This window comes from Pezoporus wallicus, unplaced genomic scaffold, assembly GCF_028554395.1.
Source record: "Pezoporus wallicus isolate ANWC-B61680 ecotype Strahan unplaced genomic scaffold, APGP_CSIRO_Pwel_v1 contig_6897, whole genome shotgun sequence".
NCBI lineage: Eukaryota > Metazoa > Chordata > Aves > Psittaciformes > Psittacidae > Pezoporus > Pezoporus wallicus.
In genome coordinates this window covers 1500024-1751064 of record NW_026636510.1, presented here as the reverse complement: position 1 = coordinate 1751064, position 251041 = coordinate 1500024, and the positions used below count along the sequence as shown (strand labels likewise).

The following is a 251041-nucleotide window of genomic DNA, read 5'->3' as shown; positions in this document are numbered from 1 at the left end:
TGCCTTTGCTCTTTGTTGAGCAGAGATGTATTAGGCTCTTAAGCTTTAAGTAATCTTGAAGGTACACTTTTTCACTCTGAATACAGTAGGTCCAGATTATCCTTTCCTGGGTCAGTGGGCAAGTTTTTTACACTAGCTGAGTGTTTTCAAGGCATCTGACAATTTCTTTTTTTGTTGTTTAAGTACAGGGAACTTTTGTTTTTCTGAGGGGGAAGCTGGGATACATTTGTCAACACCACTACGTAGCAGTTATCTATTTTTTCTGAACTGAACTATATGCATCGTGATTCAATTTTTTCCTACAGTGTAGGAAAAAGTACACTTATAGTAAAATAATTATTAATTCAGGAATGAATTCATGCAACGTTATTTGTGGGTGGGGGACAAACATTGATAGAACTTGGCAAGATCCAAATGCTAGAGATGAGATTTTATAGTATAGAGTGTGTCAGATTGGCCATTTTTCCTAATGCATCAGAAGCAAGTGCATTCATCTCACAATTTGTTGATGCACTGACATGCTGATGACAGAGTTTGGCAGGGTCTGGCTGATCCAGTAAAGCCAGGTAGATCTAGCTTTTACCTTTTTCCTTAGCAGAGGGCAAAATCACTTGGCACAGGTCAGTAAGGCGGCTGGCAGAGCAGCAGTTGTGCAGTGGAGACATGGAAATGTATGCATAGATAGATGGATGTAGTGTTTTTTTCTTCAGAAGCTGTTCTTTATATGTATTCCAGTGCAGGCTACACTCACATGCACGCACAGTGCTGTGCTTTCACAAGTATAAGCTCTCTCTTTGCTCTAGCTCTTTACTAGAAGAAGCTTCTGTGAGATCATTTATCTCTCCAGCTAGTTCTAATCTGGAATCGATGCATGATATTTATTGCTCAGTTGGAGTACAATTTAAGAAATGTGATGGTGGATGGGACAAAAAGCATTAATGTGCAATTTTGTAACATAAATATAAATATAGAGGGAAGTTCTTTACAGCTTAGAAAAAGATGAGTGCCAGGACCCGTACTGTCTGTGACTCTGCTCTATTTGTGGATGTGAAGGTCTGTTTTGTTACAGGGTGTATTTAATCACCAAAGGTTCACTTGCCTAAATGCTTTAAAAACATTTTTCTATTGTGGTCCCTTTCGGCCTGTCTGTGTAGCTGCATTAGTGTTTGAATCACTGATGTCTCTGTGCTACGAGTTCTCTGAGATTTGTTGTTTGTTATGGCAGAAACGGGAAAAATGAGGGTAGAAAATATGAAAGTCCTAATGTTTGTTAAGAGAAAGAAGAGTCACCATATGGCTCAACAGATTTTAATTAATATTAAACTGCCAGGGGAATTTTTGAAAAAGTCAAATAAAAATCCTTTATTTCACAAGTAAGTATGTAAAATTTGTTTTCAAATACATTTCTGGGGGAATTAGGACTATTAGGAAGCCTAGACATAGTAATAGGAACACAGGGGCATTTTCAGAAACACATAAGGTGTTTCTGGAGAATATAGCAGTTATCTAGTTACTGTCAAAAACCTGACATTTAACTGCCATGGGGAGGCAGTAGTTATTCCTTTAGGCCTTGCTCATATTTATGTCATCTTGGAAATTTAACAAATAGTTTTAAATCACTGACTGAAACTGCAAAGGCAACACACGTAGATTCCAGTTAACAACAGTTATTGCAGTAATCTTCATTGAGAAAGTGCTGGCATGTTAATGTCTGGTGTCTATGCCAAGAAACCACATGGCAAGGGCAAGTCATGATTTTTATTAGAGAAATCATGTGATGATAAACAGCCCTGGACATTCCAAGCCGGGAAAGTGAACATATACTCAGTGTGAAACATGTAGTTACAGTTACATGCTCTTCCTTAATGTGGATGCTTTTCTGAAGATGGGCAAGCGGTAACTTGAAGGAAAATGAGTTTCGTAGCTGCAGGTTGTGCACAACAAAGTGTTCAGTGGAAGAGTTTTAAATTCAAATTGAGGGGGATGATTAGTAGCATTGGGGGCAGCCATTGCCTGTGATGTGCTATATTGCTGCAGTTTCAGAATCAAGACTTGGAGAGAGCACTTTAGGGAACTCAGACTTCTTCACCCACAGCCGGTTGTATCCATCACTCTGCTGTGCTTCTCACATCTCCCTGAATTTCTTGGTGTTTCTCATGTGTGACAACAGATTGTACTGCCAGCATCCAACAACAGCGTATGTTTAGTTGTAAAGACACAGATTTGCTGCTTTGTTCAATAGTAGATTAATGTTCTGATGCATATACCTAATATAAAATGTCAGTCTATTAGCTCATGTAACCATGGAGATAATAAGTAATTTGCATACATGGAAACTCTTTGGGTTCATTTAGGCCTATCATGAAGAAATAGATCCTTACAAATGTTAATAGTAATAAATATTTTCATAAATAATATCTTCTGCTAACTGAAAATAATTGGCCTAATTTGTGAAGACATGGAGCTGATTAAAAATTAACTACCAAAAATAACCTAGCTTATTCTTGGGCTCAAGTGAGGTTCAAAACCTGTGAATTTTCAATTCTGTCGTTAATGTATTAGTAGTTTTAAATCTTATTAATAACATAGAATTCAGGATTTATAGTATTGTTAGTTCTGACAGATTCTAATTGCACTTTATACTTTTTTAATTGCAGTTGTAAGGTATGAGCAGTACAACCACACTTCAATGAAAGTGATAATTATGTTACATGTATTTGCATATTGCTTTTATATGCTAACATGATTTATGTGTGTTTAGGGAATGCATGTAAAGGAGGTGTTTGAGGTGCTTGACATACTTTAATGAATAATAAATTTGAGCAATGCACAATCCTAAATTAATTTTGAAAAGCTAAGTTTTGTTAATGATGCATATAAAACAATTAATTAACAAGACTCAATGTAAAAACCACCAGTCACAGTAATAAATAGCAATTAGATTGTAAATAGTCTGAGTAGAATGCTAATAGCTAATTTTTCATTATGTTGGATTTGCATCAGTTTTATTCACCTGTAACTCCATGTCTGTCAGTAAATACCAGGCTAGAGCTTGTCAACAGAACAAAGAAAAATGTCACACTATTCCAGGGTATAGCCAGCATAATTGCAAACACCTCAGTCCTGTTTCAGTTGAAATTGTTGTTACCCTACTTTATTTACAGCATTGGCCATCGTTACCCCAATTTTATGTTTAGGGTAAGTGCCGTGAGCGGGCAGAGGGGGAAGAGGTCCAGCTGCACCCCTGTTTGCACAGCCCTACATGTTGTAGAGGTGGTGGTATATGATGGAGCGAGGTTACTGCTTCTGCAGTCTGTGCCACTCCTGCGTATATCTGAAACAAGCTGTGGGATAATTGTAGCTTCCTGGGGAAAAGTGGGCTTCGGGTGTGCTTTTCACATACATTTGTATTGAGTTTGGCAGCAGCTAGCACTGCAAAATGTGGCCTATTTGAGGGAGGATGCAAGTCATGGTTATGTGTTAACATATCATCCATATCAAATCATAAGGAGTAGATCTGTTCTGCCTTTATCCTATGTGGTTGTATTTGTTACCACTGTAGCTGCTGGTTTTTGCCCAGCCATGTATTCCTAGCAAAGGAAATATTCTTTGTTTGCAAAGAGGCTTTGATGTGCAGTAACACTGTTACCACTTGGACATGCTTCATAAAAAAAAAGATCTTCTGCCTATTTAGGAGAGAAAGGAAAAGAAAGTATGTCTCTCCACTTTCCCCATGCACCTGATTACATTTCAGTGGCCAAACGGCTAATGCTCTTAAGGTTTCCTGAATTTGGATCCTGACATGCTTCTGCTGAAGAAAACGCAAACTTTTCACTGACTCCATTGAAACAGAGTGCATGGATAAAGGCTTTCTCTATGCAAGCATAGCATAAATGTAAACTGACCATCCCTCATTTATTAAGTAGAAAAAGGATCTATGGAAGATTTAGAACCTGCAAGCATACGCAAGTACTGCAGTTACTATGATTGCAGTGTAGCATTAATGTATTAGGGTTGATTCTGCAGCCTTTCATTGAAAGTCACAAAATGCGGAAAGTCCACAAGGCCAAAGATAGTCGGCTCCAGTGCTCAACTATCCTACTGTTTGAAATTTTTTACTATTGACCTTACTTAAATATGCATTGCTGAAGTTTATGCCCTCTTTAGCTTTTGCTTTAGCCAAAATTGGTGTGTAGAGGGGTGTAGTCCCTTTCCATTTGTGCTTTGTACACATTTTAAGAAAATTATTGCATCTCCCTCAATTTTCTGTTTTCTAGAGTAAACCATCACAGTTCCTTAAACCTTGTCACATAAGCTGGGTTTTCTAGGTCTTGATCATCTTTCTTACCTTTACTTTCCTTAGACTGGTTTACTCCAACAGTGACCCAAACTGGACAAGTACTTTAGTCTGCTCTTGTTGAGGAGACTATAAAATTCTTCATATGTTTTACATGCAGTATTTCTGTTTATACATCTCCTGTATGGTGTTGCAACACCATGATACTGTTGAGTCATATTCAGCTTGTTACCTACTGTTACCTTTAGTGATATTCCTAAATCATTTATTTACCTACCATGGTTTGTTGTTTTTTTTTTGTTGATTAGTTCTACCTAAGCATAGAATTTTGGCACTGTACTTATTGACTTGTATCCTACTTGTCTAAACCATTTTTCTACTTTATCAAGACATTTTTAAATTCTGATTGCATCCTTGTCTTGTTCTCACAGGCTGTTCCATCTTCATGGTGCCTGAAAATCTAACAAATATGCTTTCTATTCTTTTGGCTATATCATTAATCAAAATTCTGAATTATATACTGTTCTGTGGAATGCCACTTGGGAAACCCCTCTAGTTTGACAGTGAATCATCAAAACTGTTTTCTGAGTAGAGTTGAGCAGCCATCTAACTGATTTTTTTCTAGACAATGTTTCTCCCAGCTGTTTATGACAATATCATAAAGTTCTTACTAAAAATATCTAGTCTTCTTTTGCCTGTGTATAATGCCTGCTAACCCATTGAACAGAGAAAATGGCTGCATTGTTGGTTACTCATCCCCTTGTCATCTTCTAGATACTTAAATTGTTTGTTTCCTTGTTATAGTATTTCTGCCGTAATTCGAAGTAAGCTTTCTGTCCTTTCTTTCCCCTATTTTTAATGCTAAGCACCAAGTTTGTACCTTTTTACAAGTTCTGTTTAATGCTTGATATTGCTTCAGTCAGTGCTCATCATATCTGAGGGTGAATTTGATCATGTGTAGTTATTCTGAAAACAGCTAACTTGACTAAACACATCTAAGCCTGTGTTTTCCTGTCACTGGAGTTAGGTATGTTAGACTTCTGAGTACAGCTGATCATCTCAGGTAATTTAAATCTAGGGTTTTTCTTTCAGATACCAGTAATAGTTTAACAGCATGTAGCTCCCTGGGGGTTCCAAAACATGTTTTAGAAGCTGCATAAATATCCAGGCATTTACCTACACCAAACTCTGTGGGTTATGTGGCCAGATGGGTGCCAATATCCAAGCTGGGTTTGATTTAAAGCTAGCTTTGCTATGCCTGCACTACATTGCCATTACATCAGTGAGTGCAATATAAACCCCTTAATTTACCTTAAAGTTAGGAAAAATTACTTACATAGAATACTTGCTTATAGAGTTAATGAAAATCTGTTTTAGGTGGTTTAATATTGCTGAAAATGTTTATGTAGTACCAGTACCTAAAATATGCTAGCCCACAAATGAAAGGAAGTATTGCTAGGATTTTCTTCTGATTGTTGTTTCTTGAGTACAAAAATACTTTACAGATCTCAGAGTGAAAATTTTTAATTAGGTTTTATCCACTTGTGATTGCTGACAATATAGATGACACATATTCCTCTCACCATATTAGCTGCTTCACTATTTGTTGCACTTGACAAACCTTGATAAATTACTGGATTCGGTGAAGCATCCATTTAGAGTGACTCCACAGAATTACATAAGGGATTTCCTGGCAGTGAAAAGTAATGTTGCTGTATAAAATCTAGGTTGTCAGCATGAAAAAGATAGAAGAATAATTTTTACCTCAGATCCTCTTCAATAGAAAAGAAGGAAGGATTTATTTGTTGAAGTACAAATATTCTCAATCACTGGAGAGATACTGAAATACAGACAAGTTAAAAACCTCAAATACCTAGATCTTATAAATTGTTTTTAAACTACTGATCTTAATGCATTTTGGGAGTACGTTCTGTTATCTGCATTTTGTACAGTTAGAGATAGGGATTGAGAAATTTCATTTTATCGCTAACTGTGGGGGTTGTTAAACAGCTTCTGTTCAAGTTATGACACTTTATGATCAGCAGTTCCAATAACGTTCATCAGGGAGTATTCAAGGAACCGCTTAAGAATGTCTCTGGACTGTTAATGTTGATTTTTATTAATTGATACAGAACTGGGAAGGCAAATACTGTGCCAGAATTTTAAGTGGCATAGCTGAGTAATTACAGGCCTTCAGCCTGGTGCCAATCCCTAGCAAAAAAATGGAAGACTGATATGGGACATTATTAGTAAAGTAATAATCAGAAATAATGTAATTTGTGGCAGTTCTCATTGGTTTATGGAAAATGTATCTTGTCAGACTAATTCAATAGCTTTGTTATGATATATGAGTTTTCATTGATGAATGTTGTAGTGCTGATGTAATGGGCTTTCTTAGGGCATTTTTCATAGTACCATACAACCTTTGATTAAGAAATAAGAATAATGTAAATTCATCTGGGCAATATATTAAAAGGAATTAAAACTGCTGATCTGGTAGTCTTAATATGCAAAATGGGAATCATTATCTTATATAATTCTTGATATGTTGCACCATGTCCTGTTTCCTGTTACTTTTAATGACTGGAAAATATTAAAAAATGATTAATGGTAAGTTTATGTAGATGGAGTAGACTTTGGGACTTTAGAAATGAAGTTAGCTTATGAAGTGATCCATAAATCATATACACTTCAGTAAAACTGAAGGTAAACCCATGTACACGCATATATATATGTTTAGGTGGGGTTTTTTTGTAGTTTTGTTACTTTGTTTTCATATATGTGAGCAAATAATTTAGCTTACATTTGCAAGCGTTTGGGAGATCATGACAGATAATTGGTTGAAAGTGGGATTTCACTGTTACACATTAGCCAAAGGCCCAATGAGAAATTTCAAACAGGAATTACGGCATTATGCTACCTCTGAGTCAGTAGTGATGTGGTAGCTTCCTGAATATCTGAGTTCATGTAAAGATTCAGATTCATGTTTCGAAAAGGAATAGAGAATTGGTGAAGGCTTAAAGAATGATGAGTGTATTGGCCATTCTGTGCAGCAAGATATTCAAGGGCTTGGACCTACTTAGTTTAAGCAAAGACAATTTATCCCAGCCTATATCTATATGAGAAACAGAGTATGATATGGAAAACTTTTCAACATAGCAGTTAGTAAAAAATAAAATGGTGGAAAGTTGGAAGTAAGGCACTCATAGACTCTAGGTGCACATTTTTGTAATAAAGGTAATAAACCATTGAAATTGTTTTAAAAGGATTATTGTGGATTCTCTGGAGGTTTTAATATCAAGATTACTTCTTTTTTTTTTTCTGAAAAATTTATTCTGCCTGAAGTAGGAAATGATTTAGTGTAGACCTATATTTGTGTTACAGGAAGAAAAAAAATGACCATTATAATTACTGGATTTGTCATCTCTAAACTGATTTACTCAAGACTACCCAGTAGGACACTGACAGATGTTAGGGTAATACCTGCTCTTACTGATTCCCAGGGTACCGTGTTATCCCTCATACCATACAAGTTCTACTAAATAAAGCAAAAGGCTGGGATTCTGTCAATATATGTTTCTTCACATGTGTGCATGTTTGAATCCTGCTTTCATGCTCCTCAGTGTGTGAGATTAAAGGAAGCTTTTTTTTTTCCCCTCATCTATGTACCTTGTGCAGACACAGTTACAAAGCTGTGCTCTTTGTTGTGCGAGTGTGGCAGCATTGAAACCCTATGTGTGGCCAACCTAAACCTCAGTTCCTTTCCTCTAGACAGTTAATGTCCCTCTGGGAAGGCTCTTCTGGGAAGCCAGGGCTAATTTCCCACATACACCCCACACCAGCTGGTTCATATGCTTACCTCAGTGCCCATTTTTCAGTATAGCTTTTGGCCTATGCTGCACTGGTTCTCAAGGTCATTACTTTTTTTCTGCCGAGCAGGAAGTTTGTGTTTCAGATGTTGATTTTTCATAATGCATGCTCAGTTTCAACATGTAAGAATATTTTTTTTTATTAATGACTGTTGTATTTTATTTTTTTGTGTGTCTGAAACATCTGTGTTCCTGTCACACAGATCAGGAATTGGGTGCTGATATGCAAAATATATGTGCTGCTGAAAAGGAAGCATCTGACTTTGCATGATCCTGGACATGTGTCTGCCCCACCAGCTCATCCTTATGTCCTTGCTCAGATGCTTGAATGTGAGAAATGCTCTTACATTTTTCAGTCCCAAATGAGCCAGTCCCTGAGTGATTCAGTGTCACTGCTTAAGTCATTTGGTATTCTTTATGCTTGATGTAGTATCATGTGGAGAGCCAGCACAATGATCTCTATTTTACAGTATTTCACAGCAAGAAAGGCAACCATGCAGAGAGGTGTGTACATTACCTAGCTGATGAGAGAATGGATCCCCATTTGATTCCAGCACAGGCTGGTGGGGGGAGCTGCAGTGGAGACCTGCTGAGGGAAAAGCTGCAGGGTCACAAGTTATATTAGCATACCAGCTTCTGTTCATCTTTTCTCCTGCTCTCATCGAAATGGCTAGACACAATTAATAGCAAGGAAGTAGTATTTAAATAGTGAGACTTTTTAATCAGAAGACTAGGTGTTTAAGACTAGTCAGCCACAAACAAATTCTGCTGAATCTTTCCTTTTGGCTTCCCTGTCATTCATAAATAACCTGTGTTTCAGGGTCATGGTTTAATAGTTCAAAGCATATTTATAACAGTGATATTCATTTTGACTGTACAGAGGGAAAAAATGTATTTTATCCTTTTTCTAGTTGGTAGCAATATAGCTATCTTAAAGTTTTGGGATGTATTGATAGTGAACAAAAGTGATTCAGGTCCTTTGACATAGAATGAAAAGGTCACTGTAGATTTTAAAGTTGTTTAAAGAACGCATGTCTTGTGATCTAGAATATCAGCAGCAGCCATCAGTTTAACAGGCTGAGATAGGACAAATGTAATCAATTATGCCTTACGCCTGTATAAGAAATGCCTCTTTTCATACCTGTGAAACAAGTGGTTAAAGTGCATGACTGAGCTCTGGAGTCTGTCTTTTGATAAACTGATTCTGAAAGCTGGCTTCTAGTTTGTCAGTGTCAGGTAAACCAATTTTATTTTAGGGTTTCTTTCATCTCCATATGATAATATAAGACTCTAATAGGGGGGCAGGAAAAATATTTTTCCTTCAACTTTGGACCAGTTTGACTTACTCTGTTCCTGTTGGCAAAAACAGAATAAAACCCACACTGAATTCAGAAGAGGTGGTTTTCAAAGCAAACATGAGTTTCTCACAGAAAGACATGCAATTTGCACTCAGAGATGCTTTGGTGCTTTTGCAAATTGCATTCCCAAAAATGACCCTTCTCATTACAAACAACTATATAAAAGTGATTCTGTGGAGCTGTGCAACTGAGTAAAGCATAAAAATAAGGCTTTAAAGGAGAACACTTCAAAAAGTCTTATTCCTAGCTGTTGCTACATTACAGGTTTTCAATATTCACTTTTTGTGAATTCCTCATTCTTGGTAATAATGTCTTTGCATCATTTTCAAAAAGAAACACTTCCTCACTTTGTCAGGGAATGTTATCTAGTCAGGTAAACACAGGACGTAGAGCAGGAACTTACATGATCTAATCTTGTCCTAGCGCTGTTTCTCTTTAAAACTATCACTAACACAGTCTCCCTACTTCTGTTTTCTCAGTTGTAAACTGGGGCAGAGGTGTCTGCATGTAATGAGCTGCACGTGTTCCAGCACCAGTACAGAGTGATAAAGGCTGTTACTGACGATTCATCTTAACGGGGGATATCAGATTCAGAAAATAGCAAGAGCAGGTGCGGTTAGAAAAGAAAAGCTATGAGTAACAGTCACATATAAAACCAGAGTTATAAACACAAACAAATCATTGTGTTACGATTACTTTCATCATGATAGACAACCTTTCACTACTGCAATACATACACAGCAATAAAAACTGCAAAATCATGGAGCGGATCCTCAGCAGGGGGTAAATTCTCATAGCTTTATGACAACAGAATTGTGATAATTTATACCTGATAAAGGCCTGCTCTTTACTGAATGACTCCACCACTTTAGAGGTGCAATTCATGTTTTTGTAGAGGGGTATTTACCTCCTCTGTCGTAGGCTTAGTAAGTAAATGTTACATGAAGGGCTTGGAAGGCAAATAGATCTTTGCTGCTTTGCTGCATTGGAGTATTTCACCTGCTATGTTGTGGCAATATTAAGATGAATGATTTGGCCTCTAAAGAATTCCTAATAGGAAAGGCTTTGCTAACTAATGGAAAGTCAGCTGGTGTCCCTCGAGATGCTATAATTAAGATACAGCAGATGTTGAAACTTTTCTCCAGAAAGTGCCAGTGATTAAGATGTCATGTGTAGTAGACATATGCATTTGCATAGGTATGAGGTAGAATATAGGTAGTATGTGAGGTCCCTGATTTATGAGACAAGGAGGAAGATGCAGTGTGTGCTGGGAGGTTTGGTTAGAGAAGTTCATGGCAAAATAATTAACTTGGGAAGTGTCTGGCTGATGAAGAGAAAAATCATTGCTGATGTTTGGAAGCTGGAGGGCATCTAAAGAATTTGTAGTTTGGCAAAAAAAAAAACTACCTGATAGGTCCAAGGAAGATACAGCAGCTTAATTTTTTAATGCATTTCCCTTTACTCATTTTATTTGGACTACTGCGTATCATTCAGCTTTGTCCTGTGACCAAACACATAAATGGAGATGCTTTGGAGAAAAGTTTGGGTGCTGTCTTTCTCTCTTTACCTTTCAAGCTCTCAAAACTCTTGTCCTTCTCTGAGGTATGGAGTGATTTCCAACTGAATCTACATCATTACTCATCTGTTGTTTCTGTTTGTTAAGGAAACCTTGCTTTGTGTGCATGTGCTCATTGTTACACACAGGGTGTCTCTAGTGTGCTGTAAATCCTTCCAACAGCTGATTTGGGATGCTGATGTTCCAGTCGGGGCGCCTCTTCATAAATCAAAGCAAGCAAATTGCTGATTAAGTACTGCTTGTGCAAACTTTGGTTCAAAAACTGAGTGGTGTTTCCATTAAGGGTTCAGAAAATGCACTTAGACTCTGTAATACTGAATCCATCACTCCAGTGATGGATAAAGAGACTTTAATATGTTCAATTAAAACTTCACAATTCTTTTCATGGTAACAGATTGTGCTATCACCCTGCAAGAACTGTGAAGTAATAGTGATCAAAATATCTACTGTACCTTTATCTCAGTTTTCTTACATTACTGGCATATTAGCTCTGCTGTCTTGTCTAAATTCCAATTTAAACAGTTATATTCTGCCCACCTTAATTCTGGCTCCTTCCCATGCACTCAGCACTCCTGCTGCCTCCCCTGCTTATTCTTTATTTCTACTCTAATCTGTTGAGCAATTATTGTGAGCTGTCAAGCTATGAAGCTCTAGTCATGATTCCTATGTATAACCACATGTTAATTTTCACAGTACTTTCTTAGGACAAAAGGCAACATATGAGTTACTCCTTTCCAGTATGGCTATATAATTTCAGATGTAAATATGAAGAGCTAAGGCCAGCTCAGCCAAGGGGTTTGGGAGCTGTTCATTCAGTATGCTTTTATATATATTTCAGTTGCAGCAAATAAAATAATATCTGTTCAGAATTGTTTTTTTTTTTTTAATTTGTGATTTTAAACCACCTGTAATCCCTCCAAAGAGTGGCCTGCAGTAAATCTCTCACTCTGCATCTCATCAGTATAGTAAAAATGCTTTCAATTTCTGTAATATTTTTCTACTAAGTACTGCAAAATAATGTATAAGTTTTAATGAATCTGGACTTGAAATATCATGATGATGTGAGTTATCATCTTCGTTTGGCAGTGGAATGTACTGAATCTCAGAGGAAAGTTAAATGACTTAAGAAACTTTGAAGTACTGACAACTCCAGCTTTGAAGTCTTTGTGAAATGCAAGATCATTTGTCATATAAGTAAGCCAGCTTTCTCAAAATACAATTTTCAGTTTCCAAACAGAGTCACAAGAGTGTTTATATAACCCCAGAAATACCTAAACATCTTGGGTATGGCTGAAGCCAAAGGTTTTTTAGTCTAGGGAAGTGAGTAATCACTTCCTGCAATCAGTAATTACAAGCAATTCTCACTTGGCCATCATGTAGGAACTGAGCTGTCACTAGAAATGGAAGATGATTAGCTGTTTCCCGGTTACTTTAAACAGAAGACATGTTGAATCTGGATTATTACCTCCTCGGGCCTTTGCCTTTTTTTTTGTGCTTTGTTAGGCCCACAGATACAAAGCCTAAGGACTGGCAGAAGAAATACACCTTGCCTCAAACCAAAGTTATTTTTCTTGGTTCAGTCAGGAACCTAACAGAGGGTTAAAAGAGCTGAATTTAGCTTAAAGTTAAGCCAGTTTCATTTATTCCATCACCACCTTGTGTTTCCCTCACCATTTTAAATCTTAACTGCAAAGGTAAGAATAGAACTGAGAAGAGACTATAACCTTTATTTTCTTTAGTTCCAGAACAGGGTTTTTTCTCTAACGTTGATGTGTGGCCTTGTACTTCCTTTGTAGCCAAAACACTGTCACAAAGTTAATTTCTTCACACAGTTGAACTACTCTTTCTTGTTTTGTTTGGTTTATTGTTTTTTTTTTTTTAATCCATATTTCATCATTATTCGTTGTACTATCATGCTGGAAAAAAATCACTTCCTCAAGTGACTCTGCTACAAGGTGCTGCTGCCTTCCCAAAGTAAAGCTGACATTGAAATACATATAATCTTTGTTGGAGAATAATAAAGAAAATCCAATAATGTGGTTATGTAATTCAGTGATGTGGCCTCATGTAGTAATGTGCAATTTAACAACTTACGTGAAGAGATCATGGGGATCATGACTGGTTGCTTTACAAAGAAGATTGTTCCTTTGGAATGAAAGAAGGGCACAGTTGCATGATACCTGGAAATGGTTTCTAGAGGGAGATTAGGAACTTTCCCTTGTGCTAGTAACTCTTGCATGTTACCTCCCACAGAAGGCCTCCTATGTGCCAAAGTAACTTGTTTCTAACTTGCATTCAGCTTTAAAATTAACTGCTATTTCAGACCTAAAGAAAGGTTTGCATACCTTAAAGCCCCTGTACTTTTTTATAGCTGTTCTAGTTGGTCTGATAAAAAGCAGTTGGTGTGCTTATCATGCTGAAACAATATTTATCAATGATCACTTGTTTGTTTTAATGTTTGGAACTTCGAGCACATTGTGTTTTCTCAACAATCAGAAATAATTCAAGCTTATTGAAAACAAGAAGTGCTTACACAAAGGACAAGAAAATTTAGAAACCTGGTAATGGTTTTAACTTCTGTTGTCACAGGATGAACTGTTCATCAACCAATGTGAAAATCAAAGTTCAATTCTGCATTTTAGTGACTTTTCAAGGCATTTCACTGGAGTATCAGAGAATAGCAAAATAGGTCATTGTCTCGAATTTAATGGTGTCTCTGGCACTCAGACATGGATTGGATAAGCTGCATTTGTAGATCTATACTTACAGACCTATCGTTCCTTTAAACCAGATATCCAGTGTATGCTGGTGAATTTCACCTTAAGAGAGCAGAATAAGTTAGACATCATGCTGTGCAGTACAGCTTTGTGTCATAGTCACTTTTCAATGTTTTTATTCAGATTTCACTGAACAGCTATAAGAACAGATCAGCATCTAAATGCACATTACAGATGTGTACCAAATTGTGATGTAAACATCAGCTCCACCACTGTGCTGAAATAATAGCAGGGAAACCATGGAAAGGAAACAGATTGGAGCTTTACAGTTACAAGCAAAGCCTCAGTGTTGTCTTGGGCTTATTTATTATTATTTGACCAGCAGTGAACTGGGATTAACATTTCTACTGGTCGTTCTGTTATGTAACATTCAAGAAGGTTTCAAAGCAGAAAAGTTTATATCCTTTTCACCATAACTTGTAAGATTTTCTGGGCAGGGACCTGGAACATTTACTGCTTTGTGAAGAATGAGGAACACATGGCACTTTGTAAATAATAGATGATAAAAATAAAGCATGAGTAACCATGCTGTAAAAAGAGAGCAGGAAATGCATTGAAAAATTTCAACTGTAGGACCAGGTTTAGGAGTTTTAACTCCTAAAAGAAAGCCTGCTGCAAAGTTTGTTTCAAACAATTGGGTAAGATTTGTCAAAACCTAGAAACAATTCGAAAGACAATAATGAGAAAAATACAAAACCTGACAAAATACAGTTTGAAGAAAAGAATGAAATTTGAGTTCTGTCTAGTTACAGTCTATCAGTAAAATTAAAGAGTTTGTGTGGGATGTGAAAGTACGTATGCTCTGTGATGATCTGCTGCATAATACTGAGTGCCATTATCATGAAACTTTTTTTCTTTTTACTGTTGCCCTGATGAAATGCATTTCACTGATTTAGTGCATTTAGTAAACATTTCTCTACAGAGTAAAATGTTGTTTTGAGCTGTTAATGAAAATTCCCATGAAGATTTTAGAGTGTGGTGATGAAGGGGTGGCAGGGAGATGAGAAAGAAAAATTAATATGTTCAGTTCAAGGTGTTGTTTTTTTTTTCTACATCTTATTTTTAATTTTGTTTTCTATTATTTTACAAGATAAGAAATTAAATTTATAAAATATTCTCTGTTGGGTCAGTCTTATGTAAGAGCAAACTCATTAGAAATGTGTAAATGTTAAAAATGTTTTCAAAATGAAGTCATACAATGAAGGAATTTTATTCTAAAAAAAATTATCTCAAAAATATAACCATTCTTGAGTTCTGAGAGTTATCTCTTTTTTCTTCATGAAGTTCCCTGTAGAACTGACATCCTTTATTGCAACTTCAAAATGAAATTCAGAGACTTCTGTCCTGTAAATATTTCATATAACCTGAAGACGGACCTGATTCTGCCCGTGTATACCAAATGCACTACTTCTTCGAGCAGTCACATTCATCACTTTGTTCTTCCCCTGCTACTGTATAATATTGCAGGTAATAAATATTTTCAGAATCATAATACTATAATGAGAAAAATGTTACTGATTACTTAGCTGATCTCTCCGTCATTGCATGTGTAACTTCCTCTTCCAGGTCCAGCTTTGAATTCCAGCCTACAAATGGTCCCAGGAGGCACAGAGCTGTACAGACATCACTGTGACAGGCTTTCTTGTGTCATTCCTGTGTCTCCCAGTTTATTTCTCTATGTTTTAGAAAAATAGCACACCAAATCTGAACAGTATGATTTTTGGCTGCCTATCCTGTCAGTAACATCTAATCTATCTGTCTTATTTATCTCAAGTGATTTCCACATGCATCCTTTTATTTTTAATTTTCTGCATTAGAAAGAAACTTTGAGCAGAGCACATTTCTTTATTCTGGTACATCTAGCTAGCACTTCATGCATTTATCTTCAAAGACTGGTGACATGTGTATTCCATGTATAGCAGGTTGTCATCCCTGGGTGTATATCTATTTTTATATATTACATAAAGAGGAGAGAAAGGGTAAAGGAAAGACGAGAGAGTGATTGCCAATGGAAATAATTATAATTTTTGTGACAAACTTTGGCACATTATTTATAGACAAATCTGCCCTATTAAATCTTTGTGGAGGATGTGTCAGCAACATTTCCCATAATTATTTGGTACTCACAAAGTGATCCGTACTGCACTTACCCTTTAGCATATGATGATTTCAAAGGCATGTAACAGTGCAGTGATGCTCTTTTTCCTACAGAAGTTCTTCATACAAGTTTTAGAACAACAGCTTTAAGAATATTCTCAGCAAATTCACTGAATTTCTTTCCTCATACAAGACCATACTAATGACAGAGAACTCCTTTGTTCCATGAAAAGTATTTCCAGGTAATGGCTTTACTCATAGTGACAGGTAATTGCAATGATCCAGGAATAATTCTCAGCACTGTAAATGTTTTTTGCAACAATTAGCAGAGTCTGCAGAATTCTTTGCTGAGGGTTAGAATCAGAAAAAGCAAAGCTGTCTAATGGAGCAATGCATAAGAAGTAATAAAGAGGTCATCTACCTATAGAGAACTAGAAAATGGTGTTCCACATTCCTTTGCTAGGGCAGCAATTTAGAGAGGAGACAGGTATTTTTTCATCTTTGATATTCCAGAGCTAAAGTTTTTCTTCTGTTCTTGCTGCCTTTGGAATATTTGATTAGAGGAGATTTCACTGTCTTCCACCTGAAATTGGAAACACTCAGCTCCTTGAACGTGCTATGCCCTCGGCAGCTGCTGCCATCTGACAAGGAGGGTGCTTGAGTGTGGTTTTCTTGAGGATGTGATAGCTGCTGTTAGAGATGAGCAGTGTCAAACAGTGAAATGGGCCTCTAAAATGGTGTGATCGATTTGCAGACCAGCCCTCACCTACAGCTGTTTTTCCTGTTTTATATTAACCATATAACACAGAGGCAGGGTACTGCTCTTCTCACTGTTGGGAAAGCTGGCAGGAGAAAATGTAAAACTTAAACAGCCATTTCCATCATAAACAAGCTTGCTTTTTATACCTTAAAGCCCCAGAGCTGATATCTAGAATAGCTATTGATGTGTTCCAGGCAGAAGGTACATTTGAGTTTGGTAATGAGATGAGGGGCTCTCTTGTTTGTCTTTCTCTGATTTTGAGATGCAAAAGGGTGAGTCCAGCTAGGCACATGTCTATCGTTCAGTGGCCCAGTTCCCAGCGTGCTACAGGGTATAATTGGTAGGGTGATAATTGGCCTGATAAGGAAATAAATAATAAAAAAATAGGGAGAAAAAGGCACATTAAATCAGAATGTTAAGTGACTTTGGTACAGTTCTAGCCAAAAGACCATAAATCAATTACTTCGGAGTTTATTAGGGTTCTTCTATTGCTCCCTTTCTTACAGTGTTGGGGCTCTGAAATCAGATATGAAGTAGACCTTAAATTAATTAAGACAAAATCCAGTAGTTTCATTGATCTAATTTTTCCATTACATAGGACAGCAAGTCTTGGGGGTTTCTTTTGAAGGTGAGCAGGGGAAGTGGAACAAGATGTGAGATGTGTTCCTAAGGTTTCTGAAATGTCAAACCTTGAAGGCTTCATATACATTCCTGTCAGAATAGCATAGATACATATACATTCCTGTCACAATAGCATAGATGTTCTTTTTAAAAGCAAATACCTGAGACAAGGGGGCACAAAATCACAAAATAGAATATAGAAACCTTTAGAATTAGTTTTAAGTAATGTTAAGTCTGATGGCTTTGTAACAGTAGCAGTGGAAAATTGCTGAGGTGCATGATACATAGAGAAAAAAAAATAGAGTACAGCTGGAGAACATACTGAGAATTCTCACAAGATAAATCATTATAGTTGTGACATAGTTTAAGAAAAACAGTCTAGAAGAACAGGACACAGGGATAAGGAGTATCTGGGAACCGCAGGCGTCCAGGATGGGCTACAGTTAAACTAACTGATAAGTAGGAGGATAGGAGGATTATTATGTCTCTGGTGCTAATGAACCAATTAAACTGGTATGAGCATCTACTGTGCATGCTTCAAAGGCTGCCAGAAGTGATGAAGATGGTTGGAGGAAGTAAACGACCCTCAGAGACCACCCCCACAATTCTGTACGCATGCGGGGAACTCTCTGGAAAATGATGTAATCCATACGTAGCCTCATGAATGTGTATGTATGTATGCCCAGTGGCTATAAAAGGACGGCTTGTGTGGCAATTGGGAGACGCATGTTGGGAGGAGCTATCCCCCATGTCTCCCGGCGCCACAATAAAGAATACCCGCTTGTCAGCTTAAAAACTTTGTTGGCAAGTTTGTTCCTGGAGTTTTCTCTGAATCAACCAGAGGATGATTATGAATTTAAAATTAAAAGGGTTCTGTTAAGTAACTAAAAGCCAGACAATTCAAAACAGAACAAAGACTAAAGTTGCAGAACAGTGAATGTAATTAGTGGAAACATCCTGCTCTGTGATAGAAGTACAAAACCAGATCTAAGACATAGACCTGTTATTTCAAGCAAATAGAACCATGAGAGGTGAAAGAAGAGTTCAACCATGAAAGCCAGAGAAAAGAATTAGAGATGAACCAGTGAGAAACAGGATCATGTAAGGGAACACAAGAGAGCACATCTGAAAAATGATCGTAAGTACATATAGCTGATAGCATAACGGCTCCAAACTAAATAAAAGCTGGAAAGAGACTAAGCCTGTATCACATCAGCATGAAAAATACAGTGGATTTCATAGCCCTTTGTTTTGTGGAGGATGTGACTAACACAATAGCAAAGATATTACTTTAAATGATTAAGTTCCTAAGTGCAAGTCTGTTTTATAATCTGCTTCAGTGTTTACTTTGTTTCTACAGAAGCACACAAATACAAACTATCCTGTGTCATGAGCAAGACACTCCAGCAAGTGCAAATGTTACTGTTATCAATGTTAATCCAGTATTGTGACTCTGAAAATGCTAAACTAGATGCTTTAGCGAAGGGGCAAAGGAACATTGCAGAGGCTAATTATGGAATAATTTGATCAAGGGAAGTCACCTCCTGATCATTATTGTTAGGGATTGACTAATGTCCTGAGCTATATTGGTTTATAGAATTAGCTTTTCAAGCCTGGAGGCATGAAAAAGCCATAAATGGATTTCTTCATTTAACACAAGCTAGAGAATCTCATTTAATAATTCTTGTATGAAGCCTATAACTATTTAAATACAAACATATATGATTGAAGCCAGGCAGTTATTATTTGAAAATGAGAGGAGGAGGAAGAAGCCAACTGCAATTTTTGACTTAATGTGAGCCATAAGTCTGATACAGTCAGGAAACAAAGTGAATAAAACCCCAAGATGTATGTCAGGCAAGAAATTTCCAGTGGAACTGCGAAAGAAAGTTTCAATGTCGTTCTATATAAGGCATTAGAGAGATTTAATTTGGAAAATTGTGAATAATTCTCATCACTCAGGTTAAAAAGAGATGACTTCAAGGCAATAGACACATTTGTTTCTAAAAGGAGAGCCTGCAAAAATTAATAAGTTAATTATTGCTATAGTTATAACTGAAGCTACCCTAGGCTGCTGTTCATCTTGGTGTGCAGCATTAAAGCACCATGAAAGTACTGACCTCTACAAAACTTAGCGGTGTTGCTGGTGAAGTCATAAAACAGCAAATACAGAGATGTGAACTACATACAAATACATTTTGCTAGTCCTTTTTCAAGTTTATAATGGATATATATGTCACTGCTTATAATTGCTGTTCCCTTCTGAATTTCTGATTTACCTTCAGCCCTTTATTTGATGTCATCAGTCCTTAAATAAATGCAGTTTACTGTGGATGGATTTTTAGCAAAGAATGGCCACGTTCCCAAGTCAGCAAGTGCCTACGTGGAGCTTGACATGAAGCAAGGATGAAGGAGGACGTGGGTAAAGAAGCAAAAGTAGCAGTAGCAAAAGTAGCAGTGCAAGCAAGATAAGAAGAAACTGGACTGTGCTAAGATACAAAATAGTGGACTGTTAGCAAATTTTAAAGGTTAAGTTCTCATACGCTTATTGTTACGAGTTGCTGTGTGCTGCAGGAATATGTATCAAAGCATAGTATACTGAGCTATTGTATATGTATTCAATCATTATACAACAAGCTATTGAACATGTATCTAATTATACTACAGCGAGCTATTGAAGATGTATCCAAATATTACACAGTGAGCTATTGTAAATGTAACCGTAGTTGCGGTGTATTCCAAGAAAATGTGTCCGATTATAATACAGCAAGCTATTGTAAGCCGAGGCAGAGAAACAGTATAAAAAGGATTGATATGCTATAATAAACAGCTTTTGTCTGATCACATTGATCTCTGACTGAGTCCGTAATTTTTCTGCAGCAATTTACTTCATTATTTTCTCACAAGTGAATATGCACAAAATAGGTTCACACACAGTCCAGAACATGGAATAGCTGTGTGTCAGGAGACTTAGCAATGGCAGGATTTTAAAACTGCTTAATACTCAGTAGCTCCTATTTGTGGCAAAAGGAGGACTTCTAAAGAGCCTAAATTTTTGTGAATGCAAACAAAGTTTGAAGAAGTGCAGCAAGTCTCTTGCACTTTCCAATTCTTAGTTTCCTTGTCAGTTAAAATGAATTAAAATTTCTGACATATTTTCTGGCTCCAGTGTGTCTTCACTTATACTCAGAATTAGGTTCTGAACAAGACCGAATTATTAATGTTTCAAAAGAACATTGCCAAGTATTATTAATTAAATTCCTCTATAGTTTTTATAGACATCATTTTTCATAATTTTGAATCAGAATCTCTTTACATGTAGAAAAGCTATGCAGGAGACAGAAGTAATAACATACTGCACACACATAACCTTCTTAATGTATGCAAATTATTGTGTTTGTAGAAATTACGCATAGCAACTGCAATGTTATAAAAACCTGTAAAATAAAATGAATGAAAATTACTTTAAAACTGCCCTGTTCATTGAGCATTTCTCTTTCTACCAGACAAGAAAATAAAAAAAGCTCAAAAAAGCCTAAGGCATCAGTGGAACTTTTTATCCTAACAGATGATCCAACTACTGAGATGCTTATTTTGAAAATCAATAAATAGTGATAATGTCTTTTAAGAAAAATGCAGCATTTAATATTAAGTTTTATCTTCCTAAGGACCAAATCCTTGCTCTTGGTAAAATCACTGAGGGTTTTTTTAGTACCTCTAATGAGAACATGATCAAACCTCAAGAGCCTAATTTGAAAATGTATTAGCTTTTTGAGTGTTACCAAGAACAAGTTCAAATTAGCTGCATCACACTATGAAATAAAAAAATCTGTACTTGTGTTTGTGTGTCTGCATCTGTGTGTGCTATATGTGTAAAGGTATATTCAACTATAAAAAATAGGATGTTTCAGTGAGTACTAGTGCAAAAAGGTAACACATCTTGAACAGAAAGAGGAACTGATTTCACAATCAGTTAAGTTCTCTGTGGACATCCAATGGCTTTTTTGTAATTTTTAACAGGCAAATGTGCCACAGTGCAGTTTATTGTTATGTTTACACAAAATTACCATTTTTTTAGAAGCCATGCTTTTGATGTGATACATCTCAAGTTTATGAGAGGAGGATGTGTGTCTGGATTCTCTTCTTGTAGCTTCTCTATTTATGCATCAATAAAATAATCTGAAATTATACCAAATTCATAGAAAAAACTTCATGTGGTTATATATATATGACAATAAACTAATCACTTTCTATTCAGGTGCTCTTTGAATTCCTCTTTGATGGGAAACCTCACCTGGCTTGGTCATAGGCAGAGAACTCCTTGATTGCATGAGCATTTTTGCATAGCCATGGTTCTTTCCTGGAGTAGTTTCCTGTTTAAGTCCTGTGATCCTACAAGGACATTACAGGCTGGTGCTACACAGTGCTCAGAATCAAGCCAAAAATTGCTTTTCTTCCAGCAAATTGTGAGGAGCTACTCAAGGAAGCAGTTTTCAGCAATGTCTAGATATTTAGTCTTGCTATCATGTCTATCATCAACATGTTCTACATTTTCTTGCAGCCTTTCAGCATTTACAGTCTATCACCACTGTGGTTGTATAAATAGTAATAGAGTCTTAGTGCTGTATTTTTGCCATTTGACCTTGGAATTTCAATCACAGGCATTCTGTCTTTTTTGACTTAGTTAATTTTTCACTTTCATCTGAAACTGAGTCTTCTTTAACATAGAGTTCTTTCTTCTACTTGGTTTTCCTTTATAGTTTACTGAGTTTACAGTATTCCACTAATTCTCTCCTACACAGTTTCTCCTGTGCTTTTTATATCGGTATTTTCGTTTAAAGCTTGGCATTCTAGCTTGTGTAATTTTCTGTTAAAATTTTGCTGAATGTTTTCTATGCCATATTTGAAAGATGCAGTGTCCCCATCCCAGAAGATGGAACAACCTAAACGATGTGCTTTTGCTCCAGATTTCTATAATACCCAAGTTTAAAAAGATTTCTGACACTGGTAGCCTGGTTCCCACCTTGTTTAGGTAATGCCAAAGTCATCCTGTGTAAACTCCCTCACTGAATCTGAAATGCCCTTCTTCACACCGTTTTCTCATCTCTGCGTAGAGATTTTGCTTCGATGTATTTCCTCACATGAGGTACTTGAATATTCCAGGGACTCCTACAATAGAGATTCCTTGTCAACAGTTTTCTGCCTATCACCCTCTGTTTTGTCTCTGGAGCCTGTCTAGTAGTTTCCTTATTAAACTGACATCCACAGGGACTGTGCCTCTCATAGCCTCTCCAGTGTTTCCTAGGGTTCATTCCTGATGCCTGCTGAGGTGTCACACTTCACCTTGCCAGGGTTTCCAGTGAGCAATCACTATGTCCAGTCCTGTAACAGTTCAGTAACATGAACGTAATGAATATATGCAGTTATTTGCATAAAGTAAGCATTTTTTAGATCTTAAAATGAAAAACCAGTTCAAGTGAGCTGTATAGTTACAATTTTCTTCAGAAAGAAACCATTTGTGACAGTATTCTAGGCTAAGGTATGTGATGAGTCCTTTGGAGCAGTGCATTAAGCAGGTTTTGAAGGTAAAATATACTGAACTTTGAGAATGAATTGCGAAAAAAATTTCCAGTAAAGACAGTGTTGGTTGCAGCCATGGAGGAATCATACATTTATTTCTTTGTGTGAACTGCTGTGCAGTCAAGGCTTCTATTTCATGTTCGTTTCACATGTGCCTTGTATTACATAAGCAAGTTCTATTTTAACCAGCCTACATCGTTTTAATATGCAGCACGGCAGAGGAGAAATACAGGATAATTAAAGAGGGATCACTATTTTGTAAACAAGTTGTGAATATCATTACAGCTTCTTCAGCAATTAAAAGGTTGTATCACTATACAGACTTGCAGGAAGGATATTGTTACATAAGGAGAAACTACTTAGCGCTTTCGCTCTGTTTTGTCAGTCTATGTATTTCCTCTCGATCCGTAGCAAACTGATTGGAATATGGACTGATTTTTCATGCTTTCACTGTTTTATATCTATTACAGGATCTCTGTGGATGAGTGCATGCTGCAGTTCAGGGGTCTAGGTGGAAAGATTGCTCCTGCCATCTTCACTTAAGGACCATGAAATGGACATGGATGTAAGTTGGTTAGCTTGCATGCGTGAAAGTGCAAGTCAAAAACTAGTCTATTTTATGCATCTTCCTTTGTCTTCAAGTAGGCTTTTTGTTATTTGTAACTTCCTCCTGATAAATGTTCTACCTTCCTTTCCTTATACCTAACCATTGTGCCCTGAAGCAAAGAGAGATGCCAAGAAAGGTTGGAAATCATAAGAAGTGCTGAATAGCTCTAAGCTTTCCAAGAACTTTTCTATATGAGGAAATCCTGAGGAATTTTAGGTTTGATTTCTTTCACCAGAGCAACATTCTCATCCTATTCTGCATTTCTGAAGCTGAATTTAGAGCATCTAAATAAGGCTGAAATGCTGCAGCCAGTAGATGTGTACGTAGAGGAGCAGAGTACCTTATCAGTAACAGCAGGTTGCATTACAGTCTGGCTAGTGACCCAGACATATACAATAACTGTTTACCCATGTACAATATGCTTGTTTCTAGTAGCTTAGTAACCAATGGAAATCAGAGATCAGAAACTGTCACTTTGAAAGAGCAAGGAGTAATTTAAATCCACCTGAGGCTGGTTCACAGGGACTATGTGCTTCCACTCCTTTAGCAATGTTATACCCAGTACGCTAGACTGAAATGCCACATTACTGTTCATGTCAGTGGGAATTATGTATGAAGTAATGAGAAATCAGTGTTAAAAACTTTTTTTTTATTTTTTTACTTTATTTCATATCCATGGGCAAAGTTAAAATTTGTTCTGTATGAGTTTCAAATGCAGGGAAGTAATATCCAGCACCAAAGGCATCACACCAAGAGTCAGGAAATTGAAATTCTGTTCCAGCTCTGCCACTGATTTGTTGTTGTGTGATCTTGGAGAAGATATTCAGCATGAGATTCAGGTGAGTGCATTCACCTGAAACAGTGATCCTAACTCCCAGTGAAGACAGAACTAATTCAGGCACTGGAGTTTAGGGCACAATTCATTTCACCCTAAAAAGCATAAAGTAGAAAGATAAATCTTGCTTATTTCTCACAATGACAAAAGGATAGTTCAGCATTAGTCTAAAACTGTTTAAAGCTATGTGAAAATCATATCTCTCAGATCACACAAAGTATTTGACATTGGTACAACATGTGTGATCAGTGTCAGATACATATGATCTGCTGAGTTAGGTAGTTCACACATTTTGAATCTGACATTCGTAGCTCTGGTTGTCTGCATTCAAAGACATCAATATATGTGGTAAAATTGCTGCAAATTAGTAACAAGTTTCATGAATATCTGATAAATATTGCTAGGAAATGTCTAGTTATGATCTCAGCATTTAAGTTAGCGATAGGCAGCGCAAATAAGGATATGAGTAGACTGCAATGGGAAGGAAAAAACAGCACTGACTGGTTCAAAGCAGGAATACTTTATGCTGCTGTTGCTGCCAACGATACTATCATAAAATCATAGAATCATAGAATCGTTAGGGTTGGAAAGGACCTTACGATCATCTAGTTCCAACCCCCCTGCCGTGGGCAGGGACACCTTACGCTAAATCATATCACCCAAGGCCTCGTCCAACCTGGTCTTGAACACTGCCAGGGATGGAGCATTCACGACCTCCCTGGGCAACCTATTCCAGTGTGCCTCAGTTTGTCATGTTTAATTGGAGATGAGTTTACTTTCCTGTATCGGTGAATAGCTGTAATGATAAATAAAGACAGCAAGGTGTTGTCTGAGGGAAAATGATTAGCATACTTAACAGATATTCATGACTACAGTTCAGTTCAACAGCTGAGTGTGTGTGACAGCTGTTTCTTATGCTCTTACTCCAACAGAACCTGGATGGCCTCAGTGATAAACAGTATTTACTTTAAGACATAATTAAAAATAATGTTGGGTTTTTTTTTTTGTGTTGTTTCCCACCCCCCACCCCAAAAGAGTGAAATAGCTACTTCTAAAGCAAATAGCTACATGAGGAAGATTCTGATGTTGTGCGATTACTGGCAACTTACAGAGACAACACAGGTAGGAATATCCATGGAAGCCCAGCAGGAGTGGTTGGTTTAACTTGCTGACTTGTACTGTTTCCCAAAGCATAATCACAGCCTCACAGCCAGTTCTGAAAAAAAACACCAAGTCCTTTCAGGAGTTTGAAAAAAATCTTTTCATTAGGAGAAATTATCTTTCACAGGACTGAGCTCTTTGAAGGTAACTTGGAAATTCTAAACCCCTATTTTCCATTAGCATTCACAGAAATTGGGTGCCTTTTTATCATAGGGCAGCTTTGGTTGGCTCAACCATGAACTTAATCCATGCACTTAGTCACTGTAACTGACACTCCTGTTGCTTTGCATTAGTGAGGAACAGTCTCCTGAAAATAGCTCTTTGCAACAACCATCAATTAACATCAGGTTTATTCTTCATGTCATTTAATCTTACCCAAATCACCTATAAAGAGGTGCCTGCTATCAGCTATTTGGCGCAGACCAAGTGCCAAGAGGCCCTGGACTCTCAAACCTTGTATTTGCTTCATTACCCACTAAGAAATAAAAATGTAATAATATTGCAGTGAGAAATTGAATTACAGAGATTAAGTGGAGGCAGAGTCTGGGCACTCTTCATACAGTAATAACTATTTAAATATTAATAGCAGAATTTTTATTATTCCTAGATACCCCGGACAAAAACAGGACATATCTGAATGAGGCATTGTAAGTCAGTCTACGTCTTAATTGTTTAGAATTCAAGATAGATGGACAGGAGATGGGAAAAGGAAGTATTGAGTCTATTTTAGAGGGGAGATGAGGCGCAAAATTTAAAACAGATGTCCAAGATCACACAGGAACTTTGTGGGGGAGTCAGAAGTGGAGTTCACACATACTTAGGCTCCAAGCTGCTCTTTAACAAGACAACCATTCTTTTTCTATATGCTATATGTAAAGCCTTACCACCGTACCACATGGACACCACATCTTCGCTCAGGTATTTCATTCCACGAGGCTTTTCTGCCTCTCCTGTACGCTGATACTTGGGAGAACATGATTTCTGAAGAACTCGCAGAGCAAACAACGCCCTCTAAATGCTGTGTCTGTTTTGATTTTCATTCTTCTAGCTGTGTCAAAACTGTTTTAGGGTCAATTTGTCTCCTCAAAAAGAACACAAAAGCACAAAGTATCTGTATATTGGATGCATCCTGAATACTTACGTCAGATTGAAGTAGTATGGATCCATCAGATTAAAAGCTCCCAATCACCTTCTGTCGATTTTGTAGGAAGGGTATAGAAAAAGAAAGGAAAGTGGCAGAGGACATTTTTCTAGCCTTGGACATCAAACTTGAAGGTGTAAGTGTACATATGGTTTCTGTCCAGAGCATGTGTGTGACAGGAACACTAACTGGTTAAATCAAATGATTTTTCAAAAGGAAAAAGAGCACTGCAGTCTTAATTTTCTCTTCCTGGCCGGTGCTGTAACGTGTTTTGTCTGTAAAAATTTTTATTGATGTTAGAGAAATAATAATTTTGTTTTATCAAGATGTAATCTTTGTACATGAGGGCAATAAGTAGCCAATTTTATTAATGCACAATAGATGAACCTGCCACCAAATGGTGATGCTTTGCCTTTATTTTTTCTTGTTATAAACAGCTAAAAAAGATTTACAGCAAATGAGAATCACAGATCAGATGTTTATGTTATTGAATATGGATGCATTGTGAAAACTACTTCCAAACTTGTAAGCAAAGGAGTGCAATATGACTGGTAAGCTTTTATGAGTGTCTGTGATTTTGGTTCTCAAATTACTGGCAAATCCAGTTGTTCTGGGGAAAATTGCTTAAAAAAAAAGGAGCACTGATTCAAGGTTCAGGTCTTCCCCAGGTTCATCTGTTCTGTTTGCATGGCTTGTATCAGTGAAATCCACTGTGGCACAGCTTGTCCCATAAGGCCTGTATAATGAAAATAAGGAAAATTTCCACAGTCTCGTGATTTCCCAAATTTATAGGGACCTTACCAGTTGTGTGGCATATAAATATTCAGGTGTATTCCCCAATATGCCAGAATATGCTATGAATAATTTGTAGCTTTAGACTGAAGTCTTGTTCTTTCAGCTTTGGAAATGTATGCATAACACTGACTTCTCTATTTCCTGGTATTGATACTGTATCCTAAATATTCTTTGTCCTAGATTGCCAGCTTAACTGAGGCCCAGGACACCAATGCATATGTGTACTCAGTGATAACCATGAGTGTTAAAAGGGAACTTAATATCATATGCAAATTGTTATCTGCAAAACCAGAATGCTTCCTATGCTTGGTTTCTGCAGCAGAGTAGCAAAGCTGTAATTTATCCAACATGCTGAAACCTGGCTCTAAAGCACATTAAACTACATGTGAAATATTGTTGCTTTCTAGATGAAGTTCCAGCATTTCATTCTCTCCCACTGGACATTAAATGGACTGTTTTAACACATCATTTTTTACTTCTAGAATGTGTTTCATATGTAGAAATTCCTGTCTCAAGACAGTACTGATTTTTAAGAAGGCTTGTTGCTCCTAGAGAATATATGGGTTTTACTGTATTTTGTTCTTCATTTAATTTTGAAGTTAATGAATTTTCATTTCAAAAGAATTTGTGCTAGACTTGTTTACAAGGAAAAATAGGTTTTAGGAGAGAACTAGAAGAATGGCCCTGAAGTTTTCTTCATTTAATAATTGCAAAATAAACGTTATTACACTAATATCCACTCTACATAAAATTGCCTGAGCATCTGTGAGCCTCTTTTCTTATGTGGTTAGCTCACCTGAACTTTCAGTTGCAATATTTAACAGCACAGTGCTTTACTTTCTATTCATGGAGAAACAGGCTAGATGTTCCTGGGATCACATTTCAATTCTGATACTGGAAACAACAAAAGCGTCTCGACAGCCTAGTGAATGTCTGTTTAGTTGAAGCCCTGCACGCTGATGGCAGGTGATTCAAAGACAAGCTATTTTCATTAAAAAAATAAGTTGAATAAGGATCAAGCTTTCATAGTATTGTTCAAAACTCTGCAAGTGTGAATGTAGTCTAACCTGAAGGCTTAGAACCCAGAAGTTAATTGATTAAAATTAGAACCATAATTTATTATCTTGATATTATTCGGATGTCTGTTTACATGGTTAAGGACTTCTGAACTGTTGCAGCATTAAGTGGCTCTGCAGTGCACGTAGATGTTCCACAGGGACTGACTCTATGTAGGTCAGTTCATGGAAGGAGTAGGCAGTGTAGTGGTGGCCAAGCCAATCCATCTGGATTTCACATGTGGACATCAAGTTTAACAATGCTTCACACAGGGAGTGCATTTTAATCCCAGATCAGAGTACCTGAAGAAAAAAGCTGGACACATTGAGGACATGCTATACTTTTACAGACAGGTTGTTCCCTGGAGCATGTTACTGAAACAAGAGAGACCAGGATGCAGCTGGAGTCTTCAGGAGGGATTTCTGCTGATGTTGCTGGACTTTAAACTTTTGAGCATGGGGCAGCACTAGGGAGCAGTCCTTAAGCAACTTGCTTTGGTTCTTGGAGGAGGTGCAGCTCTAGCTGCCAGATGCTGTGGTGGAAACTAAGGGCTGAATCTGGTTAAGTTATCTGGCTTCTCTGTCTTTCTCTGTTCCACTGAGCAGCTTATTTGAATGGAAAAGGCAGGAAGGGCAGGGTAGATGTGCCGCAGCCACACATTTGGCTTAGGCACCAGAACAGAGGAAGTTTCAGGAGGAGGGAGATACATAATCTTGAAGGTTTTGGAACAATTTTACCAGAACTGAGAAAGGAGCACAAGGCTTGTGTGAGAAAGCTCTGACACATATCCAAGTGAAGATGTTTAGAGGATCACAGCAGTTTCCTTTGGATTTACCTACAGAATCTGAAGATAGGCTTTCAGTTTTCAGCTATGTGCCTGTTCTATTTTTATCTTTCTTCTCTCTGCTTAGGAACTTATTTCTACTGTGTACTCTCCCCTCGTCCTCAGGTTTGCTTTTTATCTGTTTTCAAGTGCTAAATGAGGATGAAAATGCTACCGTAGAAACTGCTGCAGGTATGAGGGGCTCGGTGATCTATGCAAGGATAAGTAACAAAGAGCTTGGTGAGGAGGAGGAAACCAGTTTAATCTTTGACATGAGGAAACTATTGCAGTTTGACTTGTGTATTATCCAATCTGAAACCCTATAGAAATATAAGGGGAACATAATATAAATGGGAGTTCTGTACTTAATGGGTTTGTTCACTATTATTGCCAAATTTATTATTGGCTCTCCAATTGAGATCAATTGTATTTCATTCACTGAAATAACATACATCTGACAAAGAAAAAGAAAATTGAGAACAAAGACTTTGAGATCTGAGAACACCTATACAGAGAAGTTTTCTGTATGTTGTTACAGAAAAATATCTTGCTCCACTACCTATCTGAGGCAGGTGTTACCTATCTGAGTGAGGAGAGTAAAGTGTTCAGTTTCCTCCCATTTTATGCATTGAGTGAGGTAATTTAGGTTAAAAACTTTCTGTAAATGAGAGGTCACATCCAATGAGAAAAGGTTTCCCTGTGTGAAATTTTCTGTAGGCTGAAGTTCAGTTTGCCAGTTCTTAGCTACGTGTTTTCGAGAAGGATCAGAACTGCCATATTTTGCAACCCATAACATTTACAGTGACTGTGCTTGTCTCCTTCATGGCTGTGGGAGGTACACCGTTGGCAGTGGTAACCGACAGCAGGAGCTGAGAGCATCTGCAGGAGGGTAGGAAAAACTGGCATGCAACAGTCTGCTTCAAGCCAGCTCGTACTAACAAGGAAAGTCTGTTCTGTGTCAGATTCAAACTACAGGAGGCAGTGCCTTCCCCTAGGACCCTTCTTTACTAACCTACTTAGATGATGCTTGAATACAGAACCCCTACCGTATGACTACTCTTTCCAGAAGGATATATGCCTCATAGATATTTTATTAACTAATATCTAATCTCATATTCCTGTCTCTGTAGTTACCAAATCAAGCACACTTTGAGATGAAGATTTTTACTTAAATCTTTATAATATTGCTTGTATATGAATAAAAAAGAAAGAAACCTAAATAAGATATCTGCAGAATTTTAGTTTCAAGTTCTGATATCCTAGAGATACTGTCATTTTATAAGACAATTATATTTATGATTTTAATAGAGACAAGGTAATCTGCGTAATCTGAACCTCAGCCAAGACACAGTAGATTCTGTTGTGAAGACAATTCTTTTTTGCTTCCCTTGAGTCAGTGCATCAAATATTTTCTGATGTGATGGATCACAGTAGCAGAACATTTCTTTATCTTTTTCCTGCATCTGCTACAAGACACATGTAGCCAATGTGAGAAGACAGGGCAAGGAGCAAACATATAGAGGGAACAAACAAAATTAGTTCAGGAAGTACATTTTAAACTTCAACAAGAGCATAACCAGGCTAAAAACTGTTGAATGAATTATATGAGTGGGTAGATCTGCAACTCAGTTAAGTTGTCGAAAGACAATTATTTTTCAGAAGGTCTGTGACAACATATCCCTGTTGGGGTGATAACCCTGGAAGCTTCACCTCCCTCAAGTTTGTATACCAACAGGTTTCTCTGTATTGGTCAGTATGCTCTGAAACCAGACAGAATTCATCCATACTCTTATGTCATATAAAAAGAATGTTTATTTCCCTTACTTCCACAGGCATATGTCTCACTAAAGGCTTATAGATTTGCCTGTACCCAATGAGCAAAATTTTACTTTTTGTTGAACACTGGTACAACTGGAGTCAGTAAACATTCTGCTGGAGTAGCTGAAAGCGGAATGCATCTGTCAGACTTTGTCCCCTATGGGTCTCCTTGTACTAGCAGGAAATAAGACCAAAATGCTGAAATGAAGGCAAATAATCCTGTGCAGGTTTTAAGAGGTTCATGCCTCGGTAGCTTTTCTGCCAAGGGTAATTGGTTGCATTGAGGAATTTGCCAGAAATAATATATCTGTCTTATTTATAGTTAGCTAAGTTCTAATTATTTCTCCTCAATGGGGAGTCAGATAATAATGTGTAAACATAAAGCAAGCATAGAACTGCAATTACTACAGAGTGGATAACTTCCTCTAAGCTGTATAATGTTTTCAAGCTTTAACGTGTCACAGAACAAAATCACTCAAATTGGGCAAATCAGAAACCTGTCTAAATTTTTAATCATCCATTTTTCTCTGTCATGCAAAAAAATGGTGGGTTCCTTTTCCACATTAATTATTACCTCAAGCACCTTGTGTCATGGGAAATGGAACACCAGTGCACACATCTGATACTAACAAATATGAAAGAAAACCCTAAATTTTATCTTCAGCTCAAGATAGTATTAATATACCAAAGCACAAGCAAAACATAATTAATACCGGGAAAGATATTTCTCGTTAAAGAAAGCTGGCTAAAACACCTCATGTACTTAGATGCCAAGCTCTTAGTGTAGTTTTGTAAAAAATACTGCATTGAAAGGTGGATGAACACTTGAAAATGTCATCTCAGCCATAACTGATTTCTCCTAAAACCTGGCCTCAGTGACTACAACTGTGGCAGCCTGTGCTGTGATCAGCTAGATGAATCTGCATTGCCTATGCACTCTTCCTCTGTTGCTAGAAATAGGCAAAGCTGTCTGCCTTTTCTGGATTTCACATGAATGGAGTGAAAAACATATCACTAATCTTTTGCAGTAGATTTTAGTGATAGAAGGTGAAGTGAAAAGACTTAAAAAGATGGTTATTGGGCTGCCCAAGAAAAGCATGAATGAATTCAGCAGATATACCTTTACATGGGCCTGCTACCACAGCAACTCTTTCTTCTCAAATGTGCAAAGGAGTGAAGAAGGTAGCAGCAAGTGGAGCAGATCTAAGGTTGCACGGTGGTCAGACAAATGGACAAAGAATCTCAGGTTGCTCATTTTGGGATTTGTGCGAGAACCACTGACTGTGTTCCTTTAGCAGTTGATTATGTCCTGCTGCCTTCCAGAGCCTCAGGTAGAAATATAACTCAGGTGGAGCTGAGCAGCCCTTTTTATTGTTCACCAGCTTTCAAGTACTTCATTGCCATTCTCACCAAATGCAGGCTCACAAAACAGATTTCTAAATACCTTTCTAGTGCAGTAATATTTCCATTATGCAGGTTCTTGAAAATAACCTTCTTGTAATTCTTGGAACTGAGAAAAAGTGACAGTCTCATTCATTTAAATTTCTGTCGTAAGAGGTGGAAAAAATGCAAATGATAAAACTTTATTAATAACAATACAATCGTTTATACTATAATAATGGCATAAATAAGCCTAATAATGACATAAATAAGCCTCTTCAAAGGATTTAGGGCAGGTATCTGGAAAAATATTCTGTCATCTACGTTTGATGAGAACTTCAAGGCAAATAAATGAGCAGATAAAACTTTCTGTAGAAAGTCATGTTTTCAAACATATTCAAAATAAGTTCTTCAGTTCCTGATATCACTGTGCTACAAACAAAAGCAGATCACTAAAAATAGAAAAGACACTTCGAAATTAATAGGTCTGGCTACAAAAATCCTAAAATTTCTCTTGAGAATTGCAATTACCAATGAATTGGTAATTACCAATTACCAATTGCAATTACCAATGAAACTGTCTTCATTTCCATTGAATTAACATAAAAATAATTTCCAAAACAATGAAAACTAAAAATACAAAGCAGAAGAATGTAATTCCTTGTACTCTAACCTTATTTCTTGCAAATTCTGTCCCCAAGTTTTTTGTAAAATTAATCAAATGACTGGTTATGGGCACAAAGAAGCAGAGCTAGAATATATAAGAGAAAAAATATAAATACACTGAATTTGATGAAGCCATGACAGTACACTAAATATTTAAGTATGATTCAATTTATGAATAAGGCATTCAGACTTAGGTATTCCTGAAAAATTACAAACAATCTACCCCTTATGATACCAAGTGTCAATTAATTCAATTCAGTTAATACACTGATTTATGTTCTAAAAATGAGTAATTTCTCATTTAGCTACAGAATACTTCACTTTCCATTTCAAAGGGGAAGAAATAGTTCACAGTAAATATTACCTTCTCTTTAAAATTTTTAGTGATAGCATGCCTTGAATGCTAGGACTACTCTTGTTTAATCCATTTTCTAAATGAGGTTTAACTTGTAAACATATCTGTACAACGTACATCATAAAAATGTTAACCTCGGTGAAAGATTATACAGCATATGAGACACAGTAGCTTTTTTATGGTTGCTTTGTATTTGCAATCAGCCAAAATGTCATTAGCTATCTAAAAGTCTTGGGTAAATTGATGAGAAAAATTAACGAAAGGAATGAACTGTGAAGAATTATTTGGTTATCTCATACCAGTTTTTATAGACTATTTTCCTGTAGAGTTTAGAATTTAGGAAAAATAAATCCTAAATCTGAGCTGTGTGCTTTCTTTATCCTCTAACATCTTTTTCTTATAGTTAGTAAGAAAAAGGCAACTAGACCCCAAAATGTTTAGTTTTATTTGTAATCTAGTCATATCTTTCATCTCTTTTATCTCTAGCTATTTTTTATCTCTCTGTTATGTTATTCTTGTCTCCAGTATGTTTTCATGCTCATTTTGTTTGTTTATTAGAATTCCTGCTTAAGGCAGGGAATAGTGTTTCGCATCAGTGTGTATTAACCTAACCTCCTCAAACACTGTTGCAATCTGAGATGTTACGCAGGAGGGACAGAAATTACTACATTACAAAGGCTTGGATCACTTTCAGTTGCTTTTTTTCCCTTTTCACAAGTTCTTCTTATCTTTTTTTATTTACAGCATAAAATCATCAGTATTACTTTCTGCAACCCTGCTGACAGAAGAATTCTCCTTGCTTATAGAGTATTGAATGCAAAGCCATTTGCTTAGTTTGGGGAGACAACACGCACTGTGTACCCATTTGTTTCTATTTGCTTTCATTTTTCTGTGCTGTGTTTTTCTGGTACATGTGAGAAATCTCTGATTACCAGATTTGTTCATGGAGAAATATGCAAAGAGTTGTTTTTCACATGTGCTGTGATATTTATAACTGCCACCTACATAATACCATGGAATCATAGAATAAGTCAAGTTTGAAGGATCCTGTAAGGATCAATATATCATAAGGATATATTGTTGATTTGTTTCTTATGTATACTTTATTGAATAATGCATTTAAGTGTATGACTTTGAAATGTATGGTAGGTTCTTGATGGTAAATTGAAGGCTGTGAATATAAATTTCTAGTTGAATTAAAAAACATAGACATATTTCATCACTTATTTGAATTCTACCCAGGCAATTAGTGCATGAAAACTGTTCAGAATCCCTTGCAACACAAACTTTGGGAGTTTGGCCCAGCTCTCACATATATCTTACTCAGAGAACATCTCTGACAGCAGATCCTCCTGCTCATTGACTCAGCAAAAAAGGTCAGATGGACACTTAACATCTCTCACATGCACTGCATCTAGACATACACTTTGCAAAGGCAGGACTCAAAGACAGTAAATTACTGAGCTTGAAACTGCTGTAGGCAGGGAGCCCAGCATCCTTTTTATTGTCTGTTTTTCTTCATTCTTTAAGTCATGTTGGAGTTAGATTTGCATGCTGATGAGTAAGATAACTGAAAACTTCATTAACTTAAAAGGACAGAAAAGCACACCAGATTGTTTAACTCAATCAGAAGTAACTCTCACAACAGATTGAAGAGCATTAGAACAAAAAAGGGCGTCCTCCCTGCATGTATCTTCCCACACTGCAGCATGCAGATGGTCATCTCTAAATTTCAAATCTTAAATTTCAAATCTCCAGCTGTCAGAGAATGTTTACCAGTCACTGTAATCAGTGCATAGCAGCTGCCAAGGTCAAGCCCATGAGTAGAGCAGCTGTTCCCAAGTCCCGCAAGAGGGAGCAAAGAACTGAGTGGCAGCCCTCCTCGAGGCTGTGCTCTGGACTTTAAATTTTTGTAAAAAGTTACTTCATAGAATAACCAAGGTTTTCGGCATCTCTAAAAGAATTAATTTAACCCAGCTGAATTCTTGGGGATTTCTCTTACTCTCTTTCTTCCTCCACTCTCAGCCATCAGCATGTAAAATCAGCTTGAGAGATGGCAAGAAGGCCTCTGCATGACATAGTGTTGTATTTCCCCTTTCTTTCAGACTTTCATTAAAAATATTTTCTTTCTTTTGCTATGTGTATGTATGAGAGAACCTCAGCAGTAACTGTGCAGCCTGTGCACATAGGAGGATGTTGTCATATTCCAGCATATAAGGAAGTTGAATGTTAAGTGTTACCAAAGACGTGAAGGCATCCTGTGCATTGAGAGCAGTTCTGTGCTTAGGTCAGGTACTGTGAGGATATTTCACAGAAGAAAGGGGGATACACAGCAGGAAAAAAACTTGTGCTGTTTAGACACAGCAACTTTCACACACCAAGTGAGATCTTGTTTCTCCTCTTCCCTGTCATTTGTGGCAGCAGCTCTGAATGGGAGTTCCTACAGTCTGCTACAGAAACTCTGCTGGGGAAACAGGAGCTGTAATCTTTGTTTAAATTCAGTATTAGGGATGCATGCCCTTGGTTGCTTCTCTGGCAGTTGTTGAAGCTTAGCTGATTGATTTCTTAACTGTGAGCAGGCATCTGTAGAGAAGACATTGATCTCTGTAAAACTGGTCACATTATGTCCTAGGACAATAAGCAGCTTAATTCAGGTCTTCAGAGGTACCTGTAAATGAAGCTGCAGTCTGTCACTACAACCCCTGCTATCACTTACGATGTACAGAGGGTGATTTTATCACCTCTCTATATCGCCAAGATTTTGACATATCTTGGATAAAACAGGCATTGTAATCTGGATTCACAAAGAATATTTATTTTTATCTTAGTTTTCTCTGCAGCCCCTCCTTTTTTTCTTATCCCCATCCCCCTTCTTCCTTAAGTGCTGTTAGTGTTGATGAATGTTGATGTATGCGAGTGCATGAGAGGGGATGACAGAGACAATTAAATAACTGCTGCATTTTCCCTCTCCTCAAAAATTTTTCTAATACAGCATTAACATATGATAATATATGTTTATTCTCTCATCCTGCTCATTCAGTTGAGCCTTTGGGGGGTGTGTGTGGGAATTTTCTTGGTTTGATGTACAGATATTATTGTATTCTGAATATTAGTGCTATAGAAAGCAACACTAGACCAAATACATCATTCCTATAAGCAGAGAGGATGAGAGTCCATCAGTTCCCTGACATTCATATACTGCGCTTTTAAGGGCAAACCTATGCGTCCTTGTGTATATTCATTTGCCTTTAGTATAGTTTCAGCCTCAGTTTCTTTCTATAATATGTGTCTGTGACAAGTGACTATCAGAACAGGGAAGAAGTGAAAAACCCTTGGAATGAAGCTGCTTTGTCTTTGAATTTATCACTGTACTGCTTTCAAAAGAAAGCAAAAGAAGAGAGAAATACAGCTGCAGATGAAGGAATTCATATTTGCTTAAACACAGCTGGACACAATGCTGGAGATGAAGACAGTGCTTTGAAATAGTAGTAGCTGCATAAGAGTTTCCTAAACAAATACAATTTTCTCTCAGGCTGATATACTTTGTGCACTGACTATTGGGAACATTTGCAATGTGTCTGGATACTGATGCAATTGTTAATAGTGTTGTTGCCTTCTACTTCTGCATTGTCAAAAAAAAGTGTACTCTTCTCACAGTAGTGTGACAGACTCTCCAGTTGTCCTTGAAATTCTTTTCTAAACAATCAGGTCAGATTCCTCTCTTTGGATTGATACTGGTTTTTTTTAGATTAGACATTAGGAAGAAATTATTTGCTGTGAGGGTGGTGAGGCACTGGCACGGGCAGCCCAGAGAACCTATGGCTGCCCCATCCCTGGCAGTGTTCAAGGCCAGGCTGGACAGAAATCTGAGCAACCTGGTCTAGTGGAAGGTGTTCCTGCCTGGGGCTGGGGGAGTGGAACTAGATGAGCTTAAGGTCCCTTCCAACCCAAACAATTCTAGGAATCTATGATTTTTTTTCCCTGTGTGGATCTTCATAGGTCTGATGACTATAAGCATGTTGCCCACGGTTACTCCTTCTGCAGGGCAAGGGAGAGTGACCTGGCTCCTTACATGGGCTACCATTTTCTTTTTGCCAACCAAAATATTTTTTCTCAATGCAGCATGGTACGGTTTTGTCTTGGTGAAAAAAAAAAAAAAGTAAGTGCAATTTTTAGTAGCTTTTTATTTAAATTGCCAGTACTGACAAAAATTTCACTAAGCTTTGTGGCTTACTGGAAAATACACAAAAACCATCCCCAGTAGAAACATGGGTCAGGAGGGTGTGGAAGTATCTCACACCCCACAGCACTAAGCTGTGTTTATAAAAGGACTCCCAGGAGTCAGTTACTGGTTTTTGTAGATCTTTTCCATTTCTTGTTAGGGAATAGACCAGGAGTGGGTGCTGCCCAAATAAACAGGGAAGGAGCTGTGTGACTGTTGTCATTTCTATAGCACACACTAAGGAGCTTATTCCTCACTGGGTAATCCTAATGGGAAGAATAAAATATTAATGCTTTCAGTAAATCTTTTTGAAAAATAAACCACTGACATACCATTTGGAATACAGTAGAAGGGACATAGCTTAATGAACCAGTAATGAGTTGGAATCTGTGGATCCCTGATTTCTAATGCCACCCATGACACTAAGAGAAAGCATAATCATGGTCAGATACCTTAGTTTCCTTTGTCTCAATCTCCCAGTTTGTAAGTGATAAAAGTTTTCACAGATACCCTAATGGAGTTCTTATGCAAAGGAAAATAAGAAGAATGAAGAGGAGTAAAGAAGCCCTGTTGCTTATATTCAGGTATATCACAAATGAGGCTAGACACTAATGTGTTACCTGAAAGGCTTTTATTCCTTGCTGCCTTAGAGACAATTGAGTTTTAACACATGCTAGCTGATCTTGACAGCATGTCTCTTTATCTGTTAAGTATCATTTACTCTGCAGGCTAGCTGAGAACTCTTCAGGGGAGGGCAACTTTGTTGCCAGAGCATTGATCAAAATTCTTTTAATCCCTTTAATTCAAACAGACAAGATACAAGGTATATACATGAACGTAAAATGTACATCTAGAACATTGACAGACTTCTATTAGAAGATAAATTTATTTCATTAATGAAGTGGTGAAGGATGTTTGAATTCTACTCTATACAACTTCCAATGACACAGCATAGTAACCAGGCACCTCTAATGCGTATGGAATCTAGGTTTGCCAATGAAACATTAAAAAGTCATAGGCATTTGACACTGAATTATTTGACTACAGTGACAGGCCATTAAGCTCCAGTCCTGCAGAGAATTGCTTATATTTTTTAATTCCCAAAGATAGTGTGTGATGAACCCCTTACAGGGAAAAGATCTTTTTCCTTCCTGGTACTAGAGTTGGTTCTAGGGAGAGCTGGCTTGCCTCCTGCTTCTGCCATAAACTGTGTATAATTTAAGCAATTTACTTATATTCCCTGTACTTTAGCTTACTATTAAAGAAGAATAGTATGACTTTCTCGCCCTCCTCTGCATTTGGGGGAAGTAACTGTCTTAGTCTGGGTGATGCCTACAGGCACTACAATTTTTTTTTTTTTTAAAAGCAATAATAAAATGCAAAATTCCATCGTTTGTACCCTGAAGTTTCCTGAAATAATAAAACTCCATTTTGTCTGAGAAAGTTCTTTGTAACTTGATGTAATTGCCTGTAAGTGTTAGCTCACATTAAAATCTGAACTGTTTTTCCTGCTCTTCAAGGTAAAGAGCATTTCAGTGCTCATCATAAAGGATACTGTACTTTACTCTACATTAGAGCTGCATTGCTATTGTAGTAATGAGATTTTTAATCACTTACTAATTAGTTTTCCTAAAAGTATCAATTTACATTACTGTTAAACTTCCTTACTATTTAGTATAATCACTATAGCAAATGCTGCCAGCTTGTGCTACTCAGTAGGAAAAATAGCTCCTATTCAATGTAATCCAGGGTGGTACTTTCATCAGACCCTTGCTTCCATGTTAAAATTACAAGATATACGAGCATGGCATTTGGAACTAGATGATCTTTAAGGTGCCTTCTAACTCTAACTATTCTAGGATTCTTTGATTCCACATTAGGGGTATTGCAAAGGTACCAGGGAGGATATGATACAGATGCTTTAGGTGTTTCATGTGTACAAGGATGCAGTTTATGCCAGTAGTGCTTGGCAATGGAACAGCCTAAGTGCTGTGGCAATCTGAGAAATACTGTGGTCCTTAAAGCAGCAAGGAGAGACTGACATTACACAACTTACATATATCGTAACTGCTCTCCACTCCCATTTCTTTGACTTATGAGACTGGTTACCTCTGTGTTTCAGCAAGAAGTGCTTGCAGAGAGGCTTGACAACACTAGATGCATGGGAGCAGAACACCATTTGAACTTCTCTGATCTCCTCCTGGATATGGATAACTAGCCAAGGGATCACTTTGCAAGCAGAGCTGTAGTGCTTCCAGTGCTAGAATGAATTTTTCTCAGAGCTGTCTTGCATCACAGAGTGTGGGCATGTCTTTGGAAAACCAACACAGAATCTTTCCATGCCATTTAACAAAATAGTGTTCTTGCTATTTAAAAGTGCCAGATATGGTCTCCAAAAGTTTCAGACTTTCTTTTTCAATAGCAGAAAAGTTTTCTGCCACTTCTATATAATGGCAGAATGTTGAAATTCCCTCTAATATCCGTTCCTTATCTGAGCCTACTGAATAGTGTCAGCAAGTAAGACAAGGACATCAGTTGATGGAGAACTATATGGAAGCCACCAGCTCATGTCAAATACACCATCAGATGACTTTGAAATCTGGCTTCTTGTCAAGTTAGGCCACACCTGATCTTGCAGTCTGTGCCTCTGAGCTCATTAGATTCAACTTAAAAATTTCTATGGTAACTGTCCTTGTTCAGTCTTTGATGCTGATCCTCTTGTCTAATATCTCTTCACTGATATTAAAACAGTGTTTTGCATACTTAATTACTATTTAAATACTTAGTGCTCAAACTTATAAGTCTATGTTATCTTTTTTTCTGTTTTCCAGACATCTTCCAGAAAGCTGAGGAATGCTGTCTTCACATATACCTTTCTGAACTTCAGGCTGAAAAGGCAGAAATCATGACAGAGAGATAAGCTTATCTATCTGAACTTTGAGTGGTAAGAGACTTCACTTTTTTTGATGTTTTTGTATGCTGAGAAATCAAGTCCTAAAATCAGAATACCTCATTTATCTCACTAAATTAGATTGGTTTTAGCAAAACCTAGAAAGGAACATCTGTGGCTGCCATGAACATATCAACCAAATGAAGGGACTATACATGGTATTTAATTTGAGATGCCTTAGGTGCAGTTATACTTCTTCTAGCACTAAATATAATAAAGTATGTGATTGTTTCAATTGCATGATGTACTTATCTTTTCTTTTTTTTTTTTTGCTGTGTAAAGACCAAACAAGAAAATTATTTTGCGAAGGTTAGAGAGCTTCTTGTGTTTGTGTCACCTTTGTACATCTGAGCATTTCTTCCTTGGGAATTTTGAATCTATTAAAAAAATAAAATGATTTGAATCTGACCTGGTTTGACTCCTCCACAAAGGCCCAGTAGTGAATTTATCTTAAATCTCTTCTTTCTGGAATACAGATGATCTTAATTGAGATGCTGAAGTAGTTCAAGAAATTTCATCTCTTTCTCTTTTGTCTGGTAAGAAGTGCCACGTGGGAGAGTATCATGGTTTGATCGTGATTATGTAATCCGTTACAACAGCTTGTTAAAATCATATCTAGTAACTTCTGAAGGGCATCATCATAGAATTACTCTTCAGTATTTCATGGTTGGGAACGTAATGTGAAACCCAGGGAACTCAAACACTTCTATTGACAACGTCCTTGGACTTCAGTGACTGTTTTCACAGGTAATCCAGGAGAATCATACAGAGAATTTAGGGACAGCCTATTACAGTATTAAAAAAATACACAAAGGTTTCAAGTTTTATGGGGTGCAATAACCAGTTAAAAGAAACATGGAAAGAAGAAATTATGGAAAATCCTTTATTCATTATGTGGTGGGTGGGTGGCTGTCACATGCTTTGTGGGATGACCAGGAATACTTACGTGAAGACGAAAAATAAATGTTCTGACATCACTAAAAATTCCTGGAATTAGACCTCCCAGAGCCCAATTGGGAAAGATGGGGATGTACAGAGAAATGCACTTGACTATGCTCACTTCAGAGTGGTAGTGGAGTTAAGTGGACTGACTTGAACTTTGGTGGCACTTTCTGGCAAGAATATTGAAACCAGTTTATAAAAATTGAAGTCAAGGAGCTTTGGTTACAACTTACACATGGGTGAATAGAAAATACGATTCTGTAACCTAATAAACCAAATGTATTAGGTAATATATATCTATAAACTGATAGCTCAGTCAGTGGCTTGGAGAAGATAGATGGCATTTTAGGAAATTTAGTTGAAAGTGTACCTACAACTGAAACTAAGCAGTAAAGTACAGAAAAAGAGGGGATAATAAAGTTGTAAACTATGCTGCTGGAAGTTCACTGTGATTGTTGGGAACTGGACTATAAAGTGACTGGAAAAAAAGCACCATATTGTTTTAGTATTCTCAGTAGCCTTTCATAGGCAAAGAATTTTGTCAGGAGTGTGTGATTAAAATCAATTACTGCTTAGGTAGCTTACCATCTGGAGGAAGGAAAATCTGTCATTCTCTCAGCTTGTGCATTTTCTTTTTGAGTTGTTAAAAACTTGGCCAATTCACTGTGTTCAGTAACTCAGCTGATTCTTTAGGGCTCTGTCTTCAAAGTCAATCAACCTATTTATCGTTAATGTACTTGCCTAAATCTTGAAGCTATCAATTTTAGGGGGCTGTAGAGAAAGTTCAGAGGGGGAAATGTATGTTACCTTTCTTTTTTAGTCTAAAGGTGTAACCTGTTTTTCAGAATTCTGATAGATTGGTCCTGAACACTTAGAAAGTGCTGCCCTTCTGACAGCATGTATTGTTTCAGTCATTCTGGTGGTGACTATGTGCACAGCCAAATCCAGCACTATTGTCCCTGCACTGATACTGGTGGGGTAACAATGTGGAGCATTCTGAGCAAGGATTTTGCTATTTTGGTATAGAAACTCATGACCCTTTTTATGCTAAAATTTGAAACCAGCCTTTTGGGATAATGAACTTCAGTCAAGAATATCCCCTGTCCTTGTTTCCTAAAAGGGCTATGTGAAATACATATGCGCATTCTGACTGTGTACCCTGTTTTAGATTCTATGTTTATAATAAGATTCATCTTAGTACTGCAGCAGAGAGTAGTAGTTATTCATAACCTGCAGAAAGAAAATACTGGAATCAACAGGTTGAGGATATATGGATCCAGTGGGAGAGAAGAGTTTTACAGGTATTTATATAGAAATTTTCATGAGTTGCCACGAAACATAGTCCTGTTTTTGAAATGCAACAAATTGATCATATAAAATACCTGCCCTGTGTAAAATACCATAATATATTTACATGGGTTTATTAGTCTGTTTTGGATAGCTATTTTTCTTACTTTAAGTACACTTTTGGCTTTGTTTGATTCCTTTGCTTTATTGCATTTGCATTATTTTTATTGACTATGTTTATTAGAATAAATTTAAAAGCCACAGCTGAGACTAGAGCATCAAGACATAAAAATGTATAGAGAAAAAGGCCAGGCTGGACAGAGCCTTGGGTGACATGGTTTAGTGTGAGGTGTCCCTGCCCATGGCAGGGGGGTTGGAACTAGATGACCTTGAGGTCCTTTCCAACCCTGACTATTCTATGATTCTATGAAAACTGCATGAAAAAAAAAAAAAAAGGTGGGAGTGTACAAATAACTGATAATGACCCAGCATTGAGTGGAGACACCTAAGTCTGGAGGCGTCCTCTTATACAGTCATGTGAGGGCATACAAACCCCCCAGTTTTCCTTTAAGATCTTAGTTGTCTGAAGTAGAAATTGTCACAGTTTTAAGGAGTGAATGGAGTTCAGAGAAATATATCAAGTATATTCTGATACATTGTCATAGAATCATAGAATCATAAGAATAGTTAGGGTTGGAAAGGACCTTAAGATCATCTAGTTCCAACCCCCCTGCCATGGGCAGGGACACCTCACACTAAACCATGTCACTCAAGGCTTCATCCAACCTGGCTCGAACACCACCAGGGATGGAGCATTCACAACCTCCCTGGGCAACCCATTCCACAGCCTCACCACCCTCACAGGAAAGAATTTCCTCCTTGTATACCCTTGTCCTGTCACTACAGTCTCTAATGGAGAGTCCCTCCCCGGCATCCCTATAGGCCTCAGCCTACAGCCTCTCAGCCTATCTTCATACAGGATGTGCTCCAATCCCCTGATCATCCTCGTGGCCCTCCTCTGGACTTGTTCCAACAGTTCCATGTCCTTTTTATGTTGAGGACACCAGAACTGCACACAATACTCCAGGTGAGGTCTCACAAGAGCAGAGTAGAGGGACAGGATCACCTCCTTCAACCTGCTGGTCACGCTCCTTTTGTTGCAGCCCAGGATACGGTTGGCTTTCTGGGCTGCGAGCACACACTGCCGGCTCATGTTCATTTTCTCATCAACCAACACTCCCAAGTCCTTCTCCGCAGGGCTGCTCTGAATCTCTTTGCCCAACCTGTAGTTGTGCCTGGGATTGCTCCGACTCAGGTGTAGGACCTTGCACTTGGCATGGTTAAACTTCATAAGGTTGGTTGTAAGCCCACCTTACAAGCCTTTTTATTACATTCTTCTGAAGTCTCACTAGCTTATTTTAACTTTGGCACACAATTCCATCTGCACCTTTCTAAAAGCTTTTTGATGAAGAATAAACTGGTTTGCACTGGTAATTTTGCAAAATATTTGACTTGCTGCGCCTGCCATGTTTTTTTTTCTGTATCAGTCAGTTAAATCTTTCATGTTTAGAAAGTTCGATCTGGGTTAAAGTGGAGAGGACACCCAGAACATGTAAATAAAAATTGTATCACGCATTTATGTCATGCTGATGAATTGCTCTAAAATATTTTCCAGTATGATTTCCACAAAATGTATTTTCCAGAGTTTTTTACTTTTTATATGTAACTGTCTTCTCAAGTCTGAGGAGATAACTAATGTCACACCTGTTCTTTTTGGTTAGTTTTCTTTTCTTTGACTTCTTTCTGAATTGAATTCAGACCAACTAAACAAGCAGCTGGGATTTCAAGTTTTCATAAGTACTGATGACCACAGTGCTTGTTAATTGCATAAGAAGTTACATAGATTTTCTCAAATTGGAGACCATCACTTCCTGATGTCAAACCGTTAGGTTGATAAGTATGTGTCTGTTTACAGAAATGCTGCATTTAAGTTGCAGCCCTAAATCCATTTTTCTAACTGGGTTTTCATATTAGACTTTCCTTGTGAATGATTTAAAGTTGGTAATTCCTCTTCTCAGGCTTTGTATCTGCTAGTGGTGCTGTTTAAATCATCCTACATGAAGCCATATAACTATGAGCTGAACATCTACCTCTTTGCTTTCAGCATTTAAAGTTAAATCTCACTGTATACTTTCTGATTTCTACCATCTTCAGGTCTATCAGGGCTGAAACCTTGTCATCAGTGCTAGTAAGCCTTTTTCCAGAATACTCAAGCATGTATTCGTTCACCTATTTTCTTGTAGCTTTGTAAAGGCAGTATCTAAACTGTCTGTAGAATAAAATCCTATGTTTTTTATTATCTTCTCTTTTCTTAAAAGAACCTGAGGACCTAGGACCACATTCCCCAAAAGAAAATATAAGGCTTCTACCTGAAGTTTGGCTTCAAGTCCCTCTCTGCTGATCTTTAAAGCTCTGTGCTAGTGAAGCTGAAGGCAGATTGTCCTCTCTTTGGACTGTCTGAAGGTACGCCCTGTGTAGAATTCTGGATCTTGGTACTCACAGATTTTATTTATTGAGGTAGCTAAGAAACAAGCAGAGTTATGAGCAGAGTAGAAAGGAACGGCTCAAATGAACAGAGAAAGTGCTTTGTCATGTAACAGCTGCACTCAGCCATGAGCCTTTACTCTTCTCTTCCATGTAAGTGACTAAGGAACAGTAGGGAGCCCCATTAATTCCCTGTATGTGGGCTACTTTGTCTTCATAAATGGGAGAGGGGCCAATACCAGATCGCTATTCTCCTGCTATGCAGAAGGGCAAGAGGTGGGCAAGAAAGCATGTGAAAAATACTGTCTTGATGTTATTTTTCATCCTCCTATGTAGATTTATTTGCCAATGTTTCTGTATTTGTTCAACAGCCACAGCAAAAAAAGGAAAGCAAGCTACAACTTAGCTTGAAAAGAGCTGAAACTCTTTTCAACTAAAAGTAGGGAATAACTGCGAAAGATAATGAGATCATAGTTTGATTCTTTATTTGCTCAAGCTGTGTTACACTAACCTGTTAATATCTATTTATAATATTTCCCTGTTAGTGAAAAGGCTGATGTGCTAATCAGAGTAACTTTATGGGCAGCAATTTCAGTTTAGAGTCAGCACAGCCAGTTGTGTTGAAAGTGCAGAGATTGCCTTGCAGCAACTAAAAGAGTGAAAAATATTTCCAATATTTGTTGCCAAGAGCAAGCAAGCTTTTATACAGGAATGGTGTAATATGAGCTAGTCTGAGTTATGAGCACCTCTCAAGAAAAAAACACATTCTGACAGTACTATATTTTAATAAAGATTCTTTCCACTGTCAAAAGGAATTCCTCCAAGTTTTATGCTTTTATTGCACTTTCTCTACCAGCTGAGAGAATATCAGTGTTCTGCCCTGTTCAGTTTTAGCAAGGCCACCACTTCCAAACTTGTTATATCCTCATATTAATAAACACTGGTAATAGAAGAGATGTGGATTGAATGAGCAAGCTGTTTATAAACCTCAGGAAATTTTCTATTAAAACATTTAATCTTAAGAAGAACAACCAGCTAGCTTTCTAAAGATACAGACATGAAAAATATATGTTTAATATTTTTAAATTGTCCTATCTTTTCTTGAGCTGTTACTTGTTCTTTGACTATTCTTTATGGGAAAAAAAAGTGGAGCTTTCTGTCAGCAAAAGGTATTTTCAGTGTAAAAGACAGCAGTGAAATAAAAGGAAAGAAAGAGAATAAGTTGACTGTAGGGAGATAATGGCACTGTTTAGTCAATATTTGTGGCTGTTACTCTATTGATCAAATGACACATTCCAGATTTTTTGTGTGTGCGGTATGATGGTAATGATAATGTAGCTGCAGGTGAACGAGGTGGACTCTGTTCTGAAACCCTAGCATTGAGCATGCAATAATCCACCTGGTTTATTAACACATCATTTAACTTTACAATGTAGGTGGTTAGATTATAGTTTGATGTTGCTAGTAAATTCATTTAGCCTCTGAGATATCATAAATATGCTGTGCATTAACAATGACAATGGTCTTCTGTATAACAAATATGTTTGCTGAGTGTGAATTTAGTGTGAATATTAGGTAATAAAACTGAACACTGCAGTTTGGTGTGACACATTTCGGACTTGGAGCACTGCCACATAAAGGTGTCCAAGTTATTAAGACCAAGTTTGTGTGCTAAAGCAGCTGTATTGCCGTCAGACTTGTTCTGGCTTTCAGCATCTTAACACAAGAGTTCCTGTCACAGACTTTCCACCACCTTTCACAAGCGAGCAGGATTATCATTTATTTTCATTTTGTTGATGGCATTCACCAGAATAACAAGCAGCACAAGCCTGTATTAGATTTATGAAACATTCAACCATCCAGTGTGGCTAGGCTGCCCAGGGAAATTGTGGATGCCCCATATATTTTGATAGGTTCTCAAAAGGCTGTTTCTATCATTGTGTGTGTCCCTTTAGCTGCATCAGCTCCAGCTATTACAATTCACAAGACACCCAAGCAAGGTGAAGTGTCAGTTCAGAGATGAAATGTTGGCTTAGTAATTAAATTCTTAAAAATAGAGATTTTTTTTCTTAAGCTTTCTTTACAAAAGCTGTGGAGGTCTAAGTGAATTTCTGTACTCTTTTGGGAGCTTGAGGTTACTCTGGGTGACTTCTATGTTTAAACTGCCCTAGTCAGCACAGTAGCAGGTTAATGCAGCTGAAAACTGGGCAATTATCAGTTTCCCCAAGCAAGAAATACTATATCCCAAGCAAATCTGTCTAACCCGATTAGGAAAGCTGGAGTGAAGGCATTTTGCTTTTCTTCACCTGGGGGCTAGGTGCTTCTAAATGTCTTTTCTAAATTCTGCTTAACCTTTCCCTTCAATATGCCTGTTTCTCCCTGTCCCAATCACGAACTGCTACCCTCTCCCTTCTGCCTCCTCACAGTAAGTACACATGAAGTGTACTGAGTATGGCAAAAATTTTCCAACATTCTCTTATTGAGGCTTTTCTTGCTTCCCTGTTTAGGTCAGGTTTTGGTGGGGTTTTTATTTTATTTTATTTTATTTTATTGTGTGTGATATACAGAATTTAAGGCCCTAATACTGCAGCTGATTCTGTGTAGGAGTAAACCTGTGCTTATTTACAGCCCCAGTGACTCCAAGGGATGGGAATAGGATTCCAGGGAAGGGGAGGAAGAGTGGGCCTTGAGTTAGTCACAGCCTTGAGTCATATAAAAAATATACAGACTTCTAATTACCTAAATATTATATTAGAAGATAATAAATCAAATATTAATTCTGTAAACAGGGAAGTATTAGATATCCTGGGTGAGACAGATTTAATATAAAGCTTGAAAATTCATCAGACTCCCTGACCCCTGTCCTTGCAGTTTTGCTTTGAAGGTCAAAACCTCTCAGCAGCAGAAGTTAAAAATCCTGTCTTGGACAGTCTTTGAGCATCTTGGATGTCCTGGGTTCAGCAGTAGCAGTCATTTTTCTCCTTCTTGGTAGCTGGTGCAGTGCAGTGTTTTGACTTTCAGCCTGGGAACAGAGCTGATAACAAGGATGTTTTGGTTTGGCCAAGGACTTTGTGAGCCTCATGCTCTGCCAGGGAGGAGGGGAAGCCGGGAGGAAGCAGAGACAGGACACCTGAGCCAAACTGACCAAAGAGGTATTCCATACCACAGCACGTCATGCCCAGGATGTAACTGGGAGTTAGCCGGAAGGGCTGGGAGACTGCAGGGTTGGAGGAGGTATCGGTCGGTGCTTGGTCGGGTGTGTGGGGGGGGGGGGGGGCGAGTTATCAGTCAGCTGGTGGTGAGGTGTTGTATTCTCTTCCCTTGTTATTTCTCTTATCATTATTATTATTGATGGTAGCAGCAGTGGTTTGTGTTATACCTTAGTTACTAAACTGTTCTTATCTCAACCCATGGGAGTTGCATTCTTTTTGATTCTCCTCTCCATCCCTCCGGGAGTAGGGGGGAGAGAAAGAAGAGGGGGGAGTGAGTGAACGAGCTGGCTGGCTGGGTTTAAACCATGACATTGGAGTACATCATGCCTTCTGCCCTCCACAGGGGTTGACTGTGGACAGACCCTTCCTCAGTCAGTTCCAGGTGTGTGGGATTTACAGTAATCAGGGGGACGGATGACCACCTCTGTCACCAGCAAGTTCAGCCTGGCCCAGGGTGCAGCAGCACAGACAAGGTACAGGTCTCATCCTCTCTGCTCAGCTGCACATTCTTGATGGTGTGGGTGCCATGCATTTTTGGTTAAATAACAAGGAGATAGCGCAGTTATACCCATTGTCAAAAGGGCTTCCTGGAGCCACAGAGGGTAAATGATGTCATTCCAAAGCATTGATCTTACCATGCCACTAAAAAGGATGGAATAAGTACAACTTGCTCCTAGGCTAGGTGTGGGATCTCATAACCTGTTTGGATCCAGCAGTACATTTCTCCTAGAGAGCAATGATTTCAGTCTTTCAAGGTCTGGTTATTACTTCCATTATGTGTTTTATGTATTGTAAATTCTTTTGGCTCAGCCAAGTTTTAGCCTACTTCACAGAAAATCATAAGGGATCAAACATTTATTCTGGGTGCTGATTCTGGAGATATTCCTGGGTACACTAACTTTGGCTCATGGAGGATGCTGTAAAACATTAAAGTCATGAGGATACTGTTAACAGGCATCACTTGTTTACAATTAACTTTGGAAGCTTGTTCTACTCTGTACTCTAACATAGGACTGGGCAGCTCTACTTTGAGCTAGTTAAAGTGTTTAGTAATGGCAGGAGAGTGCTGTGAAATTGTGTTAAGCAGATGCCATTTGGATAGTATTTTTGCTGATGTTTGGCTTAAATTTATTGGGTAAATATACATCCTTAGAGAGTCAATACCCTTGGACAGTTAAAGCAATTTGCATTACCTTAAAACATGCTTGACAATTCATAGGAAAACTCCAAGAAAACTGATGCTGAGCTTCCACCTGTGCAAAGAACATAAACTGAAACTTGTTTTTTTTTTTTAACACAGGTGAAAAGCAAACAGTTGAAATGGAATGAAATTGGCATTCACCCTGCAAGCACACAGTAACTTTTAGTGGTTACAGTTAATGTGAATGTAGTTCTTTTTTTTTGTTTAGTCATTATTTTCAACAGTTGAGCCTATCTAATCATTAGCTGGATCCTGAAGTCAATCCCTTTCATGTATTCAGTAACTCATCTTCTCTAAATTGCTTCAGTTCCTCAGAGATAGTTTTTGAATATGCATGACATTTCAGCATAATAACTAGGAAGTCATTTTATGTTGCATGTCATTAGCAAAATAAAGTATCAAAACATGTTTTCTTTCCTTTAGAGGAAGCTCTTCAATTAGCTCTGGAGAAAATTCACCTTCAGTTCCTTCACAGATGTTAATACCTATTCCTGAATATTTGATCTTAAATGCTAGATTAGATTCACTTTAATTGCACTGCATATAATTTACTCTTCCCCTTCAAGGATCATAAAAGACTAGATCAATTTGGGGCTGAGTTCTAAGTAGGGAATAAGCAAAAGCTTGAACCAAGTAATTTGTTCCGTGTTTTAGCCCAGTGTTTATGGGATGGTGTCCTGGGTTCAGCTTTCACTTTCAGTAAGCAGCATGGAGCAAAGATAATGGGAGCAACTGGCTGCTCAGGTTGCTTCTTCCCATAGAGCAGGATTTAGAAGTACAAATATGTGTCAGGGCTAGAGACCTAGATCTCAATCTGGGGCTACGTCTACAGCCCATGCAAGAGAGACTGCAGAATGTCCTCCACAATTTTTGATGTACCACATCAATATATGGCCTATAAAAAAAACAAACAAAACAAAACAAAACAAAAACATATTTATGTGGTTCCAAAATATGAGCCACATTATAAACAAGTATATCCTTGCATACCACGTGGGATGACTTCATTCTCTGCTGCAGCACAACACAGCAATTGCTAAAATGTGCACTCTGTGATACCACACGACAGTTTAGGACAGGAAACAACTCAGCTGTAGCTTCAAAACCAGAAGGAAAAGATAGGGGTAGTATGTGGTACTTTAGTCAGACATAGTTACTTTGTTGTTTGAGATTTTAGGACTATATAGTCCTGTGTGCAAATGGCCATTATCACTGCTGGCTTTTTTGTTCGATTGGGGTTTCTTAATGCGTTCCCAGATGGCTATATTTTCATATGGATAGAGATTCCCAGTGGAATTCCTGGACTCAGGGGATGGGTACTAGGAAAGACTGAAAGAGAAGCAAGAATAATATCTGCTAGAGCCCAACACTTGTGCTTACAATATCTAGTCTGTCTTTGAAATGCTTTGGGTAAATACTGGTTTAGCATGCAGTATAGACTGTGTCTTTTTCATGGAGGTCATGAGAACCATGAATTTGAAGACATCTCAGGAGTTTTGTAGTATACCCCACTGCTTACCTAGATGCAGGCTGTTTTGGATTATAGAAATTAAATTGCATGTAGGATTGCTGGCCTGATCTGTATCTCTCCAACCTACAACAGTCATGAAGCAATCTTGTAGAGAGGGGAATCTGCTCAGTGAAGTTGTTGTTTAGTAGTTATACATGACATACTTTCCCTTTATTTCCCACATGTAATTTATTAGAAATGTTCATATTGAAATCAAAGCCTTCCTGCAAAAATAATCTGATAGAAACAGAAGAGATCCTACTGTGTCTACAGTATATTCAGTCATTTAGGGGAAATGAAGGATTAGAAGTCTCACTTGAAATTCTGACCTGACTTACAGTAAAAATGCATGTTTAAAACCCTCAGCTGTGATAATGTCTTTAAATACACCACACTGACATTTTTACTGCCTTTTGTTACACTCTTGTGAAGAACAGATGTGGAGTTCACTGGGCCTTATGTACTGAGGCTTCTTGTGAAATGTCAGTAAAATACAGGAGTGATGGTGTAGGAAAAAAGATGTAAGTGATGTAAAAGGAAACAAATTGCATCTCGGTGGGGCATGGCCTGAACAGAGAAATCACTCTCACTCCTCAAGCAATTTCCATTTCTCTGGGGAGTTGCTTTATAATTAATGCTCTTTATTTATGGTATATTTATGACTGCAAAAAAGAAGTGTCCTTCATCGAGTATCCCTGCATGCAGGCCAGTAATTATTCTTATATAACTTGTGTGTAGTATAAAGCTCCCATGCAGTGCTGAACACTGAAGTGCTGCTAATGCATTCAGCAAGCATAAGTTAGGAAAAAAAATATTCTTTTGAGTGGGGCTGAAGAAAAAAATCCCTTTGACTCTCCAACCCATCTGTACTGATGAGTGGGCTTGAAGTTTGATGCTGTCATACTTGCAGAAACTGTAGACGTATCAGAAAGGAGCTCTTTTCTATCCTTCCACCCCTGCATTCCCTGAGGTCAGCTCAGGTTCTGTGCTGAAGGGCTGGGAGAGATCCTTGTGGGAAGGTTCCTCTGAGGGTTTGGCTCAGTCCTCATAATTAGTATGAATAAACCTGTAGAAGCTGCTTAGCTTCTAGGCACTTTGGACCAAGTGCCACAGTTTAATTCCTGTTTCCTAGAGTGCCTTTATCCAAACCCTACAAGTGTTGTGTAGTTCTAGCTCTGAGTTTAACTTCTGTGAATAGACATTTCTGCTGTGTTACTCAACATTTAACTACATAATCTGTGAATGCAGAGAGTGAATTAACATCTGTTGAATGAAGCAAATTGCAAGTTAGAAATATTTCTTCTTTGCATTAACTTGATTTAAAGTGTTGTTTTGAGTAAATTCCCCAGCTTCAAGCAGCAGTTGTTACTTTTTTCACAAGCCTCTCTAGGGACTCTCTGGCCTGGTTGACCCAGCTGCAGAATGCTTGATACTGTGAAGTTTCTGCTATGAAAAAAAGATAAGCTCACCACCACTAATATTGTTTGCAACTTTAAAGAGAAACATGTATGTTTTAAGAAATAACAGCTTCTAAATCAAATCTTGATCAAAACACCTCTTTATTGTAGGTATTTTTGAGAAAATCTGAATACCAGACAGACTGATATGTGTGACTAGTAGGTCAAAGTTACTTGATCAGAATTCACTAACACCCCCCCCCTCACACACACACCCCCTCCCAAATTACATTTTATTTACATCCCCTTCTAGCAAATATGACACAAACTTTATGCAAACAATGAAGAGAAAATGGGCCATTGCTGTACTGGGGTCTGAACTAAACAAATGTCAGGTTCAAACTCAGCTGTCTCTGTCTTGTCTCTCTCCTACTGAACAGGTTCATTTTAGTTGATCCTTTGCATAAACACTTATAGTATTGACATGGCTCCTGAATTTCAGAATTTAAATTCTCACAACTCTGTATCTCTCCTGATACTTGGTAGTTGTATTAAAACTGGCTTTTGCAGTCTAGCGGTCATTTAGACTAGCCAGTTTTTCCTATTTGCAGTTTGAAAATGGCTGGTGTACATCTAAAGTATCTGACACATGCTAAAAAATGTAAATACTCTATTTGTGGGGGAAAGAGTCACACTTTTAAATAAATCTCATAATTTTTTAAGGCTTGGCTCACAATTTCAGTGCTAGTGTTGGCAATATTGTTGGTTTTCTCCAGATGGTCCTTTTTGAAAGGAAAAAAAAAAAAAATCACAGTACCCTGTGGGACACTTGTCTTGAAATTCAAATTGCAATGGTAAAGATGTAAAAGAAAGAAGATTAAAAAAAAAAACAGAATGCAGAAACCCAACAATCCTGGGACAGATGTTTAAAGCTGGATTATATCTTGTCTACTCTGAGATGTTCAATAAAATCAACCAAAATGAATTTGGATTTGAAATGTATTAGTGAAAGCATATTAAATCATTTTATGTACACACAGTTAGAATTTAAATATCTGCAATTTGCTTTAGTTTAATTCACTTTGAAATGAATTAATGAAACCAAGTTATGCCACCTTTATTTCTGAGTGAAAATCCACCCATTTAGTAGAGCTAATCTACATAATTTGCCTTAAATTGACACCTTTTGGTTAATTCAGCTCCTTTTGCCGAGTGTCCTTGACATATCTGGTAGATAGCAAAGGCCAAAGATAGATGAATGACTGTCAGATTCAGTGAGATTCCTTCTTCCTTATGCTTACCTCTAGATTTTTCAGACTTCTAATACACTGTGTGGAGCACTCTGTCTTCCTCCCCTGAGGAAATCCGAGAAAACTCAGCTGCAAATAGTCTGAATTATATATCTTGCAGATGATGTATTTGTGCTTCTTTAAGCAGATGTGCCTAAAGATCCAGCTGAGGCTGTTGTGCTCCACCTTGTGAATGTGGAGCCGCCAGCAAAGGGCACCTTCCGTTCTCAAGTTCCCTGCACTGCATAAACATGAGAAGCTGAACAGAAAGTATACCAGCCAGTACCTATGCCCATTTTCTGCATCTGAAATCAAAGTGGAAATTATTAATGCAAGTAACAGTGCAGTAGGGTGAACTGGGTAGAAATCGTATATAGGCTTTCTTCTACCAAATTAATACTAGCAGACAGCTTTGAGCTAATGGGGGCTTTCTGCTTTTGTGCTGCCTGCTGTGAAAGACAGGTAGTATCTGACTCACATGAAGTTGGAGTGCCACAGATGGATAACATCAGATCCAACATACAACCTGCCAGTGCAACAGTAATTTGACTAATTTTAAAAGGGAGTAAGAGGTTACACCGTATCTGCTGTTTCTCATGTGCTGTTACTGAGTTAGTGCTAGGGGGTGTAAAGGTAGATTTATATATTGTCAAATCTGGAAAAGTTCTGAATAAGACACCACTATGATCCTTTCTTGGTGTTGTTGAAATGGAAAGCCTGGAAAATGAGTTTCTGTCTTTAAAATAACATATAGTTATGTGAGATTTTGATTTCATGATCAGGGATATAATTGTCAATCCTGCTACACATTTCCAGTTTTGTTTTTCTTTCCCATTCTCTATGCTGCATTCTTTCACTTTGTGCAATCAGTTGCGGACTTGTTGAGTTGTGGAATAGAAGATGTTGCCAATTACTTTAAATATTTGCACTAACTACTGTGCTCTCTTTCAATTTTAAGAAGCATACTTTGCATACCACAAGTATTATTTTCCAAATCAGTACCTAGCATTTCAGTGATGCAGTCTTTAAAACAGAACTTTTATTTTAATAAGAATGGTTTTTAAAGGAAGGAGGCTTTGAAAGTCTCTGGTGGCTTTGAACTGAAAACTTAATCAGAATCATGCAGGTATGGCTAGCGTCTAGATCCACCTTTAGATTGCACTGTAAAGAGATAGTAGACCCTTGGAAATATTTTAGCAATCTAAACTGGTTTATAACAAAAGTAAATCTCTATGTATATGTAACCAGACAAGAAGGTAGATTATGCTTCTTCTGGTAACGTATGGAACATTTCTAATCAGACAGTTCTCACAGCAAGACCTTTTTTATCTTCCTCAACATGTAACTGGAAAGCAGCAAACTACATAACATCTTCAAATCTGGTTGTGGAAAAGTCTGAGGTTTATTACAGATTAGTCCTTAGGATACAAGCTTTCCTGTCCTAAATACCAAGACAGATTTTCTTATAGCTGCTTTCCTATTTGATACAAATCATGCTAAGAAGTGTGATGGAGATCAGAAGTGTGATTTGATCCTCACTGGAAAGTACTTAGGCAAAATATATTATATTTAGAAAGCAACCAATGTCACTTACATACCCTTCAAAATGATTATTTATGTATTTTCAGTGTAAGTTGTATTTTGGACTAGCAGTTCTCACTACATGTTCCTTTGCTCTCATTCACTTTGGAGAATGTATGGAACACTTGAACAGTTCCCAAGAAGCCCAGATGAATAGCTGTGAGCTATATATACTTCCGCAAGTGTGGTGTTGGGGTTGTGGCATTTTCAGTAGTGATTAAATGTCTTCTGAACCTATTCACGCTGCAGAGCTATAAATGATGGATTTTTTACATTAATGAAAGGAGCCCTTTGAGCCCTCCAGAGTGCAGAGATCTATTTTTACATTTCACTATCGGAGATAGTGAAAGATAGGCCAACATGTTTCTTTTTTTAAAATGGCAGGAACAGATATTTGGCCTATTCTGGCCATCATTCAAATACCAACGTTGTTAACCCTTGTTGGGCACAAATTTAGTTACATCAGTTCATCAGGGGATTTTTTTGACTTTGAGCTGATTAGGAGACCTGACCTAAAAATAAACATACACAGGAAATCTGAAATTGCTCCACTATGAAAGTGATGTGGTATAGGATCTTAGAATAGGGTTCTAATTTGGAAATCAAACTCCATAGTCCACAAGAAGTGGTGCTGTGGCTTATTATGTCGCTGTTTGTTCTGTATTGTTAGCTGTATCTTGCTGTGTGAGTACAAAAAGGGGAGTTTAGTCCCCTGTGTTTGCTTTTCATGGAGGGTTCTGTCATCTTCTGGATGCCCTAAAAAAACCCCAAAGCTTTTGAGTAAAGCAGAATAGAAAAAAAATCTGCCATTCCTAAAGTGACTATGCTATAAATTAGGAGCAAAAGCCTCAGTTCACAGGACATCTTTACTGATCACCTTTAAATAAAAAGGGAATATAGAATTTCACATTTATCCAATCTTTCTGTAAATGTGTGTGGAGCTGTATTTGCATAAATAGTGTTCTCTTATCCAGAATTGATAAGGCAGCAGAAATAATGGATGGTAAGGAACAAAACTGAAGTAATTTATTCTTTTAGCTTAGTATTACAACAGGTTTATTTGTACTCTGGTTTTGTGAATAGGAAAGCTCGACCTGCATAAAAGTAAAAACTAGATTCATGGCACTGAGGCAGCTTTGACTTCCAGCAACTGGCATTTAGGATAAACAGTGTGAAAGGTCATCAAGTTTCAGGTCTCTGTAAGCAGGAAGAAATTGTATTGAAACTGGAATCCAAAAAAGTTTTGCTAATTTGCAGCTTCCTTGAGAAAAGAGAATGTAGTCCTTGAGTGAAGCTACCTATAAACCATGCAATCATTAAAATCAAGTCCAACCATTAACCTAGCACTGCCAAGTCCACCACTAAACCATATCTCTACCAGATATACACATCTTTTGAATATTTTCAGGGATGATGACTCTGCCACTTCCCAGGGCAGCCTGTTCCAATGCTTGACAACCCTTTCAGTGAAAAAACGTGTTCTTCTATGTGTTCCTGTAAGCTCAGACACATAATCGTCCAGGCATCTCAGCATGAGGCTTCTTCTCAGAATACAATATTCATTTGTTGTTGGACTGGTTCTCCTAAAATGGATTCAGGCATTTATAAATGAGTCAGAGGTGAAAAACAGTAATAATAACTGCACGCAGGAAAGAGGCTGCATCATTGAAGCCTTTAGGAATAATTTATAGTGTGTTGATTTCTTTACTTTTCCTTGTTTTCTGGTTTTGATGAAAAGATTTCAAAATGTCAGAGGGAAAAAAAAAAGCAAAAAAAAAACCCACAATGTGCAATAACTAAAATCCCAAGGAAAGAAATCAAGACATCAAAGTTGCAAAAAGCACGTGGCCCAGTGCTGTCAGAGACTTTGCATCATCCTCAACAAGTGCCCAAGTCACATCCTTTGGAAGGAACATAGGTCAGACTCTCCAGACAAATTATTATGTTAATCACCAATACAAGGTAATTTAAGAAATTGAAGAGAGTCATATCTGAAGCTTATTTAAAAATTGAATATATTTTCTGTAATACCTTGAATCATCACCAGGGAAGAACAGAGAGAATGGAGGACCTTAGCTGTTTCAAAGCAGTTTTCATCTTGATAGAACTCATTACAGTTACTTAAAAAATTACTCATCTTCGATGTTTTACAATGCCGTAACTTGGGTAGGTGATAGACTGAACTGCAAACAGTGTTTTTGATAACTGTGCTAAATGTAAATTGCTATTTTAATCAACTGAAACACTTAGATTTTTAGCTGATAAAATGTGCGGAAGACGCATTGCTGGTATAAGTGCAGTGGTATTTGAAATCAATATAAACTCAGCAAAATTATATTCCTCTCTTCTTTTCTTTGTAGGTTTCTATGGAAACCTTCTTGGAGTGATCTAAGGAAAAGAAATGTTAAAATACAACACTAAAATGTGTTATTTATATATGCAAAGTAAATATCCATCGTGCATTTTTTTATAGACGTGAAAATGTGATTTCATCATTTAATATTCTCTCTCGACAGCCAAATTAACTTGACCCAGTCTCCTTAGGGTTTACTTTTCTGCATTTGGCCAGCATGTTCGAGAGAGGAAAAGCAGTCATCTTCCATGCTACAGCATCTATTATTTATTTGCTGTATCTTACTAAACTATTTTTTAAACTAGTAACCTTTACAGTAACAATAACTTTTACATGAAAAGTTATTTTGAAATTCCAGCTCTGTTAAGCTCTTCACAAACAAAACATTCCTTCAGAGTTGTAGACAGAAGAATATAAAATTCAAACCTATATTGATACGTCTCTCTAAGTATTCATAATAAGTGATTAGGTTGTGTTCTCATTGGTCTGGTTGCCTGCCTTTGAAGGCTGGCTGTTAAATCTGAACACATGCTCTAGTCTGTTCAGTTGATATGCAGCGACTGTCATGAGCAGTGTTACTCTGAGGAAACATTTGGGAGGCTACTAAATTCTATACGGGGTTTAATTCCATGGTGGAAACTGGCTTTCCAAGAAAGGTGTTCAGACATGCTATAGCCAATGCATACTGAATGTGTATACAGCTCCTGCTTTGTTTCTCTTCCTTCCAGCTTCAGAAAATCTCTTTTGGGGTATGCTAATAGGCTCTCCATTCACTATTTGGTTATCTTCCTTTTCTCTCATGTGTTACTTCTCTCCTGTCTGGGCCCATTAATAAACCTCTGAAATCAGAGGGAGTTTTAACCCTCACTTTCATGGAAGTGTGTGTGTTTCCTCAGGCTTCTCTCAAAAATCTAGTACAGAAAGTAATAGGAAATAATAGGAAGTCTTTCTCTTTTATGATTGTCAACAATTTAAGTTTAAAGGGGTTTCTATTCCTGCAAAGCTGAAGAACTGTGTATATATTTGCTGGTATATACTGACATCTTATTTCTTGAGCATAATAGGTACCAGATGGAGCTGGATGACATTAAGCGAATAGTTTGCTCACCAAAATACATATTTTTAGCATAATGAAAGTTATGATTTAATATAATTACTGAGAAAAGAATTTTCCTATGGAGAATAATAGAAATGTTTTGTTCTGCTATTTTCAAAATACAAGATTCCAGCTTCTTTCAAGTTTTTTGGTTTGAAGCTTAGCTTACTTTTCCAGGAAAGATTGCTTACAGAGCACAGGAACACTTTAATGTGCAGGGACTGTAAAATGATGCCCCTCTCTTAACTCTTTATACACTCAACCCTGCCACAGTACAAAAACAATGTGCAAGGGAGAGCAGAAGGTGATGACTCTAAGCCCAGAGGTGTCCAGGCTCAGATTTTCTCAGCCAGTTCCATACCTCCATGTACAGGCATCTTCCTACCTAGACTGCCTCTTTCATCTCCCTGCTCCCTACTTTCTCTATTGCTTTCATCTATTTTGTAAGATAGATGAAACACTTGTTCTGGCTAGCATAGCAGTGGCTGCATTCTCCAGACTTTTCTGTCTCCTTTGAGTTTCCCTTCTCTCTGTTACTATTTCTTCACTTTCCCTAGTTAAGTCATAGAATCATAGAACAGTTAGGGTTTTAAAGGACCTTAAGATCATCTAGTTCCAACCCCCCTGCCGTGAGCAGGGACACCTCACACTAAACCATGCCTCCCAAGGCTTTGTCCAACCTGGCTTGAACACCACCAGGGATGGAGCATTCACAGCCTCCCTGGGTAACCCATTCCAGTGCCTCACCACCCTCACAGTAAAGAACTTCTTCCTTATATCCAGTCTAAACTTCCCTTGTTTAGGTTTGAACCCATTACCCCTTGTTCTGTCACTGCAATCGCTAATGAAGAGTCCCTCCCCAGCACCCTTATAAGCCCCCTTCAGATACTGGAAGGCTGCTATGAGGTCTCCACGCCGCCTTCTCTTCTCCAGTCTGAACAGCCCCAACTTTCTCAGCCTATCTTCATACGGGAGGTGCTCCAGTCCCTCTGGCTTCATTCCTGTATTTAGTCCTTCCCCCTTTCAAAAACTGCTTCTCAATCCTCTCTATACTTTATGTAATATTCTTCAAGAAAGATGGGGTTCATTTATTTCTTGTGGAAAAGGAGCAAAACTGAGGTCTCAATGTGCTGCCTGTGGCCATGCTCAAGCCATTTTGAATGTGTGGTATATAGCACTGGACAGGTAAACAGAATCCAGCCCCTTACTTTCCATTTCCAAAGTAATCCCACAAATCACTGTGACAAGTGAAAGGATGCATAAAAGCTGTAATGCTGCATCTGCAAAACTCTGTGAGAGTGCCAGAGGTCTTTGCCAGTGAATGTTGGAGAGCCTAAAGCAGAAATTGGTCTCAGAACCATTGCTAATCTTTTCCATAAACCATTTCTAAATGAAAATGTTGTAACTATATGGTAGAACAGTGTGCTTTTTTCTTGTAACCAAGGGCTTGGTATAACATGGTGTTATGATTTGGAATTTGTGCAAACGAGACTTCTTGGGACTCATACACTGCAGAGCAGTTGTCCCTTGGCCCTCTGCTGCCCATTTCATGGTCGCCATCTCCTCTAGCTCCCTCACTGACTGACCAGTGCTTCAGTTTACATCCTTCTCCCTGACCACACAGCTGGTCATCTGATTGATGGGTTGGCACTACAAAGGCTGTGTTCTGCTATGGCCCATGCCAGTGTGTCCTTCACCCTCTGTAATAGACCAGTGGTTTTGGAGTTAAATGGCTTGGAAGATATTTCTGATACCTCAAGCATGAAAAAGCAGGTGGTCTGTATGAAGGCTGCATACAAAACTGTCCTATGGAAAGGTTTCTTTTACAAAAGAGCTCCTGATCAAACTTCAAAGCACACTCACACCATGATGTCCTGCCCATGGGTGCATATGGTTGGTGAATGGACAAGGGCATTTCTGCATACATTTTTACAGACCCTAGGACATATCTATTCAGGAACTGGAAATTCTGTGATTGATAGGCTTTGATGTTCAAAAATGTAGTCTAAAATAACTGAAGCACGAGCAAGCACTTTAAGAACAGTTTGAAGCTGGAGGAAGCAGCGATCCTGTCTGGATGCAGGAAAGGAAGAAGAAGGGAGGAAAAGGGCAAGGACCATGAAAATAGGGAAAAAGAATTATTATCTCTGAAGGAGCAAGGAAATGGATGGAAAGGCATACTAGTGGTACAGAGCCTAGACGGAGGATAAGTCAGAGTTGTTATCAGTCAGTTGCATTGAAAATATGACTCATCAGAGAGGCATGGTGTAGCTATGCCTCCTTAAAGCAGCATTTCATTCTAGTCAGCCCAAGTTACAGAATACCTAAAAGGCTGAGAATGCTGTAGTCCTCTTACTCCACTACTCAGTGAAGTCTGCTTTAAGTTGTGATGGGGACGGGTAGGGTTGTGTACAATCCCTCCATCAGCACTACCTCTCTGATGCTATTTATCTCATCCCCACACAATGATCTCATTTGTTCTTTCCCAAGTCTCTGCTTAGAGACTTGCTCAGTTTGAAATTGGTCAGAATAATGGTCTTGGACTACATCTGGACTTAATCTTCACTGCTACCATGACTTCTTCATTTATACTTCTAATGGAGATTATTGCTTTATCTTGAAGATGGTCCTTTTCAGTCATCCTGTAGACTTTTTTTTAATCATCATATAACTTGGTTGTTAAGGTTGTCTAAGGGATTTATTCAGATACCAGCTAATTATATTGAAATTCAAAATTATTGATAAAAGCACTAAATGTGAAAAAGCTACTAAATACACAAAATTTTGCCAATTTAGGATGCATTGACAGTGAAAAATGGAAGCTGTATAGAAATTCAGCAAGTGCATTTATTAGTGGCTTCAAAATACTTGAAACGCTTTTCACGATGATTAAAAAAATCCTGTCAAAAAACAGCTTATTAAGTTGCTACTTGAAAGCTAATGGCTAAAATCCTTAGCCAAGAATTCTTTATTTTATTTGTTTTTCTTGGACTCCTTTCTTATCCAGGTCTCCAGGTGCAGAGATTATCTGCCACATAAGGCTTTACTTGCACCATGCAGAACATGGAACATTTCCCTGCACTCAAAATCTTGAAACCATGTAAGCCGTTCCTGGGATCCACATCCAGAGCCTGTCTGCCTATGGGGATGTGAGGAGTAGAGCACCTAGGCAGTGTAAAAGAGCATAGGGTTTAAATTTAATATAGTTTATATATCTCAGTTTCTTGGCATTCTGGGAAGTATGTCCTCAAGGCTGACATGCTCCTGGGATACTACTTATCAGAGCCATGGCAGAAGATCTCAGTGAAGGGGTGGTGGGGGTAGCTTTACCTCTTATCATAGGGTGGTAAAACCTTCTTACGTGGACAGAAGACATAGCTGTGCTCTTGGAGTGCATGTTAGATTGGGAACATGAATCCAGAAGGACAGGTTTTTCTCATGCAGCTTGGTTTGTACACATCCTATTCGCTTGGAGCTTCATGGGGGATAAGATAGGCCCGTCTACTGAGCCTCGTTCTTCAATAGACATCCACTAGGGGCATGTCAAGACTTCTGAAAATTAGAAAGAGCTCCAGCCTGGCTCATTGACTTCAGAAAGGAGTTTTCTGTGAAAGGACTTCACAGCCAGATATTCTGTCTGTGCCTACGGTATTTTGTTTATATGAGCACAAATAAGTTATATTATTTTAATCAAGAGGCCTACACGCTAATACAGTCAAGTTGCAGCAAGAATTAATTGATAATGAGAAGTAAGCTCTTCAAATGTAGCCACAAACAGCAGTCATATCACATGCCCTGAAAGGTGAATACATTGTCTAGCTGTTAGGAAGTCTGTGACCTGAAGCATCTCCAAAAGGTGCATTCCTCTGCTAGACCCAAGGACTGCAGAGGTGAAGGTGGCACGACAAACATTGAACACTAACATAATACTTTTGTCGTCACAGCACTGAGCAATCAATGGATTGTTAGCTCTTCAAATAGTCCTGTAAGGTAAGCCCTTGCTGTGCTCTGCCCTAGGGAAATACTGTAAATGCCAAGTAATGCCCTTTCATGCAAACCAGTTTTGTGATTTAGAATCATTTCCGAAGCATGATAAAAGTCAAGTCTGGCAGTGTCTATACAAACGATGACTTCTCCAAGGGCAGGGTAATCTATCTATGCCTCCTAGCACTGCAAACACTAATTTTTAGCATTTGACATTAAGTGAATGTCCTCTTGTATCTTCTCAACATCTGTGCTTTCTGAGAACCTTTGAACATTGTTGTACAATCTATAACTACACTGATAATATTTGAGGTTCTGCATAAAGAAATAACTTAGGAGAACTTTCATATTAATAAAATTTATCTTAAATTAGATGAATATCATGAAACTGCAACCATAAATACAAATGTGAATTTTTCATCCACTTTTTCCAACAATGTTTATGTTTTTCATGTTGTATTTTCATAGCTATTCTAAGAAATTATTTCTCTGACAGAAGCAACAAATATAAAATAAACATTGAAAGAGACTCTACAGAATGTAAGGTTTAAACTGGTAAAATATGGCACCAAACCCCTAGTTTAGAATTTCATTAATTGGTATAGAAAGACCTATATTGTATGACTGGAATTTAAAATCAATTCACATCAGACTTTGAATACTGGATATCATCCAAGAAAGTGCAGTTGCAAATCAAGAATTATTTGTGAAAGCTGTCTGTGAAACGTTGAAGAAACTAACAATCTCTTCTAAAATAATTTGCAATTGTAAAGGAACATAATACATCATTTAAACCACCACAGTAAATTTTTTTTATGTAAATTCTTTTTTTTAAGACTTATTAGTACATTATTATTAGATATTAGGAAGAAATTCTGCACTGTGAGGGTGGTGAGATACTGGCATAGAGAAGTTGTGGGTGCCCCATGCCTGTCAGTGTTCAAGGCCAGGTTGTATGAGGCTTGGAGCAACCTGATCTAGTGGAAGGTGTCCCTGTCCACGGCAGGGGGCTTGGAACTGGATGATCTTTAAGGTCTCTTCCAACCCAAACCATTCTATGATTCTATGATAATTCTAATTCAGTTCTATTTTAGTTGTAGGTGCTGTCCATGAATCTATTTTGTGAAAAGTCATTGTAATTCATTGAAAATGTGTATACACATTTGTAGAAGTTAGTTGAAAATAGTCACTTGTGTGCTTACCGGGGTCTGAGCTTGTAGACAAATTATAGTAGAACAGTGGCTGCAGTCATTATTTAAAGTAAGCTCTGAGATGGTGGTACAGCAACTGGAGAGACCAGAAACACAGAGACATGAAAGCAATGGTAATTTCCCCCATTGCTGCTTTTTTTTTTTTTTTTTTTTTTTTTGGCTAGGTCGTTCGACCAGCTGCCGAAATTTTTTGTTGGCTATTAGCTGCTACGAGTTCACTCCACCTTACAAATTACTCTGCTGCAGATGGCTAACCTGACTACAGGCCACCTGTACATGCCCAGAGCAGTGCAAAAATCAGGGAGCCATGCGGCCTGCATTGCATACTTAATCTGCAGATATCATCTGTGTGAAGGAGTTGTGGAAACTTATAAAAGGATGTCTAGTTTCATTCTTTTTCTGCTGGTTTCCGTTCTACAGCTGACACTAACCAGTATTTGATTGCATGACATGAAGACATTGTAATGTCTGAAACATGCATTTTGCCCCATGCATTATACAAACCAAGCAATAGTATAGACAAAGGAATTAGTCTTTTGCTGTAAATTATCTGTTGTTTCCTTATAAAAGCTTCTGTTCAGAGCTAGAGGACCTATACAAAATCATATTGAGCAGAGATAGAAATAGTCTTTCAGTCTATTATAAAAACTGCAAAAATGTGTTTTTTCTTATTTTAAAAATAGTGGGAATATTGCAGCATGCCATGGCTGACTCCTCTTTTAGCCCAAAAAGGCAGTAATAGAACATCGCAGTATTATTCTAATATGTCAGCTATCTCATTTGCTGCACAGTCAAAAGCTGGTTTTGAAAGTAATTAGAATCAATAAACAGCCAAGATTTTAAGTACTAAGTGATACACCATTTTAAATTCAAGTATCTGCAGTGTAGGGAAAGACACCAGTCTGCAGGGACTGGACAAATTTCTGGTCTTGGGATCTTATAAAGTTTTTCCTGTTTAGACAGAAAAGTTTAGACTCAGTGATAATTTTGATCACTGAATCTAATAATCTCTTCAATAGAGGTTGCTGAAGAGATTATTAATTTTTACTGCCCCTTTTTTATGGTTTTGTTTGGTTTTTTTGTGGTTTGATTTTTTTAAAATGTGTCTAAATGATCAAGTTCTCTTGCTAAACGTTCCTTTGCCACAAGAAGAAATAGTCAAACTAAATTAGTCATTCACCCATTGTCACACTTTCCCCCAGCTGTTCTCTCATTGAATTCCCTTTCCTTCTGCATATTAAGTCTTGATAAGTTGCTCTCACTTTCAAAGCCAATTAAAATAAAGTGTTTAGCTCTGGCCTGATTGAGAACACTGTCTTTTATCAGGGAAATCATGAAAGCTGGTCTCTAAATAAACACTATACTGGATTTGCTTTGAAATCAGCTTCCTTTAAGTTGAGAAGAACCCAGCTCATGTGAGCTCAGTTACATCAATATGTTGCCAACATCAGATGTTGAAAATGTCTGCCAGCCATTTGGGAACTCCGAAAATGGCGTATGAATTATGAAATGTAAAAATAACAGCTTTGAAGGTTTGGCCTGCTCTTTTCTGAGCTTTGGGTTGTTGTTCAGTCAAATCATAAAAACTGGCAGCAGTGGGCATGGCGCTGGTTGAGGAGATATTTTTCCAAGTACATTTTTAAACTTTCTTTGTGGATGGAGCCTCTGACAAATTCGAACGAAAGAAGAAGCTGGGAGGTAGCTGATGTACAATAAAAGACATAGCAAGTAATTTGCCAGTCAGCGAGATTTTGCCTTTTAATATATCTGCTTTGAATAAGTAGGACAGATTGGCATGTACTCTGCTTGCCCCTTGAGGTGATGTGGGCACAGTCTTTGAACTGAAGTGGATGGTAAAATTCCCAATTTCAACAGACAAATTCAGCTGCTGAAGTATGTGGTGAGGTAAGATATTGGCCAGCTTAATTTTGGCACACACTTGAGACTCAAATAGGCCACAGTACTTTGGCAAAGGCTGGCTTAGGCCAGTGGCCATGACTACACTTGGGTAGCACATTTTTCTCTCAATGCAAGTTCTGACATTGCTCCAATTTCTATAATGCAAGTTTCTTTCATTTCTAGCCAGGCAGCTGTCTGAGCAGTTTTGTAGAAGAGAAGGGGTTTCTGTGCTCATGCAAACTGATGGATATAAGGAGAAGAAATAAATGCTGAGTGAGAAGGAAAAAGCCAAAAGGGCTGAGACAGATGCGGCTGTTCAGAGCTCAGAAGGGAGTCTCTGCTTTTTGAATTATCTTTACTGTGGCAGATGTGGGATGCTCTGGGTGGGTGTCATCCAGATTTTAGCATTATTATCTGCTGAGACACAAACTGTGACTAAAAGCAAAAGCCAAAAAAGTAGTGGAAGAAATGGTTTCTGAAAAATGCCTCATTTGCTATTGCTTGCTTTTTCCAGTTTCACTTTATAGCCTTTTCAGATAAAAGCAGATTTTTCTGTGTTCTCTAAGGGGAAAAGGAACACTGGATTCAGTGACTTGAGAATAGGATACGATGTTTTTCAGGTTTTTCAAGTAAAAACCACGATGTGCTTTTTGGTGAGGGTTGTTGGGTTGAATTATTTTTCATTCATACTTGGCCAACCAAGGAACATTCACTGAACCTATCTTCAGATACCAAATGTTCTACATATTATTTATTTAGGTATCTATTTATCTTGCCCACCATGTCAGACTGCCTCCTGTGCGTGCTGCGGATTGTTTTGTCTGTAAACAATTAGCTAAGACTGAGCCAGTAAGATAACAAGTAAGTTATCAGTTTGTACACACAGATGGTAACTCCTGAATTTTATGTAACTTGTTCTGTGTGGCATTTCACGACATGGACTCAGGTTGATGCAGAGACTAAAATCCAACTTTATTACAACCAAGCCCTTTTTATCCCCCTGTTTGATACTTTCCCAACCTGCACGTACACACAACGTTCAATCTCATTGGCCCACGTAAAACTCTCCAGGTAAATAGTCCAATCACAACGCTGCTGACCCTCTCACAACCCCCACATCCTCTGGTCTCCAACTGAGATTCCCACAACTACATCCTGGCCCATCCTCCCAAGGCTTGCTCTTTCATCTTCCCTGTCCTTCAACTCCCCAGCTCATCCCCCCAGGGCTTGTCAAAGCACCAAGGCCTCAGAGCTCATTCCCAAACTGTTCTTCATGCAAATCTTATCGCCTTTACTCCCCACAGCTCTGCACAGATTTCCGTTCTGTGGCTACTTGGGTGTATTCTGAAAAGCTCATTCAGAGTCTCCTTCTAGGATCACACAGCACTGGAGGCTCGGTGGTTCTGTCTAGGGTCTGTCAATGAAGATAGGAAGTGTAGGACTTCTGGAGTCCGAGATACATACTGCAGTCTTGAATGGAAGGTGTGAAAATCACCTGTTCTTCAGTTCAGCTTAGTGATGGGACTGCTGTTCAGTGACTTCCTTGCTTTCTGTGCATTTTTGCTATCTTTCTGGGCTCACCATCCTTCCTTCTCTCTCGTTTACTTCCCTGAGTTCACAGACTATGTTTTTTTAGAGTCAGGGGACCATCAGTTCAAGCTTCCAGATAAAAGGACAAGTTTTGATGATGACCAGAAGACATTAATAAACACTAATTCATTAAATGCTGGAAGATAGCAGTAGCAGAAAAATGCTTGATTCAGAGATAAAATGACATAATGCTAATTAGATCTGCTGAGCAATCCAAAAATATGTCACATATTGGACAGGACCTTTCCCGATTACTGAGGAGTTCATTAAAAAAAGGCAAATCTAGAAGGAGACAGGAAAGTGCTTGAAGTACACATATATATTTTCACATATAAATTTTAACTAGACTTGGAAAGTGAATTGGTTTTGTATATTAAGGAGTTTGCTGACTCTAAAATCTTCTGCATCTAATTCTGAACAACTGACACAGGTACTAAGGGGTTTCATTTAGTACCCAGTAAGGCCTCAAACTAGCAACACATTTTTCCAGGTTCTTAGTTCACCTCCTCAGTAAAGTATTCTAAATTTGTGCTTAGGTTCCATTGATTTAAACAAATATTTATTGCTGGTTCTTTTAATAATTGCTAGAGTTGTGTCTGGTCATTTCAGTAGGAATTATGAACCTCTCTGTTAATCTTCATCCATTTTCTGTTCTTACTTAAGAATACGCTTCTTTGTTGAAGAAGGCCTACTTCCTTTGCATGGAAATGAAGAATACCTGCAAAAGCTGTTTAAGGCTTCCAGGCATTCAATGCCTTAAGGAAAAGTGAATGGACATGCCAGTTATAATTTCTAATAGAACATTCCTATTCTGCAAAATGCTTACTAAACCATGAATAAAAAGACAGAATGGGCCTGGAGAGTTTAAACATTTACTACGAAGGAAAGACTTATCACTACAGGGTGTATGCACCCAGTAGTTTGTGAATCCCCTTGGAAGGATCTCTCTCTTTGGAAACTTTATTCTGTTTGGCTGCTGAGAAAGCTTATGCAAGGATGGCTGAAAGGTTTGCAAGAAGAATGTTTAGCTCATGAGTCTTTATGTAATTCTCTCCTCCTGTGTCTCTGGTGTCCTTTTTTTTCACTATCCACTGACTAGGTGACTAGCTTTAATTGCCTTTAGCACAAACTATACCAAAAAATGAACTAGACCATGCTGCCAGCAATTAGAGAGTTAGTTGGTTCTGGATAGTCAACAGCTTAATGTTTTTCCAGGCACCCAAAGAGTTTGTGATCTACAGTGAGAGAAATGCTTTTCTGTGCTGTATTTTCACATGAATGGTGGGTTCACAATGCTAACAAATAAGACACAAATTTTCATGTACTTACTGCACATATGAGCAACCACAGAACATGTAGGCATGACACAAATCAGTAGGTGTGTACAAACCATAAGGCCCTGGGATATTGAGTGTTAATACTGGGATTTTGAGTGTTGCTGTAGTGCAAGTCACTGGAAATGATAATGGTTGAGTAACAAGTGAAAAGATGGAAGAAATCCAGTTCTTTGCGTATTACTGTTTCCCTATGATTAAGATAGAAATTACATGCTACCATACTATAGCTACATGTTAATATATGGTGCAATTCTGCAGTCCTTCTCCAGCCAGACTCAGAAATTAATTCCAAGTTGCTATGCATTCTTAGTTTTCTAGGGTGAGTGGTGGAAACAGCAAGTTCCTAGCCCTTCTACGAATTGGTGTCTATTAGTTTAACTATAAAAGTTGTCTGAATGGTTGCTTTAGAATCACACCATTTCATTGTTATCTTGCAGAGTTTAACAGTCTTATCTAATATAAAAATTTTAACTGCACGGCTGTGGTCTTGTAGATAAATTCGTGCCAGCTTCTGGAATCTACTTTCTCCTTTTAACTCTTGTACTGCTGGTTTTTGTAATGGAAATCATAGAATTTTTTAAGGTGTAATGGATACCTTAAAAAAAGACCTAGATAATCTTGCGATGTTTTCTGATATGTAAGGTCAGCTTATATATGATCTTTATACTATTAATGGATCTGTGTGTGGTTTATATTTTGGGACCTTTCTTTTTTACAAACTTCTATGCTAATAACATGTGAAAGTCTGGCTGTCAGTTGGGCTTGCAAATATATTTCTTCCTATTATGTCAAAATCAAATATAGAAAGGTTATGCATCTTACCCCATATGTAAGGAGAAAATAGAGCTCTAGGACTCCTACGTCTTGCTTTCATACTAAAGCTGCTAGTTTGAAGGTCTTTGTAATAAAATGTCTGCTTCTGTTGCTGTTGATATAAAAAAGAAGCAGTCTCATGTATAGACATAATCATCCTCAAAACACAGGTATTTCATTTTTTGATTGCACTTACACATAAATAAGAGATAAAAATAATAATTTTTGTTCAAGCAACATTTTGCCTTCAAACATGACTGTTCCCAAATTAAATTAATTTCATTTTAGACAAATCAATTCACTCTTAGTATAAGGAGGGCTGTTGAGTTCAGATTCTCAAAAATCATTTGGAAAGGATAAAGGTTGAGCAATTATTTTTACGATTGGCTGCCCATTCAATTTCTTTTTCTCTAATAGGATTGTTCAGTGAATATTCTACCAAATGCACGGAAATTGGTTAAGCTAATTCCACTCTACAAAAAAAGATGAAAAGCCATAACACGGTATTTAGCTGGTTGCTTTTTTATAGGTTCTGCCTGAGTTCTTGTACTGCATTTTAATCTGTATAACTTACTTCAGATAGTTTTGACAGAGGAAGCTCAGCTCTGATTTTCCATTGAGCCATGCTTCAACAAAACACCTACACGTGTTCTTCAGTCTTATCACCTTTCATGAATAAGCACGGAGCTGAAGATAAGCTGTTGCTTAAATCTCTCCTTGCCTTTGACATTAAGACGGACATTTATTAACTTGATGCGTATTTTTATTGTTTCATTGATGTGCAGTGAGTGACAAGGATTTATAACAAGTAGGGATCTGGATAAATATAATTCACAGGTACGATTTGTCCCTGCCAGTTTGTACCCACACCAACATCAGTCTCACTACGTGTTTGGCTACATGGTGAAAGACATTGGGGAAATGAAAAATCAGCTCCCCATGCACATGTTCCCTGTGGATTATTGTGCAACTGCAAAAATACCTGTTCTGGCACAAGCAGGTGCAGACAGGGGCTAAATATGGGCTAAATCCTGCTCAAGCCTTAAGGAATTCTGCTCATTAATGTAAAATAATAGCTTCAGACTTTAGAAGTACTACAGTGTACCAATAAAGACCTCAGGCAAGGCTAATATACACTTCTAGCTTGGGTATATAGATGCAAATCATAGCCCAGGGACAGGAAGCTTTGTTGGGCAGACAACAGAAAACATAAAGGCCAATTTATTTAAAATGTATTCAAGTTTACCAAGTTTACCTAATATACAATCTCAGTGTATGAGAAGTTAATCTAATGTAAAATTTTAGTGGGGTTTGAGTTAAAATAATGCCTGGAATATTTATGTCTTTTTAATGATGTTCTACAGGACTGAATATTAACTACATAATGTCTGATCCTCTAGCAGTGCCTCTGCTCATGTGAAGCTGCTTTGGAAATGGACTTCTTCATGTTGAGGAATTTCTTTGGGTATTTTTAAGTAAATAAACAACAAACAAGTTAATGACCTGGAAAAATCTGAGCTATTAAATTAATTTATCAGGCATACAAAGCTCTGCCACTCTTCAGTAATATTTCATCTTTCAAAAGATCAGGAAAGGTGGAAATGTCTTGGACATAGGTCAGGGGTGCAAGAAGTGCGTGCTGCAGCAAGTTTCCTATAGGGCATGTAGGGCAATAAGCAAAGGATGTCTGAATTTAAACCTTCTCTCAAACATGAGCCTGAGAGGGAAAAATAGTGGAAATTAATGAGTGCTTGAAGTAGTGGGGGAAACAGTGAAACAGCTCTGAGATGAGGATGGGCCTACAGAGCAGAAGCTAGAGGCAGAAGTAGCTCTTCCCCATAGAAACAAGTTTTTCCCATTTGCATCCTGACTCCCCACCTGGGACCTGCTGGTCATGGAAACACAACACCATTCCCTGTTTCCATCACAGATTAATACTATTTTAGGTCATTTAGTAGTAGGAAGTACACTGTGGGGCAGCTTTATAAAGACGTAGAAGTGCTTAACTCCTGTTCTTAACAAAATGCCTTTGAATATCAGCAATTGTGTCCTAACCATTTAATTTCTCTTGATTGTTGAAGTAACTTACTCCATATTTATAATAACTAGTCATGTCATGAAATGGAAAATTATTTTCTTACTGAATTTTAATTCCTACTTAATAATAGGCTCTTACTGTCTTTCGAATGTAGGATCAGCAAAGAGTTAGGTGCTTTTTAAGATACAAAAAGAGGAACAAACTGTGTCCTATCAGAACAATAACAAGTAAGTCTTACTCTTGAAATCTGAGTCTTGCTGAGACACAACTGCTTCACAGGTATAAATTCTGCTGTGACCTGTGGAGATAGACCTCTTGTCCTTCAGGGAAGAGCTGAATTAAAGAGGATGCTCTTAGCCCATTAAGAAGGGGGAAACACAACATACAAACTCCAGGGAGTGTCACATTCTACAAAAAAAAATCTGAGAATCCTTGGGAAATGCAGAGCTATCTCCATGAGCAGCTGAAGCCTATGTGGACTGATATACCCTATGTTTTATCCTGCCATTAGTTTCCTTTGTAGGTGAGTGACAGGATTTTACAAGCCACAGATAGTTTTTTCATACCAGAAAGGTCTGCAGGGCCAGGGCTGTAAGAAATTGTGTATTCTTTGCCTGCAAGAAAATACAAGAAAGAGCAAGTGCTAGACCTGCTATTTCCTTAATTACCAGATACATTCAGTTAGACTAAATCTTCTAAAAATAGAATTAATTTTATTCAAATTATCACAATAGCTTTATCTAATCTAGAGCAAGTATGAGCAAAGCTTATTTAAAAGCTGACCTTTTTTTAATTATTCATTGTTCTTCAGTTACTTCATAATATGGGAGGAAAAATACTTTTTTTCTTAAAGTGACTAAATCCATGTTCATCTTTAGCTTGGGTTTCATATTGTTTTTGAGGGAGGTAACAAGTCATTTTATACTGTATCAGCATTTGGCTATGATAGAATTGTAGACAATTATTTTAATTGATTTTTATGTTTTAAATAATATGAACAAAACTCATGGGAATGTGTAATGATAAATCAGACGTTTTACATTTAGCCTCATATCTAACAAATAACTTCTAAATTGGCTTTTGTATGCACATGCAAATTTCCACCAAAAGCTGTGCCAAGGACTGCAGGGTTGGCTTAATAGAATATTTTAGGACACTTTCCTATCAAATCTGAGTTCTTAGACCCAATTTTCATTTGAAAGCAGAAATAAGTCCAGAGAAGTCAGTAAGATTACCCAGTTACATATTTATCTTACCCCTGAGATCTTATGCAAGCAAAGGGCAGAAGGAAAGCCTAGACTCCAGGCATCCTTTACATGCATTTGCAGTGAAGAGAATGGGGAATCTGCTTGGTTGTATTGATATGATTTGGAGGTGCAGTAATTTAGTTCTTTAACAGGATCCTTATGGGTCTCAGGAGATGGAGGAAACATACAGCAAAGTGGAGTTTGGCCATAGCCTATGTCACTGTGACAGTCTTCCAGTCAAAAGAGGAGTCCCTGCGTTGACACTTCAGCAGGCTGATCTACTCTTCTTTATGTCCCTTTTTTACCAGACTACTATTAAGAGACATTAGGGTATGGAGAGTTCAGTACTTTGAACTGCAAGCTTCACTTGTAATCTCTGCCACTATCACATATGATGTAAATACTACAGGAAAATTCACAGAAAGATGAAGACTCTGCAGGAAAGGAACACTTAAAAGCTATTAATTGAAAGAATCACCAGGGAGGAAGGAAGAGAGAAGATCAGCATCACTGGAAATGAAAGATATAAAAATAAACCCTGTCACTGCAGTTCAGCAGCATGTAGGAGCTGAAGGCAGAAGTGTGATTTATTACTTTTTTGTGAGGGTAGTTCATATATCACCTTTGCAATATAATGTAACCCTGCAAAACAGATTTGTGCTTTTCCTTCCTTTTTGCTTCTGTTTTACCTCCTATATATAACTTTTCTGTGCATTTAATGAGACATTATAAAACCTTTTGCCAGTTAGATGCAGGTATAATGAAATACTCCTTGACTCTTTTGAGACTTTCTATTAAACAGTCTCTACTGAATGTCTGTTAAACAGGGAATATCAGTCATATCATAATAGGAAAGTGATAAATTTATTATTGAGGCATAACATAGCTGTCCAGAAGCACTGTCTCTCTTTCCTGCTATTCTACTCTTGCTTTATAATACTTGTCAAGTTGCTCCAAATTTCTGGGTATCTATGTTTGCTTTTTCTCCTGTTTTGGTTTTGCCTACTTAAGCTATTTATCAGGGTAAAAACTTTTTCTGGCTTTCTGTGTCTATTGTTTTCTGCTCTAAAACCCTGATCTGAAGTTGGAATCTAGTTAGGATTGAAAAAGGCAGTTCCTCTGACACTTGGCATTTGTTGTAATGTCAATGTGCAAAAGGGTTTGAAGAAAGTAGTCTGAATCATGCTGCTGTAATCTGTGAAATGTCTGAGCCTTCTCAAATTGAACCTGGCATGCATGGCTAGTATTTGGATTGAGAACACCAAGAAAACTTGAATAAGTGTTACAAGAGCCTGCACTGAGACTTATGAACTTCATAATATTCAGCTCTTGGTAACAATTGTGTAATCAATGGTAAGGACAGAGTCTGAGTGTTTTGCAAGCATGATTTTTGACATGACTAAAATATTTTGTCAGTGGCCTCTGCAAGGATTCCTTCAAGCACCACTGTAATACAGTTGATTACAATGTGAAAAAGGCAAGAAAGCAGGAGGCAAAATGCTCAGTTCCTAACTACATTACAGCTTCTGCAGATCAGTAGTCCTGGGGCCACAGTGACGTGCAGCTTTGGAGTTAACTAATAGAGATGCATCCTGAGTCAATGCAGGAGGAATTTTTTCTTTCTCAGACTAGACTTGGTGTCGTGGTTTAAACCCAGTCAGGTAATTCATTCACTCACTTCCCCCCCTTTCTTGCCCTCCCCCTGCTCTCGGAGGGACGGAGAGGAGAATCAAAAGAATGCAACTCCCACGGGTTGAGATAAGAACAGTTTAGTAACTAAGGTAGAACACAAATCACTACTGCTACCACCAATGATAATAATGATAAAGGAAATAACAAGGGAAGAGAATACAACACCTCACCACCCGCTGACCGATAACTCGCCCCCCAAGCCCAACCAATCTCCGACCGATACCTCCTCCAACCCTGCAGTCCCCCAGCCCTTCCGGCTAACTCCCAGTTACATCCTGGGCATGACGTGCTGTGGTATGGAATACCTCTTTGGTCAGTTTGGGTCAGGTGTCCTGTCTCTGCTTCCTCCCGGCTTCCCCTCCTCCCTGGCAGAGCATGAGGCTCACAAAGTCCTTGGCCAAACCAAAACATCCTTGTTATCAGCTCTGTTCCCGAGCCGAAAGTCAAAACACTGCACTGCACCAGCTACCAAGGAGGAGAAACATGACTGCTACTGCTGAACCCAGGACACTTGGACAGTTTATTATCAGCAATCTCACCAAGAAACTTTATGTAAGCATGCAGGTGTAAAATTCTGCTGTCTTAGTACAGTTAGTATGCCTAGTATACACCAAAGCACAGTTTAATCAGGGTTTCCATAAAAATTGTTGTAAGGATAGACAAAGCTGATCCCTTGTGCAATAGGACTGTTCCATGAATTCTCTTGGCAGTTTCACTTGGATCAACTGTTCCTTTATCTGGTATGCAGTGTTGTGCTGCTAGAAGATCTCGCCCACAGCTGTATGTATTTCATCGAGAAGTGCAGTAACTGCAGCTACTTATTTCAGTATTATCTGGATCCTGCCTCAGCTCCAAGTCCTGTACATCTGCTTTCTGTAGAAATCTGTAATAAGCAGCTGTCATCCTGGAAATGGGTGAGATCTGATAGAAACTGGAAATCTCACAACAGCAGCATCACCAAGCCAAATCTTCTGATTTAGAACTCCAGAACCAAGGGACTCCAGAGGAATACTGAAATGTGCCTTGTCCCAGGTTATCTATAGTGCAAAAGTAGCCTGGAATCACATCCTTCGCACCAGCATCATTTGGAAAGCTGAGGCTTTGCAAGAAACCATCCAGAAAAGTTTTTGGAAAGCCCAGCAGCTTCCAGCAGGTCTGTTTTGATAAACAGGTATTTTTCAACAAAAATAATTGCAACATTTTTTTATCATCTCTACCTCTAATGCGGAGCTGGTCCTGATTTTTCAGTGGAGAAGGGAAATGTTAGGGCTATTCACATGTTTTCCATAGAGGTCACAAAACTTAAAGGCCATTCTTTACACGCTATGTCATTCAAAAAGTAAAAGAAACAGGCCTTTTACTTAAGGACCCTCCTGCTTCAATGATGAAAAATTTGCAGGATTGGTGGCAAATTTGAAGGATTTTGAATTTTGTTAGTTTCGTCATATAGGAAGCAATATGACTTTGGCTAATGATGGAAATTGAGATTGGCCATGTAGCCTGGCATGATTTATGATGGAGGGCAGCACACTATAAGGGTCTTTAGCCTTTATTCTGCCAAGACTTACAATCAGAATTTTCAATGAATGTGGCAGTCAAATAAGGTGTGAAAAAGAAGGAGAAATTATTTCCTAATGATTTAGTTAAAATGTTTATTTTAATCTTCACAAGGGACCTTGATGTTCAAAACTTTTTCAAAATTTTCATATTTAAGACTCCTTATGAAGAAACCAGCTCTGAAAGGGGATTGGTTAAAAGATAAGAAATTATTTATTACATTTCTAGAAGAGTGATGAATCTTTAGAGATACAGATTTAATCTTCTTGTACTTTATAGAAGGAATACAATTTGAACTTAATCTAAATGTGGTTTTACTTCACTTCAACCCAGCCAAATATATGTACACTTCAGTGTTTAGGTGTTGCCAGTGAACGTGACTCAGATTTCTTCATTATTGTGGGTAATAGCAATGCTACAGGCCAAACACCTTTGGGACATCATTATTGCCAGTTCAAAACAAGTGGCTTAAATTCGGGAAGCAAATCTGGTGGAAAAGAAAAAATTGGAACAGCAGTCAGCTCCCCGTCCTTCCGCTGCAACTCGTCAGTAAAACTTTTGTTTTCTCGACTAGCAGAAACAAACTGTAATCTGGAAAACCAGCAGTAACAAATCTTTGGTGTGCAAAGTTAGCATTCTGAAATATTTAACTCTAAGGCAGAATGGCATTCATTTCTATTGGTGTCTTTTGCAGACGAGTCTACTTAGTGGTATATCAAGCAAGCAACGATGAACTTGTGAAAAAGATAGTTGCCTAATGGGCTGTATATTGCCCTTTGAAAATATGGGCAAGGGAGGATAAAATAAAATTAGGCAGTCACGCTCTTCTGAAAATACTGCCAAATGCATAGCTTTCAGAAGAGTTGTTCCCTTAAACTACTGCCTCCAAATATCCTTGTTATCTTTATCCTCCGTATAAATGATGTACAGAAACTAGGATATGCGCAGCCGTCTTGCCTGGGCAGTGTAATATGCTTTCACAAGAAGCCAAGACTGAGAAAGACAGTTATCAAATGATCAGGAAAATGGATCATGTTTGCTTTTTCGGTCAGGGATTTAAAGAGCCAGAGAATAGTTTATTTTATAGATGGCCTGAATATGCCTTATTATGACAGAGTCCTACCTCTTTTTCCCTAAAATGGTGCTGAAAAAGGCATGGCTGTGCACTGTGAAGCAAAAAATACATTAATAATGTTTCAGGAGAGAAAGGTGAATATCCTATATCCAGTCAAATTCACATTTCAGCACAGACGATCCCAAATGTGCCAGCTGCTGCAGGAGAGAACAATAGGTTACCACATATTGCTGCTGCAAAATCTCACCCTTAAGAAAGAAGAGTCAGAGTAAGCTCCATAATCTATTTTCAGATGTACCCCCTCCAGTTCAGGGATATTTTCCTGGATGCCTGCCTCTTCTTCAAAAGGTTCTGAACTGTACCAGTGGGGCAGTGAGGTTTTGTGCTAATCCTGTCCATTATCCACTTATCATTACCTCTGCAGGTTCCTACACTCAAAGCAGAGCTGTTTTAACTATACCAGTGCACAGCTCTATGCCAGTCTGTTTTCTCAGTCTTGCTTTCAAGCTTTGTGGAAATTCTGATGGAAGCACTAAATCATTTTACTGTGGAAAGTGAGCCTGCTTTGGCTGTTAGCTGCAATTAGGATTCACCGCTCTTGTTTTAAATGAGCATGCTGCTCTGGGCTCCCCCTCTAAACAAAACATTTTGCTCATTCTAGGTCTTGCTTGCTTTCTAGTAAACAGCTACTTTGAGAACTGCTCAGTGATAATTGCTATCATAGTTCATCATTCAAGATAGAGTTGTACAATATTCATATAAACAATGGCTAATGCATTTGTGCAAATTATTTCCTTTTGTACTAAAAAACATGTTATTAATATTATCCTAAAATCTGTTAGTTTAGGCTTTACACAGTGTATCATCATTTATGTCTATGAAATATGACTGTAAAAGGCTTCCAACAACATTACTTTTTCCTAGTGCAGCTCTAAGGAGCAGCTTATGAAATGCTGGCAAATAAAACCCTCTGAGTTAGATAATCATAGAACAGATTAGGTTGGAAAAGAGTGACCCTTTCTAGTTTCATTCTGCCATTCCAGGCACTAAACTTACCAAAAACCTGGTGGGTCTGAGAATTTCCTCTTAATAAGTGAGCTTTTGAGGTGGGAGAGTGACAAATTGGCAGCATATTAGTGGCTGCCTTCTAGATCCTGTCCTTGAAATATGATCAGGTACATGCTTGTCTGCCATGGCATATACTTTTCTGCAAGAATATCCCTTTGGGGCTGTGCCAGCCCATGAGGTACAAGAGCAACCTCTATTAGATGGCTTTATTCTGTGAAACCATGCCAATCTCTAGCTGAAGACAAAAGAGTACAAAAGATTTATAGTGACTTTACCCCAAGTTGTACCTGTTTGAGAGCAGTTTGGAGTGCAGAGGTGCTGTAGGAGCCTGGTGAAAGCACCTAGGGTTCCTGTTTGTTTAAGTGTCATTTTTCAGTCCCATAAGAAATGGACTAATTTCCATGGGAAAACAGTAACCGGGCTGATAGGCTGTTGCACTTAATCCCTGTTGGGAGAATCCACAGAAGTGGATTCAGAAAAGGAAGGGTCAAAAGGAAGGGTCAAAAGGAAGAATAAGAGTTTGGGGGGGGGGGGGGAGGAGACTTTTTTTTTTTATTTAGATGGTTTACATGTATATTTTCTCTTCTTCAGTGTTTGAAGGCAAGATAAGTTTCATATAAACCTTAGTTTATAGTTAAACTAGATGGAAGAATGATAAAGTGAAGATAACGTTATTTGGACAGGAAAAGAAAGGCTGTACAGAGCATCCTAACTATGAGCAGTGGGGAGCAGCTTTGCTGTGCCCAGTGGCAGCTCAAGTAACACAAGGCGTCAGAGCAGCAAGATTTGGACTGAGATCTCATCTGTTTTGCATTGGAACAGATAAGCAATGCTCACTATCCATTTCACTACTTCACTGTAGTAAAGTCCAACAGAAAGTGAAGTGCAGAGCTAGGACTAGTAACTGCTTCAGAGACACTAACAAAAATACATTTCTCTGTGTCGTGGTTTAAACCCAGTCAGGTAATTCGTTCACTCACTTCCCCCCCTTTTCTTGCCCTCCCCCTGCTCTCGGAGGGACGGAGAGGAGAATCGAAAAGAATGCAACTCCCACGGGTTGAGATAAGAACAGTTTAGTAACTAAGGTATAACACAGATCACTACTGCTACCACCAATGATAATAATGATAAAGGAAATAACAAGGGAGAGAATACAACACCTCAGCACCAGCTGACCGATAACTCGCCCCCCCTCAGCCCGACCAAGCACCGACCCATACCTCCTCCAACCCTGCAGTCTCCCAGCCCTTCCGGGTAACTCCCAGTTACATCCTGGGCATGACGTGCTGTGGTATGGAATACCTCTTTGGTCAGTTTGGGTCAGGTGTCCTGTCTCTGCTTCCTCCCGGCTTCCCCTCCTCCCTGGCAGAGCATGAGGCTCACAAAGTCCTTGGCCAAACCAAAACATCCTTGTTATCAGCTCTGTTCCCAGGCTGAAAGTCAAAACACTGCACTGCACCAGCTACCAAGAAGGAGAAAAATGACTGCTACTGCTGAACCCAGGACATTATCCACCCCTTATTCCATACCATTCATGTCATGCTCAGATCCCACATTTTCAATATACCATCACTCTTATCTTAGTGCATGGACCAGTCCCTATAAAGCTGCTGAGTCCATCTGGTCCATGATGTCAGGCTCCACCTCTTGTAACAGTCCTCCAGAGCAGGAGAGACTGTGTGCAGTGTTCACACTCGTGAATAACCTGGGCAATAGTGTCCATTGCTAAGTCCACCCCTCGATCATGAGTCCATCACTATGTTGCATCTCTGCTCTGATGGCCTGAAGTGCCATGGGCCCACCAGGCTTAAAATAATTCACTGTCCCCTTCAGCAGTTTCTGCAGCTTGTTGCTGGGGACTCCATACAGCTGCCTTCCATCTCCGACGCTTCCAAAGCACTGGAGGGGCCCAGTGGACTAGATACTTGCCCATACTGTCCACACACCCTGCCACTCATGACTGTGCAGCCTTGGGGAAACCTCTTGGTCCCCCTATATTGTCGTCTAACCCCAGACAAGACCCAAACCTGACTCTGCTTAACTTTTGAGATCAGACAAAATGGTTGGGGGTAGAACACAGTCTGTGTGTGTGCCAACATGCTGATCCCCATCACAATCAGCAGGCAGGTCCCAAGGATACCCAAAGGCCATTCAGAGCCTTCAGAACTCTCAAACGATGCTGCTGCTGCTTGTCACTGGGGCTGGTGTAGCTGCTGTGCTTGCCTGGCTCTCCCACCACCGGCTTCTCTTTTCCTGAGTCCAGCTCTTCCTCCTCTGCCTTGCTGGGAAATGCTGCGTGGTCTCCTGCATCCTCCTGGGGCTCGGCAGGCGGCTTCCGGGGAATGCTCTCGGCCGTCGCGGGGCTCGGCTCGGCCGCGGGGCTCGGCTCCTCCGCGGGGCTCGGCTCCTCCGCCGCCTTATCCCGCTGCTCGGCAGCCGCTTCCTTCTGCTCCTCGACCGCCCCGACCTCCTCCACCGGCAGCCGTCCCCTCGCGGCCTCCGGCCCCGCTCCCGCCGCCGCTTGGTCCCGGGGGCCGCTCTCCCGGGCCTCTTCAGCAGCCGCCGACTCCCGGGGCCGCTCCCCCTCGGCTCCCCGCAGCCTCACGAAGATGGAGAGTAGGGTGAGGACCAGGCCGGTGAAGAGCAGCCGGACGGCCAGGTACAAGTCCACGGCCACATCCGTCCCGCCCTGCTGCTGGAGCCCGCCCGTATTACAAGCCATTGCCATAAAGCACAGTGAGACAAGAACCTTAGCCCAGGCCCCACACTTGATAAACACTAACACAGCAAATACCGGCTCTACGTAAGTTACAACATTCTGAAGCTGTGAGATCAAGAGAAACAACTCTGAGAGCCAATAAATCGTCATTGTGATGAGTGACTATTAATCCGGACAGATCTGTCGTTATCTCAACCCTTCGTGCCCCACGTTGGGCGCCAAAAAGAACCGTCGTGGTTTAAACCCAGTCAGGTAATTCGTTCACTCACTTCCCCCCCTTTTCTTGCCCTCCCCCTGCTCTTGGAGGGACGGAGAGGAGAATCAAAAGAATGCAACTCCCACAGGTTGAGATAAGAACAGTTTAGTAACTAAGGTAGAACACAAATCACTACTGCTACCACCAGTGATAATAATGATAAAGGAAATAACAAGGGAAGAGAATACAACACCTCAGCACCAGCTGACTGATAACTCGCCCCCCTCAGCCCGACCAAGCTCCGACCGATACCTCCTCCAACCCTGCAGTCTCCCAGCCCTTCCGGGTAACTCCCAGTTACATCCTGGGCATGACGTGCTGTGGTATGGAATACCTCTTTGGTCAGTTTGGGTCAGGTGTCCTGTCTCTGCTTCCTCCCAGCTTCCCCTCCTCCCTGGCAGAGCATGAGGCTCACAAAGTCCTTGGCCAAACCAAAACATCCTTGTTATCAGCTCTGTTCCCAAGCTGAAAGTCAAAACACTGCACTGCACCAGCTACCAAGGAGGAGAAAAATGACTGCTACTGCTGAACCCAGGACACTCTGCCACCACAATCACCTGCCCTTTATAATGCCTATTTTCATCACCACTAAATTATGACTGCTGTATTAACATCTGCATTTGGGAATTAGGGAATGCAACATTTTAGTCAGTATCAAATGGGCCGGCTTTAAGTTGAAAGTTTTCCAAACTCTTTACAGACATAGCTGGCTGCTCTGTCTTCTGCTGTTTACACAATAAATCATTTTTATTAAATAATACATTTAAAGGCATACAGCTACACCCTACATACACAGGTTTTCTCAGTGCATAAAAGTGTGAAGCCTGGTTTTCTGCCTGCATGGGCAGGCTTCTGTACCACAGACAAGAGTGAACCAATGAAGAACTATGTAACTGACAAAGGAAACTTCTCTCATCACATTCAGGGACAGTTCTTCCACAGAAGGCTTGTTCTAGGAAAAGAGCAGGAAAGTCATTTCTTTCTGAGTGCCCAAATCCTTCGGTAGGCTGAACGTTAAAGTAGCCGTAGATTAAAATAGTTACTATGCTGCAAAAAAATATATAGTTGCCAAGTTACATGGAAATAAATACATGGTTTGCAACTCTTACTTCTTTTAAAACTGAAGTCACACCAGGATCAACAGGCCATCAAAACTCACCATTTTTGCAAGTGTTTACAATCCCACAGGATCAAACAATACAGTCCCTTCACATAATGGCTCTCTGCCAAGGGTATGGTTCTACTTATCATCCCATGGCAAGGATAAAGCAGAAATAGCAGAACCCCTCAGATCAAATCACTGGCACTTGGACTACTAGTTTAAAATCATGTCCTCAATCCTCAAGTATATAGCTAGCTAAATCAAATCTGTGTCCTGAGCCAAAATTTTGTCCTGAAATCACTATTACGACTAAGCTGAGGGTGGTATTAGAAGGTATTAAATATTTATTTGGGGATTCTGATGATGCTGGACATTTTTCCTGTTGAAGCTCCTATGCTAGCGACCGTAAATGAAGAACAGGACTTGGATGAAGCAGATGGTCCAGCAGATGGTGACTTGCTCCTTTTTTAACCAGGCTTTTGTATAAATGGAGTGTGGCATGGATCTCTGTATGCTTTTTGACTTTGAGAGTGTGCTTTTAGGTTTTAATAAGTGTTTAATTATGAAACCATGTGTCATGACAATGACAAAATGGATTTTACTGGCTCTTTAAATATTTACGAAGTTTTCGAGAATTTAGTTTGTTTACTGATTTCTGAAACCAACGCTATCTTTATAAAAGAGGTATTTTGGTGTTGGTTTTTAATTAAAAGGGAGCAGCTGCAATCCTTAAGGGTGGGACTGGACAAAGCAAGATTTTATTAGAGTCTTTAATTTTTTTGCTCTTTGCTGGTTTTGTTTCTTCACCATTAGGCTTAACTTTCCTGACTGCCCAGAGCATTGAGGTTTCAGTGAAACTGAAATTCAAAAGAGCTAAGAGGTAACCAAAGAAGAGTGAGATGAGATGCTCACTTTGCGAACAGTTCTGTGAGCTGTTGAAAGTTCAGCAGTCCCAAGCACCTACTTACCATTCCTCTGCTGAAAGTAACAGCTGCCTCAAACCTGCCAGTAGAATTGCTTGTGCATGTGCTCTGTAACCCATTTTATCCAAAATTAGATGGATTTTGGGTGAAAAAAGAGTACTGTTGAACCATTTCAACTAATGTGCCTCATTTAGACAGGTAAAGGTTAAGGAAAAGTCACATGAGCAGCCTGAGCATCAGCAGATCTGAGGCAGCGTAATTTCTACCACAGAAAATCTGATGATTTGCAGCAAGGATTAGATTGAGAGCAGCAGCATATTGCACTGCAGAGCTGGAACCAGAAGACAATGTTCTTTTACTAAGAGCGGTTAAACCAATACAGTGTCTTCTGTCTCCTTAAAGTTCATATTCCTGTAACTCACCCATGAATTTGCTTCCAATTTCACATTATTTTATAAGGCCAAAGAGTGGCCTACTAGAATCTAGCTTTGTAAATTGGAATGTAGTTGAAGATGGCCTTATTATATCTCATTCTATGTAAATTCTCCTATCACCTAGTATCTACGTAAATTCTCCTATCACCTAGTATCTAAGTGCCTTGTAACCTTTCATTGGGAGAAGTGGCTTTTTAATTTTGAGGTTTGTTTTATTTTCCCAGGTAGCAGTTTGTTTAGTCAGAGCAGTATTTTTGCTGGCAGAGTTCACAAGTTTAACAGACCATTTTAAATTGCACTAAAATATGTTTTGGTTTCTAAGCCAAAAGACAAGCTACTTGCAGGATTGTCCAGCTTAACTTTGTCTCCTGCTTGAAGTGTTTCAAAGCTGAATATAACTACGATCTGTTCTAAGAACTCCTAAGGTATCTCTTCACACAGAATCTGGAACCGACCCATGGGTTTCCACACTTAAACCAATGCACCATCCAATATTGATTTCCTTCAAAAGTCAAAGCAATTTGTTTCCCTTCTCTAGAGACTCTGGGTTTTTACCTTTGGCTGCAGTCCTTGAATTAATATGGAAATTGACAACATCACTTAGGACTAGTCTCACGTGCAAGCAAAATGTGCAGTTGCATGGAGCCATGTATCCTATACATGCTTATACACTAAAATGATCGCTGTCTCCTCCTCCGGCAGCTGGACGACTCATGCAACTCTGCTTATCTCACTCTAAGTTTCTGTGTCTGAGGAGCAGAATAGTAAATGGCTTATTAGTGACCTCTCTTTTCCCCTTTCTTTTGATAGCTCTTCTTCATGTCTCTCTGGAGCAAAGGTCAGCACAGTTCTCACTGAAAATTTGCTTAGGGTGGTAAGGTAATACAGAGCTGATTACAAGCCAGAAAGCAGCTACATGGAAAGCAGCCCCATCATTAATCTATAGCAACCTATAGCTGACTGTCTATCAAGCAAATTTTTTCTGATTTGCAGCTAAAGCCTTATACCTTTCTTCTACTCACTGTTTCTAAGTTGCCAGTAAGTATGATTGTAGCATTGTCTGTGTGAGGTTTCCTTTCATCATTTGGCAGTGTCAAAACAGAATGGCTCTCATTTACTTTCTGCCACATAAAACTGGAAATTAAATACTGAGGAATCAGATGTCAGCATCAGGCTGTTCTATGTTGGAATTACTCATGTAAGCCTCATTTTCACAGAGAATCTTCAGCTCTCCTCTTCCTCATCACTGTCTCTGTGTCATGCTGTGTGCTGTACACATGTAGATACAAGTAATATATAGCATCACAAAAGTAAGGGCACTTGCAGCACTGTAGAGGTCATCAAAGCCATTTTTTTTAAATGACATACATGATCTTGTGAATTTGTCACAATGCCAAGGGAGCTGAAGTAATTCCTCCTGGAACACAAAGACATGAGCACAGGCAGTGATGTAATCCGTTAGGGTCATATCCAGCCTCATTTGAAGGGTAAGGTTCTCAGTGGTGTTAAATGACAATCTGTCCTGAATTTGTCATGCCCATATGTCATCAGTAACTACTTAAAAAACACACCTCTCATTTTAGATCCAAGTTTGCATCTGTTACAAGCAAAACATGTGTTATCTCCCTGCATATTCCTAGCAAGTCTATATTAGGCAACACATGAGTAAGCTGAAAGTGAAATAAGAAAAAGTCCTTCCTATATTATAGGGGAAAATAATCACAATGACCATGATTTTTGACCTGGCTTTACATGAATATAAAATCTCAGTGGAGAACATGACGCATGAAAGGTTATTGTTGCTCACATACTATCCTTTAGGAGAAACATATTTTTATGTTTTCTAGAATGTGATTGTAAACAACATTTAATTTGTCTGTGGGGTGAAATCAAAAAGATATAGAAATTTAGTAGCCAGTGACATCACAACTGATGTTTCAGTTGTGATTTATCCATCTGTGTTTCATTGGTCCATCATATAAGTAAAGGACATCTTTAAAACAAGGATCCAGGCTGAGAGCAATCCATCCCTGGATACTGAGATGCCAGAGAGCTGATACAGTTTATGAGAGGTTGTAGCTTCAAAGGAATTGATTTATAAATGTTTTCTATTTTTAAATATGCAGCTGGACATACAGTATGATTTACTGAATCATCTGACTGGCTTATATGCTTTATTTTCATTGACTAATAACCAGTGTTTAGGAGCCTCTGTAAATCTCCCTAGCTGTTTCTCTATATCTTTAGTCACATAAATGCTTTCTAAAGCTGAAACAAAAAATTCAGGGGTTGATCTTAAAAATCTCAGAACTGATGTGATATCAATGGCCAGATTTAAAAGATGCTCTTTTCTCAGCATCCTGAACTCTTGCAAGTTCTGCAAATTCACTGTCATTGTTACAGTGAAGTCAAGTTACAGTGATGCAGAACAAAAAAACTTTGAAGAATAATTCTGATCTAAATAAATGTTGGTGCCCCTCTACTCTGCTCTTGTGATATGCCACTTGGAGCACTGTGTGCAGTTCTGGAGTCCTCAACATAAAAAGGACATGGAACTGTTGAACAAGTCCAGAGGAGGGCCCCAAGGATGATCAGGGGACTGGAGCACCTCCCGTCTTAATAGACAGGCTGAGAAAGCTGGGGCTGTTCATCCTGGAGAAGAGAAAGCTGCATGGAGACCTCACAGCAGCGTTCCAGTACCTGAAGGGGGCCTACAAGGATGCCAGAGAGGCACTCTTCATCAGCAACTGTAGTGATAGGACAAGGGGTAATGGTTTAAAACCTAAACAGGTGAACTTCAGGTTAGATATAGGAAAGAAGTTATTCACTGTGAGGGTGGTGAGGCACTGGAACAGGCTGCCCAAAGAGGTGGCAAATGCTCCATCCCTGGCAGTGCTCAAGGCCAGGTTGGACAGAGCCTTGGGCAACATGGTCTAGGGTGGGTTGTAACTAGATGATCTTAAAGTCCTTTCCAACCCTAACTATTCTCTGGTTCTGTGAACTGTATTGCTGAGCTCCATTGTACTTGGAAGTATTCTGCCAGCTTACTGAAAATGGATGAAATGTGCTGTGCCAAATTATCCGCTCTCTAAACTGCAAGCCTTTCTATTTTTGGATACTTCAGTGACTACTGTGAGAGCTTGTGTGATAAGACTGGGAAGGCAAATTCACATCTTCCCAAATTAGCACCCTCTATGCACCCATTTTTCTGCTCTTTGTCCCCTTTTATTCAAGACCAAATGCACTTGCAAGGGTATAAAAGAAGGTGCTTCAGCATGGCTAATAGTATTAGTTACAGTTAGTCCTGGAATATATTTTTTTGATTTACTAGAAGTTTTCTGTTTTTCTGATGTATCTTTAAAGCTAGCACAAATACTTTAAAACCAGATAATGTAATCAGAAAGGTTTTGGGAGAATTTCATAATTAAAGAGAAAATAAGGAAAAACTTGGAAAGGAAAAAAACTCCATATCTTCATTTATTCAAACCCCAAGTTTAGATTTTAAAATCACAGCAATTCAATTTAATTTTAATAAGATTCCAGGATATTTTTAAAAGTAGTAAAGGCCTAGAATTGTCTTCTCATTTAGATGCTAAGCATGTATAAATCTGACCTAATGCAATACAAGATTTCTTAATAATAAGAATAAGCCAAGTGCAAGTTAAACTCAATTATACATGAAAATGACTGAAGGAATGTACAGTTTAAAAACATTTAATAAATTATTTATGAAACTGAGTCATCCTGCAACATTGTTGTCACAAATACAACATGTCAAGGACACCACATAAAAAAAAAATGCAGGTGAATATAGAAAACGCAAAATAGAATTAGCTCTGACTGCTGTTACTCATTTTTCTGCCTGATTAAAATGTAAACCAAATAAATTTAAAATAATTGAAAAAACATTCCAGCGATCTGAAACATCTTCTAAGCTTGTACTTCTGAAGATTTCTTCCTGTAGTTGTGGTATAGAGAATTGTGAAGGTTCCAGCAGGTAAATACGGCATTTTCATAAAGGTACCCGTAGGGAAATGTGATGAATAGTCTTATCCCTGTAGAGCACAAAACACCAGGCAGATATAAGGATTGGATGAAATGAGTAGTCACAATCCCAGCTCTTCTCACACTGACAGTACTACTTAAGGCAAAGTGTGCTCTTCAGATCAGCTCATACATACACGTACCTCTTCCCAACCAACCTGTCTCTTGCAGTGAGATTTAGCTCTAGTTAATTCAAAAGTGACGAGTGATTCCACTCACACCTCTTTCATGGAAAGGGCCAGTCACCTCTCCCTTCCTTCACTGTGAAACGGGACAAGTTTCAGTGGTTTATCACTACCCACTGGTACACATGAGAGGAGAAGAGGTTTATGGCAGAAACAAAACCACCTGCAGCTAGGACAAACTGTAGCCTAATTAAACTTAACTGTCCCCAAGTGCTTTCTCGAGAATAGTTGCTCAAAATTACCTAAACTAATCCACTTTCTTGAAACCCCCTGAGGTTTTGTTTTCTCTCATTTATTAGGATTTTACCTTTCTAATACCCATGATTGTGATAATGTTACTTTTGATTTATGTTGAGGAATCCACAAGGAGAATTTGCTAGCTAGGCATTAAGACAGAAGTACTCATCCTTAGAGAGCTTTTCAGCCTGAGAAATGTTTTCATCCCTTGCCCACTAACATTAATCTCACAGCTCTCCATCTGCTAGAAAGTAAGTTGCAAACTAAACTGTTTCTTAGAAGCTTTTGGAAAAATAAAGAAGTTAGGCACTGAAAACAAAAGTTCACATTGACTTGAATAGCAATTCAAGGCCTCAGAAAGAAAATGAACAAATTTGCTTGATAATGAGAAAATACAATCTTATATATATGAACTCCCTTTTATTCTAGAGAATCTCATCAGTTTGGGTTTGACCTTGTCTTTCTCCCAATTTGTTCACCACTTATGTATTTTCTATGCAGTGTCTCACAGTTAAGGGGACTGTAAAAGCAGAATTATGTCCTTTAGAAGCGAGTAGCTATCTAACTATAAATGGGTAATCTATCGCTTACAAAAGTCTGTAAGAAGGCAAAAGGGCACTGACTGCAGTGTTGTGTAACAACTGCCACAGCCTAATTCAGGACAGGAGAGGAGGAGATTCCAAATGGAAAAGGGAGAATTTGGGTGCATAGATAAAATTATATTAGAAAAATGCATCTGGCTGTGCTGGCATTTCAATGTGGACACATAATAAAAGCTCACTGGGAATTTTCTGGAGGAATATGTTTCCTTTGGAAAATGGTGGTAATGTAAAAATTGAACTTTTGGCTGGACTGTCTACTATAGCAACACCCTCCCCATGTATCAGGCAAGAGAGGGAAATATGTCCAGTCTTGGGCACCCTACCTAAGTGTAGCTGTTGGATCCCATATCCTGCATTGCCCAGGACAGAGCTCAGCCTTTGCCCAGCTAGTTTTTTCCCCTGAATTGAAGGCACAGAACAAATATCCATTCTGCATGCCAGCATACACAACTATCCATGCCTCCCTTTTCAAGCCACTGCTAAAAAAATAAGTGACGTATTCACAGCACTGTGGCAGGACTCTAGCCCCTGTCTGCACATCACCACCGCATCCCAATGCATTGAGTGGGCCTCTGCTGTTTGCTCTACACAGGTAGGACTCATCCTGTGCCACATGCTGTGCTGCTGGGCACATCCCACAGGATTCCCCACCTTGTCCCATGTGCTGAAAGAACTCCTGCGTTCTTGGGAACAAACCGAACTGGCCTGAAATCCTGCTGGTCTGGGCAGTCTCATGGAGATGGGTCAGGTAGCTGCTTCTCAGTAAATAAAAGGTCAAACTTCCCATAGTTTTCAACAACAGTAATCATAATAATAATAATAATGCAAACCAACTTAAGATTAGAATAACAGGATTCTCAGGAGAGGTTAAATTTTCTATTTTCATTATAAAACTGTTGGGGGGGGGGGGTTTTGGTTTTGTGGTGGTTTGGTTTTTTTTTGGGGGGGGGTCTGTTTTGAGAGTTTTTATTTTTGTGTGTGTGTGTGTGTGTGTCCCCAAAAAAAAGAGTTTCTGCAAGAATTACTGCTTTGGTCTAATACCACAAAATTGAGCCTCTCTTTATTTTTCTAACTGTGAAGTCTTCAGACTTTCAGCTTTTATAAGAATGACAGGGACCTTGACCATGTTTGTGTTTTTAACTTTAGGAATAGGTTACTTTTTTAATGAAGCCTGATGGATGTGTATACTTTGCGCTGGACCACGTTTCATTTTAATGATGTTATTCCATTCATTCTTCCATGGTTTTAATAAACATACTTATTTACAGCCTTATTTTTACTGTAGAATTGCACAGGTATAATTTAAACTATGAATAATATGATTAAACTGGTGCAGAAAAACTTCAATTTCTTTTAGCTCACTTAGGCTTATTTTTTCATTTTATGTGAAATTGTTAGAAAAATTTTCATCTAGTTAGCAACAAGCCAGTCTTCTCACAAAGTAATAGGATATGTGAAATCTTTTGTTTTGATGTAATTATACTGGTAGGGAATCTGTTTGATCTTATTTGAATGCCACTTCCTCATATAATCTTCTGATGTGCACCAAAAAATGTAATGATACCTATAATGATTCACTTGAGAATATTTAGCACTGGAAAGTAATACAGCCTTAAAAAGGCTATTTTATCTGCTTGGCAGTCAATTTTCTATTTAGGTGAATCTGAGTAGTCATATGAAGGCTTTTTTTTTCTACTTCAAACGTATATGACAATGGCCTTCTGGACACTTGCCTAAGCTATACGACATATACCAAAGCGCTATATTCTGCCCTCTGTGGATTTATGAACAGAGGTAATGCTTCTATTCACAAAAGCAACATGGACTTATCTACATTAACAACTACTCTCCAGTATTTGGTGAAGACCTTTGATCATTGTGCTGCTGCAGCCATGCTTTGGTGGTTATGAAAGCTGGCAACTAAGAACATAATGGAGAAGGTAATGCAAAAGCAGTAGTGACCCTGATCAGTTTAGGGGGGGCTAGATTCTCAACTTGAACATCCCTGAACACATTCAGTTTGCACATATATAATGAACATTTTGTAGGAAAAAATGGAAATGAGAGACAGAAAGCAGATAAACATAGACATGTCTCCAGTAAATTAGAGGAGATTATTTTTCTATTTGTCTGCTGAATACTAAATTTAGTCTCTGCATAATGTGATTCTCTGTTTAGTTTAATCAAAACCACAGGAATATACTAAAAAGAATACAACTCCTTCCCAGCACCCCCTGTTATTTTTATAGGCTTTGATCTCTGAGTCAGCTGTTACTTGAAAACTTTAAGAAATAGCTATGTAGTTAATAGCATGGGAGCCAAAATTGTGAAACTCTTAAGAATTAAGAAAGAATTTTTGAGAACAAAAAGGACTATAGTTTTATCTCTTCAAGACAAACACTAATATTTACTATTTTTAAAGAACATACCTAGCACATTAGGTTCCCCTTCCTAGTTAAAGAGGGTAACTTTCAATGGAAATACCAGATGCCTTTTTTGAGTACTTGGGTACTTCAGAAATCTGAATTTCATTTTCAGGTTATGAATGGACCTGGATATTAGTGATGCCTCTTTGGAATTCTTCGATACATCAGGCTACTGCAAAGACTTTGAAATCTGCTCTTTTCACTGAGATTTCTGATCCACTGGAGGATTTTAGGCAAGTGCTTTCACCTGTATGTACCTCAATTTACTAATCTAGAAATTGAGGATGATCACACTTCTCTATATTACTTTGAGACCTACTGATTGCAAGTGCTGAATGAGAACAGTACTATTTTTATAGGAATTTGTTTTGTGCAATGCCTCCATCCTGATAATAAGAACAGTTTGGATTTAATTCAAAGAGATAAAAAGAGACTTAAATTAAACAGGGCAGTTTTGGGATGTACAAGATTCTTTTTTTTCATATACAATATTTTTCATATATAATTATTTTCATTATGAATGTATACATTTCTTTGGGGATTTAATGTATACAAAGGTTTCCTGAAAAGTCCAAAGCTCTCACCTCCCTTAACTGTAATTTAATTCCAGTTTATGGCTGTGTACAGAAGGTCAGACTGTGTGCTGCCCTGAGAAGCATCTAATGATAAAAAAAAGCCTCTTTTGCATTGATAATATTTTTAAAGATGCAGACTAACAAAAAGAAAAAAAAAACACAAAGAAACAACAACAACAAAAAAAAACCAACAGAGATTAAAGTACCTATAGAAAAATTATATTCTGTGTCTCCAACAGGCAATAATCTCAGTCACATTCTGGCTCTGGGTCAGGTAGATTTCGTCCATCCCACTTCACAGCCAGTGGAGAGGGAATTTTTGACTATAATTAGATCTGAGGATCTGGGCTACTGTTAAGAGTTTGCTCACGAGCAAGAGAGGAGCTCTTGTTTGCATATTTGCATGCTTTTCACAGCTGGGGAGCCAGCATTAACAAGACTGTTCTGGAGATAAATAGTGCCCTGGTGACACTAGATGGAACAAGAATAGCAGCAGTAGTGTTGCAGGTAACCTTTCTCAGCTTTAGGCTTCACTGATCAACCCCTTGGAGGGCTGGCAGGCAGGAGAATGCCTAGCTCTTTATTCCTATAGGATGATTTCCCCTGCTCCTCATCTTTGATATGTTTATTTTGGAGCTTGTTAGATATGTGATCCAAAGCATTATGAATTAGAGCCCAGGCATACAAGCATGTGCAATTAATAGTAGATTTATAAATGTCACTGGCTGATACCTTCATTGTTGAGGCACACAAAAGGCTGTTCTGAATCGTGGACTCATTAAGGCACAAATCAATGAGTAACATTATTTTAAAAATATATGTCCATAGAGCTTTGGATCCTTGTGCTTCTCTCTGGAGTAAAATGCATTAGTTCCCTGCGGAACTGTGGGAAATGACACTAATTTTCTCAATAAAAGAGAATTTAAGAGCCCTCAGCAAACACTCAGGAAATGGCACTTTGCATTTGATGTTTGATCATGATAAAAATATTTATTCAGTGGAGGAATAACTGTAACATCATATTTTAACACAGACTTTCTTTCCACCCAAACTTACGTCATACATAGGCCTGTCAATCACCTGAAATGCATATTCCAAAAACCTTTCAGAAAAGCACAATGAAATTATTCTTTGAGAAACAGGAAACTTCTGAGCTGGATTTTTTTTTTTTTTATGTTAACTGTTTTCATTGTGACATTTGAAAGTTCAGACATGACATTAATAGTCTGTGAAGATGAACTAGCCAGTGACTCACAAATGGTTCCTGAATTCACTGTTCCAATAAACAGCAGGCAAGGGAAAGCTGCAGAGTCTGTCAAGAGTTCAGCTGTTTGATCTGCTGCCTGGTAAAATCTCCAGGCACTATGCCCTGCTCTAACCTGCTTCTTATCATTTGTATTTGAAGCTATTTTTCAGTCAATCAGAAATTATATAATAGGCTTTCTCTTTGCTACAAATCTAATTAAAATAATACTGGTACAAGATCTATAGTAAGGTATTTGTTTTTCTTTGAAAATTTTTGCTTTAGCTGATATATGGGTAACATGGAGGTCACAGTGTGATAAATTTAAGCCCTGCTTTGCCACCTAATACCATACTTCTGAGATTATCTTTTCTCAAATATCTTTTTTTGCTGTAAGACACGGGCCTCAAATTCAGAGATGACCTGAAATAACTGCTAGCTGAAAAAGTTACAGGTGATACAGATATCCACTGGAACTGGATTTTAGGGAGGACATTCAGGTTATACAGAAAGGAACACCAAATTATGTGTCATTAGGCATGGGCACAGTTTCCTGTAAATGTTTTGAAAAGCATAATTGTGGTCTAATGCATTTGGGCAAAAATCACTGCTGCCCTAAGTGCTGTGACTTCAGTAGTGTTTGCTATCCTGAAATTCTGACCTTCCTATATCAATATCATCAGAAAACTTGTGGGGAGTGACATAGTTTTCATTATTCATGGATATTTCAGCATTTTTTGAGGAGGTTCCAGAAAACTGCAAAATACATTCAGGGGATAATCACAAGAGAATGCAAAGACCATTCCTCAGTAATTCATCCCTGTTCAATATATCACTTAAACATATGCTTTGTCCAGAGACTTAAAGCTTATGCTGTCATATATCCTGATCTCTGCTGATTTCTTTTGTCTTGTATGTGATGAGATCTGTAGGCTCTGTTGTTACATCTGACCAAAATACATACAACAGCAGAAGAAGGTGCCAGCCAGGAGAGAACTTCCCATACCCACGCGTTTTGAAGGGCACAGCTACACCACACAGTGAAATTGAGAGCAGTGTGACTTCTCTAATGCAATGTTCCTGAACTAATGAGTCAGCCAGTGAAGCTGGTGTTATTACCTAAGATTTGGCACCACACCAAAGCAGCTTCGTTGCTGTAGAGCTCAGTACTGTGTACAATTCTGAATGTCCTAATGCTGGTCAGCAGCAGTGATGGGTTCCCCTAATGGTGTGCCTGTTGCCAGAGAGAGCTGCCTGCATGATTTTTGTGTAAAAGATATATCAAAGTTGAAAGCTATACCATAGATCAGTCTGTATTTGATGTGTTGATCCTGAATTATGTCACAGCCCAGGAAGCTGATCAAACTGAAGTTGAATCCCCTAGCAAGCCATAAGGCAGGTGTTCTTGAGGGGACTGGGTACCAGCCACAGGTATCACCAAGTGTGGTCATATCGTAGAAGCAGCTGCACAGTCCACCAGCGTCATTGCAGCTGTCTCCAGCTCAGTGTAAGCCACCAGGGCTTGCCATGCTGTGGGCTGGGATTTCTGTGCTGCATCACTTAGAGGCACAGCATAGGAGATCACTATTCAGTTTTCTCAGTGTGGTTTGGAAAAAATAAATAATAGCTAGAACTATAATGGTTAGCATAGGTTTATTAACTTTGAGAGAAACAAATCTTTAAAGGGTAAATTGAAGTTAACTTGGTTTAACACAGGCTAAATCAATAGGATTATACAAGGGTCACAAAAAGGGAGGATTTTCTTCTATTCTGTGACCATCTGTGAGGACAAGCTTGAGACATGAGACAGAAAAGAAAAGATTCTGAGCTCTAGCTATATAGCAGTAACCAGATGTTTTTTAGCAGGTGCTGTTAGCCCTGAACAGTAGGATTTTGCTACATGATGTCTTATTTGTCTAAATCTAAAATAGAAATTAGACTAAGGCCAGAAAGATGCAGGTGGCTATGAGCTCTGCTTCCAAATAGCTCATAGGCATCTCATTTGCTCTGGCAGGAATGCAGAAGGAAAATTTCTTCTCAACAGACAACTGATCTAAGAATAACTCCCTCATACAGACTTTCAGGCTTCTTTTGTACATAAAAATTAAAAAAAAAAAAAAGTAATTCTATGACTACTGAGATGGATTTTGTTATTAGGAATTCTTGATGATTTCAGTTTACCATCCAGGGCAGTTTATACTATGGTTGCATAATGTATTATGATAATGGCTACAGCTGCAAGCCTGCATGAGCTGTTGTTGCCAGCAGCAGTTGCTGCAGTAGGTACTATATTACTAGAAAATGATTGAAATAATTTTGAGTATTAGATATAAAATTATAATCTGTGCAGTGAATCATATATATATATATGTGCATATATACACCAAGATTGCAATTGTCTCCTTTCCTGGAATATGATTCAATTGTTATGATTCCTTTTAATGTAAACCAAACACTCATTTCCTAAAGCTAATGGTGAGTCAAGAGTAACATTATTTGATAAATGGGTGAATGCTAGATTTAAACAAGGTACAGTAGAGATCACTGGTAGCTTCTGGGAAAATATAGTCACTAATAACCTAGACAAAGAAGTCACTCACATGTTAATGAAACCTCGCTACTGTGCTTTGAACATGCTCTGGATGTCATGAAAAAAAAAAGAAAAGGATAGAAAGCAACTGGGAAACGAATAGTCTGTTTCTTGGAGGTCTTAAAAACTTGATGAAATGTGACAAACATTGGATTCAAGCTGGAAAAATGCCAGCTGATGTATCTCAGGAAAAATAATTCAAGTTGTACATAGTTACTATGACAGACAAATCTGGAAAGCAGTAATGTGAAGGACTGAGAAATGGGTGGAATGCTTGTGCTCACGCAACATGAATAAGGAGGTAATTGTTCATCTCCATACAACTCTAACAGAAGCATACATGCATTTGTAGATAGCTCATTACAACAAACAAATTGAAGGTCTTTCAGTGTACAGCAGAAATAACTACTGAGGGATTTTTTAACAGACAAAAGAGGGAAGTGTAGAATGGACCAACATTTTTAGGATGGTGAAAAGAAGGCCAAGTGATTGGGAATCGAAGAATTTGCCAACAGTCTACAAATGGGATGAACAGCAATAAGAACGAGGAATTACTTAGAATGTTCTGAGGCAGAAGGAAGGAAGAAATTAAAATTTAGGCTGAATTACTAAGATAAAAACTCTGATACAGAAATGAATATACAGTGTAAAATTTTCCCAGGGTACTATTCAAACCTCATTGCTAGAAGACTTGCCCAAAGTCTTGACTAAATGTATTTGGGCAACTAATTTATTTCCATTAGCATCAGGACATGACCTTCTCATGAGCTTCCATTAATGGCAGTGCATTTTGTATGTGCCTTACGTAGCAGGGACTGTGCTGGCTGTTAGTGCTTGGCTGGGGCACAGCAGACTCCCAACAAATGCAGTTCTGACCCATGACAGGACCTGGGACCAGTCTGACCTCCAAGATGAGTCTGTATAGATCTACATTGAGTGAGTACCCTCAAAAGATTTATAAACTCGTAAGATTGTATTACAATATAAATTACAGTAAGTAAATTCTCTATCTATAACCAACTCTGAAGTGAGCACAAATTTAAAAAAGAATGTCTGTCTTTGCTGTTTGTCAGTTTTCAGATTGTGTCTTTCTTTCTAGATTTACTTTTTGAAAACTCAATGACTTTCTGTTCTGATCCTTAGGAATTCTCTTCATGTGAGCACTAAGTGTCTCACTGTCTTTGCTTGGGCTACAGGCAAAGCTCCTTAATGTGATTTTCTCATTCTTCTTTTGTCATACTGTGCCAGTGGGACCATCTTAACCAAATAGGCTCAGCTGCTTCCATTGAAAAGAGCAGTCTCTCCTTGGGGTAGATGGGTCCATCAAACTCAGACACACTTTTAAGGAATATTCACAGATTGAGAATGCCCAAATCAAACAGTTACTGTCCATTACAACCTCCCATAGTATTCATTGTTCAGACAAAATTAAAAGCCTCTGGACTGTTTGGTAGCACATGTGAAAGTAGTTGTGACCTCAAATCACAGATGATCCAGATAAAAATATAATAAAGACTACTGCTGCACCTGGAACTGACACCTCTGTCAGAAGTAACCATTTTGTGTCTCACCTAAAGATGAATCAAAGACAGATTTCCCAGAGGACCATCTGGAACTCAGTAAGATACTGGTGTGGGGGAAGTTTTTGCTGATGTACCACAGTGTGTGCATACGATGCCAAGAGTAAGTTACACTTTTACATTCACATGATTATTAAATTTAGTAAATAAAAGTCTATGCAAGTATATCCCAAGTCATTTGGGGTAACTAGCATGAAGTAGCACAAAAGTAAACCACCTTTCTGTTGGCTTTGTTTTCTAGGATAGATAAAGAGACCATTTTCACTGACAGGATCCTTTTAGTTTTCCAAGTGTGTTCTGCCCTCTAGAAATGTCCTCTTATGCATTTTGTTTGGGTGTTTTTTTAATGTCAGTATGGGAGTACAGTGTGGGCCCGGGAGTGAATAATGACTCTGACATGATTAACATGTTATTAAACTATGGGATAATCACTATTGCTGTCAAGCGTCAGTGTGTGCATTGCATCAGCCCCTGTGTGACGGCAGCTCTTGCGCTGAACTCCCAGTAGCGTTGTTTGATCTAAGGAGAATATTTTTCATGGTCAGCTGCTGAATGTGACCTGTTCAGAACTGCAAACATTATGAAGAAAACAAAGGTGGATAAACAATACCAAGTGACCCCAAAACATAAGGATTTTTTATACCATTTAATGTAAGCCTAAACTGGCTTTTCAGATGGCAACATATTGGTGGAACCAGTAATGTTGAACAAGCTGATGCATAATAAAGTGTGAACATTTCAAGAAATACAGATAACTGCTTTTCAGACTGGCTGATGAGTCACATATGAGGCACCTGCATGATGAAATGGAACTGTACCAATATGTTACAACTGCTTTTGCATTGGTCAAAGTGCAAATCCTGAGTTTGTGCCAGAGCCTTGTGTATATGCCCTTCTGGAGTTCAGCTGGCTGAGTTAAAGGGTTTAGTGGGCTAAGTCCAAGATCAAATCCTTTGCTGACAAGAACTACTGAGAGGAAAACTTCAACCGAGGGCATGCCCCTCCTTTAGCTTGGGAGTTGCTTTTAAGCTGTTTACGATTGCTTTCCCCATGTTACTTTGTAGCTATGTCAGAACTGTGTCTTCACCAAGCTCTGACCTCCAGATGTGCACCTAGACCCAAGCCCACTGGCTGGTCTTTCTGGCTTGGAGCTGCCTCAACACTGAGGACTCACTGGGAGATCAGTGGGCTGTATCTCACCCTGATTGCTGTCCCCAGCCCTGATGGTGATGCTGACTTACTGATCCTGGCTCCTTGGTGAGGTCACTGCTCACAACAGCCTCCCTGTCGTGCTCACCACCCAGCTCACTTCCCATATGCAGGTGGCCCTTGCTGCTCTGTTGACAGTTTGTCACTCTACTGATTTCATATACCTGAGTAACTGGGTTAACTCTGCTTGGCTTGGGGGGGTCGGGTCAAAATAAAACATACGGACTGCCATAATAATTGCTTTCCAAGGTCCATCATACTGCATAGTTAACAACTGAAGACAAATTTTTAAGTAATGCTATATTTTACCCAAACAGACGAGTGAGACTGAAGGCAGAGAGCTATACCCTGTGAAGTGGGATGTTCGAACTACAGTTCACCTGCTGAGAGACTTTAATTTCTACCATCCTGCAGCTGTGTCTCTTCAGCTGTGAGAGCCACTGTACAAGATAAGAGAACAGTGGTTTTCTCCACTGAAAAAATCATTTAATTTGGTTGGTTTGGGTTTTGCCAGGGAGCTGGAATTTAATCACTAAAATGTGTCATGCTGCTAAGCTGCATGACAGCTTGATGCACCAAAGGATGCTCCCTACTGAAAATGTAAACATTTATGCTGTATCGTTTTTTACCTCAGGAATCTACAGATTTTTTTTTCTAGTAATGACTTTCCCTTTGTCCAGCTAAATTACAAAGAAGTGTTTTCATTTCCATTCTGGTATCAGTGAAGCTAAACAGCTCTTGTGCTCTTCTAATACTTTACAATGTATTTTTCTTGTCTATGATCATTATTTTTAAGCATGAAGGCAATAATATGTTTTTCCTATGGAAAAAAAAATTTAAAAAATATTTGTGTCTCACGCTAGCCAAGCTGCTGCTTCCTCCTGCTCTTTTTGGCTTCTAGCATAGCTCTTAAAGAGACCAAATAACTGTTTCAGCTCCTAGCTGTGCAAAATGCAATTTCTGAAGTAGAATACAGAGGGTTATAGCCCATTTTAGGTACCATCAGGAACCTACTACTACTCAGAGTCTGCAACTTCATCATAGCCCTTGTTATATTCTGTAGTCCTTGATATATTTTGATACCTCTATTTAGCCATACTGAAGATACTAGGTATCTTAATGTACTTTTTCCCTATAATTTCCCTGTGCAATCGTTGTTGGGTTGGTTTTTTCTTTGACAGCACTTTGCAACAAATGATTTGTCAAAGACCTTAGTTTCTGAGCATCTGATACTGTACATCATTTCTCTGCTGTTCACGCCTTATAAAAAAGGCGCTGCTAGCTCTTGTTAGGGAAGACTTTTACCTTTGCACTCAGTGCCAAAACAGTTTTTGTAGTCTAGGGACTAACCCTAACCCTTCTCACATTTTGAAATTTCTAACCCTCTTCCTGGTTGCAGGACCCAAAATACTGTTTGGATGCTGTACGCTATTGAAATCCACTGATTTTAACGAAAAACAGTTCCTTTATCTTTCAGATGTAATTTATGATCACTCCTAACAAATGGAAGACATTTTCTGCCTTCAATTTTAGTGAAGCAAAGTGCTAAATTTGCATTATGAGATTAAAACCCAAAGTAGAGAAGTGAAAGATAAAAAATAATGGAATGGTGTATTTAAGGACCTGAAAATAATCTATTTCCCTAGCTGTCACTTAAATTTCTCAGAGGCACATTCTGGCAGTGGGAGCCAACAAGACAGTTCAACCACATCTGCTTGAAGTGCTACTTTTTAGCACCAACCTTCTCCCACACCACTAACCTTCTGTTTAAACTTTTGATTGTATGTGTGCTATCTAGCATTAACCAAGCATTACAGTATTTGAAAGTGCTACATCATTTCCTTCTAACTTCTCAACTTAAGGAAACATTGTATTGGAGCTTTGATTAACTTTCACTGTCTGTGAAGATACAGATTAGAACTTGACCAGACTGAATTGTGCTTATAAGGATTTTGTTGATGGCTTTTTTATAGTGTGTTAACATTATGTCATTATGTACAGATGGAAAAATCTGGATTTCTTTCTCCCACTTACTGTTCTTCTACACATGTACACACAGTCCCTCATGTATATATTTGCCAGTTTTAGGAGGATCAGATCATCATAATTAGAAGAGGAGGGTTTTAAACACCAGTATTTTAAATTTGTATGTTTATTCCTTACTCACAGTCAGCTCAGCCCAGAACTACATCTGTATTTAGTTGTGACACCAAACAATTCCATTTGCATGGAAAAGTTTGCACTTACAAATTAAGTAAGAACTTCATTTATGGTATGAATTATCATCCTTTCTTAGGCATAATTTGTAAAGGTATTTACATGTCTTATTTTTACGTTTTCTGAAACCTTCTGAGGCATCATTCTCTGACCTAAGCTGCCAATAACTTTAAAAACAGAATTTAGTATCAATGTCATAGAATATGCTACAAAATAGAGATGAATGGAATACATAATTTTCATTTCAGTTTGTCTCTGCATTTGATTTGGGACACAATATTAGAAGTTGTATTTTAATTTTTTTTTAAGAGAAATTCTGGCTCTTGCTGTACTTTTGACATGGGTCCCATACTTCTGCTCTTAGGTTGGTGATTGTTACCTGCATACATACACATCTTTCTTTCACAGAAGTATTTTTTTCACATTTCAAGCTACCTCCTCTTGTTTCTGTTTTATATTTTAGTTTGTTTCAGAGCTTCTGTTTCCTGTGATTATGTATTTGAATTCAACTATTTTAATAAGATGAGAACCTAGACAAAATCAAGTCACTACTTCCGGCTGTTAGTTACTGTAATTATACCATCCAGATAATACTGTAATTAACTTTACTTTCTATTTGCAAAATTATTTGTTAATCACTGTATTTCCAGACAATTCTTATTAAGATAAAAATTAATTGGAAATCATATCACACCAGCTCAGCTTATCAACTTTAACGGAAGTTTCACCTGCCTAGGACAAAACTCTGTTTTTGATACATTTGATCTGTTTTAAATAAAGATGTGCTCATGCATTAAACTGGAGGAAATAAATTAATCTATATTGTGAAGTTGCCAGCTGTTTAACTCCTTACGAGTTAATTAAAATAGTTTCAACTTTTTCATATTAATATACTTTAACAGTGACAAATTTTGATGAAATTAAGGGACTGCTATTTTATTTTTGACAATGGTTACATGTCTGGTTCATTGCAAGCAATGAACAACTTATATTTGTTAATTGCTCTTTAGGCAATATTCATTACACATGCTGTGCAAAAGGAATGTTAGAGCAACTTACCATGAGATACAAAAAGAAGTAGGCTGTTTTACCAGGAATAGAAGAATTCCAAGTGGTTTAGATCTTCAAAATACTTTAAAGACTTCTTCGAACATCTCTGGAAAGTTCATATTTGACAAGACAATTTAGAAAGGCAACAGATGCTGGAGAAAGAATTTAACAATGAAAACATGAATATTGATATACTATGGATAAGAAATTTAATAATTGAGAGTAGCTGCATACTTACATATCTTGTAGTGCTTGCAGACTTGAAATTAAATATTCTTACTGTGTTTTGCTATGTGCTGAAAATATAATTTTGGGTTATAAGTAATAATCTACTTTGCTGACTGGAAAGTTGTGATGCTGGCTGTAAGTTGCAATGACTTACTCTAAAACTTAAAACCAGGATGTCTCTCCCTTGCTATATAGCAGTTGATACTGCCAGTCTGTGGATTGTTAGAAGCTGGAAAATTCATAAAAAAAACTACAAAAACCTGTCTGCTTGGCTTACTTTCTGCTGAGTCTTTCACGTATCATAGGAATTTGCTCTGTAGGCAGTATTTCTAGATATGTTGCAAGCTGTACAGGTGGGTGTATACATATTGTCTGTGTCAGGATTACCAAGTTGCCTGACTGGTATTCCTGTCAAATAAGCAAACCTTCATTCGCAACAGCCTGTTTTTTCATACCTAGGTAAAAAAAAAAAAAAATAAAATCAATGCTAATGTTTCCTCCAGTAACATTTTCAGTCTCATCGGAAACAAATAGTTGTTACTAACCTGCAGGCACAAAATGCTGCACTAAGTGCACAAGCAGTAATCCTCAGACCCGTACAAAGGCTCAGCAGTGCCACTGCCTGCAGGCTGACAGAAATCCCAGAAATCTCAGTTGACATTTCTTAACTGTTATTTCTGCTGTATTGCAATAGGCTCTAATTGTTGTTTCAGAGCCCGGGCAGTTTCCATAGTCTGTCCTTGCATACTTATTACATGCATCCGACTATTCTTTATCTACACATTTCCAGAAATCTGAGAAGTGCAAAGGCCCATGACACCATAAGCAATTAATCAGCTTATCTTCAGGTGAGTCTACATGTCACTGAAACTGCATTCTCTCACAGACCATGCCAAAGTTGGACATAATGATAACTTGTTAAAAGGGGAAATGCCTGATTAGGCTTAGGATGTTCCATCACCACAAGTCTGTGATGTTTTCACACCTCCTCCATCGTATTTGGTGATTATGCTTGCATATAATGTTCTCCTCAAAGTAGAGAGGCTAGCTGCCTAGCAAATAGTTTGCCCCTTCATTGCTTTTGAGCCAAAATAGTATCTTGGATATCATGTCATCTTCAAACAATCCTTTTGCTGCTTTCTATATTAACAGAAAGTCTGGGCAGCAGAAGTGGTTTTGGCACATTTTGCCAAAAATCTAACAACACAGCTGAAAGTATAGCTCTTCATGTTAATTGTTATTAGTACTATTGGTTTCATCTTTCTTGTCCACATATTTAGTTGAACATTTTGCTCCTATTTGCAATAGGCTAAAATTTATCTCAAATCTGCCAAAACTCTGCAAAAAATAATACTTTGACAAGCATGATCTTGGAGGAGCAAATCTTTTTGTCAGTGATAAAATGTGTCTCTTGACACAAAATCCTTTCCTCCATGCAATTTTCTTGTAAGCTTTACCACTGATACTGGATATATGGCAACATTTGAAAAGCAGCTTGACTTGTTGCATTATAACTGTGCTTACTGAACTTTGATGAAAATCTGCTTAGTATTACACATATCCCCTCTAAAATTCTGTCACACCTCTCAGGTTTTGGGTTGTTCAGGGGCCCTATCACTATGGGTCTGACCCTGGGTTCAAAGCCACCTTGGTTTAAATTCATAAGCTTTATACTGTGTGAGTTACAGGCTGCATGATAGATTTTGGGAGCTGCCTTTTATCATGCATTAACCTAAAATGTCAGAAAATTTGCATCAAACTCACTCAGACATGTCTGGTTTCAGAGCGTCTGGAATGCTCTTCTTTGAGTAGGGCAGTATGTTGACTTGTATCACTTTCTCCTGAAGAATCAGGACACTTCCTGCTCACTTTCTTTATTTAGCATATGGAATGAAGTCGATGGAGCAGAGGATTAATGACATCATAGCATATGGAGCATGCTCTCTCTTCAGGCCTTGGGGTCTCTTAAGCTGTGTATATACCACTGGGTTTATTCCATGCTGCTCCATTTAGCATTATCCATGCCTGAACTGTGGTCACTGCTATATCCTTTTATAAAAAATATTTCCTATTGAGTAAGTGACATAAAACAATCAAAAAGCGGGGAGGGGAGGGAGGGAATCCACTAATGAAAATATGCAAAAATATTTTTAAAAGTACAGTGGAAACTCAAGGCAGTATCCTGATAGAGAACATGATGGCAGAAGTTTGTGTGCCCTGAGTGAGGTGGAGCAATGCACAATATGCCGTAACCTTGCTTTGCTTCTGAGTTCATTACTGTAACCTGAAAATTACAATAGCATGCTCACGTACCTGGCTCTGGCAAAGCTGCTTCTGAAGATGGAATAATTCAGAGTTTGTTTGATGAAGGTAACTTCAGAATCTGCTATGCCCAGTTAAAGAAAGGATCACTTTAAAAATGAAGCTAACTCTCATGTTCTGGGGCAACTAATCTATATTCTGTGTATTAACATGATATAATCCTAAAATGCAATTGATTTTCTATTCATAGAAGGAAATGTCTGTAAGAAGAGTCCATAATTATAGGTTGTTCAGCTTTCACCATGATTTTGGGGATTTTAAGTCCAGAACTCATAACACATTTTACACATTTATTCATAATGTCTTACTTGTACATTGTGTGTGTGTCTACACATTAGGCTGAAGAAATGCTTACACAAAAGATTGTGCTTCAAACAACTTTTTTATTACTAGCTCTTTGTATTTGCTAAGTAATACAAATTAACTTTTCTTTAAAATACTATTTCCCCAAATTAAGCTGCCATTATTAGCAGTTGTGTAACACAGCTCAGGACATTGCACTTGCAGTGTGATTCATCCAGAAAAGGCTCCATTTCTGCACTGATTCTATGCAGATGCATTAACCTTTCCATGTCAATCTGTCTCTAATCAGTCTTATTGTTTAGAACTTTCTATTTAGTGTTCATGGGGTTTTTCCACCATAGTAACCAGAAATCTAAGTACACACCTCATCTTATAGAGAACAGGAAGATTTTAAATCAAAATCCTGACAGCTGTTTGGTACATAGTAAGTGTTATGCCTCCTTTATCTTTGGTTATATTAAAGTAGGGGACATGAAACGAAAATAAAATATAAATTTGCCCTTCTAGTGTCTTCCCCAAGTCTGCAGTACCAGTGATATCCCTGCCGGCTTTGAACTGAGCTTCTGAGACCAGTGTCTTTGATATGATCCTTGCCCTCGCAGTCATGCTGCTTCATAGAGGAGTTTATGTCACTGATCTGCTGACAGCCAGATAGCTATTTTTTTCTGCAACACTGTACTGAGGGTAGAAGTGACATTATGCCATTTACAGTGGGTTTCCCCACCCCTCTTTTAAATTATTAAATGCAATGCCAGGGACAAATTATTCTTGGAGACTGAAGAATTGTGATCTTTCTAAAAGACTTGGATTAATTCCAGCTGGTTTAAAGCACTTTTTTTTCCATTAGCTAGAAGAGGTGATTAGCATGAAGAACCTCCCGAGTTAAATGTCTTTAAAGTTAGTGCTGGTAAACTGAACCATTGTATCTTGTGTTAGGCCTATTTTAATGGCTCAGTTGTAATCTCAGCCCATAATCTTTTCCTGAGGTAACTGCCTATTTCCTCTCTTCGTTTCAGTACAGCTTTTCTGACAAACAAAGCCAGCATATCTCTTGCCAGCACATTTCTTCATTTCACCTGTATGAATTTCTGATGGAAAGCCTGTTAGATGGACAGTTCAAGGGAAGAGCATTATGAGTATCACAGCGGTTTGTTTCTGAGGTGAGCACCCACCACTTCCTGAGTGTCGTTCCCGCCCCACACCACAGTGGTTTCTGCAACACTCTTTCGATTATTCTCTTTGTTGTAACTTAGTGAAGACATTTAAGAACTGACAACTAATTGAGAATTTCTTGAGCGCCGTTTCCTCAGTTCTGGAGAATCTCTTCTTAAACAAACACACTTCAGCTAACGTGCAGAAGAAAATATGCCGGCGGAAGCACCTGAGCTGCGCCTTCTCAGAAGGAGATACACTGGTGAGGGAGCGCCGCTTTTTCCTCCTCCACATCTGTGTCTGGGCCCCACCTCCGGCGCACAAGACAGCGGTGGGCACCACGGACGCCGAATGCTCCGCCTCGGCTGGGAGTGACGGGGTCGCAGCGCCCTCTCCCGACATGGCCGCGGCGCGAAGGGCCGTTCGGGGCCCTCGCACCGGTCCCTGGGGCGGTTCCCTCGGCGCTGCCGAGCTGTTCCGTAGCCGCCGGCCACCTGTGTAATTTGTACACTTTACTTTTTATTGCTCTCTTTCATTTTTCAATACAGGCAGTGGACCCTGGAGACCGGCCCCGCAAACGGTCCTCCTACTGCCCAGGGGGCGCGGCGGCCGCCCGCTCACAACCCCGCTCTTGGCCCCGACGTCGAGCCCAGCGCATGCACGTTGCTTACTACTACCGTGTCAGGCTGCGGTTCCTGTTCCGGGCGGGGTGGCGGCGGCATGGACCGGGAGCTGCTGCGTCAGGTGCTCAACTACCATGGTCCTGAGCTGCTCTCGCTGCTCCGCGCTGAGCAGCAGGACAACCCTGACTTCCGCGGGCTGCTGCCGCCGCCGGGGACCGTCTTCGAACAGCCACGCGGCGCCCAGCAACCGCCGGCAGCATGGTAAGGGGTGCCGGGGCGGTGCGGATGGGGGAGCGAGCTGTGAGGTGCCGCGGAGTGGTTCTCACGGGGTTGTTCTCACTGGGTTCTCCTCCTCCTAGCAAGGAGAGGACGAGTCTTGACACCGAGATAAAGCGCTTCATTGCCAAAAAAGCTGATCTCCTTTTTGCCCACTCGTGGAGACCCAGCGGGCCTCTCTCCGAAACGATTGAAGAAAATGAAGGTAAGCTGGCCTCACGGGAACGGTGCTGGGTGTGTGGGGGCCCTGCACTGAAAATCGGCGTTGCTGAAAACAGGGTGACAGTTTTTGCTGTGCTTTTTGTAGGCTGCACACAAACAGCCTGTTACAAATAAGCTAAATTTCGCATGTTTAAAAAATGCGATTTTAACATGTGAAGTATTTTATGTTCTCAGGTTGTAGCTTAGTTGTTTCACAACTGTGTTGTGTGTTGCAGACTATTACGCTGTTATGCCACCCCTGGAACGGTTCATGGAGGTTCCCAGGGAAGAGAGGAGAGGATTATTTTTTCATGACATTGACCGTGGCGATATCGTGATCGGGAAGATTACTTCTATTCGCGAATTCGGCTTTTTCATGGTGTTGATTTGTCTGGGAAGTCGTTTCATACGGGAAATTTCAGATTTACAAATCACTGTAAGATACAGCTTTGATCAGTATTTTATTGTTGATAAATAATAACTCTTTAATGTATTAGTTGTCTCGTGTTTTTTAATGGAGTGGTATGTGAAGTGAAAGGTGAAAATGAGCTTTGCGATGGTGGGTGGCATCTGAATTTGTGAATAGCTTATGGTGCGTTGCTGAGACAGCAAATGCTTCTTTTTATGCTCCATACTCGGTGCGTACTACGTCTGAGTGGTTTGTAATTTATGAGTGCATAATTTTTTACTTGAACCAAGATGTGCTTTTAACTATTATGGCTCTGATGTGCATTAAAATTAAATAATCATATTTTGGCATAATCTTGGGGACAAAAAAAATCTCAACTTTTGGGTTTGTTTATGATATTCCTACATTATTCTATTGTAGGCTCTTTGTCCTTTGAGAGATGTGCCTTCTCAAAGCAGCTATGGAGATCCTTTATCTTATTATCAAACTGGAGACCTTATTCGAGGCAAGTAGCTGTAGAATTTGTCAGGAATCTCTTTCAGTTTTTGAGACATTTCTGTAACTGTCTTTCACTGTTTATATAGCTGTCGTCAAGGATGTTGATCGTTACCACGAGAAGCTCGCGGTGTCACTTTACAGCTCTCTTCTTCCACCCCATCTTTGCAAGACAAAACTAGGTGTAATTACTTCTGATGACTTCCCACTACATTATAAGTAAGAACATGCTATTCAGCTGTACTTGCTAGGTATATTCCGTGTGTTTGAAGAACATTTTTGACAAGCTGTTCTTAAAACTTGATGTTTTTTCTGATTTAATCGGATGATTACAGGATTTTTGCTGTTTGTCTCTATAACATACTTGTTTCTGGATATGTCAGCTGTGGTTGGTCTTAGGAAAGCAAAAAGCAGAGCAAGGTATCTGTCACTGTGGGACTGTGTTAGCAAAACACCACAACAAACAAACTAACCCCCAAAAACAAAAGAAACAAGAACCTTGGGATACTGGAATATGAAGTTTTTAAAATTTAAAAATTACCCGTAGAAAATAGGAAGACACAGGACTCTCTACAATTTTTGTAGAATTTTTTATGTCCTGGAGATACCTAGATATGTGCCAAAATAGGTTTCAGAAGTTAGCTTAGGCTAAAAGATACAAGAGTTGCTAAATTGTAGAAAAATATATGCCTGTAAAATGGAACAAGTTGTGAGCAGTGATAAATATCAATATAGGCATTTTTATTATATACATAAACATCATGAAATTGAATATCTGTGAGGTTTTGCTAGCGTGCATCAGTGGTTTTTTTGTGGTTTGTGTTTCTGGTTTTTTTTTAAGGCGAAGCATGGAAGTTGCTAATACAGCAGAGACCTTTGAAGAGGTTTTGCATCGTTCCCCAGGATTTGGTAATCCATCATTAGTTGAATATTTAGCAGAAAAACTAGGAATAAATGAATCAAATCCACCGTCTTTGCTAAGAAGTCTTCAAATGTAAGTGATCTTTACATTGTTCCTATCCTATAGCTTCATGAAGATTATTCTACTCCATTGAGATAGACCAGACCACTTATACTTAAACCTTTTCCATTTTGATTTGCATGACTGCAGCTTACATGTCCTTAAATATTTAAAAGCAGACTCTTCTAGAGTAAGAAACTTACATTTGAAATTCTGTTGCTCTGAATAAGCAAGACACCTTATGACATGTAATGTTTGATACCAAATAGCTTAGGAATTTATTGCTCAGATCTTGTCAGTATCTTTGGATTGAAGTGCAGGATATTTAAGTTTTAGTGTCTTCTGTCAGATGTTTACTCACAGTATTTATTTTAGTAATACATCTGCTTTCATAAAATACGATTCAAACATATCTAGTGATATATATTAGGTCCCAAAGCAGGGGTGAATATGTTTTTGTTAAACGTGCTGCAGATGTACTAGTTTGATTCAGCACTTCTAGGATAGATTGGGAAAAGCTGGTTTCAGAAATACAAAAGAATGTTCCTGACTGAGGGAGAGCAATAAAGCAATGTATAAATAGTATTTCAGTTTATTTGAACTGCATTACGTGTTGTAAGTTTCATTTTGTAGACTCAGAACTTCAACTTGATGGTTTTGTTTGCTTTTTCCTTAAAGTAAAAATTTCAATGAAGAAGATTTTGCCCCTGCCTTGAGGAAAAAGCAGTCTGAATCATGGGCCTTGAAATGGTATGTAATACTTTCTCTTGTCAGAGCTTATTGTTAGTAGGTTACAGGTTATATTTCTTAAAAGAAAATACACATTGAACCACTTTTTCCAGCACCTGTGTAGTGATGTAACCAGGAAGAACTTCTTGAAAGTAGCCCTAACTGCTAAATGGATACATGATAGATAAAGTTTCAAGATTAACTTCCAAAATATTTGTCAGGTTAAAATGAGTATTCCCTGGAACATCTGCAATGTGCTGGCCTATTGATGAGATGTGACTAGGATTTTAGACAATACCAGGTACACAGTTTTCCATTTTAAAATTGAGTGTTGAATGACTTATTACTGCTTGTCATAACATTTGGGCCTCAGACTGTAGATTTAATAAGCACATTATGCTGCCTTTTGAAAGGTAAATGTATTTCCCTGGCTGCATTTGGAACGGCAGCTCTAGATACATGCTATTGCTTTTAAGCTGTACATCTGTATGTGGGCATGCTCTACAGGGTGAAGGAGGCAGAACAGAGACTATTCTCCTCAAAATGTGTATCTTTTGTGGAAAAACTTGTTTTGAATCCGCCAGGTCCTAAAAAAACCCAAACCAAAAACTGAAATCTCAGAATTTCTGGGTTCTGTGCTAGGAAAGCAGTGTTTTTTGTAAAATAAGTAGTTTGCAACTTTGATTAGTTGCTGAAAAAACTGCTTGTAATGTTAAATACAAATTTTAATTTTAAAAAAAGTTATTACAAAAAGTTCTGAAATTCATCTCTTGGTTCTCTTCCAATAAAAGAAGCAATTAATCTCTTAGGAATTGTAGAAGAAAGATTTTACAGCTCATATTACTTGAACCTTAAATAGTTGAGTTTGAGATGAGCTGGTTTCAGTGTGTACCATCTATCCATCTTGCCTCGTGTCGTTGGTTTAATGGTGACTTTTAACTCTGGATATAATTAAGCCTGTTCCAGTTTAATGGTGGTAGGTCACAGCCAGAGTTTTGTGCAGAGAAGTGCTTAAGTATTCACTCTATAAATGAAAAACAGTGTAACATAGTAGCGCTGTCTGCAGAAATGCTCTCCGCTCTATCACATAATCTGAAATGCCAGTGTTAAGTACATGATAACCAGGTCAAGTTTTATTACCTGTCACTTGTTTGGAACCATGATTTGTGAGCAATTAACAGTATGAAATCTGCACAGACTAACTGTACATGATGTTTGCTAAATCCTTTTCTCCAGTGTGAAGGCAGGGGTTGATTATTTTAAGGATGGGCACCACGTGGAAGCCATGAATGAGTACAACAAAGCTTTGGAATTTGATCCAGAGAATGTTGAAGCTTTGGTAGCACGTGGAGCTCTGTAAGTCTGCTTGTTTCACTGAGTTTTCTACTTTGCGAAAGAGAAACAACACTAAAATCTGCGCAACTTGTCTGTTGTTCTAGGTATGCAACAAAAGGAAGTCTGAACAAAGCCATAGGTGACTTTGAAATTGCTTTAGAAAACTGTCCTACCCATAGAAATGCAAGAAAATACCTCTGTCAGACTCTTGTGGAAAGAGGCGGGCAGTAAGTCTGTTTTCATTTGGTTGTTGACAATTTTTCTCAGTATTTTTTGAATACTGTTCTAGTTAGGACACAGAATGGCATCTTTCCCTCCTGGCTGGGTTTAAAAAAAATAAAAAGCTTTTGTTGGAAATAACACCTGCTCATGCAGTCAGTTTATACTTTCTCCTCTGATCCAGTTAAAATCCTGGCAAAATATTTGAGGTTTAATCCTTGTTACGCTTTCACTGGTAGGATACCAGACTTGAAGAGTCTTGTCAAATGTGTGAATACATTCCAACAGGCTATGTTTTTTTTTGTTTTTTTTTTTATTTGTTTGTTTGGCTTTTTAGGGTTGGTTTGTTTTGGGGTGGTTTTGGGCTTTTTTTTTTTTTTTTTTTTTCCTGTTTGGAGGGGCTGGAGGAGATGTTTGTGAATGCGGTTTGTTTGGTTCAAGAAAGTATTTGTAACAAAATCGTGTTCTTTTACTCTACTGAAATATTGGTTAAACTCTGTAACAAAAAAATTTACTTTTGAATATTTAGCAAATAGATTTCTTTTAAGCCCTGTGTTGAGAAGAAACGGACAATATTTTTGAAACTGGAATTGACCAAGAATAGTATTACTGATGATTTGGAGGTAATAATAGGTCCAAAAATACCAGTTTACTACTTTAAGAGATAATAATATGTCAGAAATACTGTTTTACTTTTGTACTGAGGTGGGCTAAAGTGAGTGATATGGTGCTGGAGGGATGCAGTGGTATTGTCATAGTGCAAATAAGAAATATAGTCCTAAAAATAAGAAAAAAAAAATCAAATTCTGTGGCTTAACTGTATACTATTGTCACTTGAATTTCAGGTTGGAAGAGGAAGACAAACTAGTAAATGCTGAGAGTTATTATAAGAAAGCCTTAAGTTTGGATGAGACTTTTCAGGAAGCAGAAGAGGCCTTAACAAAACTCCGTAAGCATATACAGGTGATTCTTTACTTTCTCTTCATATAGTGCTCTCAGTGACAACAAACATCAAAAATCATATTAGACCTTTTGAACATGGTGAGTTTAAGGTCGTGGTTTGTCTGCTTCCCTTCTTTAAAGTAAATCTTTTACAGTAAGCATTATGGCTGTACCTATCAGAAGAAGGTACCCCTTGATGACTTCACTGTTCTGAACTGGATAGTAAAGAAATGCCAAATAGTGGAGACAGGGAAAGAGCAAAGCTTGTTAACCCTGTCAGCTAAAGCAAGGATAAGAATATTCCATCATACAAGAATGATTAATACTATTAAATGATAACATTATGTGAATATAAACAGAGAAAGTGTAAACTTGAGCAAGCCAAATAAACATTTCACACCATCTTACTGGCCAAATCCTTGTGATTTGGAGTAATTGTGAAAATATAGAGTAACATCAGCCAAAGCTAACCCACAGGATCATCACAGGAGAGGGGAAATGAAGATGTAATTTAAAGGAAAACAGCAGGAGGTGGAGGGTGGGCAGTTTTGACTGCCCTCTGCTGTCTGTTTTTGGTTTATTTTCTCATTCTCGCATGCAGCATGGTTCCCAGGTGAGCCCTGGTGGGTCTGTCTGCTAATCTGAGTTAAAATTGTTTTTCTTTTATTTACCTCCTGTGACTTTCACAGAGGATCAAAGTGTAAAATAGAGCACTGAGGAGCAGGCTTGTTTTGTTCTATGGTTCTGTGTATAACAAGTACATAGACTGAGGTAGATGGCCTTAATCGACACTTCTTCAGTTGGTGGAGCCATAATGCTGACAGAGTGTTTTGAAAGAAAGGGGAAGAGGAGATATGACAATCTCTTTAATTAAGCTGAACTACATCATAGATAAATTGTTGCACAGTACTTGAGACACGTTTGGCTTCTTTAGAAAAAGGTGTCAGTCTCCATTAAGATAAAGACTATCCTTAGCAAGTAGGAGATTAATTTTACAGTCTTTTAGGGTTTCCTAGTGTAATGGGTCATTGAAGCACCAAATAAAAGCTACCATGATAGCCTGCAAACCAACAAAAAATGTTTGCATAGCCTTAACTGCAGTTAAGGATTTCCTTTACAGTATCTGTTCAGAGTGTTGCTAAGTTTTGAAAGCAGTCAGACTTTCTGTTCACTGTTAATATGAATAGAGCTCCTCTTCAGGGCTGTGTAGTGCAGATATATGATCTGTAACAGGCTTACGTAGTTTAAGGATTATTCATCTGATGAGATGCTCTTGTGCATTTACCTGTATTTTAATACATAAGTCTGAATCTTTTGTGCGAGAATGGCTAAAGCAACACTGGAGTATGTTTTCCTGTAATACTGATTATGTGTTTTTCTCCAATGCATTTTCTTCCGAATTGGACCGTTGTTGCTGTATGTGACATCTGGTGCTGCTCATCACCCACAAACCCTTGGAACATGATTTCTTACATAAACTATGCATCAAACTGGTCTGTGAAATTGTTACCAAACGGTTTGTATTCAAACATGGCCAACTTAAATACATTTTTAAATTCTGCCGTGTTTTACTTGTAACCTACAATATTACAATAATGATACTTTCCCTAAAACCTTTCTCTCTCTTGGGGTTTGGTTGTTTTGTTTTTTTTTGTTTGGTTGGTTTTGTTTTCTCCGTGTTGGTAATAATGTGTTTTCTGGCATATTCTATCTGTACTTTCTGGGCTTCATGCTTCACGGTATACTGGATCATGGGTACCACTGCAATGGTTGGTCAAATGTACTTTTTAATGGAATAAAAACTGCAATATGGTCCTTAATGTAAACCTGATTATCACAATGGCCAATACCAAATTTGTGACTAATGTTAATACTTGGTCTGGGAATTCTGGTAAAACATCCCTGGTGTAAACATACATTTGAATGGGGTTGGGGACATGTGGAAAATACCTGTGTTAACATTTTTAATGTAATTTTTTTTTTATGATGCTTGGGTTCATAAAAGAAATCTTTGGAAATGAGGGAGAAACAAGCTGCCAAAGAAGAGAGACAGAAAGAAAAGAAAGTAGAAACAAGTGCAGAGAAATTGCGTAAGCTCTTAAAAGAAGAAAAAAGGTAACTTTGTTATATTCGGTATACTGATTACGTGGCAGTATGTGCAGATAGAACAATGAACGATCCATTTCCAAACAGAATGTCCTAGTAAGTACCTAGTAAGCTTCTAGGTAATTTCTCCCTAGGTAAACTGCTTTTCTTCCAGAATTTTTTTGTTTGTGGGTAGTGTCCTTTAGTGCATATAGCCTTTAATGAATATACATAGTCATTAAAGGTAAAGTTGTTTAAAAAATACTTGACATATTTACAGTGAGGAAGTTATTTAAAAAAATACTTGGCAATGTGAAGTATTTGCAGAGTGTAATATTAAACCTGGAAAGATTTTGATGATAAATTGATCATTGGATTTAATTTAAATTTTTTATAAAGAAATGATATTTGAAATTGTCAGGCTCAGTTTCCATTCATGCCTTACAGTCCCGTCTCAGCCAAACTTTGGGAAGTACAGATTTGCTTTCTAGATCTAATTTTTGCCCAGTAATGAAGATGATCTCACAGATTAATTATGGTTTTTAGGTTGAAGAAGAAAAGGAAAGTTTCAACTTCCTCCTCTTCCTCATCATCATCAAGTGAATCTTCATCAGATGTATCAATTTCTTCTTCCTCCTCTTCCTCTGATCACAAGAAACGTAGGAAAAAGCGTCAGAAGAGATCTGAGTCTTCCCGTAGCTCCAAAAAATACTCATCTAGAGCTTCTTCCCATTATAAAGATCAGATTAGGAAAGAGGAGTGTTATTCACCTCCAGCTGATACCTCTGCTTCCTTTCTTAACCGAAGTTTTGAAGTGGAGAAACTGCTGGAAAGGCAGGACAGCTTAGTGTGTCCAAAACCAGAAGTAAAAGAGAAAGACACACACCGTTCTTTTTCAAGGACTTCAGGTGATGATGAAGACACTTTTGGAGGTAGGTCTGAAGCTTCAAGAAATTCTTATAGTAGCTCCAGAACACTGCCAAGCAGTAGCAAAACTGAAAATTATGGTGAAACAGATCGATTTTCCTCTAGTTGGAGGGGTTCCTCAGGTTCATATCGTAAGTCATATGATAAACCCAGTATGCATTATTGTAGGAGATCAGAAAGGGATGTAGAGGGGAGAAAAGAGCCATTTAAAAAACATGGCTCAGGTCACAAGAGGTATTACATGTCTCCAGCAGGGTCTGACTATTATGGAAAGTCAGCGGAAAAATGCAGATCATATTCTAGCACCAGCTTCCATGAAGGTGATAAAAGCTACGATAGGGATGGGCATGTGTTAAGTAAACATAAAAATGAAAGTGAGTATAAGAGTAGGAGAAGTTCTGAGGAGAATAGTAAAACAAAGGAACCAGATGAGGAAACGTCTTTAGAGGGCACAGGGCAAACAGACAGTGGCATTAAAAGAAACCTGCCGCAGAACTTAATTAACATATTCAATCAAATAGCTGAGTTTGAGAGGGAGAAAGGAAGTAAGCAGAAGAAAGAGTGAAGTACCTAAGAAAACACTAGTCATGAGTGTAGTTAAACTTTCATTTGAGTAGTTCTTGAGGAAATGTAAATAAAAATAGGCAGAATTTTTTCTGTCTTGCAGAATGTCAGAGAATTCTTAAAGCAAGATTGTATGGTGGAAAGAGATGTAAGGATATCTTCCATAAAAACAGTTATTTCTTAAAATCTAAGTTTCCAATGCTTTTAATTTGGGATGCTCCTGCACAATATTCCCTGATGGGTTGAAGTCCTTTAATACCCCTGGACTGCAGTTAGCTGCAACAAACATCAAATATGCACTTTAATAACAGATGGGGTGTGTTTGGTTTTTCTTGTCCCCTGGGGTACTATTGACTGTTGGTATTTTGTTATCAAAGTTAAGCTATAGAAAGAGGATAACTGAATAAAAGTCATGTGCCATCAATGTATATAGATCATTTGCTCATTAAATTTTCTTAATTCTTCTTAATTTTGTGTCTTCCTTTTTGTGAGTGTTGCTGGGATGTTTCATACCGGTGCACTGCTCATACATGCTGTGTATATATATATATATATATATGCACAGAACCTTCAGTGGCTGTGAAGGCAACTGTATTGCATTCTTAAATGCATCAAACATCTTTTCTAAGTAATGTGAAGAACCCCCAGCTGAGGTAGAAGTGTTTTAGAACAGTGTTTATTGTTCAGGTGTGGGCCTTTGGGGTTTGGGTTGTGTTTGGGGTTTTTTGTTTTTTTTTGCTGTTAGGTATTTCCTTTTCCTATTATCCTAACTGTTGCATTGCTTGTAGAAAAAATTGTGCTCTGTTTACAATGACATCTGCAGAGATAATTGGCAGGACATGCTAAGGAGCTAATAATACCTGGTACACTATGCAATGCTCACTGTACTTCAATGGAGAGTTTTCCAAGTAATGCCGTAGTTAGGGTCAGTTGCAGAAAAGGTACTCTGTAATTTTTTTAATAGAAAAAGTACAGTTCTGAAATGCTAACATAGCTTAGTTAAGATCAACCTTGACTGTTAATCAAATAGTCATGTCATGTCTTAGCTTGAAGCATACAGTTTCTTTTCTGGGTTGTTGTAATATAAAACTATTTTGACAGCAGTGAACATACTAGTGTACAAAAATTAATGGCTTTAATGTAACTCCTTTTCATTGTAAGGATGAAAAGGCATCTTGGAGGGTTTTAAAGTTCTTTAGTTCTCAAACAGCAAAATGAGAGAGTAATGTAAAGGTTAATTTATTATATAAAACATATGCTTAACATTTCTCCTACATTATTACATACTGTAGAATAAAGATAAAACATATATTTCTGATAGAAATTAATGCTAAGATTGCTAGTATACAGTCATAGAAAAGTTAAGTTACAGATTAATCAATTAAGAAGCCTTAAGTAGTCTGAAGCCTTTACTATGACCTTCAAAAGATTACTTAAGACTTTCTTTTGCCTTTACAAATATCAGAGGTGCTAGCTCTGCTGGATGGCTGGGTACCAACAGCAGCTGCTTCTGCAGAAGAGTCAATAGGCAAGCACAGATCTATGACTTTGAGAGATGAAGTCTGACTAGTGCCTGAACTTGTGCTTCTGGAGGATCTGAAACACAAATATTTACTCATCAGTGTCCAGAAATCCCCACATCTCAAATAGAGCTTCTAATGGTAACTTACAACAAAGCTGCCCAACAGCAGTGTTTACTCCAGGCAAGATCCCCAACCAAGAATCTTAGTAGACATCAGCACTAATTGCTTAAGTACCCTGTGAGAATGTTCGATCATAACCAATTCAGCATGTTACATGCACTGTTATTTGCATAGATGTTGAATAGGGGAAAATGGTATTGGTAAAAGCATATGTATCCATCTTTGCTATTTAACTAGGAAAAGGAGCTTACACTAGAAAGTGCAAAATGTGGCTGGAGCCCAAACTTGTGCTTTTATCATGTGAAACAATTTTTTAATTAGAGCACAGTTAGCAAAAGTAAATGTAATTATTCTGTAATTACTGTTTTAAACTGGTGGATGCTGAAGTAAACTGTGTGCTAGAAAAATAAGGAGAAAGTTTTTATAGAGTGCTCAGAAAGTAGAAAATTGAGAAGGTCTTAAGGAGTGGGGAATTCTGTCATTTAGACACTAGTTCAGCTGGTTTAAACTTGAACTTACATGAAAACCCAAACAAAAACCCCACTGCTGGCACTTACCGGAGAGAAGCTAGTGAGCTTTGTGAGAATGGTGATTGAGAACCTTGACTACCACCAGCAGAAGCAATTGCAGGAAGCTCTAAATTGGACTAGAAAATTAGGAAAGAAAAAAAAAGAAAAAAAAGTTGACATAATGGTTGTATGGTAAGCATGGGTATACCAGTAGGGTTTATAATCTTTCTCATTTGAAGAGATGTTATAAGGAGATGAGCACTTTCTCCTGTTTTACTGTTAAATATAGTTTATTGTTGACTTTAAGAGTTAAAATCATAGAATAATTAGGGTTGGAAAGGACTTTAAGATCATCTAGTTACAGCCCCCCTGCTGTGGGGAGGGACACCTGACGCTAAATCACATCACCCAAGGCCTCATCTAGCCTGGTGTTGAACACTGCCAGGGATGGAGCATTCACAACCTCCCTGGGCAACCTATTCCAGTGCCTCACCACCCCAACAGGAAAGAATTTCCTTCTTATATCCAATCTAAACTTCCCCTGTTTAAGTTTTAACCTGTTACCCCTTGCCCTATCACTACAGTCCCTAATGAAGAGTCCCTCTCCAGCACCCCTATAGGGCCCCTTCAGATACTGGAAGGCTGCTATGTGGTCTCCACGCAGCCTTCTCTTCTCCAGGCTGAACAGCCCCAACTTCCGCAGCCTGTCTTCATACGGGAGGTGCTCCAGTCCCCTGATCATGCTCGTGGCCCTTCTCTGGAATTGTTCCAACAGTTCCATGTCCTTTTTATGTTGAGGACACCAGAGAGTTGCCCTTGAAAGACATTCATCATCAGTTCGGTAGAGCTATCACTGAAGATCTTGGTGTCAGTTAACAGGAAAGCTCACCTGCTGGAAGTATATTTGAAAGGGCATGGTTAAATCAGGATTTGCTTCTAGAATGCTGGCTAGCAATTTGTCGATGGTTCTGTTGAAGCTTTTCAGTTCACGAAGATCAATGTCTTTTTCGTCCTGTGTTTCCATTTTAGTTTTCTTCTGCGACTGAATTTCCCTGGATAGCCTGGAACACTTTTAACAAATATTTTTAAAGTTTTGCTATTATGAAAATGCAACGCTTTTTCAGAAGCCCAACTTTAAATTCTGTGGGTTTAACTGTACTTACGTCTATTACTATAAAGTCAGAAGCTGTCATTAATGACTATACAAACCTGTTTTATAACCCTTTCAAGTTTTGGCCTCTGTTCTTCTATGTCTTTGTTCAGTTGCAAAACAAGAGCTTGTTTTTCCTTCTTTTGCTCCTGGAAGAGGGCCTCCTGCTTCAGTACCATATCAAAACTTTTCTCCATGGTCTGCAAATTCATTTGAACAGTAGTTTGAGTTTATAAAGCAGTGTCATACCCTCTCACTTTTTGTATTACCTTGTACTGATACCAGACCTTACACTACTTGTTTCTAAATGTAGCCCAAGCAGTTAGTACTAAGGATAACTCAAAAATTTCTGCCTGTCAGACTTCAGTGGATAAATACTTGGATAAAGAGACTACCAGGTAATTTACATATCTTTAAAGAATCACACAGTACCACCTTACCATGATTGAATAACATCCACTCCGAAAGAACAGCTCTGTGTTTTTAAAAGAAAAGAAAAAAAGGGAGAGGGGAAAGGAAATAATAAAGTAATATAAAATAAAGGAAAATAAAGGAAAAAAGCAAAAGTTATGTCTTAACACACCTCATTATATCCTAGGACTTATTCCCTGCTGAAGATGTGTCCTTCTTTTTAAGAGAAGTTATTTCTTAAGTAAGGTGTATGTCCTATGGTGGTGTAATAAGCAATAAGAATGTTGATGCGCAGCCACTGATTCAGGAAGTAGAGAGAAGACTGAAGTTAGAATAACCATGTGGGATATTGCAAGGTGCCTTTAATTTCATGTGCCTTAAAAAATTGTAACTAAAATGTCACATATCAGAGTTAAGTGTTGTTCTTTTTTACAGGACAAGTGGGCTTTTTGATAACAAGGGGAGCCAAGAGTAAGTGCTTTATGTGGAGCTGGAGCACAAGCTATCCTTTACCTGAATCTAATGCTTGGCCTTCTAAGAGCCAGCTAGCTTTCCGAAGCTGAATTAATTCTGTTTAAACTGAAGCACCTTAAATGCTAATAAACCAGAATGTGTTCTCCTAGAAAAATCCTGGGACATGGATGCCAGGGGACACAAGGTGTGTGGATTTGAATCTCTGCAGTACTAGACAGGATGATGCAATATAGTGGTGTGTGCTACACAAAAATACAACTGCTTTCTTGGATGCCAGAACAGAACACTATCAGCATTGATCTGGGATTTTGCAACTTCCAGCTGTGTGTGAATAAAAAGTCTTAAGTTACATTGTGATTAAATAAGCACTTTGTTTTTGAAGGGAGAGGTAGAACCTTCTTAAAAAATCATATCCATTCATACAGAGCATAGAATATAAAAGAACAGGCAAAAAATTGTCCTACAATATCCTGTTGTTTCAATAGGATGGCTTGCATGGATTTAGCTACATGCTGCAGCCTTGTCTAACTGGAACTTCTACTTGTATTTTACCTGGAGTTTTTCCTTAAGTTCCTTGATCTGTCTTCGTTTGTATCTGTGTTTTTCATCAGCAGCCCTTTTCTCCTCCTCTAGTTTCAATTTTTCCTCATATTCCTCACCTGTGATTCCAAGCAACAAGGCAATATTATTGCTGGACAAGCTGTGTATACAGTTGTATTTCACTTTAAATTAAGATACACTCTAAAGTAACTGCATCACTGAACATTACTATGTTAGTGTTGGTAGTATTGCAGAAACCTTGACGTTTAAGGGTTTTTTAAATACTCTACTGCTAATTCCAAATCATTGTGAAAAAGTAACTGGCTTCATGAGAATGATTTAAGAACTGATGTTTCTAGAGCCAGCAGAGGGCACAAAAGTTAAAGAAGCATTCTCAAGAATTAAGTTTATGTAATTTCTCATGCTTTTTACACACTAAACAAAGGAAGTTCCACTGACAGCAAGATTATGAATTCTAAGTGGCACAAAAACAACAGATGAGGATATTTTTAAGACTTCTGAGGATTTTCCAATATGCAAAAACTTGTAGTTAGGTAGTTCATATTTTAAAACCTGCTGAACACTACACTAAAATGATGCAGTTTAAGTTTTTCTGTTCTGATTTTCCCACATGACGGGTTACTGGTTTTTCCACACCCTTCCCTGTGAAAAACCAGAGGCAGTGATAATGCAGCTAAGGGATCGGTCTTCATTGCTAGATAGCGCACACATACCTAAGCTGTCAGTATAATTACTCTGGGTACAGTTCTGTGCACAAGCTGGCTCAGTCTACTACAGAAAGGCAAGCAGTGGCACAGCTTGTCCTGCTTCTGTAATTTGAATTAGCTGTGTGTGATGCAGCACTACAGAGAAAGTAGTGCCTTTTGTGCTATGCAAAGTTTTATCCACTAGACCTGTGTATTTCAAGCAGACACTTCTCCCAAGTAATGACTTGCCCCCACCCTACCTGTAGTCATTGTTGTGCTTTGTCTCTTCTGACTGTTCCACAATTCCACTATTCAACAAAATTTATACAGGCTTAGATTTTCACATAAATTGGATAGAAGAATGTAAATATTAGTTAATCACACCTTGCTTGCACTTTCTTCTGTGCTTATTCTTCTGAACCCTTCACAGTAGTGTGTGAATTATACTCCCTTTTGCTACTATCAGTTTAGTCTCTCTACGATTCATTCTTTTGTGCCATGGAATTTCCCTACTATGTACCATCGCCTGTAACTCACAAAGCAAATATCAATTTATGCTTTACATACTTGTCTCACTGACTTCCTTGAAAGAGTTTCGGTATTTGCTGTTGCAGTTATTAAGTATGCACAAAGTGTTTTCCAGAGCTACAATTTCTTTCTCAGCTTTGCAGATTTTTGCATCTAAATCATCACCTTCACGTTGCAGTGCTTCCTTTTCCTGTGCAGCCTAAAAATAAAACTGATATTTTAGGTGACTGCACACATATTGAAAATATAAGGATAATTATACAGAAAAAAAAAATACCTGCAATATTAGGGGAAACAATCCAAGTTAGATATGGGGCTTTGTTGTCAGTCTTGACCTGAGTTACTGAGTTACTAGGTAATTGGAAGGAGTAGTTATTCACAGCACCGGGAGTTCTTTGAGGTATTTCATCCATATGCATTTCATTACAGGTATCTGCCTCCCTGTCTAAGCTCATAAGGTCCTGATTAGCAGTATCCGCATGGTGTACAAAGCGGTTTCCATGGTTTGCACTGCTGATGTGAACTGCAGCACGTGCTTCACATCTGTTTCCTCTGCCCACAAAATCCAAGAGTTGGGATTGTATGCTACAGAAAACCACTGAGCAAGTGTTAAGTCATCCAGTTTTTCTGGGAATTACTCACTTGAAAGTCCTCATCTGATCAGAGAGGTTGAAGAAACACACCCAGTTGGGGATGGGAAGTATTTTCTGTAACCCCTCAAAAAATCTGATAGGGTGAAAAACCTCCAAAGCTGTGGAGGATGTACACCCCCAGTAACCACAAGGGTTTTAAAGAGGGTCTTATGCTGTGCTGCATCTCACAATAGCACAAATACCATCATTATGAAATTTAACACTTAAGAATGAGAAAAGGATCAATTTCACAGCCAAGACCACAGCTAGAAGCATTTTGCTTTAAGAGGAAATCAGAGAATTTGTGAAGATCAAAAATAATATATTCTCATTCCAGAACTGGAGTATAGCATTATGGATAAAGACTTTTTTCCCTAGTAGAAAGCCTAAGTATGCATAAGTGAGAAGTAAAAGAGGAAAGCTGACATTCTTCAAGGTAGAAATACCATATAGTATAATAAATAGCTAAAACTAAATCTGAAGCATAGAATAATTTAAATGTGAGACAGTGGTAAACTTGTTTTCAGTTTATACTGAATAACCACATGCCCAGTACTTCTTGTGTCCTAATGTAAATTAATGATCACCAAAATGAAAATTTTCAAACTACTCAAAATTAGGGCTCCACGGAGACTCATGTGAAATTGCTGTATCATTTAAATAACAAACAGTGTCAGATAACAAAAAAAAGAGTGAAAGTAAGCAGTAGGCAAGGAGGTTGTCTTTGTAACTTGAATAGAGCCAAAGGAAATCTATAGCTTAAATGCTTGAATGATAATGAATTATATTAATAAAATACCTTAATTACATAGTAGGTTTGACTTTTCTCCTCTTCTCCTTCAGGTGGCGTCATAACAATAGTAAGAACTTCATATCTGCATCTTAGTTTATAAATTTTATTTAGGCGATCTTGAAATTCAGCACTGATTTGTTTTCAGGAAGAAAAAAAGTTAAATGGGTTGAGAAATTGTTTGCCTAGTAGTGTTTTGTGCACAGTTCTTACCACAATTTAAATTCCTGAAGTTATTCCAGCAGCCTGCCCATATACCCGGAGGCAAGCAGGGCAGCAGTTGTGCTGCTCCTGGCTCTTGTTGCTGTGTTCTCCCAGGTACAGTCATCCGTTTTTCTGGTTACTTGCACTTCTGTTGCAGTTCTGAGCAAAGTCAAATTTATTTTCATGTTCCAGATCACTGCATCCTGGGAGGCTGTGCCACAGCCCTGCTCGAAAATTTTTAGAGGTTTGGCATCTAAACCTACAGCTGCACAAGCTGCCCCCTGCTGATTTTATCTTAATATTGCTGCTATTAGATGAGCATAAGCAACAGTAGGCAACAACCCCAAATCAAATTACATGGAAGTATCAATTAGCTGTGTAATTATCAAAGGAAAAAGCACCACACACTCTGCACTCTTGCTGAGCAGTTAAGCTTCAGTCACACTAAATCACTCTAATTTCCTGTTGTGTGGGGTGGGGTTAGCAGAGGGATGAATAAAAAGCCTGCCAGATTTCAGCAGTTCAGCTGCTGACGTGCTGATTTTTGGTTGGATAGAGATACTGAGATTTCGGAGCTAAAACTGTGCCCGATACTTTGAACTGATTGTTACAGAAGGGAAAAGTTATTTCATATGTGGTTGCATTACAAGAGGGTACATACATGAGTCACAACATTTAATTTTGTTATACAAAACACATAAGGGAGAGAGCACATTTGTTACAAGGAAGAAACAAATCAAATCCCCAAACCACCCAAAACAAAAAGACTTACTGCGTAAGTCAAAGAAATTACAATTTTATTAAGCAGTTGGGAATAAACCCTCTTTAAAATCAACTTTTCTGTTTGAAATACTTTGTCGTACCTCCAGACATGATTGCACATATCCCAATTATTTAAGAAAAAAATGGTCACACACATATGACATTTACTTTAAAAAGATATCTGCAGGTGAGGTTTCCTCTCAGTACTGTAAAGGATCTTCACTAACAGAATAAACAGTAATCTCTTGTTCACTAACTGGTTAAAGCTGGATTTCAGAGACAGAATCTCTTACTAGCCTCAACTGTCTCAGTAACTGAGCAAGATTTATTTCATCTTCAATTTCTTCCATTGGTGAAACTGGGTAAAATGTTTTTCAGGAAGTCTCCATATGAAAAGTATTCAAGAAAAATTACAAGTTAAATTTATGTGAGAATAATTACCTTATGCGTTGCCGTTCCTGATCCACAAGTCTCATCTGAGAATCCATCATTGCCTTATGAATCTTAATTTCCTCAGTTCTTTCTGCTATGGCTTTCTTTAGCTCCAGTTTTTGTTTTTCCAGTGTTAGAACTTTCTTTGACTTATTACACAGAATATCTTGAAGACGGTTCAATTCCAGCTTTAAGAGATTATCTTCAACCATCATCTCCTAATAAATGCCATAAAGGAGTCAAAATTTTTAATTAAGATTTCTAACAGTTAATAATTTTTTTAAAAGGCATCCATTATTTTATCTTTAATATATATACAACTGTAAGACTCATTTTGCTTTGCATTTAGAAATATTCTCACTTTCTCATTTTCTGTCAGTTTACATGGTGAGTGCAATAGGGGGTAAGATGGTTTTATATGAATTCATCAGACTTTCTAATTCAGACTCAGTTTTGGGTTTTTAGACCTTTCCGTCTACAACTTACTTTCAGTTTAGGTGATTTCAAAGAAATTCAGTAGACCTTGCAAAGAACTTTCTGAAGCAGTTAATCTCTCACTTGAACCTGTTGTGGAATCCATTCTAGATCCTGTAGGTCTACAAGTTGTGTTGTTACATAAGAAAATGTATATATACCAAAGCTTATGAAAAGCAGCCAGTGGTGAACTCCATTAGCATACAAACACTTTAAATAATTTTTTTAAGTCTCTTAAGAATCCCAAATTCTACCATTTTTTTTTTCCTCCAAGATCTTCTATGCCATTAGCTTTGTTTCGTTCCCCTGAATTTTATCCCCAAGAAAAGTTCTGGGTTAGGGAAAGAGAGTTTTCATTGAGGAGCAAGTACACCAGTTCAGCTGATAGCAAAACTCTTACCCCTGCTACTTAGACCCTCTATTTTTCTACTACTTTAGCGCTCCATTTAGTAAGACCAGAGCCTATTGCAGAATAAATAAGAAGTAATTCGAGGATTGGGACTGAGCTTTTATGTTTATCAAAATATGTGGAGAAGGGCTTCCATTTTCTTTCTAATTCCTTAGATTGGAATATAGACAGATCCAAACAATCTCTTGGAAAAAAAACTTGCAATTTAATAACAAACCCGAGCCAAATTTATTAGTTGGCATCACAGATTAAGAATTAAAATTCAGTGCTAGGTAAAGACATCCTTGAATATTTTCTACTTTAAAGGCAATTGTTTCTCAAAAAAAAACAAACCAAACAAACCCAACCAAAAAAAAACAAACAACAAAACAGCAACCAAACCAAAACCAACAACAACAAAACCAAAACAAAACACACCACTGGATATTGTGACATATGTAATGTGTGATAAAAATTACAACCCAAACAAAAACTATGCTGCATACAGAGAGGAAGCAACACTTGGCTTAGGAAGATAATAGTGAGAAAAATGATTCAAAGTTTAGAAATGAAGGTGCAAGTTAAAAAAATACAAAGAGGGTTCTTACAGGGATCATGATGTAACACTGTGGGAGGCAGAGAACAGCCTGCAGATCAAGTCACGAGTTTGTGTGTTTTGCAAAAACGTGTCCTGTATATGTTGCAAAGTAATACTGTACCTGCTTGATGGCTTTAGCTTTTTTTAACTCCTGATCTGATCTGTCATTGAAAAGATTTAGGTCATTTATCTTGCTCATCATACCGCTTGCTTCTTCTCCTGTCTTATCCACTGCTCTCTTGAGGAAATGGACATCATTCTGTTTCCAAGTAAATTATGTTTAATTTATTACAGTAAATGCAGGTTGCACCAAAAGCCGCTAGTTAATTTTAAATGAAATATTTTTTTAAGTCCTGGAACCAGGAACTATCATTTCCTTGTGTCCATATGCTGCTGACTAGAGCATTGCAGTCTTCGTGCTGAGTGCTGTTGCAATATTAATGTCATTGCTTGTTTTATTTGGAGCGTAGTAATTGTTATTTATACAATACAGATCTTTCAACCAATGGGGCAATTCTAATATAATCATGTACTTTGGTCTGGATAAAAAAAACTAAACAAACTCCTGGCATGTCTGACTATGACTTTGATATTCATAATTCATCCTCAAAACCATTTGACTTTCATAATACTCCAGAGGTGTGTTTCAGTGTTTGATTATATTGCTCATATTTTGCATCTTATGAAAACTGAAGCATGGGCATTAGCTGCCCAACATTAAATGTTGTTATTGCATGGATCTCATCTTCAAGGACTTACCTATAAGTAGTTTTTTAAAAACCTGATTTTTATCTTGGTATGGTTTCTCTTTGAAAAGAGGTTTCTATATGTAGCAAAGTGTAGCTGATAAAAAAATACATTCCTTATAAAAATAAATTACAAACTGGCTACAGAAGAAATGCAGAAAAGTAAGGGAGGGAGGGAGGCAAGGCAGGGAGGGAGGAAAGGGAGGTAAGAGAGCTAAGTGCATTTTTAGAGAATTAATAATGGTCACTGGATAATGTAAAACCAGAGCACACACATGTACATGTAAAATTCTCACATAGAAATAAAGACAGAAAAATAGTGTTTCTGAATTACACGTCAGGATGGGATCATGTAACTCAAAGACTATTTAATTCAGTAATGTTGCTTTGTACAATTTTAAATGCAATATACTTATCATTTTATGAAAAAAAAATGAAAGTAAATAGTAACATCACAGCATAACATCCTCCTATTTCTACATGGTCCTAACAAACTCAAGACACATGCAAGCAGTCAGTCACATCTTGAAATGCTAAGCTTGCTGTCAATATTTCAATGCTTGTCTTCATGCTAAGGTGTCTCAGTTGTGCAGGAATGAGCTATTTTTCTGGAAGGTATAGGGAACATTGTGTAACCATTGTGTGGAAAACTAAGTTCAGATATCTTTTAATCTAATAACAAGTTATTAATTAAAAGACCCAAACTGCTTAATTCACTGAGGTTTCTAGATGTTACACAATCAACCTGATGTTTTAAGGAAGTTACCTTAAGTTTCTTGTACTGCACATGTAAAACATCATATGTGTTTTTCTTTTCTTCTAAAATTTTCTTAAGTTCAGCAACTTTTGCTTCCAAAACTTGTTTTTCATCTGTATTAAGCTCCCCTTCTAACCGTGACAGCCGCCTCTGTACTTGCTGAATATAAAAATCCTGTTAAAATAATTTTTAAGAGAATTAATAGTGTGAGATAAGCAGTTATAGCCTTCCTACAAAGCTAAAACACTGGATATAAAGTTGGATCAAAATATTGGCTTTAAGACAGTCACCCAATTAGGCTATTGTTTCTATAATAATTTATGGCTTATAGACCTTCTTAGCAAAACATTCTTAGGTGACTGATGTGCAGTGATGGTTCAGGAGTAATCTTCTAGGAGAGTTAACAAAGCACACTCAGCACAGTCTGCTGTAGGGAAGCTTACAGTAGAGTTGCCATCTTGCTGTTACCAGTGGATGCTGATATAAAAGAGCAAATTTTCAAAGTCGTGCATAGGAAATATGCACAAAATCCAATTAGGAAATAACAGGATTTTGGCATGTACCTCTTGTATTGCTTTAAAAACGTACCCTGAGGTGTCTGTGATTCAGAAGGATCAAAGTAAGGAGCTGATTTGAGAAATTAGTAGGAAAAGCAGCAGATTCAAAAAATAAAGAAATAGAAGCACATAACATAGGCAGTACTGTAGCAAGTTTCAGTTATTTCCATATCCATACATCTAGAGACAGAAATAAAAGCAGACTTCAAATTATATTGCATATCATTTCCAAAATGCCAAGATGTTGACAGACATTACAGAGCTCAAGCAACTTATTCTCATAAGACCAAAGAAAAAAATCATAGCATGAAAGTATGTTAACATTTTACCTGGTTATATATTATTTCTTGTTGGTTTAATGCATCTGCATCAAGTCTGTGCAGTTGGCTCTTAAGTTTTTTAAGTGATGACCGACTTGCTTCAATTTCTGCTAGAACACACTTCTCCTTATCCTTATGCCCCTTAAACTCTTGAGTCTTCTTGAAAAGCAGATCTTTTAACTGGTTTATTTCTTTGTCTTTTTCCTGGTGACAAATTAATCATTAGATTGTAGAAAGTACTTAATCACATCAAAAGTAATTTCTGAGGAATTACTTGCTGTTATTAATCTTGTTTAATAGATTTAAGAATTTCAGTACTATATCCATTAACATGAAAATGGAAGATCTTCAAAATGGTTGACCAGAAAAGTCTTAGACTTACAGAGAAAATAACCTTATTTGTTTTTTCACTTGGATCTTTCCCTACTATTGCATAACTTTTTTTTTTTTCCTCCCTGTTACAGAATGCTATTCTTTTCAGCTATTCAGAAAAGTAAACTCTGCCCTCCTTTCAAAAAAACCCCTCCTTACTACTACAAGTATACATGAATATTTGGAAAAATGCAATACAAAGCTTTCAATGGTTTATTAAAACATAACTCTGTGTATATGCGTATGTATGTATGTATATATGTGTGTTTATCTAAGTGGAAATATTTTTTTTTTAATTAATTACACATTTTAAAATCACTTCCTTATTCTCAGAGGTAAGTTGTCATAAACATCTGAATCAGTCAATAATGTTTTAGTAGGGTCTGTTGCAGCGAGAGAATGATGAACATTTCAGGTAACCTGAAAGGTATTGAAAACCAAGTAAATGGAGATTATTTTCTTTTTATAACCCTAGCAAAGAAGGCAACTTTCCTCTTCCCCCCCTTCCTTTCACTCCTTCCTGCAAATAACTGAAGACCTTCCAGAGCTCAAACCGTTCAGCATGCTAGTCTCCTGTAAGGTATATCTCTAAGACAAGTGATGTGGCATCACAATCCTGTTTTGAAAGTCTCATTTACATTTTGCTGAAGTCTGGTAGAGTTTGAAAATGCACATTTAAATTAATAAAGCAAAACACCTTAAAATTCACTGGTTTACATAGATTAAAATTGTGCTTAATCTTGATTTTATATGTATGCATTGTGGAATCTATTTGTGAACCATCTTGCTGGCTTTAGTAACAGCAAAAGATAACTCCTCCTCTAAGAGTTCATAATCGCATTCTAATTCCAAATCCAAAACTCAGGAAGTAAAAAGCAGGTGCGAGTTTAATATGAAATCATTACAGCCTGTAGCATTTAATACTACTGTCAGTGGGCTTTGGATCATGCCTGAACACATGAATTTAATTTCAGAAGTAAACTGTTTTTATGCATGTGCCCAATTCTGAGCTGTTTTTGAGAAGCTAGTGACTGATTAATTTGTATACTAAAACTGAATCATAAACCTTCATTTCATTGTCTTTCTTGCATATCTAAATTCATTTACTAGAGATAAGATACTCAGTAAGCTTCACTGTTCAACATTGTTTTGGCAGAGATTGAAGAAGGAGAAGTATCACAGAACTAAAAGTGCAAAACGGTGACATTTCATACACATTGTTCCTGTAAATATCTCTTCACAGTAAATTAATAGATGCAGCAAATAGCCATGTGTGTCTAATGGTGATAGAAGGCATGATTCTGACTAATACATTTCAGACATTGTTCAGGAACAGTTCATCCTAGTTAAAATATTACCCTGAAGCTGTGAAGCTGCCAAGCTCAATGTCATCTTAGGTTATCTGCCACAGACACAAGTAAAGAAACTGCTAATGGTTTAGCCACCCTGGTAACAGTCTTAAGGAGAAGCAAGTAAGGTTTTCATTTTCAATCTATTTTGTTATATCATTACAACTTATTTTCAAGTTATCTGAAAATCAAAACCAGTAAAGTAAGGCCTGTAATTTAAGAAACTGTAAAGGAAAGACATCCCCTCTCTAGTTTCTGTAAGTGTACTTAAAATGTACAAGTAATGCTTGTCAAGTGAAAAAGTTTGAAAAATAGCAATCTATTGCAAGGGATTATTTCACATAGATGTTATAGGAAAACCAGAACAAGGTGGGGGAGAGGGGTGAAGAACATACAGTGGTATGCACAGATACAGCTTTGTTGTCACTTGCATGGGAGGACCTGCTGTCACACTAGTTTAACGTGGGCATTCTACAGTAAAAAAAAAAAATGTTTTAGCATATCTGATACTAAGTTGTCCAGCATAGTGTTTAAAAATAAATAAATAAAAATGTAAAAAGTAAAATATTTTAGGAGAATTAGTAGCAAAGTAACAAAACCAGTAGAAAAATTTTTGGAAATGCAGGGAGTTTCAGATGATTGCATTGCAATATTGCATTTATTCAAAAGCCCTTTGCAGTTCATCAGATGATGATGAATTAGGATATTTTTATTCCTATACTTAATTTGTGACATAAGAAGTGGGTTTTGAATTAAAAAAAGTATTATTACATATGTTAAAAAGTCACCGTATTACAGCTGTACATGCCACTTCCCAGATCAAAATCTTTATTCATTATGAAAATAAAATCTAAAGTGAGTAATTTAATAGTCCACAATAAATTAGATGGATCGGAGTATCATGTAGTAGAATTCAAGTAGCAAAGATGGGACTAGGCAGCCAAATCTCCTTAAAAGATTTAAAAGAAAAAAATAAAAGAAGTCTTTTGCATCCTGGTCTGCAAATATCATAGCTCTTTGCAGGTTAATAAATTTTGGTGGTATTTTACTGAAGCCAAGAAGTTTTCAGTGGTAAGGTTACTGAAAAGTCATCCTGAGAATATTCTCAACCTTAATAACCTTATTGACAGGAAACTCATAGAAACGCAAGGACCATTGCTCCTCAGCAGTCCATAAAACAGAATGCTTAGAGACATGAACTCCCAGAAAGAGCCAAGCAAAATACAAAAATTTTGATTTTTTTAATATTGTTACAAAGCAGAAGATATTACTATATAGCAAAATTTGCCACATTCCAGTAAGTAACTTTTATGTCAATCAGGACAAGAAGTTGTAAGTCGCTTTTAGTTGATGTCAGAGGTACACTGGTGTAGTCAGAATATTGGGCTTGTATCTGATTTGTACAGTGACAGCTCGGTATCCTGTGTTCATATCTAGGGACACAGTCTTCTGAATTACTAGGACCACTTATTTTGCTCCAGAGTGCTCCTGGCAGAGATACCGATGTATCTACATAGAATCATAGAATAAAACAGGTTGGAAAAGACCTTTAAGATCATCCAGCCCAGCCCTTACCCCAGCACTGCCAAGGCCACCACTAACCCATGGCACAGAGGGCCTCATCTACACAGCTTGTGAACACTTCCAAGGACGGTGACTACATGCACATTAGCTCATCGTTTGATGAAATAGCTACACGTCATATTAATACTTACATTTCATTTTAATCCAAATTGTTTGTTCTAGATAGAGCTTGCAAATTCAAATGAATTCTCATTTGCAGAAACCAGGAAAAACATTTTACCTTGACAACTTTTTCTTCTTCCTTTAGTATTTCTTCCATCCTCAAAGCTTTGTCTTCTGAACTGAGTGTCTCCTCACTCACAAGCTTCAGTTTATTGGAAAGACTTGCATTTTTTTCATTAAGAAAGCTCAATCTAAAGAAAATTACATGGTTTATCAAGTTCAATGTACATAGCATATACACACTGACAAAATCAAGCAGCATACATTGCTGAGCAGTTACCTAATAAAGTAGGCTGAACAGGAATCAGTGGTAACCAAGGCCCTAACAGATTTTTTCTACACCTTTTAATAGCAAGGACTACCAGGAGTATTGCCAGGAACTATGCAGGACTTGAAGTAACCAAAAAGTTGGAGGCTTTAATCATCAACATGATTTAAGGTTCTCTGCTAACTCAAGGATTTGATTATAATGCTAACCCTTACAAATTATATTTTTAAAGGTCTGCTTCTTACCTGGCTTGTTTTTTTTTAATTTCTTTCTTCAGATTGGTTACTTGTGTTCTCAAAGACTCCAGATCAGAAGCAGTTTTGTCCACAGTGGATTTCAAAGTATTCAGCTAATAAATTACAAAAGGGAGCAATCAAGCTCTTACGTACTTTGGTACACATTAGAATATTTAAACTTGTAAGGGACCTATTTATTGAAAAGTATTCCCTTTTAACAGTGTTTTCCAAATGAGAAGTGCTGCTAATTTTGAGGTGCTGTAAATAGGCACAGCTAGTAAACTCAATAGACTAAGTTGCACAATCTGAATACTAGCACAAAATATTAAGAATATAGAATGAATTATGAAGGTGCTGTGGGCTGCAATTCTTGTTTAGCAGCATCTGTATAAGTGGCACCATGGTTTTATAGAGCACATCTGACTTTGAGAAGTTGTTTGTTAATATGGAATAACTTCTATATCTAATCAATGCTACTAATTCAAACCTTATTGGGCACGTATCATTATTTTGATTAAGATAATGGAACACTGTGACATACAGAGACATTTAATTTGGTAAAAAATACATTACAGCATGCACTCATTGAACAGGATACGAATACTTTACAATCAGTAGCTCATTCATCTTTATAGTATCACTTAACATTGTAATTGTTTTCACTTTCACAGATGAAGAAACCTGATCAAGTATATCTAGCAGGTCTCCCTCTGTACCAGAATGAGAAATTGGAAGGTCATAAATTGTCAGCTGAACTGCAAGTCTGTTTCTTTCCTTGTTTCTCACTTGCATGCCACAAATGTTTTAACACCTAATAACAGGAGACTGTTCTCATTATCACATTAGATAGTATTGATTGTGGAAAAAAACTTCAAGCAAAAATCTCACATTTGGAAGATGAAAACCTACCAATTCTGTGAAGCCTCAAGTTTGCATGAATTAGAGGGTAATCTAGCAGCCCACACACCTTGTTTGAGCTAGCTACAATTTCATTAGGATATCATTTTATGAACTACCTGCTACAGAAAGAGCTATTCAAAGTTAAAGATGCGGGGTGGGGGGGTGGGTGTGTTGTTTGTCTCTTAATTGCCAATCTTGCTTTTCTTGTTAAGAGAAAACTTACTCAGGCAATACAAGCATATCCCTTCTCAACAGAGCCATGAAACTTGAATTACTTCTTAGAAATACTTCTATTTTAAGCAGTTACTTCTAATTTAAGCAATTAAGCATTGCAGCTCAGTTCTAGCTTTAAGCGCAGGTTAAATATAAGCAACAACATATGGACAACATCAAGTATATCTTGTTCACAGGGCAGCCCTATCCTACTGCCTCTTGATTAGAAAGCCATGTGAAAATGTTTGGGTTTTTTTTTTCCACCAATAATTTTGTCTACAAGGGCCATCAACACTCACTTTTGAGAGGACTGTATAGGAATTGTTTAGTATCCAAAAAAGGTTTCTCTCATCCTTATACAATACTGGTCTATGTATGCTAAAGGCAAGACACGCATCCATCTTTAGTATTTAAGAGTTACCCCGTTTAAGAGAATATTCATGCATTCTATACCAATACAGCAGAGAATACAAGCTAATCTCTTCACCACTATCAATGAAAGGATTAAGTTGAGGGTTCAGACTCCAATAATCATGACTAAACTGAGAAGTGCAAGCATTTTGTTGAATTATTAAGGGTCAAGTCTAAAACCAGAGAAAAGCAAACCCTATTCCTGTATTTCCTCCATCTTGTTGAAAGTTACAGTTTCAGTCTGGTTTTGTGAACAGTTTGGTTATCCTTACCTCATCCTGCAGCTTAACCCTGTAAGTATCCTGAGTTTGATACTCATGTCGGAGGCTGGTAGCTTCCCGTTCAGCAGAAGAAATTTTCTTTTCATATTCCATATTATTAAGGGTTTCATTTACCAAAAAGGCAGTCTTTTCTTTCAGCACCATTTCTTTTTTTCTGATCTCCTGTTTTATCTCTGCTATTAGCTATCAGGATAAAAACATTTCAGATTTGTTGCCTTAGTTAAGATGTAATACGTTAATAAAGGATACAACCAGAAGATTGATATGAAGACTACTCTTTGCATGAGACAGCCCAGTTATCACATCATTCTTAAATTACATCATTCTACTAATACATCACAACACAAAATACTACAAATGGCTTGGACTGGAAAGTTCCAAAATAGTCCCATAATTTCAAGAAGCCCTAACACTATAAACTTGTATGAAATAAAAATTATTTTTCATTGAGTAGGGAAAAAAACCCCAACAAGCTCCGCAAAATTAGCAACAGTAGTGACACTTAGGTTAGCTGACAGATTTACAGCTCAGTGAAAACTGTGTACTATGAAAGGTTAAGTCAAAAATTAGCTGCTGGGCAAATCATAATGTAGTTATTATGTAAAAAAACAAACCAAAACAAAAAAAAAAACCACACCAAAACTGTTCACAAAAGCATCAGTAGGAGTATTCTGTGGACTACTAATGTACAGAAGTTTGGCCAGAGCTGGGGCTTTTCTGTTGGGAAGTCCTGTTTGTTTGTTTGAGGTTTTATTTACTATCTGTTTGCCATTTGTTCTTTGCAGAAGTCTACTGATCTGAAATACTATGGAATCCAAAATATTTCTGCTAAATTAGGCAGTTATATTTTCTGCTTGGTAGCATTTATTCTGGCTTCTCATTTTCTACTATTACATTTCTTTAGCATTATATCTTAATTCATGTTTAAGCCATTCTGATTCTGTTCAAGGTATATGTAATACCCACATGAGCAACTTAAAGCTGATCTTTTTTAAGAAGAAAAATATCGTACTAGCAAAGCAAAAGATTTAAGTAGACTCTTCTTGTAAATTTGGTTATAATTTTTCCCTCTTCAAAAAAAAAAGCCATTGTTACTTTCAAACCCACATTAATATATTTTTTTCCTCTGCACTGATCCTTTAGGCTTTTTCTGGTCCATCTGTCCTATTGCCAGGCAGAACTTTCAGAGGAGCTCACACTTCTCTTGACAAATCCAGAACAAAATATACTTCATTTGTACCTCTTGCCATTGTACCATCTGTGCGCAAGGTACTGACAAAACCAATGAAGACTATATATTTTAGAAATCAAAACTAATTCATACTAACTAAAAGATCCAAATAAGATCTTTTTTTGCTTAGAAGAGTGGTGTTGCTTCTCCCCATTTGCAGAATGTATGCAAGGACCAATTTTTAACCTTAACGTGATTATTTACCATAATTTTGACATAAATGTTAGTCAGGCATTTGTTCACAGTTAGAAATGCCAATTCCTTCCATTCCAAGCATTCTGTTTTCTTTCAATATTTCAGCCCAGACAAAGAATCCCCCTCTTGCAGCTGACTGTCCTTAATCTCTACAAACATCATTCCATCTTGTTGCTTCTTAAATCAAAGATGATAATGGCATGCATTGCATTTTCCAACAACCTTGAGATAAAAAAATTAAAGCTTGCATAGTATCGAGCAGAGCACCGTTACTTACACTGAGAGATACTGCTTTCAAAATAAATTTTGAATATATTTCAGTAATACCTGAACTTTGAAACACCTCGATACAATAGAGGTAGACACAAAGAAACCACTGAACATCTAAAACAACCAACCAGTTTATGTGTGAAGAGCAAAAGTCTTAACAATATCATAGACACAAAAGCAGGCTGATACACAGATAGGAATCAGTGACAGCAGTTTTACCAAAGCACAGTGATCAATCTGTTGATCTCTCTTTTGCATCTGTTGTATTGCATTCTCCCACTGCCTGATGACTTCTTGCCTTTCTTGATGAACTCTGCGAAAATCTTCAGCTGTCTTGTCAAGCTCTATCTGTTTATAAGAAAGCACCCCCATTATTTCTGATGTTAAACATTTCATGTGTAACAAGGTATCTTCAAGAACATTAAGCACTAACCTGTGCTGTTATGGTTTCTGTAAGTTCATTATCAAGAGCTTTGCGCTTCTGATTTGCTTGCATGGTCAACTTGTCTACTTGAAGGATTAATGCCTAAAATAAAAGGATATGAAAATATAATCATAAATTCATAGAATGTTTAGGATTGGAAAGGACCTTAAGAGCATCTAGTTTATGTATTTGAAAATAAATATATAACAACTTATAAATTCTTAAGGCTCTAGTACATTGGGATATTGAGGCATCAGTTTATTGTATTTTAGAGAACAAACACCTGAGAATCTAGCCTCCTACATTTTTGAGGATCAGACGGCAGCAAGGCCAAAGTAACCCTACACTGTGTGTAAATGTGTATGTGGCATTCTCTGCATCAGCTATTTTGCTTTACTCTTCTTCCTATGTTGTGCCACTTGCTAATGTAAATGGCATCAGTGAAACTGTATGTGTAAGCTAAAGATTTGGGATTCAGTATTTAATTAGTAAAAAGAAAACTCCTCCTCCCTGTACGTAAAGACTCAAAAGAATATTAACCTGAGTTACCTACCTATCTCGAAATTAAAAATATACTTGAGCACTGACCCATATAAAGTCTGAAATTGTGAGTGGAGTATCTATTTATACCATTTTTCCTTATTCCAGGTAGATTTACTGAAGTAGGTGTACTTTGCTCTCAGTAACATTAACAAGTTCATTTCAAATGGGAAAAGCTACATTATCTGCTCATATTTGGCATGCATTTTAATGAACAATTCAGTAGCACTGTTTTCACACTTTATTATTTATTTGCACATTTTTTCATAAAACAAAAAAACAAACAAACAAAAACCCCTTTAATTTTACCCAGATGAAAAAATTAATGCCTTTAATTATGCCTTCCATCTTTTATAAAACTTGTTCTTTTTGACCTCTAAAATGAGCCTCCTATAGAATTGCCCTGTTGAGCTAAGCAGAAACCAGTTTAAAAGCGCTGTTGTACAAAATCTTGTCTCAATCTTACTAGACTAGATAACGTAACAAGGTCTGCAAATACTAAAATGGTTCTTTCTCTTGTTTCTGAAAATCACTGTCATTGCTACTTACTCCTAGTTTCCCTTCATCTTTTTGTGCATACTTCTGGATTGTGATGGCATCATTATCTTTACGATTTGATTCCTTTATCCAGTTCTCCAGAACTTCCTCATCACAGTTCATCTGTTGTTTCAAGTTTTCCAACTTCTTAGTGGTTTTATTTATAGTATTCTAATAAAATTGGAGAAAAGGATTTAATATTAAATATCTAATATTCTTTGAATAGTAACTGAAACAAATAGCTCAAGGTACTGTAAAAAGTTTACACACATGTTGTCAACAGTATTGCTAGCTTTTTCTTTTTTGTTAAATGTGTATTATACTTGGGGATGTCTATTAGCAAATAGACATTTGGGTCTTAAAGAAAAAAGAAGACAGTAAGTTACCACAAACTTAAAATGCAAATAATTTTAAACAAGAAAGTCAGCCTCTGGCAAGATATACACATATGTGAGATATTTATTCCACATAATGAACTGATCTGAGGCATCATAGAGTAAAATTTCTCCCTCACAAACTAAGCCTCAGTTCTTAGATCCTTTACCCTGCATATGAATTTACAGATGGCCCCACATGACTCTGAAGAGACTTCCTGACACAAATTTGGAGAATCAGGATCCAGCTGTATACAAGGATATCTCAATCCTGCTACCCATTCTGAGAGACTGGAGATTACAAACAGACATAATGAGAAGAGACATAGCCAGCAAATAAAAAAATAAACACAAATTATTCATGGAAAGGAAATGGAACAGTTCCATTAAACAGAAAAGCAACTGTAATTCAATAGAATTACTTTTTTGTTGTTTGCCTAAAGCAATTTTTTTATGCTGAAATCATGCCCCAAGTTTATTTTATGCAAAGATGATTTGCCATCAAAAATGTCTTTTCTAAACCATAAAGAAAATACCTGCGAGTCTTAACAATATAGATGTGTGGCTGTGTATCTGGCATTTAGAACACCAAAACCAGAAGTCTTTCAATACCTAGCTCATATTTGCTAAGTCTTGACCAGTCTATGCATGGAGTTAGTCAGTGTTACTCTACTTGCCTATGCAAGGAAAAGCACACCTAGATCATTTATTATTGTTTATAGCTTTTAATTATAATTAGCAATACTTGAGTTACATTATTTCTGTAAGTGCAAGTGAGGACAAATTATAAAATCTAATTTCAATACTGGTGTTATCTTGCAAAACTTTAAAACCTTACTTCATGACTGTTTTTCTTTACTCTTAAGGAAACTATCTCATCTTCCAGTCGTTTAATCTCACTTTTGAGACGTCCATGTTCTCTCTCAGCAAGGGCTTTAAAGTGTTTTTCAGTTTCAATTGCATTCTCTCTGGCTTTGTAAAGAGACTAGAGAATAATACAGTTATAATTTCACAATAAACAAAAAGTATATATATATATTAAAAAAACCACAACAAATAAAATTCCCTAAATCACCCATTTTGGCCAATTAACTCAGTGTAAGACTAGACTTCATGAGACTTCATTTTTCATGTCCACAAATTAAGTCTTCACTAATACTTCACAGTTAAGTCTTGACCATTATAAACATTCTAAATCTATTTTGTCCCCTTACACTGATGTTTTATTTTCTTTCATCAATTGTTTTCTTAGCATCTACAAAAATTCCCGTTCATAAACAAATTCTAAAATGTATCCTTCTTAGCTTTCTTCTAGGTGCATTTGATCTTGGATGGTCTTTTTAATGACCATCAAGTAATAGCATTGAGATATACAGTTTGTTTCCTTTAGAAGTCTGGAATAAAGGCCTGACAAAGCTCTAATAAGGTTGGCAAAATACATAGGGAAACCAGCATATAAAGATACTCAGGTTACAAGTCTGCCTGATAAAATGCATCTGCTACAGGTAGCAATTTACCTGAGTGAGGCTGAACTCTTGTCTCACATTTTTCAAGTGGGATGTCATTGCTCCTATACGTTCTTCAAAGTTGGTCAACTCATTTTGCAGGTTTAGCTTTTCTTTTTGCATCTTCTGCAGCTATTTAAGGGTTAGAATTGTCAAGTATTTTTAGTTGAGTGCTGGTTACCTGCATCTACTTAAAAATACAGTCATTACAATTACTAATCTCAAAACATAAGAACCGTGCACTAGGTTCCCCCAACGCTGTGAAATGCGGGATTTCAGAACATTCCCGGCTCTGCTAAGGAAAGCTGCATTCCGGGCTCCACAGGCCCTCGCCAGCCTCATGAGGGCGGGCGGGCGGGACCCTCGGAACGCTGCCCCTCGCCGAAGACAGGACAGGGTTCCGCGGCACAAGGTCTGCAGGCACGCGGGTCCCACGTTCTAAGACTAGTTCATCGCCACCCGTTCCCTTCGCAGAGCTCATGGGCTTTAACTCGCCCCCCCCCCCCGTCCCCGGGCCCCGCACCCCGGCAGTGGTTGGGAGGGTTCCGTGCCGCCCCGCGCCCCGAGGCGGGAAGACGGGGACAGGACGTCGATACCCCCTTCAGCCGAGAGGGCGGTGCGGTGGGAGCAGCGCTCTGGAGCTGCTGGCTGGAGGTGAATGCCTCTTCCCCCCCGGCCTCAGGCCCGCTCTCACTTCGTTCTCCAGGGCCCTGTTCTCCGTGTTGGCAACGGGGACGGCGTAGCCATCGTCCCAGCAGAGCTCAGCCAGCACTGAGGCGGTGGAGTTACTGCTAATGGTGTCCATGGCCACCGCCAGGCACTGGGGAAGCGCGGCTGGCCCGCGCCGCGCCTGGCGTTGCCCGTCCCCTTAGCAACGGCAAGCCCCCGTGGCCGAGCAAACGGGAAGTGCCCGCGGAGGAGGCCGCCTCCCGCCCCGCCCTGTTTCGCGCCAGCCGTTGGCAGCTCCTCAGTGAGGGGATGCTACGTCAAGTTAGGTAAATTTGAAGCGGCTGGTCTGAGCGCCTATATATCCGCTCTTGAGCAGGACTGTTGTTAGCGGGGTTACCAGACATGTCTGAACACGATGGCCTTGCCGGCAGCCGCTTGTAAGCGTGCTGAGGTGGAAGGCATCAGACCCAGCGACTCGAGTGTCTCCGCGCCAGCTTGCGCCGCAGCTGTATCAAACCTGGGCTCAGAGCAGGCAGAGCAGCTCACCTGCTCTGATAACACTTAATACCCGATTTCTAGGATCATATGTGGGACATGTCCTGTTTGTGAATAGGCCTCTGGCATTATGCCCTAACGACCAAGAGGGAGGTTCCCTGAGTCAGAGATTGCATCCAGGTGACCATCAACATTTATGCTATAACCTTTCCAACCTTGGCTGTTACTTTTTTTGAACCTATTTGTACTTCTGGGTTGTAAATTATACTGTGCCTTTGAGTTCCATCACTGATAGATGGAGAAAAGCATGCCGGCCTTGACAGGACGCATAATCTTACTTCAGGAACCCTCTGTGGGTAACTCTTTACCGCACTGTCTGGCTGAAGTGTCTGAAAAGACATTAAAGGAATCAAGCAAAGCATGATTAGAAAGTGCTGAGCAAAACGGCAATAAGCACTGACAAATGATTGGGGTGTGGTTTGGAGGAGCAAGGTGAGGTTCGTAATAAAACACAGGATTATGGAAAAGTTGAAACACTGACTGCAGCAGCAGGCATTGATCTTGCTAGATACCTGCATGTGTTATGGAATAATATTTCCAGAGAAGAAAAGTGAAGAACTGTGGAAGACCTGATGAGGGTGCTCCAAAATAGCAACTTTCAGTATTGTGCAGATTATTGCTGGTCTTTGTTGGTCGCTTCACTGATCATTCACCTGAGAAAAGTCTGAAGCTATTCTTAACAGCATTGACAGAAAAAGAACAATCTGAGAACAATCTGTTTTCTTAAAAATAGAGGAATGGTAGCGGGTCAGAGCCTCCAGCCACCTGTGAAACAAATACAGAGGTCATGTGGAAGATATTTTTTGCCTCTGTTGTCTTACATGGCACCGTGGGCTATGGACAGTTCTAAGATGTGCTGAATAATATTTTTGAATAAGCAAGCTTGGCAAGAAAATGTAGTTTCCTCCAGAGGAATGTGGAATGATTTACCTATGCTACCAGCATGGACAAGACAAAGATGGTCAACTGCAGGAGGATAAAAGATAGCTGGGATATATGGCCATTGAGAAGAAGGGAAATTTCTGTAGGCAGAAAAATCAGGCTTCTTAAGATAGATGTTTTCTTGATTCTAGTACGTGTGGAGGAGACTTCTAGAAGATTGACGTGTAGACAGATGGCTTTTCAAAATAAATTCTTAGGACCTGCAGCTCTCAGCACTGTATCAGAGATGGGAATAAGCACAAAAGGGATCAGTGCAGAGGTGATGCATTGGTGTGATAACAAGACAGAAGCTTCAGCTGTTTGGAAGGTGTCAGGTGAAAGGACTGCCTGCTAAGTACTGTGCTTTTTGACCTGCTGGAGGATAGCGTACCAAGAGCTAGGTATTGCAGAGTGCAGTTAGGTGATCTGGCTGAATGAAAAGGTTGAATTCCAAAGACACTACAAGCTACTAGAAAGACAGCAGAGATTACAATGGCACATTGCTGTGTACATATTAGGGCCCTCTTATTTTCCTACCCAAAATAAGGACCTCTATTTACTCACTGAAAAATAAATGCAACTCAATTTGCAGGGATTTTAAATTAATGTCTGTAATACAATGTGGCATTGCAGTGATGAGCACCTGATAATCTTGTATTATCCACACAGAGCTTGTTTGTTAAATAACACGAGACCACGTAGTGCCTGAGAAGAAGACAGCAAATTATTGGATAGCTCTTTGTTACTGGGTGAGCAGTCAGACCTATTCACTAAGAAAGACAGGCATCCAGTGGAAAAAATGGTAATTTATAGTCATGTATCATGACACATACATACAAGAAACCAAATTAAATCAATCTTGATTAAGCTATTTAAAACACATACCAAACTTCTGAATTTTTGTGGTTGTTAGGTGCCTCTGTTCATGGTTTTGTGAATGTTGTGTTTATACATGGTGCCCAAAAAAGTATAGTGTTATATAAGTAAAAAGTATTACTTTACAATTTTCATGGAAATTCTACACCCCTTGATTTCTCTTGCCTGAGCCTTACTAAACAAATCTCCATGGTATGCTTTTGTTGGTATAGCTTTTTGCTTCTGCCTGTGGTAATGTACTCTGTAAATGCCTAAATGTTTGACAGACAGGCTAATCCAGCAGATGGTGCTGCATGCCTGTGTATTTCAGGGTGGTTTTGCTGGGGGTTTTGTTTTGGGTTTGTTGGGTTTTGTTCTGTTTTTTGTGGTTTTTGTTTGTGTTTTTTTTTTTTTTAAACAACACCAGTTATTCACACTTGGTTAAAAGGGAATATATAATTCCCATTCTTAAATATATGTGTATGTATATATACACACAAAGATGTAGGGTTTTTTGTTGTTTTTTCATTTTTTTTGTTTTTTCTAAATTATATATGTTAGTTTTAAAGCTGTTAAAGAAACAAAAGTAATGGTAACATGACAAACTATTTTCCTCTGTTAACGTTCCTTTTGGGTTGAATTTTCAATTATGTAGACCACTGCACCCATTTGTTCAAATTACATAAATATAAAACTGCAGTTTCTGGCCTTCAAAAGACTTATAGCTCCTCTTGCGCAAAAGAATAAATCTTTTTTTGTTTGTTTGTTTATGCCCAAGCTCCTTAAATGGTTATCTGTGTGAAAATAAACATTTTAATTATGGTTGGCTTTCTAACAAGTGATACTTCTGTTATCCAAAATACAGGAAAACATTTTTCCCTGTCTGTACATCTAAGCCGTCTTCCAAAAAAAAGGCTCATTTAAAGGGTTATTTGATTATTTGTAGCTAGCCCAGTATAGGCAGTTAGTGTCATTTAATCACTATTTATAATAAGTTTCCCATATGAACCTTCTCCTCTGTAAGTCACAGGGTGTTTGATAATGGGATGTAATGGGACACATTGTATCTTTTCTTTCAGATGGGTGCACTAAGACTGCTAACGCAATGGAAGAAGTGAAAATGGGAAGAGAGATTGAGGGGACCGCATAGGTGAGTATGAGATCAGAACATTCAGGAAATCTGAATGATAGAGAATCTGGCATGACAATGACTGAAGTATTGACTAAAAATCTAATGCCTTTGTTGAAACCTGGATCTCCTGACTTGGATAGTAGAAACATGGTTGCATAAAAAGGGAAATTGCTCATAATCCAGGTATGATGTGTTGTCAGTTATACAAAGACTATGGATAACCAGTGAATGATATAAAGTGACACCAATTTTAAAACATTGGTCTTAGGGAAAAAGAAGACAAATATGAGCCAAAATCAAATACCTCTGAAGTTTGAGGAAGTTTAGATTTGTCACCAATAGGTTTCTCTTTGGCCCATCCTATACTTTTTGCATAGTTGTGCTGGTAAAGGCTGTGATTTTTGATGGCACAGTGCTGTGGGCTGGGCTTTTGTGCCATGGATATGTGTACAGAGGAGAAAAAACATCCTTTATCTGCAAGATTAATTTGGAAAATTACTGTAAGGCATACCAGCATAAGGCAATTGGTTTTACTTGTACAATGTGAGTTTTCACTGAGAATCTGCTAGGGTAGCTGTAACAACAAATCCCTCTAAGTATAGACAAAAGCTTATTTTATGTCAGCAGCGAAGGTTCTATACAGCCACCTTGAGCATCAGCCAACAGAGGGCACTGCAGCCAGCAGTCTGAATGGTGCCCAGTGGGTTAGGATGTACGTTTTCAAAACACTGTTCAGAAAATGTTCATGTAAAACCATTACTAGGTTTTATTTAATAACCTCCTAACCCCCTCTCTCTCTCCTCCTCCTCCCCTGTGTTCCTCTAATGCCTTTTACAGCTCTTGCTGCACAGCATGAAGCCTTAGAGCTGTATTCATCAATGACTCACACCCTTGCTTAGGGGCCAATTTTCATGGAAGCTATACAGGAAAATTTTGAAATGCACCTATCTCATGCAGGGCACAAGATGATTTCTCTATTCATTACTATTCCAAAAGGACTTGTTGTCCTTTGGAAGCATTCAGATATTACTTACATTTGTGTGTGCATGCACACATGTGCAGAGCTAACTTGCCTTTAGATTTGAGTGTTCTAAAAATAAAAATGTATTGTTATTATCATTGACACTAGTCAGCTGAAAGGTTACCAAGGACCTGCTTACACTGAGTGGAAGCAGGCAAATGCAAAAGAAAAAGCAGCACTGTGCTTTAGATGAGCAAATCCTACAGACTCAAGCACAAAACTTGTTAAAAATCACCTTTTCGTTTGATGCTATGATCAGCAGCCTTCTGAGGAATTTCAGAGTAAAGCCAAGGACTTACTCTGAGAAACAAAACTGCACTTTTGCCTCCAGAAGTTATTTGTGTAGGTCAAGGTTATAGTACATTTCTAAAACACTAGAAGAAAACATGTTCCTTTCCCGTAAGACATCATGTCTTAACTCAAGCTTTTAACTTTGTGGGGGAGAGGGAGATAAAATCATAGAGATTATTATCCAAAATGACCTTTCTGTTTAAAATCCATCTGACAGGACAGGAGTCTTTACTGCAAAATTGCCAGTCATAGAATAATTATGTTCTGAGGGGCTGCTAATTGTAACCAAAATTACTTTAAACAGTTTTGGGGAAGAGACTGAGACTTATGGCTAAGTATAAAGCATTTTATTTATGCATGTACAAACTATCTTTCATTACTACAGGATTTGCAGCATTTTACTGTAAACTTTAAAAACTGTGTCATGTAGCTGTGAGTCAGAACTGGTGGGAAAACAAGGTGAAATAATTTTGGTTTTCATAATTTTTCTAACAGCCATTTCAAATCATAATTTTAAAAATAGGAATTTTCTTCTGTTTGTTTCTTTAAAGAATAGAAAAATTTCTTCCTGCAGATCAGGCCTACCCAATGACATTATTTTTATCATCAGTCTGCTCAGGTTTGTTCCTCAAGAATGTGTTAAAGATCAGATCTGTTTTTCTGCTATTTGTGGATATTGTTTTGCCTAAGTGAGTTTTTGCTAACATAACATTTTGCTTGGCAGATCAGGTTTTTGCATGTTAAGATGGCCTAATGAGAGAGCATTGTCTTACAAGGGTACATAGAATTTCCCAGCTCCACATGTATGTTACACATAACAGGAAAATTCATGACACTATCAGGTCCAAAAACTAGGCAGTGAGTCTCATAAAGGAAGTAGCATGATCCCTGTTTTAAAGATGACAAAACAGAGGCATAAAGAGGTTAAACGACTTGCCTCACATTGCTCAGAGTGCAAAGTAGATTAGATTGTTTTTACTCGCATTTTATTTTCAGACACAACTGTAATATCTGTATGAAAGTAATTGTTATTTTGTTTGCATAGGGTAGCCTGTATCTAATTCTTCCTTTCCAAAGTCCATTTGTGCTGCAGAGAATATATAGGGATTGTGAATGTACTCAAGTAGCCTTCCACAGTTGAACTAATTGCCATGCCAAGCGAGGGACCACAGTAAATGGGTGAATAATTTGATCCATGGTGGATTTGTAGTCTATCGACACAGCCTGAAATCTTCTAATGCTTTGGGATTTGACTGTGAGCTGTTCATTGTTGTTTGAGCCTGTTCTCTTCTATTACCGTATTTTCTTTAGATACCATTTCTGTGTACCTTATCTTTTTATAAAAAGCCACATCTTTACCATACTTCCAGGAGTAGTCAGTATAAGCATACAAAATTTACTGCTGTAGACCAAAATATGACAGATAAAGGTAGCACATTACAAAGTTCTTGCCCTCAATCATGCAAAAGGCTCTCTATGCCTCTGTAAGAAGTGGTGTATATGTGGCTACACTGTTAATGGGAGAAGGGTTAACAGCAAACCAAGACATTTTCTGGAGCAAAAGGCGATGGAATTTTCTTTAAGCAATCACCTTTTATGTAATAAACAATGTCAGTGGTCAATAGAGGGAGTTTTCCTTCCCTAATCCCCTTCCATTTAACTTAAAATAGAAATACTGTTAGTTTGACTAGCAGGTTGGTGTGTTATGAAGCCTGGCCATACATGGTTGTATGTTAAATTTAACTGTCAGCTGAGGTGTCACTACACTAGCTTTTGTTTACCCTTTCCTTGAATAAAATACAGTAAACAAAATACATGCTAGCGCTTCAGCGGTGTTAGGTGTTTTTGCAGACATGTCTATTGATATACTGTAGTCTCTTTGGAATACATAGTCCATTGCTTTTTATTACAGATTCTATGAGCATCATGAAATTGTGAGTAGCTTCTCCTGTATTTTAGCTTTTATTGACTCTGAAAATCCAACTCTAATTACTAATGAATACTTTCCAAAAGAATTTTATTTTGATAAAGGACACATCCTTGCTCCATCCCTGGTGGTGTTCAAGGCCAGGTTGGACAGAGCTTTGGGTGGCATGATTTAGTGGGAGGTGTCCCTGCCCATGGCAGGGGGGTTGGAACTTGATGATCTTAAGGTCCTTTCCAACCCTAACTATTCTATGATTCTGATTCTGCATCACCTGTTATCATTAGATATCTACTGCCGATACAGACAGCTTGAGCTTTCACTAGTCTTTAAAGGAGGAGAAGGTTTGATAAGACAGAAATGCCAAAAGCCAATGTACTTTCTTAAGGTAATGAAGAAATTAAAGATTACAAGAGCATATCTGTCTTTCTATGTACAAGCTTTGACTTTCAATGAATATTATTTTCCTAATGAATGTGGTGAAAATTTTGGTACAGAGCTGAATACTTCACAGCTGGATAGTCCCCAGGTTGGTTAAAGGATACAGAAAAGATGAAAGCTTCAAGGCAGCATGCTTGTAGTTTTCTCTGTGTTACATATAAACAATATCTCTATTTTTCTTTCTAGTGGAGTGCAGTGACAGTGATCTCCTTACTGACCATCAGTTTTCTCTTTTTTCCTTCATAAATACACTCAAAGAGTAGCACTCAAAAAAGAAACAAAAATTTGAGATAAAGAAATTTAGTCTTAAATTACTTACTATTATGAGATGCTATATGAAAGGTTAGTAGAAATGAGAAAATGATCCTTTTTAATTTTTAATATTGTTTTTATAATTTTATTGTTATTTATCACTTTCTTTATAAAGCTTATAATGGTAAAGCAAGGGCAATGCCATGAAAGGCGAGTGGCCTTACAATTATAGGAAGCTGATCAAAGAGAAGAACCTTAGCCTGACCTTAGCCATTGCCATTCCCAGTGTTTTGCTGGTCTCAAGTAACTGCAATTTCTTCCGTATCCCACTTGTGCTATGAATCCTCAGTGCTTGAATTCTTCTGCTTCTGGCTTACAAAATCCTGTGTCTGTAATAAGATCCTTCATTTTCTTTCCCATTTTGGCAGTGCTGAGGGAATCATAACAGTTTTTAATTGTTTATTTCTTAGCAGTTCTTTCCTGTGGAAGGAAATTGGCCTTCCTCCTACCAGCATATATGGAGCCAGAGAATGCCACAGAGTTGTCAAGGCAACAGCTTTTGCTTGGGGAGCCACAGAAGGGAAAGTGACAGGAATGTCCTCTAGAGAACCAAGGTCTTTTGTTGTATGTCATATAAACATGTGCATGGTCCCTTTACTGCAAACAGTATCTATTTGTGGGTTAGTGAAGCTGGAAGCTGCAACATAATGGGATGGAGCTTATGTTTCTGACAAAAACATTCTAATGTGTAAGCAGGTATGTAATTGCAGGCCCAAACTGGGCTTCTCTTCAATGTATTTGTTCTGTTGAACAAGGTCATTACATGGCCATGTTATAAAATAATGGCATAAATCAAAGGGTTTTAGACTTTTGGAAGGGAGAAGGAGCTTGGTTTTCTTTACTGCCTAGCACTTTGGGCAAGCAAAACTTTTTAATTAATATAATATTTTTATCACTATTCAGTGCTCCAGAAGAAGGGTGTCTACTGGTCTAAGCAGCTAACTGGATTCTTATGGTGATATTGCTTGCTTTCACTGGGAGATTTGTCTCTCATGCTGGACAAGCTTTAAAAACAAGGAACCAGACCCTTAGCAAAAAATACTGTAGCACAAGGCTCATCCGAATCAACAGAGCTATGCTAAATATCTGGTGGAGTCTGTGCACTGCATGAATTCAACATGGAAAAGGCCATTGCAAGGGTGCTAGAAATGCAAATAACCTAGCAAAAGTGCCTTTATTCTGTCACAAAGGCAGGATCCAAGGTTATTTTCTGCATTTAGTGTTTCTGGATTTTCGACTGCCTCAGCAGCCAAGAGTTTGAAAATCTTATATCCATATATTATACTTGGTATACTCAGTGCATATGTATATGAAGGCGGGAAAAATTATACATTTCCCATTAGACATACAATGAGGCTGTCAGGAGTTTTTTGAGGGGAATTCAGATGGTCATAAGATTTGTGGCTGTGCTTAATATTTGGCATGCAGTGTTACCATCTTCATGCAATAGTTACTTGATATTGCTCAAGTGCATATTGGCTGTCCTGTTACTGCTGTATGTAGAGTGAAATACTGTATAGGACATAGCATAATCTTGTTTGATATTATGATCCTGTAATTTTCTTTTAAAAGATTAAACTTGTAAATACTGTAAAGTTACACTAGTAGTTGCAGTAAGCTGTTTAAGATTTATGTGCAGCAGTATTATTTATATTTGTAGTCTGTGGCTTTGATACCTTGCACTTCCCGTTATTTTTCTGTTACTTTATTTATTTTCTTGGCATTGGTTAAAAAACAAAGCAAACCAAGCAACCAACCAAAAACCAAAAAAACCCCTCACCACGCTGATTCTTTTATTTGCAAAGGAACTTCCAAACTTACAAACTGCGATACACGTAGATTTCGGAGCTATTTTAACACTTATTCCTATTTCATGTAGTGATTTATGTCACTGGGAAGTGAGTAAAGTGCACCTACAGATACAAAACATTACCTATGAATCAGGCCCTTTGAAGTGCATTTCATTGCAGTATCAGTCACTGCAGAATACGGTTCTGAGCCGAAGAGTACAGATGAAACTATATACAATCCCTTTAAAAGGCAGAATATTTGAATTTAGGTTGCAACATAGTTGCATGAAATGATCTCTCCTGACATGTCAGCTGAAACATCAGAAATCCTTTTTCTAATCCCTTCCATGTAATACGGTATGGGGACATAGATACGTATCAGCCATAAAGAGAAACAGCACAGCCTCTCAGACTCCACAGGCTGCCTACTATTCAGTTCCCCTACTACAGCCTCTCCATCCACTGGTTGAGTCTCTCCTTGCCCTTCCAACACCTAATGCACTCCTGACACAATGGAGGGAGGGCAGGAGCAGTGTGGTGAAAAATTAGACACTGCAGACAAAAACTTGACAGACTGTCTTTCTCCTGGTGTCACAATATGAACTGGCCAAGTGAAAAATAATGGCCATTATCCCGTCTGAGTGAGTGATTTAAGTGACTTACAGCCACATGCAGAGAAAGTTCTTTGGACTATTTCCATGGGGGTTTTTAATTTAATTTGCGTGATAAGATGTACAAGGTAGGTTTTTACAGTTTAGGCTTCTTCACTTTTCTCTGACCCCTGTGTAAAATAAGGATAATTTCACTGAAGTCATTGGTGTAACTTCATTATCAAATAGATATTGTGAGAGCAATTTCCACAGTCCTTAGGCAATGTTCCAGTTGTTGCTTCTCTATGCTCATGATAAGCTCCTATTTACATGTTCCCTAAGACTGAGGTTTATAGGCATACTGGGCTTTCATCCAGCTCTGTACTTCCGACCTGCACAGGAAAGATGGCTCTTTATGAATGCTGTGACAGCATTCATGTTGTAAAGGTCGTAACTTGAGTCAACATCCAGGAGTCTTATGCACCCAAGCAGCTTCCGTACTGGTAACAATCTAGAAAATATAGGTATTTGAGTAAGTACAATGTTGCATTTGCAACTTTACAAACACTGCCTCAGGTTCACTGAATGTTTTCTTTGACATTCCAGGCTAGTATGTATATCCCAGAATGCTGGCCAGGCCTCTTTTTCTGACCTTGGTCAGAAATCCTGTCTTTGACTTGAGATACTTTTCCCTCTGAAAGTTTCACTAAAATTGGTAAACTCGTGTGAAAAGTTTTAATTCTTAGAAACAGTTTTCTTGAAGAATTCCGAGCAAGTTCTTTGCAAGACCTGTGGCAAAAGTAGCTGTTCTCTTCCTCCATGTCCAGTTACTCCTGCTATTTCAAAAGCATAGCCATGGACTTGAGAAGAGCAACTGTATGAGCAGAAGCAGCTAGAGTCTAAATGTAAGAGGAAAGGAAAGGGACTGAGAACTGTGTAATACTGTAATTGTTACATCACATGGCATTTTGAGCCACAAAACGTGGCTATTGTGTGCTACAGCTTCTGTAACCTGGCCTGATCAATAAATTCTTTAATTGGGGCCATAGTTTTATACATGTGCCAAAGCCAAGAGAAAATTGCTTGTACCTATTCAACCAGTTGCTGTTAGTGTGTACAGCTCTTAAAAAGCACATGCAGAGCAGCCAGGGAGCATGATGTGCTTTCTGAGCTTTTTACCTCCCATTCATGGCATATGAAGTGCCAACAGACAACGTGTGCAGGTCATGTTTGGAGTGTCTTCCAGCATACTAAGGCACTGCATACACTTTATCATTGGGCTTTCTCTGGGTATGCCTGAAGCCATGCTTATATGAATAGTACATCTGGTCTTGAGAGCACATTGAAGTGACTTGAGAGGGAACAGAAGGTGGGGTTTTTTTTGGGGTCTTTTGTGGTTTTTTTTGACTAATGTAATTAAGATACTGTAAATAATGGCAAGCCCAAAAAATGCAGATTGTTACAATGTGACACACCCGAAACTGCTTTCTGCCCTTCAGAGCGGAAATGTATTTAGTAATCTTTTCCCATTTATTATTTCTGATGGAAGCAAAATCTTACCACAGAATTAGCCACTATTCCATGTACCTGAAGACATGTTCATTCTTCCAGCAGCACCCTCCATCTTTTTCCCTTTCTTTTTGTTTTTTGGAATTTGTGGTTGGACAGAGCAAGATGTTTTCTCAAACTTTATTTTAAAAAGTCTTATCTCTTCTTGGTCTTTATTAAAAAAAAGAAGAAATAGACATACTCTATTTTGTCCTCTGTTATGGAAGTGAAATAAAACAAAAAGCCTACTGTATTGAATCTAAAACTATGAAAGTTAGGAACTTGAAATCCAGTGAAGGACTTGTGATTCCATATTTAGTATGCATTAGAAACATAAATTCAATTTATAGTAAAATAATAATTTTATGATTTACTACTTGCATAAAATCAAGTAATAATATGTGCTTTTCTTTTTCCTTTTTCACCCTTGTCCCTGTGTGCTAAAATCATATATTTTTTGCAGTGTAGCACTGTTGATGAAGTCTGAAGTACATGACAATATGACTAAAATTCATTACCAAGAAAATAGTATAGTGAACTTTGCAGCAAATCATCACAAGTAATCTTGTTTTTCTCTCTAGCCTTATTTTAATTGTGATTTGCACTCTTATGGAGCAGGGACCTTGTGCTGGTTTTGATGTTACATATAAATGGTTTTGCTTTGTAAAATTTCTATTATGCCTGTTTACATTAGTAGCAGTGTTATTGATTCAAGCTGTACTGATTTGAAAGTAAAAGTCTTTAACACTAAGCCCCCTCAAAGTTTCTCATAAATTTGTGGCACTTTGCCAGCATTGCTCACAAAACAGCATAGAGCTGCTGGAAGGAAATGCTCCAGCTGCAGGAATAAGTAGAGCCAAAAAGTAACGTCCAAATAGAAATTACTCAGTTCATGATTTTGCTTTGATCACCAGATGTTTGTCATGTGACTTCAGCATTGGAGAAGATGAGAGAGGAGAAAGTGGATGGTGTGATGCTTAGCTTAAATCGAACACAAGAGCTCATAGCTCAGCAGTAGATATACACAGACGGTTATGGCTTTGTCAGTTTTGTTTGACAGATTCCTTGTTTACTGTGACATGGATTTCAGCAGACTATGTCCCCATGCAGTTTTGGTTTGGTCTTTTAATTCTTTAAACTCTGAGAGAGTATGGAAGCAGAGCAAGACATACTCCAGATTAATAGTACAGATTACTCTTTTTTGCTGGTTGTTTTTCTCTATCAAGAGGCTGTTTTTTGTATACCGGTTTATATTGACGTTAGTAAATCATAAAGAGTACTACTCTGGGCTCCTAAGGGTTGCAGAATTAGATTCATATATTTTCCCTGATTTTAGTGTTGGCATTCATTTGATTTAACTTCCTCCAATACAGTGTACTTAAAGGAGCTTTTTTTCAGCTTCTCTTACTTATGAATTAGTTGAGCCATTTCAAAATGCATAGAATCGAAAGGACACTTTTGAGTTTTCAAGTTGTAACCCTTTATCATCTCTGTCAACCATCTCATATAATGCAAAGCTCCATCTAAAATCTCCTTATGATTTTTGCTCTTATTAACCTCACAGGATGGCTGTGCAAACTTTTGGTGCTCTAGGGATTAAAAAGTCTCTGAAATGTCTATCCTAAATTTATTCAGGATCTGTTTATAGCTACTTATTCTCATTATAGAAAAATTACATGATGCATGCCATAGAATTTCTAAGTCAATTTGGATGAATGACTTTATCCCTATGTTTGACTTGTCCTGAAGCAGGAGTCCTTCTCCTTCATCCTTCCCAACCTGGCCACACATCTGTGTCACTTGTTGCCATGGGTATTTGTCAGTTCCTTTACTGATCTATGTTAGTACCTTAGCCTTGCAAAAGAATGCTCAGTTGTGAAGGGACAGTATTTTGCTGGAATAGTCGACTAGAGCAGCTCAGCAAGTAGCCTAGGAAGCCCATAGAGTGGGGAGGACAGAGGCAGGGCCTGGCAGTCACATTTCTGGTTTAGGTTGCTCTGGAACTATAGCTTCAATTCTAGATTGATAAAGCTATGATAATTCTTTAATTTCCAACATCTTGTCCACATTATCTGTTTAGTTTTTAAGGTCTCCAGATCAAACACTCTGTCTTTTACTGAGTGGATCCCCACATTTAAGTATCAAGACAGTACTGATGAAAGATCACAATAGAAGCAGCATGCGTTTTTTGATTGCCTCCTTTCTAGAGCACTTTTTGAGATGTTGTGCAAATGTATCCAGCTTTACTGAAAACAGATTATAATATCTTTGATTTGCTTTCATCTTATTATTTATATTATTATACATGACAATGTGAATTTTTAATTAGTAGTATGACAGCATAGGTTTCTTTAACCATATAAATACCCACTTTTCTGTATAATATGAAGGTGTTCACTTGTGAACTCACTTGACCTACTTAGCAGTCCTAACAGCAAATAGTATTGAACCCTTTTTTTTCTATTAACCTGTAAGTGTGTGATAGGTTTTTAATGTAAGAGAAAATAATGACACCTATTAGTTTGGAATCTGGACTTCTTGTGTGTATTTTATAATACCTGCTTTTATGAAACGAAGTATTCTTAACATTTTTCACAATTTCTGAATGTACTGTCTCCACCCTTTACTGTAGTATTTTGCATATGTCTGGTATTTCTGGGTCTGTTTCTCACAGCAGTGTTGAGAAAATTTCATGCTTTCACATTTTCAGCTGTAATACTATTTACTTTGAAGAGAACTGAATATCCCCTAGTATTCTGCCAGGTCCCTCTCTAGACTTCCACACAGAGTTAGTTTTATTTGATCCCTTTATATGAAAGATTAAATTTACTTGGGTTGTATGGTGAGATACCGGTGCTTATTTTCAGGGAGTGTTCTGTGTTCCAAATTATTTGCACCCAAATCTAAAATGCCAGTAGCCTTTGTTTCAGTTACAGAACATCCGATTTGCTCGCATGTTTCCAGGGAATGCCCAATACTTCCATATGTTCCCCATCTTCCATTATGGGGCCAACCTTTTAGTTCTTTCTTAGAAAAAAATAGAAGTAATTAAAAATACTAATATTTCAAAGATAAATGAATAAACATACATTGAGTTGATTGATGGGAAAGAATTTACTGAGGAGTCATGGATGTTCATTGGGTTTATGGTGTATGAGTTTGAACTTAACACATTTGTGTTAACATAAGTGTGTTAACTTAACACACGTGTGCTTAATACATTTCTCCCAAAACTTTATGCATTCCAGTATTTCTTGACGTTCTGAAACATTCATTTATCTTATCATGTAAATGCTATAGGTGTTTCAGAGCCTGATCACATTTTCTGTGTTCTTATAGGAAACAAATATCCACTTTCTCCTATAATGAATTTTATATTGAAAGAGGTTTCCCCTGTGACAGGAGTTTTGCCTGAAGAGAGGAAGCTGGCTACATGTTTTAGAGACTTAAAATCAGGAGTTAATATGCAGTAAAGCTATGACAGTGGGTTTAATTCTACTCACATTAATTTTCACTGTTATTATTAATTAAACCCTGAAAATCAGGGATTTAATGGAAACTCTGACAGACCTTTAATTATAGCATTCCAGCAGCCTTATAGTACAGGATGTCCTTTACTAGTGCACAGGACATTCTGAACTTGAAAGGGTATAGAAGTCATAGGTTTTGGTGTTTCGTATGTTCAGAACCTATTTTAATTCATGGCAGGCTTTCACTTAGTGCTGTCTGCTGCATCCAGGTAAGTTATATAAAGTGAATACTTTAATTGTTGTGTTCAAGAGCAATTTGGAGGCAGAGGTTTTATATTCTTTTTAATGCAATTGCTCATTAATGTTCAAAATCATCTGTCATTTGTTTAGGGGAATGTATTTTAGTCTATGGATTTCTCACAGTCTGTTTATGTAGCATATTGTGTTATGTTCACAGATACATCTATAACTTGTATTATTTCAATTGCAGACTTTTGACAGGAAGAATGACCTTTTATTTTCTACATTTGTCTAACATCTTTCATAATGGGGTCCTGTCCAGAATGCCTATGTGCACCCATAAGTCATAAATTACAATACTTCATCACAGGTAATTTGTATCACTGTGTCTAAAGCCTTTGTGTTATGTGTGTACCATTAAGACCTGAAGATGAACTGTTTAGGCCTTGATTGTTTAGGGTAAGAGATACTTGAAAACATATGGTGAGATTTACAGATACTGAATTGCCAGGAGGGATAGGAAACTGCAAGGAATAATCAGATATTGTGGATAGCAGCGTTCTGTATTTTTAGTACATTGCATTTCAATTTATTCAAGCATACAAACATGCAATTTTGTGTGTGAAACTCTGTGTTACATCCTACCTACTACTTTTTCCAATTTAATCACAAATTTTGCAACTTATATTTTCCATTGAAGAATATTCCTGGATTCACATGAATTTATGATAATTTAAATTTTTACTGAGGGTGGAGGGAAATGGACTCAGAGTTTTAACTTTGGAGACTACAAAGGAAGTATGGTCTAAAAGTCACAAAACCAGGGAAAAATTTAACAGTAGTTGTAGCTATGAATGATACATATAGCTAAAACAATGACTGATTTTAGAGAAGCTGAGTAATGAGTTTTTAAATGTTTTTAATATTGCTAAAAACTGTCTAATCTGTGTTTAATCAGTTAGGCACCTATCCTCTTTATTAGGTAACAGAACTGAAAGAAATGAGAGAAAATGTTTATGTTCTAAAACTAATAGGGAAAGGAAATGAGGATATTCCATATTAGGACTTCAGTCAGTTTAAAAAACACTTTGCCAGGAATTGAGTGAAAACCATGTGCAATGGTTTGCATTTTCATTGCAATTACTATCCAAGTAAATTTTTTTTTTAATATTGATAACAAAACTTGCGCAAAGTATGTCTGACTTATCGCAGTTATATAGAGCTACATATTTGGTAATGTGAATTACTGAATAGGACCAGTCTCTGCATTAGCAATGACTACTGAGCATAAGGAAGTACTAAAGACTTCTGAATTACTTTACGGATGATAAACACATGAGTCCAGTGACCAGAAATTGTTCTTAGTTGCACTTTTGCAACTGAGTTGGCTTTTCTCACATGATTACCCTGAATGAGGCAAAAGTTACTGATATGAGTAAAACTGAAATGGTTAAATTTCTTTTTTCTCTGCCCACAAAGGTAGACCCATTCTCATTCTCCACAGACAGTATTTCTGATGTCCATGCATAGAAGTGGCTTAAAACTCTTTTAGATCTTGAGTGCTGGCCTGGGTGATTACATAACCAGAGAGCAAGCTGGCCAAGTCCAGAAAACTACCAAAGCCACGTCACTACTCTGTGCCACTTGCCACAGACAGAACCCAATGGAGTCATGGAATCAACCAGGTTGGAAAAGACCTTCAAGATCAAGTCCAACAGTTCCCTAGCACTGCCAAAGCCACCACTAAACCTTGTCACTAAGGGCCTCATCTGCACGATTTGGGAACACTTCCAGGGATGGTGACTCCACCACTTCCCTGAGCAACCTGTTCCAGTGCCTGACCACCCTTTGGGGGAAGGAAATGTTCCTAACATGGAGTCTAAACCTCCCATGGCGCTGCTTGAGGCCATTTCCTCTTGTCCTACCCCTTGTTCCTTAGGAGAGACCAGCAACCTCTTGCTGAGCACCTCCTACTCAGTGTCATGAAATTAAGACACAGAAACCAAATTTACATAAACTATTCAACCAATTCTCTTTTTCTTCACTGAAATATATAAAGAACTCAGACTTCTAGCTTTGGTTCCAGCAGATTTTCAGAGATCTGCAGTTTCTTTGCAATGTCTAGTTTTAGACCTAGTGATAATAATTTTTCATTCTCCTATCTATGCAGAGCTTTCTTTCATGGATGGACATTTGAAATACCTCATTAAGAAACCATTTGTTCTTCAGTGGAATTTAAATTTGATGAGGAGAGCTAGGGAAGCTGGTTTCATATCATACCGAGGTCAGTCTAATAGCTGCCTGCTCCCCCTTCTCATTGATGGCTGTATGCTCTCTCTGCTTCTGTTACCCCACTCTGGCATTTATTCAGCCTCCTGATAAACCATTTAAGGAACCTCAACTACCAGAAAACTAACCTTACAAAAAAAGTGGATGTTTTTTTTCTAGTTTACTTCCGTGAACTGCCTCACTGTGGGAGCTGGTGCAATGGCAGTAGAGTAAGAGCAGGATGGCCCCCTTTGGTGGCAGGTAGCTTTTAGATTTGCAGCACACATATGAAATAACAGCCTGAAAGCTGGCCAGCACTGTATGTCTCTAGTCCCCTCTGAGAATGCAAGGCAGATAACAAATAAATATGCATTTTATGTAAATTTAGTGAAAAACTCCTCTGAAATAATTGCTTTAAGTTGTTAGGAAAGCTGCTTTAGTATGAGAACTGGAGAGACTTCTTAGTGCCAGCACTGATTGGCTGGGTTTAGCAAAGCACTGCGGATGTCAGCTATGGACAAAATTGTTGTTAGCATTAGAAAATTGCCTGCTGCGTGTACTGGCTTAATGCTCCATTATATGGTATGGATGCAAATTTAATGGGCTTGAAAATAGAGAGATTGAGCCTGAAACCTGTAGGGCATGTCCTTGGCCCAAGCTAACCCACACCACTTCTAATCAGGAGTCAGTCTACTGAAATGGAAGGCATTAAACAGTAGCTGATTAGAATTGGGACTCAGTTACTTAAAAGGGAGCTTTACTGGGCAGGTGACCACAATGGCTTTTTGATTTGTTTTGTTTTTTCTTTATATTTGTAATTTTTTTCAAGGAGCAAAGTGGCTATCAGTTTAAATGCACATGAAATACAAACCCAAAGTGTTAAACTTACATTTAGAAATAGCATAACTATGCAAGCAATAGTAAAAGAATGCAATTTGAGAAGGTGTCCTTCCTCACAGTAATGGGATTGCCACTGTTGCTCAGCACATCACAAGAAAGTTTTATCTTAAAAGAGCAAAATAATATCATTAACAGAAAATTAAACTTAAAGTCACCATGAACTATGGACTTAAAAGACCCTCAAGAAATGAAAACCAATTGTCTGTTGGAAAACCAGTAGGTCAAGTAGTCATTGACCAACCAAAAGCTGCACCAATTGCTGAAATGCACAGTACTTTCAAATCCAATTAACTGTTTCAAGCAGACAGTCCTCATTTTCTCTTTCATCAGGAAGGGAAATTCGCAATCATATATTCCAATGAAAGTTAAGTTGTTTTGATCTGATAATTGTCAGATGTATTTATCTTAATTTGTAAGTTTCTAATGCTAAAGCTCCAAGCTGTTCAGATATAACAGAAGTACTGGGGAATGAGGTACAAAATGCTGGAATTCAAATTAACCAATAAATATATTTTAATATATATCAGCAGGACTCTAGAGGATTCCATTAATGTTGAAAAATAGAAAGGATTTAGGTTAATTTGGTAAGAAGGCAGGTCAGAACGTTTACAACAGTGGCATAGAATTGTATAGAGATGCAAAATTTTTCAAGAGAGCAGAATTTTTTCAAAAACGCTGACTCTAGCTGTCACAGCCCTGCCTTGGTTAAATCCAGTGGAGAGATATGAGGACTTTCTAATTTGCTTTCCCTCTATTTTAATAATAGCTGTGCATAAGTAATTTATGAAAGGCCAACCAGGCAGTGGGCAACAGAAAATTAAACTCATTTTATCTGAAAGCAGGTGGATTTCTATATATCATTAGCATGCATAGAATTCTCACAATGTTATTTCTCATACTGATGGAATGTAACCAAATAATATATGAGTTTTTTGCTTATGCACGAGTGAAATTTTTAGATAAAAGTGCCAGCCCCAATGGCAATTTTCTGCAAAACGAAAACTAATTCTGTGAAGCTTCTTATTACTGGGAAGACTCATTTGGCTTGCATTAGAGACTGACATAAGTGACTTTAGGATTTTACTAACAGATTAGATGAGATGTGCTATATGCAGTAATATCATTAGGGAATGTAGCGGCAGAAGCAGAAGAGTTTGTGGCACTTAAGAACACTGCCACAAGTAAATTGTTTTCATTTTTTACGAGCTTTTAAATTATTGGGTTTCTTTTTCCTGATGAGAATATGTTTTAGTTTTAGGTTTCCCTCACCACTCCCCAAGACCAAAGAAAAAAGCTTCTGCTTAAATTATTCCTCATGTTATTTCACCCACTGATACTGTATCTACTGTATGTGCCTGCCTTATCACCTGTATCACCTTGAGAGAAGCTAGAACTTTATGAAAACAGCACTAAAAGTAAATAAATGTTTTATCAATGTTATTCTGATCTAAATGAGAAGAAGCAAACCACCTATTTCTCTACTTGCCATATTTTCACTATTAACAGAAATATATTTGGAATCTATGAAAACATTCAAAGTATTTGAAAGCAGCAACAAATATGATACAATTATTTAAGTTAACCAAATATTGCTTTCCTGTTCTTACATCATAAAACTATGTTTTTTCTTTTAATTATGATATCCAAAGGTACATCCTGTGAAAGGCCTTTTTGCTCTCTTACATGTTGTTTAACATAAATGGCATTTGCCACACAGTATTTTTCTGTGAGGCAAGGAGGAAGAATAAAGGACTATGTTATATCCATACCTCATATAATATTATATTATGTGTTACAATGAGGATGAAGGAACAGCTAGGTAGTTTTCCTCAAAGCAAAACTTTCCATTTTATTTTTTTTTAATTCAAGAAGCAATAGTAAGAGCTACCATGAGTTAGTAGTAACTACTCCTTTAATAGGTTGTATTAGTTTGTACTGCTAACTTTGTAGTTGGTAATACATTTTGTTTACATTTGAATTTCAAAAAAGAGGGAAGATATGACTGTGTTGTTGGAGCCAATAACAGTGACCCAACAATATGACAGAAATAGTAGTCGTTTGTAACCTTGACCCATGTGAGGTGACTGTCCATCTGTTCTTCGGATGCTTATTCACTTTCTTATATCAGCACTCATGTATGTCACACTGACATGACTTTTTTATATTACATGACTTTTTTATATTACATGACTTTGTTATTGGTTTACTTTGATAGCAAATTTTATATTGTCCTCCATATTCAGTACTTTTACAGGGCTATCTTGACTAATAAAAGCCCTAAGAAACAGGAAAATAAAATCCTCAGGTAAACTGCATGGGTACGAATGTAGAATAACTATGTTTACTTCAGCAAAGCTAATCCGGGTATATAATGTGTACTTAAAAAGCAGAGTTTGGGCCAATGTAACTAATATTGAAAACAGATTTGATATTAAAGAGAACTGTGAGTGCTTTTCTCTTGGCCATACTGAGGCAAATGCAAAACGGTTGTTTTGTAGTCAGTAGATTTTCTTTGCTCAACACAATCAGGGACAGAGTTTGACTCAGATGTGACATGGATTCTGCTGGTGTATTAAATTATAATGATTAGAATTCCAAAGGTTACATTCAGGCAGATAGATTGCAGGACTCTACACACTCTGGTTCATAAAGCCCTTCCCTTGCTTGCCACTGTTAGCAAACATGTAAAAGAGAAAGAAGAAATAATTGAAGAAATATAAAAAAAAAAAATTAAAAACTTCTGTACCTAGGTAAAAAGACATTTTGCCACCCTCTGCTGAGAGCTGGCTCCTTCTATCATGGGAGAGCTGAAATGTAATGACAAGTATATGTTCTCATCCCAGATCAGCCCCTCTCCATTCTATGTCATCTTGTACCTACTTGTCTAAATTATCTGACCACTGCTAATTTGTATATGATGCTAACAGCTAGAATAGAAACTTAGGGTAAGACTATCTGGAGCATCTTAGACCAGTAAATCTGTTTGTTGCAGTCACAGATGTGTCACATACTTCTGATCAGGAATGTCTGAAATCCACCTTACAGTAAGTTAGATTATCTGCTCCCACATTCTCTATTGGAAAGCTGATCCAAGAAATCTATCCATTAAAAAAATTCAGGACAAACCAAATATAATAGCAAGTTTGTTCCTGTACTGTCTTCTATAGCTTAATTAGCTGATTTTTTTTTTTAAATCTTTGTTTTAAATCCGATATTAATTATGGAAGATTTGCACAGTACACATGGAGTTCTTCCCTGCTATTCCATAATCTGCCCAGACACTTCCTAAGTCTTCTGACATTATCCATTTGCACATTCAAACAAGTAACTCAGAAAAAAACACTTCAGCTCCTTCAATGCTAGGAAATACTTTTTGCTATACAATATTCCCATTTTGTAGCAGCCTTTCAGTAACTAAAGGGGGCCTAGAAGAAAGCTGGAGAGGGACATTTTATAAGGGCATGTAGGGATAGGACAAGGGGGAATGGCTTTACACCAAAAGAAGGTAGATTTAAACTATATATTAGGAAGAAATTCTTTACTGTCAGAGTAGTGTGACATTGGAACAGATTGCCTGGAGAAGCTTTGGCTGCTTCATGCCTGGCAGTGTTCAAGGCCATGTCGGACAGGGCTTTAAGCAACGTGGTCTAGTGGAAGGTGTCCCTAACCATGGCAGGAGGGTTAGAAATAGACGATCTTTCAGGTCCCTTCCAGCCCAAACTATTCTACAGTTCTTTGGTTCTATGGTTTACCTTTGATGATTAACAGATATGTATACCAAATGCATTAGCACTTCTGGCCTTAACCATAAAATTTCCATAGAGTAGCACAAAGTATTTAAGTTGATTATAACAGCAATAAGAGCATAGATAAAAGACAGAAGTGAGAACAGAGGAAGTAAATAATATGGTGGAAGAATATTACAATATTTTTTCTTTGCAAATGGACTAAAAGAAGGTGTGGTGGTTTTTTTTTCTTGGTTTGCATCTCATTTTTTGTCATATCTTATTTCCTCCTTAGTTTGAACATTAAAGTCAAAACACACATGGATATGTCTTTATTTTCCCCCATTTTAATTTAAATATACAACATCTGAGGGCATTCAACAATTTGCTTTTTATTTGCAGCCAGCAATCAGGAATTATTTTCATTGTACTGTTAAAAACTGAAAAATAAATACTGTATTTTTAATCTTAAGCTTTTTAAAAATGGAAGGAGGTAAGTGTCAGTAAGTCTAGCTCTAAGTTGCTTGTGTTGACATACTGCTGAAGGCTAAAAACAGCTTATACAGATTTTATTTGTTTATAGGGCAAATTATAAAATGTTCCACCAAAATAAGTAATGACAATTTTTGTCTACATCAATGTGCATGTAAATGTAATGATGTTTGTTGTCATTTCAACATGACTACCATTATTTAAATAGAAGATTCAGTACTAATTCTTGCTGTCATATTTCTTAAAAAATGAAAATAAGACATTTAAAGAAGCGTCAAGGTTTTCAGTGTTGATCATTCATCTCCTGCATGCTCTTAGAATAACACCCTCAGCAAAACAGACAGACAAAAGCTAACTAGAGTTCTGCTTTCTAATCTCTTTAAGAAACATACATTTGAAGATATTTTCCAACTTCAGAGTGTTGTGAAATTCAGTGAGACCTTCATGAATAAGATGTGACGCTTTGTCTTTAAGGTTGTATAACCTGGGCACAGGGTAAAAACCAGTGAAAGTCTACCTTTTTTCTCATCAGCCAAAGGAAACCCTTGCCTTTTTAACTGAGTACTTAGAGGTTATAAACTGTGTTATGATGAGCTCTTATGGTGCCCACCCTCTAGTGACACTATGCACAGGATGGCAACAGATAACAACATTAAGGCCAAAAACCTCTCACTATTGAGCTTATATGTGATTTGAACATAGAGTGTTTTTCCAAACCCCTTGAAAGTGTGAGTTCCTCTCATCCCCTTCTCTCATTGGTACTTGCATGCCATCCCCAGTCAGCAGTGGTTCAGCACATGCAGGGGAGGGGAGAAATACTCACTCACTGCCTGCAATTACATATACTTCATTTCATGCTCTAGAAAAATTCAGTGCTGCTCGCTTAAGAAAAACTGAGCATGTGGTAACTGGTACTATTTAATGTTTAATTTCTGAAATTTGCCATGATTCCTACAGCTGACACCAGCCACTGAACCTGGGCGGGTAAGACCTCACGCTGGCCATTATACAGATGCTGTCCTCTTTGAGAGAATGTCTTGCTATGGTCTTTATGGTTTCCTCTTCTTTGGAATATGGCTACAGCATGATCTAGGAATGGAACTAAAAAGTATAATTCCTAGATAATGTCTATTTTAAGTAAGTTTTATGGCTAAATAGATGTAAGAATTAAGAAGCCTTGAATTTGTCTTGTCTCTTCCACCAAAGTGGCATGTGACACCAGGCAGGGGTAGTAGGGAGTGTGGTGTCATCTGTTTTTGGAAGGAATGTCTAACTTTCAGTGCCTAACCAGCCATGCCCTTAAAAGGCCTGAGTATACACATGCCTTGAAAATAATTTCAGCTTAAAACTGCAGACATGTAAAATTCCGTGAAACTAGAAGCCTCATGTGTTCCAGAAAACAAAAGCTGGTATTGAAACATTTTCATTTCTCCATGCCTCAGTTTCCCCCAGGTCCTAGCAGGGTTAGATAGAAAGTAAGAGGGATACTAATTTATTAGTGTCTGTGAGGTATTTTGGAAATGTGAATGATACTATTTATTACTGTGTGCTTTTTCACTCTGGAGGCTCACAGAGTGTTGGGCAATGGGACAGGCAGAAATCCCTGTATCGTATTATGATGCAATTGCAATGACTGTATTCTGCAAGGTAGGAGCTAGCTCCTTCCAGTGACTTTGTCGAGCTGTAGAGCAGGGTCAGGAACACAAGGCTGTTTAACTTACAGAGTAGAAAGGTGGAAAATGAAAGGCTACTTTCATTTTTGGTTCACCCAAATCCAGAAGCATTGTGCAGGATTCTGCCTAGGTTAATCCAACAGCCCTTCTGCTAACTATAAAACACATCCGTAAGAGAGAGGCAAACAAAAACCCAGCAAGTTAAACAGTATTATGAGACTATCTGGAGGAAATAATTCTGATATAGGTCCTAGGCATAGCTCTCATCATAAATCTCAGAAAAATATTGGAAAACTTTTCTTCTTCCTTTTTAAATTGATTGAATCCGCAGATACTGCTTTAATTATTCATGCTTATGATGCGGTATTTTGTTTGGCAGTTTCTGAGAAGCCAGCACCACAGTATGCTCACCTATTGTTGCTGTCATCATAAACTTTCTCACCATCTTTCGTCTTATGTAAATTTAATTCCAAACACTCCACTTCATGCTTTATTATCTCGCAACAGCAATTGCATTTGGCCCTTTGATTCATCTGTGGAGAATGCATTATGAAGCAAAGCACAAATATCATAAAATGGTTAGTTCATGGTGCTTCTAATTTCAGGAACATCACAAAATGCTAATTTGTAGTCTTCATACTAGCACAAAAAAAACTTCAGTGGATGTTGTGAGGGTAAATCCCTGCTTTCGTCCTTCACCTGGAAAATGCTGCAGCTTAAAGAAACTTAAAAGCTCTAATAAAACTTACAGCAAACCAACTTGCTGGAGTGTTCATCTACACTTCAGTTTCTTCTGAGTAAAACCAATGTAAGGAGCCTTCAAAATAGTCTAAATGGAAACTAAAGTAATGAAAGAACATGTTGCATTTTCTTGTCTTTTACCTGCCATGGTTTTATTATGGGGTGCAGTTGTTTCTTCATTGCTGTAGCTCATTCTAAACAGTGGCAAAGCTGCACCTTCAAGCTCATTTGCTAATTGTAATGGTACTGAACCACAGCAAAATCAACATGATTTTTTAGTGTATGGCTCTAGAAAGAGAAAAGCCAGACTATCTGGGGAGAAGTCATAGGTGTCTGTAATGCATTTTCAATTGGAGACTGTATGGCAGAGGCAGGAAATCTGGGCTGGGAGAGAAAAGAGTATATTGAGTAGACAAAATATGAAATACACTGCTTACAAGCCCTACTTGTGTAAGGATGGAGGAGGCACACAGTGCCTTTTCACTTTATGATACGTATGTGTGAAAACTTCATCCACAGATGTTTCTGTATCATTTTGTCCCTATTTTCAAGCATAATTCATCTTGAAGATTCATGGACCAGACAGATACATGGATTTATTTTGGCTTATATTTAATACCGTAAGTCGCAAAGTTTAGACAAAATTTCACAACTGTTAGAGTCAAGAGTGGGTTGTGCCTGTGTGAAAGAACAAGAGGATTGAGACAGACTGAAAAGCTGGCTAGGCTGTCTCCAGGCAGCTCTGGCTTGCACAACCAGCATTTACACAGCAGAGCAATAGGTCTTAGTGCCTTGTTAGAAACTGTGAAGCAATCTTTGGAGAAGATCATTTCCTTTTCAGCAGCCATCCACCCAAGACATTGAATACTGCTTTTCAATTTTCTGATGTATTTTCCTTTGATTCCCATTTTTCCATATTTAAAAAAATATGTTGTCTTGTTCTTTGTGTCTTTCCAGCAGCAATGTAAGGTCATTTCTGAGATCATCAAAAGCCTTCTGCATATGGAATAGTTCAGTGCAAGCTAACTGAATGTGCTTACTTGAGTCAGTGAGCCTCCTGGTTGCCGCCCTACAGTGCTCTGAAAGAGCAACCTTTAAGAGCAGCCCCAAGTATGACATACTGCTTATTCTCCTTTCGTCTAGTCACCTACCTTGTGAGCTGTGTGTAAGAGTATGAGGACAGGGTGGTAATAATCCAGGCACACATGAGAAGATAGAATCATAGAATAGTTAGGGTTGGAAAGGACTTTATGATCATCTAGTTATATGCTATAGAGATAGTGTTTTGGCACTGTTTGCCATTTTCTCTGTAGATGGTAGCCAATTTGGGGCCTAAAGATGGTGCAGAAACAGTGAAGGAGTTGTTAGCTTCTGCTTTTCTTGTCATTAATTATAAAACTTCTCTAAAATCAGAATTAAATCATCTTGTTACACAATAAAATTTGTCAGGTGTCCTCATCCCACCTTGCATGTCTGATAACTTGCACAGCAAGTTCAGCCTGCTGATGTTTGTTTGAATGTGGTCCTTTCAGGAAAAGAAAAAAATTAAAAAAATGCAGGTTCACCTACTTAGTTCATGTTCCTGGTAGTCTAATTCTGAAGTAAACTGCTCTTAACTATAATTTTCAACAAGAAAACCAGCATTGTTTTCTAGCCCATGCTCAGAATTATTTGGAAGTTAGATTACCAGCTAGTACAAATTCAACCTACTTTTGCAGGTTGAATTTTGTAGGTACTAGGATGCACAGGGATATATTGTTAGTGAGGATATAGTTCGTTGTCTCTCAAGACTGTTTATGCAGTGGGACTATTGTATTCATCAATAGATGTACTCATAAAAGCACATCTACTCCTGTTCTCCTGTAGCCAATTGCAGTTATATATTTATGCAGAATACTACCTACTTCAATTCTTTATCCTTAAGTTGGAAGGATAGAAATGGGAACAGGGAAGAAATGGGATTCCCCACCTAATACAGGCAGTGCTATTTTTTTAAAATTTTGGATCATGCTTGTTTAGGATCATTTCTTTGTGCAATGTGGCAACCTTGATTTCTGTACCAGCTATCAAAACTGTTAAGTTTGTGATTTTATTCTCTGGAAATCATCATCATTATTTACTCTTAGATAAATAATTTAGATATGTTACTTTTACGCAGACTGGAAGGAAAATTGAGTCTGTATCTCCGACACCAGCACGGAGTTTGTAAATTGTATTAGGATGGAGTTTCTGAAATCCGGTCAGTGCTGTAGATTATTTTATATATGAATGGAAAGGACTAAGGTATATTTATTGCAAGGTGCATTTAAATTTTCAAACCTGTAGGTAAACTTTAACTTCTTAATATTAATAACGTTGCATTGGTAGGAAAACAAACTTGCTCACCTTATGTCTTTATATTTTCTTTAATTGTGGATATTACAAACAACCTAGGCATGGAAAACCGTAATAGCTCATGATTTCTAATATTGGGAACAGCACAAATATAAAATATACTTGAAGCTCAGCTCTAAGTAGATTATAAACATTTAATATAGAATGTTATCATAATATTCAGAGCACCAAATTGCAGACTTCTGTCACCCACTTTCAGGCATGCTTCTGAAGATCATAGTTAATTCTGCTGATTTATGGTAATGCTGTAGCACTATCATATGCAGCATCAGAAACCACTAACAAGCTTAGTATAAGCTTGGACTGAAATGGTTTGAGGTTTAAATTTCTGTAACGATTATAAACTAGAAGGAGTGAAATCCCACTTCAGCAAAAAAATAAAAGTGTCTTGTTACAATTCAATATTGCATCCTCTCTCTCTCCCCCATCTCATTCCAATTCCCCCCCCCCTTACTTTCTCTTCTCTCTTTAGCTTCTCTGAGGAGCCATTTTTTGAGAAAAGTAATTTTAAATTGTGACTGGCATTTTTAAATTTAAAAATAATCCTTTTTGTATGGTAATGCACTTTATAATTAGGAGACACAATGTTAGCATTTATTGGAAGTAGAAAAAAAAGCTAGGCTGGAAAGTATTAAAATCAACTAGATTTTTTTGGCCCATTTCATTTGAAATGATAGCTATTTATAAAACAAATCCGATGACTTTGCCAGCCCTTCCTGTAAACATTTTAATAGCATATGTCACATTTAACTGTCTCAGGGATACTGTGGACTGCAATTACCATACAATCTGTTCCAAAATCCACTCTGAATTTAGGGTTAGTATGAACCTAATGAAGGTGTGCAAAGAGAAAATACTATGAACCAGAACTTTAAAGGATGTAAATCACATTGCTTTTGCTTCATAATGAACACAAAGGAACTACAGTAACTTACAGTTGTTGAGAATCTACCTTTGCACATTTCTCTGTACACACTGGGTTCCTCTCCCTCCTGTGCTTGTGTGAGGGCTGTGCTCAGTAGCCATTTTTGGTGACTAGCCAACATAGCACTACAAATAAAGAACTTCAGGAATCTTGTAATTGGTTTAGGTAATGTACTGCCATTTTCAAATTGTAGATTACCTACTTCCACCAGCAAACAAGCTTTCTTTTTCTGTCTAGCTTTATGAAAATGTAAAAATTGCCCAAGATTGTGAAAGGATTTGAAATGTTTACTTTCTGGACATTATATATGATAGCAACAATCAAATCACAGTATCTGAGTATCAAATCTTAAAGAAAGCTGGTTTTAAGAGTTCTCTCCATTTGGATAGTTAAAAAAATTATAAATCAGCTGTTCCTCCGCTCCCACCCCCCAGTGCTGTCATTTATCAAAATTAAGGTCAAGCAAAACAATGCAAGGAAAACCAGCCACATTTCTCGTTTTTTTGCAAAACTTGTACTGAACTGATTGCTCTGCCACAGTGCAAGCTGGTTGATTTTGTAGAGTTGTGTTACTCCTTTCCCATTTATTAGTAAACAAATAGCAATGAAGCATCAATGAATATGTTATTATATTGTGCCACATTCAGATATACCTGTTAACTTCAATGGGGCTCTGAAGGTTTTTAAGGCAAGAAAAAACAAATCATAGAATCATAGAATGGTTTAGGTTTGGAAGAGACCTTAAAGATCCTCTAGTTCCAACCCCATTTCCACAGGCAAGGACACCTTCCACTAGACCAGGTTTCTCAAAGCCCCATCCAGCCTGGCCTTGATTCACTGTCAGTTCTTTGTAATTTATTGAAGCTGAGCCACATTTTGTTTACAATAATCCTAATTTTACCTTCATATTGCCTTTTTATCCCAATTGCTTACAAATAGGAATTGTGAGCTAGACAAAACTCCTAATGATTTGCACTACCACCTTTTCTCAGATTTTATAGAATTTGTCATCTGAATCCAACAGCATCAGGATGTGGTACAGTAGTTGATTGTATGGCAATGAGTTTTACCTTCATCGTGGGGAAACTGGTGCTGCCACCAAACACGTCATACAATCAGTGTTCACACAGAATCATGAGTTACTTTAGGACATGCGTACTTCAGCACATCTCCCATTTAAAGAAGTACTTGGAATTCACTGCTTTTCTGTTGAAAAGCTGAGAAAAAGGAATCAGTTTTTCTGGGATCTGAAGTCGCGTCTTCAAGTTGTTCAGCTGTTTTTGCACCTGCTGCCAAAGCTACTGATGTTGCCAATAGTCAACACTTTTTACTCTAAAAATGGATCTAACTGGTTCTGTGTCTTTCTCTCCATCAGCCTAGCAGAGATGTGAAAAGGAAGCCACAAGGTTCTGTAAGATTTGGGAGGGTTTATCATCTGGTGTTGAAATACCAACTCCACATGCTACAGCTTTCTTTTCAGGATGTCACTCTCCCGCCTCCACACTCACCACCAAACAAACATAGAAATCTACTACTGTTCTCCCCATGCACTCCATTTTCTTCCAATCTGAGAGCCATTTGTGTGTATAATTGAAAATTAGCAGTGCAGCTGTTTGAAGAGAGTAATTTATCACAGCACATTGTTCGCTCCTGACACTTTAGACCTGGCTCTAACAAGGCAGTGGTTGCTGGGGGTTGAGCTGCAGAAAGTGATTCGGCTGTAATGCCGCGTTTCCCCTGCTTTGTTGCTAATTGTAGCCTCTTTTTCTCCATTGAATTGGGAGTTGAGTAAAAGAGCTTGTTTGCTCTGTGCGACGAGGCTGCCAGGGCCGCTTGGGCTATTATCACAAGATACTCTTGATCTTTTGAAAAGCAGGAAATAGAATTTTTCTCCAACAGGGAAAGTAATTTGCGATGCGTCCATTAGTTCTTCATTAAAGCAAGATTAAATTGCACGGCAAATCACATCTGTGTTTGGATGATTAAAGGGTGGCATTTTAGAGGCCAAAACTAATTACTAGCCAAAATGAATGGGAGTGAAAAAACAGTCATGTTTTTACATTAGATAGTGTGGCTTATAATTAGATTCAAGCTAATTCCACTATTTCTTCTCATTTAATGAGATGAGCCTGTCCTCATCTTTTTCTAGGCCATGCTAACAGCCCCAAATGTATAATTTTGATAATACTGAGAGTTTACTTTATTGAAATTTCTTAGCTACCTGCCACAAGTGACTGTTCTGTCTAGTGGTGCTTCATTATACATCAACACAAGCTACTGTGCATAGCCCAAGCAAGCATCTCAAGCAATCTCTGTATACTATCTATATGTATGTATATTTACATGTATGTATGTTTACGTAACTATGAATTTGTGTCTCTATATGTGCATGCATATATAAATATAACACCCATGATACGTGTCTATATATTTTTGCTAAATGAATGCTGAAATGTTTGAAAAAAATACTGAAAGAAAGGAAGGTAAGTCTGTGTATCTGAAAGTACTTATCTCCATAGAAAATTTCTTTAATTACAGAGATTTGTGGAGGTTCTTCTTGTTCTTCAGGCATGAGAAGAAGGACATAAATAGGTGTATCAAGTGGGGAATGATAGAAATAACACAGTTATTCCTAGATTTTTTTTTTAAATGAAGTTTTGCTATTGTTATTAAAGCAGTAACTCTCAGTAGACACTTGAAACCAATAGTTGATTCCTAATAACTCATTAATTTAGGATGTATTACATTCATAAGATCAAAAATTCTTGTTTCTCATAAAGAGATGCTGCCAATGAAATGTTTCTCTCTATTTCTCCTATTTCTATTTCTCCTCTTCTTGGGTTCTTATGTTGAGAAGGAAGGAGGTGTAAAGGGCCACAGATTGGATGAATCTGCGGCCCAGAGAACAGGTGGTGTCCCTTGATTTTTCTCTTTGGAGATCCTTTGGAAAACCATAGTTTGGAGATATGTTACCTGTTCCATAAAATTTCAGTGCACTTATTCCCTGAGATAGACACAGATTTGGCAAGTGCCTGTTCAGGACATTCAATGAAACATGCTACTGGGCAGTGTACTGTGGTAACTGGAGAAGGCAGAGGGGAAGGAAAAGTTCAGAGGTTACTCTATAGCAATTCCTATGATCCTCCAATATCCAGAGAGGTAACTGGAATTTGGGAGTAAGCCTGTAGCTAATTCTTGAAGATTGGAATACTTCTCACTTCTGTGCTCCCAGCTCTATAGCCAACATTCAGGAAAAAGCTTTCAGGAGATCAGGCCCTGGGAGCAATCTGTAGAACAATAAAACCAAAAAAGCATGACAGAAATCTTGTTGCCAGGAAAACAGACACCTTGAAGAATTAATAATTTAAAAGCCTGTTCTGCAAAAGTTTACTGTTACTGGCTGTTGATTTGTTTTCGTGAGTTTAGTATTGGCATTTTACTACCTTTAATGTAAGTGTATAATCACCCAATTGCATGGATATTAGTACCTTCTTTTGAGCCTACATTTGGTGAATAAGCGGAGTGTACATTTCCTTTGTCTTCCGATTCCCCAAGTGTTTTTTTAGAGATAACCAATCACCATTCTGAGGGGAATTTGCCTTTGTATTGGCCCTATCCTCACTATTCTCTAAACTTTTGCTGTTGGCCACTATCAGAAGTACTACAGAAAACACCTTTGATTTAGTCTAGAATGGCAATTTTTATGTTCTTAGCACTTGGTGCTGGACTAGTCTGAAGGTTGCTCCAAATATGTCATCATGGAGGAATTGTGAAAATGCTGTAAACTAATTTATAATTCATATGTGTACGTACAGCTGCACTTTCATAAAACAAATCCAGTTGAGCAATAGCAAGAGTTTCCATTACATGCAAAATTCTCTTCATCCTCAGTAATTTATTAGGGTATTTTTGCTAACTTTTCTTTTAAAAAGTTAAAGAAACTTTTAAAAAGTTTAAAGACAGCCTTGCTGTCTTTATGTAACTTAGGACAGTCAACCTGTCATCCATTTGGTTGCTGTATTCTTTTTACTAGACCACTGATTTATATTCACTATAGCAGGTTTGCATTGAAAATGACATTTGTAAATAAGAGCCATGAAACTACATCTTGGCAGAATAGCAGAATACAATAAGGGCGATTAAGCTCACTTCTGATTAATTTTTAGAGATTTGTGGTTTCTTCTAGAGGAACAGTTTCCATGATTGCCAGTTTTATCTAAATTTATGCAGAAGTTCTAGCACTGGAAATGGTAAACTTCTTGACTGCAAAATTGAAAATACAGTTACAAAGGCAAGAAATCCTCCTTGATTATGGAGTCCTTTCCCACCTCTCACTTAGGAACACTCAGACAACTTAGTCACAGGGGTTGACTTCGTCGTATTTTGTCCCATAAAAGTACTTTTCAGAGATTACTTGTAGTTGCTTCCCTAAGCTGCTAGTTGTTGCTTTTGTCTCCTGGAATTGCCAACATGAATTTTGGTGGGGTCTTGTTTTTGTTTGTTTGGTTGGTTGCTGTTTCTTTGTTTTTTTTTCCCTTAAAAAAAAAGAAAAAAAAATCTGCTAAGAATGTGAGTTCAGTGACTCAGTTCTTTACCGAGTATTATTTGTGTTCTGGCGGTTTTGGATTAATGGACATGAATCTTGCAGCTTGGTTTTAAGGACTATTTCATGTCACTGTAATAACCAGGACTTACACATTGTACAATTTTAAACAGTATTTCAAAGTTATAATACTATTTCATTACATGTTTAACATAATTAATGCTCACTTTACATTACATCTTATTGAATTCGGTCATCTTTCTGCTGTGATCAATATATATTAAAACAATAGTGGAAAAGCTTGGTATTCTGAGTGTTTCATCTCAACTATTTTTTTCTACTCATTATCAGCTTTGGGGACTCATGCCATTGCACCTGCATTTGAATTCTAATTATAGAGAACCTTCCTAACTAAAGCAATAAGAGAAATACGTCCATTTATCATTGATGGTAGCTAGAAGAACTATGACTGACTTTCCTGCAGATAATTCTGGCAAGCTAAAAGGCTTCTTACATCTAATGGGCATGGCTAAGAATTCATTTGAAGAGAGAAGGGTCATATATTTTTCTAAAGACTGTTTACATTTTCTGGGAATTGCAGATTTCAAAACTTTTTTCAGCCCTCTGCTGACCTTGACAGCTTCCTACAATAATGGAACAAAAATCTGCAAAAACAAGCCTTAAATTCTTCTTCAAAACCACTTATGTATCCTGTATTTTCGGCTTCCTAAGAGATTTCTCTAAAACAGTTTATGCAACTTTCATAGTTTAACCCCAGCTGCCAATTAAGTATCACAGAGCTGCTCACCTACTGCCCCCCAGTGGGACAGGGGAGAGAATTGGACGGGTGAAAGTGAGAAAACTGAGTTGAGATAAAGGCAGCTTAATAAATAAAGTGAAAGCTGTGTGCACATGCAAAGCAAAGCGAGTAATTAATTCACCACTTCCCATGGTAAGGCAGGTGTTCAGCCATCTCCAGGACAGCAGGGCTCCATCATGTGACATGTTTTAGTGTGTGGTGTCCCTGCCCATGGCAGGGGGTTGGAACTAGAGGATCTTAAGGTCCTTTCCAACCCTAACCATTCTATGATTCTATGATTCTATGTATAACAGTTACTTGGGAAGACAAAATGACATTGCTCTGATGCTCTGAGCATACCCCCTTTCCCCCTGATTTAAATACTGAGCATAACATCATACAGTGTGGAATATCCCTTGGGTCAGTCAGGGTCAGCCATCCTGGCTGTGTCCCCTCCCAAAAACTTGTGCCACTCCCCCCCCCCCCAGCCTCCTCATTGTTGGGGTGGGGTAAGAAGCAGAAAAGGCCTTGATTCTGTGAGCCACTGCTCAGCAGTAACTAAAACATCCCTGAAGTGTCAACTCTGTTTCCAGCACAAATACAAAAGACAGCTGCATACTTGCTACTATGAAGAAAATTAACTCTAGCCCAGCTAAAACCATAGGTCATGTAATTTTTCTAAACAATGAAAAATGTGAAAGTATGCAGATTCTGTAGAAGTTCGTTTTGGCTGTGCAGTGGTTTCTAGATTGTTTTCTACCAAGTATCACCCTCAATAGCAATCACTGTACATTTTGTTTGATATTTCCACTCCCTGTGACTGGTCAATCTAAATGGTCAATCCAGATGAGTAATAAGCATTCCCATATTTCTTTTTGTTGTTGTTGTTTTGTATTTCTGGATATGTAGTAAGCAATAACTTTTGGACTCAATTATCCAACCCTATGCTTACAAATAAGTTGTCCAAATAACTTCACAACAGTTAGCTCAAAAGCCCAAGATAGGATAAAATACAGGTAATATTTTTTCATCCATAAGCAGAGGATCTATAAAAAGTTATATTAGTTCTGAGACCTAAAGAAAAAGACCCAATTGTCTTCCTTCTCTCTATATATAAAGGTCAGTCATTCAAATTCTCTAGTTGTTTCTGAATGGTTTCATCTAAGAGAGATACAATAGGACCTGAGAACAGATGACATCGAGCAGGCAAAGAATGGGATAATAAATATATTCAAGACTAGTAGTTCACTAGATTTTTTCAAAGGCTTATCTATTCACACAAACAGTTGCCACAATTCTGATGGGGATAGATAACCAATAGATGAATTGTTAACAGCGACTTCTTATCTTCTTGATTGATTGTCGTAAGTATTTGTATGATTGTAGGACGGCTAGAAAGTTTGGTCATAGCTCAAGAAATATTGGGGGGAAAACCAAGTTGTGAAGAGGAATTTGCAAGAATAGAGGACAGTTTTATTGCCTGCAGCAGAAGGAAAGGCCTTCTGGGCAGATAACGTGAGAGGCAGGAAGAAGGTAGAATAAATTATGAGGACAGCAGCTTTAGCGAGATAGAGACAAGATGTAGCTGGAAGCAAGGAGGGGGAGCCAGCATCCTATGACCATACAGCTAGAGCTTGCTTTCACTGGTATCATAACTGAAATCTCAGGTATTAAATATTATTTAAGGCAGAATAATTTAATTTATGATCCTGGTATTTGGTAGAGATACTATAATTTAAAAAGTTGATCAGATCTTCCAGTAACAAATCCTGTACTATGACAAGTAATATTCAGGTCATACTTCTCCTTTGAAGTTTTAATGGCCACTAGAATTTTATGTTAGTCACTCACTTATGTTTGAAGAAAGCGTGCAAAGCCTTAGCTGTCTCCATTTGTCTATAACTACTTTAGAAGCTTCTGAAGGCACTGAGCTTATAAAACTGCATGCTTCAAAGACCTTTTTCAAAGATCCCATTCTGCTGCTGCCATTTATCAAAGGGGCACTTTTAAAATATATATCTCTTTATAATAAAATGTTTTTTTAAAATATAAACCTGACAGTGTGGATAATTGAAACAAAATCTCCATTGGCTTCAGTGGCAGCAGAACTGATATATATATATTTAATACATATTTGTATATAAGTAATATTTATATTTCTAGAAATAACATTATAGTCAACTTGCTAATATAATGAAGCAGAATTCATTTTTCCCTCTTTTTTGTTGTTGTGTCTATCCTAATTTTTTTGAACTCCACTGGTTTGATTTTGAACTTAAAATGAAATTTTAAATTTGACCCTGTAATAATACTGAAAAGGATTGTCTCTGCTAAAGTAAATAGAAACTCAGTTTCTAAGTATAATTCATCCTATTGGGCAGATGCAAATCTGGAGTAAGTAGAATGTTAGATTACAATTTAGTAAAAAATAGGACAAGAATTCTGTCATTTAACAGTCCTGTGATAAATCTTTCAAAGGTCTAGTACATGCTGCTAGATTAATGTCATGGCAGCAAGTTATTTTATACCCCCTTTAAACAAGAATAATAACGCTTACCTACATCACACTCACAGTGGCCTGCTCTCTTGTCCAGTCCAGTTCCCAAGAAAACGGTGTCAGACTTTCCATTGACTTTACTGTGTATTAGATCATCCCTTTAACTCATGGTCTTAATTTCTGTAAAGAATTATGGCTGGGGGGAGAAAAGTGGTCATGGAGGGCTATGAAATGGATATAGTATCAAACAGCAGTGATTTTAGAAATGCATCTTTATGGTTATAAAGTGCTCCTACTTCTTCCTTATCCTGACAGTTTGTTCACTTGTTTTGTTTGCTCCCACAGTGGGCATCATAACATCACTATCTGTTGCCATGGAAATCGCTGTGATTTTGCAAATTCAGCTTTGTTTTGATGAAATCAGACACACACAAAAAAAAAAAAAGAAATGGGCAATAGGGAAAAGTAGCACCATCTATTTAATTTAATAGAGGAAGAAATTTGAGGGTTGTACTATATCTACCAACCATTGCTTTTAGATGGTAGTTAGCTTTCCAGACTGATACTTTGCATTCCTGGCTATTGCTGGAATATGTAATAATGCTTGGACAACCACAAGTCTGTTAGTGGCCTGCTTTAGAAATAAAGCAGTGGCCAAACAATAAAAATTAACATTAATGCTATTTGATAAATATATGCATTTCCTGGTCTCTGTAATTTAGTCCTGCAATATGAGGGTAAATTATGGGCTTGCTGGAAGTGGTGTACAAAATTCTGCTTTCATCTTGCCAGAACTATTAAGGGAGACCAGCATGATACAGTTCTACAGCTAATGTTTTAGATTTTTTAGACTGGATTTATGAATAAATTAAAAGAGTTTGCCTATACCTGGAGTTGGAGTTGACTGACTATTTTTTGCTAGATAGGAAAAACTCCATTCTGTTTTGGGGTTGTTTTTTTTTGTTGTTTTTTTTTTACTTCTTTTAAACCTCAAGATAGCTGGAAGATTGGAACTGGAAGTCGCCCTGTACACACTAAGACCCTATATAGTAAAATTGAGACATTTAATTCAAAATCCAAAGTTTTGAATACTGCAATAAACCAGGAAAGGCCTTCTTTTGGAAACTAGCTGTTTATTCAAAGTGAATGTGGATACTGACCCCACACACACATTCTGCCTGCTGTTAAAATTTGCTCTTCTCTGTGAAACAATCTCAACAGTAAAGACCAAAGATGTGCAATTCTGGTAAACTCTGGGGTACAAGCTGTGACTTGTTACTTTGATGAAAATTCTTAGGTGGAATTTATAATCTATTTATTGTGGAAAGAGATTTACAGAGGGATTTGTTTTTAAAATGGGACTTTACCAGAATTTCCTCAGATGCTCCGTGTAGCTGCTATCTAACACTGGAGATGTGTATCCCAAAGCTGTACACACTTTGAAGTTCTTCAGATGCCTAACATTCTGCCTAAAGCTCAGCCTATGTATTACACTGCCTCACAGGTAAGACAAGTGGAGCACATGCACTGGTTCATTCTCTGGAGGCTGCTGCAGTTTAAACATTTATGGATCTGGAGAAAGGATGGATGATTGTGATTCTTTAGTTCAGTGGCTACATTTCAGCACATTCCAGTCAACAGTGTCTTTTTCAACAGTCAGTCATGGAATAAAGTACTGAAGTAATCCCAGGGGGGCAGGTTTGTTGTTGTTTTTTTTTTTTTTCCTTGCTGTACAGTGGTTTTTAAAGGCTCCTTTGGTCCACAATGTAACTGGGCAAAAATAATTTTTCTTTATACTAAACAGTTGGATTGGATCATCAACCATTATGGTTCAGACCACAGCTAATGAATCTCTATAATGTGAGGTTGACCTGATCAAATGTTTATGGTAAAAGAATAAAGGGGCCAAAGAAATTGCTGCAGTAAACTGACTGAATATTTTGAGAGCTACTGAGAAATTCTTCTTTCCAAATTATAGTGTTAGCAAACAGATACAGACTTGAATTGAATTGCATTCCTTAGAAATACATACCTTGGCACAACTAGAGAAAACAGAGTTAGCAAAAGCTTAAAAGGTAGGATAAATTGGTTCTCATAAATGTAGGATAACTGTAAAACATTTCAAAATGGCTCCACAGAAGAAGCATGTGTAGCTAAGAAGTAGCTGATAGTATAACTGTATTAAACCCCAGCTTAAATTTTGCTGTGTCTATTTCAAACCTGAAGACAGAGATATGCACTGAAAAGCTTGTCATTATCCCATTTATAGCATTTGTTCTAATAAATTGTACTACCTTTCTCCACTTTGTATGACTTGCTTATATAATGCAAATGCCTACCACTCAGGAAAAAAATGTTACAGTATAAGAGCAAACATGCATATATGACCAAACAGCTCAAGGACAAAGCTGTGATCACATGGGAGCAGTTCTCTCTCAGACTCTAAATATATTTTCAAAGCAGGATTTTGTACCTGATTAGTTCCTGGATGTAAATTTCAAAATAAATATTGGTATTCAGTGAAGATAATTACTAGAGGCATTATGAGCCTGACCACTTACTGTCAAAAGAAAAAGCTGTGCTTGTTTAATAATGTAAACAGAATGGGAACTCTTAAGTGTAAACCATTCTGAATCACATTAGGAGATGAAAATAGCACTTGAAACAATGCAACAGGGATCCCCATGTGAATTTGGATTGAAGAGCAGGCTGCAGAATCAAACTATCGTGTATTGGGTAGACCTTGTCTGCTGATCGGGATGCTAACGCTTTTCTTAAATCTCTTAAGCACTTTGTTCTTTGTGTGCTTTTAGCAAAAGGTAACACATTGATATAAAATCCATTGTACTGAACCTTTAACATCAAAAGAAAGCTAAGTGGTTAAAATAATAGTTATTGAATAAATTCAGATATCTACTCAAGTAATAATAAGCTCACTGTTGAAAAAAAACCCCAGTAATCACTATTCATGGTGATGAATACTTCAAGAGACTGCTTTTTAGGCCTTTCCTTACACTAAGCAATTGCTATCTGTCCATCTAGCTTGCCAAAGTCCTATCTGCCACTTTCCCATTCCATTAAATTTTCAGGAATGCCCTGAAGCACCCCTTTCCTTCATTGTGTCAGACACTGTGGGTGCTCTCCCAATGCTCAGACATTGCCAATTGTGAGTCCTTCCTTCCAGCTTCACAGGGGCACTTTCTATCCCCAGACCATTCCCTCTTCATCCTTTATACATGTTGGACTCTTGTGGCTCTTTCCTCCAGACATATCTTTCATGCCATTATTAATTCTTTTATTTCTACAATGAGAAGACAAGCAGAGGTGAGATATTTTGTTGTTACGCTACATGCTGTTAATAGCTTTGATTGGTAGACAATAACAGATCAAATTGTAGTTTCTGTTCTGCCAGCTCTGTATCTGAGCTTCATATATCCCCTGTTTAGCTTTCTTTCTCATTTGATTCTGCTTAAATCTGTAAATACCTATGCATTTATGTCTAGGACATTCTTTGAGAAACTGCAGAACAGATTGGATGTATTATTCAAAATTTTCCATGTTACAATCATAAAGACAAATGACACCAACCTGAGAATAAAACCTTGCTTGATTTGGCTACCTGTGTTATCTGCAGCAGTTTTCCTGGGGTGAGCTATTTGGAGGATATACAGAAGCATGTGTGACTTTCATGTTGCTATTAAGGTGAAGCCATTGTGACAAGAGCTATGACTAGTTTTCATAAAGATAGTTTGAAAAGACAAAACCAGGACATTGGCTTTACTTCATAGGTAGGTGAAAGAAGGCAAGGGGCACAGCTAGAGGAACTAGGAACCAAGAACAGCCAGCTAGAGAAAGTTGTGTGATCAAAGTCCAAGAAAAGGGTTTGGTGTTTTTTTTTTTTTTCATGAATTTTGCCATTAGAGATATTGAGGAGGCCTATGTATTAAATTCCTGAGTTTTGAGGCACTGTAATAGAGCTGTCAAACAAAGATATAGAAAGTGCTACTGTTTCCACTAGACATGACAAGCTAAGGATTCCCAACAAAGTAAGCTGTTGAGGCCACCTGAAGAGGGATAATGAAAGTGATTACATCAGCAAAGAAGAAGGAACAATCCAGGTAAAGAGTTGGTGGATGTTTGATCTTGGAGGGTTGCTGTTACCTCCAGTGCAGTCATCCAAAGCTGTCTAAAAATTAAATAGGCTAAAAGAACAAGAATGCCTAGGATTTCTTCCAGGAACTTCTGTAGTTACCTACTAGGCATCAAAGGAGACTTCTTTTGAACCTTCAAATATACAAGGAGGTCACATGCACCAGTGACTGCAGGTTTGGTAACCTATTATTCATTATTTTCTTTTATTGATTGTTTTACAGTCCCCAAGACATGTGTGTTGCTTTCTGTGCCACACAAAAAAAAAAAAAAAAAAAAAAAAAAAAGAGGATTCTGTAAAATCTTGGGGTTTTTTACAGGAGTAACAGCAGCTCTCTGTCATTGTTAATGACAATGGCAGCCTTTTTTTTTTTCCTATTAACTCTGATTAGGGGGTCTCACATGAATATTAAGTCCAATTTTTATTATGAATGATGTCCTGCAACCAGCAAAAAAAATGTTAGGCTCACCTAAGATATTTTCTTATTTAAAGATGACCTTTAAAAACCTAAAAAGGTTAATTATTTGGCTTAACCACTTCATTAATTTTTTAAAACAGAACAGTAGATGCAGTACTTGGGTTATACTGACATTCAGGACAAAGAGACAAGCCAAAGCAATGAGAAAATGGTGGAAAAGTAAGGTATCACCCACAAATATAAAGAGCCACTAATTAAATAGCTTTAGTTAGAAAAATAATATACTTGTTTTATAACTCTAGGTGGCGGCAGTGGAACAAAATAGAGAAAATGTATTATTATGATTATACTTGCTGTTAATAAAAAATCCATTAATTAAATACTGCTGATGGTGTTTCTGGACACAGTATTACTTTTACACTCTAGATGGCAGCATCATCACAAAATACGGAAAAATAAGATTCATTTTATTCATGCTGTGTCCAAATATGCAGCCCCTTTTTAGAGGTTAAAGTTGGAGAGGTGGAAATGCAATTTCCTGTACGCACTTTCCCACCACAAAAGAAGAAAAAAACTAACAATGATGGTTAAATATCATGTACAATTAGAGATAAATCACTTCTGAACTAAGGCTACGTTTTAGCAGGTTTACAACTGTCCATGTTTTACTAATGGAGAACTGATGTGCAGAAAACATAAATCACAGCACGTCTCCAGCTGGGTGCAGAATACTGATCCTTAAAAATCTGTGCCAGTGCTTACTTGTCATGGATCTTGCTTTTGTCTGTTAGGAGAATATACAGCTTTTGCAGGGGAAGGCAGTAACAGTAATATATGCAGTTTTTAAAGTACCAATGTTTTGTATATATCAGTTCACAAGGACTTCATACATAAGTCTGGGTCAGAGGACTTTGAGGTGAATTCACTTGCTTGACTGTGAAACTTCTATACAAAGTTATAGTAAAACCTATTTTGAATACTGTTTGCATAGAAAGCATCATAGGTGCCAGCTCAGCAGAAGACCGCTCTGGAGGTAGAAGCAAGAGGGACTGAAGGTGGAACCACATAACCTCAGCTCCCCTGCTTCTTCCTCTACTGTTAGAGACAAGGTCCCAACTGGATTAAAAGCTCAAGCAGTCCAGTAACACCTTCATATTCAAATTATTACCTGCCAGGTGAAGTTACACAGATTGTTGCCCAATACCATGGTAGAGTCACATTATGGAGGTGATTTCTTTGATATATTCACAGAGTGTGCCTTGTTCAACAGGTATAAATCTGTATGCTGTGGGGGATGACGCACTGGGACCTGTTAATATGATCTATGAGCAGGACCATGTGAGAGACCCAAACACTAATTACAAGGTTTCTCCTTGATCACTTAATACACGAACAAGATGGTCTGTGCTGCTTACTGGGGAAAAAGAAAAACTACTTGAATATTTTGGTATTTTGTTTTAGAAATTATTCAATCTTTCTAGGAAAAGAAAACAAAGCAAGCAGGAAACTAAAACTGAGCTGGTATTACCAGTATTAGGTTGAAGAGAAAGTTGAGTCCACTTACTGAGGGAATAATAACTGAAATAGTTTGTTATCTAAATAGGTATTTGTTATCAATTGATATATCAGATTGGAATTAAATAATCAGATCATTTCCAAAGACTAACAGTAAACTCTAATTCATTATGAGCTATTTGATTATAAGCCCTAAAGAATTCCATCTGCTGAAATCTGTAATTCAGGATTAATATTCTGACAGGGGAAACCAAACAAACAAAAGTTCCTCTATGGTGGCTAATACCGTCCTTTTCTCAGAAGTAAGGTTATCTAACTGTTATTTCAGACTACTTAAAACTATTTGAAAGTTTTCTGGCACTTTTCCCAGATAAACTTTTGCTTGTAATGAACAGGCCAAACTGCATTTTCAAATCCTAAATTAAATTAAAAATATTTTGTATGTTCTTCATCAATGAAAAACAGCGATAAAAGTAGATAAAGAAAAAGCAGATACTGAAGACTGCAAAAAATCTGCAACTCTTCTGTTCTCTATTCTTAACAGTCTCTTGGAAGAAGAAGTGAAGTAATCTCAGAACCAAGTGTTGGTGTGGGTACTGTGCTGCTCACTACAGCCTTTCCTCAGAATCCAATGATTCTGGTATTCATCAGAAAATAGCAGTCCGTGCTAGAGCTCTGCAATTAGATGTTCTGAGGTTGCTATTTTCTGGTGAAGACCATGTGGACTATGAAGCATGCTACAAGCTTTATGACTTTGGCAGTCCTATGTAACTTCATGGTTGCAGCCAGTGGTGTGCATAGGATCAGAGTTTTCTGAGAATTAGGCATAGCTTAGCCATTTGTCCTGTAGGTACAAGTACCTGCTGGGGAGTTTGTTCCAGAGACACAGTGATTCCATGGAAATAGTATTTTTTCCTATTAAAATTAGATTCCTGTTGAACTTAACACTGTGGCATTAATTTTGCAAGACGTGTACGTGCACATTCTCTCTTCTACTCCCTCCATGCTGTAGCTAGATTCACAGACAAAGCTGTTCTACTGGTGGGATGAAAAAGCACAGTGAAAGTAAGGGCGTTGTATCCTTCACCTGGGTAACGTCCCTCTGTTCCTTCTCTGCTCTGAATAGATTCTTTCAAGGCTCGGACAGCTCTTGACAGTAGAGATCCCGTTAGCTGGTGCCAGCTAATGCTGCTGTTCAGATGAGGGCAACAACTGCTGCTGCCTTCTCCATAGTAATATTAATATATATATAGTAATAGTAGTAGTGCTATTTTCTGTCCACCATTTAATTTGTCAGCTAAATAGCAGCGATATACTGCAAGAGACTAATCAGCAGGGTTCATCTTTTTATTTCCTCTTTATTGCAGTGGCTCTGAATATTTCTTTAGAGGGGAGTTCCTGTGCCTGAAACTACAATATACTTACCTACTGTCTAACCTACTGTTTAGTTATACAGTAGGTTAACTAAAACTACTGTTTAGTTGTACAGAGAAAGGACTGAAGACATGTTCTAGAAAGAATATCTTGAAGTGGAGTAATACAGGAAGCGGAATGACACAAGAAGGCGACAGAATGTATGTTTTTCTTCAGAGAGGAAAAAATGCACTAAGACGCAAACATTTTCTGCCTGTGCAATCAGTACCCGGCTTGTTGATACAATGCCACTTCATTGAAGTGGTCCTCTTAGCCTGTGAGATACCATCGTTAGCCAGACACATAAATTACTCCTTGCTTTGTGAACAACTATAATGATTAACCATAGAGGTGTCTTAATTTACTGAAATGATATGATGACTGAAGATGCTGAAAATCACTGGCTGAGACTGACACAGAAACTGGTCTTCTTTCTTCTTTGAAGTGTTCTCCAGCACTTTTTCTTTTTTTTTTTTTTTTTTTTTTTTTATGCTTTGTAGATGTCGTGTTTTAAGCCCAGGCCATAAATCAGAACCATGCTGTCCACTCTCCCCCACCTTTCTTCCCTCCCCCCACTCCCACAGAGGGATGGGAAGGAGAATTGAAAGAATGTAACTCCCACGGGTTGAGATAAGAACAGTCCTTTAACTAAGGTATAACACAAACCACTGCTGCTACCACCAATAATAATAATGATAAGGGAAATAACAAGGGAAGAGAACACAACCGCTCACCACCCACAGACCGGTAACTCGCTGTCCTGGGTTCAGCAGTAGCAGTCATGTTTAAACCACGACACTCGCCCCACCCAGCAGTGATCTAGCCCTTCTGGGTAATTGCCCCCAGTTCTACATCCTGGGCATGACGTGCTGTCGTATGGAATACCTCTTTGGCTAGTTTGGCTCAGGTGTCCTGTCTCTGCTTCCTCCCAGCTTCCCCTCCTCCCTGGCAGAGCACGAGACTCAGAAAGTCCTTGGTCAGACTAAATATTACTGAACACCAACTAAAAACATCGGTGTTATCAGCACTGTTCCCAGGCTGAAAGTCAAAAACACAGCACTGCACCAGGTATTAAGAAGGAGAAAAAATGACTGCTACTGCTGAACCCAGGACAGTAGACAATTCCTATGATTTCTAACACACAGCCCTACCCTCTCCCTTCATAGTCTTCACTGTAGGCTACACTGGGCAACCAGAATCCTAAAGAAAGTGATTCCCCAGCACCTTGATCTGCCTCTTGTAGACATTCTCTAATGTTAGTGCCTTGGAAATGTCACTAAGAGCAGGGTGATCAATAACTAATATTTGATTTAAAAAAAGAGATCTTTGTTTAATAGCATGTGAAGGAGGACTTTTCTGGAAGTAATCTAAACTGTCCCCAAGTATAGATGATTATGACAGGATCTTTTATTAGAAATCCATGAAATAAGAGTTACTCAAGCATTATAAAAAAATTATAAATCATTGTAGCAGGAAGAGGAAGTACCATCTGGGTGAAATCACTGTGCTGGAACAAATAATGTGTTGTATTGATCAGCATAAAGTTTCAGATAGAGCTGTTCCGCTCATTTGAAGTCTTCTTCAGCTGTTCTTTTGCCATTGTGTGATCATACAAAGCAGAGATGTGCAGACTTGGTAGATGTGAGTTGGATCTCCACTTTACAAAGCCCCGTAACCTATACCCCCTCCTCCTGCCTCCAGCTGCAGTCCATGTCCCCTCTCCCAGCAAGCAGCTGTCTTTCATACAGCAGTCAAATCCACTCTCACCAGGCAGCAGCTCTCCTGCTCTAACCCGTCCAATCAGCCTTCAGCCTCCAGATAAAGGCAAAGGCAGCACACTGATCATCTCATGAACACTTTAAAATCACCTCCACAACATAAGTAGCAATACTTCTCTTCGCCAATCAGCTTTCATTTCCCCTGAAAATCCTTGCTGCTAGACCTAATTTTCTCCAGAAGGCTGCTGCAGAAGGGAGAAGGAAGAAGTAGGTAGAATGTCTGGTGAGGGAAGGGAAAAAGCTGGAACTTGGATGGCAATACCTTATAGACCAATTCCAGCAGAAGATTTGTCTGCCAGACCACAATGGACTGTAGTGTTTACTTTCACAGAGGGAGAATGAAGTTGGCCTTCTCCAGCTACAGGTCAGATGTACCATGACTAAGGTGGTGATCTTCTTCAGTCCATATTCTGCTGAACTTCACAGCTTGGGTTCAGCATTAATGAACATTATGGTTTCCGCTTAGTGGATTTGAAATTTAAAAAAAAAAAAAAAAAAAAATCCTCTCCTCTCAATGCACACAGGCAGCACTAAGTCACCCCAAATCCCAGAAATTCCGATAGATCTTACACTGATGGAAACATCAAAAATTCCATGGCTTATTTAGTAACCACCTATGAGTAAGTTTTGAACTGAAGAGCTCAAATGTAGGAGAAAAAAAAAAAAATCTCAACATTTCATACTTCAGGCATCTGTTGTCTCTGACGCCTGAAGAGCTCCACCAATGACATTCTCAGCTGAGTACACAGATTCTTAGTTTGGTTTTGTTAATAACTAAAAGTTAATGATTCAGCGTAAGTCTTAATATAGACATCTCTCTGTCTGGCACCTTCAAGACTTTCCTCCAGTACTTTCTCTCTCTTAATGTTGTAAATATCAGTATTAGCAATGACTGATTCAGCAACATACACCTTGAACTTTGGAACAGTGACTTGGCACCCGAGCCCAATGCAGCTTCAAAAGGACTGTATTCCCTTTTCAGCTTACCAAGTTTTCTCTTGAAAGGTTACATGTGAAAATGTCACCAGACAATATTGCCAGACTCTTCAGAAAATGGAGAGTATCAAATTAAGACTGGGTATTTGATTTATCATATGATTTCTATTCCAGTAAGGGAGAGGCAGAGAAACATTTTTTTTTCTTTCACAAACAAGTTAACCCTTTCTTTATGTTCAGCCTTACCTACTACCTTCAAACTGCATTTAACCTCAGTTACTTTATCCAGACCCAACCTAGTGAAAGAGTGCAACAGCAATTTTTACACTTTTTTTTGTCCTGTCAACAGAATTGTTTATTGTTTACCAAGTTTCATGTAATCATAAGTGTACAAACGTACTGAATGAAGCTGGATAGACGATGCAAGTTGAAATTTGTAATGCAGAGGTCCCAACTGACTGGAAGTGAAAGCCTGTAACATTACATATGCACAACACAATTAAACACTGGAAACACAAGCTCTAAGTACGATTTCATACCAAGGTTATGGTGTCAGGTCTGGGTTTGCAGCTTTTTCAAATGCAGTGGTATGAGAAGTACATCCTTTGCTTTTAAACTGCTTGAATTTCATGCAGAATCATTGACAGGAAGTGGACTCTGCAGTGAAGAATATGTAGAAAATCAAGCATGATGTGTAATTTCATTATCTTTGATGTCAACAGGAGTCCTGTGGACTTTGATACAGAATTTCTGTAATCTTAATTATTTTTTCTCTGTCCTAATATTTTTACTGCACTGTTTTCCTAAAATAGAGCAAAGAGGGGACTTTCTTTCTTAGTTTTCAGTTTTGTTTTGGTTCTAGTGGGAGTAGTGTTAGTTGAGTTGCTGAGAAAAAAGCTAAATGCTTCAATCCAGAGGGACGGTAGAGGATGTATGTGTGTTTTAAGAGAGATGGAGGTGGCATATTGGCCTTATGATGGATGCACAGAAATGACAAGTTATAATGCATTCAAACTCCATGGTTGTAATATTTTGATTTATTACGACAATATAATCTTGTGTGTTAATAACAGATTATAATATGTATGTTTATAGGTCAGTATTTAGCCAGATGAGATTTGCTTATGTAAATTCTGCTACCTGTGAAACTGATAGTGGCTGTTACTCAACAGTGCTCAAAAATAAGGCATGCCCATCTTCAGACTTAGGTGGGACTATAAGTTTGGAGGACTGTGTCTATGGTTACTTATTTTCTCCTCATTCTCTCTTGAGGATTCCTAGAAAAATATATTTCATCCACGAACTCTAGTGTTCTTCTAATTTGGTAATATTAATTTCATTTACTTGTGCACTGTTTTCACAGACTCAATTTAATGTGCCATCTTCCTGTGCCACACAACAGGGATGAGTGAGGAAGAACCAAAACTTTTCCAAAAAATGAAAGAAAGGCTTTATCATATGAAGCTTAAACTGAAAAGCAAGAGTGACAGGATTTCCACACAACTGAAGGATTATCTTCTTTAAATATGTAACTCATGTTTGCTCTTTATGGATAGATTGTTAGACTGTATGTTCAGCTCTCTCAAGAGGCATTTAGGACTTCAAATACAGCAATAAATTAATTTGCAAGATAGAGACAATAATGAAAGATTTGATTTCAAACCAGTGACATGAAACTTCTCTGGAATTTTCAAACATTAAAAAGCATAAATGACAACATTATTTACTTGTGTAAATGAGCCCACCAATTAAGTAAAATACACGACTGACAGCATTAGGAAGAGTAGCTCCTTTTTTTTTCTCTACAAAGAGATGTGACTTACAACAGTGCTATTGCTTGGTTTCTTCCACATTGCTTGGCCACCCCAGTCCCCTGCAAGGCCAGTCACAACAGAGTCAGGGCAGATTAGAGATCTGGTCTATGCAGTCCTTGCTTTTTCTTAGATAACCAAGGTTACTTTTGGCAACAAGGAGGTGATGAGCTGACACCTATCATCTAAGAAAAGAAATCATTAGTTTACTCAGAGGCCAATACAAAGCTACCAGATGGGAACAGTTTTCTGTGACTATCTATCAAGGCTAGAGCACAGCTATCCAGCCTTCTGTGACATCAATTTTATGCTGAGAGCACAGCAGTCTCAAAAAACACTGAAGAGCCATTTACTTGTAAAGCATAGGAAACATCTGTCAGGGACTAAAAGTGTTAAAGAAATGCTTAACAGTGCATTGAGTTGGCAGATTCTTAGGCTCCGATTACAGGAAAAACATTAGCAGTGAAAGTCCACAAGATTTATCCTAATTTATCAGATTACTTCCTCAGAAACTCTCCTTTTGAACTGCTCTTCAACAGAAGAACAAATGTGTAGACTTCAATGCTTAATAAAGCTAAAAGCTTCTCCCTGGGGTAATTGAAATTTTTCTATCAAAGGGTAGATAGACCTGGTTGCAGCTGCAACAAAGAAGAAACATATAAAGCCAAGTGGAAAGCAGTTAGACAGCATTGGTGGTGTAGGACCATTGAACATGGTCTTGCTAATTGGAATCTATAGCACAGGACATTCAACTACATGCTGGGCAAATGACCCTGAAAGTTTCAAGTCTATCTAGTATAAAAAAAAGTTCAGATGTAAAAATAATCATACGAATGATGGATTCTGTATCCTTGAATGGGCACAACCAACCAGAGATCTCGGTAACTGGCAAATTTCTTTTTTAAATAAGGCCCTTTGAGTCCCATATATGCATCTACTTTCACAAGCATTTCAAAACCTGTCTTCTAATAATTTCACACAGAGCTTTCAGAGAAGCAATGTTCAAAAGAATGAAAGTAATGAAACATAGCAAAGTTTTACATTTTTATTTCTGCACTTTGGGAAAATTCCTATTGAAGACAGAAGGCAGTTCAAATTGGAATTGCTTTACTGCCAACAAAAATGTGTGACTCTTGATCTAATGAAAAATTAGAGAGATTGAAAAGCAGAAGTAGACTTAGGAAGGATTTCAGTTACAGCAGGATGCAGCCCTTATTGCATTTGTAGTTCAAACTGTGATCTCTAAGGAGACCTAAATTGCTCTAGAGTGTGGAATGTAGGGTATTTGAGTCTTTTATTTTCTCAGAGGAACAAGCATGGGTAGCTAAGGCATCAGCCTTTACTGTCATGCATTTAGAAAACATTTTAATTTAAAATAAAATGTAATTTCATGTTATGAAAATGTTCGATTCTTAAAACGTGTCATATGAATTAAAGGTTTTTCAAAATGGTTAAATAAAGTGGAACTTGAGATTGTTTTCAGTTTCCAGTCCTGCAAGCTTATTTGGAAAAGCCTGCTTTTATTTTATGCAGAAAAAGCCATTGTATTTGTGATTGTTACCAGTATGCAAGGATTCGCTGGATCAAAATCTAAACTATGATTATCACACGCTCTGTAGCTTTGTGAACACTCCTGGGAAATGAAACAGCTTTAACAGAAAAAGATGGAATTATCCCCATACTTCACCATGTGCCAACATACAAAGATGTCAGAACAAGCTCCCTTGGGCATTGGAAATACCTTGCTCATGCTGCTTTGGCATTCCAGAGAGGCTAAGTACCTTGCTGAAAGGCAGGGTATCTTAGCGTGAATGCAACGCTAAGTTGTGTGGCTATGCTGCTTCCCACGGAAATACTACTTCATTCAGAGCTTAGTCCAGTATCTTGACTAGACGCTGACTGTGTGGTACAGACATGCTCACACAGTTCAGACAGTAAAAGAACTGTGATTAAATTCCTGCTCCAAATCAGCAACAGATTTGAATTTGAATTTCCATGATGATTTGCATTTCTGACAACTAGCCACCTCTTTGCCACTATCTAAAGCAGCATTTTAAATGGTGAACAGAGGAGCTCCTTTCCAAGGTACTGACTCAGCCCAGCAGGAAAAGTCCCAGGCTGGAGGCTTAACTCCACTGGGACAGGAGAGAACAACTGAGCATATAAAGTTGCAGAAAACAGCAGGTTAAAATACCCTGGGTTTAGTGCTCAGATTATGTCTTGTGGCAAGGAATCACTGGTGAAAACAGGAACTGCAGTGTCTAATATGCCAGACAGCCTACAGCATTTTGTATCAGGGTATCAAACAACTGAAAAAAAGGAAGCAGCATTATGCCGAAGACATGATGTCCTGAACACTTGTGCAATTATATCATTGACTAGATCAAAAGGATGATCAGTTTTGTCGTATTTATCAGAACTGTCCACGTTATCACTAAAGTAGCTTCGTACGTTTCCTTTCTCATCTCAGCAGATAAGCAGTCTGGGAAAATACTATGCTATTAATGGAACAGTGATTTTAGAAAGATGGAACAAAAAAAAAGGCAAGTCCAGATTTTATCCCACCCTCTTCAATGGCATTTGTGATACAACTGGTGCACATGAACCAGAGGAAGGTCATCTCAGTTGAAAGAGCAATCACAAACGCCACAGAAAACTTTTTAATATTTTAACTTCTTGATAAACCATTTCACTAAAATGCTATCTGTTCCATACTTCCTCGTTGTATCGAACGGTAAAGTAGGGCTTCACGTAGTGTATATTTATGTGCTGTCAATTACTAGCTGTCTTGCAAGCATCGCAATGTGCATGTTTAATCCCTTATTTTTAGTATTTAATCTCTTAAAGACAGTGCCTATTACTAAAGTAATAGGAAAGGTTCCCTGATTTTTTGATGAAGTTGAATACAATCCGTTTGAGGAAAACAACTGATGTTGAGATCCTAACATTGATATACAAATATTCTTTGTACTTCATCTGTGAAATGCTTATCTTTGACCCTAGGGCATTGAGACTGTATTTATCTGCAGTTTCTTTATATATTTGTCTAAGAGCCATATACACAAAACCCCCATATATATATAAAATATATATATATTGGTGGGACTTTTCAGAGGAGCCTGAAAATATGCGTATACAGAATGTTTTACATTACTGTTCTGCCAACAAATTAGCAGAAAACTTTCTTCTCAACTCTATCCTTTCTTGAAGAGCGCAGATTAAGCCAACTATTTAAAGTCATTCCCTTCCATTGAGATACTAAATAAAATAGCTGCCTAAGTACTTTGCTTTACTGGGGCCTTCAAAAAGTAAAGTGTGGCAAGACAGAGACCTGCTTTTGAAACTCTTGACAGCAAAGTACCTTGAGCTGACAACCAATCTCTTCTTGAAATGAACTATACTGTGTTTTAGATTATATCAGGTAATCCTATAGCATCAGAAATAAGCTCTTCACTTTGTTTACTTACAGTTTCACACAGATGCATTGCTAACATCTTCCTACCCCCTTGCTCTTCCATATTGCATTTCTTCATGTGGATTGATGTACACCCCTGTTCTATTTCAGATATACCTTTAAGTGCTTTTTTTTTTGTTGATGTTTTGTGGCACTAAATTCCTATGCCTGAGATCATGTATTTATGACAGCAACATGCCTGCCCACTGTCCACTGTCTCTCACCAATCATGCTCAGGACTTCAATGCTTTTTAGAGTAGGCTCCAACTTTAAGAATTACATAGTAACACTCAGATCCAACAATTAAATGGCTTCATTTAATGTTTGCAAGAAATAGCTAGTAATCTGTATCACAGAAATCTACATTACCTGAAACCCCGCTCTGGTCCAGTTCAGCGCTAGAAATCCAGATATCTCTTTACATGACACACTACAAGTTGACTCAGGTGTCAAGTCAAAACAAAGGTGGTCTAGCTCCTCTGAGGATCAAACAAGTATGAAAACTGGTTCAGCAATAGAGAAAAAATACTCTTCTTTACTGGTTTCCATTAAAAGTATTTAGAAGACACTATCTGAGTTTGTGTGACAACAGTAATAGGAAGGATATAACTCTTGGAGATGATAAATTCTAGGCTTGGATATCTAAAGCTAGTACTATGACAGGCCTTTCCACACCATAACTTCACCATGACTTCACACTATCAGGTTCCTCTCTGATGCTCAGCACATTTCACTTCCTGGCTTGGAACTAAGTCAAGCACAAGGTTATTTTTGGTCAGCTGCATCCATATGAATTCAAAAGATGCAGATGCAAAGTGATAATGAAAATTACCAACCCAACCGACCCCCATGAAAAGTTGTGTTGTGACTGGATGAGCTTCAGACCATTGCATAAAGTCCAGTAAACAGCAGTGTTCTCAGTTTAGTTCATTAAAATTTCAGTGAAATGATTTTGCAGTTTCTTTGCATTGTGCCAGAATGAACATTGCACTTACAGCAGGCATTGCCTAGTGCTTCTCTCTGCTTTTAGAATGACATCAAACTTTTATTTTGCTTACTTTACTGTGCTGCTGCTGAGAAAGAGGAACACCAGTCAAGTAATCATAAGCCAGGTCATCCAGCATTAAAAAATAGGGTTCATTTATTGCCATTCAGTGTGAAATGGTTTGCACACAGTAGTCTCTTGCCTGGATGTATATTTTTCTTTTCCTGACCATGTACATTATCTTGTGGACTTTGAACAAATGAAACCTGAATCATATTACTCATCATTAATTTGACCAGTCTAACCAATTTGGTGGTCTTCTATGATGGGGCTACGGAACTGCTGGACAGGAGTAGAGCAGTTGGCGTCATCTACCTGGACTTGTGCAAAGCATTCGACACCGTCCCATATCACAACCTTGTCTCTAAATTGGAGACATCAGTTTGATAGATGGACCACTCGGTGAATAAAGAACTGGCTGGATGGCCGCATGCAAAGAGTTGTGGTCAATGGCTCAATGTCCAGCTGGAGACCAGTAACGAGTGGTGTCCCTCAGGGATCGGTGTTGGGACCGGTCTTGTTCAACATCTTTGTCATGGACAGTGGGATTGAGTGCGCCTTCAGCAGGTTTGCCGATGACACCAAGCTGTGTGGTTTGGTTGATATGCTGGAGGGAAGGAATGCTATCCAGAGGGACCCTAACATGCTTGTGAGGTGGGCTGATGCCAACCTTATGAAGTTTAACCATGCCAAGTGCAAGGTCCTACACCTGGGTTGGAGCAATCCCAGGCACAGCTACAGGTTGGGCAGAGAAGAGATTCAGAGCAGCTCTGTGGAGAAGGACTTGGGGGTATTGGTGGGCGAGAAACTTAACATGAGCCAGCAGTGTGCGCTCACAGCCCAGAAAGCCAACCGTATCCTGGGCTGCATCAAAAGGACCATGACCAGCAGGTCAAAGGATCGTGCCCCTCTATTCCGCTCTTGTGAGACCTCACCTGGAGTATTGTGTGCAGTTCTGGTGTCCTCAACATAAAAAGGACATGGAACTGTGGGAGCAAGTCCAGAGAAGGGCCATGAGGGGACTGGAGCACCTCCCATATGAAGACAGGCTGAGAAAGCTGGGGCTGTTCAGCCTGGAGAAGAGAAGGCTGTGTGGAGACCTCATAGCAGCCCTCCAGTATCTGAAGGAGGCCTGTAAGGATGCTGAGGATGGACTATTTATTAGGGACTGCAATGATAGGACAAGGGGTAACAGGTTAAAACTTCAACAGGGGAAGTTTAGACTGGACATAAGGAGGAAGTTCTTTACTGTAAGGGTGGTGAGGCACTGGAATAGGTTGCCCGGGGAAGATGTGAATGCTCCATCCCTGGCAGTGTTCAAGGCCAGACTGGACAGAGCCTTGGGTGCCATGGTTTAGTGTGAGGTGTCCCTGCCCATGGCAGGGGGGTTGGAAATAGATGTTCTTAAGGTCCTTTCCAACCCTAACTATTCTATGATTCTACCATTACTTCAGCATAAATACAGACTATAGTCAAACCGAATTTTCCTTTAATATTGGTTGTTGATGTCTTCCTTAATTTAATTAGCTCAGTGACTTTCTTTTTTAATCTGTATTAACAGAAAATAGAATATAATATTAAACACCTATTGTGGATTATTAACACTTTATCCTTCTAAACACAGCAGGTTTTTAACCCCCTAGCTGTGAAACCTTTTAAGTTCTGGACACAAAACTAAATGTGTTATCAGCCATAATACAAAAAAATGAACTAGCTCCAAATATTTTCCCTTTCAAGGAATGTGTAAATAACTACAAAGGTTAATATACAATAATAGGAACACTTGTGATTTTTTTCTTTCTCTGATTTCTATACCAGACAGAAGGTTTTAAGCTGCACTGCACAAAAATGTTTTTACATACACTCACTTAGCAACACCTTTTGTGGATCCTATTTTCGGAAGTGGTGTCTGCTTACAGTGCATGCACATGTATCTGGGTATGGCACACTCAGTTCAGCTAACCTCCAGACAAATATTCATTCATTTTTAAAGGTCAGGAATGCATTTGTAAAAGGCTGCTGAAAATTGGTAGAGATTCTTCTTCAGCTCAATATTCAAGTAGTGCAAAAATCACAGTGAAGAACAAAATAAAACAAAACACAGGTTTTTCTTTTGGAGTTTTCTTTCAATTTTAACAATTAACCATTGGCCCTTTATACAGTGGAAACCCATGAGGACAATCTCTATTAAGACCATATGCCTTAACACCAGTGTTGTGCTACGAACTATTAGGTCCTTTGCTCTACTTGCACAAGTCTATTTGAACTGCTAAGTCTCACAAACTTCCTTCCTCTACCCAAGTACATGTGGAGCAAAGAAAACATACACGTAAATGAGTAAACCCCCCACACTCAGAAGCATGTACTTTTTCAAACCGATTATTCATGACTTTTCCTGAATTGTAATGTAGTTTCACCATTTGGTAAGACATGAGGCCAGTATGAACTTATCTAGTAATATCATTCTAATATTCATTGTGTTGCTTGTCTGAACTGAGGATTAAGGATCCGCAGTAATAGAGAGAGGGTGTAAGTGCTGCCAGTTGCTGAAGCTTCTGCTAAGGCTGGAAGTGTCTGGATGGATATCTCATAGCTATGAGGCTCCTGCCAAATTTTCAGAATGAGCAACTGAACAGAAGATGTTTTTACTCACTTAAAGGTGAAGCTAGATTAATTTTTATTATTTTCTTTTTTACGGCACAAGTTGCTAAGTGTCAGCATTTCCCTTTGCTGAATGGAATGAAAGACCCAGGTTATCATACTCTGCGTTTGTGAGTAAATGCACAAGTTTTAATTTAACTGGCCTTGATTTTTGACTAATTATTTTTTACCAAATGTGCTAAGGAAGTATGCTTCTGGGGGGGGTGTGTGTTATTTTTCTGAAGGGTAGGCAATATGTTCAGTAAAACACAGTGATACTCCTTGGTTTGGTATCAGCAAAAATACTGAGTTACCTGGCAGGTGACTGATTAGTTTAAAACTACATTGTTTTTTTTCCTCCCCCCCTCCCTCCCCAGAAAAAGCTCTCAGCCTATCAGCAGTTTAAGAGGGCTATCAATTTTTGCACAGCTTCATCATTCATTGCTATTTTGAGGAGTTACGCTGTTGATTCTGTAGTTGTCTCGCTCCTGCTCAAGTCCCTGAAAACGGCTAAAATTTGTGTGTTTGTGGATAAGATGAATATTAAGAGAGTCTGATGTCAGAAGGTCCCAGTAGGACAACTCCATACTGATCTACAGTTACACAGATGATAAGATAATATTTCCATTAATTCATTTTTGCATGAACCAAGGAATATCGAATCTTAATTTAAAAACTGCAGGTGATATGAATCTAGAGACATTTGTATTTTTTCTCTTAACTTGGTACTTGCAAATTGTGGCCAAAAATCATTCTTGCAAAATATTAAAACTCTGCTATGATATTGCTTCACTGTAAGCTACATTTTCAATCCCTGTGTTTGTGGCTTTCTCCTGAACCCTCTCCAGTTTGTCCACATACTTCCTGAATTTTAGACAATGGCATCTGGAAGGACAGGGGTGGGGTTTGATTGTTTATTTGTTGGAATCAATACTTTCAAAGTCTCCTACTTCAAAATATGGTTTATATTGCTCATGATGTATCACCATCATAAATGCTTTTTTCATCCTAAAAGTATGCAGGCTTTATTAACTATCATTATTTAATTTTGAAAGGCCGCTCCCAATGCTTCCTCGACCTTCCATTTCAAGACTAAATTTATTAATGGTCAGCCTATACCTATTTGGTATAGGTATTTTTGCTATTATATATATATGCTATTATATAACTTTTTAAAGCAAAATATATTTATTTATATAGCATGTAATTTTTATATTTATATTGCATATTTTTATAGCCAATTATATTTATATAGCAAATTATATATCTTTGTATAGCAAATATTAATATTTGCTATTATATATCTTTCTGCTACTCCTGTTTTCTGTCTTTTCTAGCCTTAGTTTCTCATTGGTAATTATCCTTTCTGTGTGCCTTGTTGTATTTGAAGACAACAATCCTAATCGTCCAGTGTTTTAAACCTTTACCCTTTTTGCTCACTTGAATAAGCAAACCCTTTTCCTGCTCATTCCAAACAATGACCCCCAAGGATACAGAATCCTACTATTTCTTGCTTACTGTCTTTCTGGCATGATGAAGCTTGCTCTCCTCCTGCACTGCTGAACAGTTTCAAGAGGACAGAGACTGGTTCAACTAGACTTACTCATAGTATCTCCCTGACCAGAACTGCTCTATGAAATGTAGGTGGCAGTTTCACTGTGGGTGTTGCAAATAAAAACTAGAAAATAACCACCTTACGCAGTCTTGTGAAAGAAGTTGTAACTAGCTACTATCAGAGGAAGACTTCTGAGTTCCTGAAGCTGAGTAGAGAAAGGAACCTCCCATTTCTTATCTCGGTAAATACTTAGTTAAATTTAGTAGTTACTTCTAATTTTACATTAAGTGAAATATAAAACAGATTCATCCTCACCAGTCTCACAGGTGTGCTACAATTATGGCCCCCAACCTAATAATAACCCTCTTCTACCTGTTTTCACCTAGCTATAGCAATCTGCCTTAGTATTAATCTGTAAACAACCCTGCCCTTTTAACTACTATCATGTGCACACTTCCAGAAAAACAAATTTTATCAGGCAAATTCAGATGCAGATTGTGTTGGCTCAAGCCAGTTCTCGTTATCATTACTAACCAGAGCTGTGCCCCATTTTGCAGATGTGGACACCCAGTCACTTCACACAGTTCTGAAGTCATCTTGTTAATGTGTTCTGGTTTTACCACTGGTGACAACAACTCGTACACAGCTTGGTTTTGTGGTTCTTTTTGTGTGTGTTTTCTTTTTTTAAAAAAAAACACCTGAACACCCCTTTTTACCAGTTGATATTGACAGTCTGTGTCTTGGAAGCTGAATAAATGACCCTATGACTATTCCATCTTGAGGCAATGAAAATTTTTTGGCATAGATTTTTTTGTAGTACGACTGTCTGCTTCATATTGTCAGGTTTCATATTTTATCTTGGAAAGCTCTGAGCCAATAGGAAAGGGGGAATCTACCATTCTGCAATAAGGGCTCTCTTACTTATACACGGCCTAGGCACCATTAAAAGAATAAATTGTGGGTCATTTCTAAAGGTTTAAACAATATATACAATAAATGATACCCTCCAACATTCCTGTGGAATAAATACTATGCAAGAATGAGAATATTCATTCGCAAAGCATAGGAAAACAGTAGATCACATAATCGCTTTTTTTTATAAACGCCACCTCACAGCCAAACAAAACCATGAGTTATAGAGTGGAAAAACATGGTGTTCTTTGGAACAAGCAGGGCCTATTAGTTTTTTTTCCCCAATTAATTTGTTTCTCATTTCCCTTCATGCTTCAGCACATTGGCACAAGGCTCTACTGTCCACAAAGCCTGTAACTTCAGCTCCATGTACTGCCTGCAGTTCTTCCCCAAAAGAACCCTCCAAGCTCACCCCGACACCCTCACATTATTCATTGGATAATACGAGCACAGCGTATAAATGGTCGAAGAGTTGCTTGCTTGCCATCTGACACGCGGGGGTTAGCCAGCAGCATGCAAGCGAGCCCGACAATGTTGAACCCATCTTTCCCTCAGCTGTGACACATTTGCTCAGTATCCAGCTTTCCCAAAACTTTTAGGCTTGCATTATTCGAAATCCCTCTGACAGACATGGCTAATACTGGCAGAAAAAAGCTGCAATGGGGGATTAGCATGGAAAAACTTAAAAATGAGAACATTTGATGGGTAAAATAAAATGATGTACCCCTCTTCATTTGAGGCTGACGTCTAATAGGAAAGATCAGTAAAAAGGGCATTTGAAAGTACTGTTATTGATATTTGATGCTACTAAAAAAAAATGCATATATATGCAACTTGGCAAAGATACAGGCCTTTCATCAAGCTCTGCATGACTAAGCTTATGTGAACATTGACCTCATAGCAAAACCGGGAACTGCTGTGTTGTGAGGGTCATCGAATAGCAAAGTCATTCTATGAGGTTTTGCCTTTTCTTCTTTGCAGCAGTCCATGAAGGAAGAGCGAGCAGTCTCCAGATGAGGGATTCGCCACTGCGCCGGGCCCGTGAGGAGCAGCTGGTGTGTGATCGAGCGCGGAAAGGGGGAGCTCCCGCCCCACAAGGCAGGCCGGAGCACAGGAGGGACAAAGGCAGCAGAGTAACGCCAACATGAAAACAGGGTGCACGGGTGAATGACAGGCACCATCTTCATTGTACCGGGCGACGCGCCAGGCCGCCTGAGGCAGTTCGGGAACGGAAGGTGTCTCCTAAGGCACGGTCTTTTGAATAATTTAAAAAAAAAAAACAACACAAAGCAATCACAAAGACAAAACAAAAAAACCACTGCGTTTTCCCTGCAGCGCTACGGCCTGCAGCGCCAGCGCCGCTACTTCCTCCATTAGCACAAACTGGTGCCTCCCGAGGGGCCTGGACGAGACTACCGGACCACCTGCTCCTCAGTGCGGGCGAACTATCCCCCTCAGCCACCGAGCCGGCCACCAGCGGAGTGCCAGCGACAGCCGGCAGCTCCCACTGCCACCGGCCGCGGCAGGGGGAGGCGGCGGCGACCGGCAGCACTACCCGCAGGGAACGCCCCGCTTCGCCTGCAGTAAGCTAGAAGCACGTCCCGGCGTCCTTTGCGCTCTGAACATGGAGGAGCTGACGGTGGAAGTGCGCGGCTCTAACGGGGCCTTCTACAAGGTATCGGCTTGGGGAGGGTGTGGCGGCGGGCCCGGTGCGGTTCGGGTAGCGCGGGGGGCGGCCGCAGCACCTGGCCGCAGGCGGGTGGCCGGCAGCGGCCGGGGGGGAGGCCCCTGCGCCCGGCCGCGGAGGAGGGGAAGGTGAGGGGGGAAGGGCGTTGGGGGACGGTATCTGGGTTTGGTGCAGGCGGTAGGGGAGGGGGCTCCGGAAGAGGAGCGGGGGGGGGGGGGGGGGGGGTTGGGCGTGAGGGGAGGGGGCCGAGGGGCGGCGGGGATGGAGAGGGGCGGCGGTGGTTGGGGAAGGTGGGGACTAGGAGGGCTGATAAGTGCTCCTCTCAGGGGAGGTTCGTGTGTCGGAGAGGGAGAGCGCTGGGTAGGCCGGGGGAGAGCAGATGCACGGCACCGGGATTCGCTTAGACTTCATTTTGGAAAGTGCGGGTGGGCGTGGGGAGGGTATTTTTGGACGAAGTACGGGCTCTGGGTGGGATGAGCTGAACTGAGCCGATAATAATAATAATTCTAAAATATTTTAAATCTTAAAGATTTCCAGTTTATTTATGTCATCGGAAAGCTTCCTTCGCCATCACCCTCCCTGGAATGTCAGGATGTTACAGGATCAATGCAATATACTCTCAGCTGTTGCCCGTCAGTCATTTTGCCCTAAGCCTGGCTTCAGATATTTAAGAATCCTAGCTCTTTTTATGGCAATAGCCTTCTGTCTTCCTTTCCAGGAGGGCTGATTCCAGACAGTATTGTGAGCATGCAGAGTAGCTATGATCTGAGAGTATTAATCTGAGGACTCTCTCTAGGTATTGTGCCTAACCACTTACACAGTCTGCTATTGCACATGCAGCATTATGCTGGGGGGGTGGGATAGGGCGTCCTTTTTTTTTTTTTTTTTTTTCTCCCCTCATTTTCTGCCTGAATTTTCTGTGTGCAGCTGTGGATTTGGCTGTGGTAATTGTACAGTATGTAAAGGCAGTTGGTGTTTAAGGGATTGTAACCAGCTGACTTCAGGAGTTAGTTCTTTCAACTGGCTGTCTATTAAAAGAGACCAATAGGAGATCCTGTTATGAGGAAAGAATGTAATGGGGTAAGCTATATCCCCTTAAGAGGTAAACCTCTTAAGTTTTTACCAAAATCAGTAGATTTTATATTTTGTAAATTGGGTGCATTTTTAATTGGACTTGAAATACACAGAAACCAATGTCAGAATCTTTCATATTTAGACTGGGATACTCCAAACAGAACTTTTTTTTTTTTTCCTTTTGCCTGCCCATTAGAAAGCCCAGATTTTGGAGACACTCTTCCTAGCTTTCCATTTTTTACCTTGCGATTTTGGATAACTTTATAAACCGTGCATTGTTTGCCTCTTCTGCTTAAGAGGAGCATGAGACTATGGGATTTTCAGAAGATGTACTGAATTCTTGGACTGCAGGGATCTGTGCAGGGGATTTATTACAATAAGCCAGACTTAAAATCTGCAATGATGGTGTCTCCGTCAAAGTGAATGAAAATTGTCAGGCTTTGATCAAGACTATCACGTGGCTTTAGCCCTGTGACCAGTGACTAAGAAAAGCAAAAATTTTACTTCGAGGTGGCATTAATGGCTTTCAAATCAATGAAATGGGGTGTAAGTCCAGTGATGGCATCTTCCTGGGGAATAAAGTGAGTTTATCGTGATCGGGCCCATAGTGACCAAAGCCCCAACTCAGTGATCCACTGTTAATGTGAAGGGGCAGGGAAAACCCACAGAGCCCCCCAACAAATGAGAACATAATAAACCAAACACAGTTTCAGAAGGGTATTCTTGTGAGCTACATACAATGAGTGACACCATTTTGTGAGTCTCACAGTTGAGGTAGGCAGAGGATATATGCACATTTTGGAACTACATGACACCACTAATAACTTTCTGTTTAAAGTTTCTGAGGTAAAGGAGGGATGTGTGTCAGTCTTATTTAGAAAGTACCCTATTTTGGACACTGATAGCATTGCATTGATAATAGCATTTGTAAGATAACGGGATTTGGTTCATCTTGTCTAAGCCCCGTGTCACTGTATAGAAAGAAGGTGGCAGAAGCTTTCTGAAAAGCAGAATTTGTATGATAGGATGAAATTTGAGGTTTGTCCTCAGAACAGCCTGCATTCAGATTCATTAGCACAGGATACCTCCCAGTAAATGAGATGAGAAGGATCCTGCTATGCCAACAGAGATAAACCCCAGATAATTGTGTAAACAATTACATGTCAGATTTTTTTTAATGACTTATTAATATGATCTGCAATTTAGCTGTGGTAGAATAAGTGTATTTATTAAATCTGTTGGAACATTATAGTGGGGTCTTCAGTTATTAGAGATAGGACCATCATAAATTAGGTTCGTTATAGGTTCTCTTGTTCCTATAATAATTCTTCATTTTAGTAAAATTCAGTTTTAACAGGGAATTCTTTGTATGTGTATTTATATGTATAAAAGGTAGTTGTTATAAATTAGTAAGAAAAATTATGTTCTTTATTAGAACACATGAAAAGTCTACATTTTTCATGATGCATAAACTGGCAGACAGTAACTGTTGTTGTGGCAGACACCCCAAGTTAACCTTTTTATGTTCTGTCCTGTACAAAAAATATTATGATCTAAATTTAACCCTTTATTTATAAATCTCCAAACCAGTTTAAGGGTTGGTTGTTTTGTTGTTTTGTTGTGGTTTTTTTTTAATTTGTTTTTGGGGGGGGGGGGGGGATGTTTGTTTGGGTTTTGCATCATTGTTTGTTCTGGGGCTTGTGTGTTTTGTTTTTGTTTTTTTTTAAGGAATATAATCCAGAGAACAGGACAGCATTTACCTTGTATTTTATCTCAGGTTTGCAATGAGTATACAGGAGAGCCTGTGTTTAGCCACTCCCTGCAGCTCAGAAGACTTTGCATATATCATGTTAAGCACCCACTGCCTTTAGGGAACAGATGGCACTGATGTGGTTCAGAGTGGTTATGGTCTTTTGAAAAAAAAAGAAAGGTGAGGTTTGTGTTGTGGAACAGGGAGGAGAATGGACAGGGTTGATGAACCCTAGCAGTTAAGGATTTGTATATATTAAAAGCGTGGTTAGGACTTCCTGAGGGCAGAATGGTTGATTTTTTTCTAGGTGAGTGCTAGATTGCAGGTTTATTTTTTTTATCTTTAGGATTTTATTTTTTTAAATTACTATTTCTTCTTAACGTGAAATGGCTAAAAATATCTGGATTTGTTTGGCGTCTAAGTGGGTTGGGGAAAGTGAAAGTTGAATACTCCCAGCCTTATCTTGGCATGACTGCAGTGTTTTCAGGATGAGGGTTATCTGTGCCATTAAGATCATTAAGTAATTCACAGAATCACAGATGGTTGAGGTTGGCAGAGACTGTGGAAGGTCATCCTGTCCACACTCCTACTCAAGCAGGGCCACCTAGAACCGGTTGCCCGGGACCATGCCCAGATGGCTTTTGAGTATCTGAGGATGGAGACTACAGCCTCCCTGGACAGCCTGTGCTCAGTCACCCTCTTGGTAAAAATAAATAAATAGTGTTTCCTGACATTCATACAGGATCTCCTGTATATTTGTGTCCATTGCTTCTGGTCCTACCAGTTGTGAAGGGCATCTGCAGCTCTAGGCAAGTTCATACAGGACCTCCTGTGTTTCAGTTTGTGCCCATTGCCTCTGGTCCTGCCAGATGTGAAGGTTGTCTGTGCAGCTCTGGGCAAGAATAAGATGAACATGTCTGTTCTGTCCAGTATCTCAGCCTGCATATGCCCACTTGTATGCAGATTAGAGCCCTGTTCTGCACATTATTCATGAGTTCAGATGTCAGCTTACATGAAGCAGGTTGGGCCTTACAATAAAATGATACCAAGGTACATACATTGAACACCATATAATGTCCTCTGAAAAATCCAGTGTGTTTTTCATTGTAGGGGCTCAGAGGTGCTGAAAACTTGACTTGTGTGTTGCGTGCACTTGCGTTCTCTCTGTTCTAGAATTGTAGTTGTGTAGATTATGTCGGAGCATAAAATAGATAAAAATGTGAGTATTTCAGTTCACAGGTTCTGAAGTGTTTCCTTCTTGGTATGTTCCTCTTTCAAGAAGTGCAGTCCTGATAACAGGACTAACTGAAGTGCTGGTAGTAGGAGTTGGCATCAGTCTCAAGGTAGAGACTAGCCAAAATATTGCTAAGGGAGGAATGATGAAAGAGCAGCACACAGCATTTCTCCATGTGTACAGTGTCAAAACATGATGAGCTATTTGGTGTAAGAAAAAGTTTGTGCATCACTACGAAAATATAATAGTGTTCCAATTTTTCTTACGTGTTTTCATTAGTGACTCTGAAAACAACACTGAATTCTCCTGAATGTTTTTTAGTTGGTGGTTATTAAGGTGGGAAACTGTCATTAAGAGTGTAGCTTACACAGCTGTTTGGACCCAGTTACTGCACCAGGAAACGTGGTAGCTGGAATGACTTTTTTCTTTTTTCTTGCCTTTTTTTTTTCTTTAATTTTCTTCAAAGATATCTCTTACAATGTTCAGCACTTATTTATTATATCTAGACCTAATGGTGAGAGATTTCAGATGTTTTAGAATTGTGCCTGATCTCTTGAAAGTTGTATAGACTAGTGCAGAAAGTATGCGTAGTTATTACTACTGTTGATAAGCCGTTTACTTGCCCCTTTTAGCTGATAAAAGGGAGATGCCACAGGCTGCAATAATTGACTGCTGATGTACATCATCAGTGAAGGGTGTCTTTCAGAAGTTTTGCCCTTTGGGAATATGTATATGAAGAAAGCAGTATAAGTAATGTGAGTCATTTAGGCTTTCATGACTAAGCCTAAACCAGGGGATTCAGCACTGAAGCTCTTGCATAACTGTCTGTCATAAGGACCCTTGAATTTACAAATTATAATTATAGCTGTGTGTGGAAGTACGCAGTAATGTCATAAATTAAACTGTGGTTGTTAAAATTGATATAATAGTTCAGGATTTCTTTGTTACCTGATACATACTTGTAGTATGTTTTGTGGCAAGCTAGACCTGCTTTCTTTTCAATTCCTTGTATAAGCAGGTGCAGCTAATGACTTGTAATGAAAATAGTACTTTATGAAGTCATCTTTTTTTCCAGTAATTTAATTATTTACAAGTTGCCTGTATTTGCTTTTTATTATTATTATTTCCTAGGGGAATCGGCATGTGATACATCCCTTAACAATAATTATTTCATGTGTTGTTACATGAAGCACTTATATGACTGTTAATTAAAAATACTAATCTTCCTTACTTGTGAAAGGGTTGGTAATTGGATATGGGTTTCTTGACCTTTATATCACTGATTCAGAAACAGTCCATCGTACCAGATGCCAAAGCATTTACTGTTTGAAATTTGCTTAGTAGTAGGTAAGGTGATCTTAATATAGTTTTTAGCATGCAGGTGTTTGTGACTCAGTAGCTATCATGGGAAGAATGTTTGCCATTAAAATAACATTTCATTTTTTTTGCCTCAGCCATCCTACTTTGGGGTCAGATAAACTTAAGCAAGCAGGATGAAAAGGGAGCTTGGTTTGCTTTTGCCTATTATATGGATTTTGTGACTTTGCCTTGAACTGGATTTAGAGAGAAAAAAAGTTTGTGTCTCTCTGTGCACAGAGACATCCAGTTCACTGTAAGGGCATGTCAGTAAGTCTTGATCCGTTTATGTTATCAGCAGATCGTAAATCCATAAGCAAAATCCAGGTAAAAAGGAAAGAGCGAGATAAAGTCTCAACTGTAGTCATTTTGGTCCATTCATAGTTTCCTGTCCTTTTGTTCATACTTAAAACAGTGTGGTCCTGTGTTAGGTTTGCAAAATCTCTGATCCCAAACCTGGGCAAGAGTCCTAGAGATAAGCCCTCATTTTACAGGTGCTGGTGTTGGGAGCCTGGCTTCTGCCAAGTGAGTGGCAGAGACAGGTCTGAACTAAAGTGTCTGTGAGCCAGCATGACATTAATAGCCTGTAGTACAGTGCAGTGTCTTGTCTGCCTTATGAGCTTGGCTGCAGCAAGCAGGGCATACATGGACTTGCAGAGATCCAGCTCACAGCATAAACCAAATGACTGACACTGATATCTGGACAGTCCAAGCTGGAGGTCTGGCAAGGTGAAGTCATGTCAGTTTTTCTTCTCTTCATGCCCTCAACAGTTTTGTATGAGTGAAAACACAGGTTTTGTGTAAGCTAGCTTCCTGGTAACACAGTTCATCACTGTGGTTTTGATGCCAGTGTGTTGATGATGTGTTCGGTGGTTTGTTAGCTCTGCCTCGTCACCTCCCTTTGGAATTTAGGGTATATGGAATGATGTGTAAGGAACATAGACTATTTCAAACTTGGGTATTTGCATTATCTATCTTAGGCAACATTGATAAATTTCAGTAATGGAGTACCTTGTTCATTCGAGCAAAAGTTAAGATGATGCATCATTGCTTAATTTAGTAGAAAATGTTTTGATACAGTATCAGACACGGCTAGCTTTGAGTACAAACCTATTTATATAGGTTGCCTCACGGTTAAAGAACTCCTTCAAAACTCCTAGCTGAAAACTGGGATATTAAGGGGATGTTACAAATATTGTAAGTCTGCTTGGTATTGCGAGATATCTTAATGTCACAGGGTTTTGTAAAGGCTTCAAAAAAAACCCAAAACAAACCAAACCCAAAAAAACAAAAACACCAACCACAAAAAAAAAAAACCCAAAACCGAAACAAGCAAAAAAACCAAAAACCCAACTCCTAGGCTCTTGGAATACTTTCAAAATTACACTAAATTTCATCCTGACATGTATGACATCTATTTCTCTGTTTTTTATCTCGGAGTTGTAACAGATGATAATGTGTATAGTAAAGGTCAGGGTTGTAAGTAGGGAAGTAGTATGTAGGGAATTTTCACTTTTGACAGATGTTTTGATTATACTTTGGGCATATTTCTTGGCAATAATGAACAGTTTCTTATAAAACTATTTAAAGTTTATATTGAATTCTGTTTATTTCTAGCTGTCTTACAAATGAACTGTATAATCTGTAATACTTTATAGACTCCTGTGCTTCAGTTACGGGAAATAAGATTTTCTCTACAGCTGTGCGTAAGAATCGGTGATAAAAGGAAGAATTATACTTGGGATTTTTTACTTTATGTTACTCCTTCACTATTAGTCTTTTCTTTGTACAATTAGAATGTGATCAGACTTTTTTCAGGGCTTACAACAGTATAATTATTTGATTTATGTAATTTTATTTAATGCTTTACATATGTCCATTTGTGACCCTGAGTGCATACCTCATAAACACTGGAGTGTTTTTCATACATAAATACTGTGGAGTGAGAGAGTTTGAGAATGCTAGTTGAAAACACTATTCAGATAATTTCAAGCAAGTTACTGCATACAGGTCTGCCAGCCATACGTCTGCATTATGTTCTCATATGGGAAGAGCAGCACGCATGCTGAAAGACTTCTTGTGTGAAGCAGTTCCCGAAACCCACATGGTAGTTTAAAATGTACAGGCTATCAGAATTTGTGCTTTCAATTTTATTAAAAAGTGTTCAGTGTTTCTGTTTGTGCAGCTGATGATGTGCAGTGTCTGCTGTTAGTCTGCTGCTAGTCATATCTCTGCATTAGTGTTCCATTTAAGCTTTCCCACTCTTCAGCAGGAAGTTAGCTTGCAATCAGTTGTAAATACTTAACCTGTTTGTACCATTACACTGAAAACGTGACTTTTTTAGTAGTGGATCAGTTGTCTGAAATCTTGGAAAGTCTGTGGTTGGGATTCTGTTTTTCCACTTTTTTTTTGTCTTACTAATGAAACTGGCAGCTACTCAATGTATTCAGGATTTTCTAAACTCTGCAGAGCATTATGTTCTGAATGTTTTTCAGATGGTTTATGGTACCCTATTTTGAATATCTCTTGATTCTGAAGTTCTGTTTTTTTTAACAAAGATAACAGTTCAGATCTGCAGAAGTTTTTAGCTACTGTAGGCTGACCTTAGAAATGAAATACGTATTCTGCCCCCTGGCGTGTTGTTGAGGACTGTGGGAGCGTATAATAACGTAAATAAGAGGTAGAGTTCAGTGATGAAATAAAGCAGCATAAAGAGGCAAAGACTAATACTGACTCACAGACTCTTGGAATGCAGATAAATGGTTGTCCATAGTAAGTAGTTAGGTCTCCTTCTGTAAATACTGCTTTCTGTTGGTAAGTTGTCATTTGGTGGAATGTTGTACTGCGTGAACTTGTTGCACAGTGCTGTGACTTGGGTGTTTTGTCCCTGGACAGAGTTTGAATGAATTTTAGTAGAGCAACTCTTATTATCTGCACTTTATGCCATGTTAATTCATCCCCATGTTGGAGCGTGTTTAAAGAGGACATTAGTATCCTAAATTTAGTAAGAGTTCTGTTTTATCACTGATAGCTAGCACACACTTCAGGCAGCAGCATTTTGTAAGTAAGTACTACAGGTAACTTCAGTATTCCTGTCCAGAAACTTCCTTGAAATTGAAAAGTTCCTGATGACAGGTGTATTTTATTGCTGTTTCAGTTGTTTACCTTTCGAAGAAAGAGATTTGCTGTGACCCGCTTTGTTCAGGGTTGCCAGTATGCTTTCTGCTTGAACCATAGAATCATAGAATAGTTAGGGTTGGAAAGGACCTTAAGATCATCTAGTTCCAACCCCCCTGGCATGGGCAGGGACACCTTCCATTAGACCGTGTCACCCAAGGCTCTGTCCAGCCTGGCCTCGCCAGGGATGGAGCGTTCACAACTTCCTTGGGCAACCCATTCCAGTGCCTCACCACCCTAACAGGAAAGAATTTCTTCCTTATATCCAATCTAAACTTCCCCTGTTTTAAGTTTTCACCCGTTACCCCTTGTCCTATCACTGCAGTCCCTAATGAATAGTCCCTCCCCAGCACCCCTGTGGCACCCCTTCAGATACTGGAAGGCTGCTATGAAGACTCCACGCAGCCTTCTGTTCTCCAGTCTTCTGTGTTGCTGGCAGATGGCTTTCAGTGAACCTCAGGGACAAGAAAAGTGGGGTTTGAGCAAATGCTTTCACAGCATTTCCAGAGTACGAGTTGAGGTAGAAAGGTTTGTTTATATAGGCCTTTTGCAACCTGCCATCAATATGGAGTCCTTTACTGACCATAGTTACATTGAGGGATCTCTTGTGTCAAAGTTTCTCTCTCTCTGAGTTGACATACGATACCTCTGTGGGCTGGCTGCTCCTTGCACAGTAGATGCATTCTTTGTCCTCCTCAGCTGGCAGCTTAAGTAGATATAAACCATTCAGCCGATTTCTTGCAACTTCTCTTAACATATCTATGCAACTCTCTTACTCCCTTAAAACTGCAGGGTCTTCCTTGACTTCTGCTTGGGCAAAGACCAGGCAGTAGCAAAAACAGGAGGGAGTAGTTTGAAAGGTCTTTCATGTCTTTATCTGCTTTTTTTTTTTTTTTTTTGCAACATGCTTGCCTTCCTTAACCAAGTGATGCAGGAAGTTAATTTCTATATTGGCACTTAAGTACAACTGTATCTGTTAGGTTATTTGTCCTTAGTGTTTTGACACCAAGCAGAGCCCCCAAAGAAGACCTTTCTTTTTCAAGAGATTTCCCATCAATTGTTCCTGAGATCCTAATAATGTGACACAAAAAAACTCGTGAAATACTGTATTCTCCTTGTTTTCCTGTGAGGTCCTACAGGTATTTGTCCTCATGCAGTTTGATACTTCAGATACCATAATTGGCTCTGTGGCAGCCTCTATTGCCATATTTTACCCAGAGTTGCTGTCACACTGTTGTAAAGGAACCAGAGTTTTTTGGGATTAAGTTTTGTGTCAAGAACACCTATAAAACAAGTAGTGCTATGCATAGCTATTTCACATTGTATGGTGAGTTGTACTAATGGCCCTAGGCCTAGATCTCATTTTGTTCCTATAAAACAGTTGTGCACACCTGTAGATAAAATTATGACTTCTGATAGTGATTCTGACTGGCTTGATTTGAGCAGTCATTGAAAAAATCCCTGTGCACTAAGAAATGCACGGCATCCCTGTGTATTTCTTCGAATAGCCAACTAAGAATATTGGCATCCTTATGTGAACAGTGGCTTTGTGCCTTGGAACTTTGCTGGATTGGAACCATAGCATTAATGGTGGTCTGCTGTTTGGCTTATTTTCAGGCTGTATTGAAATTGCTGCCTTGTCTTAAATGTGCATGCATTCTTACAACAAAACTTTTTTTTGTTTTAGGGATTTATCAAAGATGTTCATGAGGACTCGCTCACAGTGGTATTTGAAAACAAGTAAGTATAAAGAAAAATCATTTTAGTGTTAGGTTTTTATTTTGAGTTTCTGGTTTTGATGGTTTTTTTTGGTCTTGACATCAACAGGAAGTAGATTTCATAAGACAGGTACAGTTGTATGGACTCACTATTCACTATTACAGCTCACAGTCTCTTCTGGAATCACTGTCTAAGAATTCAGCTCATCAGTTACTTAATCCTTTACATTTTCTGGTATTATTACTGATGCCTGTATATGTGATGGCGAAATTTAATTAAAATAATAGTCAGGTGGCAGAGACCTGCTACTCTTATACTAAAGCAGAAAAACATACTAAACTAAAGCAACGTACCAAAATACTTCTGTTAAATGAACAGTTCTCTACATGTCTGATCTGAGGAATACTGATCAGTGTTCTCAACCAGAGAGAAGCAGAAGCATCCTGACAGTGATTGCTTTTTTTTTTTTTAACTGAAATGTGCATATCTAGTGTGAAGATCAGATTTTTTTTTTTTTTTTTTTTTGGTGGGAAATGAGTGCAAATCTGGGGAAAGAATTATCCATGAGGCCCTCTTCATTTAATACATAATCACAGCAGTCCTACTAGGAACTTGTAGTGGCAAGCCAAAGATAATGCATGGGCTGGTAAAGTATAAATGAATACCTGTTGTTGAGTGTTCATGGATTACCTGGAAGATTATTTTGGGAGCTACATCCTCTTTCCTGTTTCCCTTCCAGTTGCTAGGTGGAGATCCTAAAAATGTGTCTGCTTTTGATGTGGAAATTGTTACAAAACTCTGCTAGTGCCAAACTGTAGGTTAGTCTTTGAGCCCTTCTTCAAGAAAGATTGCTGGGTAATAAAGGTAATACTAGGGAGTATGTGAGCGTGTGTTTATAAACAGTGTTTTATTATCCTGAATATATAATCCTAGGGGGTGTATGTATGTGTGTGTGTATATATATGTATAAAAATAAGTCCCAGGAGGGGGGAAGTAATCCTAGGGTTTACCCTGTAAATCCAGCCTTTGTTTCTTTCTAACCTGTGTTTTCTAGCCCTTCTTTAATGAAAAACAGTTAGAGAATGAGTTGACAACCATAATCTGTGCTAACACTTAACTGAGGTTATTATGGAAGTTTGTTAGTACTGTCTCTTAGGTTTTCATACCCCCACCCCAAAACCCAACAAACAGAAAAAGTAAATTGGGTCTTTCATCCCATCCACGGCCTGAAGAGATATCTTCAGTTTTGTATTCAAATTCATATTGTTTTTCTTCAAGGTAGAAAGCTCTTTGCCTTCAAAGTATATACTTTCACATCAGAAACCAAGTAAGCTAAAAGAAGTGCCTGTGGTTCACAGCAGGGATCTTACTGTTGGCACATATGTTTCTAGTGTTTAGTATCCATGTGTTTTACAGAAAGTCTGTCAGCAGGCATGTTCCAAAAACAGTGAGCTACAATATACATAGTGTTTTGACCAAAAATATGTCTTACCAGGAAGTGTGTATATGTTTCTAGTCAAATTATTCTGTGATGTAAGTCTGAAAAATTATTGTTTACCAAGTTAAATTCATTAAGGCTTTAGTAGAACTGAAGCTGGTGAAAGTGGTGTGTCCTGAGTGTATCATTCTGTTAGATAGTGATCAGCACTAAACAAGTTAAAACATCAGCTCTGCTAAAGGCAGACTAAATGATCAGTTTGCATTTTCTTCTCATTAACCAGTCTTTAGTTACAATTATTGTAAGGTTGCCAAAGTTGGTGTACTGCCACAGACTGATAATGATGATTTTGTGGCCATAGCTGTAGTTTATCAAGGACATCTGCCCAGAGGTTCTTTGAAGAGATGTTTTTTGCAGGTAAGCAGGTGAGAAGGAGTGCAGAAGCCTCAGGAGCTGGAAACTTCTATTACGGTGTAAAACAGAAAATTGGATCTTCAGGTGCAATTTCATATAGGCCCATGGGAATTTGAAGCAGCCATATTGGAAGAAAGACTTCTCTCTTGTAAGAAGCATGCAGCTCCCTTTTTGTGTAATTTATGCCAGATATTTGGGATAATCCATTAAGCGTAAGTTCTGTCAGATCCCTTAGTAGGTAATTTGTAGCCAGTTAGGAGTCATTTCTTAAAACATCCTGTTTTGCATTTCAGCAGTGAGATACTCCAGTTTTGGTCTTTTTTGACATCAAAACTGTGGGTCCTCATATTTGGAGAACTGAGCCTTTTGTCCACTTTTCCACTATTTTATTAAAAAATACCAAAACATCTTGCAGCTGATAGGGGTAAGTCATTATTCATCTACTTGTAGTGGATGCAGTTCCTTTAGATGATTAGAGATGGAACCAAATTCAGCCTACTGCAACTTCAAGCAGATTTTATTGAAGGTACAAAGTGTTTTCAATCTCATTGTGGGCAGTTCATAACTTTATTTACACTCCCATTTGCACCATCTTTAACTACAAGCCACAGTTGAAATTCTCAAGAGAGAAGGCTCTGACTTCTCAAGGCTCATTTGAAGTTGCAACATTTTTGATCCTGTTATTCAGTTATGATTATTATGCTGTTTCTAAACTGAAGTTTTACATAACTTCAGTTATGTAAATATAATTGAATAATTGAAGAAATGCATTTTGTCAAGTCTTGCTATTTGCATTTGCATCTATGAGTGTAATAACTTCACAAATGCAGGAAGGGGGAAAGAAAGGGCCAAACCCTGAGGCTTGACCATTACTGTTGCAACAACGGCAACTGAATTGCAAGTGGTTTTTGCCAGCCTCATTCACCATTTCTGAGAAATAGAATGAGATTTAAATAACATTTTATGGTCAAAATACCTTCCAACTTCAACAAAAGCTATCCGTAATCTTCATGTTTTTTTCTTGTTTTTCTAAGTTGCACTATAGCTAAAAGAAAAATAGTGTATAATGATGGCTAGAGCAAAGCTATATGGATACCTCATGTTTTTATTAAGTGAGGTACTTGAGCATAAGCTGTCTTCTCAGAGGGAACACAAATGTATCCGTCTCGTAGAGAAACACCCTTTGCTCTTAATGCTGAGACTTATTCCACTAATGTATGCTGCTGTGTCTGCATGTATTGGGGGTAAGCAAGACCAATTACTTGCAGTAATCCTTATTTCAAGTTGGTTCTGGATGCTGTCTGTACCTGATGAGAACTTCAAAGTGGGCATAAATGGTGGACATCAAAATGTTTTAATAGATAATTGTTAAAGTCCCTCAGATGCTCTAAATTAGTATGTTTCTTTGAGGGGTGTTTTTTCCCCTGGTTTTATTTTAACCTGTGTAGAGTCTTTGATGGGTTTCTGACTTAAGAAGTGAGGAACAGCTGATGGTGTCCTGTGACATTTACAGAATAGAAGGAAAAGGATTTACAGGAGACCACAGAGGGTATGGATTGCTCCAGTAGTCTTTGTAAAATGTGCCTAAAATACACCTTTCTACAAGTAAAAGGCTTTGTAGAGCTAGCTACAATAAAAGAAATAGCCTTTAGGTGCAGGTAGGTAAAGTATAAGTTTTATATGCCTAGTAATAATTGCTACTGATAAGCAGCTATAAAGATAAATTTTTAACTGCATCGGGATGCCAGATGCCTCAATACAAAAAATACGAGTTTGTGGGTAGAAATGCAAAATTTTGTTAACAATCAGAGTCAGATTTCCATGATGCACTTAAAACATTCATGGTAAGCAGTTGAAATATTGAGGTGAAGAATTGGATGAATCCTGTGCAAAGATACCTTTATGACCTGGGTAAACTGGATGAACCCATTTGCCCTGCAAAGGTAAGCTTAAGTCTGTATAAAGGCGTTAAGATTTGAACAGTAGACATGTAAATGCATCATCTAACAGTCTTTTTACTGAGGTTTTATGAAAGCCATTTAGTGAACCCAGTCAAGAGTTTTCAGTTAATTTAAAAATATTGTCAGTAAATAACTTCCCAGATATTATTTTTGTTGACAGAATTGTTCTTTTGTGTGTAAAGCTTGCGTATGAGGAAAGACACTTGATTATATGGATAGCATGAGTGAGAACTCGGAGTACTAACACAAAACTGACAGAATGACAAAAAAAAACAAGAAATAATGTGTAATGTCTCTTCTTCAACTTCCAGTTGGCAACCAGAGCGCCAGGTACCCTTTAATGAAGTCCGATTACCACCCCCCCCTGATATCAAGAAAGAAATTGGTGAAGGAGATGAAGTGGAGGTGAGTTTGTCCTAATGAGCTCTCCTGATAGGTAATTGATAGTCCATTAAAGTGGTGATGGCAATTTTTAAGTGCGTTACCAAAGTGAAGATTTAAAATGGAACATGTTTCCAGTAATGGTTTTATTAGTCTGTCAGTGTAGTTATCTTTAGTAATTAGTGTAAGTTCTGCTTTTTGTTTTACTTGTTCTTAAAATCAAAGTAATGGGCTTATTTAGGATTCCTTTATAGGTACTGGCTAATTATTTCTTCAACAGTGTAGTACAGGTGCTGGGTTTTTTTGGTTAAGTACCTGCTGTTTGTTGTCATTGTGAGAGGTTAAATGTAAAGGATTGCTTTCTTCTTGCTTCTACAAAGTTTCTTATTTAGTCTGCATTCTAATTACTTTGGCCTGTTAGAAGTCTATAAGGAGAAAACGAAACTTAGAGAAGATGAGGAAAGTTTCAAAAGTCATCTGTTCTGTATCTGATCTTGCATTAACTTGGTAGGGTTTGTTAAAAATTGAATATGTAGTCATATGGTAACTTAGTTCATTTCACTAGCCCTAGATATATCAAGCAAGCCAAGGACGAAACAAAAGTCTTAATTGTTGAGTTACTTTTATGTGTGAACCTTCAGTGTGAAGACAATGTCTGAATTTAGTGAGGAAGTACTCCAAAGTAAGTGTTGAGCCAAGGTTTCCTCTAGAAATTTCTGTTGAATTACCAGTGGTGTATGCAAATGAAGTCTGTCACAATCCTTCTCATGGTGCAAAATAATAAAAAGTTATGCAAGAAGCATGTGCCTGAGTAATTAATACAAAAGTTACTTTTGTGGAGAATACCGTGCCATTTTAATGAAAATTGAACCAGTTGCAGTGTTCATTCTTCATTGTTTGTGCTGGCAAAGTGAATTGTGTATGTGCTGTCAATGTTTCTTAATGTTTTCATTTTCAGGTTTACTCTCGGGCAAATGACCAAGAGCCCTGTGGCTGGTGGCTGGCAAAAGTTCGAATGATGAAAGGAGAGGTAAATTATTTTAAAACCTAGTGATTTCATGCCGTTGTGTTAAATACATTAAATATGAAAGGGCTTTGTGGTGGAAGGACTATGACGGAAGTACTACAAGTACAAAACCGTGACAAGAGTTGTAACCTGAGATGGCTTTGCAATGACCCGTGCTGCATTACACAGCTGAAGGGTTGTGTTTTTATAGCTGAGCAAGTTGCTTCCATGATTAGTAGTTTAACTACTTGGGGGACTGAATGCATGCAGAAGAACAGGGCTTCTAACAATCCTGCTTTGTGACTTGAACTTGATGCTAAAAATTAAGTAAAGCATTGCACTTCACCTGTGGTTGAAGTATTTTTAAATTTCATAAATTAAGCATACTGTAGCTATCTCTGTGTTGCTGTGGGTTCTTTTTTGTGTGTTTCTGAGTGTAGCATAAAGACAGGGGTTAGTTGGTTTGCTTTATACATAGGTCAAAGTTTAAATTTTCCTGTTGACTTAGTTGCAGCTGCAAAGTAACGTAGACTTAGCCACTTAAATAGAGCTATGGCAGTGTCTCATAGTCTTACTAAAGCTTTACTTTTTTAAATGACAGCAAGAGTATTTAACTTAATAGTAGGAAAGATACTGTCTTTCAGTGCTTTTTCTGTATGAGATTACTAAATTGAAAGTAAACAGGGTTAAGGAAAAAAAATGTCCTATTTCTGATATGATTTTAAAAAACTGACAACAAATAGTAGCTGCTGTTGAGTTCTGTAGGGGCAAGGTAAACAGTTATCAGTGTCTTGATCTTTGGATGAACAGCTTGTTAAGAGAATGAGAGAAAAGGAGACGTTTGGAGCTAATCTTCTTCTCTTGCATGTCACAGGAATTTTGAATTTTACCATCAGTTACCTTTCAGTGCTACTTATTTTAGAGAAAAGCCTGAAGAGAATTTTTTTTAAATTCTGAATTTAAATTCCATTGTATCCATATCTTAATTTTCGAGTATTTTGATGGGGGGGGGGAATTGTGTTTAGATGGCTGGTGTCTTCATACAGCATTGCCAAATTATCTGTTCTGTGGTATTGTCCCCCACAAAACCTCTCACTTCAATTTTTGCTTCTTTGTACAGTCTTTAACATGGTTCATTGGGAAAAAATACTCAATTTTCCCCCTCAAATGTGAAATTCACAAATAACCCGTATGTTTAATGACTGTTAGCTTTGTGATTGTTCTGATAATCAGGTTTATCTTTCACTATAGCAGCTAATCTTTTTAAGCATATATTGGTAGTTCTCTTAAATTTAGTCTGGTTAGTATTTATTTTTCATTATTATTACTTGTTTTGTGATAAGTTCCAAAGCAGCTTTATATGATTAGGATGATAATTGGGGCTCTTCAGCCTGGAGAAGAGAAGCATTGTGGAGACCTCATAGCAGCCTTCCAATACGTGAAGGGGGCCTACAAGGATGCTGGGGAGGTACTCTTCATCAATGACTGTAATGATAGGACAAGGGGAAATGGGCTTAAACAGCAAAAGTTCAGATTAGATGTAAGGAATAGGTACAGGCTCTTTACTGTGAGGGTGATGAGGCACTGGAACAGGTTGCCCAAAGAAGTAAGTGGTAAATGCTCCATCCCTGGCAGTGTTCCAGGTCAGGATGGACAGAGCATTGGGTGACGTAGTCTAGTGTGAGGTGTCCCTGCCAACGGCAGTGGTGTTAGAACAGGATGATCTTAAGGTCTTTTCCTAATCCAAACCATTGTGGTTCTGTGATTCTATACCTAAGCTAAACTTGAGCTTAAAATTGGAAAATAGCAGGTGAGAAGGTATGTCATGACCTTAGTGATTTACTTTTTCCTGACACTGGAGTAAATTAAGTGTGTTAACAAAACCAGATCCCAGTTTTCAGGGAGGAAGAGAAGAAAGTACTGCTGCACTCCTAAATAGCATCTAGCTGGAAGGGAAGATAGGACAAGGCTGCATCCCTAATACAGAGCTGGGCTTTGGGGATACTGTGCCCACAAGCTTTTTTATGCTTGTATGTGAAATGGAAGTGTAGGAGTAGATTATTGGTGCCTGTTAAATCTTCTTAATTTTCTTGCCTTCCTCAATTTGGGATAGTGTGTATCAAAAACATTGAGGTTTTATTGTCCTTTTGATCTTGCATGATTAACAGGTAGTTAGTCCATTGTATCAGTGTATTGGGGTTTCTCCTGGTGCTTTTGGGGGTTGTGTTTTTTTTTTGTTTTGTTTTTTTGGGGGTTTTGGGGTTTGTGGTTTTTTTTGGGGGGTTCTGTTTGAACTATTGGCAGAGCAGATGTTTCTGTGAAGAATGAGTAAAATTTGCTTTTCTGTTAGGTATTTTTTAGTATTAGAGCTCTTGCAAATACTTTGAACTTTGGAACTTGAACTGGTCTAAATTATGAATTTGAAGAGGAATGGGCATGAGGCAAATCAGTCAAAGATGCTTTTGTTGGGGACTGAAATTACATTGATATGCTGCCCTGCTCTCACTGAGGTATCAAATGAGTACTGAAGTATATCCAGGTTCATTTATGTAGAGCTGTAGTATTGCATCAACTCAGATTTATGTTCTAGTCTATGTATTTGTCTTGTACTTTCTTGGCGATGCTTGGTAATGTTACTATGTCTTTGTTGCTCCTTATTTAAGTTAAAATAAAAATTATATTCTTCCATAGTTTTATGTCATTGAATATGCTGCTTGTGATGCCACTTACAATGAAATTGTCACTTATGAACGACTCCGACCTGTGAATCAAAATAAAACTGTCAAAAAGAACACATTTTTCAAGTGCACAGTGGATGTTCCTGAAGATCTGCGAGATGCGTGAGTAGCTCTGCACCTTTTAATAAGGCATTTACTGTATTTGCGGGGGAGGAACCTTGCTTGGCTTATATTTGAGACCAGTGTACAGGTCCATGAGAAACTTGAGGGTGGCTGTGACACTGCAGTAGCTGGTTTAAAAACTACTGACTGGAGTCTGAGCCTTTGGGGTGAGGACAAAAAGGAAGTTCTGAGACAGGAGCTTCAGGTCTTGCTTTAGTCTTGTACAGGTGATACGCTCACAGGGAGCCTCTGATACTGAGACTTGCCAAATAACCACGCTGGCATACAGTTCACAGAGAAACATCCTCTGCACCCATGTTAAGGAGAATGGGTATTTTCCAGTTTCTGAAGTCTGCTGAAACATTTTTAATAGTACACCTTCTGTTTAGATGCAGCTTATCGAAATAGCAATCATTTTGTCTTCTTAGGTGTGCTAATGAAAATGCGCATAAAGATTTCAAGAAAGCTGTGGGAGCATGTCGAATTTTTTATCATGCTGAAACTGCTCAACTAATAATACTGGTAAGTTATTATTTATGTGTAAATGTTGCATGAATTTTCATTTATGGGACGTATATAGCCAGCTGTATATCCATATGGAAAAAGGTTTAGCTTGTCAAGTTATGTAAATTGTGAGAAATCTAATAGAAGTAGATATGTCTACATTTAATCTTTGGGGGCAGGCCTTTTGGAAGGGCTACAAATACTGCATTGCATACAGTCTAAATTTAGAAGCAGCTTTCAGTCTCATTTTTATGACTGAGTGACGTTTCACTGATTTGTGGAGGTGGCTCAAAGCTAACTCTGCGTTCCTTTGCTCTGGACCAGTAGCTTTCTCCCTGTACTGTATTATCCTGTGCACTTCCACCTACAGCTGTGTTTCCCTGTGAAGAACTGCACCAATTTAGCATAGCCTTTAAGGATTTGTTCACTTAGATGCTTCTGTGATGGTTTTCTCTTACTACATAGAATTTTTCCAGCATTAATTTCTCTTCAGAGTTCTGTTTACTTAATCTTACCCATTTGAACCTTGTGCTCAAAGATTTTCCTTGCTTATCTTTTTAGCTGTGTCATTCAGACAGCGAGTAACATATATATGGTAGAATATTTTTGGGGGGGATCATAAAGGAGAAAGAGTCACCATGTATCTCCAGCAGCAAAATCTTCAGATTAAAATATTCTGTGAGTGAGAAAAGGAAATTGTTGGTTTGTGGAGATGGTGCTGAGTTTCTTGTGCTTTGTTTTGAGGAAGAATAACGTCTATGTAAGTGCTGGAAATTTAGATAGTGTATGATCTAGTTTAAACTGGTTCATGATATATCCTCTAAATGTGAACTTCCTTAAAAAATGAAAGTTAACGCTCTTTCTCTTCTGCAGTCTGCCAGTGAAGCAACAGTGAAGAGAGTGAATATATTGAGTGACATGCATTTGCGCAGCATTCGCACCAAACTTATGCTTATGTCGAGAAATGAAGAAGCTACAAAACACTTAGAAGTAAGCCATAGCTTGTAATTCTTGTTACTTGAAACTTGAGTACACAACTGTATGTCGCACAGAGTGCATGTGGATGAATCTTATTTTGTTTTCCCTTCAGTGCACAAAGCAGCTTGCTGCAGCATTTCATGAGGAGTTTGTAGTCAGAGAAGATTTAATGGGACTTGCTATAGGAACACATGGCAGTAACATACAACAAGCCAGAAAGGTTCCAGGAGTTACTGCCATTGAACTTGAGGAGAATACTGGTACTTTCAGAATCTATGGAGAGGTAAGGGGGAAACTTTATATGAATCTGGTGAGCATTTTGCTCTGTATCTGCTTTAAGTGGTGAGAGGTGTATTTATGAATTTAAGAACTGGAAATAGCTGATAGTTATCTGAGTGTCTATATAGATGTTCACAGTATGGCAGCTTGTACTATGTATATTTGAAATACAAGACTTCTTACACGGGTCACCACTGCAATGATGTGTACTGTCCTAATCACTCCATGTGCTGTTGCACAAATTCTGTAGCAGCTGCACTGTACATCTCAGTCAACCTGGCGGAAGTATTGCTGCTACTTTACTTGGTTGCAGATATTTTTTTCATTCCCTTTTTCTGTCCCCCTTCAGATGTGTATGCTGCTCTTGTTGGTTCTCACCTACCCTCCCTTTCAAGTTCATGTGTGTGTTGCTGTGTGTTGTCTGCTCCTCTGACCTAGACATACGTGTTAAAGCCTCTATCTGCTGCTTCTAACCCTTTTCGTTTTGGCAATTTAATGCTGGCTTTGGCAATATAATACTGTTTTGCTCAAAGTTAATTCCATTTGTATGACTCTTATCTGATGTGCTTTAAATCTCCCAAGTGCCTTAAAATGTTCCTGGTGTTTAGACCAAAACAGTGATCCATGTAGGAGGCAGAAGTCACCAGGGCATTGTCAGAACAGTTTCTGAGGGTTTTTATCCCATGTTACTAACTCCATAGGTGTCACTAACACCTGAGTCTCTGGTATTAACACTTTCAGAAATCCTTGGTTGTCTTCAAGACCACAGATTCCTGAAATAGAATTACGCTGTGTGCATGTTAGTAGTAGGTCCTGGTTTTGATGCAAGGGTCAAAGGAAGTTACGTTTTTTTTGTTTGTTGTTTTAGGGGTTTTTTTGGTTTGTTTTTTTTGTTGTTGTTTGAGTTGGTTTGTGGGGTTGGGGTTTTTTTTTGTTTGTTTGTTTTGGAAACCTTAAAACACTTCCAGGGTATCAGGGTGACAACAGATCCTTTGATCTAGTACTACACATAGTTCTTGAAGAGGATTCAGGCAAGTTTAAATGCAGTAGAATGTCTAGTGTATTCCAGTTTCAACCTCTTTAATATGAAGGATGTGATGCTGAAACCTATGGAAAGGTTATGACTGTCACCAGCCTCTTACAGTAGTGCAGACCAGTGATTATAAATAGCAGATGCCCCTAAATAAAAATGCTTTTAGACACATCCAGCCTTGTCCTTCCTAGAAGTGATAGCTGCTTCTGAAAAAGCCATGCAACCTAAATATTCCATGTGATGAGGGCTTCAGAATTTGGGTATGCTTGTCCACTCTTTTTTGCCTCTTTTCAAGTTGGCAAGCAGCCAGGCCCTCATGGCTGCATACATGGGCAGACAATTTTAGGCTGACATATGTGGGAGTAGTGATCCAGTGTCCTTGACATTATAGTCAGGGTCTGAGGAACTCTGTAACTAATATTTTTTTATACAAATAAAAATTCAGTCTCAGGGACAGAATCTTTGAGGGGAAGGAACAAAGGTACAAATTTTTAAGAACATTGAAAGTCTGTGTGATTAGAAGGAAGCTAAACTGTACAGGATGCTGCTCATGCTTTTCTCCTGTCTGGTCAAGACCACTTTGGTTTCAAGACCCTTCTGTTCTGCCTAAACTGCTGCTTAATACCACAGTGCTGCAAACTTCAGAACTTGGACAGTGAATTGCTGTCCGAGATCTTCCCCTTCCTCAGAGAGGGTAGAGTTATATCAGAAACAGGAAGGTTTCTCTAGAACTTTGTTACAGGCAAAATTGAATTGCATTCAGTTCTCATGCAGTTCTTCACTTGAGCTTTGTGCTTCTTACACCATTTTGAAGGTACTTAACTGTATGATAACCATCCCTTTGGATAGAAGGAGAGCAAGATCCTATCTATCATGGCTTTTTCAGGAGACTCTTACTCCTTATTTTGCATTTGGAGAAAACAAGAAAACTCTTTTTTCCCTTTGGAGCGTTCATTAGGTCAGTTTCATAGGAGACCAGTGTTTTCTTTTCTTGAAGAAAAACTTGTTATCACCATGGAAACAGCATGTTCTCTACTGTGACTTGGGAGGACTTTGTCTTTATCTGCATGGGGATAAAACTTTGTCAGATGATTCCCACAGGTAGTTTTATTTTTCTGTTTGGGAAGGTCTAAAAGAGCTTCCAAGACTTTGAAGAGACTTTTGAAATCTTGTCTCAGGAACTGGTGTGAAACTCCCGAGACAGATCCACAGTTTGTAATACAGTGCCCTCCACCAGCGTGTAGCCACTAGATCTATGCTAGTGGCTGTTGCAAAACATTTTCACTAAAACTTGCAGCCATACAGTTCTCATTTCACACTCATTTAGAGCTGTCTTGCTACAAAAATGGTAGGTATAATGCTGAGTTTGAAAAAATACCCTGCATTTAATCCTTCTATTAAAGGTCTGTATAGCAATGTGGACATGGCTTGATTATATGGGCTACTATATGAAGTAACCAGAGCGTGGATAAACATGTGGACTGTAATGCAAAATTAGAAAAGTAGCTACTAGTAACTGGAATCCTTTGAGGTCTTAATCCATGTGCACACTAATTTTTAGAGAGAGAGAAATTATTTTTCTTTACCTTTTCTGAATTGACTGGGAGGAGCTGAGAATATGTTGTCTAAATCAGCTTTGTATGCAGTCTTCTCATGCTGGTGTGTGAATGAATCCTACAGGTTGCACAGAAAATTCAGAGTGCTTGTGGCAAAGTGCAGTTTGTTTATTTTGTCATCCTGCAGTTTGTTCCTTGCAGTTGTTTATTTTGTCATCCTCACTCTGCTTTTGTGAAAGCAGTTGCTGTTCCTTCATCTTTATTTTGGAAAGAATTGATGAACATGCCTCTGAGGCAGGACGTTGTGAACTCTTGAGTTGATTGTGTCCCATTTGTAGAGTTCATTGAAGGTGAAAAAAATGCTAATGTGTTTTGAAGTCTGTAGCATTTAGCAGTTACTGTGAGTATGCAGCATAACCTCTGCTCCCTGCAAGGACTTCCTGTTCATCTGTTTTCCATGTTTGATTGCTTGTATCGTTATCTTGAAATCTAATTTAACTGTTTCTTTTGCTGTCATTTGGCTTCTGCTAGAAGTAGAGGTTTATAATTTTTTTGTTCTTCTGAAACGTCCCTAATTTGATTGAAAGGTGCCAGAGCTGGTGGTACTCTTTATTTCACGTATTACCTAAAAAATGGTAGATGAAAGGGCTGAGGCATGAGCGTAAAATGGAAACTGTGATCAAATCTTTCATTACTGACCAGATGCTGATACTTGTTCCTTAATTCTGCACTTCCGCTGTTGCTGATTTGAAACTTTGTTTCTTCTTTCAGCATCTGTAGAGCATCAATTAACTGTCAGTTAATTTCTGTCATTTAATAAAGCTGTTAGAGAACATCTGTAGGAGTTCTCCCCACTAATGAATGATGCTGTCTGTCTTGGGAAATATTGTAGATGAACTGTGGCCAGAAACCAGCATTCTGGGAGGAGAGTGCCTTGGTTGTAATATTACTTGCAGTGTAGAGGCGATATGATTAGGACAGATTTCTAAGTGCAGTACACCATTTTGGCAACCCTTGTGGAGTTCAGGTTGCACTAGTGTCATTTCCCTGCAGTTAGAAGAGGGTGTTTGTCTGAAGGTGCTGGTTATTCAGGCTTAGTTTTATGTCAGGTATAAGATGGGAGAGAAACAGAAGAAGAAAAATTTTGTGGAGAAAATGGAAAACTTCCTATCTGTAGCCAGCCCTAAGCAGTCTTGGTGTACCCTATCAGTACACTCCAATACTTTTACCAGTGCTGTTGCTCCTTTGAATCCCCAGTTTCCTGACTGCTGGCAAGTTCTCCCGTTGAGCTCCGTACTCTGAACATAGCCTCTTAACCTTTCTGTAGTTTTCCTCCATCTTTCCTGATGGTAGAGGTGGGCAAGCCTTGTAAGTGTGTGCAGACTTACAGGAGTAGCTGCATTTGACACTTTCTCAGTGTTTATTCACTGAGGATTAATGTGTATTTGCAAGCAGTACTTGGTATTAAGACGAATGCAAAATGGATCTGTCTGCTATAGTAAAGGCTCTGTGACTGATTTTTTTTTTGTTTCTTTCTGTCCTCTTCAATACTGAAGAACAGAAACTTCATAGAGGAAAGAGCTTGCAATGGCTGTTCATTTAGCATATTCTGAAAAATCAGTACACTTTGCTTATGGAAAAGGCTGTAGAGCTAGTCACTGCTTACAGTGAGCCTGTGAAGTTCTGTGGAGAGCTTGTCCTTCAACCTTGGAAGTGTCTTATCTTTATCAGGTGACATAATCTTCAGACACTGTCAAGAGACAAATGAGCCTAAAATTCATTTTCTCCTTCGCCATTTTTCTTCATGTTCTGGATAATAGCGTATTGCATGCTTAAAATGTTTAAAATTGCAAGACAAATTTACATTGCAGACAGTACTGATGGTAGCCCAGTTTCTGTGGAGGAAAAACTGGGTGCTTCCAAAGCAGTTTTGAGGAAAATGCAGAGACTAAACTAGAGTTTTATGGTTTCCTCATCTGTCATAGCCATGTAACTACTCATTCACTGTAAAGTCAGGTGAAATGAGATACATGATCTAAAGTTTCTGTTAACATAGTATTCTTGTAAGCTGAAGTTTCTGTGAACTCTGGTAGGACCACTTACAAATTTCTTCCTTTCCAGTGCAAAATCTTTGTAATAAGTACTGGGTTTTATAAATGGATTTGAGATTTGAAAATTGTCTTGATTTTGGTGAAAAAGAGTAAAATTAGCTGGTTTTTCCCCATCAATGTCTAGGGAAACTGCTTCAAGATATATCCATAAGATACTTTACATCTGGGGTTTATTCATGAGAAATTGCAGATAATATTTTAAAATATCTTGAAATAATATGGAAAAAATGTTCTATGTATTACTGATGCTTTCCTAATGAATTTTGTCTCTTGGAATTTTAGTCATTTTTTAACGGGTCAAAGTTAGATTAATCTTGTCTCTGTTCCTCTCTTTTTGAAAATAAGTTTGATGTTTTGAAGCCTTGCAGCTGTTCAGCAAGGCTTTATTTTTAACATATTATATTCACAAATAAACTTTTTTAATTCATTTCCAGACTGCTGATGCAGTAAAAAAGGCTAGAAGTTACTTGGAATTTGTGGAGGATTTTATTCAAGTTCCCAGAAATCTTGTTGGTATGTACTCCTGCTGACACTTGAAAACTTGGGGGAAGGGAGCCTAATCGTCATGACTCTGCAAAGATTTAGATGCCAGTGTCAAAGTCCTTTTAAATAGAAAGTGATTGATCTTTTAAAACAGTATATATCAGGGAATTACTAAGAAACTACATATATTGTTATTGGATAAGACTTTGTCGGGATTTTGGCGCTTAAGATGGTTTGATTACAGACTTGTACTATTGACTTCAGTGGTAATATTTGAAGTTCACATTCTAGTTAAAAAAAAAAGGGGGGGGGGGGGTGTTTGCTAAATTGACTACTTGGAAGTGCTGAAACTAAATTCCAAAATTAATATGGACGTACTGCGGTTGAGGCGCAAGAATGACACAAGACAGTCCTCATGTTATTGCTCTCTCCTGGGCTGAGGTGGTTAGAGCTTGTGGTTGGATGGTGTCGAGCTGCTGTGTCAAGCAGCGGTGCTTACCAGCCTTATCCAAAATCTAAAAAGGGGCATTTTTCTCTGTATGCTTTAGCTTGATGAAGGTATAACATCCCGAAACTTGTAAGTGCATATTATGGTATCTTCTATGTCATAAGCTGCCTAAAGATGAGGTTCGTCTTATTCCCCTCGAAGAGAAAATATGCCTCCCCTAGTCCAGTCTTCCCAGTATACATTTTCCATTTCCTTCCTTCTCCTGGTCTGCTTGTTACATTGGATCTGGCCGCTTGACATTACCATCTCCCAGGCAATGCCGGCATGAAGGCAGTATTAAGAGTGCAGGTGTTGTACCTGATTCAACAGCTTGGCTTATCCAAAGGAGAAATTAAAACCTGTTCTTTAACCTCCTATGGGTTTGGGCTTGGAGCTTGCATATTATATAGACTATTGTAATTTAAACAATTCATGTGCAAACTCCTAAAATGTAGACTTTAAAAGTTTTACAGCTTGAGCAAGTTAAGGTGTAGGGTTTTGTTGGTTTGGGCCTTTTTAATAGGACTTCTGCAGATTATCTGATGCAACTCTGATTTTCTCATCTGCCTAATGATAAAGCTTGTTTTCATGTTCAGCAAATTAATTGTTAGTTTGTATAGAAACACTTTTTCTGTAATCTCATCCAGCAGACCTAGTTAGACCTGTGCTAAACAAAATTGCAGGCACACAGAATGATTAGTTGGGTTGTGTTTTCTAAGAAAAAAAGATAAATCTGCTGAACTGTTAGAGGTGTTGAGGAAAAGAAGTGATTTTTTTTTTTTTCTTTTTAATGCTGTTTGCATTTTATATCATGTTGATATCTGCTGTAAAGAACATTCCTTACAGCGAATTCTGTCACGCACTTTTGGCTGTTAGACCCTTTTTTCAGAAGTTGTAGCTCCCTTTAAATTAAACAAATATTTTTTTTAAGTGCCAGATAATCTGTAGCTGGAATGAAGAAATATGTCCTCATAACTTTAAGGAAGAGCTAAAAACTTCTAGTAAGGGAGCAAAGGAGTCACTTTTTTTTGAGATTTAAACATAAGTTCTGAAGAACCTTTTGGTTTCGATCCCACTTATGATCTCAGAATAATTATTCTGAAGGTAATACAGGAAGTATGAGCAGTACTCATTTGTTGTAAAGGCAAAAGAAACTTTCAGAAAATAATTACATACTTTTTTACTCCTTTTTTAAAAAAAATAGTAATCATAGAGACTCCCAACAAACATGTTGTAAATGCCTGTCAAAATGTCAAGAAAGATTGAGTGAGGGTACATGTGAAGTCGGGGGTGGCAAATAATTTTGATACATAAATTTAAAGTAAGCATTTGCAAAACTCTGGTGTCATTTTACTCTTGGTCTAGTTCTATCTGAAACTTGTGTAGTGGTGATCTTCACCAATCATTGTCATTCTATGCATATATATGCATAGAATATAACTGTGTATAACAGTGTGTGTGTGTGTGTATATATGTATGTATACACGGCTTCGTTTGGGAAGTTTCTTCTGGCACAGTGTGGGTTTTCTTTAGGTTTTTTTGTGTATGTAAGGTAGTACAAACATTTGAAACTGAGTGAATAGTAAAGGAGAATCAAGTGATTGTTACCGTTATCATATACATAACTTAAAGTATCAAGAAATCCATTAAAATACTTTGCCTATGGGTGCAAAATTAACCATTCTTGCCCTCTGAAGGAAAAGTTATTGGAAAAAATGGAAAAGTGATTCAGGAGATTGTAGACAAATCTGGAGTCGTCAGGGTGAGAATTGAAGGAGATAATGAAAATAAACTGCCCCGTGAAGATGTAAGTACTTTGTTCTTTCTTCCTATGATTAGGTTTTTACTTTCAAAACCAGTCACACTGAATCTTATAACAAAGAACACATAGCAGAATGTATGCAGAAAGTGAGAGTTTCTGGAATGTGACTTGTGTTACTTAAAGTGCTTCTTTATGGCTTCAGAGAGGGGTCAGTGTTTCATCTCTGCATCATTATGCAGTTTATAAGTACAGCCTTCATGACCCATGCAGTCTTTTTATTAACAATAAAAACATAGTGGCCAACCTCTAATGGTGGTGATGTCCATGTTAGAAACACATGATGTCTGGGATTTAGGTACTTCTAGGGACAGATTGTTTTAACAAAAACAGTTTTCTAACCGTTCTGTGGATATAGATAAAGCAGTTTTGATTTTTTTTTTTTTCCAGACTAGCATCTTGTAAATTTTATATGAAATAGAAAGTTTTTTTTTGCTGCTGAAGCAAGACTTTTTTTGAATCTTCTCTCCTGTATGTACTTCAGCTGCACAACTAATTTGGCTTTGATAACGTTAATAGTGTTCACATATTTTAAATCTATGAGAACATAAGATAAAATCTTCTACAGGTGCTTCATCTTGTGCAGTGGCTGATTAAACCAACTTTATATTTCTTGTTAAACACTGGGTGCTCTTAACAGCTCCTGGGATAAATCCATGTAGCAGTTGTGTTACCTGGGGGAATATAAACACTGTATGTCAAGTTACCTCAGCTGCCAAAATAGGTTATTGGGAAAGCTGGGCAGTCTTGTCCTTAATGTATAAGCCTTTACCATCACCCCAGTCTGAGCTATTTCTAGTGCATTTTGGCAGCCCAAGATTCAATTACTGTCTGGGCTTATTTAGCTCACTTTCATAATTTAAACAGATTTCCACCCTCCCCCCTTTCCCCCCTATGGAATTTGAACAGAAAACATTGTTTTGATGATTACTTTCTTCCTGAAAATAAGATTTGACATTTTGTTTCTGTAGGGAATGGTACCGTTTGTATTTGTTGGTACTAAAGAAAGCATTGGAAATGTCCAAGTTCTCTTAGAATACCACATCGCATATCTAAAGGTAAGTGTATTTCAGAAGAAATTTTCTGTAGAGGAAACTTCAGTTGAGTAACAGAATTTTAGGTCAACAGCTTTGACTTTAGTGGGATTTGCATTGATAAACTGATAAAACGATTGGTATATTGAAATTTAAGGTTCGGTGCCTTGAACCCACCCCATGCTCAGAGGTATTATATAGGCCTGTAAGTACGTTATTGTGGTTACATAGTATTGTTGGTGTTGAAAGGATTGGATTGTAAAGAACACTGGTGTAAGTGGGTTTGGGGAAGTGCTAAGCAAATTTTTTTGTCTATGCTAGTGTTCTCTTGTTCTGAAGTTAACACTTTGTTGGGGTAGGATGGAATTTCTAGTGTGACACACTCATACTAGGGACCATTTAGAACAATTATGCATTTAGATGTGTTGGAGGTGTGGCAGTGACTTAACAGAAAGAAAGTGAATTAGAATCATGTTACTTTGATGGTTTGCCTTTTTTTTTCTTTTTTTTTTTTTTTGTAATTAATTTAAGTGTTAAGCCTGAATGAGGCCTACAAGGGTGCTGGAGAGAGACTCTTCATCAGGGATTGTTGTGATAGGACAAGGAGTAATGGGTTTGAATTTAAACGAGGAAGTTCAGGTTAGATAAAAGGAAAAATTGCCCAAAGTTCTGAATGCTCCATTCCTGGTAGTGTTCACGGCCAGGTTGGACAGAGCCTTGGGCAACATAGTTTAGGGTGAGGCATCCCTGCCCATGGCAGGTGGGTTGGAACTAGATGATCTTAAGGTCCTTTCCAGCCCAAACCATTCTATGATGCTATGAAAATGTGGTGAAGTATAGTTAAGGAAAGTAATAATAGTCTTTAAAGCAGTCTTTCTGTGTTGTGGTGTAACAGAAAGGTTTTAGGTTCTTCCAAAACTCAGGCTGCAGAACTCATACCTCAATTCCACTATGTGTAGTCACCTTCAAAGTGGTGTGACTTTCCCCCACACACACTGGCTTTCAGGATGACTGGTATTTTGCTAGGGAGAAGAATATTTCTTTATCAGCAATTGATTTTGTTTCCTTTCCTGTAGGAGGTAGAACAACTAAGACTGGAAAGGCTCCAGATTGATGAGCAGTTGCGTCAGATTGGTATGGGTTTCAGACCCTCTTCTGCTAGAGTTCCTGAAAAAGAAAAGGGTTATACGACCGATGAGAGCACCCTCTCGTCTGTGCAAGGTTCCAGATCCTACAGTGGAAGGGGGAGAGGCCGCAGAGGCCCCAATTACACGTCTGGTTACGGTGAGTTTCCTTGAGCATCTACTGAGTGAGTCCTCGCAATACTTTGGAACCAGAACTATCTCTAGATTTTGTGCTCAGCATAGTTGAGTGAAGGTAGGGTTGAAAATGTAGAGTGGCCATTTTATTTTTTCGTAAAGCTCAAACTACCTCATTAGATTTATGTTCTTGTTGAAGTTACGTTTTAAATTGAAAAACTGAGCAAACCAGACTCTGGTAAGATCTTGTCCTTTAACAGTAGTAGTTACATCATACAAAGCTGGAGAGAAAGATACTCCTCAGGAGACACAAAAAATAAATCTGGAATTAGCATTATCTGTTCTAATTGAGGGGGAGGAAAAAAAGCTTGTCTGTGAGCATGGCTATCTCATGGATTTGTTTTTGAAAAGTAAACCAAAGTCACTTATTTATTCAAGAAATTTTCCGATAGATTTTTAAATTAAGGTGGCACAGCTGTTCAGTGCCCTAGAGGTGTTCGTGTCCCCTTTTCAGTCACCAGCAGCTCCCCAAATGGTGACAGTTTGCATTTCAATATAGACACATTTCACAAAGAAATATAGGTGTTCCAGCAAACAAAGGGGGAGAAAAACTGTCTGTTTAATACAGTAAATTACTCTTGATCACCTACTGTAGCTCACTTCTGTTACAAAATCAGACACCACCACCTTTTGGAATTTACAGTCTGTCACTGGCTCTAGCTTCCAGGACTGTGCCATGCTGGTCAGGTTTATTCTGATGATAATGCTGATGTTTGTAATGTCATTTTTTTCCTCCTTCCCTAAGAATTGTTTGATTAAACTGCAATGAAAGCTGTTTATGTACACACAGACTTGGAAAAACTCTCTCCCCTCCCTCTCCCCACCCTCAAAGGAAAAAAGAAAGGCAAGAACTGCAGGTTAGGAACATCTGGGTCTATGTATCTTTACTCCAGAACGGTTATTTGGGTGTTCCTGGGTGCTTTAAATGAATGGTGGATGTTGAATTTTCAAGTAGTGTAAGGCTGTGTGGGTTTCGTTACCTCAGAGGGGGCAAGATATTCCAGATGCTGTTGAATACAAATGGTTCAGTTGTTCAAGGCAGCATCCCAACAGGCAGAAGAGGTTGCTAAGCAACAGCCATCCGCTCTAAGGTGGCAAAGTTGTGCCTGGGAATTTCAGAGCAGTTGCCTAGAAATAGCAACCAAATGCCTGCAGTGCGACACAAAGAGAGGGAACACCATTTCATCCTTGGCTTATCTGTGTACGGAAGTTACAGTCTGGTAGTCTTTGAGCCTTTATTTTGCATGTTGTTACAAACAAATGTTAGAACTTGGGTAACTTTTGCTCTATATAGTTCACATGTGCATATATTTTTATATATGAGTGTATATAGTATAAAATTATATATGCCCTTATATGCTTTTAGAAGTTTATATTACTATTCTGTATTTATGTATTTCATCTGTATTGTAGATATATGTAACCAGCCATGCTGGTTGGAAGATTTCTGTGAGGATATGCGACTAGAATACAGTGCCAAATTTCATATTGATTTCCAATTTTCTTTTCCTTCCTGTACAAGGTACAAACTCTGAGCTCTCTAATCCCTCTGAAACAGAATCTGAGAGAAAAGATGAACTTAGTGACTGGTCCTTGGCAGGAGAAGATGACAGAGAAAGCAGACACCAGCGTGACAACAGACGACGTCCTGGAGGACGAGGACGGAGTGTGTCTGGAGGGCGTGGGCGCGGTGGACCTCGTGGTGGGAAGTCATCCATTAGCTCTGGTACTGTGTTTCCCATGTATCTTGAGCTTAGTCCTTGTGCCTGGCAATTTCCTGTAGAACTAGTATTTTAAAATACTCCATTTTTGTGTTATTATCTTAATGTATTGGATTTCAGTAGAGCTGTACAATAGTTTTCAGTCATATGCTATGTTATTAGATTTTTATCTTCTGCTCACAGTGATCTTCCTTTCCTTCCTCTACCACACAAACATTATAATCATATATTACCACATTTTATAAATCTTGGGCATGTTACTACCTATGGCTGATCTGTGTTAAGCTTATGCTTAAATACAGAAGAGATCACAGGATGGAAGTTTCCCTATGCTTTATCAGAATTTACTGTGATAATTCCTACTACTTCAATAGTGTCTGAAGTCCCATGCTGCTGTGAAGCAAAAGGTGTATTTTACACATTTCACATCTTTGAGTAAAAGTTCTTTAAGTGTCACCTTCAAAGTCTTCGTGATGAAGTGGTACAAATGCCTGTTGTGGTGCCTTAACTGCTGGGTTTGGAGTCCTAGAGGAACTAGCATGAAATCATAAATACTGTAGTTCTGTGTATTAAACCTTGTTGTAAGGTTGCTCTGTAACGAAACTTTCACATGCAGGTGTGAGTCAGCCTGCAAATTAAATTAGATGCAATGGCAGCATCTTAGGCCTAAACTTCTTTTTGTTTGTTCAGTGCTTAAAGATCCGGACAGCAACCCTTACAGCTTGCTTGATAACACAGAGTCAGACCAGACTGTGGACACTGATGCTAGTGAATCTCACCACAGTAGTAACCGCCGCAGGAGGTCGCGTCGACGAAGGACTGATGAAGATGCTGTTCTTATGGATGGGATGACAGAGTCTGATACAGCTTCTGTTAATGAGAATGGTTTAGGTATGTAAACAGTTGGATAATAGTCCCAGAACATGCTAAGCAGAAATGGTTGTCCATGTAAGTGTAGTGAAACAAACATTCATTTTTGTTAGTGACAAGTCATTGTTCCGTTAAAGTTTGCTGTCTGATTAAAGACTTCTTCCACGACTCTGCTGTGGAACGAATCTGTTCGCTGAGCTCCACTAGTATTTGCATGTGCCTCTTTTTTGTAGAAACTGTCTGACGAGACACCCAAGGCTAGCCTATTTGTTTGCCATTAGTACTGTTCTTTTTCATGCAAAGAGTACTTTTGGATCAGTGTTCTGTTTTGTCCTGGGTAATCTGCCTCAGTGTAAGAAAGCTGCTTAAGTAGCAGTCAGTTTGTCTCTACCCAGCTTCTGCTTAAGTACTTTCCCTTGGTAAAATCTTTTGATACTTACTGGGACAAGAATACAATCTGTTAATACTGGGGGGGGGGGGAAACACCACCAAAATCAAACCCTCTTCTTTCTTGGGTTATGTGGCTACAATTTGACATGGGTACTTATTAAATAAATGAAATCTGAGGTCATTAAGCATATGCCTAAATGTTTTAATGAGCCAAGAGCAAAAAGTAAACTAGCTTTTGTGTTACTGTGTATGCTTTTGGTATAAAGTAATGTTTTTCTTTCAGCCTGTTTTGTTTAGCCTGTGTCTGTAACAGAAGCTATTTTAAATGCCCCATGCTGCAACTGAAGAATTTATTTATTTATTTTATCATCAGAAATAGTTCATGGTCAACTTTGCAATTGCAGATGATAGTGACAAAAAACCCCAGCGACGCAATCGTAGCCGCAGGCGTCGCTTCAGGGGTCAGGCAGAAGATAGACAGCCAGGTAATTCGAGTGGAGCTGTGGGTAATCTCAGGTCGAAAGCATGAGAGAATGTTGTGTCTGCTGTTTTACATAGAGCTGCATAATATCAAAAGGTTACTCAATAACTAATAAGACTACTAGATAAAGATAAAAGATATTTCTTCTACTAGCAGAACTTACAAAAGTTCTTAATCTGTCTAATGAAACTAATTTACAATGTCTAACTCTTTGCTTGGACATAAGAGTTGCGCTTCTGATCTGGTTCTGGCTGAGGTCAGTAGCCAGGCTGCTGTTGAGTTCAGTGCTCCAGGACCCAGACAGATGTGAAGGCTAGTGGCCTGCGCTCACGTGCATCTGTGCGCTTGCACCGAACGTGACACAACCTTTTCAGCACTGGCTGAGCAGCAGGAAGTTGGAACAGCAGGATGCAGGTGTCCTGGCGGAGCACTGTGAGGGAACTCACGTGGGATCCCCCAGCCCTGTGCCTGCATCAAACTGCTGCTATCAGTCCTCAGCTTTTGTCCATATTTAAATCATCTGCAAATTGAGGGTGGGGAGGAGGAATTTAAATGAAATTGCATGTTTCCAGTTTTTTGTTGTTGTGGCTTGTTGCATTTCTTTTGTGTGTACTAACACTTGAAATGTTAATGATAAACTAGCTAATTCCCAGTGTAATGCCCCATATAGAAAATGCTTGCAATACCCATGGCGTGAGGTAGTAACAGAAGGTCTTCTAGATTGACAGGTTCAAAATTGCACCCATATTTGTCTTCCTTCTATCTGTGGTGCTCATACAACATTTGTTTCAGAAGAAAAAAGTTGTTGTATTACACTAACCAAAACTGGTGAAAGGAAAAGAAAAAAAAACCCAAACACACACCACCCCCACCCCACCCTACCCACCACCCCCCATCACCCCCTAAAAAAAAAACATCCAAACCAAAAGTAACCCTTTACTTTTCAACATCTGGTTTTGTAACAATCATAGGAGTTCATAAAGGGGAAGGAAAAAGTAAAAATGGATTTCAGCTTTTACCTTTAAGAAGCTAATTTCAGCCAGGAATATAGTGAGATATTGGTCATAGCTCCAGAAAGCTGTGATATTCATCTTTTAAGTCCAAGTATTCAGAGAACAGAATTTCCTAAAGACAGTTTCTCCTTTCTTTTTTTTCTTTGTTGATGTCTTGTTACAGATACCATTTTCAGTTTGCATAATAAATATTTTTAAATGCAACAGTAAGAGCAGTGGTAGTCAGTTATACTGTTTCTGTGAAAAATGCTCTAAAAAAATAATCTCTTCATAAATACTTAGTAAGTATATAGCAAGAGGACTTCAAGACAGGAGGAATTCCCTTGGTGCTAACAGTGTAGTCCAGTCCTTTGGTTGCATTATTTGATTTATGTTATTACATGTTTTGATTTCCTATTATGTATATGACTATTAAGAATTGGTGTCTGACACTGTGCATAAAAGGTGCACTGTGATGTAAAGGTGCACCTGTACATCACAGAAGCTGGGTACAGAACCTCATTTTAAAGAAAAAGCTCTCCTTGTGAAGGAAGTCACTTGGTCTTGATCATGATAAAAGGAGTCAGTTACAAGAAGTCCACTTAATGTAATGGAGAAATTCCTGTGTTGTGCTTCCTGTTCTGATGTAGGTTTCATGCACATCATTCCTTAAGCCAGAAAAACAGTTCACCTGAGTGCATGATGTACTAAATGCAACTGACTGTGCTGTTCAGCAGACAGTGCTTGCCAATTCTATGTGCTGTATCTCATCAAAGGTACAAGCATGTACGTAAATTGGTAGTATGACATATTATAAAGATGGAGTTGACTCCCAGTTGGTGTGGTTACAAGAGGGTGGGATAGGGCAAACCCCAGGCTGCATGAACACGTGCTGGGGGGGGGGGGGGGGGGGGGTGTGAGACAAAAAAGGGGTCAGCAAAGCCCTGGCCAGCGTTCATTAAGTGTAGCCATAACAGCCCAGGCATGGCTGTCCTGCCTTTGAGTATGGGTTCACTCATGCAGAGCTGCCAAGTGTCCATACACACACCACAATTACCCCACCCACCCATCAGCCAGAGTTAACTGTGCGGATTGCGTTTTGAATGCCAGGAGGAGGGTGAGTTCTCTTGCCAATGGCTTTATGAAATAAGAAAGATTTGAATGCTATTTTATCGTGATTACTCTGACCCTCCCCCAATTCCTTTCATATTTTAACTTCATTTCATTAGTATGAAATTGTCACTCAAGATGGTAAAACCCCAGTGACAAACACAGTCAGTAGATTAAGAGCCTGCAGTCTGATCTCTTCAAGCCCAATCAGAAAGCCCCAGTAAAATTTACAATTGGGCCAAAATTATTAATTTAGTAACTTTAAGATTCTACCTCCGTATCATCACCTTACCACAGATTTTACTGAAAGCTGTATTTAATAGAACCAAATTGATCCTTGCTATGTAGTTGATACCTGTAAGTGTGAAGGCCTTTTGTGAGATGTCCCCAGTTATAGCATAGCTTGTACAGAAAAGAGATGTGAAGCCTAATGAGAATTCTGATATGAGTATCACTGTAATTTTTTTCCTTGAACAGTAACAGTAGCTGATTATATATCACGAGCTGAATCTCAGAGTAGACAGAGAAACCCTCCAAAGGAGACACTAGCCAAAACCAAGAAAGAAACGGTAAGATCTTTTATTTTTTTTGTGTGTGTGTGTGTTTTCTATTTTCCTCATCTCTTGCAGCAGAACAGTAAAGGAATGCTTCATTTAGGCTGCTCACACTTGACTAGAACTGTGTGTGGGGTCAAGAATAAATCATTAAAAGCAAAAATGGCCCAGAGCAAAGAGAACTTCTATTGACTTGTAGACTGCCATTGCAGACTTTATGTTCAAACTAAGTCTAGGGTAATACTCAAACTAAGTCTTCACACATTTTAAAGTACTGCACTTAATAATGTAACAGTACATGATAAAATGTAAAAATTACCTATGGATGAGTCCTGAAAAGTAATCCCTAGAACACATTATGGATCGAAGATGCTAGAAAGCACGTTTAGTGACTGGTACAAACCATTTTAGAATGAAAATGTTACAAAGACTGGAGATTTGAGACCTGTTCTTAAAGTATCAGAGTGGCATTAAAGATCATAAAAAATAATATCCAAATCGGGATTCCTTTACTCCTGAAGTGACACTGAACTTGCTGATGCAAGTTATGTCTGAGGTTAGCAAAATAAGATCCACTGTTGTATGATTAATAAAACCTACTCTTAAAATAGACAATGAAAGGGGTGTGAAGCTCTACTTGTCAGGTAGCTGTTTCTTTGGGTTAGACAAATGAAGTGAAGCTTTCTGGGTCTGCTGGGACTGTGCCTCCTCAGGTTTACCTTTGCATTGTTTCCTTGCAAGTGTTAGTACAGCAGTGTCCTATAAAGGGCAAGGTGAGTAACAGGGTGCTGTCAGTGGCAGGGTACTAGCACAGGCTGGCAAGAGGTGTTTCCTATTGCAGAATTATGGTTGAGCCGGAGGGAAACTCAGGTGACACTGTATATTTATAATATTATCCTGGTTTTGTTTTTTCAAGGCAAAAGATGCTATTGATGAAAACAGCACTTCTGAAAAGGCAGTGAATGGTCCTGCTACAACTTCTGGGGATGAGCCTTCGAAAGTACAGCACACTCCTGATGAGAAGAAAGTTACTGTTCAGGAGGATGGAAACAATCAGGAAGAAGCCGTGCTGAATGGTGTTTCATAAACTGAAGTCCCTAGTTTACAGTTCTTCTACATTACATTTAAAATAGTGCTTGTATAAGCTTGCCAAAGATAGAATATGGATCGCCAGTCTTGACACCGCACTTTCAGTTCCTCCATTTTGGAATACAGAAAGGGGAGGGATCCTGAAGAAATCATATGTTAAACATACTTTGACACCTACTGTGTTATAAATATATCATCAGATGTGCCTTGAGATAGTATATGTAACATTTAAATAAACAAAATTGCTGGCTATAGGAAATGTTATTTTGTTTTCAAAATATGGCAAAGATGTGAGGGGGATCCCTAACATAATACTCTTTATGAAAGCATTAGCTGCTTTTGTTACATTTTTAATAATATGCAACCACTTCTTCACCTGAGGAATACTAGAAAGAAATGCAGTCTAAAATATTTTGCACTGAAATGTAATTTCTCCATTAGTTTAGTCTGGAAACTGGTCTGTTTTAATACATGTTTTTTAAATGCTGTATGTAGAGGAAAAATCTGCAGACCACTGGAATGCATTTGTTAAATTCTCATAATCTGCAGGGATACTGGGTGACATTGGCAGTGACTGTTCTACATTGAGGCTTTGTTTGGTTTATTTATTAAACTGTACAGTATTTAAAAATCAAACATAGCTTTAGTTAACACTAAGCTGAATTAGTCATGTCCATTAAGACATAACCTGAACTACTGAAAAGATCAATTTCCAGAAAGTTTATTCTGTATAAACTACATATGTTAGTCCTTAGTAGAGTATTTTTATTTTTGTTTTGGTTGTTTGATGTGCAATATGTTTTTTTTGTATGCTGGTAGTAAAATAAACTTTGATCTTCCATCTGTTGACTGTTTCTATCAGAAATTTAAATTACTTTAAGGATTACTATAAGGATTCAAGCTATTGCCATAATTGGCACTTAACTTGCAAGGCAGCTTGAACCTTTAACTCTTACTTTTGTAAGAGTTTTTAAGGTGCTAATCTTCCATTCTTTATGGTGATGATGTAAATCATCAGTGAAGTCTAAAATCAGACTTCATGTCGTGGAGAATCACATAACCTGACTAACATATATAGGAATAAATGCAAATGTTGTTTGTGATTAAGTTGGAAGTGTGACACACTAACCAATTGTTTCAGGCACATGAGCAATGAAGCAGAAGCCACAGGTGTGGAAAAACATCTGGGTAGCAATGAGATGATATAAAAAGTCAGAGCAAACAGGTACCGCTGAAGTTGTGCTGACTTCAAAGACAAAAAAAGATATCTTACCTGATTTTGTCAGAAGCAAGGAAGGATGAACACAAGTATTCTGAGCCACCGGTGACTCCAGCAGCTGCACCTGATGCAGCTGCAGAAGCGCTGTGCCAGCTAGAACAGGGTATTTCATGTAAGGAGATGCGCAGCTTTCAATATGAATTGTTGACACTCACTGACAATGTTCCCTTCAGGAAAACGAGTTAAATTGCTGTAACTCGGCAGCCACAGGCATGAGAAGAATTTGAAAACCAGGGAAGCAAAAGGTGCTGTTTAAAAAGGCAGTATTCCCTGGCAGGGACAAACTTCTGCATATGGCTTGTGATGCACCTGCTCTGGAACCACTTCATGGCAGTGTTCTAGCTGTGCTTTTCGCTCCACTTTAAATAAGTCCTGTAGTAAAGTGAAGTAACTGCTCCCTCCATCCTGGTTCTAAACATTTTCCATTTCATACTCGTGCTACTGATTTGATCCTCTTTTTGGAAGGTCCAGAACTCCTTCCTGTTGTTCTCGTAATACTTGCTAAATGGGCTGTAAGGAGCAGCAATGTAGGCAAAGAGGATGGGACAGCACTTAAGAGTTGTACTCTGAAGCAGAGGCATGCCAGTGCCAGACAACTGAAAGCTCAGAAACCCACCATATTTACAAACAGAGGGGTGTTAACCCTTACAGATGCTGTACAGCAGAGCAAGGTTACCATAACTGCAGAAGGCTGTCAGGATTTGTGGAGTACAGCTGAACTCACTGGCTGTAATTTGTATACTTGGGCACTGTGCTGCACAACAGATTCAGCTTCGAGATCTTTCATGGTTGATGTAAAGAGTTCCTGTTCCCCAGTTATAAATGCAAACCTTACGTGAATTGTAACTTTGTAATGTAAGATAATGTATAGAACTGCAGTACTTAATACAAATTTAGGATTTATTAAATGCTATAAAATTCATTAAAAACTGAAAGTTAGTAAAAAATCTGGGACATTCCAGACCCATCAGCAATGCTGAAGCAGCTCAACCAACCTTGTTATTCACAAGGCAAAGACAATTTAGCGTGTAGTTTCCTATACTTTATTTCTTCAGCCATAGACAACCACATCTGTCCAATCCTTCCCATCAAATAAATCCTCTTGTTTTTTAACACCTGCTCCCCAAACCGGTCCCTCGTGCTGCCTTTGGCATGTGGAAGAACAGCACCATGAACTTTAAACATAGCTACTTTAACAAAAATTAGGTAACGGCAAGGAAGTCTGGTAACATGCATTGACCAAACCACTTAGTACTCTTTTACACTGAAAACAGTTCTGAGTGGCAGATTTTGCAGCTTAATAAAGAACAGCTATGAAAACAAAACCCTGAAGTCTCGCTTGCTCACAAACTTCCCCAAAAAGTGACTAAGAAGTGAGTCGGGAGGTAAGTATCTCCCTGAATTCATATTTCCAGCTTCATTTATATTAAGTCAAAGACTGACATTAGAACTTTTCTTGAGCCATTTATCAAAAATAATCATTTGCGTGGACAAACCCTCTGATTTTCTCATTTTTTAGCCTGGTCTTCCAATAAATCTTTAGCTTCATTGATTTTGGCTGCTACATATGGAGAGCCACCTAGAAGAAAGATAACCTCGTGTCACCTCAAGTGAAAAAAATTTCTGCATTGTTACTAATGCCACAGTACATAGGAAAAGAAGCAAGAAGATAGTCTGAAAATTATTCACAGTAAAGTGAATTATTCACAGTAAACTCTTACAGCTGAAGCCCTTTCAGTTTACACCTGCAGTAGCCAGGTGGGTAGGCAGCTCCTTCCCATCGGGTTGGTTTTGGTTAATTGGAGTGGGTTTTTCCTCTGGTTTTCCAAGTCATAAATGAATGCTGGTTGCTAACGACTTACTGTGAAGTTTGTTGTGAACACAGCAGCATCAAACTACCAAGTCTGCAGATAAACGTTTCCCCCCAGTTCAAAGCCAACATGTGAACTGCTGTGGTACCAGCAGACTGGTTCAGTTCGTAAACATGACATGCTTAACAATGATACTGAAAAGAGAATCCACTATGCAAATGCTCTGAAGTTGTACCTGACCCTGAGGTGCAAAGATTTATAGCATGTTTGTATTATGTCTGCCATTTACTAGTACTGGACTTACTTACTTCCTTTATCTGAAGTTAACTTACTTAGGTCATGTAAAAGGTGAAATGCTCCCAGCAGTTATTGGCTACATGCATATATTCAATTAAGTTAATTTTGAAGTTAACTTCTGCTAGGTATTCTCTGTGAAAGGCATAGCTCAAGGATTAGTTTGGATTTTGGTGCATGTAAGTATAGTAACAATGTTCCATGTTCACTTTAAAGGAAGCATTTTGCCTTTTAAGTGAGGATTAAGAAGTTAACTGCCAAGCACTATCACATGATTCTGACTCACACAAACTAAACAGAATGCAAAACAGGTAAAGGTGCCTCAAGTTACTAACTTAAAGCATAACTAGATTCTGAGCCTTCAGAGTACCACAGCAAATATTTCGTAGTTTAGTGTCTTCATCAGATACAGAAGGCTCAATACTTGCTATTTACAGTGAATTGCCCATGCACTCAAATGAACTGAAACTCATACAGTACATAAAGCACAGAAACATACTCTGAGCTTTCATCTAAAATTAAGATAATTTTAAGTCTTGTTTTAACAAATTGTACTTTAAGCCAATGCACACAGAAGATAGAGCAAGTGACAGAAGCTGATCCGCTGAAGCTGCCTGCTTGCTTTAGAGCATTCAAACACAAAAATACGCTCCCATATTAAAGCACCCTAAAATTTGTTTTCACTCCAGTTTTCTGGGGGTTTTTCCAGTAGCTGAGGTAGTCACGTGTCAGTTTTTCCCAACACAGCTCTATTAACATGTTATAAAAACATGAATTAATTAATCAGTGTGACTTACCTTTATCTGGATGATTCAGAAGCATGATTCGTCTATGAGCTTCTCTGATTTTACTTCTGTTTGCTGTAGGGCTTTAGAAGAGAGAGAAAAACTGATTTGAGGGAACCCCACCGAACCCCCCCCCCCCCCGAGTCTTTAAAAGGTGTCTTAGAACAAGCTAGCACTCTGTCTTATCCAGAAACCCTCTGGCTTACATGTATATGTTTCTTTTGCTGTTACTGATGTGTAACATCTAAGTTGTAGGGAGGGTTCCTGAAGTTTTTTCCAGGCACTGCATGCTGAAGAGGACATGCCACAGCAGTCTAATATGGTTCGGGTCATTCACACAGTTAAAAAGAAACACAGCTATGTTCTAACATTTTATTGTGTCAACTTCCTCAAGGTTGGAGGACAATAAATTTCCTCTTAATTTAAAAAACAAAACAAAACCCCATAACAACAACAAACTGTCTGTACACAAACTTCAGGCAGAAGTTGCCTTCAAACAGAAACGGTTCTTGTTCTCTATCTCATTAAATAAACTTGTGTATCTGGTCTTAAGTCTCTTTAAATTCGGGCAGGGCCAGCTACCATACTTGTATCTAAGATATTCCAGAATAAGAGATGAATTTACTCCAAATGCAAGGAACAGGTTTGCAGCACCTTCACACTGCATCTATCTGAAATGCGCCACAGTGACACAACCCACAAGCAACCAACACAAATGTGAGCCCCAAGCTGAGCAAACCCTGAGGCTTCCTGAACATGGCATATGTGGCTTTGAAATGTGCTAGTGATTTGCAGATATACAGAAGTCCAGCTAGAAGTAGCTTTAAGCAAGCTAACATGCCACCAAGAATCCCAAATAAGTACAGAAAATCCTGAAAGGCCACTTCATGTCTCCTAACTTGCAGTGATACTCCCAGAGGAAGATGGGCATAGGACAGCCTTCAGCATCAAGAATTACATCCTATTCCATCTAGTCCAGCAACCAGGTAACACCGTGGCCTCCTTCTGATTTCTAATAAATTTCCTTTTACCTCACTCCTAGTATTAAAGCTGCTTCTCGTTTAGTCATTTTGGGTTCAAATCCACCTCTGTAATAACCACTGAAGTCCTGAAAGAGAAAACATGTTAGTTTACAATACACTAATTTTTAAGTTAATCAGTTAAAACAGCTCGTTATTACATTAGTAGCTGCTGAGCTTTTAGTCTGTAAGAATACTGCGAAGCTTCTTTTGAGCTTGTAATAAATACAGCTGAAGTAGAGGAGCATTATCTGTATGAGTACTTACTCACCAAAACAAGTTCTTTATTAGTCAACCTCCACCAGAACTGAGATTAATTCTACTATTATTGACAAAATTATCTTTAGCATTAGAAAACACACCAATGCTACAGAGACAATAGTCTGTAGCTATTTCACCAAGTAAACTTTTAAATAGAAAGATGTTTCTGATAAAACAAAAAAACTTACAGGTTTTGGTAGGTTCTGAAGTGCTTGTTTTACTTGTGGCTCCATTTGTTTCATAGCTTTTAGTGCATAGCGACCTTAAAGAAATCAGTGTTGAACATGGCTAAGTGTAACACTTCATGAAGATTTAGCAATTCAGGGCAACTGGTAACTTGTGGATTAGAACAGGAATGAATTTTTGGGGATGTAAAGAAAATTACTTAGATCTTCTGTTTAATCACAGCCATGTTTCTCAATACAGGCTCTCCCAAAAGGGTATCCTGTATCAGCTACTGAACTACCTTAAAATTCATCCATACTGAAGAAGGCAATGGTTAAGTACATCTGGGTGTTCAGTGCTCTCCCATCTCTACAAACCTGCAAATCCAGCTGCTGCTATGGTCAGACCAACTGCCACCATTGTACTGGCCTGCACAGGGAACACATAAAACACCTGTTTACCAAAGGAAAAGACAAAAAGCCCACCTGGCAATCTCTACAGCAGGTCAGTATATACATTTAAACCCGCATGACTAGGGGAAACTGGTCATTATACTATTTACTCCAGCTGTGTAGGAGTAAATAGTGCTCTGCTGCTATAGGCGAACGTAGGGGCACCACGACATTTGGCGCAGCTGTCGCTGGCAGCGGGGCCGGGGCTCAGGCGCGTCCGGGAGCAGTGGGAACCCCCCCAGCTGCGGGAACGAGAGAATCCCAGCCTAGCAGCACCGTCTCGCTCGGCGGCTCCACTTTAACCCCAGAGTACCGGGGCCGATGCAGGAGCCCATGGCTCCGCCGCGGCCTGTGCGGGTCAGCACCCTCCCGCGCGGCCCCAGGCCCGTCGGTACTACGGACAGGCCGAGCCAAGGACGAACCGAGCTCCTCGGCCAGGGGAAGGGCCTAGGAGCTGCCGGCCCATACAGAAGCAGCGCCCGGTTCCTACAGCGAGCCCCGCCAGGCCCTGCCCGCACTCACCATGGCCACCCCGGCCCCGCGCACTGGCGATCGCCAGGACGAGTTCACGGAGGGCCCCCCTCGCCGTACGGTACTCTAGCAAGCCGCAAAGCCACCTCCAGCTGTCGTAAAGCGGCGCGGGGCGGGGAGGGAGCTGCGGACACCGCCCCAGGGCAGGCGGCCGGGGCAGGGCCTTGGGTGCGTGAGAGGCGGGGCCGGGGCCGGTTGGGGTGTTGCTGCTTGCGGTGCTGTGCCGTGCGGTGCCGTGCGGTGCCATGCCGTGCCATGCCATGCCGTGCCGTGCCATGCGGTGCCGTGCGGTGCCGTAGGACGGTGGAGCAGCCTGGGGGCGCAGGCCGGAGAAACGCAGGGGCAGCCAGTACAGGGATCTCTCCCTGGGGAGAGAGAGCGTTTACACCTCGAGGAGGGGAGCAGCTGGAGACATTCGGTGCTGTGCGGCAGGGCGAGGTCCGACCTGGAGATGGCACCGTCGGGTGTCTTGCAGAGACTCATCTGCGGGAGAGGTCTGCCGTTGAGCGTGGGCCGTAACTGCTGCAAGAGGGACAGGGCACAGTGTTACAGCGTTATGAAAACGATAGTACAGTCCTTACTCTTGATGCAAATGTTTCGTGATCTAGAGCCTCTTCACACAGGAGGCTTGTTTGTTAGAAAAAGAAGGGGTTTGCCATTTTTTTATTTTATTCTGTTCCTTCTCTGTTCACCCCATTTTTCCATGAGTTGTGCTCTTGCTTCCTACTCTCTCTATGCGGTGCATTCATGACCCAGACTCTGAACCCCTGAACATTCCAGTGTGGGTGGCTGAAGCTGTGGTGGTGTTAGCACAGGGCGCAGCTGTCAGGCAGCGTGCAGACATATCCTGCCAGGTGTGGGTTCCAGATGGACAAGTTCAGTCACTTTGTTCCTGAAGATCATTACAAAGTGAGGGCGAATTACAGACCTGTGTATTTGAGTGTTACTAATAACACAATGTCATCTGTTAATCATACAGTGTCATATGCAGCACAGCAGTTGAATGTCTTGTCTGTCTGTAGTTCTAGTAAGAAGTCACAGTTCTGGAAATGGAGTAATGTGTAGTAAAGGAGTAAAAGCCTTTGGCCTGAGGTCACAGCTCAAAGCTCTGTGTGCTAGTGCCTGGCTGATGCTTAGTCTGCAGGAGTGAAAAGCTTTAGTGTCATCCTCTGTGCTTGTACAACATGTCTGTGTCCTCATGGGCTCCTGGACGGCCAAGTGATCAAAGGCAGCTACCTTTTGGTTGCTTGAGGCATCAGACTCACAAGCCCTCACATAAGTAGTTCAGTATGAGGGCTAATTCTTGGCTAAGCAGCTTGTAATTTTGCTGGTTTTTGCATTGGAAGGTAGAATTTTTCTTTTGTGCTGTATAATTTCTGTGAGTACTGAGTTCACTTTGAATATGTTGTAATTTCATTTTGAGCTTGAATTGGTTTGTTTTGGGTTGTTGGTTTTTTTTTCACTAAAATTTCAAGTGCCCAATTTAAGGTAATATTTGAAGGTAGTTTTCTGTCCCTTTCTTTCCCTGTTATCTAAATAACCCTACAAGAAAATACTCTGCTGCCTTTTAAAATGTGTAGAAGAAAGATTTTTGGTTAAGACATTTGTACTGTTGTACAGTGGAGATGGAAATAAAAGGAAACTTCCATATTTGATAAAGGAATCAAACCCAGTCATTGTAGAGCACTAAGCTGTGAGAGCCTACAAGACAATTTCAAACACAGGGGAGATAGCTAGTGAAAAACACCTAGGTATTTGTTGGGGGGGGGGCAGGTTAGAGAAAAACATCCATAGAGATGTATAGGTCTGGTAGCTAATTAGATTTTCTTCATATGTAGAAGAGAATTTGTTTTTGAGATGGTTTCCCCTTTGTCCCTTTTCTATCAGAAAAGGGGGTTAGAGCTGTGCATAAAATGACTGTATGGGAGTTGACTAATGTTTAATTTTTCATATCATCTAAACCAATAGAGGCAGAGACTCCTTCCCTGTAATTAATCTCATGAGGTTTGATTTTTCCATCTTGAGAGAGCCTTTACTAGATCCAGGTCCTGGTGGCTTTCAGGAGAAAACTTACCTGCAAGGGAAATTTATTTTCTTTCTTTACTGGCTTTCCCGAGTCCCCATTTAGAAGAACCAGTAGCTCTACTGGCAAAGGGGATTTTGCAGAATTATACTTTGTGGTTCTTTCTGTTGTGGGATTTCTCATTTTTTAGAGAAAAAGGACAGACCTTATGAGATGTGCCAACTTCCACATGGGTTGGGAGCTTGTTAATAATATATCTAACCCTTCTCCTCTGACAACCCTTTAAAGAAAAGCCGGAAGGGGAGATCTTGGGAGGCTTCTGCTTGTGCAAGAGATTTCATGTTTACTGAGGAGAAAGTAACTTTTATCTGCAAGTGGGAAGGCCTGGCAAGAGGGATTTGCATTATTGGTATATTTGATGCCAGCAATTGGACAAGACTGTTGGTTGAGCCTAGAGATGGAATAAATTTTATTGCTATTATTAAATAATTTATAATGCAGCATTCCAAGATGAAATATCACAATTCCTTTAAAATATGCTATATCTATTTTTACTTCATAAGACAATCCAAACTTCATGTCTTACCACAGTTTGTTGCACTTGCCTATAAGAACTAAAGGAGAACTAGCTCTGTCCCAACTTGGACATCTCTGTGGGTTCATTATATTGGATGAAGAAGACAAAGCCAGAGGTACAAAATGCCACACTCATTAAGGAAGAGGATGTTTGGGAGACTTCTAATGTGTTTTGAGTGTGGTCTTTTTTCAGGGCTGCTTCTTCAAGTACCATGTGTTTCTAGAGGGCATATGATATATAAAATATTATTCTTCTTTCTGCTAGCTGAGGGGATGTCCTGGTTTCAGCTGGGTTATGGTTATTTTTCTTCCTAGTAGCTGGTACAGTGCTGTGTTTTGACTTTAGTCTGAGAATAATGCTCATAACACACCAATGCTTTTAGGTGCTGCTGAGAAGTGTTTACTCTGTCCAAGGACTTTTCAGTCTTTCATGCTCCGCCAGTGAAGAGGGATACAAGAAGCCAGGAGGAATCAGAGTCAGGACACCTGACCAAAACTAGCCAAAGGGGTATTCCATCCCACAGCACATCATGCCCAGTATGTAAACTGTGGGGAGTTTCCCAGAAGGGACTGATCGCAGCTCGGGTTGGGCAGCGGCTGGTGAGCATCGCTTGTATGTATTGTGCATCACTTGTGTTTATTGGGTTTTTTCCCCTTTCCTCTTTTTAGTTTTATATTCTCTCCCCTTGTTATTTTCCTTATCATTAGTAGTACTATTAGTATAGTAGTATATTGTACTTTAGTTTCCAAGCTGCTCTTCCTTCAACCTGTGGGTTTTACGTTCTTTCGATTCTCCTCCCCAACCGGCCTAAGGAGGCGGGGAGAGGGAGCAGCTGTGTGGTGCTGAGTTAACGGCTGGGTTTAAACCATGACGGGGGAAAAACAGTTGCTTTCCCTTCCTTAGCACTGTTTCTAGAGTACTTTGGCATGGGTGATGGATGTCAGCTGTTGTAGCTTTCTACTGACCACGTACCTAAACGTGGCCAATAAGCTTTCCAAATCTGTATTAGTATTAAAGTAAGTTTTCTGTGCATATATTTGCAAATAGCCACTCTATGCTTGTCTAAATCTATTCCATTTTCCTCCTCTGCTGCTCAGAATATCTATGGAGTGCAGAAAGGGACTGAGTGTTTAAAAGCTGTGTTTAAGTTCATGTCAGTTCATATTTCAACACACAAAGTCAGTAAACATTTATGTATCTGAATAGCTTTAATAACAAGTGCTTGAAGGATCCGAGCTGTGATATTTATGGAACTGTAAGGTTTATGAATTATTACTTATATATAGGTTGAGTTCTCCAGAAGCTAATCATCTAGATGCCCCTCTTAGCAAATGGTGTTTTAATTCTTGCCAAATGCTGAAAGTTGATTTTGTTCAGGTTCTGTACATAAATATTTATCTTGTGCTCATGACATGACAGGTAGCTTCATGATTTTTAAGCCTTGATTTTCAGGCTAGTACAGCTAGAGCTTTACGGCCATGTTGGTGGCTATATAGATGTGGGGGCACCATGCTGAAGTAATAGTTACTTCTGCTGTTTATAGGAAGCAGGAATTTGGCATCATGAGGAATATAAAAATCAAACAAAAAATGAAAATGCAGAAAACCTCCTGGAACCAGAATTATTTTTTTCCCTCACAAAAGTTGGAAGTGACTTCTTTTGCCATCAGAGTTCGCATTTATTTAGAAATTGAAATTCTGTTCTACTTGCCTGATTACTTCATTTTATAGCACCTTATTCCTCTGCATCTTTTATCAGTCAGCCTTTTGGTGATATATGGTAGGCTGTTTACAGGGGACAATTAATAGGCTCTAATGGGCTCAAGGGAAATAGCTGCACTACATTTTTTATCCTTTCTGCAGAATGTCTGGTTTTGAAATCAGGAGGAAGGCAAAATTATTGAGTGTTTAAAAACTATGCTTTTGTAGTTTCTTCTGTCAAGGGTTTTATCCTTCTGCTGTCTTCAGGTTTTCTGCTCTGGGGTTAAAATACCTTATGATAGAAGATTTCTTTTGGAATCTTTATTTTATTGGATAAAGCAGCTGGTATGTGGTATATAAGTTAACTTTTCCATTAAAACAGGCAATTTCTGCAGAAATCTGAAATCTCTTAAATGTATCTTACTTTCTTGTAACTGTATCTTTCAGAAACTGGACAGAAGGTGAAATAGTTGTGTTTTCAGAAGGTTTGTGGTGTACCTGTTAAATGCCTGTGTAAGAATGTTGAACATTTAAGTGTTGTTTATGTTGTCATATGCACAGCTGGCTAAGTCTTACATTGCTTATTCCTATATGAGCAGTGGCTGAATACCAAGCCATTAAAGGCTTGCAGGATATTCACCTTGGGACACCAAGACACAGAATTTCATAAGCAATTCTAAGTGCATTATTTATTTATGTGTTAAGATATATATAGTAGAAATAAAGCTTAGGTAGACTGTCTTGTTGTTTGGGTTTTTTTTTCTGCAGACTTTTTTCCTCCTTTCTGCCCATCCTCCACCTTCCTTGGCTATGCCAGTCTGCCAATTACATATTTCATGTCTTTTTCTTTTCATTTGTCCTTTTTGAGATTCTGCTGTCTTTTTGTGTGCTCAACATTTGTACCAGAATACAATGCTGCTCTCTCTTACCTGTGGCTAAGTTAGTTTGGTATATGTAGCATCACTTTGTCATTAAATTTATAATCACAGTTATTAGAACATAGTGTGGGTGACATTAATTATTAACTGAGATTCACTTAGTAAGAATGGTTGTGGATTTTTTTAATCAGACAAAGAAAGATTTTGCTGTAATTTGACACCAGGTATGAAGTGTGTTTGTGTGGCAGGTAGCATATCCGTGTTCATGACAATCACAAGAAAATCCGTCTGACTTGTGGTGGCCGTTATTTGGCTTCCTGATACAGTTAAAAGGTAAGATTGCTGGTAAGTGATGGAGCAAGGTTTGTAATGGTTAGTAAATTAGTCACAAAATTCTGTGACAATTCCCTAAAGCTGAACTAAGGAACACAGAATCTAGATGTGAATATGTTCTCTCACAGTAATTTCTAAAGTCAAGTTTGATAAATATCACCTTTTACCAGTGTTATCCAGAGTTATGCTTCTTATTTGAGGAAAAAGCAATGAGATAATGCTGATGTGTTTTACCAGAGTTATTGCGAAATCTGGTTTATATTATAATTACCCTTGAGTGTTCATTTTTTTTATGTTTGTATTCTGCCTGAATTTGTGCTGACACCTGCATGTCTGTGCTGTGAAACTCTTTTAAGTATTAGGAAAACAAGCTTGTGGTAGTTGTAGCAAAGAAATTTGAAAGAGTAAATTCTTTATTTGCATTGACAGTGAATTCTTCAAAATGAAGGTCCTGATTCTTAGGTTTCCCCCACATGAAGATTATCACTGGATCAAAGCCTGGATCGGCTATTAGGTAGGCTCTGGTGCCTTTGTGTGTGATGTAGGTTCAGATTTGCAGCAGAATCTGCTCCACCCCTACCCAAAGATTATATCAACATTGTCAGCCAGGAAGGGAAATTTGGGCAGAGCAGAGACCAGAAGGTGAGTTAAAAGCAGGAAGATAGCTACAAGTTAGGGGAAACCTTTAATGACATTCTTCAGCCATGAGTTTGTAAGAAGCTTTCTCTAGACATTGTTTTTCTGACAGAGCAGAGGGTTTTCACCCACTGATGTTGTTGAAAGTTGAAACTATAACAGATGGGTTGATGATGAAAGCTGTAATGGGTAGTGTTGGGTTTGCATTTTGCTCTTGGTTTGCATGTTACTGACTTTAGGAGAGAAGATTCAAGACTGTAGGCAGAAAAGAAAGAAATTAAAAAAAAAAAAACACAGCAAAGAGAGGAAGGATCTTGCTCAAGTAGGAATATAGTTGAGAGGGCATATGGTCAGACCTGTAGATGATAGGAAGGAAAAATTCCTAGGGGACTATGCAGACATTGTTTCAACAGAGCCATCAAGTTATCTGAAACCAAGCATGGTTTCAGATGTAAAATACAGCGTGGACAAGAAATAATTTGTGTATAATCCTTTCTACTATTCTGTTTTTATGGGTTTATTTAATAAAAGTGCTGCAGAGAGACTGGTGTATGTGGAACTGACGGTATGTGTCTGCAGTGTTGTAAATTTTTGGTTGTGGGTTTGTTTTGCTTTTCTTTTTTCTTGAAACACACAAGTTTGTCTGGATTTCACGTAGGAAGAGGTCTGCTCTCTGATGGACTGGTACCTAGTGAAGATTATTACTGCACAAAGCATATCCTGCTCTCCCCGTTTCAATAGTGACAATGTGCCGGCAAGCAGAGAAGGAGAAGGGTGAGAGCAACACATCAACGGAGTTTTTTTCTAGGAGAAGCAAGAAGGGTAGACTGTGTCTTCTGGAATACCTTGTTTGGGAGGGAGGGGAAGAGATCTCTCCTTACAGTAGGGACCCTGGGAAGGTGGGGCCTTACCAGACCATTCTTTGCAAGCAGAATCACGTATTTAAGACCCAGTGGTGAGGTCACCAATGGCAAGAGATGTAGCACAAAATCAGAAAAATTGCTCTGCTGGTCTCTCACATCTTTGCCAAACACACCATTTCCCAGGATATTGATATTGGGATCCTTCTTTTATTGAGGCGTTTTTCTAATTTGTATAAATCCTTGATTATTTACTAAGTGTGCAGCTTATGTCATGGTCCCCTGTATTCCAGCTGAAAGCTCTAGCCATTGGTTTGTAGGAGCAACAGAGAGTTCTTTCTTGGTTTGAGTGAATATTTCTGAAGCCTCATTTGAAATGTCAGATAATGCATTTCCTTCATGACTGACATCCTTCATTTCGTAATCCTCACTCTTGGACATCTCACTGCATTCTTTGCATAGGCTGATTAATATCTGCCATACATAAAACAGGATTTGAATTTGTCCCTCCACAATGGAAAAGGTACAGTTGTGTAGCATGGTGTAATATAATATCTCAAAACAGAATATACAGTGCAGTTTTTGAGTGGGACTTTTTAATCTTCGAATTTGTGAATCAGTCCCCACTGATGAGGGACAGTTAAAGTTAAGAAATAGGTATTTATTTTGGTTTTGAACTCAAAGGACGTAAGAAAATCCCTATCCTTTTGAGAAGAGAGCTTCTTGGCTTTATTGCTAACAGTTTTGGCTCCTGTATCCCTTTTATGTATAACTTCACTGTCCCCAAGAAATTGGGCCCAGTGATGAGCGTGCAAGATATAACCTGATATCAATATAGGAAGTCTGTCAATGACTGTAACACTAAAACTGTGCATAACAAGTGGTCTGGCAAACTGCAGATGCATACTGGAATGATGCTCAACTGGTTAGGGACACTACTCTG

The 251041-nt window shown here is 38.3% G+C and overlaps 4 protein-coding genes and 2 long non-coding RNA genes across 14 annotated transcripts; 4 read left to right on the top strand and 2 right to left on the bottom strand.

Moving 5' to 3' along the window:
* The first annotated feature begins 106721 nt into the window (after nt 1-106721).
* On the top strand, nt 106722-120586 carry TTC14 (tetratricopeptide repeat domain 14). Of its 2 annotated transcripts, XM_057400443.1 has the most exons (13): nt 106722-106948; nt 107047-107168; nt 107401-107600; nt 107994-108078; nt 108158-108287; nt 108910-109062; nt 109708-109779; nt 110995-111114; nt 111198-111320; nt 112158-112275; nt 114260-114369; nt 114886-115271; nt 119979-120586. In XM_057400443.1, exons 1-13 carry the CDS (start codon nt 106785-106787, stop codon nt 120104-120106), a joined length of 1911 nt encoding a protein of 636 aa, XP_057256426.1. In that variant the 5' UTR covers nt 106722-106784; the 3' UTR covers nt 120107-120586. The 2 variants fall into 2 exon arrangements, with proteins under 2 accessions (XP_057256426.1, XP_057256425.1); XM_057400442.1 differs by lacking the exon at nt 119979-120586 and having other exon boundaries at nt 106725-106948; nt 114886-116299.
* On the bottom strand, nt 117172-140181 carry CCDC39 (coiled-coil domain containing 39). Of its 6 annotated transcripts, XM_057400435.1 has the most exons (20): nt 139999-140181; nt 139317-139436; nt 138638-138784; nt 137438-137596; nt 136358-136450; nt 136144-136272; nt 134220-134411; nt 132433-132536; nt 131978-132110; nt 128462-128656; nt 127585-127749; nt 126194-126331; nt 124622-124830; nt 123224-123347; nt 121832-121991; nt 120570-120676; nt 119192-119332; nt 118872-119051; nt 118031-118119; nt 117172-117426 (listed from the first exon to the last, which is right to left on the bottom strand). In XM_057400435.1, exons 1-20 carry the CDS (start codon nt 140107-140109, stop codon nt 117264-117266), a joined length of 2859 nt encoding a protein of 952 aa, XP_057256418.1. In that variant the 5' UTR covers nt 140110-140181; the 3' UTR covers nt 117172-117263. The 6 variants fall into 6 exon arrangements, 5 of the variants coding, with proteins under 5 accessions (XP_057256418.1, XP_057256420.1, XP_057256419.1 ...); XM_057400437.1 differs by lacking the exon at nt 118872-119051; XM_057400436.1 differs by lacking the exon at nt 126194-126331.
* Nucleotides 140182-140314: 133 nt separating this feature from the next.
* On the top strand, nt 140315-145350 carry LOC130594514 (uncharacterized). The gene is made up of 3 exons (XR_008971104.1): nt 140315-140410; nt 143384-143454; nt 145300-145350. It is a non-coding gene; the product is annotated as an uncharacterized LOC130594514 (long non-coding RNA).
* An 18884-nt stretch (nt 145351-164234) lies between these two features.
* LOC130594513 (uncharacterized) lies at nt 164235-176869 on the top strand. The gene is made up of 3 exons (XR_008971103.1): nt 164235-165482; nt 174910-175056; nt 176366-176869. It is a non-coding gene; the product is annotated as an uncharacterized LOC130594513 (long non-coding RNA).
* Nucleotides 176870-199241: 22372 nt separating this feature from the next.
* Nucleotides 199242-237335, top strand: FXR1 (FMR1 autosomal homolog 1). 2 transcript variants are annotated; one of them, XM_057400444.1, is made up of 17 exons: nt 199242-199322; nt 209613-209665; nt 213769-213862; nt 214797-214868; nt 217536-217684; nt 218113-218206; nt 219062-219178; nt 219279-219449; nt 224580-224658; nt 226813-226922; nt 227906-227992; nt 229045-229252; nt 230810-231013; nt 231699-231899; nt 232673-232753; nt 235329-235420; nt 236322-237335. In XM_057400444.1, the coding sequence occupies exons 1-17, from the start codon at nt 199272-199274 to the stop codon at nt 236490-236492; spliced, it is 2034 nt and encodes a 677-aa protein (XP_057256427.1). In that variant the 5' UTR covers nt 199242-199271; the 3' UTR covers nt 236493-237335. The 2 variants fall into 2 exon arrangements, with proteins under 2 accessions (XP_057256427.1, XP_057256428.1); XM_057400445.1 differs by lacking the exon at nt 232673-232753.
* A 1320-nt stretch (nt 237336-238655) lies between these two features.
* On the bottom strand, nt 238656-242641 carry DNAJC19 (DnaJ heat shock protein family (Hsp40) member C19). 2 transcript variants are annotated; one of them, XM_057400433.1, is made up of 5 exons: nt 242486-242641; nt 242132-242205; nt 241695-241771; nt 240676-240746; nt 238656-239352 (listed from the first exon to the last, which is right to left on the bottom strand). In XM_057400433.1, the coding sequence occupies exons 1-5, from the start codon at nt 242526-242528 to the stop codon at nt 239282-239284; spliced, it is 336 nt and encodes a 111-aa protein (XP_057256416.1). In that variant the 5' UTR covers nt 242529-242641; the 3' UTR covers nt 238656-239281. The 2 variants fall into 2 exon arrangements, with proteins under 2 accessions (XP_057256416.1, XP_057256417.1); XM_057400434.1 differs by having other exon boundaries at nt 242410-242486.
* Between the last annotated feature and the right edge of the window lie 8400 nt (nt 242642-251041).

Coding starts and splice junctions, on each gene's coding strand:
- TTC14 (XM_057400442.1), top strand. CDS start 106,785: ATGGACCGGGAGCTGCTGCGTCAGGTGCTCAACTACCATGGTCCTGAG. Junction 107,601..107,993: donor TTTCAGATTTACAAATCACT/GTAAGATACAGC, acceptor ATTCTATTGTAG/GCTCTTTGTCCTTTGAGAGA. Junction 108,079..108,157: donor AACTGGAGACCTTATTCGAG/GCAAGTAGCTGT, acceptor CTGTTTATATAG/CTGTCGTCAAGGATGTTGAT.
- CCDC39 (XM_057400435.1), bottom strand. CDS start 140,109: ATGGACACCATTAGCAGTAACTCCACCGCCTCAGTGCTGGCTGAGCTC. Junction 137,597..138,637: donor TAAAGAAAAACAGTCATGAA/GTAAGGTTTTAA, acceptor CAATTTTATTAG/AATACTATAAATAAAACCAC. Junction 127,750..128,461: donor AAGAAATAATATATAACCAG/GTAAAATGTTAA, acceptor TTATTTTAACAG/GATTTTTATATTCAGCAAGT.
- FXR1 (XM_057400444.1), top strand. CDS start 199,272: ATGGAGGAGCTGACGGTGGAAGTGCGCGGCTCTAACGGGGCCTTCTAC. Junction 199,323..209,612: donor CTAACGGGGCCTTCTACAAG/GTATCGGCTTGG, acceptor TTTTTGTTTTAG/GGATTTATCAAAGATGTTCA. Junction 209,666..213,768: donor ACAGTGGTATTTGAAAACAA/GTAAGTATAAAG, acceptor TTCAACTTCCAG/TTGGCAACCAGAGCGCCAGG.
- DNAJC19 (XM_057400433.1), bottom strand. CDS start 242,528: ATGGTGGCAGTTGGTCTGACCATAGCAGCAGCTGGATTTGCAG. Junction 240,747..241,694: donor GCTTTAATACTAGGAGTGAG/GTAAAAGGAAAT, acceptor TCTCTTCTAAAG/CCCTACAGCAAACAGAAGTA. Junction 239,353..240,675: donor TCTGAATCATCCAGATAAAG/GTAAGTCACACT, acceptor TCTTTCTTCTAG/GTGGCTCTCCATATGTAGCA.